Here is a 213,861-nt window from a genome sequence, read left to right as displayed (position 1 = left end):
TGCAATCAGTTTCTCAAGTGAGGTTTCCCATCAGGATCACCTGGGGAATTTTTGAAAATACTCATGCCCACAGCCCAACCCCCACAAATAGAATTTCTGAGGGTGAGGCCGGAGCATGGCTTGGTTTAACTACTCCCCAGGTGATTCTAATGTATAGTCAGGGTGGCAAACTTGCCTGTTAACTAAATGATCTCTATTAATAATACTAACAATCACTTACTGAATGTCTCCTATGGGCCAGGCAATATACTATAGTATTATCTCATTTAAGGGCCACAACTTTTCAAGGAGGAGTTCGTGCCTGAAGTGACAAACAGTAAGTGACAGAGCCAGGGATTTCTAGCCAGTTGTCTATGACTAAGTCCCTTCCACTATAAGCTTGCTACTCCAAGAATGATTTGAGGAGCATCAACACCACCAGAGACCTTGTTAACAACAAATGCCTCATCACTGACCTTGCTAAATCAGAATCTGCATTTGAGTAAGATCTTCAGGTGATTTCTATGTATATTAAAGTTTGAGAAGCTCTGAAATAGGCCACACTGGCTCTCTCCGCCACAATTTCCATTCTGGTGTAAGGTGGATGCAAACAAGTTATATGGATGGACCAAGGGCAACAGCTGATGTCAACTGCTTGTAAGTATCAATAAATAGTTCTTCAAGGCCTGAAAAAGGTAATAAATGTCTAAAAAGGATTATCTCTGGAAATATTTTACTTATGAAATAATGCTGAATAATATTATTCTTGAAATATTTACACAGGTTTTGGTGGGATTGGAGGTGGAAAGGAACATCAGTACCTTAAGGAGTAACTTTTTTCTGAATCAACCAAAATTTCTGACAACCAAAATCATTGTGAACTGAACATATATAATCCTAGCTCAAATAACAGCTAAGTCTTTCGAATTCATTTAAAGATGTATTTATTTACAAGATACAAGTATTTAATATTTAATAGGAATTAAAGTGCTTAATTTTACAGTTTCCAATTCTCTGCCTTTATGACCAAATATACATATGTTACACAATATATACACTATCTGCAAGTATTTTACATTCATATAGCTAGAAGAGAAAAATTACTTTTTGTGTATACTTTCTCACATTTGAGTTAATTCTAAAATTTTGCTAATATACATTTCAAATTGATCAGTCAACAATTCAAAAACCCAGATAACACTTATTCAAGAATATCAGTCAATTGTCACTCATAAAATGAAATGCTAGTTTGGTACAACAAACAAGAACCTCCAAAGTTTTATATACAGACATGATTGCTAATGAAGGGAGACACCCCTCCCCAAGCGATACATTTCAACATCCATATAATGTGTAATATATAATGTAATTCTGTTATCATAATGGTCCCCATAGACTATTATGTCTCTTCCCAAACCCATATATATATATATATATATATATATATATATATATATCACTCTATGTATTTGGTATTTACTTATTCAAATATGCTACAATATTTCTTGATTTAATTTCTCACTAAATCTACCTAATCACACTAATTCAATCTATAATGAATTTTAGGAAGGGGTAAACATCATGTAACTCTCAGTGACCCCCCAATGAGTTAAAAACTATCTTGTAGAAGCCATGTGCTATTTCATCTCAAAAGACAGAAAAGACACTATTTTCTGCCAAATGTTCAGTCCATAAAGTAGAATACAGACCATGATTGACTTTAGAGGGATTTTTTATGTCAGTAAACAGTGCAGAAAATAGTCCAATAGAATTATTTCTTTTTTTTAGGTCTAAAGAAAAAGTAATGACAAGATACTAGTGGTATAATTTAGAGGGCAAGGTGAAAGGCCCAGGTGTAATGGATCCCATCAGTGTGCAATTACATAGATTTACATCTTGTAGTTTATATCCCTCTGCAGTTTAAGTGTTTTTCATTTATCTTAGCATATATTGCTCTGATTTGGAGTCCAAGGGACTCTTTCTGTCCACCTCTCTGTCTGTTCTTGCTTGTTTCAGTTCCTAATCTTATTCCTCTCTACCACATCAGTAAAGAAAGCAAAGTTACCCTTTCATGACAACATGATTACAGGGCATACATAAGAATGAATTATACTAAAAATCCATGTATATAATTTATGTTAAAATATTTAAGTTAAAAAGAATACTTTCTATAAAAATTTCGTTCCTATGGAAAAACAGAATTGGAAATCAACATTGCTTTTACATATATACATGTATGCATAAAGTCAGAGAAAGGGTTTTAAAAGTATATCTAGTGGTCTTTTATATATCATACTCCTATTTTCTAAATCTGGAGACTCTATAGTAGATAGTAATATGAAAATAAAAAGCAATTTGATTTTACTAAAATTGGGTGAGAATGAAAAAGTAACATGATCCACTACAGATGTCCAGTATAGTCCTAAGAATAAGAACAGGTTAGCCACAGATTTTATATTAATATATTCTTGAAGAATACAAAAGTTAAGAATGAAGACATTACGACATTCTTGCCTTTTGAATTAATTTTAGCTTATAAATACCATGTGATTAATCTTAGATCTGCTAACAGGAACATTATGTGATGTAGAAAGATTTAATGTATTTTCTACTGTGCATTATAGCAAGGATACCTGGAAAAGAAAAAGAAAAAAAGACCTTTGTTCCCTAGAAGTTTATTTGCTCCTGTTGGTGTCTTTTCCTCAGGATATATCCAGCTCAGGAAAATCATTATTACATATGCTCAGAATAAGAACTTAAGGCTTTGAGTATAACCAGAAATGAGATCTAAAATTTATAGGGGAATTTAGATCTGTTTCCTGTTTCCACAAAGACAATAAAAAGTGTGGTAATTTAAAAAAACTGTTGTTGTTGTTGTTTTAATTTGGGTAGCTTACCCAGTGAGTATAAGTACACCAAGCTACAACAAACTTCATGGAAAATGAAATGTGTAGTGCAGATGTGCTTTAACTGTTTTAACCACCCATACATACCCTTTGCAAAAAAAAAAAGGCTTTAAAAAACTTTAAAGTAAAATAAAAAGGATTTTGATGGTTACTTGAATCCAAGGAATAATGTTGTCCCTCCTCCACCCCACCCCCCACCACACATACGTTCTTTTCCCTGTACTGAGCAATTTGAATCACAGTATCACTTCTAGGAGTTAATTTTCTATACCCTTGTGGCTAGGAACATTCACATTAAAAGTTCAGTATAAAACCTACCCTGTAGAGTTTTATTGCTTGCATACATGATGGCATTATAGATGCCATTATTACAAAAGTGGCTGGTGGCATTTTTCATTATTGGGTCCCACTTAAAACCTGGAGATAAGTCTGCACTACATTTCATTGGTAGACTTTCAATAAAGCAAAATTTATGTTGAGAAAACTGGAATGTTTTATAAAAAATAGCAGTTTTATCAAAGAAGTATTTTGTTAAGTTTAGAGAAAGGGCACTTTAAAAAAAGATGATTTAGAGAAAATAAAGAATAAGACCAGAATGGAATGTTGGTTTTAATAGTAAAACAACCAATTATTTTTCTAGGTTCAATTTGTCATGACTGCTCAGGTGTCTCAGAAAGCAAAAGACAGATTATTCTTGTAACCAGACAATCACATTTTGAGGTCTTTTGGTTGAGTGTTTTTAAATGGCTAAGAGTATTCCTTTGCCTTTCTCCAAGTAAAAGCATTCATGATTCTTTAATAAGAAACAGGTAAGGCTGCTTCATTGCTTCTCTTTGTGCTTGGCAAAAGAACATGTGGAATGTGAAGATGGTGACTGGACAAGCAGAAATTCTCTTCTAATACTAATATTTCTATTTTTTAAAACAAATTAAAGATAATGTTAAGAGCATGATAATAAATATTCTCTTTACATGAGTATTCTTTAAATAATCTAAATTAAATAACATTTGATATTTATTGAGCCAAAGCTTGAATGTGTTCATGTTACTTCCATTCCAGCAGAACTTATTTGTAGGGAAAGTGTAATCTTCTTGTTGTTCAAAATTGTTTTCAAAAATAATCTGGCTCATAAATCTTCTAATTGGCTTTTACATTTCCATTTTTCTATCCACATTTACAGAAGTCACCTTCTCCTGTTAATCATTCTACATTTTTATTGCTTCTCTTTTCTTGAGATTAAGAAAACCAAAGCATCACCTAGAGCCGTAGTTCAACCTCAATAACCACCCCTGAACACAAACACACACATGGTTGGCAACTAGAAAAGAGAATCAATGTAAAAAATTAAAAATTTGTCCTTAATTTAATAGGGCCTAAGAAGCTACCTTTATCTTTTTTTGGCTCTAAGTATTTGGTTTAATGTTGATGGATCATGGCTGGTGTTCCTTTTACAGACGAAGGCAACCTAATCATGCCCACTATAATTAGTTTATCTGCTCCTTAGGGGTGTGGGGGGAAGAAAAGAGATACTTCAAATATTTCTTAAAAAAAAACAGGGCCTGAATAGATGTGTGGCAATCTCAAATTCTGAGTGAAGCTAATCTACATTTAAGGTGTAATCCTCAAAGGCCGAGGATAGTGGGGCCATTCTTGTCGATTTCTAGCAGACAGATGCATTAAAAAGTGACAATATTTGGAAAATGACAGAGTAAATGAGAAAAACAAAAAAAGAGAGAGATATCTAATTTTGAGGAAAGGATGAACTTAAATAGCCAACTTAATGTGAGATTTTAATCACAATTACAATATAATAAAAAGCAGCCTTTGTGACAAGGAATCACATTTTGTCTATTAAAATTCCCCAGAGGATAAAAGGGAAAAGAATGCTCAAACTGTCGTCAATCATCTTGTACCCCCCAGAAAAACCTGCCATTAAAATATTGCTTTTTTATATTGTATTTTTCCCCACTCTTCTTTAATGAGGTGGTTCAAAGAGTTGAGGATAAACTTTCTTAATTACCTATCCATCCCCCTCAATCATAGGTTATCCCATGTGAATTTTGTTTCATATCTGACAAACGAATAGGCCCACACAGTTATCTTAAGTGTTAATTATATATAGTCCTCATTTAACCACAATTAACAGTCTTATGGGAAAGAAAAACATAACAATAAATGTAGCTTCCATATGTCCCAGTTCTGTGTAAGGTCAGGTATCTTGTACATGCTGATATTAACTGCTGCAACAATTAGAGGATTGTAAAAGGTAAAATAACCTGTATGACTTGACCATCCCAGTGACCAAAATGCACTTATCTCAGAATAATCAAGACTGAAGCATTAATTAAACCCTCATCTTATATTTAAGTAGGTATTATTAGCACCTTCAAAGAGAGGCACTGTTTTAAATAGGCACAGAACAAAGAAAAACAGTACTTTAAAAATACTGTTGGAATTCACTAATATATCCCATGCCACATAAATTACAGCTTTTTATTATAAAAATATCAAGACCCTTAGATGTCAATCAGTTAAACATAAATCACCAAAAACATTTCTTAAGTTTAGAACACTGGTCAATTCCAAGATAAAACATGCTGTGTATTTAAAAAATAAATTAGAGACAAATATGAACCTAAAGTTGAAGAGAAAAGCATGTATAATGTGTGTGTGTGTATATATATATATATATATATATATATATATATATATATATGTATTTAATACTATATATACATAATTGCTATATACTTAAGATATTTTATTCTTAGAAGTATTTCTACAAAAACAAGTATCTTAATAAGTTGAAAGTTTGAATACCAACAATTTGTTCTTTTTCTTTTGTTTTAAAAGAATGTACATCATTTATGCAGCTTGAGCTTTATAAACTAAATTAAATAAGTTAATAGCCTAAACTGTCCCTGTATTTTTTATTTTTAACGTGGATCTATTTTGGCAACATGGAGGTATATCTTTCAAACTGTTATAAATCCTACATGTGTAAGTGAAGACATTAAAGGATTTCTTAAATGAAAGTGGCCTTTTCTAACCTGAAGTGATAGAATTGATACCAGTTTTTTCCAAGACAAAAGTACATATTCAAGGAATAGCTCATTAAAAAATGCTCTATTTTTCACATTATTTCAAACTTTATGGGTAGAATGGCTCTACACATTAATTTCAGTAAGAGTACATAAACATTGGAAAATAGTCCCCCCAAAGATGCATTTATGAGCCTGTATTTTTCAACATAAAGTGCTAAGAGATGAAAAAGGAGAGCTGAGAATGTTTTGATCTGTAAATCTTGAGACCCCCCTCCATACTGCAGTAGGCCCTGGAACTCAGCATTCTGATTTTCTCTTAGGTTCAGGATGATCGTCCAAAGTGGCTGAATGCTTACTAGGGCCATCTGGCGTCTCACCTGTGACAGCTAAAAGGATGATTTTCAGCCACTTCTGTTTCAGTTCTTCACTGTCTGCAGCAAAGCTGTGCACAGACTTGGACTGGGTCAGTTTGAAACTGTGTGGCAGGTCTGCACTCCTCAGCATATCATCCACAATGTAGCCCAGGAGTGGAATAGTGGCCTGGGCTCTGACATCCTAAGAAAAAAGCATGGTACATAAAGAAAAAACATGGTGAGATGTGATCCGGCGCCCACTAAACCCCCTTTCTTACAACCATTCCACAGACTCGCACTGTGAACTCTCCATGGAGAGAGATGGGGATCCAGTGCTTTTAGCACAGTGCTTGTGTATGAGGCCACCCGTAACGTCACCTGAGTGAACTGATGAATGAGTGCTGACACCTAAATCAGCTAGAGTTCATTGACCCCACACCTCTTTCCCTGTGAGGGAGCCCATTCAGTTCTTCATTCAGTGTAAAAGGGAAGAATAGTCATCTTACTGTACAAAACCAGCAAATGTTAATGATGATTTCATTATCAAATGCAGTTCTATTTGTTGTTTCATTCATTCATGCATCAATTTACTTATGGACAGGAAAAGAATGTAGGAAAAACAATGAAACAGAATAAAAAACCAAACAACCCAATCAAAAAATGGGCAGAAGACCTAAACAGACATTTCTTCAAGAAGACATACAGATGGCCAAAAGGCACATGAAAAGATGCTCAACATCGCTAATTATTAAAGAAATGCAAATCAAAAGTACAATGAGGTATCACCTCACACTGGTCAGAATGGCCATCATCAAAAAGTCTACAAATAATAAATGCTGGAAAGAGTATGGAGAAATAGGAACCCACCTACACTGTTGGTAGGAATGTAAATTGGTGCAGCCACTATGGAAAACAGTACGGAGAACAGCTCTAAAAACAGAGCTACCATATGATCCAGCAATCCCACTCCTGGGCATGTATCCAGAGAAAACCACAATTCAAAAAGATACACGCACCTCAATGTTCACTGCAGCACTATTTACAGTAGCCAAGACATGGAAGCAACCTAAATGTCTATCAACAGATGAATGGATAAAGAAGATGTGGTATATATACATACAATTGAATATTACTCAGTCATAAAAAAGAACGAAATAATGCCATTTGCAGCAACATGGATGGACCTAGAGATTATCATACTAAGTGAAGTAAGCCATATAAAGACATATATCATAAAATAAATAAATTTTAAAAAAGACATATATCATACGATATCGCTTATGATATATATGGAATCTAAAAGAAAAAAAAAAAAGACAACAGATGTACTTATTTCCAAAACAGAAAGAGACTCACAGACACAGAAAACAAACTTTGGTTACCGAAGGGGAAAAGGGGGTGGGAGGAGGGATAAATTAGGAGGCTGGGATCAACATATATACACTACTATGTATAAAATAGATAACCAACAAGGATCTGTATAACACAGGGAACTATACTCGATATTATGTAATAACCTATAAGGGAAAAGAATCTAAAAAAGAAATATATATATATATATATCTGAATTGCTGTGCTGTATACCTGAAACTTACCCAATATTGTAAATCAACTATATTTCAATTAAAAATACATACATACACACACACACATATCTCAGCATTTTTAGTCTATTTCTAAAATAAAGTTTTACTAGCACTTAATGTAGATATAGGCTAAAACACAAGAGGTACATGAAAATTTTTATATGTTTCCAGGTGAGTGCACAATTGATTTAAGTGTTGTTGGTTTTTTAAGCACAACACGATCCATAGTGCCTGGTGCATGTCTGCTGTTCCCATATATTTATCTCAGATCCGTTCACATAAGGTCTCAAAAAATTGTTATTGGATAATGTTAATCCAAGGTTGATTTAAATTCACCTTCTCACATTCCTTTCTTTTTCAAGTATCCCTCCTTGCAGGAAAAAAAAAAAGGCTTACTAATATTTCCCATCATTAAAAATGCTCCTTCTTCTTGCCTCTCCCTCTGATTCAACCTCTTCTCCCCGTGCCCTTTCCTAATTCAACTCACATTTTCTCAAACCCACTAAATAGGAATGAGAGAAGGGGGCAAATGATTCACAAGCTGAAGAAATTATTGGCTATAGAAGGAATCAGTCTAAATAAACTTGAATTTTAGTTACTTATTATTTTTCAATTATAATGAAAAATAGTGAAACTGTGTAAATTCTCTTGTTCTATAGAGAAGTAATGGAAGGATTTTAAGTTCAGTGTCTACTGGCCTCCCTCCGTCCCTTCAGAAAGATGAAGTTTAGATACCTGGGGGGCACCATACATGTACAGCACAAGAGGGTCTTGTTTGGGGATCACACACCAAGCTTTCTGCCAAGGTTTTGACTTTTCCATATATTGAAGAAAACTGCACACCACACTGTTTCCAGACACTTCTGCAGATTCGATCTAGAAAATACGATGGAAGGAAACAGTGAGAGAGAGTGAATGAACACAAAATGAACCAGATAGAGAGGTAATTCAACTTAAGGTAACATTCATAAATTACAATGTGTTTATATAAAATGTCTCCTGGGATTGTCTAGAGAAGGTTCATCTGCAATTATTATTTAAACATTCATCTAGATCCATGATGAATTAAGTCAATTTTAACTGTATTACCAGACCTGTAATTTAAATAAAATTAAACATTTATTGACTGCTTACTATGAAGGCACTTTTCTTAGCTCACTACTTATATCATTTAATCCTCACACCAACACCAAAAAGTTATTACTTGCATTATTATGAGGTTTAGAGATGAAATAGCTTTCCTAAGATTTAGGAATTGGTGTGCTCGGATTTGAGTCTGGACCCAGAGTCTGAACTCTTAGCCACAATGCTATACCAACGTCACTATGTAAGAATGCAATAGCAAAAAGGCAAATACTTACCAGCAACCTTTGTTCTATACCTGAGATAATTTTAAAGTTTTTTAAATTGCAATAACTCTTTGTGGAGCCATGTACGGTTTTCTGCTTTGTCTCCAAATACGTAAATCACTGGCTAAAAAGGGAACAAAACCCTTTGACTAAATGATGGTTTCTATTACACATATCATGGAAAGCAACTGGTTTGCATCTATTTTCTATCTCTCAAATCCAGTGTCATCCACTGAACAGTGCTGGTTTGCAAACTGCTTTGCTACCAGTTCGAGATAAGCACAGAAAGCAAGAGTAAGCATTTAGAAACTTTTATAGCAATCTGACTTGTGATGATACCCAAGCACATAATTGTGTATTTTACAAAAATACTGAGCTGTGATGGTTTAGAAAGTAAAACTGGCCCTTCATCACAGATAGTTTAAGAAGCATTGACTGGCAAACAATGGACTGCTAGCCCACCACCTGTTTTTATATGGCCTGTGAGGTAAGCAGAGTTTTTACAGATGACCATTTAAAATCAATCTGATGATCTAGAATACGAAAACTTTGGACTCCAACTAAGTGAAATGTTATCTCCCCTCCCCCAAAGGAATTCCATACTTCTTATTACCATATTACAAAAATTATACTAAATTATTACTTTTAAATTTGTCAATAAAAATTTGAGAAAATTTGTTTTCTCTCTTGTTTTAGAAGTAATATTCTCAGTTTTGCCTTTCAGCTTGCAAAGACTAAAATAGTTTCTCTCTGCCCTTTTACAGAAAAAATTTGTTGATCCTTGGTCTAGAGGACATAACAAACTAGTTGTTATGAGTAAGTTTCAAATATATATGTATGTGTGTGTGCATATGCACACATCCACACTTATCTTCTACTTACAGACTTCACACTATAAATACATTTGATTAAATGTGTTAACCTAAAAAGTAATTGATTAATTTTCCTCTAAGTACAGGTTTTTCTAGAAAACTACCTAGAGATTTTTATTTCATAGATACAGCCTGAAATGCACTTCTTAAAACAAGTTATTTGACTCATTATTCTATGCCAGTCTCATCCATTGCTGCTGTTCAGTCTTTCGAGACTGTGTTTCTGGAAGCTACTGAAGCATGTCTTTCCACCTTCCCTGCCAGAGAAAGTCCACTCTGGTCTGCCATACAAGCAACATCTATATCCTAGAAGAATGCAGAGTTATAGTTTGTGGGCCTGTACTTTAACCTCAAGTGGACCTTGAAGTTTATGATCCTTCTTCAGTTAACAGAAATGACTTTTTGTATGTTTATACAGTGTAGGGTTCAATAAACACTCATTGATTCTTAAATAAATTGTAGAAATTCTTAATAAACCAAGTATGTCTATGATTTTAGATACATAAGAGTTTTTTTTTTGATACATAAGAGTTTTGATCATGAGTTTATTCTTCACATAATTCCAGGCTATCTTGAACTTTCTGTCAAAAAGCCCTTATTATGTAGTTTATTACTTACGTTGTTAATATCTTTGGGTGTAAAACTTATTTCAGATACTAGTCGCATTACAGTTCCTAGGTTTGGGAGGTCTGAATTTATCTAAAACATGAATCAAACTTACTTGTGAGACATTTCAGTAATATTTCAACGTAGTTCTCAGATTACTGTCACGGGCCATTAAATGATTCTTTTAATGCAATAAGTTGGAAGAGTTTTTCAGGTAATAAGACTTTAATCTAAATTTTAATAATATCATACAGTATTTTCAAAGCCAATATGATGAAACTGAGAGAAAAGCTTTCCTCTTAAAAAAAAATATATAGTAGTAAGTTGGGCATTAGAAGAGATGTCAATTAATACTCTAATATTTGACCACAGCTACCTTCACAAAATCAATACACAATCAGCCCTCCATATCTGTGGATGTAGAACCTAAGGATATGGAGAGCTGGCTGTATCACGCCACTGTATATAAGAGACTTGAGCATCCGCGGATTTTGGTATCTGTAGGGGTCCTGGAACCAATCCCCCGCAGATGCCAAGGAAGGACTGGATTTACTCTCAAATGCACATTGGTTAACATAGCACTGTCCCTCATCTTTCTGTACAACTGAGCATGACCGCAAGAGTCAGCAATAGAACAAAAATATAAATCTTGCTCATCATAGTCCAAATTATTAAATACTAAGAGAAATAACAAAATATATTATTTGTATTCTTCAGAGTTAAAAAAATTCTGTTTCTAGTATAAAAATCTGAAAGATATCCAATATTTAATATTTCATACCTCTAAAATTCCTTTTCTTTTCTTTTCTTCACTGTCTGTGAATCCACTTATTATCTGATAACAGTCTTTACAAACTTTGCTCAATTTACCACCATCATACTCAAGTTGAGCTTTATAATCAGAACACTTCCAACAAACCACCTTAAATTAAGAAAAAATAAAGAAGAGTGAATAATCATATTTTAAAAATAACAAGATTTAAGCAATAATCAGTTATAGGTAATAATAAATGAGAAAAAGTTAAATGTAAAGGGCAAATTTTTATCAGACTAACAATATCCCCATGAACATTTGGAGTATTTGTCATGTATTATAATGCTGTTTGTGATGGGCTCTGCTTGCTCATCCTTCTCTTCCTGGCCCTAAAGGTAGGAGCTCTTCAAAGGCTTGGTCCAGACCATTACACTTCATACCTCTGGACGTTTTATATCTTCCCCAAGTGAATTCATGGTCTACCTTGCTCCCAGCCTTCTCCTTATCACACTTCGTCCCTCCCAACCTGTTCCCCTCTCAGAGTACTCTCTATCGCTGGAAATAGCACAGCCTCCTAACCAGTTATGGCAAGTCAGAAACCTAGGAGTCATCCCGATACCTCTCTCTACCTCACCCCATAGATTCACCATGTTATAAAGTCCTGCTGATTTTATCTCCTAGATATTTTTTCAATCTGTCCATTTTTCTACATCTTCCTTGCAATTACCTGAGTCCAAGCTATCAATGTCCTGGTTTGGACCATTATAGCCTCACGACTGGTCCTTGTAGCATTCCTACTGGAGTCCAGGCCACTACTCTAAGATCCCCTCCAAGCTATTTTCCAAATGGCATCAGATGCTTCCTTAAAAATGCTAATCTGATATATTTCTCTTCTATTTAAATTTCTTTAAAGTCTTCCCTTTGCTCTTGGATAAGGAACAAATTCTTAACCATGGCCTATAAAGTCCTGCATGATTTACCTCTCTTACTCTATCTTCAGTGACACTGGCTTCTTACAGCTCCTAGAGTGCTCTGTTCCCTCCCTCTCTCATCTCTGCTTCAGTGAGTTAACTCTTGCTCATCCTTCAGATACTGACTCAAATTTCACTTCCTCAAGGAAGACTCCTCCAACTTCCAGAATACAGCCCATCTCTTATCACTGTGCTATTAAAGTTCCATGTGCTTTTATTTTTTTTTTTAGAAGATGTTGGGGGTAGGAGTTTATTAATTTTTATTTATTTATTTTTGCTGTGTTGGGTCTTCGTTTCTGTGCGAGGGCTTTCTCTAGTTGTGGCAAGCAGGGGCCACTCTTCATCGCGGTGCGTGGGCCTCTCACTATTGCGGCCTCTCTTGTTGCAGAGCACAGGCTCCAGACGCGCAGGCTCAGTAGTTGTGGCTCATGGGCCTAGTTGCTCCGTGGCATGTGGGATCCTCCCAGACCAGGGCTCGAACCCGTGTCCCCCGCATTAGCAGGCAGATTCTCAACCACTGTGCCACCAGGGAAGCCCTCCATGTGCTTTTTGCATGCACTGATCACAATTTGTAATCATATACTTGTGTGATTTTTCGATTAATGTTTGTCACCCTAACTAGGCTGTAAGCTCTATGAGAAACTGTCCTTGTGTATTTTGCTATTTATAGTACCTGTTTAAAAAATAACCTTGCAGTTTAAAAAATTATCTTCTTGGGGACTTCCCTGGTGGTCCAGTGGTTAAGAATCTGCCTTCCAGTGCAGGGGACGTGGGTTCAATCTCTGGTGGGGGAACTACGATCCCACGTGCTGTGGGGTAACTAAGCCTGCGCGCTGCAATTACTGAGCCTGCGCACTCTAGAACCCATGTGCCACAACTAGAGAGCCCGTGCACCACAACTACTGAACCTGCATGCTCTGGAGCCCACATGCCACAACTAGAGAGAAGCCTGCGTCCTGCAATGAAACATCACACATGCCACAACAAGGATCCCGCGTGGTGCAACTAAGACCTGATGCAGCCAAATAAATAAATAAAATTATCTTCTTGCTTCTAGAAGAATATTTTCCCTCATTTATAGTGGACAAACTATATTTAAGAAATTAAATATTAGTAAAACTTTCGGTTTAGATTCACATCATGTAAAATTCATAATAAAAAATTGTTCATTGTTTTCTCATACTTCCAATGAAATTACACTAGGATTTAAAATTAGACATGTCTGTAACTGCAAATTCATATCAACTAATATTTATTTTCAAAGTATGTCACAGTACATTCATATTTTTGTTTGTTTACTGAAAGCAAGTATGTCAATATCTGAAATCATTTCAAGCAAACTCAATGAGAGATTTAAAAAAGTCTTACACTGAGGGGGGAAAAAAAAGATGTTTGCTATCAATTTGATTTTGATTATAAAACTGTCTCACTGAGTCAAAACCTAGGTAAAAAGGAAGAATAAATCTGCAATGTAATTGAGAATAATCTGAATGTACTATCAATAAAAACTGTTGCACAAAAGCATACTAATAATACATTCAGTCATGACACTACAATGCCTACCCTTCTCTATGCTTATGTGTTGCTTTTTAGAAGAAAGTATTAATCTTCAACTTGGTTTACAAGGCCCTCCAAAACCTACTGCTACTTCTCTCCAACTTCAGGTCATGCTTTCTTCCTTCTCACTCTTTCCATATGAAACAATTCAATCCCTGAAAACCTGTCAACTGCCTTAGCTGGCTTGAGTTGCTGAATCTTGTTAGAGATATTTCATTCCATTAAATGGACTAGTGTGTCCTTTTAAATTTATAACCATAAACCTCTAATAGGCATCTTTGTTTCTTTGGTAGGCTCATTTTTTCCTGCCCAGAGACAACTATTACATACTTAGCTCTCTTTCTCAAATCTCCCCCCTCCCTCTTACTTCCCCCTTCACTTTCAGATGATGACTCTTCCTCATACTTCAATGAATATATAGATATTATCAGACCTAAATTCCCTCATTTCCCACCACCAAATCAAAAACACACCCACATTTCCACTCATCTTTCCCTTTATCCTTTCCGTTATAATGGAGGGAAGTTTCCCTCTCCCCATCAAAAGTCTGAACTTCTACTTAAGCTATAGGTTCCATCTCATATTTTCTCAAAGTCATTGACTCCTTTGGTTATTATTTATCTTTCTATTTCTTAGATTGCTCATTATGCTCCAGCTACATGACCTTTTGGCAGTCTCAAGAATAGATCAGGGCTTCCCTGGTGGCACAGTGGTGGAGAATCTGCCTGCCAATGCAGGGGATATGGGTTTGAGCCCTAGTCCCGCAAGATCCCACATGCTGCACAACAACTAAGCCCATGTGCCACAACTACTGAGCCTGTGCTCTAGAGCCCGTGGGCCACAACTACTGAGCCCACGTTCCACAACTACTGAAGCCCGCATGCCTAGAGCCCATGCGCTGCAACAAGAGAAGCCACTGCAGAGAGAAGCCCATGCACCACAACGAAGAGTAGCCCCCACTCACTGCAAATAAATAGAAAGCCTGTGTTCAGCAACAAAGACCCAATGCAGCCAAAAATAAGTAAATAAAGTTATTTTTAAAAATAAAAAAATTGGGCTTCCCAGGTGGCACAGTGGTTGAGAGTCCGCCTGTTGATGCAGGGGACATGGGTTCATGCCCAGGTCCAAGGAAGATCCCATATGCCATGGAGCGGCTGGGCTCATGAGCCATGGCCGCTGAGCCTGCGCATCCAGAGTCTGTGCTCCGCAACGGGAGATGCCACAACAGTGAGAGGCCCGCGTACCGCAAAAAGAAAGGAAGGAAGGCAGGAAGGGAGGGAGGAAGGGAGGGAGGAAGGGAGGGAGGGAGGAAAGGAAAGGAAAGAAAGAAAGGAGAGGAAGGAAGGAAGGAAGGAAGGAAGGGAGGGAGGGAGGGAGGGAGGGAGGGAGGGAGAAAGGAAGGAAGGAAGGAAGGAAGGAAGGAAGGAAGGAAGGAAGGAAGGAAGGAAGGAAGGAAGGAAGAAAGGAAGGAAAAATTTAAAAATTAAAAAGAATAGATGAAGCTCTATCTTACCTCAGGGCTTTTGACATACAACTCTCACTGCCTGAATGCTCTTCCTGCCTTCTTTCTTTTTTGTTTTTTTTTTGCGGTACGCGGGCCTCTCACTGTTGTGGCCCCTCCAGTCGCGGAGCACAGGCTCCGGACGCACAGGCTCAGTGGCCATGGCTCACGGGCCCAGCTGATCCGCGGCATGCAGGATCCTCCCGGACCGGGGCACAAACCCGTGTCCCCTGCATCGGCAGGCAGACTCCCAACCACTGCACCACCAGGGAAGCCCCTGCCTTCTTTCTTATGGTTAGCTCTTTCTCACCTTTTAGGCATCAGCTTAAATATCAAACGCCTCAGATAGGTCTTCATTTTTCTAACTAAAATTGGTTCCAAATCCTCTTCCATTACCGTTATTCCCCATTTTAACTTCTTGATTTCTTATTGCATTTATAGTCATTTGAAATGCTTGTCTGTTAATCTGGTCTGTTTTCTCCATTAGAATGTGAGCTCTGTGAAGCTGGCTACCATTTTGCTTACCAGTTTTTCTCCAGGACACAGCACAGTGCTTTGCATAAAGTTATCACCAACAAAAGTTTATCAACTAAGTGATTTATTGAATGATTTCTTTGTGTTTTTCCAAGTTAATGATTTTACAACACTTATATAGTGACTAACAACCTTAATGACCAAGAAAGCTCACATACATGTCCACATGCTCGACAATGATGCCTTCTCCTCGTCAGGGCATTAAAAGGCTCCTTGCATTTCATACACATTGTAACTTCATTATCTCGGATCCATCTTGGGGCTCTTTTTCCTAGCTCAGCAGTCTAAAAAGGAAAGAGATTCAATTTTAATGGCAAAAACTGTCATTTCCATCCATCCATCCATCCATCCGTTCATTCATTTATTTATTTTAAAAAGAATTTTAACAACATTGCTCATACCATGTTCTGAAACTCAAGATCCAGAAAAAGAGAGAGAAAAAAAAAAGTTCAAAGACATTGAAGCAGCATGAAAAGGCACTCTATTGTATTCATCTAAGAAGAAATGAGATCCTGTCCAAATAGCCAGTTTTGGCAATGCAAAGGGAAAAGACTGGGTAACAAAATAACTAGATAGATCTTCTGCAACTGCAAAGAGAAAAGAACTTAAAGAATTTAATTCAACTTACAGAAACCTCTGAGTGAATGTCATTATCCTTGGCAATTGCATTTCTGAAGGTTTCATGCCTCTGATGGAAAGCATCAATAGTCTCTTGAAGTGCCTAAAATATACATGAAATTCAAAGCAGATATTAAAGTATCACATGCAAATTAATAAAAACACTTTATTAAACAAATATTTAGGATGGAAATCACCTTAAAAATTAAATGACCTTATTCTGATGACTACAATATGTGCATAATACAACAATATGTGCACATCTGGTACACATACAGAGGTTACCACAAAACAAAAATGAAAATAGAAATCAGGTTTACCTTGATCCATTCTTCTTTGTCTTGCTCAGAACTAAAACAAACAACAATGAAAAATTAAAGTGAATAAAGAGAACATTAATGAGTTATACCTGGTGCATACAACTGTATTTATGTTAGTCCAACTTTCTGGAAAATTCAGGGATGTCCAAGGAGTTATAATAAAAATTAAACAGAATCTCTGGCAATTGAACAAATGAATTCATAAACATAGTTTTATACCATCCACTTACTTTGGTACACATAACTTTTTTTTTTTTGGTACACATAACTTTTGATGGAGAGAGTTAAGTTTGGCTTCTATTAGTTTAACCACCATCATCTAGTTGTATATATCAGGTATCTGTAGATCTAGCATTATACTAGATATAGGCCTAGTCTTCCAATTCACCTTTATGAAAACACATGAGGCTTTGAAAGGCTGCTAGTCACAACCCATCTTAGAAAAGATTGCAATTATCCTTGAGACTATAAATTACCTGTGTAAAGCCTTAGGGAGCTATGTAACATTTCCTTTGGTAAACAATTTAATTCTATTTTGCTAGGCTTCAGGCAATACCATACCTAATTCATTATAGATAAAACACAACGAAGATTTAAATGCCTGTAGGAAGGAGGTTTCACAGATTAATGAACCCCAGTATTTAATAATTTTCTGTTGGGAAAAAATTTCCCTTTTAGCAGACTTTGTACTCAGTAAGATCTCCAAACTGAGGGATTGTGAAGAGTGGGCTCTATTTGTTTGCATGTATTTGGTAGGCATGGGCTAAGTCTGAGTCCCCGTCCCAGCCTGAATGTCACATGCCACAGTCCCACAGGTATCACATATGTATAAGTCTGTGATCATACCATCCATGTGACACCATCCATCTTTATCACAAAAACTGAGTATCATGATGTGCCAGGAATACTGCTGGAATCCGTGCATGTCAAATGTAAGATTCTGCTTATATTTCACCTGGGGATCCTGAACCAAGAACCTTGGTGGGGGCAGGGGCTTTAATCTTGCCCCTCAAAAAAGGTTTCTCCCTAATGCTATGCCCCGCCCCCACAAAATCAGCTCTATTGCTCTGGAAGCATAGTTATTTGCTAGCTGCTTTTAGCCTTTTAAATGCAAAGTAACTTGACAAGTCTTTAATGCCTTTTGTTTTACTTTCTCAATCATGGCAGATTTTTAAATTTACTCCTTTGTTTAATTTACTCATCACTATATTTTTATATCCATTTAGCAATAGAAAACCATTGAATAAAAACTACATAAAATAATTTTGTTTCAAAAGTTTATATTCTTTTGAATATGGAAGGGGAGGCAGAGTGTGAGAGGTCAGTCTTCAGGCTGACTTATTTAATAAGAAAAGTAGAACATTTTTTTCTGTGTTGGCTTCAGAAGTGAATTCTCTTTAAATATCACCAAATATATACCCAATTTGGGGTTCCATGTAATCCTTCAGACTTTCTGAGAATTTCAGTGTTTGTCTACATTCTTGAGAGTCATTATAGACCAGAAGATAAGTAATCACACTTCATTCAGATCTTCAATTCATCATATAATCATAAATACAACTAAAGCAATGAGATTAGGGGAATAAGAAATTTAAGGAAAAATGAATGTGTTTTCAGTACTAATTGGAATGTATCCAATAGTGCATATTGGAACTCTACAAAATGATAACTGCCTGTACTTAAGAAAAATTTTCATGAATCAGCCCCATCCTGAAGCAAAAACAGCCCAACCTGCTAATGGAGGGGGGCTGGAGTCCGTCTCAACTCAGGCAACCCAAGAATCCTTGATAATCTCTCTTCTGCTGTTCAGACACATCTCTTGGGTTTGCAGATTTGGAACTATGCTGATATTCAGAGCCAGCAGAACCTTCATTCATCTGTAATGAAGACTTCTATGATGATCAGAACAATTGATGAGTCTTCTCTGTGGCCAGGGCCAATCATTCAGGGAGTCAACCACTGAGTGAGGACTTAGGTCAGGGGCTTCCAAGTACAGTAACATAAATTGTTCTCTTGGGTTTGATGGCTGGGGTCCAAATCCCACCATGATAAAGTAGGAAAACCATAACATCCAAGCCAAGTCCTCCACCATTTGAACTCATGCTTGAAATGCTGCCTCCTAATCCTCAGGGCAGCCTCCTGGCAGCTCCCTAAGTAATACAGCTTCATTATATATTTTCTGTGGGAAATCAAAGAACTGGCTAGGTATTTCTTCAAACTTTCCTAACCTGCCACATGTTCCATATCTATAATCACCAATTCCCTGGCTCCCTGGGTACAGATTCCTATTAAAATAATTTATTCTCTTTTGAAAATGTGAAGTTTAAGCTCGTACATAGTTACTAAACACAAATATCCAGGATGAGTTCACCTAAGCAGCCAGAACCACATGCTATTGGTGCAAAGGAATAGAAAGGAACAGAAGGGCTCTCTGATTCTCCATGGATTCTAGGGTATGAAAACCATCAGAGCTGGGATCAGTAGTTAACCTCTGATCTGTGAACTTTTGGTGGATCTCAATTTTCACCATGCTAGGTTTTTTTTTTTTTTTATAGGATAAATGGATGACAGTTTCCTAAAGCAGATATTTTAAAACCTGACAGCACTCTGTCTTCTAGAGGTTCATGCATGAGGTAGCTGTGATCTACTACAGTGGTTCTCATGTTTTGTTTCGTTTTTTTTCTTTCCAAACAGGGTTATGCTAGGGGGATGGATGCTAGGCCTCCAGCTCTTTCTCTCCCACTCAATAAGCATATAAGAAGAGCCACCCCTTCCAGAAGTCCTGGTCGCTAGAGGCTACTAGAGCCCCAAATGGCCCCCTTCATGTATCCTCAACTGTGGCAGGAGAATCATCTTTTCCAAAATGCCTCCCAAATGATTGATTTCCAAAATCATTCTCTCCATCAAAGTGCCATTAGGTCCTATAAATGCAGAGTCTCTGAAGGACAGATAGTTAAAGCTTCAACATTTATCATGAAATAATAAACATCAATAAACATTTGTGGACCAAAAGGAGGGATGGCGGAAAAAGGTTAGAGAACTTTTTCCTAGAAGACTCAAAACTTTGGCTTGAATGCAACAATTTGGTCACTTTAATTTACTGAATGCTTACTGTCTGAAAAACCACTATCCTAGGCACTACAGAGGAACCAAAAGGGAAGACATAATTCTTGACTTTCAAGAGCTTACCTCTTTACATTTATGTCCAACCAGACATGGAATAGATCCTCAGAATTATTTTGTCCTACGATTTATTCCGATTCTTTTGTAAAGTTGTGAGAGAGGAATGGTTCTCTTACCTGGCTTGCAGTTCCAGTGTTCTCTCTTTCCCAGATACCTGGAAAGTGTGTGGATATTCCTCATTGTGAGTCTCTACAATTTTCATTCCATCAATGCCAACCCTGGTTCGAACTGTGAATTTAGAGCCCACCAAGCTGAATCTTGGCACGCAGTACAGCAACATGTTGTTGAACTGCAAGAAGGCAGAACACATGTCAAAAAAAAGGAAAACGAAGACAGAGGAAAGTGACCAATATTGAAAGTAGCCCTAGACAAAAATTCCAGGGAATACCATACTTTCTATGTGAGAAAAATTACTTAAATACCAGAGAGCTTTTATGCTTGTATCAGAATTGTCATATTTTAAAATTTGTAACATATATTTCCCCTCTGTGTTGGTTCATAAATATTTTATTAATATTTAAGTAAACCAATCATCATTTTGTATTAGTAAGGAAATTAGTTAAGGAAATTAAGCTCAGCAATAATTTATTAAGGACCTCTATATACAAGAAACTGAAGTTCTCAACCATGTAAGTTGAAGACAAAAAAATTTCTAACTGTTATGTCAGGCAACAAGTCTACAACAGCTGTTAGAGGAAAAGATTAATATTTAGCAATTATTTTTACCAATGTGTTTAATGTTGTTTAAAAAAGTGGGCAAATTTTTTGCAGTATGTGGACCTCTCACTGTTGTGCCCTCTCCCGTTGCAGAGCACAGGCTCCGGATGCGCAGGCTCAGCGGCCATGGCTCACAGGCCTAGCCGCTCCGTGGCATGTGGGATCTTCCCAGACCGGGGCACGAACCAATGTCCCCTGCATCGGCAGGCGGACTCTCAATCACTGCACCACCAGGGAAGCCCCTGCCCCACATCTTGCTTAAGAATTCTTCATGTACGAATTAACAGAAAAGTCATTTATTTTAGCAAAAAGTCTTTATTTAAAATGAAGAAACTTATTTTGAAACTGAATCAAATTAGTGCCTCATTTCTAGTCAACCATGAACAGCTCCTGGTCTTCCCTGGTGGTGCAGTGGTTACGCATCCGCCTGCCAATGCAGGGGACACAGGTTCAAGCCCTGGTCCAGGAAGATCCCACATGCCACAGAGCAACTGGGCACGTGCGCCACAACTACTGAGCCTGAGCTCTAGAGCCTCTCTAGTTTAGCCCGCATGGCTAGAGCCCACGCTCGCAACAAGAGAAGCTACCGCAGTGAGAAGCCCGTACACCACAACGAAGAGCAGCCCCTGCTCAACGCAACTAGAGAAAGCCCGTGCGCAGCAACAAAGGTCCAACGCAGCCCAAAATAAATAAATAAAAAATAAATAAATTTATAACAAAACAAAACAATGAACAACTCCTGCTAATCAGTACCAAGCAATGATTTGGGGAAGGCAGTTAATTAACTTTTAAATATGTTAAAACATGCAAAAGGATGAAACTCTAAATATGGGGGTTAATTTGTAGGCAGATTCCTAAAGAAGGTCCATATTTATCTTTCTACTTCATATTTATTGTTTCTAACACTGTTTCTAGGCTTAAATATATTTTTGTAAGACAAAAGCAACTGGGAACTTAAAACACTTATGTAACCTCTCATGTCTCAGGATAATTATCTGTAAAAGTCACAGGTTGTTGAGAGGATTAAATGAGGAATAATGTCCTGTTTTGTCAGGTCCTCTTTTTAGCTCCAACCATGAAAGAAATGTTGATGGATATTTAAAACATTTCAACATGTTTATGTGACAATGTCCACTGTACTCATTCTGAAAGCAAATTTTTTACAGTTTGTTCCTCATACATTATTTTGCAACTTCCTATAACCAACATCATAAATTTCATTTCCACACTGGATAATGTAGAAATAAAAGGGCACTAAATACATTTTTTTTTTTTGCGGTATGCGGGCCTCTCACTGTTGTGGCCTCTCCCATTGCAGAGCACAGGCTCCGGATGCACAGGCTCAGCAGCCATGGCTCACGGGCCTAACCGCTCCGTGGCACGTGGGATCTTCCTGGACCGGGGCACGAACCCACATCCCCTGCATAGGCAGGCGGACTCTCAACCACTGTGCCACCAGGGAAGCCCAATACATTTTTATCATACATATCTGAGCTCCACATTTCACATTTACATTTCTAGAAGGGAACATAATGCTTCATCATTAATTGTCCACTGTATTCTAAGTATGGCAATCACAGCCTCATTGTAGTACACAGAATTTAAAGATCTGAAAATACTCTTAAAGGTTCTCATCATCATCCCAGCTTGATTAAGGCAACAGCTTGCTAACTGTTCATGTTAGTATTTCTTTCTCTCTTCTATAAGGCCTTCTCAGGAGGGGATTTGGCCATGTCTGAATGGTACTGCAGGAGTTGTAAAGCGCCACCAAAATGGACAGGACTAGCCAATAAATACCCTTTTTCTTCTACTTAGAGGTGAAGGTGATAATGCTTACAAAGAAGATGCCATATACGTAAAGGAATTAAGTAGCTAGTCCTGTTCCCTCGGTGAACCTGGCTCCTGTGGCAAAAGCCACCATCACCTTCTCTGGGTTTTGCTGGTGCTAAAAGAGGGAGTTATAACAACTGTAGCACCAAGTAGACTGACTTTCCCTTTTAGTGAAAGAAACTCCTTTTATTCCATGCCCGCTGCTCAGAAGTAGTTATTGACAAAGCAGTCTCTGGCTGGCAAGCTCTAGAAGTGCTAGGCTGTGCCGAAACCTAGAAGAAAGTCTCAACTTTATTAAAAATGTAGGGAGGTTCCTGTTTCTTGATCTCCAGGGTTCCTCGACTAGTTATTTTAAGTCTCTTTAAAATATATTATTTGATTGAAATAATTCAATTTCATGTCTCACAAGTGACAGTTCATTAAAGTTTGTTTTAGAAGGTAAAAATACATTGTTGGAGAAAATTTCCAGTGCCCGGCCTGTATTCAAAGTTTAAATAAGTCAAGAGAAAAAAATATATATAACTGTCAAAAGGTATAAGGAAATAAGGACTAGAACTCCAAAGAGGCAAGAATAAAACCTCCTATCACTCTATGGGATAATTCAGTGATTTTTTTTTTTTAACTTTCAGATGTCAGGTGTGGTTATTTACTTACTCAACAGAGTACCCTACATAACATAAAAAGCATGATGTGGAGGCAAGTAAATATACAAACACATGATGATCATTTGAAAGCTGAAATCAAATTCTAAATATAACTTGGTTTTTCAGATTTACACGTGTAATATCCCCAGAATAGGAAATAGAAAACTATTTTCCTTCTAGAGAGAAAGGAGAAAAAGTAAAAGGTACTTCTGAAGTTTCTACATATAAGAAAAAAAAGATGCTCCATGGGAATAAATGTGTGCTGGGGAGAGGAGAGATTCTGTGACAAGTACAGTACTAGAGGGGAAGGACTGAAGGAATGAACACTACAAGAACTGCTTCTAAGATGGTCTTCAAAAGATGAATAAGGCTTTCCTAAAGTTTCTGCTGTATGACTCCATTCTCCTGGAAGGCAATGACACGATATGTTTGATAGCTTATAATAACTGGAACAAGATGGGTACTTTTCTCTAAGTCACTACTGTTGTATTCCCCCAAGGCTCTTTGCCATCCGTCCTCCAAATAGCTGTTTAATTTGGCTCTGAATTAAGGTATTCAATCCAAAACTATTTCCAGAATAATTCTCAAATGTGAAAATTAAACCAAGGCCATTGGTTAGACACAGAGCTGAAAGTTTAACTACAGAAACTGTGACACTGATGTTGAAGAGGGGAAAGGAAAATTACCTAAGCACCTACAGGTAAAGACAAAGGGAAGACACTGACTCCCAGGCATTTTGCCCAGAACAGTATATTAAGCATGTCTTTTTAATCTGGATTTTTGATGCTTTGACATCTTGGGGCCTTGCTGACATTGGAGGACTGCCCCCTCTCACGACTACTCAATTCTTTGAAGACAGTGAGTGACTCACCTGCAAGCATGACTTCCATATGGAAACCAACAGATCCAGAACTCACACCCCAAGCACCTCCTCTATTGAGCGCTTACACTCCGAACCAGTATTCCCCTTCCGTAAGAACCCTAAGGCTAGGTACCAGTCAACAGTCCCTGTGTGCTAGAGCCTGATGAAATTATTTAAACTAGCAAACTCTAAGCTGGTTTTCTCTGCCTTGCCTATTCCTTCTCGCAGAAACCACAGTACAGGCTCTTGCCCACATTTGCTGCTAGCTTTCTCTGCCTTCTGACCAACTCTGGTGCTTTCTCATGTAGCTCCTTCCATGGTGTGGCATGCCCCCTCCTTTTGGAATCTGCGAGTATAACTATCTTTTCAATGGCAATCATCTCCTGATGTGTTGGCCTCACCATATTTGAATAACAAAACCTACATTTCAAAATAAACAGCCCTCTGGACCCTAACATGACATCACATGTCCCTGATTTACATTTAGGTCTCTGTAAAGCTTCTGAAAGGTGAAGTTCTTCTTTTGAGCTCCAATGAAGATTTTTTTATAGTTAATTTGTAAAATATCTATAAATTTTTAAAGTTATTGAGATATAATTCATATACCCTTTTAAAATGTATAATTCATGGTTTTTATATAGTTGTAAATTGTGCAGCCATCACGACTATCTAATTTTAGAACATTTCCTGACTCTGAATGGAAATCCTGTATCCATTTCCTCCTCCCCACCAGCCCTAGGCTACCACTACTTACTTCTTGCCTCTATGCATTTGCCTATTCTAGACATTTCATATAAATGGAATCATATCACACAGTGTGGTTTTTTGTGAATGGCTTCTTTCACTTTACACAATGTTTTCAAAGTTCATCCACGTAGCATGTATCAGTATTTTATTCCTTTTTACTGCCGTATAATATTCCAGTGCATGGTTATACCACATTTTGTTTATCCATTCATCAATTGATGGACATTTAGTTTGTTTCCACTTTTTGGCTATAATGAATACTTTTGCTATGAACATTCATGTATAAATTTTGTGTGGACATGTTTTCAATTTTCTTGAGTTATACAAACTTGAAGTAGAAACGCTTTCAAGAGAGATACTGAATATCCTTCTGCATGACAATTAGTTCCTGTAAACCTTCCTTTCAAAGGAAGCTGTAACCAGACAACAGAAACCTCTAAGCCCCCAACAACTCATACTAAGGCTAGTGAGATGACTGCCTTGCAGCAGAAAAGTCAGATGTGAATAACATCCTGAGAATGTGTCATGTGCCAGTTACCGGGCAGCCTCTTTACCAATGTGTCTGTTTCTTTGCCTATAATAACAATCATAGTAATAGCTAACATTTACTGAGCTATTACTCAATGTTAGCTCATTGTTAGCTATTATGATTATTATCATATCATTAGATATAGAAAGGAACTGGAATTAACAGAGACTAAAATATAATGGCCTGGATGCCCCAGGGAGAGCTCCTATATTTTCAATAAGTTCTAGACTAACTGTCATTTCCCAGAAGTTAAGGAAGGGATGGAGATTGATTGCAGTGAAAAGGAACTATGTAGCAAACTCACGTACTTTTACATAGATATTTGAGGCACGAGTTTTACAACTTTGTCTATATATTTCTTCAACTAGAAGAATTAAAAATAGTGGTCCCCACATATACACTGATGGCTACTATCATCATGGAAATGTTAAATCATCTTCACTACGAGTTACTGAAGTAAATTATACACGGTAAGTACACAGAAAAATTACAGAAAAATACTTGTCCTTGAAAGAACAAGTTTCAGTTACTAAGGACATTCCCTGATGTGGAATCCTGACAGTACTGACTAAACCAGATATAATTGTTAGATATAATTGTTCTGGTGAGAGCAAGCAAGCATCCTACTTTTCCAAGATGCATATAACAATGTTTATGGGTTATTCTTACGTGACTTGCTCATACTACAAAACTCACTAAGAAAAGGTAGCGTTCTTGTGCCGATGTGTTCCGAGCAGCTAGTTTGAGGATCTGTCCTTCTTTTATTAGTTCATTTGAAGGATTTACAATGTCTTCTTCTTCTCCCAACATTTCATAAATCTCTAAGAGTTTCTTTAGGTTCTCCTAGGAAATTAAAACAAAACACAGCAAGATCATATAAAAGGAGGTTTCACCTTAGTTCCTTTAATCAATGACCTTAGCTAAAATATACATAATTCAGAAGGGATTGGAACTAAGCATAAATTTTGGTATAAAGTATGTCAGTTATGACCAAATTAAAACCTGGGAGAAGAGGGATAACACTAAACATTTTATAAACAATGTTTTTTGTTCACTTGTATCAACTCATTTGGGTCCAAACCTGTAGATAATATCAGACTATATTATTGGCAATTATCTAACTAGAATATTCCCATTTCCTCTGGAAACCACTTACCATTTTTCTTATTGCACTATTAGAATGACTTGCTGCTGTAGATATAATTTCAAGTGATTCTAAATGGAAAAAAAGAAAAGTAAATACATTTTGTCCTTACTATGTTACTAGATAGCTGAATAATATACAGTACAATAAGAAGAAATCTGAGGCCGAAGATACACGATAAAAGCAGGGGGCAATTTGCATTTATAAGCTGGATACTTTCAAAAGTTCATTTGTAAGCAGATTATTTAGAACTTGAAGGGTATCTCCTCATTAAAAGTCATATACAGTGAGTAGGCTCTCAGGTACCTTTAATCGATAAGGGACCTTCAAAATAACAAACACCCTGACACTAGCTTGGTACAAGGAACTTTGTCAGGGGCTTTCATATATATTAGGTCAATTCATTCTTATGCAACCTTGAATGGAAAGTATATTAGCTTCATTTGGCAGATGAAAGAAGTGGAGAGTGATGTGACTTGGCTAAGGTCACAAATTATGATACTGAAGGGCTACATTAGAACCAAAGTCTTCTGACTCAAATTTCTACAACATTTCAGCAGTAGTAAGTATTTCACTAGTTTTATGAGCAAATTAACCACCAAGCACAATCATTTTTCCCTGCGAAAACACACTCACATTTCTAGTCTAGGTGAAAGGGAATTTTCTGATGCCAATGTTGATGGAGGGTTTTGTTGCTAGGGCAGGTGGTAGCGAGAGATGGGAATGGGAACTCTGATATGGGCAAGGTAGGAGCTTCGGGACTACTGGTGAAGAGATGTGGAAGCTAAGGCTTCCTGCTGGATTAACCTGAGGGAATGTTCTCAATCCTACAACACGTCCTGCTCTCTTCCTTTCTTTCCTATCTTATGAATACTGGTTGGGTTAATTCTGTTACCACAACAACCTCATTATTCTGAACCAACTTTTCTGTCTTCTTCGTTCTACTGCTGAACAAAATGCACTTGTGTTGCTTTCCCCTCTACTTTTAGGTCTCTAAAAGTACTTCTGTGATTTCCTTACAATTTTAGTGTAAGTAGTAATGGGAAACCAAAAAGAGTAATAGAATACCCTATTACGTTGCTGACTCTCTGATTTTTGACATAGCTACCTTAGCAGGAGTCAAAGTCTTTTGAGTATAGAAGAAGCAGAATTGTTATTTACATTTTAGAGAACTATCCTGATTTTGACAATTCTTTGCATTCCACATAGGATCCAAGGTAGAGGGAGACAAATTAAGATGGGCTGGGGCCACCACCCAAGAGACTAGTTTGAGTAGTAGCAATGGTGATCCAACCTCCAATCCTACCACTACTAAAACCAAGCACTCAGGCCAGGTGAGTGGAAAGTGGAGATGAAGTGGAAAGTGGAAGAAGACAAGTTAGGATAATTCTGAACTTTAGAGGAAGAAAGGGGAGATGAGAAGTTCCTGTGGTCACCAACTCACTTGGATGGTGGGAGAAACATCACAGATAGCCTATGTTCAGAAAAAGACCCAGTCTCTAAGACCAAACATTGTGTTTTGTGTTCATCTCTCAACAAGGTTCACTTATAACAGCAGACAAAAAATTATTAGAGAAAGTAGCAATGCTTTAAGATTGTACACCAGTATTGTTTGTACATGTTGATTACTAATCTAAGTTAAATCTTCTCTTCACAGTTAACTGATTTTTTTTTAAAGTACACAAGAAAACAAAATTCTTATTGAAACTCTTAAGCCCTAAAAAGTCTTCCATTATGATCTAATGTAGCACAGGAGTAGAGCAGGAATAAAGTTTTCTCAGGGAAGATGTTAACTGACACTAAACAGCACCATTGCCTCTTCTGTCTTAGAGCAGAGAAACGTAGAGAGATATCACTTTGCTTAGGCTATTTTTACATAGTAAATATCATCTTAGTTTTCTTGGTATGTATCAACCTACTTAATTAACCAGCAGCACTAGTAATTCTGAATGGTTGTATTCTTCCTGTGAGAAGGTAATTGTGTATTGCTATTCCAGATGTCTCTAAGACTACAGTTTTATATTTCAGAGTTAATGATTAACGTGAAACCAGCATGAGAAATGTGATTTGCATTGCTCCAAGCCTATGATTTGGGCTCAAAAGTGTTTGCCTAATTGAGGTACTGATGACAATTTCCAGTGAGGTTATTTTCTGGCACCAATATTTTACTAAAGTGGCTATGAGACCTATCTCACTTTGAAATCACAAGCCTACTTGGCCACTAAATTATCCCAAAATGGAAAGCAGGGGTGGGGCCGGGGTGGGGGGAGTATTTACTTTTAGCATCATTCCAGTCCGGAGAACCAGGGGGCAATTTCCTTAGGTAGTCCTTAAGGAGCATCTCATACCGGGGAATCCGCTGAACAGGTTCTAGCATGTGATGCTGCAAAGTCAAGCTCCCACAGATCTTCTGTTTCTGTAATGAGAAAGGTTTTTAAAAAAAGATTTAAAAATTAGGTTAGCCAGTCTAAAAAAGTTCAACGTAACATAGAATTTTCATTAAGGGCAGCATTTCACTACGAAGTGTGGTCTGTGCATCACCTGCATTAGATATACCTGGGATGCTATTAAAAATGGAAATTCTGAACCCCATCGCAATCTATGAAACCACAATTTTGAGGCATATGCATAAAAACGCCTCCAATTCTTCCATTAAAGTTTGAGGACCACCAATCTAATGTTAAGAACAGAAAGAAAAATCAAGCAGAATTTAAGCAAGAAATTTCCAGATTGATGGCATCCACTTCGATTAGTCACTACAAGGGTTTGTCAGGTCACATTATTAAATCATACTCCAGAGATTTTCAAAAGAAGCATCTATTTAATGAGGTTCACTAAGTAACACTGCATTAAATGACTCTGGACTCAGCAGAAACTATTTCATAATAAGGCTACCATAAATGTCATTTCCTTTTAACTTAAAAGACTCCACATGTAGAAAAGTGACAAGATGAGAAAATTTTAATTTTTCATTAGGTCATGACATTCTTTTCCATTAGAAACCAAACTCTAAACAGATCTCCTTTGCTTAGGGCAAAACTGAGTCTATAGAACATGCTTTCAGTAAGCTGTCAACATGGAAGGAGAGAAAAAAAGATTACTTGAAAAATAAGGTGTGTTCCTGTTCATATTAAACAAAGAAGAAACCCTCTTACTATATTTATTGATGACCATGATCAGGGCACTCCAGGGTAAAAAATGTTGTATTAAGACATGATGTTTGCATTCAAAGCAAACAAGAAACTAAAAGCTTCATAGAGAATGGAATATTTACACATAAACTCAGGTGAGGTCAGGCTTTGGGCAGGGAAATGAGGAATACCAGGGGGTAAGTGCAGGAAGAGGGACCTTGGAGAACAGGCCCAAGACAGTGGGGCATGAAGCATGTTTAGTGAAAGGGGGCAGTTGAGTTCTGCTCGGAAATAAGATATTTATAGGGAAATAGGGGATAAGGAAGAAAATGTAATCTGGGGCAATAATGTCAAGCTGGGTTTAGATTTACTTCATCTAATGCAGGTTTTCATGCAGGGGAGTGATATCATTAGATATGACAGCTATTAAGATTAACCTACAGCAATGTGGCTTTAGGCAGATGTCGGGAAACTAGTTTGGAAGTTATTGTAGACCAGGAGAAAAGTAAAAAGAGCCTGAAATTAGCATGGAAGCTGAGGGTTAATGGCTTTCCTTAATAAAGTGTAAGATATTAATATTATAAGTTTAGTTATTGCATTTGATTTTCTCCAGCAAGCCTATGGTATATATACACACACATGCATATATATGTGTGTGTGTGTGTGTATATATATATATATATATATATATATATATATATATATATATATATATATCTCCAGGAAAATATTACTGATCCCCAAATTTTTACATGAAGAAACTGGCTCAGAAAAGTTAGGGGAGTTTTCTAAGGTCAAGTGGCTCTAAGTGGCAGACTAGAATCCTAAACTAGATTAGTTGATTCTCAATCTACCATTCCTTTCACAACTCCATCCTTTCTTCATAACATGGAGAAGACAGACGTTGCTGAGATAGTTTTAAAATTTTATGAAACAACGATAATGACCACCATCGTGTAGTGAGCACTTACTATGCAAAAAGCTCCATGCTAAGTCCCTTGAAAATATTATCTAACAGGCAAATGAACACATACAGAGAATGAGGAAAAGTGACAAATCAAAGATAAAGCCAAGTGGTCAAATTCTGGTGAATAAAAGAATATTGGTGCTATGTGATAAATCCAATCACATAACCACAAGCTACTCTATGCAAGGCACAAAAGGTCAAGTGGAAAAATGATTGTAAGCTAAAGACAGGAATGGAAGATGTTGACTTTGTATTGACAACAAGATGTTCATACAGAATTGTGTAGCCAGCACTCAGCATTTTGTAACTGGAGTTCAGGGGTAGAGGAATACACTAGAAATAATGACCCTATAAGCATCTGTATGACATGATGGTTAAAGGCTTGGGAAACTATGACAATATTGAGAGTGTGGAGAGAAAGAAGACTATGAAGGGCAAAAACCTTGTATTCTGCCCACATTTCAATATTAACAAAAGGGGTTAGTGAAAGAACCAAAGAAGGAGCCAGTGTTCAGAAGGGTAGATGAGTGCTTAATCATGAGTGAAAAGAGACGTTCAGTAAAAGGAGTGAAGGGGAAGAGCAGGACTTTTGGCTATGGCTGAGTGAGGAGACTGGCAAAATCCTCCCTTTAAAAAGCGACTTCATAATGAGAACCTACTATAGCACTGGGAACTGTACTCAATGCTCTTTGGTGACCTAAACGGGAAGGAAATCCAAAACAGAGGGGATATATTTATACCTATAGCTGATTCACTTTGCTGCACAGTAGAAACTAACACAATGGTATAAAGCAACTATATTCCAATAAAAATTAAAAAAAAATAAAAAGCACCTTTAAAGCTGGATAAAATTGATTTTAACAACAACAGCAATCATTTCAGCACTTTGGAAATTGACCAAAGGCACAAAACAATCTGAAAAGTGTTTCTTTTAAAAACTGCTGAACTTTGGGTAAGAACAGCAAGAAGCTGTGGTATTCTGGCCTGGGGCTGCCCCTCTTCCTCTCCCAGCTCAGTCAATGTGAAGATTCTGCAAGGGTGGGGCAGGCTGTGAGGACTGGCAGTTTCTCTGCTGAAGTTGAAGAGGGCTCATCTGATTTACAGCGGTGAACCATATGCCCAGCAACACTGTCAGTGGAAGTGATGGTCTCTGAGGTGGGCAAGTGGGGAAGACCAATGACTTTAATAGCCTGAAGCTGTGTTGTGGTCAGACAATCATTTCCTTGGCTGAGGCTGTGTGAATAACCAGCAGAGACAGAAGAGAGCCCAAGCCAGCAACCTCCTGGCCACTCTGAGGTTGTGGAGATGCAGACAGAAGATACAGATAGGAGATGGGAAAGGGCCACAAGGACTTTGGAAATGGCCCGATCTTTAAATAAGTGCGTGCCCCTCCACACACAATTATAGGGCCATCAGCAGAGGAGAGAAGCTAACTGGATCTAGGTAGTTAAGCACCTGTGTTTAACAACTGTTTGATCTTTAACCTACACAGATAGAGGGGCAACCCCTATAAAGCCAAGATCACATACAAACACAAGAACATTCAACAAAAAACTGAATAGAGACATTAGTGGCTGCATACCAGAGGAGAGATAAAGTTCATAGATTTAGTCTAAGCAAGTTACTAAACAAACAAAAAAAACAAAAGTAACCGCAGCCACTCTCAGTAGGGAAAATACAAATCTAGAGTTCCCACAAAATAGGTTATCTAAAATGTCCAGGGCTTCCCTGGTGGTGCAGTGGTTAAGAATCTGCCTGCCAATGCAGGGGACACGGGTTTGAGCCCCGGTCCGGGAAGATCCCACATGCCGTGGAGCAACTAAGCCCACGTAACACAACTACTGAAGCCCGCGTGCCTAGAACCCGTGCTCTGCAACAAGAGAAGGCAGCACAATGAGAAGCCCACGCACCTCAACGAAGAGTAGCTCCCGCTCGCCACAACTAGAGAAAGCCCATGCGCAGCAGCAGACTCAACGCAGCCAAAAATTAAAAAATAAATAAACAAACAAACAAATAAATAATAATGTCCAACATTCAGCAAAAACAAAAAGAGATATTCAAATAAACAGTGAAGTATTAACCTACACTGAAGAAAAAAGGCAGTCAAATAAAATTGTCTCTGAGTGAACTTAGATATTGGATATAGCAAAGATTTCAACATAGCTATTATATGTATGTTCAAAGAAATAAAGGTAATCATATTTGAAGAACATGAAAAGTATAACAACAATACATGCATACATAGCAATTTTCAAGGAGGAATCAGACAGTATAAAAAAGAACCAAATGAAAATTCTGGAGTTGAAAAGTACAATAACTGAAATGAAAAATTCACCCCAGAGACTCAACAGAAGAAATAAGATGGCAGAAGAATCAATGAACTTGAAGGAATATTAATTGAAATTATACAGTGTAAAGAACAAAGAGAAAAAAGGAAGAAAATTGAACAGGTCTCAGAAACTCGCATAATGGGACTTCCTTGGTGGAGCAGTGGTTAAGAATCCGCCTGCCAATGCAGGGGACACGGGTTCAAGCCCTGGTCCGGGAAGACCCCACATGCCGTGGAGCAACTAAGCCCGTGTGCCACAACTACTGAGCCCACACATTGAAGCCTGCTACTGAAGCCTGCGTGCCTAGAGTCCATGCTCCGCAACAAGAGAAGCCACCACAATGAGAAGCCGGCACATCTCAACAAAGAGTAGCCCCTGCTCGCCACAACTGGAGAAAGCCTGTGCACAGCAACGAAGACCCAGCGCAGCCAAAAATTAATTAATTAATTAATTAATTAAAAAAAGAAACGTGGGTAATGAAAATATGAAATTCAAAGAAACAATGGCTGAAAACTTCTCAGACTGATTTAAAAAAATCTACACAACCAAGAAGCTCAAGCTACTCCAAGCAGAATAAATACAAAAAAGATCCACATCATTTTCAAACTGCTAAAAGCCAAAAACAAAGAGAAAACTTTGAAAGCAGCAAGAGAAAAGTGATTCATTACATATAGGAGACTGTCAATACAATTAAGGGCTAACTTCTCATCTGACACAAGGGAGGACAGAAAACAGTGAAATGACATTCAAATTGTTGAAAGAAAAAAGCTATCAGCCAAGAATTCTGTGTCTAGCAATGCTATCATTCAATAGTGAAGAAAAAAATATTTTCCAAATAAACAAAGCCCAAGAAAATTCATTGCTATTCACTCTGCCTCACAAGAAACACATCATTTTCATGCTGAAAGGAACTTATTCCAGAAATGGTAAATATATGGGTTAAAAACATATTTGTAGGGCTTCCCTGGTGGTGCAGTGGTTGAGAGTCCGCCTGCCGATGCAGGGGACACGGGTTCATGCCCCGGTCTGGGAAGATCCCACATGCTGCGGAGCGGCTGGGCCTGTGAGCCATGGCCGCTGAGCCTGCGTGTCCGGGGGAGGCCACAACAGTGAGAGGCCCGCGCATAGCAAACCCCGCCCCCAAAAAAATATTTGTAGACATTTTTCTTTTTTCAAATTGAAGAATAGTTGATTTACAATGTTGTGTTAGTTTCTGGTGTACAGCAAAGTGATTCAGTTACACATATATATTCTCTGTCCATATTCTTTTCTATTGTGGTTTATCACAGGATATTGAATATATTTCCTGGTGCTATACAGTAGGACCTTGTTGCTTATCTATTTTACATATACTAGTTTGTATCTGCTAATCCCAAACTCCTAATTTATCCCTCCCACACCCCTCTTTCCTCTTTGGTAACCATAAGCTTGTTTTCTATGTCTTTGAGTCTGTTTCTGTTTCATAAATAAGTTCATTTGAGTCATATTTTAGATTCCACATATAAGTGATGTCATATGTATTTGTCTTTCTCTTTCTGACTTACTTCACTTAGTATGATAATCTCTAGGTCCATCCATGTTGCTACAAATGACATTATTTCATTCACTTTTATGGCTGAGTAGTATTCCACTGTGTATATATACTACATCCTCTTTATCCATTCAACTGTCGATGGAGATTTAAGTTGCTTCCGTGTCTTGGCTATTGTAAATAGTGCTGCTATGAACATTGGGGTGCATGTATCTTTTCGAATTAGAGTTTTCTCTGGATATATGTCCAGGAGTGGGATTGCTGGATCATATGGTTACTCTAAGTTTTTAAAGGAACCTCCATACTATTCTCCATAGTGGCTGCACCAATTTACATTCCCACCAACAGTGTTGGAGGGTTCCCTTTTTTCCACATCCTCTCCAGCATTTATTTGTAGACTTTTAAATGATGGCCATTCTGACTGGTGTGAGATGATACCTCACTGTAATTTTGACGTGCATTTCTCTAATAATTAGTGATGTTGATCATCTTTTTATGTGCCTTTTGGCCATCTGTATGTCTTCTTTGGAGAAATGTCTATTTAGGTCATCTGCCCATTTCTTGACTGGGTTGTTTGCTTTTTTGTTATGAGTTGTATGAGCCATTTGTATATTTTGGAAATTAAGCCCTTGTTGGTTGTACCACTTGCAAATATTTTCTCCTAGTCCATAGGCTGTCTCTTCATTTTGCTTACAGTTTCCTTTGCTGTGCAAAAGCTTATAAGTTTGACTAGGTTCCATTTGTTTATTTTTGCTTTTATTTTTATTGCCTCAGGAGACTGACCTAGGAAAACATTGGTACGATTTCTGTCAGACAATGTTTTGCTATATTCTCTTCTAGGAGTTTTATGGTGTCATGTCTTATATTTAAGTCTTTAAGCCATTTTGAATTTATTTTTGTGTATGGTGGGAGGGTATGTTCTAACTTCATTGATTTACATGCAGCTGTTCAGGTTTCCCAACACCAATTGCTGAAGAGACTGTTTTTTCTCCATTGTATATTTTTGTCTCCTTTGTCGAAGATTAACTGACCATAGGTGTGTGGGTTTATTTCTGGGCTCTCTATTCTGTTCCACTGATCCACGTGTCTGTTTTTATACCAATATCACAGTGTTTTGATTATTGTGGCTTTATAGTACTGTCTGAAGTCTTGGAGGGTTATGCCCCCAGCTTTGTTCTTTTTCCTCAGGATTGCTTTGGCAATTCTGGGTCTTTTATGGTTCCATATAAATTTTAGGATTATTTGTGTTAGCTCTGTAAAAAATGTCATGGGTATTTTGATAGGGATTGTATTAAACCTGTAGATTACTTCTGGTAGTATGGCTGTTTTAACAATATTAATTCTTCCAATCCAAGAGCATGGGATAGTTTTCCATTTCTTTGAATCATCTTCAATTTCCTTTATCAATGTTTTATAATTCTCAGAATATAAGTCTTTTACCTCCTTTGTCAGGTTTTATTCCTAAGTATTTTTTTTTTTTGGCTGCAATTTTAAAAGGAATTATTTTTTTACTTTCCCTTCTTGATATTTCATTGTTAGTGTAAAGAAGTGCAACAGATTTATGTATGTTAATCTTGTATCCTGCTATGTTGCTGAATTCATTTATCAGTTTCTAGTAGTTTCTGTGTGGAGTCTTTAAGGGTTTTCTATATACAGCATCATGTCATCTGCATATAATGACAATTGTACCACTTCTCTTCCAATTTGGATACCTTTTATTTCTTTTTTCTTGTCTGATTGCTGTGGCTAGGACTTCCAAATACTATGTTGAATAGAAGTGGTGAGAATGGGCATCATTGTCTTGCTCCAGATTTTAGTGGGAAGGCTTTCAAGCTATTCACCATTGAGTGTTATGCTGGCTGTGGGTATTTCATAAATAGTTTTTATTATGTTGAGATATGTTCCTTCAATACCCATTTTGGTAAGAGTTTTTATCATGAATGGATGTTGCATTTTATCAAATGCTTTTTCTGCATCTATTGAGATGATCATGTGGTTTTTGTCTTTTCTTTTGTTGATGTTGTCAGCATCACATTGATCTGCGTATAGATATTTTTTAATATTCTCTTAACTTCTTTAAAAGACATAAAATTGTACAAAACAGTAATCATATCACTATATTAATGAGTTTAAAAAACATATAAAAATATTTATGTAACACAGGGGCTTCCCTGGTGGCGTAGTGGTTGGGAGTCTGCCTGCTAATGCAGAGGACACTGGTTCGAGCCCTGGTGCAGGAAGATCCCACATGCCACGGAGCAGCTAGGCCCGTGAGCCACAACTACTGAGCCTGCGCATCTGGAGCCTGTGCTCCGCAACAAGAGAGGCCACAATAGTGAGAGGCCCGCGCACCACGATGAAGAGTGGCCCCCGCCTGCCACAACTAGAGAAAGCCCTCGCACAGAAACGAAGACCCAACACAGCAAAAATAAATTAATAAACTCCTACCCCCAACATCTTAAAAAAAAAAAAAAAGAATCCCCACCCAAATAACCTTATGTGATCTAAAGAATTCCTTTTCAATATTTAAACTTCAGCAAAGAAGAAATGATTAAAAGTTTTGACTAGAGAATCAAACAGAAATTACTATGATACTATTAAAATGTATTATCCAGGTTTGATGAAATTTTAAAAGTCAGGACACATATATAAAATGACCAAAAAAACACCCCAAAATGAAATAAAACAGAATACAGTTGATCCTTGAACATGGGTTTGAACTGCACAGGTCAACTTATATGCACATTTTTTTTTTCAGTAAACGCGTACTACAGTACTAATCCATGGTTGGTTGAATCCATGAGGCATAACCACAGATATGGAGGGCTGACAGTAAAGTTATACTGGGATTTTCAAACACACAGGGGATCAGCACCCATAACCCTTACGTTGTTCAAGGATCAACTGTAATTATGTTTCTAAAATGTCAGGGTTTATAGCAATCATTCTTTATATTCATTTATAGTCATTCCAACATCTCAACCTCTGAAAGCAAGCAAGAGAGACACAGAGCTGAATGGGAACTTACTTTGTAAATTAATGTGGACCTTGATAAAGCCAGACTTTCCTTGCCTCAAAAGCAAATGGAGAATTCACTGTTCAGTATATTGCACGTGCTCAATAAATATTTTAACTTTGCAGAGATGATTTCTGCATAATTCAGACCAGAATGGAATTTGGCCAGGTGTCTCAAATCTCTCAATCTAAATTTTAGATCTAGAAGACCTTATGATTTGTACAGAAAAAGTAATTATAGCCTTGAACAAAAGAGTCCTATTACCTGAATTTCTTCAATTATTGATTTGAACTGGGGAATACGCTCTGTCATGTGTTTAACCAATTCCATTGCGTTATCAAATCCCTTCACATATTCTCCATACATCTTAAGGAATGGGGCCAATTTCTGAAGGATGTCACCAATTCTAGGGGTAGTTTCCCTGTATAAAACATAGAAACAAGTTGTTAAGATTTCTTATAGAATGAGTGAATTAACAGGACTCCAAATGAAGTAATCACTTTCTACACGTACCCTGTGCTTTGTCAGATCCACTTTGCTGTGAGATTGAGAGAAAGCGAAAAAGCACCTTTTTACAGGGAGTTTAGGAATAACACAGTAAAGAGAGATGCTTTACTCTTGGAAATCTTGAAGCTCCAGATTACCCTTAATATCTTGTCTCCACTAATCAAACTATAGCTTGGAAAGGAGAGATGAAACCTTTTTCAACTAAAGACAAAAATGTACCACACGGTCTTTCAGTGATCTTTAACATAAAAACTTTGCGTAAATGTTTGTTTACAGCTCTGTGTAGCATTATTATTTCAAGTTAACAGCTGAATAACACAGGTTCTAGTATGACTGCCTTAGATATATTATTTGCTATCTACGCCTCTTACCATTCTTGCATTCTTTTCTCCAGCTCTGGCAATAGGAATTTACTATGGAAGGCATTTATTGATGAAATATTAGAAAAGATTTTATTCACCATCTCTGCTGGAAATGAGCCTCGATTTGCTTCTTCCAGTAGTTTGCAATAAAATACCTGAATAAGAGAATTAATGCAAACATTACTTCAAAGTTATTGGTTAACCATCTAGCACTGTGCTAAGGCACATAGTGGGCTCTTAGTAACTTTTTGTTGAATAAATGGAAAAGTTCGTGATTCAAGAAATCAATCATTTTTGAAATGTAGGAGTGAGTATATGCTTTAAGAAGAACCAGGAATTAGAATTAGGAAGCTTTGACTCTAACCTAGGCTATGCCTCTATCTGTGGGATGTTAATCTTTTCTGTTCCAGAGAATTTCCAGTTGAGGGTAACAGGATTTACCCTTCCTATCCATAGGTAGAGTTAAAAGATGGAAAACTATACAGATGCATAATAACTGTGGTATTTTCCACTCCTCTTTATATTTTGAGTGACTTCTATGGCACATATTACATATTGCCCTTTATTATAATTTGTTGGCATGTATCTCATTTTCCCTATTAAAACTGTACACTCCTTGGGGAGGTAGAACATTGTGACTTACTTCTCACAGTAGAAAAGGTGCTTAAAAAATACGTGGTCAATGCATGAACAAAAGAGTATTTCAGTTCTCACATGTTTTCCTGCTTTAGTAAATAATAATGCATGGTAACTTAAAACTCAGAAATGAGGATCAAAAGATCTTCTCTTGTACATAATAACAGGTATCTTAAAGACAGTAAAAAAAATTTTGCCGTCTTAGCTCTACTCTAGTAGGGCTACTATACCTCTTAATTGCCATTCTGTTAAATGTAGGCAGAAGGAGGTCTGTTCTTTCATAATGTCCAGATGGTTGTTTGTTTTCTAAATTCACCTCCATTGCATTTTCTTGAGAGGCAAAAAGAATACCAAATTATGTCCTTAGAGACTCCAATAGGATATTTTAGTAATTATGATTAAATTCTAGAAGGTCAGCAACAGTAGCTGACAAGATAATATGGATGGAAAAAAAAAGAAAGAAAAAAAAAAGTGCAACTTGGTAAGTGGAAAAAACACATTTCTACTATGGGAATACCTAAAAGTTTCAGGTCTGTAATCACCATGAGGAGAAACATTGTTTCAAAGGCACAAACCAACATGAATTGATTGACTTATGGAGAAATTCTTTGGAAAATGAGTATCTGAGTCACAAACACATTATCTCAGAGAACACAAGTCTTAATCCGGACCCTTAAGGCTCACCCTAACAGGCATGTAGTCTGCTCTAGGAACTGATAAAAAGGTGTGCCCAGGATGGCCTGCTCCCACGAAGTTCCATTTTTCCAACTGCAGTAGCGGGACATCTTCTTGCAACTAATTTACTCAAAGTTGGCAACTTTATCTTTTAATAAGAGGAGTCTGTATCAGCAGACAATCTACCAATTATCTTGATCTTTTATCACTGAAACAGGATTAAGAGGCCATCATGTTTAACAGTTATTCTTAATGATGCATTTTAAAACTTTCTTTGCAAATGTATATTTGAGATGATTCACAAGCATCTATCATGATGAAAGTACAAAATGTTTTTCACGTATTCAACAAATATTTACACCTGGCACTGTTTTGAACGTTTTATGCAAGGCCGAACAAGCGAACTCTCAAAATTCCTTCTGGCCCTATGACTGCAGGAATTCAGATCATTTACAACAGCAAGTGAGACAAGAATCAGTGATGTATTCATGCCAGCATCAGAATCTCCTATTTACTAACACGGCCTTCAGGATCACAGTAAGTGGGCAAGAAACAGAGTAGTGTTTAGGATTGAAAGACACAGATAAATGCATTTTGTGACTCCTACAGAGAGTCCTTCAATCTGTTTTTTATGAATTATGAAAACTTTATACCTAATGAATTCACTGATAGAGCTGAAAATGTTAGAGATCTCCTTGAGGAAGTAGCTTTCACTTGCCAAAAATGGCTAGGTCCTTCTTGCAGTTTCTAAAACACTTAAATTACTAAGTTAAAATGATGTATAATGCCAAAAAATAAAATACTGAAAGGGAAAATATTACCTGATCTAAGAGGTCAAGTCGGCTGACGTAAGCTCTTTCTGTAAGCAAAAGTTCATTGGCTATTTTGTGAAGTTTTTGCTCATTAGTCTCCTGAAAACAGAACAGATATTCACATATCAGGAAATAAAGCTTGTACAGTATTTCTCAAATAATAAATATTATCAAATGGTTTCATCAAGGACTTCCCTGGTGGCGCAGTGGTTAAGAATCCGACTGCCCGTGCAGGGGACATGGGTTCTAGCCCTGGTCCGGGAAGATCCCACATGCCGCAGAGCAACTAAGCCCGTGTGCCACAACTACTGAGCCTGCTCTCTAGAGCCCGCGAGCCACAACTACTGAAGCCCGTGCACCTAGAGCCTGTGCTCTGCAACAAGAGAAGCCACCACAATAAGAAGCCCGGGCACCGCAATGAAGAGTAGCCCTCACTCACAGCAACTAGAGAAAGCCCACTTGTAGCAATGAAGACCCAATGCAGCCAAAATCAAGCAAATAAATAAAACTTTTAAAAAACTGATTAAAAAAAATGGTTTCATCAAAAGTTTTCCTAAGCTTCTCAGGTACCCAATTCCTTTCAGTCATCAAGGAACATCCAACCAGAAATGAACAAAATTAGAAAACAGCTAGATTTAATTTATGATAACGTCTTTGATCTCTGTATCAATTAACACTATCTTCCACCTTTTCTTTGAAACTTCTTTTATCTTTTTTACTTCCCAGACACTATACTTTCCTCATTTTCCCCCTACCTCTCTCAGGCTACTCTTTGGACATGTTTTTATCACTCTCTCAAAGATCTTGTTTAATTATTAGCTCTATGCACAGAACTTTTTACCTTAAAAAAACTTTTTATTATGGAAAATTTCAATTATATATAGAAGTAAAGAAAATAGTAAAACAAACCCCCATGTGTCCATCACCAAGATCCAACATCAACTCATTGTTAATCTTTCACCTATTCTCGCACCCACCTCCCTCTATCTATATCACTTTTAATTAAATCTAGACTTTAATATTTCTTCAGTTTGTATTTACTTAACTCTTAAATATCTTTGTATAACCTTGCTAGTGCCATGAGGACAGGAACATTTTTTCGTTGTTAACTGCTCCATCTCTTGTATCTACTGCAGTGCTTCAATAAAACACTGGCACTCAATAAAATATCACTGAATGAATGAATGAGAAGCAGTCTCACATGACTAACTATTGCTGGACATTTATTACCACTCTGACATGTTGTCAATCTAAGACCAAACTCATCATTTCTGTAAAATCTCCATTCTACCACCACCCTCCAACCTTACCATCCTAGCAATGGTTCCATCCCTTTCCAGTTAGCTGACTTAAATTACTTTAAGCTTAGTTCCCTACCACAAAATCCAGTCAGCCACCAACTCCTATTCATGGCATTTTGTCTTTAGCATCCATCTTTTAAGCTCTCATGACTGCCACCCTGTTTTGCTCATACCTTATCTCAAGCCCAGGCCAATCAATAGTTAGTTGCCCAATTAACTGATTCCATTATTTTTTTTGGCTCTAACCCACCTTGAATACTATCTTATGAGGAATTTTTCTAAAACTCTGCTCTGGGGACTTCCCTGGTGGCACAGCAGTGGTTAAGAATCCACCTGCCAATGCAGGGGACACAGGGTCGATCCATGGTCCAGGAAGATCCCATGTGCTACGGAGCAACTAAGCCTGTGCACCACAACTACTGAGCCTGCGCTCTAGAGCCCCCAAGCCACAACTACTGAAGCAAGCATGCCTAGAGCCTGTGCTCCGTAAGGAAGAGTAGCCCCTGCTCACCACAACTAGAGAAAGCCTGCGCACAGCAACGAAGACCCAACGCAGCCAAAAAATAAATAAACAAATAAAATTTAAAAACAAAACAGAACAAAAACTCTGCTCTGCTCACCTAATGTTAGTTCCCATAGGAAAACCCAAAATTCTTCAATAGAACTCTTCTCACTGACAGGATAAAATCCAGACTCTGCGTACCATCCAGAGTTGTTTCTACCTAGTTACTTTACTGAAATACTTTTCTCATTCTAGGAGACTACGAAATATAATAAGAGTTTAGTAAAAACTTTAGTACCAAAGCAGACCAAAGTGTACTTTAAACCAGTGTCTGATTTGTGTAAATGCTACATTTTAAACTATGTATAAAATGCTATTAAGTTGTATAAATGCTTCATTGTGTTAAACACATATGACATCTATTTTATGCTTTATATGCAATATATGTTCTAACGTGGTAAGTTACCACGTTGCTTCTTACAGAACTGAGGTATTTTTATGTGAAGTCTTTAGGGTAAAGTAATATAATACGTTTAAATAATTTGTGGTCTCAGAAACACTGAAATAAGAACTATGTAGTAATCGGGACTTCCCTGGTGGTCCAGTGGTTAAGACTCCTCGATCTCATTGCAGAGGGCCCAGGTTTGATCCCTGGTTAGGGAACTAGATCCCGCATGCCACAATTAAGAGCCTACATGCTGCAACTAAAAGATCCCGCATGCAGTAACGAAGATCCTGTGTGCCACAACTAAGACCCGGCGCAGCCAAATAAATATTTTAAAAGAAACAACTATGTAGTAGTCAAATTCCATAATTAGTCAAAGTTTTGGTTTAACTTAAACTCAGAGTAAAGTACTAGCATTGTTGCCTGCCTACCTGGCATCCCTTCCCCGCTATCTCTTAATGGTATCCAGATTTGGTTAGTGCGTCTACCTACTATGTAGCCCTTTCTTTGGGGAAACTGACCTTATCCACAGATCAAAAGGGGAGCCCTGAATGGTGTCACACTCAGGAGTATACAGCGATAGGTTCAGGGGCCAATGAGACACAAGGGAATATGCACTGGCAGCTTTGGAAAAGGAGGCTCCCTACTCTTAGGAAGAACCATGAAAAAAGAGATCTCTCTTTGCTGCTCCACGTAAATGAGGGTACATGTAGTCTTGAGTGCTATAAGCAGCCATCCCATAACCACAGAGATGAAGCCAATAAACTTCCTTATTGTTTAAGCCAGGTCGAGTAATATTGGTGTTATTTGTAGCATCCTGATTAATATAAAAAACTTAAATACTAAGAAACATATGTAGTATATTCCATGAAACTGATAAACTTTCAAGAAATTTTTAGACAATCACTATTTATAGAGAAGTAAAATACTTAATGAACTAAAAATGTGAATTTCAAAGATGTAATTAAGTGTAATAAGTAAATACATAAGAATTACATCAACATTTCAGAAAAAGTGATATGCTGTTCTACACACTCACAGGAAATACTGACCTGCACCAACACTACAGCCATTTGTTTTGGTTTTTTAAGCCAGATTTACTGAGATGAAATTTACAATTAGTAAAAGTCACCCTTTTGGTGAATAGTTCTAGGAGTTTTGATGAATGGTTACAATCATGTCACCACCACCACAATCAAGATACAGAACATTTCTATCGAAACTTTTCTTAGGTCTCTGCAGTCAACCCCACTCCTCTTCCACCACCAGCTCCTAGTAATTGTTGATCTGGCTTGTTCCAGAGTGTCATGTAAATGAAATCACACAGCATGTGCCTTTTGAGTCTTGCTTTATCAAAATGCATTTGAGATCGATCCAAGTTGTTATTAGTAGTTCATTCTTTTCAAGCCCTTCATTTTATTCTAATAGTGGAGATATCTTTTTGACCCACTATACTCTTTTGTATATTCTAATTCTAGTTCTAGCTAATATCTTTAAAGAAAACAATCCAGCAGATTTTGTGCCATGATAAAATAATACATCTTTTGTAAGTCAGAGAATTCATTAAACAATAAGTCATAATGTCTATTATTGCTATGCAATGAAGTCACCCCAGAGGTCTTCCATATCCTACGAGATCTTAAATAGGAAGCTTCTAAGAAACAATCTTTTTGCTGACCGCAAATTATACTTTAGCTGAACGTGGCAAATTGTGGGTATCCTGGTCATATTTTGCAAAATCCAAGGGTATGCCAGCAGTTATTAGTAAAAGCTATATTTCTTCCACACAGATGGTCTTCTAACATTAGGTCCCTGACCTTGCCAAAGTCAACACAAAGTAAACTTGCTGACATATGGTTTAATCACTCACATATAAGGTTTGTGAAAAGTTACTAGGGATTTTGTGGTGGAAGTGAGGACATCACAGACTCATGGAGCCTTTCTTTAGGTTAATCACAACAATAATAGCATCACCATAATAAGAACAGCTAACAATTATTCACTCATTGCTTGTTATATGCCAGACTGTTAAAAGTATTTTACACAGATTGATTGGTCCTTACAAGTCTATAAAATGGGTGCCATTATTATTCCTATTTTATAGGTAGTATACACACACAACAAAACAAAATTCCAGAGCTTAAAAAAAGACATCCAAGGCTCAAAGAGGCCAGGAAACTTGCCCAAGTTCACACAGAACCCAAATGAATCAGATTTTATTCACATAAGAGAGTATGTGATTTTTGAGTAACTCTTCAGTAAATAGTTGGCTCTCATTCTAACCCTTCTTTGCAACAAAAACCAAGATTGTATTAAGTGCCTACAAGTGAACAGACTAACAAAATACCAACTATCCACTTAAAAATGGAATGTGCATTTTAATTTATATACTGATTATTTTTCCAACATAAATTTTATTTAAAGCAGACTTTTTAGCATTTAGTAATAATTATCAGGTATAAAAAATTCAGTCATATTTGATGTAACAATATGATGGCTTCCAAATTTTAAAAAATTAGTTTAGTTTCTGAAACTTACCTATAATGTACAGGGTCAACTACTCTATCAGACTTATGCTTAAATAATGCACAAAGTAGTTTTAAAGCTGCTGGTACATTGGGGCTGTAGCCTGATATTTTTTAAAATAGCACTTTACTAAGAAGTCATTTATTTTTGTGATTCTTTGGAAAACAATAATGGTTACACAATACTGATTTGATGAGTAATCCCATTGGATTCTTTTGCAGCTGAATACACAGGCTTGACTTTTCAAAATAATTATAACTATGCTATTTAAAAAGTATCTTACTTTTGATATTCCTCTATAAAATAAAGGGATTGGTTTTCTTTCTTTTTTTACCTGCAAATATATACTCTATTGAAAGCTGATTCTCAGAGTATTGCCTCAAACAAAAATATACTAGAGTATACCTAAACTATCAGAACTGAGAAAGTAAGATACACTCCTCTTACACTAATAGACTATACAATTTATTTTCCCCTGCTCCTCTCTGCTTAATGCATTCCTAGGCTATTACTGTGTACCTTTATACCTCTGAGAATCTTTTCGTAGAGATCTGCTCCATTTTCACTTGGGTTAGGGTCAGCCTAGTTATTAGTCACTGTACCCACTGGCACATGAAGCATTGCAGTGTCAGTTCTGCCTCCTTCCTTGCAGATGTCACCAGCTCCTGCAGGTCCTTTCAGACCTTTTGGCATGACTCTTCCATATGGCGGGAGCCAGGACAAAGAGCAGCTCTCAGAGTTCATTAACTGTATAGGCAGAAAATGCTTGTGTGGAGCCAGCAATTCACTCTTCAGAATCTTAGTGCCATACGCCCTGCACATGTCTCAAAACCCCAAGCAGGGGAGTAGATATTTTGAAAAGAATTTCACAAATGCCAGTGAGTAACTGTTTCCTGAAAGATGCTTTAAGGGCAGAATCTTAAACTGTTTAAAAAGGAATCAGATATTGATACTATGCTTTATAACTCTTCAATACATGTTCTCATGTGATTTCACTTTAAGCAGGAAGTTTTTCCCCTAAAAACACTGAATCAAAACTACTAAAAGTTCTTATAGCCTTTTCCATATGTATATTTATAACATATTCCATGTTATATTTAAAATAATATCTATATAAATTATCATGTTTTATAGGACCAGAATGGATGTTTCTTGCTCGTGCGGAATTTCTATCCAAATATGTCATCAGTTAACTGTATTCTACCATGCAGAAGGAAGATGTGGTTTTGTATAGGTATGTGTCCCTGCATTCCCTAAAGTCCATTCTCTCATAGCAAGATGAGTCAACTTAGGAAATAAACACTTGATTTTGTACCACAATTCATGAGATGCATCAACATTTTGATATGTCATTTTTTAATGTATTTACAGACATCAAAATCTTCAGTGTGGTTCCAGGTGATAATTAAAAATTAGATCACAATGATATTTAAATGTCACATAATTAGTCTATCATCTCAAAACACAACTTAAAATCTTTAATTTTGTGTTAGACACCTTCATTCCAGTATTCTTTCTCAGTATACTGAAGAGCAAGGTAATCAAGGGAAGTTATATCATAAGTGAGTGACAGGGGCAACTCCCACTATTTATTGGCACTATTCTACGTTCTTCACATGAATTATCTAATGTAACCCTCTTAATACTCCTGTGAAGCAGGTAGCGTTATCCCCTCATTTTATAGACGAGGAAGCTGTGTCCTAGTGAGGCTGGGTAACCTGCCCAAAGTCACACAGCTAGTAAGTGACTAAGCTAGGATTCAATGCAGGTCTGTGAAAACAAAGTTCGTACTCTGCTACCACCTTTTAACTAAGAGAACTCCCCCTGGATCTGGGGAACAAGAAAATGAAAAGCTAAGGGAACAAAACACAGATTTTGTGTTCTATTAAGATCATGCAATAATGCCATAAGTAAGGTCACGTGGTCTCAGGGAAGAGTTGTAATCAGGAAGAAATTTATCACCAGGTTCACATTACAAGAAAAAGAGAACGCCCACTATGACATGCAGGCATTATTCCTATCCCTGCTGCATAATATAGTGTCACAAGCATAAACAGTCTGGTACTTTAACATGATCCTTCAGGAAGCTTTGGGAGCAAAATCCAAGCCTAATTGTGACCAGCACCAATATTTTTCAAATCTATGTCCTCTATACTGTTTACCCAATTCGAAAGAGGAGAAGAGGCAAGTGAGAGCTTTTAATCTGAAGGTTTAAATTACATCCTTTTAAGAGAGGGTGGGGAGGAGGGAGAAAGAGCCTGCACTGAGACAGTTTGGTTACTTGCACAAGATCAGACAGGAAGTGACAGCAAAGAGAGAAGAACTTTGCTCTTCTTACACCCAATTTAGTATATATTAGACTAAACTGTCCTTTGGGTTTAGCAGAAATTAAAGATCAGACACCAAGAAAATGTAATATATACTCACAATCAATAACTGAATTAAACTATCCGAAGCCTAGGCAGAATATCAAAGTAATAAGGTCACATAAATATTTCTGGTGATGATTCCCCAGAGTCAAAACTTTGTACACAGTAGTGAGTGCCTCACATGGCATGAGGCATGCAAACTTATCTCTGTGTATCCTGTAAGGGAGCACCTTAGTTTAAAATAGAACTGAGAGAGAGGGGCTGGGATCTTCAGCAGGTAAGCTATGTTGAATTTTGGTCTATTAAGGGACATCTCAGGTCATGAATCTATTCATCTAGATTTACAAATGAGGAAACAGGATTTTTATTTTATGTTTTATTTAACAAACACAGCTCACATTGTTTCAAGGCACTGTTCTATGTACTTTACAACTATTTAATGATCTATGCCTTGTAAAAATGTTATGAGGTAGGTAATATTACCTCCATTTTACAGATGAGGAAACTGAGATACAGAGATGTTTAAGTGACCTGCTCAAGGCCACATAGCTGGTAAGTAGCTGAGCTGGGATTCAAACATAGAGAGTCTGGCTCTTGAGCCTATCTTCCTGACCACCAGGTTATGCTGTATCACTCTGTTTTGTTTTAGTTTTTTTTTTACGCTACATACAACAACCACTGTGTTTTCAAGATCTGACCTTTCCTTTTCTCTCACACCCATACTGAATCTTTGTGTACCCTGTGACCTCCAGGCACCTGACTTTCCAGACTCTGCCTGAGTTCTCCATTTCTGCTAACAACAGGTAATTCATCCTCTCAGCCATGCTCCAAACCTTGGCTTTATCTTTGAGCTCTCCTTTCCCCTTTACCCCATGATATCTTAAGTAATGGTCATTTATTTATCTTAATCCTCCTTCTCGACTGGTAGTTTCCTCTTTGAATTTACTGCAGTGACTTGAACACAGTATATGTGCAATATAGATTCACTGTATTTAATCTGAATACCCAGGTTTACTGAGCTACTTAGCTATAATGTGCCAGTAAAGGCCTAGGTCTCCAGGTTAACTTCTAGTTCCACATTCTAAATGATGACCATCCTCACAAGCTCACCAATACCACCCCCCCACCGTCTCCCACCCTCTCAACCCCAGTGGTTCTCATGACACTGCTCTCTCTTCTTCTTTCCCCTCTCAGACAAATCTCTATGTTCCCCTTTCGATTATGCTTGTGCTCTCTAGGGCTCAGTTCTTGGCCTTCTTCTGGTTCCTACACATTCTATTTCGGCAATATTAATCACATGCTTATGTACATCCTTTTACATTCCTACCCTCTTTCCTGAGCTCCAGATCCATATTTCATCTGCCTAATTATTATCTCCAAATGGATGTCTTGCAGGTACCATAAACTGAGTAGCATAAAAGTAACCTAATCAGCAACTCTACTCCCTCCCCTCATTTCAAACACAATCACTTTCCTTCTTGTCTGTCATCTCAACCAAGGCCTGCAGAGTTATACTAAAGTGCAGTGTCTGAGATCACATAGCTGGGAAGTAATGGGGCTGGGATTGGAACTCATCTCTTAATTCTAAAGCTTTCATCCTTAACCAATAACCCATAATGTCTCCAGAATATTCCATTTTTGTTTTAGGTATCTTTACCTGGACATCCCACAAGTCCTTTAAATTCATTATGTCTAAATCCAATTAATTTTTTTGCCCCCCAAATATGTTGTTCTTTCTATTCTCTTGTAGTTCAGTAAATGGTACACCGTCTGCCTCTTCATCCAAGCTCGGAGTTGAACATGACTCATTCTCTACATCCAGCCACGCAGTTCTCAGCAATCTCTCTCCCTTGCCCTAACCCTCTGCTTCGTCCAGGACCTCTTCCTTTCACACCTGGACTACAACAGTTGCTTACTAACCATGTTCCCTGCTCCATCTGTTTTTCCTTTCATCTGAGTCATTTTTCTAAAACCCACAGATGTATAATCATGTCACTTCCATGCTTTAATTAAATGCCTCTTAGGCCAGATAGTATTAGGCTTATGGAAAGTTTGAAATAACATGGGAAAATACCTATGTTTAATCCTACAAAACAGGATGCAGAATGACCATACATTATGCTACTGACATATATTTTTTTTAAATATCAGCTGAGAAAAACAAGCTGGAATGTTAGATATCAAAGCATTTTTCTCTGGGTGGTAGAACTATGAGTGATTTTGTATTCTCTACTCTTTGCTGCATTTTCTTGATTTTCTATAAGGATTATTAATTTTTATTCAGACTTTAAAAAAATCTTTAAAAAAAAGTCTCCATTGTTTTCAGGGGAAAAAGTACAGCTTAGGCAGACAAACCCATTGCAATTTATCCTTAGCTTACCTTTTCTTTTTAAGCCTATCCTTCTACTCCCACACTCATTTCACTAGCCCTTCTGGCCTCTATTATGAGACCAGAAAACCCCTAAACACGGCAGCTACCCTCTTGTTTCTACTTCTCACACCTGCTCTCAGCCTAGATGCAATCATCTTCCCTACCTCCCTGTTACTGCCTATTCTGGACCACCAGCACCTCCCACTCCTCCTTCAAGCCCAATTCTGCTGCTTCTCAGCAGCCTGCCCCTCACCAGCATTCCTCCAGGCACAGCTTTTTTCTCATCTGTGTTTCCCAAGCCCTTTTTGCAACATATCATGCTGATTTACTTATGTCTTTCTCCCCTCAGCAGACTGAGGCTTTGTGGAAAGGGCTTGCCTTGTTCATTTCTGTTTCCAGCACCAAGGAGAGTGAGCCTGCATACTGAATTTTTAAAGTGAACAATAGGTGGTTTTATTCAGGTGCAGGCTCTCTGAAGCACACTTTTTCTCATTTCTTTCTTATATCTTTCCAAAATACTAAACGGAGTCACCACAACATAAAGAAGTTTCTGGGGCTTCCCTGGTGGCGCAGTGGTTGAGAGTCCGCCTGCCAATGCAGGGGACACGGGTTCGTGCCCCGGTCTGAGAAGATCCCACATGCCGCGGAGCGGCTGGGCCCGTGAGCCATGGCCGCTGAGCCTGCGCGTCTGGAGCCTGTGCTCCGCAACGGGAGAGGCCACAGCAGTGAGAGGCCCGTGTACCGCAAAAAAAAAAAAAAAAAAAAAAAGAAGTTTCTGAGTTCCCCATCAATTCTAACTGAATAATGAAAAGCTACCCTCAAGGCATTTATGAACTATCCACATGGTTAGTGAGGAAACTTTTCCATTATTCTACACATCATTTTAAAATGCCTACGACTTTAGTTGGAGCTGTCATTACAATACTAGCAACAATGAAAGATCGATTAGTAAAGCTGGATAATTTCTTCGCTTGTGTTGCCTTTCACTTTCTTGGAATTAAAGCTGATTTGGCAAAAGAAGAAACAGAGGTGTAATTTAATACTTGCCTTCAAATCTAACAAGACCTCAACAGTTGTCCCCTTATCTTTCAAGAAGTGAACCAAAAGAAATTTAAAGCTTTATGCGGGGGGGGGGGGGTTTATAAATTGGGAGACTGGGATTGACATGTACACACTACTATATATAAAATAGATAACTAATAAGAACCTACCATACAGCACAGGGAACTCTACTCAATATTCTGTAATGACCTATATGGGAACAGAATCTGAAAAAGAGTGGATATATGTATAACTGATTCACTTTGCTGTACAGCAGAAACTAACACAACATTGTAAATCAACTATACTCCAACAAAAATTAATTAAAAAAATAAAAAGTAAAGCTTTATAAAAAAAGGACTTGTAGCCCATCATAAGAAATGGATGAGCAAAGTAAGCATTATGTTTTACCTCTCAGAAAACTTTGATATCTCATATTACACCCTATAAAATTAATCAACAATTTTAAGAAATACAATTAAACTTAGTGAGGAGAAATTGAAGGAAAAAGGAAAAGTGAGTTAACTTGTATTACACCACTGGTTTTCTGTTTGCAATTTACTTCTTTTTTTTTTTTTAAATCAAGCCTCACTTTCTTTCTTTTTTAAAAAATTAATTAATTAATTAATTAATATATTTTTATTTTTGGCTGCGTTGGATCTTCGTTGCTGCGCGTGGGCTTTCTCTAGTTGCGGCGAGTGGGGGCTACTCTTTGTTGCGGTGCGTGGGCTTCTCACTGCGGTGGCTTCTCTTGTGGCAGAGAACAGGCTCTAGGCACACAGGCTTCAGTAGTTGTGGCACGTGGGCTCAGTAGGTGTGGCATGTGGGTTCAGTAGTTGTGGTCCACAGGCTCTAGAGCACAGGCTCAGTAGGTGTGGTGCACAGGCTTAGTTGCTCTGCGGCATGTGGGATGATCCTGGACCAGGGCTCGAACCCATGTCCCTTGCATTGGCAGGCAGATTCTTAATCACTGCACCACCAGGGAAGTCCTGAAACTTACTTCTGAATGTGCTTTTCCGTCATTTTTTTCCCCTAGGAGATAATTATCTTCCTTAACTTTTGAGTATGTTCAAAAGTTATAAACCCTCAAGGCTTATATAAAAACATAATAAGTAAAATAGCAATTAAAAAACCAGAAATAAGCAGGAAATAAACATTTACGTTTTTTAAAAAATATATGTTTCTATAAGTCTCTACATTGTGGACACCACCTTCATCTATCTGCCAACTTCATTACATAATTTCTTTCATTTTTGGTGAAAGGAAAGATTAACTTTTAAAAAATCTGCTTCTTTTACATTCTTGATAAAATTGCTATTATTATAGTTTTAATACATTGCTACTTTGAGCTTATGTTGGCAATAACAGAGATTTGTTATTTATATAAACATTAGTCTTAAAAAGTGCATATCTACACACTGATATTTGGCTTGCTGTATGAAATACAGAGGAAGGAAATACTTTGAATAAATCTCAGAAAAAACTACCAATCAACCCATGGAAATATAACCTGGATATTAAAAGACTCGTGAAAACCGTGAAGAGAAATTTTCATTTCCACGGCACAAATTGATGAGTGCAGCATTCAACACAGTGCATTTCTACTAAAGCTCACCCACTGAAGCCTACAAATCTGAGAAAAAATAACTATTTTTAATGAAATTCATTCTAACCCATTTACCTGAATCTCCTAATATAGTTTAAGCTATTTATGATAACCCAAATTCATCATGACAAACAAGAATTATAATACTGTTTTTATCCCCTGATGCCCTCAAGTACCATCCCTGAGCACGCACATGCATACACACTACGATAGTCGTTGACCCCTACTTTTCCTGTACCTTACGGATTTTAGTATGTTTCCTTATAATATTGTATAGATGTTATGGAAAAAACCTAACAAACTTTTTGGCTCACCCAATGACATCTTCCTTTTAGCAGATTTCAATCTGTAATCTACTGTAATACATGATTAACCTTAATTTAAAGATACCATTAACACATTGTGGCTGAAAACTAAAGGTATCATAAGGTGCTAAAATTTTTCTTTGATTCTGAGATTTTAAAGAATTATCTGATTACTTTGAGGTGTCTGGCTATATTTAGATCACTGGTGTAAAAAGTTTAAACATTGGAAAAGTGTTGCTTTGCTAAAGTATAGTAGAGTCAACAGTTTCAATGAGGTAGGTATTATCTTTTACATGGTAAAAATAACAGTATTCTATATTCACCACTGTAAGTGATTCTTGATCAAAATACATCAGATAATCAGTGAAAGAGTTACACAAGCTGAGACTACTTTCAAGTCTGTACTCAATTATTAATGATGACTGTTCAAGATATATTTTAATATGTATCTACTTTCCTGAACTATCTTTGCAATTCTATTGTACCCCCACTTTCCATCCCCCAATCCCTCATTCTTCCACTCCTGGTGCACAATGTCCGTTAAATTTAATTCTGGTTTAAATGAAAGCCAATAAGACTATTCTGATGTAAACCTCTATATCAAGTTATATAAAGACTGAGGTAACTTTTTTTCAGTTGTCTGCATGAATAAAATACTCCATGAAATCTTAGAAGTTCAACACATTAGATGGTTTAAGAAGCAGCTGACAATCTGGAGGGCTATGCTAACAAAGGAATATACCTACATACAACAGCACAGAATTATTATATTATTATCACTAAGGAGAGACTTAAGATCAGACTCAGTTTATATTCTTCAACTAAAGAATTTTAGAACCCTTTAATTAGAGGATTTAATTGATTTGTTCAAGGTCATAATGTTGGTTAGTGGATGTATAAGAAGTAGCATCAAGATTTCCTGGTTCCAATTGTTTAGTCTACTATATACTACTAACTTAAAATTTTTTTAAGTTTATTTTTAATTGTGGTAAAATACACTTAACATAAAACTTATCACCTTAACACTGCTAACATTTATGTTTGCATTTTGGAACAAGGAAAGGCAATGTAACAAGCACTAATGCTTGCTACTCTAAAGCAGCAAAAGAGAACACATTGTTACCATGAAGAAATTACATTCTAATACTCGTTTTTGGATGGGAGACTCATGTAGTATTTAGATCAACAGCTCTGCAGAGAAAATTTCCTTTTTCTTCCCACATATAGCATGTGCCAACCACTGCTTAAATGCCCATTAGGAGAAAGACCAGATGTACTATTCCATGTCTCACTAATTTAATAGGAAGCCCTATTAAGTCTCTCCCAAACCAAAGAAGACTCATCTATGAAAATGTATACATAATAATATATGACATGGGAAAAAAAGTAGTACCCAGCAACCACAAGCATCATCACCAATTAAAATATTTCTCTTAATAAAAACAGCTCTTACTGTTTTACAAATACTTGCTGGTGGCATCATTCCAAGTGTAAAAGGACAGATGTGAGTCTTGAGTTCCTTGGTTCTAAACTTCTTTTCCATTCACTGTGATTTAAACACAGAGACACTAAAATCTACTACTATATCAAGATGTAAAGAGATTCACTTTGCAAAGTCCTGTTTCTTTAATGTTTCAGATATTGTTACCAAGTATGATTCACTTTCTCCCACTCACTTCCTTATTTAAACTTTCTCTGCTTGAGTCAGCATTTAAAATTAATTCACTAACTGGAAGAAAATAAGCTACTGGCTCTTTGCCTAGTTGTGATTTTTTTCAGGATCACTGTAAATTGAACTATAAGATAGACTTCACTTTAAAGTTCTGAACACATCAGTCAATCATTTTTTACTCTAATATTTTAGTATCAGTCCTTTTGAATTTCTGGCTATGTTAGTGCCACTTAAGATACAGCATCATAAAAAAATTCTAAATAGATTTAGGACTTGGATTTATCCTTTACAAATTTTCCTATAATTGTCCGATTTTCAATTATCAGCTCTCCTACAAAGATTGTTATTTATAATATATAAGAGAGACTAAACAATGGAAACTTTTTTCTTGTCTTCAGAATTATCAACAACTCCCCACTCCAGGGAATGCTATGATAATGCTTATATACCATCTTTGATCCAAGACATTCCAAGTGCTTTGTAAAAGCCATATTTATTGATCTTTCCAAAGCACTATATTGACCTGAATAAAGAATACAAATGCAATCGTCTTGTTACTGAAATTGTATAAAAGTTTCTGCTATAGCCCAGGTAGATTATGAACATATTTCACCAGCAAATCAGCTCTTTGTTAGCTCAGAAATGCTGCTCTGATTAGAAAGGAAATGAACTTCTAGTTTGCCACAGTCTCACTTCTCTCTAGTCTATTCCTCATGGCCGCTGCATTCATTGACATTTCCTGCAATTAGGCAGTTACACTTGTGACTTCTTGCATCAGGACACAATACCGGCCTGAGAGTCAGGACACAAGGAGTCTGGGCTTTTACTGTGAGCCTGGAAAATCACTTAAGCTTCCTGGGACTGTTTTTTCTTCTATAAATGAACTATGAACCAAGATGATCTTCAGCATTATATAATTTCCTGTTACTTAGACCATAAATATTAGGAATGCAGCCTTAACATTTGGGCAACAAAGAACATTTTCTTCCAATGTAAGTAAAAACAGTATGTTTGTGGTTTTCCTATATCAAAGTCTTCACACTGTTCTGAATCTTGAAATCATAATAGAGAGATCAACAGAAATTACATAGAAGAAAAAGTGGAATATCTCCTCAGAGTAGGGAAAACATGCATCATCAGCTAGAGCTTGAAAACTATTCAACCAGTGGTATGGGTGATCTGACTTATTCATCACATAAGTGCTATAAAATAGTTTTCAAACCATAGTGGAATAGTCAGTCAGTGCTTGAGACTTCCCTGGTGGTCCAGTAGGTAAGACTCTGTGCTCCCAGTGCAGGGGGCCTTGGTTCAATCCCTGGTCGGGGAGCTAGATCCCACATGCATGCCGTAACTAAGAGTTCGCATGCCGCAACTAAGTCCGCATGCCGCAACTAAAGATCCCGTATGCCGCAACTAAACATACTGCAACGAAGATCCCGCGTGCCGCAACTAAGACCCGGTACAGCCTAAATTAAAAAAAAAAAAAAAAAAAAAAAAAAAGTCAGTGCTTCTTCCTACTTATGCTTTACCTTCATCTCATGGTGCTGGTCCAGCTGTTCCAGTTCTAGGGGGCTTTCTCCATCTTCCCTCTCTTGTACCTTGGCTTCTGTGTCTGCCCTTCCTTCTTCCAGGGGGAGCCGTGGGCCGACATGTAAAGTCCTGCAGCTACTGTCAGAAGCATTTTCATCACAGTCATTTGTTGTGGGGGATGCAGGGTCTGTGGCTGTTTCCTGTCTTTCTCCATTCACTAAGTTTGTATCGGGCAAGGGCTCAGAAGTTTGAATAGGAGTATCTGGGCTAAGAGTGGCCGCTTTATCCTCCTCACATTCCATCTGGTTTTGTGCTGCTACCATACCGTTAGCCACACAAGTCTGTGCACCCTGAGACTGATCTGTATCATTTCCCTGCTTCTGTGGTGAGTGTTGGGAGAGGAGTTTTTGCTGAGGTGTGGTTGTCAATCCATGCCTTCTCGGGGTTCTAGGAGCATTTAGGTTCACAGCAGAATCTTTTTTCAAATGACTGTAATTTGATAATGAGCTAAAAGATAAAATACAAAGGAAGTATGAAAATGTTGGCATGGACAAGTTCTAGAATAAAAACAAATTTATTCTAGCTGTTTAGGGATATTTAGTGAAGACATTTTTTTTCCCTCTGATGGTTTTAGAAACATAGGTAAGAATATTCCAGAGTAACTCTCGGTCTTTTAGGATGCTAAACATTTAAATAAAGATAAGCCTGAGCTTTACATATAGGGTTGAAAACATTTCCTTGGGCTGTTTATTAATATAGCTAGTTAGTAAAGACTTAGATGTGTGAAATATTTAATAAGGCCATCTTATCCCAAGATTTTTACTTTCTTAACATTTTAAAAACAAGTATAGTTAGCCCTCAATTTATGGACAGGTTAGAAACAAAGGTTATTTTTCTTTGGAAAGCAGAACACATTTCTCAAAAATTTTATTGCACATGTTTCCATAGCCTCCTAACTTGTCTCTCTCTCTGCTTCCACACAGATCCCCTTCAATCTAGTCTTCCCAAGTTGGCCACAAAGATCAAACTCTCAGGGTTTGCCCAAACACTTGAAGGTAAATCTGGCATCTTGATCATGGCCTATAAGACTCTATATACTATAGCCCCCACTAGCCCTGGCCTCATTAAATGCTATTCTCTCCTCACTCACTGTGCTCTTGTCATACTAGTCACCTGCTGTTCCCATCCCCAATAAGCAAATGTGCATATCTAAGGGTATTTGTAGTTGCCATTCTCTCTGTCCAGGGCAATCTTCCCCAAGTCAATGGTGTGGTTTACTCCTTCCCATCATTCAGGTTTCTGCTCAGACGTCACCTCAAAGAGGCTTAATCCTAATAGTATGTTGGAATTTAACTGCCAATATATTACAATGTTCCTATGGAAATATTTATATAGTACTTTAATCTAGGATTCCAGTGAGGACAAACACAAAACTCTGGACTTCAGTCTTGAAGAGATTCTTACGACCTAATGAGGAGAAAAAATTAAACTAATTTTAACTAAATTAAACTAATTAGACTAATGCTCTGTGACAGTACAAAATGTGCTCGTCTTGTTCTCTGCTTTATCCCCACCTCTGAGCACAGCACTTGACATGTGACAGTGCTCAATAAATAGCTGAGGAGCAATGAATAACTCATCGTGATAGTGATCATGACAGTAATTCAATAATAGCAGCTAACATTTATTAACTGCCAGAAACTACATTAAGCCCTTTACATTGATTATCTTGTTTCATACTGATAATAATTCCAAAATAGGGACCCCACAAATAGAGAAATTGAGGCTTAGAAACTTATATAATGGGGCCAATGTAACGTGGCTAACAAATAATAAAGCCCGTGTTCAAACCGTGAAGTCTGACTCTAAATTCTGTAGTCTTAACCCCACATTATAATAATACACTGGAACAGGAAGGATGGAGTGAGAAACAGGTGAGCAGGCCACATACAAAACGTGGGAAGAGGGCTTCCCTGGTGGCGTAGTGGTTGAGAGTCCGCCTGCCGATGCAGGGGACATGGGTTCGTGTCCCGGTCTGGGAAGATCCCACATGCCACGGAGCGGCTAGGCCCCGTGAGCCATGGCCACTGAGCCTGCGCGTCCGGAGCCTGTGCTCCGCAACGGGAGAGGCCACAGCAGTGAGAGGCCCGCGTACCACAAAAAAAAAAAAAAAAAAGTGTGGGAAGAAAGTCCAGGGCTGGCATCTTCGTCAGCACAAGCAGAGGTTATGGGGTGAGGGCTCATGAGGGATGTGGGGAGAGGGCACAGCAGAAAGGTCCATGGACAATGCTGAGATGTGTGTTACTGTCTCCCTTCACTGTACTCCTCCCAGATACTGCTGATCTGGACTGGAGAACGGGAACAGGGAATAACAGTAAGAAAGTAAGTAAGAAAGCAATAAGAGAAGAAAAAAGACACAGTAAAGTTTATCAGCACAGGAAGGAAAGGAAAAATCTGGTACGGGAAAATGTCATATAAAAGTTGGAGGTTGTCAGTATAAGTAAATGTGACACACTCCACCGCTGATATCTGCCTTCTAGGAGCGTATACCTTAGGCCTAATTTCTCCAAAAGTCCTTGAAGATTTGAATCAAACTGCCCTCCTTTTCCTGAACACATCAGTGTCCAGCAACACAGTGGAAAGATCCTTAGCAGATCCTCTGAACCAAACTTTGGACTTACTTAGGATTTTTGGAAAGGACCACTTTGGATGACAAGTAAGAATTTCCTGTAATAAGTGATATCCAGGGGATATGTGTGTGTGTGGAGGGGTATAGGATAAGGTGGGGAGGGAAGGTTTAGTAAAAGCAGTGGTTCAACCAATAAGTAGCAGATTCCTGTAGATGACAAACCATGGGGAGAAACAGTTGGCCTTGCAGTGTCATTGGGAAAAAACAATGTTCAGTTTTGTGAGAAAATGTTATTTACTTCTTCTAAAATCCTAAAGTCTTTCATAGGTCAAAAATCCTAGTTTCTCTTACTCTCAAAAAATGGAAACAAAAACAAAAAATGGAATAATAAACCACAGTAAAAAATAAATAAATAAAGTTCACTTGCTCCAAATACATCCTCCAAATCACTCCTATTAATAAACCAGAGGGCTTCCCTGGTGGCGCAGTGGTTGAGAGTCTGCCTGCCGATGCAGTGGACACGGGTTCATGCCCTGGTCCGGGAAGATCCCACATGCCGCGGAGCAGCTAGGCCCGTGAGCCATGGCCACTGAGCCTGCGTGTCCGGAGCCTGTGCTCTGCAACAGGAGAGGCCACAACAGTGAGAGGCCCGCGTACCACACACACACACACAAAAACGAAAGCAATAAACCAGAGCTACTTAGATTATTGCAAAGAGCAAAACTATGACGCATGGGTAAGGTTTTAATAGTGCCATATGGTCTTACATGACCCCACTGGAACAGACATTGGTTCTTCCTGTCAATTTACTGTGGTAAATCAGAGCCTGCAGAATCTCCCTCTATTCCACCAAGTGCTAGTTTAAGCTGTAATAACTGGGGTAAAATCAGACAGCCACACTGCAGGCACATGGACCTCACTGAACAAGGAATAAAAACTTCCATTCAAGTCCTATAGATCCAATGCAACACTAACCCATACTTTTTAGGGCCTGTTCCTACTGGAAATACCTCATTAAAAACATATAATTATTTTTCGTACTGGCAGTGGACTCTGCCACAGGTAACATCCCTTCAGCAGACTGGCCCAAATGCTCACATTACATCCTATCTGCTCTTAGCCATACATTACATCTCTCCTTAGAGCCAACCTTCAAGTTTTGCATCAAAAGATGACTTTGAATCTGTTAACGCTGGAAGAGTGAAAGAAAACTGATTTGGAAAAATATATTGAAAAAAGTTGATATGGAAAAACTGCATGTTTTGTGTATGGAGAGGAGGAATACAAACAGTGGGTTACCAAAAATAGTGAGGATCAGAGGACTCAGTCTTTGGAATACTGACCCATTCAGGGCTTCCCAAAGCTACCCCCAAATCTGAGGATACAGGCTCTGGCATGCACTATGGATAGGGGTCAGTGCTCCATCCCCTCCTTTTATTATGCAGTCACTGGACATGGCCCTGGGAATCTGCAAACATGCTATTGAATCAACTTGCCATGAGAAACAAAAGAATTTTCAATGGAAATAAATCATTCTAGGAAAGATTACTATAATTTCAGATATAAAAGGTATTAAAAATCCTACTTCTGAGGGGGAGATGTTGAAGTTTAAATATTTATGACTCAAGTTCCCATAATTGATTAAGAACAGAAACTACTTTTCTCTAGAATTTGTTAGTAAATATAGTCTCACAAATGAGGGACACTGCAGTTTTGTACTTGGTCACAATTTCCAGAAGATCTTAAAGTATTTCTAAGCTATGATTCATTACATAAATAATGCACCCTGCAAATAACTATTGAAATCACCTAATGGGAAACCATTCCCAAATATTACACTAGAATGAATGGAAATATTTGGCTTCAAGGATGAAAGTGAAGTTATACATACTGTTTAATTATATACAGACTTTTGGTGATATATAAAAAATCCTTCTGATAAAATTTTTTTTAAATTCTATTTAAGTCAGTGATGGGAATGCTAAGAAAAAAACAATTGAGTGTCATATAAGTAGAAAAGCAACTTATGTGAGCTTTTTTTTATCTTTAAGTGAGAAATATACATTTCGGCTACCTTTGTGAACCGTCAGGACTAAAGAATATAAAATTATAGCTAATAAATACGAATGGAAATTTAGCATGAATTTTGTTATTGCCAGTATCTCTTCACAATCCTAGTACAGTACAGGGGTATGGGGAGAGGGGAAACAGGGATGGAATGGATACAGAAGACCCACATTAAATAAAATGGGTCATAAAGAAGAGATGGGACAGGCCCACAGGAGTTAAATTCAAGCATATGAAGTGAGAAGCAAAGAAACAGAGACAACTTCCTGCGTTTCCAACCCAGATTATCTAGTGACCAATGGAATGACCCCAAGGAGTAACAATACACAGAGTGATATACGCAGATACGCAGGAAATGAGATCTACACAGCACACAATGTGATGAGAAGGCTGGGGCACAGAGCACTGCACACAGGTAATATATAATATAATATAATATAATATGAATGAGAATTCATATTAGGGCAAGATTAGCATTTTAAAAATTCACTCTTTCTAAAGGCCTACCAAACCTAATGGAACAAAATACTCTATTTTTTATTTTAAAATCTGTAACTATCATACTTTTTAAAAAACCAGCTTTCTTCTCCCCCCTGCCTTCTCCCATTGTAAGTTAGCTCTTACCTGCCTCCTTCAAAGCGACTGATGAGATCTGATATCTTACTGGGTTTTTCTTTTGAGACACAAGAAGCAGAGGCAGGTTTAACTTCCTCCATCCTTGGTTTTGCACTAGATAAAGCTTTATGCCTGGGGGTTTGGTGTATATTGGACGAAGGTGAATTCTGCAGGTGTAGTGGCTTTGGAGGCACTGTAGAAAAAGAATTAATAGAATTCAGTATTTCACTGATATTTGTTCCTTAACAAAAGAATTCTGGTGTCCTGAGTGTAAAAATCTTTACCATTATCAACCTTTTGTAAAGGGGTCTGTCAAATTTGTACTGAACCTTAACCAAGAGACCTTTATCTATCTTGGATATTTACTCTGTGTCCTGTAGAAATCCCATCTCCAAGATTCAAGTGGTTCTTTTAATTTTAAGTGACTTTAAATATGGCTTTATTAAACATCTATGGATCTACATATGGCTGTGACATTCCAAACTCTATTAGAGATAACATAGCAGTTATTTATCTACACAGAGAAAGGAAAGCACTAAATTTGAAACTAATTCCTAGACATACATTGCTTGCTATAAAACAGATTTTCTAATAACAGGGTGATAACAGATACACCAGAAACCAGAGCTAGTAGGTTAGACATAAAAGCCAATAAAAAACCCAACGAACAACAGTAATATAATATTGCACTACTTAGAGCATCTTCCCAGTTAAAAGCACCTTATCTCATTTGACCTTAGATGAAATTTTTTCTTTACAGTCCTCTGAGGTAGATCATTATTTGCCTCCTATGTCTATGAAGTCTTAGAGAGCTTAAGTGATTGGCCTGGCGTAACAAGGTTGATCATATTTCATAACTGGTACCCAGATTCTAGCTCCTTCCATTATTAGCACTGCTCCTCATAATACATCTGCAAAAGGTGGTTATAGAAGTTCTGTTACTATTGTCTGCTACATTAATAGTTGCCTAGCATTAATACACCACAAATCATTTGGTTACTAATAAGTCCTCCACTCAATTAATAGAATAGTAACAGATCATTTCCAAAATACTAAAATCTACAGGTTTTCCCTAACAGATGAGAAATTCTGTAGATGAGAAAATATAATATGTCACAAATGTTTAATCAGTACAGGAATTACTTCAATTTTGAAAACCAACACAGTATCATTTTTCTCTTCAATTAACATTCTGGGTAAAAGAATATATAACTATACATGTTTTAACAAATCAACTAGAATCATCTCCTTTTTTCTTTTTTAAACCCTTTTCCTAAATTCTGGAAAAAGGGTGGGGAATCATGTCTTCTTCTAATTACATGCCCCATTTTCCCAGAGCTGTTTACCCTGGTTTTCAGTAATCTCATCTCCTTTATGAACTTAGCTAGCTGACAGCTGCCTGATGCTCACTGGCCCAGATTTCATCATTTCTGTGCCAGTTATCAATTCTTACAGAGAAGGGAGAAAAAAACATATACACACACACATATATACGTGTGTGTGTGTGTGTATATATATATATATATATATATAAACACAATGAGCTACAGGTATAACAATTTACCTCTTTCCCTGTCAACACAAACCAGAAGAAAATTCCAGTGAAAAAATGAAATGCTTCTTTTTATGAAAATGATACTATTTTCCAAGACGTACTTGGGGGTGGGGGTGGGATGGTTAGTATAGTATCCATTGGAAAGGAAGAGGCTTACACAAGTGTGACATTTGTTCATTTTAAGGAAAAAGTTCCTGTGTAGAACAAATATATACCAAATAGTAAACCAGGACAATATTCCACCCCCCCCAATAGTTTTAATATTAGGAATAATTTCAATTTCCTAACTAGAATATTCAAAGAAGTGAATGTGTTCTTTATCATTCTGTGTGTAAAGATTGTTATAAAATAACTCTTCCATCTAGAGTTTACTCAGTGAACATTCCTTCTTTGATACTTGCAAGATGCAAATAAAATGATATGTATCAGCCAGTCAGTTTCTCAGAGATGACTCCACCGACTTTTCCCATCTCAATTATGCCTCTTTTAAACTGCATCATAGCACTGTGTACTTTTTCTCTAAAGTGCTTATAATAAATTATTATATAATTATTAAGTAGTAATAAGCAGCACTAAATAATAGATCAGCAATAAAATATTAAATACATTATAGATATAAAGCTTTCCACAAGTCTGGAGTCCTGTTAGGGTAAGGAATATGTTTGTTTTGATCATAACTATATTCACAGTAACTACCTGCACAGAGCTTGGCAAATTTGTGGACTACATGAAGAAACTAATGTGTCATCAAGGAGCTCATATTCTAATGGGGAGACAGTTTAAAGATGTTGATAAAGCAGAGCACGGGGTACACAGTTAATTTAGAGGCACAGAGGAGGCATCTATTTCAGCAAGAGAGACAATCCAAATGTGTATATTCACTGGTTTATGATACATTTTAAATAAAAGAGCACAAATGCTACATGGTATATGACAAAAATCCCAAGAGGGTCATGAATGGCTAAAGTGTCAGAAACACTGTCTTAGAGGAAAACAATGCATACTCTGATGAAAAGACATAACTGACAAGTGAAAATGATTCTTTTCTCTTACTCTCATCATTTTTGATTTTTCTTTTACACTATGGAGGTCAACATTTCCAAATGCTCTCTGGACATCTCCTAGGTGTCCTATCAGCACCTCTGGTTCATTATGTCTGAAACTCTACTTACTACTTCTTCCCCCTGCAGTCCAAAGGATGTAAACAGAAAAAAGTGTTCAATCTAACCAATAATCAGAGAAATGCAAATTAAATCCACAATACCACTTCAGCCCCATCAGATTAACCAAAATTTCAAAATCTGACAATACCAAATGTCACTGAGGCTGTGAAGAAATGTGAACTAATACATTTTGAGAGGGATTATAAATTAATACAACAGCTAAGATCTCTCCCTCCCTCCCTTCTCTCTCTCTCTCTCCATATATATATATATATATATATACACACACACAAACTTACACGCATATATATATATTTCCAAAATATATATCATAGAGAAATTCTTACATATCTACATAGGGTTTTTAATTTTTTAAAAGTTTTCTTTTGATCCCAACAAATATTTATTGAATACCTATTAAGTTCTGTGCACTTGACCATATCAATGAACAAAGGGAAAGATAAGAAACAAAAAAAATAATAAGTAAACCATGTATCAGAAGGTAGTAAATGCTAAGAGGAAAGGGGAGGGGCTAAAAGAACAACACAGGGGATCTGGCGGGTAGGGAGTGGGGGAAAAGGGCATACTGCAGTATTAAGTAGGGTGTTCAGAGTGGGCCTCTTTGAGAAATTCAGATTTGAACAAAGACTTAAAGAAGTTGAGGGAATTATTTGGGGAAGAGCATTCTACCAGGTGGAGTGAAAGCTAGAGACTAGTGCAGGGCAATGTGACTGGAGCCAAAGGAACAGGCAGAGCAGGTATTGAGGTCAGAGGGAGGGCCTGAGAAGGCAGAACCTGTGGAGTGCTGTAAGGATTTAAATTCCTGTAGAGTTCTGAGCTGAGGGATGATATGACATAGCTTAAATTCCAACAGGACCACACTGGCTGCTAGGTACAGAATGTAGGGAAGTAGGGTAGGATCAGGGTAGGAACAGGGAGAAGGGTTAGTGATGCTGAAAGCTCGGCTTCTGTGCACTGGTGCCGTATTGAATCTCAGAGACAGAGTTTTGGGTGAAGTATAAAAGAATCACTTTATTGCTTTGCTGGGCAAAGGGGGCACAGAGGGCACCTGCCCCAAAAAGCTGTGTCCCAACCTAGGAGGATTTGACGAGGAGTTTTATAGCAATGCGTCAAGGGTGGGATTGCTGATAAGATTAGGGTGTGTGCAGGGCCTGCACTCCTCTAATCTGGTCTCAGGTAATCTTGATGAGTTTCTCTGGTTCCTTTAATGCAGCCTCAGTTGGAATTCTCTGGTATGAAGAAAGCTGACATCTAAAAAAGCTTAAAGACATAGTTCTGTGTATCCCTTGAGGTGGAACCAGGACTTTTCCCCAAGGCTGCACTGTTGTTTCTTGGCTGCCTCTCCCTTGTCTTTGCATCCCTTCCCTTCCCGGATTAGCAAAGGATTAGCAACGGTTGGAATCTGTCCTTTGGAACGCAGAGAAGGTCATGAAGGCTGGAGTCAAGAAACGGGGGACAGAAAGGCTTCAGTGCCCAGGAGCCCCACAGGGTCTTGCTTGGTTTCATTATGAGGTTACTATATAATGGTGTTTAAAATGAGGCAGTGAGAAATAGATTCCAGATATATTTTTAAATTAGTTTTCCTGGGAAAAAAAAAAAAAAAGTAGTTTTCCTGAGAGATTAAACGTGAGGTTTGAGAGAAAGAAAGAAGAATCAAGAATGACTCAGACATTTGGCCTGCCCAACTGGCAGGATGGAACTGTCATCAACTGACACAATAGGTAAAGCAATTTTTGGAGAGATCTGGTAGTCTAGTCAAGGACATGCTAAGTTTGAGATATCTAGATGACTATAAATAAAATGGGCTCTACTATAGCCAATTTTACAGATAGTAAATAAACCAAAAAATTTAATTATTCAGAAATTTCCAAGTATGCAAAATAATTATTGAGAATGAAAAAGAAACTAATTGCCACTGTCTACTGAAAGAAAAATGCATAAGGAAAAGTTATAAATTAAGTTTTATTCAGGGACCTTACTAAGGACTCAAGCCAGGGAGACAGCCTCTCAGCCCTGAAGAACTGCTCCAAAGAGGTAAGGGAAGAACCAAGATATATATGAACTTTTTTTTGCTGGGAAAAACATGTAATCAAGCACAGAATGATTACTGCTCATCACAAAGAATAGACAGACATCTCATGTTAATGATTTTAGTGCTTTTCTATGTAGGGAAGATTCAAGAATCTGGGGTCATTGAAATTTTTCCTTAGATAGGTATCTTAACTTTCTAGGGTATGGTATATCCAAGCAAAGAATGCTTCCTGTTTTTCTCCATCCTAAATTCCCCTCAGGGTGTGCAGTCGGTGGGTTATTAGCTTGATTCCTGTAGAATTGGCATGGCAGTGACACTTTTTTTCTTTACACCAGTTGAAGTTTGGGGACTACCATTTGTAACATATTATACTTTAAGAATGAAACATTACACATAGAATGCTTTACTTTAGAAGCAGATGAAATGAATTACTAAGTTGAGTAAATTGAGTGTATTTACTTAAATTCTTTGAACAATAATGTGGCTTTCAAAGTTGACGAAAATTTTTTAAACATTAAGGCTTAATGATTGAGAAGTGACACTATGTGGACTTTATCAAAATAATTAACTATGGAGAATGTTGTGGATCAAAGCTCCTAAGAGAAAAAGTACAACTATCTTTAATTGCTAAGAAGTTTCAATTATATAATACAGTATTATTGACTATAGCCACTATCTAAATCCTCAGGATTTATTTACTTATTGGTAATTAATAAACACAAAAACATAAACTTGATGTTGTTCCAGACACATTACTACATAATCACCACTAATAAGTCAGTTCTCTCCTTTTAAACATCACCAAAATAAATTGTAACCATGATATTATCAGCACTCCACATGAGAAGCAAACACATAAATAAGATTCAAGTATGAGCCATTTTAGGATCTAGATCAGAGTTTCTCAAACTACTGACATTTCGGGTCAGGTAATTCTTTGTTAGGGCAGAGGAAAAGGCTGGTCTGTGCATTGTAGGATGTTGAGCAGCATCCCTAGCCTCTACCCACCAAATGCCAGTAGCAACTCCCAAATGTTGTCGCAAGCAAAAAAGCCTCCAAGTAATACTCATGGGGTCAAGAGGGGTGCAACAGGCCTGCAAAATTATCTCCAGCTGAGAACCACTGATCTCGAATAACCGTCTTCAACTGAATGAAAATTCCATAATGGACCTTGAAGCCTCAACAGCCTCATCATGCATAACTTATAAGGGAGTTGCAAGGAAGTGGGCAGAAGGGTGTCAGTGTGATAATCCCGAACTCTGAGCAGGAAGTCTCCGCTAGCATCCCCTTCATTTCTCAGCCTCAGTCACCAAAATGGTCCTAAGGATTTGGAGAAATTACAAGTAGCTTCTCTCTACTAGAGGGTGGGAAATACTATCTGTCAGCAATAAGTAGTGCTCAGTCTATTCGGCAGCTGATCTGACAAAACCAAGATGTAGCCTCATTTCAGGACACTGCTCTCTTTATGGCACACAGTCTAAGTTTTAAACAAAGAACAGCCGAAACTAAAAGAGACATGATGATGGAGCAGGATTCATTCAGTAAGTATTACTGAAGGCCTGCTATGCTGTGTGCTAGGCACAGGGGATGTAGTAGTGTAAAAGGCAGATAAAATAACCAACATGGATGAGTTACATATATACTAGACCAATCTGTAATGAATGAGAAAAACCAAAGCAGGGATGATCAAATATGAGATTTAAGGGGTGATGGTGGGGTTAACATTTTAGCTAGGGGGGCCAGGGAAGGGCCAAACAATGAGTGAGAATATTTTGAAAAAGAAGTATAAAGTACTCTATGTAGTTTATTTACTATCTGGAAATACTCTGTCGTTATGTAAAATTATATATATAAACCCATATTCAAGATAGGAAGTAATTATATATATTTAAATAGCAATACATTGACTTCAGTATAACTACAAACAGCAAAAAGCAAGGTCAGTGTTTTCTCCCCTAAAGAATGGGATTATTTGGCACATGGCAGCTCAGAAAGGACACTGCTAGAATTTATCTCAATGAACTAAAAAAACAATGAAGTAATGCAATGCATCTTTCCAAAACAGTCTTTATAAATAATGAAATTCATGCTTTTGATCTGGGCAATTACATAAAATTAAACTGTATTTATTTCTTATATATATTTTTTACCTTATTTGAGGTCAGCTCAGGTCTAATGAGCAATATGGAATTTTGTATTATGCAAATAAAATGGCTTAAATCATGATCAGAAAAATTTCTATTTTCATATTCACAATGTTATAAGGAATATGGCCAAAGATTAAGGTTATAAACTCATGAATGAGCTAGTCATTTGAATCTCTAATTATCTGACCTTGTTTGATAGCCATATCCCATACCACCACCAATAGAGCTAGCAGTGAGAACAAAAAGAAAAATATCCCATAACCTGGAAGACTCCATTTTACCCCCATTAAAGATCTCTTTCAGAAATTCTTAAAACATAAGAACAAGAAAGAGACCAAAGTAAATACAAAATAATCCAAATAAAAATTGATTTTTCCAAAGTATAGTGATTCTGAAAATGTCTAGTATTGTTTCTTGGCTGAATGTTCAGCATTTGATATAAATGAAAATATATTAGAAAGAAACTACACATTAAGCCACAGTGTAGCATAGTTTTGTGTTTGTTACACTTCAAAAGGCCTTGCTCTCAATCATCAGAATTATAATTCTGTGCTTCTTAAAGTTAATGCACAGTTTACTAGAAATTTATTTGTAAAAGAAAGTGGTCACTGAACAAAGCATTCAGAGATTTCCACCATATAATTTTTCCCCTTGTTGGATGCTCAACTCCTGGATAGAGGGACTCTTTTAATTTCTGTGGATGACTTTACTAGGAAGCCTGAAAAGCCCCAGTTCCTTAATATTGCAAAATCACATTCTTGCTAAGTATATTAAAGCACTGTTTTAGAACAATCTGTTTCACAGACCCTCTGACATCTAGCAAGTCATGATGACTTTCCGACACACACGTTAATTTGTTACATATTTATTATGCAAACAGTAAGTTAGGCTCTTGTACTATGTCACGCATAATGCATGAAGAGATCACGTTTCCATTAAGGGGACATGTAAACAATTTATGTAATATGAAAAGAACCATAATAGAGAAATATATAAGATGTTTTAGGAGTAGAAACCCCGCCTGAGTAGGTTCACAGACTGACTTTTCTCCTGAAAAAATAAATGCACCCAGTTCCTCCCATTTAGAGCTTAAAACTCTTTCTTAGTGATCATCATTCTTCTGTGTTGCCTTCATCAATGAAGAAAGCATACAACCTGATCAAAAAAACCCCATCAGCATACCTTGTGGCTTTGGACTTGCAGCTGAGTGTTTTGCTGGAGTTTTCCCATTTATTCCCTGAGCCTCTTCATCATATACATTCTGATCAATCAGTGCGGTTGTGTTGCTTTTCAAGCAAGGTGAAACTATAGTGATCTTTGGACAGGTACTGCTGCCTGGGAGAGTTCAAAAAGAAAGAACAGGTAAATGCAGAGGTGGAACATAACTACATCTCAGGACTTAATTTCTTCTGACTCCATAAAACAAAAACAGTCACAGTTACAAGAGTATGCATTGAAATAATTTTCCCACGTGTGCTGGCCTTGACAAAGAGATTTCCTGAGAAAGCTCTCATTCCACGTGCTTGAGAAACCTTATAATACACGCCGACAGAGACTGCTGACTACTACACACACACACACACACACACACTCTCTCTCTCTCTCTCTCTCTCTCTGCTCTCTCTCTCCCCCCCCCCCACCCCCCGCCCCTTTCCTTGCAGGGCCATGGAAAGGGCAGAATGCAGCTGCTATGATGCAGGTGAAGGAGAGGACCAGAGGGCCCCAGCACTAATCTGTTAAAAGCGTTCCTTTCCAGCATCCAGTCAGTCACCAGTCATTGAGTGGTTCAAAAGAACAAAGCAGGAAAGCATGAACATGACAGCTGACCTAAAGACTCTAGAAGAATTGTTTGATTAAAAATGAAGAAATCACACACACACACACACACACCATGACCCTCTTTCACTAGCTTACTCAGACTCCAAATCAACGTATTATTAATACCCATGTTTTCAAAAAAAAAAAAAAAAAAAAGAATGACAAGAGTATGTAGATAATATTCATATTTAGTTACAACTCAAAAATCTTTGAAACACTGCAGTGCTTTAAAAAACTGAAATACATCATGAAGCACAGATGGAGAACAGATCAATTCTTAGTTCAATTTCTGATACAAGAAGTTAAATACTGAATTCCAGAGACTTTTAAAGAAATCATAGCCAGTGTTTTCTCTTTAAACGCATGCTAAATTTTCCTTTCTTCTAGTTGACATGGTGATATTAACAACAGATTAGACCCTGTTTAGGAGAAAATAAAATTTCTACCAGGAAATTCACTATCGTTAAATAAAAGTATACCATTTAAGAAACTATCATTTGACTAAGAAACAGTTACATTTTTACAGAATCCAAATATTTAAAATGAGAACTATTAGAGATAAAAGGCGTTAATAATTATTCAAAACAAGAAAAGCTAATAAAACCCAATCAACTTTTTGTTGAGTAAAAAAATTCCCTTTTACTTCAATTGATTGGGTAATATTGATTAAAAACTACAATACTGCTTTATTTTCTGTTCTCCCCTTAAAATATATCTAGGTAAAACAAATTTTAGAAGATATTAATAGTTCCAAGTATTGTCTGAGAAGTTATTAGAGACCCAATGCTAAAACACATTAAATGAGTTTCATCAGACACCCTTCTGCTAAAATGGGCTGCCAACTAAATAAAGCATTGTTTAGCCAAATAAAGGCCTTGAATGCAAGATTTAAGGAACATTTGACAGCATATTATAAATTATAAACAGAAGAAATTATAAACAGAAGAAATAAAAGCTCAGTCTTTGAATGTGTGATCCTATCTACCTTCTTAGAAAAACCACATGAAGTAGGCAAAGCATATTCCTAAAATCCACAGTGTACCATCCAACCACTTAGCCTTTTAGGGGCATTAGGATGTTTGTTCCACAATGATCCCAAGAATGGCTTAGTATCTGAAAGGCCACCTGCTGGGGTCTAGTGAAGGATGGCCTTGGGGCAGAAACAGTGAAAAGCCACAGCCCAACTACAAATCAGAGGCAGAAACTGTAACTTGACAGTAAAATGAGACACTGTGAAAGCAAGAATGCAGCTTTAGAGATGATTACAGCAATAAAACTATAAAAGGAGGCAGCTAAGGAGTAAATGAGAAAACAAATTAAACTGAATCTTTAAAAAATAGATCACCACTGTAACATATTAAACGATGAAACTACTTTAATAATTAACCTATTTAGAAACAAAACATGTCTTGAATAAATAATAATTTTTAATTGAAAACTAGGCACTTAATTTCTGGATAGCAAGCTTGCAGGATCTGATGGGTTTACAAGATCATATTTATTAGATAACATCTCAGATGAATGTGATGAAACGCCTGCAGTAGGAGATCAAGTACACATCTATTTTCTTTTGAATCCATTAAAGTCATGATTACATATCTTTTGCCAGTGATAATAAATCCACAGCCAGAAACTTCATTTCAGATCATTATTTAAAACCCATCTCCAAACTTCAGCCATTATCACAAGGTATGAAAATATGGTGAAAGACACAGAAAACACATTCTTAAAAGGTTGTTAAAAAAAAAAAAAGCAAAAACAAATATGCAACAGAGACCATGCAAAGCCCAAAATCTTTACTATTATTTACTAACTGGTCCTTTACAGGAAAAGTTTGCTGACCATGGTCTAGGTCAAACATATAATGGTAAAGGAAGTTTGACTAAAATTAGGCAGCACCATTTCATTAAATCATCTTTTAACATCCTGGATATTAGCAACACAGAGGAATACTTCTTTTTGCTTGTTTATGACTGACTCAGCCTATTCACATTTGGAGACAGTCCTTATTTGGGTACCAGTTGCATAACAGGGACTTGAAACCAAAATTGTAACCAGATGGTCTACCTATTCAAGAAATTTTATATTATAGAGGCTTTCAGATTCCAATTTACCAAGAACCAGTATGAGTGATTAAACACGTATCTCTGGACACAGATACAACCAGTTACATTATGTTAGCACAGGGAGAGGGGTCCTATTTACTGTCTCTTCTTGAGGATTGGTAATCTATTTAGGTACTGGTCTTAACCATTTTGCATTCCTCTGTCTTATGCTTGCTGGGTCATATCTCCTGTAAGAACTGCCTAGACAGATGTAACTGCAGGGTATCCTCAGATATTCTCAGTTAATCCAGCCTCATCTTTGACTGCATAAACCTCCCTGTTCCAACTGGAGAGGTTCCCACTATGGCTTAACTTTCATTTATGTGTCTTTTGCATAGTACTTGTGAGTGGCAGATAATCTCTCTGACTGGTTAGGGTAACTTTGTCTTCTATTTGCAACATTTTGTGTTGGGTTTTGCCAACTTATTCTTGAATGGCTCTTTCACAAATTAAGGTTGGATTTACTCCAAAGCAAAGTCCGTTCACTTCTTGATTCTTCAGGCCTGATCTCTTGTCATGGTATCCATGACCTCAGATCACATCTTTATGACCATGTCTATAGTGCCTCACCCAACCATAATATCTCTCCCAACTGCACCAAGTCTCTAGCCCAGAAGATCTCCATGGACTCCACCCCTCAGGACAAGAGGATCTCTTGATTTAAGAGCACAGAGTAGTTTTCTAAGAGAAACAATCTTCCTAGGTGTATATTGTCCAGAAGAAAAGTGATACTTAAAAAAGAAAAAAAAAAAACTAACAATATTTTGAAATAATCTTAGATTTACAGAAGAGTTGTGCCCAGGCTCTTAGGTTAGCATCTTATGTAACTACAGTATGTTATCAAAACTAAAAATTTAATATTGGTACAATACTAGGCCACAGATTTCATTCAGATTTCACCATTTTTTTCACTAACATTCTTTTTCTGTCACAGGATCCAAACCAAGATATCATGTTGCATTTAGTTCTCCAATCTGTGAGAGTTACTGAGTCTTTGCTCGTCTTTCATGACCCTGGCAGTTTTGAAGAGTACTGGTAAGTATTTTGTAGAATGTCCCTCAAACTGGGTTTCTCTGATGTTTTCTCATGATTAGACTGGGTTTACAGGTTTGGGGGAAGAACATCACAGAGGTGATGTACCCATCTCACTGCATTACATCACTGCATGATACCAACATGATTATCATGTGGTATTAACCTTGGTCACTGAGTAAGGTGATGTCTGACAAGTTTCTACACTGGAAAATATTCTATTTATAAGACATTTTTCAACAGTCTTCTCCTATCATCCCTTCAAAGTTTCCCCACCTGTCCCACAGTTCTGGATATGGGTCATATCTCCCATGTGCTATTCAAAATGCCTGGATTAAGAGATCAATTGCACTTTTAAAAAAGCAATTAAAATTATAAAACTCATGCTTCACAACTCATTTTTCAATGAGGAACAAATCCTGAGCAAGGAAATTTATTTCAGAAAACGACTTCAGTTTCCCAAACTTCAAGACCTCAATAATAAAATCCATACCCACGTCCACTCCACCCTGCCAAATAATAAGCAAACCACAAAGGATCTTAAGAAGAAAATATGATGGACAGTTTAAGAAATTTCCTTGGACCTAGAAAATCTAATTCTAGGAATCTAATCTACAGAAACAATCTTGTGTGTGTAAAAGTATATGCATATGGACAGTCAATGCAACATATGCAGCTGTGAAAAACAGAAAAACAAAAATAAGACTGGGAAGATTTCCAAGATATTATTAAATAAAAGACAAAAAACTAGAAAAATATGTACAATATGATCCCACTTTAAAAAAAGAAATAACATACATACAAACGTGTATAACTGTACTGAAATGAATGTAAGGTAATATGGCAACGGGACAGGGGTAGGGTGAGAGAATGAATGAGAACTTTTATGTTTTGCTGTCTATACAGCAATATCATTTAAATCTTTTATAATGAAAATGTACTTATTAATTATTTATATAAAAAAGAGAAAAATCGGGCTTCCCTGGTGGCGCAGTGGTTGAGAGTCCGCCTGCCGATGCAGGGGACGCGGGCTCGTGCCCCAGTCCGGGAGGATCCCACATACCACGGAGTGGCTGGGCCCGTGAGCCATGGCCGCTGAGCCTGCGCATCCGGAGCCTGTGCTCCGCAATGGGAGAGGCCACAACAGTGAGAGGCCCGTGTACCGCAAAAAAAAAAAAAAAAAAAAAAAAAGTTAAGATGGTAAACTTTATATTATGCATTTTTAACATAAAAATTTTAAGTAAAAAAGCATATCCCTTGCTTAATAAAACAAAAAGAAATACTAATATATTCAATTGCCTACTTAGCATCTCTACTAGTATGTGTAAGAACTAACTCACACCCAAATCTGACACCCTTGTCTCCCAACTCTCACTCAAAATTAACTGCCTTTACCATCCTCTCCATCTCACTTAATGGCAACCTCATCTGTGCTTAGGACAAAAAGCTTGGAAGTGTCCTAAAGTCCTCTCCTTTTCTCTCAGACTCTACAGCCTATCCATCAAGAAATTCTGTTGACTCTACCGTCTACCACTACCACCTGCTCAGCTACTATTCTGGCCTAAATTACCACAATCTTTGACTGGATTACAGCAAGACCTTCCACCTGGTCTCCCTGTGCCTATGCTTGTCCTCTGTATGTGTTTTCAAACAGGCCACAAAGACCCCTTTTAAAACCCAAGTCAGATCATGTCCCTCCTGTGCTTAAAATTCTTCCATGGCTCCACATTTCACTCACAGTTTAACAACTCAACTCTTCACAGTGGCTGACAAGCTCTACATGATCTGACCTTAGTTCCCTTGCCACTGACCTCATTGCCTAGTATTGCCCCCTTGCTCACTCCGTGCTAGTCATACTGGTTCCCTGCTATTCCTCCAACAGGCCAAGCATGCTTTACAGCCTTTGGTCTAGCTGTTTTCTGCTGGAATGCTCTTCCCCCAGATAACTGCTTTCTCCTCACATCTTGGCTCAAATTGCATCTTGTCAACATGGGCTACCCTGACCACTCCATCTAGTATTACTGTTACTCACAGGGTTTCCCGCCCCCCACCCCATAGCCTTTATCACCTTCTAAAAGACTACATTATTTATTTTCTTAATTGTCTGTCTCCCCTGGTTAGAATGTAAGCCCTGGGAACATCTCAGGAATACCACCTGCCACATAAGTAGAGGCTCAGTAAATAACTGTTGAAGAAATGAATTCTAGATACTTCAGGAAAGTTTCTCTTCATTTGCTTACATTCTCATTTTCTATTTCATGAGAGGTGCTTTCTAAATTCCAACAATAAAGGAGACATGTAGCTGTTTGAGAGCTTAATCTATACAAAATTTCAAACATTTCCATTCTTAGGTAAATTTTTAAACATTCTAGGTTATTTATACACAAATTCTAAATATCGTGGGGGAAAAAAAAAACAACAAAAAACTTTACCCAAGTAAACTTCCTCACAACCCAGCAGATTTCTAAACATCTGGAATTGTAGAACTATCCAGATGTTTGTCTTGATAAAAAAAATTAGCAGCCAAAAATCCCAGCAACTGACTGAAATACTTTTATTTATTATAATCTGTAATTTTATTTACATTTATTAGAGTCACTAACTCAAATGCACTATGGCTGCCAATGTTTCAGACTCAGCATCTGATGCTACCTAAAATTATAGTATAGTACAGAGTTATACTGTCAGGAAAAGCAGATTGCTTTAGGTCTTTGAAGTTCAAAAGTAATATGAACTCAAAATAAGCCTTGAAGGTAGGTGACTGTAGATATTCATTATTTTTAAAGGTCCCATTGCTGTATGATAAAATAAAATATGTAAAAAGGCAACTGTTACTATTGTATCTAAGGTATATGCAACAACATATGTAATGAGATAAGATAAATGCAGCCTCTAAAAACACAAAAGTCATTTGTTTTTAAACTAGAAATATTTTATTTTCCTGAAACATGCTCCATAACTTTATTGAAATTTTTGCTACTCAAAAGTAGTGAAAAGGATAGTAAAATTTCTAAAGAATGCTACTGTGACTGAAGAATGCTATTGCGACTGATCCTTTCAAAGGTAAAATCTATTAGATGAACTGAAACACATCTCACTAAGATTGTCAAAATTCCAGTTTTGAGTAGGAGCTCACAGATGAGGCCCACAGCCATAGTACCTGTTATGTATTAATATATGTATGTACAGCAGACTATGTATATCACTACAATTCAACCATGGGTTCTAGGGGTCTGAATCCCTGCTCCCCACTTTCAGAGTGACCATTCATTAGGTGCCATGAGTCCCCGCATAGAAAGTGTTGAAAGTGCACATTCCACGATGCCTTCTGGGTTGGTGTTGGGCCTGGTTGGTCAGTGTGTTTTGCTGTGCCTTGGCATGGTGTTATTTTTAGGTAGAGACCAAACTTCCTCTGCATACCCCTGCACAGGGAAGGGAGCTGGTGGCAGCTCTTCCACCCCCAACCATACACCGATGGAGATTCCCCTTTCGGCTATAGTTAACTAAGAATGTTGGTCAAGATTACAGAAAAGTTCTTGCCATTTAAAGCACAAAATATTACTCTATGCCTGCAGCCATGACCAGAGGGGAAGGTGGGAGTAAAGAGAAACCACAATCAATTACATGCTGCTCCTTCTGCCTGCTTGCAAAGGGCGGTTCTAGTTGACACCATCTGAGTTGGAGAGGTTCATAGCCTGCTGTGCTTTACCCGATAAACTGATGCCAATTTATAATAACACCCATTTCTTGGTTCCTTCTTTTTTATAACCAAGTGGAAGAAACTGGGGCCTAGATTTATCAAAAGAACCTGCATTACTGCTGTACTGACAATGAGAAATATCCCTGAGAAGCTGCCCATCCATGTAATCAAGTAAGTGCTGTTTTGAAGTCATCAAACTTTTTGCCAGAGCCTAAGGTTCGTAACAGTTTTAAGTTTTGAAATCTATGAACATACATACTATAAAAGATCTCTAAGTATATTAATGTGCATATGGGCCTGCTAACTGGTGTTAGATTTCCCCAATATGATCATCTGTATCAAAAAGTCAGCTCAGGGACTTCCCTGGTGGTGCAGTGGTTAAGAATCCACCTGCCAATGCAGGGGACACAGGTTCAATCCCTGGTCCAGGAGGATCCCACATGCCATGGAGCAACTAAGCCCACGTGCCACAACTACTGAACCTGCACTCTAGAGCCCGTGAGCCACAACTACTGAAAGCCTCAGTGCCTAGAGCCTGTGCTCTGCAACAAGAGGAGCCACTGCAGTGAGAAGCCCATGCACCGTGATGAAGAGTAGCCCCCGTTCGCCACAACTAGAGAAAGCCCACACACAACAACGAAGACCCAACACAGCTAAATAAATAAATAAATACATAAATAAATGTCGGGGGGAGGGGAGTCAGTTCAGATGCTGCACATATGCACACCCAGGCAGCTTTCCTTGATCCCCAGAAGCACAACACTTGGCTGTTTCCAGGTCAGTTGTACTAGTAATTATATACACTAAATATATCCTTAGGGCAATATAAACATTCTTCAGGGCATGTCAGTCATATAACTCTAATTTGCCTAAATTCAAATCCTGGCTTCACCGTTTAATAGCTGATTGACTTACTTCAATTTCCTGATCTGTAAATGAGAATTCATAGGATTCATAACAGTATCCCTCTCATAAGGCTGTTGTGAGGATTATGATTTAATTAATTCTAGTGAAAGTACTAGAGCAGTAGCTGGCACACGGTAATTGCTATATAACTACTTGCTATTACTGTTACAACTTGTATAATATGCAATGCTGTATAATGCCCAATGCTGTATAATGCCAGGGTAGTGGATCAGGGGACCAGATCTTTACTCTCTCCTCCCTCCAGCCTCTTAAGAACCCTACCTTTTGCCTCCTTCTATGCCCGCCCTATCTGCTTATATTTGCCCTTACCATTGCCTAAATTATGATTTACTACCACCCAGCACTTGCTCACGCTGGTTTACTGTCTTAGCAGCTGCCATTTGCTTCAGTGCCTCTGCTACGTTCAGGGATTCCCAATAGGTCATTTTGGATAAATTCCGGCCAATTAATGACTCTTTTGCAAGTTAATACAATAATGAATTATTTACAAATATGTGGCCTGGTGCATTAAACATGGTAACAGTATTAGTAATGACAATGTGATGGCTGACTTTTTTTTTTTGGCCGCACTGCGCGGCTTGTGGGATCTTAGTTTCCTGACCAGGGACTGAACCCGAGTCCTCAGCAGTGAAAGCGCAGGGTCCTAACCACTGGACCGCCAGGGAATTCCCTAATGCCTGACATTTGACGTGGAGTAGAATTTACTACAGACCATTTTAATCCCAAACAATTTAATAATTATTCTTCACCCTTTACCATGATTGTAAATATGTGTCCTGGATTCCATAACTTTTTTCATTTTTCCTCTATTTGACATTTCTTCATTTAATATGAGGCACAATTGCTGGTTTTTAAACAATTAATCATTTTCTGAAAAGCACATTTAAGTGCTTATGACCACTTAAACTCAGTATTTAATAGCTCTCATCTTTATGCTTCCAAAGTACAAACTGTTTTTGTAAGCTCTGAGAATATCCAATGATCAACTGCAAAATGAGTAAGAAAACTTATCAAGCTTCTACTTTATTCTATTCTTTCTTTTTTTCTTTTTGTTCCTCCTTACATGTACTGAGTGATAACTCCCTAATTAAAAGTGCCAGGTACTCTGCTAATTACTGGGGACAGGAGGACAAATAAAACATAATCCTTACTCTCAGGTAATTCCTAGAGATATGCACAATTCCATAGGTGTCAGTCCCCCTGCCCCCAACCCCTTGCTAACTGCAACTAGGAAGCAACTGCACTATTCACCCTATCAGCAATGGCAGAGGGTGAAGAGGAGAGGAATGGATCTGAGGCTTACTGAGGAAAGAATCAGTAAGGGACTGGCTTAAGAAGGAAGGGACAAAGAGGAGGAAAGGATAACACTTACTTAAGCTTCTGACTAACATGACAGGGAAACAGTGCCTTTCACTTTAAGAATGCAAGAAGATGGGGCTTCCCTGATGGCACAGTGGTTAAGAATCCACCTGCCAATGCAGGAGACACGGGTTCAAGCCCTGGTCTGGGAAGATCCCACATGCCGCGGAGCAACTAAGCCCATGCGCCACAACTACTGAGCCTGCACTCTAGAACCCACGTGCCACAACTACTGAAGCCCAGGAGCTTAGAGCCCATGCTCTGCAACAAGAGAAGCCCGTGCACCGCAACGGAGTGGCCCCTGCTCACCACAAGTAGAGAAAGCCCACGCACAGCAACGAAAACCCAACGCAGCCAAAAAAAAAAGAATGCAAGAAGAATAGAGTTTTGAGTTTTGTGTGAGATATTTTAGGAGCCTGTGAGACTGTTCAGGATGAACAGTCTGCCCTGATGTTCATTAGGTTTGGCCAATCTTAACGCTCCACTTGCCTCATTTTCCCATCTCCTTGTTAAAGTTTTCGGACATATTCCCTTTGATATTTTCTTTAAAATATCATTTTATTGACTATTAAGGGAGGGGGGAAAGCCTATTTGCCCCATGCAGGGCCAGCTATAAGAGACTCTGACCCATTATGTTGTTGTTTTTGGTCTCAGTAATTATGGGTTAAATCACCTGTCTTTCCTTCTATAAGAAGAACTGATTTCCTTAATTTTATTAATAACAGTAACAAATATCAGTTTCCCTGGAGGGAAGGAAAAGGCACTTATTGAGAGAACGGACAGGTTTCTGGGTGTTTGTGGGTTCCTTCAGGACTCCATAGGGCTCAGCAGTCCATTAAAGAGCCCAGGTGAAAACGTAAAATAGATAGCTAGTGGGAAGCAGCTGCATAGCACAGGGAGATCAGCTCGGTGCTTGGTGACCACCTAGAGGGGTGAGAGGGAGGGTGGGAGACGCAAGAGGGAAGAGATATGGGAACATATGTATATGTATAACTGATTCACTTTGTTATAAAGCATAAACTAACACACCATTGTAAAGCAATTATACTCCAATAAAGATGTAAAAAAAAAAAAGAGCCCAGGTGAAAAGTCACAGGAGTCTTCACAGCAGGTGTCACATGTGCTAGGACAACTTTCCCCAAAGTGTGTTCTGTGAACAGGATTTCTCAATGCCCCCCTCCACCACCCCACCACAACCAACCAACCAACCATGATTCTATATGAAGTATTTGTGACCTGCCAAATTTGACAGTTTTATCTTGCAGACTCATGATGCCAGTGGGCATATTAGAGGCCAATGCAGAGCACTACAGTAAAAAACAAAAACAAAAACCTATTTAACTTTGAACCCAGTATACATCCATGAAAGCTTTCCATCATTTATTACAAATTAACATCCCATGGAGCATGGAACACATTTTGGGACAAGTTGCCCCAGGGACTCCTCCCATTCTAACAAGTTGCTTGGGCTACTTCCCATACTTTCCCATCTCTACTGCTCCTGACTTCCCCATAATCATCTTGGCTGCCCTCATGACTGTGACTCTCAAATTATGAATTGAAACTCCAACCCGGCCTTGGCTTTTTAGACATGACCCTGCTGTCCCCAGCTTCAATGCTGCCCAATCCCATAATGTGCTGACCACAAAAGCAGCATTAGGGGCAGACCCAGGATGCTTGAGTCCTGCACGTGGAGTCTAAAACTGGAGCAGCGCTCAGCTTAAAAAATCAGATGAAATTACATTCTGTAATCCTGCCAGTCTATACTTCCTCTCCATTCTCTCCACCTCCCTCTTCCTCTCACATGCATAATCCCACAGCCTAGCAGACAAACGCATGTAATTTAGTAAACACAAAAAAATCTCCAAAGGGACTTTTTCTTTTCTTAAAGTGGTTATAAAACAGGATGTAAAATATTATAATAATTAACAATGCAGAGAACAGTAATATGTAGAATAATGCAGGCAGTTTCATTTCATTGAGACAAGTATCATAAGACCTCTGAATATAAAATTACATCACTGGGGCTTCCCTGGTGGCTCAGGGGTTGGGAGTCCGCCTACCAGTGCAGGGGACACGGGTTCAAGCCCTGGTCCAGGAGGATCACACATGCTGCGGAGCAGCTAGGCCTGTGTGCCACAACTACTGAGCCTACGCTCTGGAGCCCGCGCTCCACAACTACTGAGCCCGCATACTGCAATACTGAAGCCTGCGTGCCTAGAGCCTGTGCTCCGCAACAGGAGAGGCCACCGCAATGAAAGGTCCGTGCACTGCAACAAAGAGTAGCCCCCACTCGCCGCAACTAGAGAAAGCCCACGGGCAGCAACAAAGACCCAACTCAGTAAAAAATAAATAAATAAATTTAAAAAAAAACCAAAAGGACATCACTGGCCTTTAATTTGGAGAGTGGCAAGCAGATACAGCTGTTCCTTTGTTCTGTGACTTCCCTGTGTGTTTAAACCCCAAGATCAGGCAAAACATTTTATAAGAAGCTTGACTTTTTCCTAAAGACTTATAACCCACATACAACAGGGTATTAGGACAGACTGTGCTCCCTGAAAAAAACAATTTTTCAAAATAGGCTTTTCTTAACTGATTTGTTTTCTAGACATCAAGAGGAGTTTGTATAAATGCAGTGCAATGCATAGCTTCAGACAGGGATGCACTGATGCTAAGATGTCCTTCAGTAACACACACACACAAATATCTATCCTGAATGTCACAAAAAAATTAACCATCATAACTTGGGATTTCATAGTGCTTTAAAACATACACAATATACAACCAGTATGCTTGCAAATGCTAGTACTGTTCTTACTACTAGTAGTAATAATGGTAGTAATAAAATCGAACAATATTGTTTATTCTGAGCCAAGTATGAGGTATGTGAAGTACTTTATATGCATTATTTCATTTGTTCCTTTTAAGAATCCTATGATAGGATAAAGTAAGGTAGGCATTTTAATGTCCATTATAAAGATGAGTCAACTGAGGTGGTGTTAAGTGACTAGGCTGGTGTTAGATGTCATATCTACATATAGTTTGTAAGTACCTTCGGGGCTGGGACCCTAGCTCATAATCCTTTGGCTTTCACTCAGCGGGTAACAAAGTGATTACATCTGTTATAGTATAGCTATCTGCCATGACTCTGTGCCTCTATTTCAGCAAACACTATGCAGCCAGGAGCTTCCAAATATCCAAGACATTAAAAAAAATATCATACGAGATTAAAAAAGAAGTATGAGATAAGAATGGGAATCTTATCTGGAGTCACTAAACAGCGTCCCAGACTTCCTTGCCTCCTCCCAGCTTTGAACCTCCTCCTCACTTGCTCTTCAGTTCTTCCAATTTCTGATCTCTTTGCTCTAGGATGAGTCTCTCCATTACAGACTCTTAGACATTCCCTCTGGAAACCAAGGGGCATAGTCCCTTAGGTTCACTCCATGCTAGTCTAGTCCTACTTAGCTCTTGGCTACACGGCTGTCGCTTCTGCTAGACCTGACCCGGACCTCTTCAAGGAGAGGTCAGAAAGACCCCATGAGGCACTTTCACATGTCATACCATATTTCACCTTCAGCATCCATAAAAGGTATGTAGGACAGATATCTGCATATTATAGTTGAAGAAAGTAAGGTTGGTAAATAGTGGTAAATCTAAGAGTCACACCAGGTTTTTGATTCCAAGGTCAGTGCTCTTTCCACTACAACTGATGGCCCTGTTGTCAGGCTTGTTTGTATTTTGCACTGGAAATGAGCTCATGATCTGGGGCTGTATTTCCAGTATTTCTGGGACTGTGAGGGCTCATCAGTATTTGCTCTGCTTGGCCAAAGACTCCACTCACCAGATACACTATAGTGATCTTAAATCCAAATGAATTGAATTGTTTTGAGAAACTAAACATACTCTTTAAATTGTTAATGACCCGCTAGTTGTCACAAAACCAAGTTTAAGAAATATTTTGAGTTTTTAAATAAAGTCTTAGAATCTACTCTAAGAAATTAAGATAATAATAAATGTCCTCAGGGAATCAGGTCTCTATTCCTTTCAAAAATTCTACTAAACCCAGCAATTACAACCTGCCACAGACCTCAAAGAACTAAAGTGCGTTTCTTCTTCATAGCCGGAATATGTGCCAACTTTTCTCCTACCCGAAGACTGGTTATAAGAGTAGGCTGGAGATAAAAGTAATAAAAGTTAAGAATTGCATGTATTCAGTAAGCATTTACTTACTAATGCTTAATAAATGCTTAATTCAGTAAGCATTTATTTAGCACCTTGCTAAACTGTGCAATATGGGGAATATAGCCAATATCTTATAACTATAAATGGAGTATAATCTTTAAAAACTGCAAGTCATTATATTGTACACCTATAACTTATATAATATTGTACTTCAACTATACTTCAATTAAAATGAAGGAAATGAAGAAAAATATTTAGCACCTTGCAAGAATCAGTTAACAGAATCAGTGCCAGGCACTGTATAGGATCAGTAAGATCTTCAAACTGCTTTCAAGTAGGAAGATTAGAATGCCCTTCAATCAGGGAACTGCAAACTACAGCCTGTGAGTCCCTCAGAGATCTACAATCCACAGTTCACAGGCCAAATCTGGTCCACCACTTATTTTTGTTAATGAAGTTTTATTGGAATACAGCCACATTCGTTCTCGTACATACTGCATATGATGTTTTTCGCTAGGTTGGCAGTTAAGTAGTTACAACAGAAATCATATGGCCCACAAAGCCTAAAATATTTATCATCTGGCCCTTTACAGAAAAGGTTTGCAGACCCTGACCTAAATAATCAAGGCAACAAACCATGGATTAGTACTATAAATGATACAATGTTATCTCACTATTATTATAGCACTATGTTATAATACATTTGTACTTTAATTTTCCAGAATCAATCTTGGTTCTGTCCCCAGCTAGCAATGTGACCTTGGGCAAGGAAAACCCTCTAGGTTTCAGGGAACTCACTGGCAGCATCATAGCACAATTGATCTAGCACAGCTGGGGTTACAGATGACTCTGGGATGTATTTGGTAAATTAACAATGTTATAGGGTATAACCTTTAGTTTGTTATTGGTCTAAATCCCACATGCCTAGCATGCTAGTGATTCTTTTGTCTTCCAAATATTTTTCACAAGAACTATCTTCCCCAGCTACCTATTGCGTGTGAACAAATAAGCCAACAGGTCATACTTCTTGGTCAGTGCTGCTCAACCATGAATCACCTGTGGAGCTTTAAAAAAGAAAACTATAAATACCTGGGCTGAAACCCAAGCCAATGAAATCACTATCTCTAGGGAGTGGGACCCAGGTATCAGTGTGTTTTAAAGCTTCCCAGGGGATTCCAATGTGCAGTTGAGATTGAGAACTACCATTCCTGGTATCCTGGTAACAGGCTTGGATCAAATTAGTATTTTCAGTAGAAGCCATATAAAATAGATTTCATAATTTTAAGCTGTTAAACTAAAGTTCCACCGAATTTATATCATAAAATGGGGATTCCATGAAGACTCTGAAATTTTAATAGAAATGATTTAGGGTTGCAGCATCAACTGACTCCTGTTTAAGTCACAGCTAATAATTATATGCTGAGCGTGAGGCTCTCTTCAACATCTGGTTGATAAAGTTATCTGATTTTAGAATCTACTACTGAAAAAAAAATAGACATCCCCTGGTTCATATGAAAAGCTACTAATTAGGAACCTTGAGAATTCAAAAGAGAGATTATTTCTGGCCGATGGAGAGTATGGCAAGCTTTGCTTTGAAAGAAGAGACTTCTGAAAACAATAAAATAAAAAATTTTATTGCCTTTATAAACTCTGAAAGAAATAAAAACAGATGTAAGAAATGAACTTGAAGGGCAAAAGTTAGTTTTTCTCCTAACAGCTACAGCCAACTCATTTATTCAAGATGTCTGGTTTATAAATTAACCAGAATCTTGGCTTTTGCTCTTCCTTTTACCCACTGCCAAACTATTTTCCATTTATTCACAGTAAATTTATCTGCAGGTCCAGAGAGAAGAAGAAAATCAAACTGGTCAAAATGTTTCATAAGGTTTGACAAGGATGTTGTTAAAACCACATAGAATTGTTTTTCATAATGTCAATCACAGCAACCAAGAATGGACTACTATTTCTCTTCACAAAGGGAAAAATACACCCTTTTCATAAGCAAATCCTTCCTGACCTAGCTCGATTTTCATTAATTTTGTATCTGCTTTTCTGGTTTATTTTTCTGAACTTGATTTCTCTAAACCTGGTTCCCAATGGCCAAAACATTCTAGCTTAACGCTCTCTATAAACTTAAGTTCTATGAGCTTCTGCCTACTTCACGTTGCCTGTTTAAAATTACTGGCTGAGTTCTGCTTCTCAGCCCACTTTGTTTTGCAATTATTGACACAGTTCATTCATTTTTCAAACCTAATTTGGCTTCATGGTAGTAATGGATAAAATGAACTCTACCGAGTAGGAAAATCTCTTTAGGGCCAGCCAGTCCTTCAACCTGAACTGCTATTTCAAATGCACCAATCCTATCACTGTAGTCCAAGGCCCAGATCAGCCAGGCCTGGGAAGGAAGGCTATGTTTATCTGGGAAGTGCATGCCCCCCCTCCCCACCCCCACCAGGAGGAAACAGGGTGGATTAGGAAAACTAGAGGTTGAAAGGTCAAAATTTTGACATGATTATTTATTTACTTTGTGACCATGAGAAAGTTACTTAAGTTCCTCATAAATTAGAGAAATTTTTACTGCTCTAGTATCATTGCTTAGGCACAGTTCACAGGTAGATGCAGACCTTGATTATTGGTAGTTTTAAAAAAATCTGACAAGTTAGGTGGTTTTAGAAAAAGGGCTTGGTGACAATCTCTAATCTATCCCAACTCTCCTTTTTATTTTGATATTCTTTTAAGACAAACATTAATATAAATCTCATTTTACTAAAATTTAATATTTAACAGCTTACATGGATATTTGCTTTCCTTACTCGTTGCTGTGTAATCAGACCAGCAGGCCTCATATTTTTCCCCTGGCTACATTTCTAGACCAGGAGCACAATAGCATTTGTGTTTAGCTTCTAACAGTGTAGGGGATTGTTTCAAGTCATGCAAAACTTAAAAAGCAAATACTGATCTAGCTTATCGTTTATTTCCTATATATATTTTTTGGCTGACAGAGGAAGGAAATTAGGAAGAAAAATAATCCAATTTATCAAATATAACCATTTTTCTAATTCTGAGTTTTAAAACTGCATTACATAACTCATGTTTAGTTATGTCTAACATGACTGATCCTACAAAGAAAAAGTTTGTTTTATTCACTGAATGATGAAACAAATCTTATTACTCCCTTGCTTAAAATCCTTTAATGGGACTGCAAGATCCATAGGAAAAACTCTACCATACCCTTTACCATCAGACATAAGCCTGTAAATGCTTCGTATCCATCTTCTCACAGCCATGCACCCCTAACGCTCTAGCCACATTCTGACCTTTGCGGTTCCTGTAACACATTATACTCTTTTCATGCCTGTATGGTTTTGCATATGTTGGTTCCCTTAGCTCAGTAAGGTATCTTTAAACACATTAACCTAGTTCCAATGTCACCTTTTTGAGGAAGTTTCCTTGAGTCAAATAAACAGTCAGTTGCTCCTCTTTTTCTGTTCTCCAAACACGCATTTTGTACCTATACTATGACATTTGTCATGCAGTCACTGCTTTTACTGGTTTCCTACCCTTTCAAATCAAGTTTTACAAGAACTGTTAAAGAGGAAACATTTCTAGATTGTTACATTTTATTCTGTTTCCTTTCTTTTCCTATCATCCTCATAACAGGAGAGTTTCAAAGAATTAAATGTCTTAAACACAGGAGGGGAAAAAAAAGAAAAACAAAAAAGGGAGGGAGTATACCCTTAGACCAGAACAAAATATCTTAAATATTTTCTCTTCATCTTGCCACAATTTTCTCCATGCAAACTATTCCCCAAATTTCTTGGTCTCCCACTCAGAAACGTCTCCCATCTACTTCCTCTCTCAACACAACCCCGTAATACAAAACCAATTATGGAGCCCTCCACAGGCTCTTCATTACCCATGCCCAGCCCACCCCCAAAACTTTGTCTCAGTTCTTTATAATTGGGATCAACTTGGCCTCTCAGACTTCATGGACAGATCAGAATGAGCAGGGAACACATTGAGGTCAGAGAATTAACAGGGTAGAGGCTGGCATCAGGACAGGCAGGGCCTTGCAAGTCACTGAGAGGACACAGGCTTTTCCTCTGAGAGAGATGGGAATCCACTGAAAGGTTCCGAACAGAGGAGAGACAATTTCTGTTTTCCTTTTTTTTTTGCGGTACACGGGCCTCCCACCGTTGCGGCCTCTCCCGCCGTGGAGCACAGGCTCCAGACGCGCAGGCTCAGCGGCCACGGCTCATGGGCCCAGCCGCTCCGCGGCACATGGGATCCTCCCGGACCGGGACACAAACCCGCATCCCCCGCATCAGCAGGTGGACTCCCAACCACTGCGCCACCAGGGAAGCCCTCTGTTTTCCATTTTTAAAGGAGCACTCAGGCTGCTGGGTGGAGAACAGACTTCAAGAGGCCAAAGGTGGATAGGAAGGTACTGGAATAATCCAAGGAAAAGTTGAGTGTGAACTGAACCAGGGTAGTAGCAATGGAGGCATTAAGACATGCTTAGTTTGATATCTTTCAAAGCAGGACTGATTGACAGATTGGATTGGCAGACTGGTAAGAGAAAAAAGATTCAGGAAAACTAAGGTTTTTGGTCGGAGCATAAGAAATAACTGTTGCTATATTATGACATGGAGACGACCAGGCTACAATGGCTTAGTGGTTCTTTTAAGAGGAGAAAGAGACGTTTTCTCCAGGCCAAGTTTTAATATAACCATCATGTAGAATGACCAGCTTCCATGACTAACATTATTTTTCTTCTCAGAGGCGCTTTCCTTTGGTCTGCTTCAATATATGACCGACCAACTACAGACCCTGGGTCAATTAGCAGAGGAAAAACCCTTAGAAGGATCTGATCTAAACAAGGCTTAACAGGGATTGTGGGAGGAAATAAGTTTGAGAACATATTTAAATGAGAGTGAAGACCTTACAAATATATTTCAGACCAATAAAAATTAGCTTCCTATTTTATATATAAGAAATAGCACAGAGAGTAAAGATGACTACCAGAGGGTAGATCAGAAAGGTGGTAGCGATGGATAAGCCTATAACCACCTAGGAAAAGGCCTTTTTATTTTTTGAATGAATGGTATATTCCAGTGTCTAAGGAAAACTGTTCAAGTTTAAATCTTAATCTTGAATTAAAATTTAATTTACCTATACTTTGGATGAATATCAAATGAAGACCATGTTATCATCCCTGCAAAGACTTAAGAATACTTCCCACTGAGTCATTCCTCACATTCCATTTTTCTCTTCAATTTTTATGTGAGTTTGTCTACAAGCATAAGTTTTAAAAAGGAAAGTTTCTTCAAGTCATAAAAAAAGATAAAATGTTTACAAATAACATGTACACTAAATGCACATATTTACAAATTTTCTTGGACAACTTAATAGCAATCAAATAACCCAGTAGTGTGTGCAGGAAGTGCTACATTATTGTCTTTTCAGTTTAAAAACCGTAAAAGGAACTTCTAAAGCCTACATTATTGTAGTGGCCACTCACTGTAGGGAGTTGTCCATTAGAGCAGAAAATTCGAGTAGCACTTCTCTCTCCAATTGAGGCTGCCTTTCAGGAAGGAATACTACTTCTCTCCAATCATCCCTAACTATTTAAAGGTGGAATGAGAAGGGACAGAATTGTTCTAGGGAAAGAGAGAACTCACTAAAGGAGAGTGAATTCATCCCTTTTGCAGCTTTTTAAAAAAGTTTCATATTTAGGGGCTTCCCTGGTGGCGCGGTGGTTGGGGGTCCGCCTGCCGATGCAGGGGACACGGGTTCGTGCCCCGGTCCGGGAGGATCCCGCGTGCCGCAGGGCAGCTGGGCCCGTGGGCCATGGCTGCTGGGCCTGCGCACCCGGAGCCTGTGCTCCGCAACCGGAGAGGCCACAGCAGTGAGAGGCCCACGTATCGGGAAAAAAAAAAAAGTTTCATATTTGGAGTGTGATGGTAAACCATACAACACACAAACCTTGGGGAGATCACACAAACCTTGAACTTAGAATCCCTGCGAAGGAACTGAGGCTTCTTCCTGGATAATGGAGGGAGTCAAGGCAGATATGGGCTGGGCTACTCAATCTCTAGCAACTACTGGAACCTGGGAACAGAGCCAGTCAAGGCCTTCTAGCTGGGGGAGGGAGCCTCATCTTCCCAGCTGCAGTACTGTGACTGGCCCCACCCCTGGACTTCCAAGCTCAGTGCAACTGCCGTCCCTCCCCCCCCCCCACCATCCGCTGCCCCCCAGGCAAAAAGAAGGAAACAGTGACACCACAAGGAAGAGAATCTTGGTAACTATGAAGACTTGCCTGTTCTAAGTTTCAGTTCATTTTATTTAATTAACAGTGTAGACAGCAGGGTAGACATTCCTCAAGAAGGTTAATATCCATACACAAACAATGGGAAAATAGCATCACAAAATGAACCCATTTCAGTTTTAAAAAATATTTTTAGCAGAAATTTCCTGTCACATGATTACATTTCTACCACACAGTATTTCATTCCTCTTTGAAAGAATCAACTTCTCATTAATATACTCTCTAGAATATTGTAGGAAAAAAACGGTGTCTTAATACCACTAACAACAACAACAAAAAATCCATGCCTGTCTCTACGGTGTTATTTTATATTGAAAAATAAGTAATATTCACTGTTCTGAACTTTGCTGAAACGAGAAGACTGGGATGGTGGGGATGTGTGTGTGTGTTTGCTTGAACAGAACAGTATTCCATGCAGTAGTACTAGAAAAGGATTAGTGGTAAACATTTCTTAGCTTTGTTCACACCAGAAATGGAAGAAAAAACTTTTGCTTTCTTTGTCTGTATTCTCCCGTCAGTGACTAACTTTTCAAACTTCTAATGTTAGTAAGAATGAGTCAGAGAAACAGAACTATTAAATTTGTATTTCGCTAAACCCAGAAACAGCCTCCTGGAAGAAGCAGAAACTATGAATACAGTACATATTTTAACATTAAAGTTGAAAAATAATGTGAACCTTATTCTTAACTTAAAACCAAACTCTGCAACTTTCATGTCCCTCAGCATGCTGTTATAAATTGACCCACAGGAACCGGGTGAAAAAAACAAAACAAAAACGAGAAAGATACACCAGAAAATGAAACTACTTACCTTGATCAGTGGACATGATTTCACACATACTGATAATTAGTTTACTTTGGTTTGATAAGAAAATATTTGGCTTTACTCTTTAGTTCATGTGATAAAATCTCACTCCTTGCTCTAAAGCCTCTCACAGCTTGCAGACCCACAGGTTAGCCAGGAGCTCTGATGGTGCACTGCTTACTTCAGGACCTTCTTAGACCTTCACTGCTCAAAGACAACCTCATGCATAATATGCCACACCTCCCCAGAGGAGGGCTGCTGCAGTGCTTTTCATGAGACCAACTTTATGAGGATGGAGAGAAAATAAACAACAACGGAGGCCCATGGAAGCAACAAATGCACTAGAAATACATTTGGGAATAGGACAGTTTATAAACTGAATAATTCCTTAACGATTAGTAATGCTCTAAAAAAGCCAACATGAAAACAGTTTGTTTCCACTTGAACTGGGTCCATGCTCTAGACCAAAGAGGTTACAGATTCAGGATTCACAGGCTTAAGATGTTAAAACGTCACTTTAAATTATTTCAAATGCTTTTTGTGCCACTTAATACTTTCCATTTTACCATAGTTCATTGATCTTAGTGCAGAGTGAATAACTACTACTCATAAATGTCCTAAGGAAGTCAAATCTTATGTTATTTCAGAGCATTGTTTACAATCACAATGAAGTAATGGGCTATAGACATCACGCTCACAGTTGAAAGTAGCCTCTCCAAACCCCTCTTAGTGTGTCCAGATGCAGTGGTTCTCACATACCAGATCATCAGGATGGCATTTTAAAACACACACTGCCTGGTCCCATCCCAGGAGTTGAATTCAACCAATCTGTGGTACAACCCCAGAATCTGCACTTCTAACAAGCTCCCAGGTGACGCTGACACTGCTGGTCTGGGACTGCACTTCAGGGACCAGACAAGGAGAACCACTGGGGCAGAGACTTCACACTCACTGGTGGCCTAAAGCTCTGGCTCAATTGCACCTGCTTAGGAACTGCTTAATGTCAGGGCAGGGGGGCAACACTCAAGATACAGTATTGGGGACTATGTATTATATATTCAGATAAGACACAGTAACATCCAACTGCATATCAGGAAATGGACTTATCAACTTAATTATTAATAAAATAAATGTGCATACTAGGCATGAATAGGTTTTAATCTAAAAAGTATAGACAATTAGAAAATGTAGAAAAGGAGTCAAAGAAAGAGAAGAAAACTGAATTGTCCTTTATGTCTGTCAGGAACTCCACCAGTGTTTAAAATTCACTGTGACAGGAAAACTATTAAAATTTGATTCCAAAGACCACTTAGCCTGGGCAAGTTTCAGTACCATAAAAAGTAGAATGTTTCCCTGTCATAAAAACGCACCAATTCTCTGCTTCCTGAATTTTGATAGCAATGTTTAAATTATAATCTCAGGTTAGGTTTCCAAAGAAATACCTTTTCTTTTTTTTTTTTAACATCTTTATTAGAGTATAATTGCTTAATATTGTTGTCTTAGTTGCTGCTGTATAACAAAGTGAATCAGCTATACGAAACCATATATCCCCATATCCCCCCTCTCTGGCATCTCCCTCCCACCCTCCCTATCCCACCCCTCTAGGTGGTCACAAAGAACTCAGCTGATCTCCCTGTGCTATATGGCTGCTTCCCACTAGCTACCTATTTTACATTTGGTAGTGTATATATGTCCATGCCACTCTCTCACTTCATCCCAGCTTACCCTTCCCCCTCCCCGTGTCCTCAAGTCCATTCCCTACATCTGCGTCTTTATTCCTGTCCTGCCCCTAGGTTTTTCAGAACCATTTTTTTTTTTAAGATTCCACATATATGGATTAGCATACAGTATTTGTTTCTCTCTTTCTGACTTACTTCACTCTGTATGACAGACTCTAGGTCCATCCACCTCAATACAAATAACTCAATTTCGTTTCTTTTTATGGCTGAGTAATATTCCATTGTATATACGTGCCACATCTTCTTTATCCATTCATCTGTCAATGGATACTTAGGTGGCTTCCATGTCCTGGCTATTGTAAATAGTGCTGCAATAAACACTGTGGTACATGTCTCTTTTTGAATGATGCTTTTCTCAGGGTATATGCCCAGTAGTGGGATTACTGTGTCATATGGTAGTTCTATTTTTAGTATTTTAAGGAACCTTCATACTGTTCTCCATAGTGACTGTATCAATTTACATTCCCACCAACAGTCCAAGAGGGTTCCCTTTTCTCCACACCCTCTCCAGCATTTATTGTTTGTAGATTTTTTGATGACAGCCATTCTGACCGGTGTGATATCATACCTCACTGTAGTTTTGATTTGCATTTCTCTAACGATTAGTGATGTTGAACATCCTTTCATGTGTTTGTTGGCAATCTTCTTTGGTCTTCTTTGGAGAAATGTCTATTTAGGTCTTCTGCCCATTTTTGGATTGGGTTTTTCATTCTTTTGATATTGAGCTGCATGAGCTGCTTATATATTTTGGAGATTAATCCTTTGTCAGTTGCTTCGTTTGCAAATATTTTCAGCCATTCTGAGGGTTGTCTTTTCACCTTGTTTATGGTTGCCTTTGCTGTGCAAAAGCTTTGAAGTTTCATTAGGAGCCGTTTATTTTTATTTCCATTTCTCTAGGAGGTGGGTCAAAAAGGATCCTGCTGTGATTCATGTCATAGAGTGTTTTGCCTATGTTTTCCTCTCAGAGTTTTATAGTGTCTGGCCTTACATTTAGGTCTTTAATCCATTTTGAGTTTACTTTTGTATACAGTGTTAGGGAGTGTTCTAATTTCATGCTTTTACATGTAGCTGTCCAGTCTTCCCAGCACCACTTACTGAAGAGGCTGTGTCTTCTCCACTGTATATTCTTGCCTTCTTTATCAAAGATAAGGTGACCATATGAGTGTGGGTTTATCTCTCGGGTTTCTACCCTGTTCCACTGATCCATATTTCTGTTTTGATGCCAGTACCAAACTGTCTTGACTACTGTAGCTTTGTAGTATAGTCTGAAGTCAGGGAGCCTGATTCCTCCAGCTCTGTTTTTCTTTCTCAAGTTTGCTTTGGCTATTTGGGGTCTTTTATGTTTCCATACAAATTGTGAAATTTTTTGTTCTGGTTCTGTGAAAAATGACATTGGCAGTTTGACAGGGATTGCATTGAATCTGTAGATTGCTTTGGGTATTATAGTCATTTTCACAATGTTTATTATTCCAATCGAAGATCATGGTATATCTCTCCATCTGTTTGTATCATCTTTAATTTCTTTCATCAATGTCTTATAGTTTTCTGCATACAGGTCTTTTGGCTCCTTAGGTAGATTTATTCCTAGGCATTTTATTCTTTTTGTTGCACTGGTAAATGGGAGTGTTTCCTTAATTTCTCTTTCAGATTTTCATCATTAGTGTATAGGAATGCAAGAGATTTCTGGGCATTAATTTTGTATCCTGCTACTTTACCAAATTCATTAATTCCAGTAGTTTTCTGGTAGCATCTTTAGGATTCTCTCTCTATATAGTGTATCACGTCATCTGCAAACAGTGACAGTTTTTCTTCTTTTCCGATTTGGATTCCTTTTATTTCTTTTTCTTCTCTGACTGCTGTGGCTAAAACTTCCAAAACTATGTCACATAACAATGGTGACAGTGGGCAACTTTGTCTTGTTCCTGATCTTAGTGGAAATGGTTTCATTTTTTCACCATTGAGAATGATGTTGGCTGTGGGTTTGTCATACATGGCCTTTATTATGTTGAGGTAAGTTCCCACTATGCCTACTTTCTAGAGGGTTTTTATCATAAATGAGTGTAAAAAGCTTTTTCTGCATCTATGAGATTATATGATTTTGATCCTTCAATTTGTTAATGTAGTGTATCACATCAATTGGTCTGTGTATATTGAAGAATCCTTGCATTCCTGGGATAAACCCCACATGATCCTTTTAATGTGCTGTTGGATTCTGTTTGCTAGTATTTTGTTGAGGATTTTTGCATCTATGTTCATCAGTGATATGGGCCTGTAGTTTTCTTTTTTTGTAACATCTTTGTCTGATTTTGATATCAGGGTGATGGTGGCCTCGTAGAATGAGTTTGGGAGTGTTCCTCCCTCTGGTATATTTTGGAAGAGTTTGAGAAGGCTACGTGTTAGCTCTTCTCTAAAAGTTTGATAGAATTAGCCTGTGAAGCCATCTGGTCCTGGGCTTTTGTTTGTTGGAAGATTTTTAATCACAGTTTCAATTTCAGTGCTTGTGATTGGTCTGTTTATATTTTCTATTTCTTCCTGGTTCAGTCTTGGAAGGTTGTGCTTTTCTAAGAATTTGTCCATTTCTTCCAGGTTGTCCATTTTATTGTCACATAGTTGCTTTTAGTAATCTCTCATGATCCTTTGTATTTCTGCAGTGTCAGTTGTTACTTCTTTTTCATTTCTAATTCTGTTGATTTGAGTCTTCTCCCTTTTTTTTTTTGATGAGTCTGGCTAATGTTTTATCATTTTTGTTTATCTTCTCAAAGAACCAGCTTTTAGTTTTATTGATCTTTGCTATCATTTCCTTCATTTATTTCTGATCTGATCTTTATGATTTCATTCCTTCTGCTAACTTTGGGAGTTTTTCATTCTTCTTTCTGTAATTGCTTTAGGTGTGAACTTAGATAACGTTATCTGAGATTCTTCTTGTTTCTTGAGGTAGACTTGTATTGCTATAAACTTCCGTCTTAGAACTGCTTTTGCTGCATTCCATAGGTTTATGGCCATCGTGTTTTCATTGTTATTTGTTTCCAGGTTTTTTTTTTTTTTTTTTTTACAGTATGCAGGCCTCTCACTGTTGTGGCCTCTCCCGTTGCGGAGCACAGGCTCCGGACGCACAAGCTCAGCGGCCACGGCTCATGGGCTCAGCCGCTCTGTGGCATGTGGGATCTTCCCGGACCAGGGCACGAACCCGTGTCCCCTACATCGGCAGGCGGACTCTCAACCACAGCACCACCAGGGAAGCCCTCTAGGTATTTTTTGATTTCCTCTTTTATTTCTTCAGTGATCTCTTGGTTACTCAGTAGCATAGTATTTAGCCACCATGTGTTTGAATTTTTTACAGTTTTCTTCCTGTAATTGATATCTAGTCTCATAGCACTGTGGTCGGAAAAGATACTTGATACGATTTTCAATTTTCTTAACTTTACCAAGGCTTCATTTATGACCCAAGATATGATCTATCCTGGAGAATGTTTCATGAGCATTTGAGAGGAAAGTGTATTTTGTTGCTTTTGGATGGAATGTCCTATAAACATCAATTAAGTTCATCTTGTTTAATGTATCATTTAAAGCTTGTGTTTCCTTAATTATTTTCATTTTGGATGATCTGTGCATTGGTGAAATTGGGGTGTTAAATCCCCTACTATTATTGTGTTACTGTCGATTTCCTCTTTTATGGCTATTAGCCTTTTGCCTTATGTACTGAGGTGCTCCCATGTTGGATGCATAAATATTTACAATTGTCATATCTTCTTCTTGGATTGATCCCTTGATCATTATGTAGTGTCCTTCTTTGGCTCTTGTAATAGTCTTTATTTTAAAGTCTATTTTGTCTGATATGAGAAGTGCTACTCCAGCTTTCTTTTGATTTCTATTTGCATGGAATATGTTTTTCCATCCCCTCACTTTCAGTCTATACGTATCCCTAGGTCTGAAGTGGGTCTCTAGTAGAAAGCATATATATAGGTCTTGTTTTCGTATCCATTTAGCCAGTCTATGTCTTTCAGTTGGAGCATTTAATCCATTTACATTTAAAGTAATTATCGATATGTATGTTCCTATTACCATTTTCTTAATTGTTTTGGGTTTGTGATTGTAGGTCTTTTCCTTCTCTTGTGTTTCCTGCCTAGAGAAGTTCCTTTAGCATTTGTTGTAAAGCTGGTTTGGTGGTGCTGAATTCTCTTAGCTTTTGCTTGTCTGTAAACGTTTTAATTTCTCCATGGAATCTGAATGAGATCCCTGCTGGGTAGAGTAATCTTGGTTGTAGGTTTTTCCCTTTCATTACTTTAAATATGTCCTGCCACTCCCATGTGGCTTGCAGAGTTTCTGCTGAAAGATCAGCTGTTAACCTTATGGGGATTCCCTTGTATGTTATTTGTTGCTTTTCCCTTCCTGCTTTTAATATGTTTTGTTTTTAATTTTTGATAGTTTGATTAATATGTGTCTTTGCGTGTTTCTCCTTGGATTTATCCTGTATGGGACTCTCTGTGCTTACTGCACTTGACTATTTCCTTTCCCGAAGTTTTCAACTATAATGTCTTCAAATATTTTCTCAGTCCCTTTCTTTTTCTCTTCTTCTTCTAGGACCCCTATAATTCGAACGTTGGTGCATTTAATGTTGTCCCAGAGGTCTCTGAGACTGTCCTCAATTCTTTTTTCTTTATTCTGCTCTGCAGTAGTTATTTGCACTACTTTATCTTCCAGGTCACTTATCTGTTCTTCTGCCTCAGTTATTCTGCTATTGATTCTTTCTAGAGAGTTTTTAATTTCATTTGTTGTGTTATTCATCATTGTTTGTTTGCTCTTTAGTTCTCCTAGGTCCTTGTTAAACGTTTCTTGTATTTCCTCCATTCTATTTCCAAGATTTTGGATCATCTTTACTGTCATTATTCTGAATTCTTTTTCAGGCAGACTGTTTCCTCTTCATTTGTTTGGTCTGGTGAGTTTTTACCTTGTTCATCTGCTGCGTATTTCTCTGTCTTCTCATTTTGCTTAACTTACTGTGTTTGGGGTCTTCTTTTCACAGGCTGCAGGTTCGTATTTCCCGTTGCTTTTGGTGTCTGCCCCCAGTGGATAAGGTTGGTTCACTGGGTTGTGTAGGCTTCCTGGGGAAGGCGACTGGTACCTGTGTTCTGGTGGATAAGGCTGGATTTTGTCTTTCTGGTGGGCAGGATCGCGTCCTGTGGTGTGTTTTGGGGTACCTGGAACTTAGTATGATTTTAGGCAGCCTCTCTCCTAATGGGTGGGGCTGTGTTCCTGTCTTGCTAGTTGTTTGGCATGGGGTGTCCAGCACTGGAGCTTGCTGGTCATTGAGTGGCGCTGGGTCTTAGCGTTGAGATGGAGATCTCTGGGAGAGCTCTCACCAATTGATATTACGTGGGACCAGGAGGTCTCTGGTGGTCCAGTGTCCTGAACTTGGCTCTCCCACCTGAGCTTCAGGCCTGACACTCAGCTGGAGCACCAAGACCCTGTCAGCCACATGGCATCTTGACCCCTAAGAAAGCTGCTCACTGGACATACCACCCCAGTGGGGATCTGAGGGGCTTGCTGGGAACAGGAAATGACGCCACTGCTCAGCCTCAGGCACCTGAGGGATGACCTGGATGCCCCAGGGGCACCATCTAGGGCAGGGCAAGAAGAGCTCCCACACCAAGGGACGCCCCCCCACCCTCTTTTTTTTTATATCTAACATTTACTTTGTGCCAGGTGCTCTGGTAAGCACTTTCCATGCAGCATTTCTTTAAATCCTCACTGTGAGGTAATAATTTATCACTATATTACATAAGAGAACACTTTCCTAGAAAAGGAATAAATAATACAGGTAAGATAAGGAATAATAATTACCATTTTGTACAAGAGAAAACTAGGTTTAAGATGTTAAAAATCTTGGCCAGTAACACAAGTAAAATGATAACCTTTAAGAAATTCAATTCTCTTTTGCACAATATATTAAGATATAATGGAATCCACATTTGAATCTATATAGTGAAAACCAAAATATGATTTGCAGCTAGGAAGTGATAAGTAAAGTGAGAAATAAAGTATCATTGACTCTCATTGTTCACTGTGGATAATCTGAAATTATATTTGGAATCTACCACAAACTTGTGACTAAATTTAAGCTACCCAATAGGAGCCACGGCACTTTCTTATAAAGTTAAACAAGCATTTCCATATGACCCAGCAATGACACTCCTAAGTACTTACCCAAATGAAGTGAATACTTACATTCACACAAAAAGCTGTACATGCATGTTTACAGAGGCTTTATTCATAGTTATCAAAAGCTAGAAAATACCCAAATGACTTTCAATCAGTGAATGGATGAGCAAACTGTGGTAACTCCATACAATGGCATAACACTCAAGAAATGAACTAAGGACACTTGCATGGGCATTAGAAGGAAGCCAATGTAAAAGGCTACATATATAAGATTCCATATGACATTCTAGAGAAGGCAAGCACACCGGGACAGAAAATAGATCCCAGGTTGCAGGGGGCTGGAAGAACTGACTGATTACAAAAGGGTATGACAGAATTTTCAAAGGTAATGGGACTGTTTCTTATCTGCATTGTTGTGGTGGTTATATAATTGTAGGCATTGTCAAAACTCAGAATTGTACCCTAAAGAGGGTGAATTTTACTGTATCCCTTAATTTAAAAAAAATAATGATTTTTGGTACAACTATTGCCTTTCTTGTAATCAAAAGTAGAGATAATCACTGGTTCATTGTATCTGTTTCCTGTGATTTTTAAAAAATATTGAAAAATTGAAAAGTGACTTAATTAGCTCCCCACACAAAGTCCATTTGTGAACAATGAAGTTTATGATAGTGTATTTAAAAGCATCTTTCAAATTAATGTTTAGATAATTTAGTTAATTAGATCATTTGTCATAGACATCAGTCCTGAAAAATACCTGAAATCCATGCTAACCAACTCAGTTATTCACAAAATTCCCTGTGCACTGAAGACTTAATGGGCTCTTTCCCTGCTGTTAGGCTTCTCCTCCTTGGAGAGAGATTATTTCTTTACAAATTGTGTTGAGTGAGTAAGGAACATAGAAAGTTCTGCCAAACATTCACACGGTATTTCATAACCACCTGCTTTTTCATTATATTAAACTTAGTTTACTTTTTATTAAAGGCTACCTGTATTATTTTCAATAGCTTACCATTTCTAATGGAAATTATCTAAAACAAAAATTTCACCATGTAACCTGTGCTTCCTGAATTAAAATTTATTAATTTGTAATGCTAAGGGGTGGGGGAGAGACTGAGTTGGTCTGCTCCAGCTTTTTTTTTTTTTTGGCCAAGCCACGTGGCATGTGGGATCTTAGTTCCCTGACCAGGGGTCAAACCCATGCCCCCTGCAGTGGAAGTATGGAGTCTTAACCACTGGACCACCAGGGAAGTCCCTGCCCCAGCATTTTTTTTTTTTTTTTTGCGGTACGCGGGCCTCTCACTGTTGTGGCTTCTCCCATTGAAGAGCCCAGGCTCCGGACGCGCAGGCTCAGCGGCCATGGCTCACGGGCCCAGCCGTTCCGCGGCATGTGGGATCTTCCCGGACCGGGGCACAAACCCGTGTCCCCTGCATAGGCAGGTGGACTCTCAACCACTATGCCACCAGGGAAGCCCCCCAGCATTTTTATTTAAAGGTACCTAGCACATCATCTATCATATAATTGAAAACTTCCATGTATCCATACTAACGGCAAAGTTGGCTTAAGTAATTATTTACTAATAAATATATTTTGGCAGTATAATAACAGGACAATTATACCAAGTGAATATTCAAACAGAACGAGGAGTAGGAAAAAATAATTGAAGTACTTCTGACTTTCAGTTATCACACCTAAGGAGTAAAATCCTCAGACTGATTCTCCAATGATATTTAACTGGGGGGCAATCTCCATTTTCATAGAATGAAATCTGAATCTTAACCCATTTTGCACACTTTAGTATTCTAATAAAATCAAACAATTTGGTATTAAACTGATTTCCTCAGTGGCTTTAAAAAGCCACATTTTAATTTAAAAATCCAATCAAATGATGTTTAATTTCCATTTTGTATGTCTGTGAGTCTTAATGAAGTAAGGCCTGTAAGTTCTTGAATACATGCCAGGTAAGTCTTGTTTCTTTTTTTTTTTTAATTTTTGGCCACACCATGCAGCATGTGGGATCTTATTTCCCCAACCAGGAATCGAACCTGTGCCCCCTGCATTGGAAGCACGGAATCTTAACCACTGGACCAGCAGGGAAGTCACTAAATCCTGTTTCTTGAATACTTCGTTCCAAACTAGTTTTATACAGATCTTCAAAGCAAGCTTATTATCCCTGAATCTCTATTCTTTCAAAAAAATTTTTTTTAATTTAACATATGTTAAAGTTTAACATATGTTAAACTTTATATTAATTTTATATTAATTCTTTGGTTAAATGTTTAGTTAAAGTCCCAACCACACAGTACCGTTAAAGCAGACAGTGACCCCAAACCAGGGTTTCTGGATGGATGACAACACAATCCTAGATTAAACTGTTGCCCATTCTGGGTTTTAACTCAATTCTATTACTCTTCTACTTTGGAAGCCCATGATGAGAAGCTATACATGTTTTTAATGACATGTGGATCGGGATAGTTTGTATATTTTAGGTATGCAGTTTAGGAGAAGAAACCTTGTATCTGACGTGTCATCTCACCTTAATAATTCTCTTCTAGTTAAAAATATTTAATCCTAGAGAATAAAACCACTCCTTCTTAACCTAAATTATGGAATTGATCCTCACCCCAACTTATAGTTTGTCTGACCTTATCTGTACGGATTTCCTGCATCAAACCACTCATTTCATCTGTTTACATAAATAGCTTAGCAGTAAACATACTTTTAGGTTGGTGATATTTCAGCATTTCCCCCCATTGTGGTCCACTCTTTAAAATAAAGGCATACTTTTTATCTAATTTTGCTTTTGTACTAATCCTAGGTCATTGATATTACCTAAATTCAAAGCAGGAACAAAGTTAATTGATAAATACGGTGTTTCTTCTTTAATTATGACCTTTTTTTTTTTTTTGCAGTACGCGGGCCTCTCACTGTTGTGGCCTCTCCCGTTGCGGAGCACAGGCTCCAGACACGCAGGCTCAGTGGCCATGGCTCACAGGCTTAGCCGCTCCGCGGCATGTGGGATCTTCCCGGACCAGGGCACGAACCATGTCCCCTGCATTGGCAGGCGTACTCTCAACCACTGCGCCACCAGGAAAGCCCCTCTCCAAACTTTTTGATGGCACATCCTCTCAGTATGGAATCTGGGCACTGCACTCCCAAATATGTATGTATGCATACACACACGCGTGAATGTATATACGTTAAATACAAGTATGACGGCACTAAAATGCATACTGTAAAACACAAAAATAGAAACTAAAATAGGATGTGGTAAAGATAATATACTGTTTTTGAGAAAACAGTATGATTCAATCTGCTTTGCTTTTTAAAAATGTCTTGGTTAAATATTTCATGATACAGACATTTGAAAGAGTGGATCTAAGTCAATTTACTTCCATACATCGTTTTAATGATTGCCCCAACTGAGAAAGATTCACTGTTCTAAAGGGAAGAAGTACATCATCAACTGCACTTACTAAATCATGTTATACATTTTTCAATCCTATCTACCAATTATGCAAAGGTTTTCCTTGAAATTCTTCTAGTAAACTTCCACCTTCCCAGATGTCTTGAAAGGTGTTACATTTCTTAATTTTGAAAATATGGTCTAAAGTCTACTAAAACTATTTCCAAAATTTTTAAACAAGGTATAAAAGATCTATATTTAATATATACTACTATATATAAAATAAATAACTAGTAAGAACCTGCTGAATAGCACAGGGAACTCTACTCAATACTCTGTAATGGCCTATATTGGAAAAGAATCTTTAAAAAAAAAAAAGAGTGGATATATGTATATGTATAACTGATTCACTTTGCTGTACACCTGAAACTAACACAACATTGTAAATCAAATATACGCCAATAAAAATTAAAACAAAAAAATCTGTATTTAAGTTTTTATGTGTGCACAGAAATGAGTTTGTTTTTTTGTTCCTGTTTTTTCAACTTTAAAAAGGAAAAGATACACATATCAATTTTGGTGGTAAAATGACACAGTAATGGAAACGTTTCCAAACAATCATTTAAAAAATGCTCTGTCCATAGAGCACTTTCCCTCTGCTGAATGCAGTTACTTTCTCACTGATTCAAATGTCACCTTTACCTGAAAAAGATAGGTTGTGTTTATTTTTGTCAAATATATCTGTTGGTTAAGAACCTGCTAATTATGTACTGTGCCTACTTCTCTTCACATGAAAGGCTAGTAAATGGGGATCATTTGTGGTTTTTGTTAAAAGAAAAAGATACAATATCTGACAACTCATTTAAGTACTATGTCATCTATAACTCGCAAATCTCTAGGTGGTACAAAAGATGTTTATGGTCACTTATTACTAAGTATTGCCAGAATTCCACCATCTAAGATAATGTAATCTCAGTCTATTTAACCAGCAATGCCTAAAATGTCACCGGCAGAAAGGAGACAGATGAACCTGTCACTGCTCACCCCTCAGTTTTCCCTCAGAATTCCTCACTTGTACCTGAAACACTAGGTGTATTTGACACATGGACTGAATGAAAGTGCAAGAGTAAGTCTATATATATTTGGAATGTTAAAGTGTTTTTTTTAAACTCCTTAGGCAAAATGTTCTAAGTTCCAGGATCTGCTTCCCACACTGCAATGGTTAATTTTTTTGTACCATGGGGGCACATAACCCTTTATAGACAATTGCTCTGGAGAAGGAAACTTCTGGAAGACAAGTAATATTTATATTCCTAGGTAGTTTTTCACAGGATCTTTCATCTAATAACCCTTCAATCTTCAGGTTATTCCTGAAATTAAGATAAGTCATAACATTGACATAAGTGTACTGTACCAATGTTAAAATTATGACTTTAGAAAGTAGGCAGCACAAACAGTAAATGCATTACAGTAAATTTAAAAGTAAATACATGAAAGTAATTTGAAAAAAATCTCCAGAACAATTTTAAGTTGAATTCTTCCAAAATTTTAATCATATTCTCTAGATCAGTCTAGGTAATATGAAGACTACCTAACCCTATGGTTTGATTCTAAGGATATTATGATAATGAAAATTCCATGATTATATTTTCATCTAAAAGTAACTGTGAATAATATTGGTAAAGAAATATTTCAAAAAGAATGTCATCACCATAATAAAAAGAAAAAAATTCAAATAGGGCTTTCCTGGTAGCGCAGTGGTTGGGAGTCCGCCTGCCGGTGCAGGGGACACGGGTTCGTGCCCCGGTCTGGGAGGACACCGCGTGCCGCGGAGCTGCTGGGCCCGTGAGCCGTGGCCGCTGGGCCTGCGCGTCCGGAGCCTATGCTCTGCGGCGGGAGGGGCCGCGGCAGTGAGAGGCCCGCGTGCCGCAAAAAAAAAAAAAAAAAAAATTCAAATAATACAATTTTTTAGCCCTGGATTAGAATAAATGCAATTGAATTATAAGATCCAATCCTAAAGAAACCGTCATCTCAAGCACACCCAGTGGCAGGTAAAATGAAATAGCCATTAAGGAGGCAAAATAGTAATGCATATCAAATGCTAGAAAACTGCACATCACCTAGCTCTGCCACTTTGGGCAAGCTATCCTAAACAATGTATACACATAAAGATGAATGCATATGCTTTGCGATAACCTAGAGAGGTGGGATAGGGAGGGTGGGAGGGAGGCTCAAGAGGAAGGGGATATGGGGGTATATGTATGCATATGGCTGATTCACTTTGTTGTACAACAGAACCTAACACAGTACTGTGAAGCAATTATACTCCAATAAAGACTATTTAAAAAAATAAGAAACAAACTATATATATAAAAAGAAAAAGATGAATGTATAACACCATTTAGAAAAGGAGAAAATTAGAAGCAATCTAATAGTTTAATAAATTAACGTTATAACTTTAGTCCTTCCCCCAAGACAAGGTCAGTTCAAAGTAGAAAGAGGCCACACAATATTTGCTTATTTGCTAATCTGAATGAGTTAATAAAGAAGCTTTACTATGCACTTAAGCATTTTTTGGGGTACTCACTAAAAACATACTAGACCTGAAATTATGGTAATTTCCAGGCCTACTACAGTATTATGTAGTAATATTCCCAATATTGTGTCATAGATACGTATTCATTAGATAAATTACCATCTCAAACCAAAGTGCTAAGTTTCCCATTCTTTTCTTCATTTAAATAATGAATTAAAGTTTTGGTATGCCCAAAACAGTCTGTTAGAAAAGAATTTTTACTCTTATCATTTATATATAAATTATTTAATACCTACCCTGGAGTTTGAAATGAGAGATTTTATTCTATTAATATAAACTTTATTATATTTTAAATGTAAGAGTTCATGTTAAAAGATCACTTTATAATTTACACATTTCGCAGTTTATGGTATGCATCAAAGTAAGCAAGCATTCATGTTTAGAACAGATAACCTTTGTCAGTTTCACCATAATCACTATTAACCAGGATGGTGTCTAAAAGATCTTGCAAATGAAGTGCAAATAGAAAATGCTAACTATATTAAACCCCAGCTGTAGATAGGGAAATTAGTTCCACACCCTATAACTTTTCAAAGGGCTTTTTTTCCTGATTACCATTGTTATTTTTCTTCTGGTTTCTGAGAAGAGTTTAGGTTTTGATTTTGACACTTTTAATTATTACATCATATACTAATTTGGGATTAACAGCACATTATTTATTAAAATCAAGTTGCTGGTTGTAGACACATTTCTTGCCTCAACATTCACACTGCTTTAGTAGTTTATTACTGAAATATACATAACTAATTTCCTGCTTGAATATATTTTAGAAATTTTGCATAAACATTGGTTTTTCAAAGTTACACTGTGAACTCAGAAGAATCCTGTGTTAATTTTGGCTTTCACTTCACAGCATGTGTTTAACCACCTGTTGATAGGCAAAAATTAATTTTAAATGGTAGAAAGTGCTAGAATTTGATGTATGATACACGAAGAAAAATTAGGAGCCATTTTAAAACATCTGATTATTTTCCTTTTGCTGTCATAGTTCCCTTTTTTAAAAGATGGAAACATACATTTTATCATACTAAGAATTTGTGGCATGTTTTTAAAATTGTAAAAAATATAAAGTTCACCCATAGATTTAAATCAGCTAGACATGTAATGAAGATATCTAATATAGTTCCTGAATCAAAAATAGGATTCAAGCCTGCTTCCCCCGTGGCTAACGATGTAACATCTAGGCAGCTATCCAAGTTGGACACTTCAGAGCTGTCCCTGACACTTCGCACTCCTTCATCCCATCCACACATCCAGTTAATCACCAAGTCCTAACAATTCTACTCCTATATACTTTTCAGTTCCTTATCTCTTCTACATCTTTGTGCCACTGTCTTAATTCAAGAAGCTCATCATCTATTTAGCATCTATTGCAGATGTATTTATTATTGCAGATTGTATTTGCTTTATCAATGTCTTTGCTTTGGTAATCAAAAAATAAAATAAAATAAAATAAAATCTCACACACAAAAAAAAAAGAAGCTCATCATCTCTCTCCTGGACCATCTGTTGCCTGTCAAAATGCCACAGCTCCTGCACCTTGCTACACTAGCCCTTCCTCTATAGTGCTATTAAGGTCATTTTTCCAAGATGTATAAAGGACCTCCTGCTTGCCTGTTTAAAAATCCTGAAGAGCTTTCTCCACTGCCAACAGGATAAAGTCCCACCAAGACATGGTTTACACTAACACAATCTAATGCCATTTATCTTACAAATCCTAACCACTCGACTCCTGTACCCAATCCCAATTCCCAATACTCTAGTTACATCAACTTTCTTGTATTCCAAATGTGTATTGTTCTTTTGGTGGGTTGTTTTTTTTTTTAAAACAGTTGTTAAAGTCGTCGTTGTTCCCTTGATAGGAAATGCCCTTCCTTCTCCACCTGGCAAATCCCGCCCTTCACCCTTAAGATGCAGCACAGAGCTGGCTCCAGAGTGACATCTTTCAGATTCTCTGGCCTGGGCATGAGTCCCTCCTCTCTGTGAAATCACAGCACTTTGCACACACCTTTGTATATAGTCTTAGGACCTTGCATTATACTTAGTTACTCAAGTGAGGTTACTGAGAGCAAGACCATTGCTAGACACAAAGAAAAACACTTAAATGTTTATGAAATGAATGCCTGGGAAGCCTGGACCAGGAGATAAACCTATCTAACTTTATCAGAAGGAGATTCCATTTGATCTGTTCTCCACTAGAAATTTTATGCAAATATCATGCCCTTCCCCCTTTCTGCCAGTGTTCACAAACAATAGAATAACTTTTGTGAAAATGTATTATACCTATGGGCAATCAAAAGGGATAGTTCTGGATGGCTGAAAAAATGCAGGAAAAGTAGGGAGCCATTGCATATACTTCAAATCATCCTCCTTTACTCTGTCCTCTTGTCATTTCCACCTGGTCAAAATAACTCAATTTTTACTGATGTTAAAATGTATATGCTCCCTGGGAGGCAAAGAGCTCAGTCTTTCACAAAGTCAAACTACTGAATTAGCTAGTGGCTGTTTTACATGATACAGAACTGGTTCTTCTGAAAGAAGAAACAACTATTCTGGTAATTTTCTGTGACAAGAAAGCAGTAACAAACTCTAATACGGAATGGGAGTGCTAATGTGAAAAGAGGAGTCCCAAATATTGTAGCACCAATAGATACCTGAAGGTTGAAGCTAAGTGAGTTTAAACATAAATATGCCACTCCTTGAGCCCTCAACGTGGCCATGACCTTGAGTTTAGGATGTACTCATCAGTATTAGTCTAGAAGCTGTCAATCATCACAGAAGAGACTTAATGTATACAATGATCAGAAAGCAGAAAAATAAATCAAGGAAGAGCTATATTATTGATCATTTTACAGCAATAATTTTATGTCTATTCCAATTTTTTAGAGAGGGAAAATCAGCTTTACAGAAAATGCTAAACTAAGTTTCAACCCTGAGATCAACTTACTCTTTAAGGAGCTATGCCTTTTTGTAATAAACAGAAAGAATATACCTTTAGTATTACTTTACTTTGGCAAAAAGATGACGACAACAACAACACATACACACACACCTCAGTAAAATTAAAAGTCTGACTCCTGTGCAGTTCTTTGTAATTTCAAAGACTTTTAATGTCTGAGAGTTAAACGAGCAGGTTCAATTTATGGAATAGCTGTTAATGTATTACTGCCATAATTTAACATAACCACCAAAAGATAAAAATCATGGCGGCTAATCCTAAAGTTTCTTTTCTAGAATGCAGTTAGGCCCACAAACAAGCAGACTGGCTTGACTTTGCTCTCTTTTTCTAAAGTGTAAGTTTTATACCACTTCACTCACTAGAGGATGAACAAGGAAAATGTTCTCCCATTTGTCAAGTCAGCTTGGGTACTCTCCCTTATCCATAAATGGCCAGTGGAATCGTAATTCTGTCTTAGTGTCAATCACTGTAGACCTTAAAAGAACTTCCATCACATAATCCAATCCCTGCATATCACCTTTTTCAAGATGTGAGTGAAATTCATTTCCTCCTGCTTAATCCCACAGACTCTGGCATCTCCTATGAGAATTTCATATCTCTTTCACAAAAGCTACTTGCTTTGTATACCTTCCCCTAACATCTAATTGAATTTTTTAAAACAAGCACTCCAAAGTAAATCTGTTTTCCTAACAGAACATGGGGGTTGAAAAGGACTTTAGAAGTCATCTAATTCTTCATACCTGATAGATGAAGCTTTTCTACAGTACCTCTTATAAATGCTTGTCTAATTTCTATTTGAACAACACCAGTGATAGGAAAATAGCTCTTGAATAGACCATTCTACTTTTAAAAAGTCTATTAGGAAATCCATCCTTAACTTTTTATTACACGATCTATAACACTAATACATACTAGTTATTGGTTACTATTGGTTACTATTGGTATTGGTTACTATTACTATTACTTTACCTAGAACAAGTTTATCCTTCCTACCAAATTGTAATTTGCTTTTTTGAGTATTTTTTATAAGTATAAAATTACTATATGGGCTTCCCTGGTGGCACAGTGGTTAAGAATCCACCTGCCAATGCAGGGGACACGGGTTCGAGCCCTGGTCCGGGAAGATCCCACATGCCGCGGAGCAACTAAGTCCATGCACCACAACTACCGAGCCTGCGCTCTAGAGCCCACGAACCACAACTACTGAGCCTGCGCTCTAGAGCCCGCAAGCCACAAGTACTGAAGCCAGCACGCCTAGAGCCCGTGCCCCACAACAAGAGAAGCCACTGCAATGAGAAGCCCACACACCACAATGAAGAGTAGCCCCCGCTCTCTGCAACTAGAGAAAGCGCACGTACAGCAACTAAGACCCAACGCAGCCAAAAATAAATATATAAATTTTGATAAATAAGTAAATAAATAAAATTACTACGTGGCTTTTGTTAATCATTTAAAATCTATAGAAAAATTATAAAGACAAAAAAAGTGATTCTAAAATCTAGTAATAATGTTTGATGTAATTACCTCTAGTATTTTTCTATGTATTATATAAAATGTAACCTAGTACAGCATACATACAACATGTATATACATTTACATTTCATTGTAAGCATCTTCCTATATATTTTGAGAACATGTTTTTAATATTTGCATAATTTACAATCTCATGAACAGATCATAATTCATTTAGCCATTTTCCTGTTGTTGAACATGTCAGTGTTTTCCCATTTCTTCCCATTCCCACTGGAGCACCTGATGTGATGTGATAAATCATTCACTAGATTACTTAATAACTTACTACTGGTAGATTTCTAAAACTGGAACTGTGAGATCAAAGGACATAAACATCTTTAGCTCTACTGACACATGGAGTAAGTGTGTTCTTCTATTTCCTTGTTTTAATTATTCCCCTTTCAAAGAGTTCCTGTTTCACAGGACATTCTGAGTAGGTAGTTAAGTCAAGTGACCTTGTGTTCCATGGTCACATCTGATGGGACCAAGAGTAAGTGCTGACCAAAGCTTAGCCCATCAGAGTCTAGCTCCAAGGAATCAGTAATTGGAACTTCTGTTTCTGCTAGGCACTGGTACTAAGAACTGGTATAACTGAGATTTGTGGTAGCCATGTTTTTTTTGCCATCCACACAGAGATGCAGAAGGGGCCGGTCTGAAGGACATGGAGTTGTAACTGTCCTGGTTCCAGGCTCCTGTGAGGCCTGGATGAACTTACTGTCCCTTGGCTCCTAGAGACACTTTTTTTATTGTTTCTATATATCCCCCTTTTCTCTTGAATTATAGTGGGATTCTTTTATTCCTTGCAACAAAATGTTCTCTAATTCAAATAATACATATTACTACATTGTTTCCCAAAAAGTTATATCAATTTACACTGTCATCTGAAGTTACATTGTTATCTGACGTATATAAGGGCGCCAATCCAAAATATAACCATTCAGGAAATTTTTCCCAATGTAATAAAAGAATATTTTATATATTTCTTTAACTGCCAGTTATATAAAACTTTTTTCTCATTTATTAGGCATTTGTGTTTCTTCCTTTTTGAAATATTTGTTCATGTTCCTGGACAACTACTAACTACCTAAAGGCTTCTTAAAGACAGTAGATATTAATTCTCTTCCTTCATCTCTTTGGAATCTTGTTTCTATACAACTCTGCTACTATGATGTTTAAGTTTCTTATATTTTTTTGACTAGGTTAATGCAATGGCTTTCTAATTGAAACTGAGCTTTTAAGAATATGAGATTGAAGCAGAATAGATCAGGGTTTTAATCATTTAATTACTAGTGAACTTGAAAATAGTATGTATCTAATAGCAAGTTTTATTTGTTCAATGAGGATAAATTCCAATTATCTCAAATGCTTGTTAAAGATTAAATGAGATGATAAATGTACTTTGCATTGTCTGACATACAGAAAACACTGAAAGTCGGTATCGCAATTACAGCAGTTGTGTTATAAGTGTATTTAAACTGGCTCGAATTGAACTACATATGCTTTGCAAATATAAAACAGCTGCACAAGAGAGCGCACAAACACAGTTGCAATAGTTTAAGTCGTTCAGGCAACAGTGTTCATGTGCTCTGTTGTAGGAGTGAGACCCAGAGATCATGAACTTGCTGCTCCCTCATACTGCATACAGCATGACCCCGAAATACGAAAGAAATTATTTCGTCTGGTGCCAAAGCAAAGAAGCAGCAATCTATTCCAATCCTGAAAAAAACACACATACTGGATTGGTCTTAACGAGAGAGCTGATCTCCAAAGCTATGCCTTCCTAAGGGAATTCTCAAGGACTTTTTGAACTCTATACAAGTTTTACTTAATGTGCTGACTTTAGAATCTAAATATAAGAATAAGATATGACTTAATTATATTGTGGTGGTAATGATAGAAGAAGAAAAATTCTGCCCTGCTATGGATGAAGATGAAGAGGAGAAAAAGAACAACTCAGGCTGCCTTGGGTGTTGTTCTCTCCAACGTTTCCATCATTTTAACTGCCAGTTATCTTTTTAGATGACAAAACTGAAGATCTATTCCTTGAATGTTTAAAACTATTCAAAGGTTCCTCATTCTTTATAGTAAAAATTTCTATGCAAACCAAGGTCTCCATTCTCAAATCCTGCCCTACCTTAGCTCAAATTCTACTCAGCTACCAGCAGTTCCCAGGCCCATCATGCCTCCTTGCTTTTGCTGCCTCAGACTATAATTCCCAGCCCACTTCATCTGTTGTCAATCACCTGTTCCTGTCTCCTACACCCCTCCACTGTGTCACCAATCATACTGAATGCAACTGAATGGTTAACAGATTGTTAGTCAAGCACCATGTGAGTACAGACCATTCTAATCATGTTCTTTATCCAGAACCTAGCAAAGGCAGATGGACATGCAAAAAGTCTTCTTTTGGAGGTGATGAATATGTTTATGGCATAGATTAGGGTGATGGTTTTACAAGTGTCTACTTATCTCCAAAGCTCGTCAAGTTATATACATTAAATATGTTCAGCCTTTTGTATGTCAATCATCCCTCAATAAAGTGTTGTTTTCTTTTAATCACTTGTTGAATAAATGAATGTGAGGAGTGAGAGGGTGAATGGAAGAGATCAAAGAAAAATTTATCCTATAGAGAGAAGGCAAGTAGTACTCCCAGGTTTTCACTGCCAACCGTAGAAATTACACTGTTCATTTATTTGTTTAATTGTGTATTATCTGTCTCCCCCTCTGTTATGTAAGTTCACTAAAGACCCTGCACCCATTGTGTTCCATGCCCTGTCCTCCACACCTGCAACACTGCCCAGCATAGAGTACAGGTTCAATAAATATTTGATAAGTGAATGCAAGGTTAACACTGATAATAGTAACACAGCCGATGAAGCAATGTCTCAACAGGCAGTAGGGTGGTCCTGAGCAAGGTGAAGCAGATGGGTGGGGTGAGCAGAGCAGAGGGAAGGGAGGCTGGATAAGCAAACACAAGTTGTATGTCTCCAGCAATGTCCACAGAAGAAAGTGCATTAACTCACAACAGAAATATACTAACCAGGTGACAAGTGTGCCCTAGAATGGAACTGTATTTGTCCTTCAGGCTGTCCTTCCTCAGTGCTCCACCGCTACCTGCTCTGGGCGCCATAATCACCAAGCAACGTCCTGACCATGATTTTACTTCTATAGATACAGATACAAGGGCGAGACCCTGCAAACTAAAAAACACAAACATCTAGTTGGCTTGGCAGTTACAGTTTAGGCAGTTATGAAAAATATGTTTCTTATGGCCTTGGTTACTGAGGGAATCATCTTTCAAAGCTGCCCTCCCCCTGGGCACATTGAAAATTGCATTTGTGAGGCTTTACGGTGATACCCCCAATGTTCTGTGCCTCATCAAGGTAACAATGTAGGAAGTCAGTTGGCTTTACCCATATCTTTGTATTCCTCATGCAATACTGAACATTAGCTGTTTCTGCAACTCAAGTTCTGTGACCCTGGACAAGCTGCTTAATCTTTATGGACCTCAGATTCTTCTCTGACAGATCCTCCCAATCTCTAAATTACGTGAAAATAAACATCTAGCGATGTATAATAGGGATCTAAAAAATCTCTAATAGATTCCATCTGTTTGCCTTATGGAAATACATCTTTATGGAAATAAATCTGGGTTCAGGATCAGGAAACTGGCAAAAATTTTAAAAGAGCACAGGGTTTAAGCAGACAGGGAGGAAGGAAACAACTGCTTACAGGGGAAGTCAGTAACTCAACACCTTTATTACAATAGAACAATTACAGCCCCCACAGAGTAGGGGTTATTTATAAAAATATGGAATTTTTCTAAGGATAAGGTATTGCTAGATACCCTCATACAACTCTATCAAGCCATCACTGGGCTTAAAGTGGCGACAACTGAATGAGAAAGGTATGAGTGTGTTACACAGAACTGTTCCAAGGATCTGCTGCTGCCTACATAGACCCATTGCCAATTTATAGAAAGTTTGCCTTTTTATTTTACAGAAGCATAGGAGCAGGTATAAAAACAGAAGAAGAAATATCTCAGAAGAAACTGATGATAATCAAATATATGGCACACTCACAGAAAGAAAAATCCTGCCAAATGCAACCACCTTTGAGCCATAGCTTTTGGGTGAGTTTACAACATTCATGTGCACATTGTATATAGGTGTCACACCCTGTAGCTCTACAACTAACACAGCAATGCAAAATTTTTACTGATGCACAAAATTAACTCATTCTAAGCATTTCTTGAAACCATGGCAATATGGAACTGTAGGAGAGGGCAAAAGAAGGCAATTTTTACTACATCTATTTTAAAAAGTCACATTTTTATGCAAACAGCTTCAATACCAGGGACATGTGAACAAAGCAGCATCAGCAATGACAGCATCAACAGGCACTCCTTTCCTTCAAATCCCTAGTGTTCCATCGTCTCAGCGCAAGGGCCAAATGGACCACCATGGCCAAAAATAATGAACGGCAAAAATGGATTATAAATCTGTATCCCAAAAGCAAAAAAGACTCAATTTAGAAGTTAGACAGAATGTGGCAATAACAGGAAGAAAAATGTAATAATTTAACTGCTGTTTATGAGCTCTTTGGTCTACTTATTCAAATAGTTAAGTCAGGCAGCATTCCAGCATAATGTGTCAAAGAAGCAGAAAGACTTGACTGTTTGTCCCGAACTAGTGGTGGGTTGACATGCTGTCTACTCAGACTGTTATGGATTTGAATCATTCCAGGCACTTTATTCAGAGTTTCCAATTTGTCATCTATATAATACTTTTATAAGAAATAACTCTAAATAAGGGTTGCTTTACATATTTACAAACATAAAGCTAAACTTGCCATTTAGTAAAATCTTAAGTTGTACTGAAGGACTGAAAAGTGTCATGCCATCGAAGAGTTTGAAGAGTTGGAAGAAGGGTCACAAAGCACTGAAATCTAGCACCTCCCTCCACCCTCAGAGACAAGGACAGTGGGAACCAGGAAGCAGTGCTTCACAGCTGACCTGACATTCTCAACTTGTTACCACAAGACTGTGGACATGGTGGTGGGTCTGACCACTGACAATGTTTGTAAATGGAAGTGAACACATCACCATGAGCAATAAGAGATACCAGGTCCAAAACCCACACCCCCTCGAGGAAACTAACGTCATGGGACTCACTAGTAGGGATCACAGGTGCTTCAGGGACTGTCCCACTGCCCATTCCTCTTCACCAATTTCAGAAAGTGTAACCCTAAGCTTCTTGTCTTGTCAGTGGCTGACGGAACAAAGTTTTTCAACACATTTTGAACACCCCTGTGGCTTTATTCTTTATTACTCAGAAAAATCAGGCAAGAAACATATTAATAGGAGACTGCTGAGCCCCATCCGTCCTTCGTCACCCACTCAGGACACAGAACATCCAGTCATGGATAAAAATGAGCCGGCGTAGAAGGCCAAACTGGCCGAGGAGGCTGAGCGATATGACGACATGGCAGCCTGCATGAAGTCTGTAACTGAGCAAGGAGCTGAATTATCCAATGAGGAGAGGAATCTTCTCTCAGTTGCTTATAAAAATGTTGTAGGAGCCCATAGGTCATCTTGGAGGGTCGTCTCAAGTATTGAGCAAAAGACAGAAGGTGCTGAGAAAAAACAGCAGATGGCTCGAGAATACAGAGAGGAAATTGAGACTGAGCTAAGAGATATCTGCAATGATGTGCTGTCTCTTTTGGAAAAGTTCTTGATCCCCGATGCTTCCCAAGCAGAGAGCAAAGTCTTCTATTTGAAAACGAAAGGAGACTACTACCGCTATTTGGCTGAGGTTGCTGCTGATGACAAGAATGGGATTGTGGATCAATCACGGCAAGCATACCAAGAAGCTTTTGAAATCAGCAAAAAGGAAATGCAGCCAACACATCCTATCAGATTGGGTCTGGCCCTTAACTTCTCTGTGTTCTATTATGAGATTCTGAACTCCCCTGAGAAAGCCTGCTCTCTTGCACAAGCAGCATTTGATGAAGCCATTGCTGAACTTGATACATTAAGCGAAGAGTCATACAAAGACAGCACACTAATAATAATGCAGTTACCGAGACACAACTTGACATTGTGGACATCGGATACCCAAGGAGACGAAGCTGAAGAAGGAGAAGGAGGGGAAAATTAAAAGGCCTTCCAACTTTTGTCTGCCTCATTCTAAAATTTACACAGTAGACCATTTGTCACCCATGCTGTCCCACAAATAGTTTTTTGTTTATGATTTATGACAGGTTTATGTTACTTCTATTTGAATTTCTCTATTTCCCATGTGGTTTTTATGTTTAATATTAGGGGAGTAGAGCCAGTTAACATTTAGGGAGTTATCTGTTTTCATCTTGAGGTGGCCAATATGGGGATGTGGAATTTTTATACAAGTTATAAATGTTTGGCATAGTACTTTTGGTACATTGTGGCTTCACAAGGGCCAGTGTTAAAACTGCTTCCATGTCTAAGCAAAGAAAACTACCTCGTATTGCTTTGTCCTGGTGGGGAATAAAAGGGATAATTGGTTCCAGTCACAGGTGTAGCTGTGGGTACTTTTAGGTTTGGAGCACTTACAAGGCTATAGTAGAAATAGATATCCCATGGATATTACATGTTAAACCATGTGTTATCTGTGGAATACTCAGTCTCAATGTGCACACCATTGACTACAGCTACAGAAGTGCTCCTTTAGTTGTGACCCAATTTACTCTGGATAAGGGCAGAAACAGTTCACATTCCATTATTTGTAAAGTTACCTGCTGTTTGCTTTCATTATTTTTGCTACACTCATTTTATTTGTATTTAAATGTTTTAGGCAACCTAAGAACAAATGTACAAGTAAAGATGCAGTAAAAATGAATTGCGTGATATTCATTACTTCACGTATATCAAGCGCAGCAGTAAAACAAAAAACCCATGTATTTAACATTTTTTAGGGTTTTTTTTGCTTTTGTGGGGTTTTTTTGTTTTGTTTTTGTTTTGTGTTTTTGTGTGTGTGTGTGTGTGTTTTGATACTTGCCTAACATGCATGTGCTGTAAAAATAGTTAACAGGGAAATAACTTGAGATGATGGCTAGCTTTGTTTAATGTCTTATGAGATTTTCATGAACAATCCAAGCATAATTGTTAAGAACATGTGTATTAAGTTCATGTAAGTGGAATAAAAGTTTTATGAATGGACTTTTCAAAAAAAAAGAAACATATTAATAAACATATTTATAAGTGAAAACAAATGATTAAATGCCTGCCAATACCTATAAAATACTGGGATACATTCTGACATAAATACCCACTTAAAAAAAACACAATCTTATAACTTTAACTTAGTAACAATCAAAATAGTAAAGAAATTCACAAACACTTAGAGAACTTTAGAAGTGTACTGATTTGCCCAGTTCACCTTAACTGCTTGAGTAACCACATCCCAGGCACACAGATGCTCACACACTTCATACCCATTCACTCATAGGCTTTTCAGGTTTCTAAGACACAAGGTAATTAAGGCAACATAAACAGCCTAATGTTCTTAAATTATCTCATTTCCTCCCCAAACTTATATTGCTTATGAACAATTGTTTTATGGGTGAAAATTTCATCTAAATAATACAATATTCACTTAAAATTTTTTACAGATGCTGCCAAGGAAATTTTCAGGCAGATACATATCTATTATTACTGAAAAAGATGCTTTTTTAGAGCCAGTATGCACCTAATCTAATTTTGCATATTAAAAAACTTTAGAATAATAAGAATAATATAATGTATTAATTAGACCAGTAAGCACAAAAGAAAGTAAGAATTTTAGCTACAATAAGTCAACTACAATAAATACCAAGAACCCACAATTAGCAGTCAGGCCTGAAAACCTGTTCTTGAAGTAAGAACATGAGTCCTTGACCAATTCAAGGTTATCTAATTTTATATTATAATAAAAAAAAAATCAAACAAGTAGGGCCTGTTGGCAATGACCCTTTCTAGCTCTCTGGGCAGCCACTGACCCACTGGCATGAATGTCCAAAACGACAGCAGAACAGCAGAATTAGAGGAACTAAAGCTGCATTAGCAAATCCTCTCCTTGCAACCCCTTCCTATATCAAATAAAAATGGCAGACCCAGCTAGACTCACAGATCCCTGGCGCTACGGTTTAAATGATAGGAAAACTTACACAAAAGAAGTATCCAGAGTACAGACAGCACTCTTTTTGTTTTTCACTTTCATGTTTTAGGGCTCAGTTTTGGGGAAGGGGATACAATGCTGCTTTACAAAGGACATAGAAGTCCCTTGTTTGAGCTACCAACCTCTTAGCCACACAGAAAAATGTCAGTCATCCATTTGTTAGCACCAAAATCTCCTTCTACTGCTTACAATATGCACCACACATTTTAAGGGGCTGTTCAAACAGAAAAACAAAGGCAGCCCTTGAAATAGAAGCAGATCTTCCTAGCTTTGCCCCTTCCTTTATCACTTATGCCTACATGCCTGCCGTTAAAGCACTGTCACATTGTTTCCACATGCTCAGGCCCTTGAAACTTGTGCAAAAGCATTGCAAAATAAAACTGCATAAACATCACATTACAAAACATGAGCTAGTAATAAATAGTAGGTCAGTCATGTGGGCCAGAATAATGATTAATAAAATCATAACTTACAAATGTCCCTGACCTGAGACTTTTTTTTTACTTGAAGAAGACATTGAACACGTTGTGGTCATGGGTGTATTTCAAAAAGCATATTGGTACAATTCACTCTGAGAAACCATTTAAAATGATTGTCTTTTTGCTAATTTCAGTGGTCATAATACAATTTCACAGGCATGAAAAAATTTTAAAGATTAGAGAATAATTCTTTCATTTTTCCAACATCAACTTGTAATTGTATAGGTATAACTGAGCTGCTTAAAATCAATCAACAGAAGTGTGTAATGCTGGAGGCTCCTTCCAGAAAAGCTTATAGCTCCCTTTCCTTGAACCACATAGAGATAATGCCCCACACCAAATGTAGTACAAACTGGATACACAGTACTAGGATTACTTACCTTATAAAAGCTGAATTTATTCCTCTTGGTTAGAAGTCACAAATGGTTAAGAAGTAAAACTCCCTTCATTTGTTCTTCTAGTGAGCCAAATCTAGCCTCCCATTAACCCAGTCCATTGCAGATAATTTCACACAGCACACGCTCCCGGTTTCCAGCCCAGCAAGGATAATCACATTCCGGCGGGGAGTGAACAGATGGTGGATTCCATGGTAACCAGCCCTCCTAAGGCGATTGGTAGAAGTGTGTGACTACTGCTTATTGGGTAACAATCGCTGTCTTTGTGCTCCAGCCTTGCAAATCCTAAAGGAAAGAACGAACATATAGCCACTCACATGCGCAGGGGCTTGCCTAGCAGGTGTTTGGCTATTTAAACAAGGCAATACAGGCCAATTAAAAGCTGTCCTGTAAATCTACCCTTGAAGGTACAAAGTCCTAACATGTCAGATAGCGTCCACTGCTCATTCAGGGAGAAAGGTCACATGAGGCTTAACTTGACAAACAGAAAATAAAACTTGAAAGTTAACTTGAAAATTCAAGATAACGCATTCCAGAAATCTAAGCTGCATCAGTAAGTTCTTTTCCGATTTACAATCCACATCAGAAGTGAAACTGGTTTTACATTTAGATCTTCTTAAATAAAATTTTGAAATTTGCAAAACTTAGTTTGAAAATAAAAGTTTTCCAAATCAATTATAAATGTACACGTAATAATTTTTTTAAACTTACATAAATTCATTTTTACTGTTTTTGTTGATGTGGAAGGAGAGGGAGAGGCTACTAAACTTCAAATTTTCATAAGGGGCTTATGCAATTATAGGATTGAAATCTCTTGGTTACGTACTCTCTACTGGGTTTAATTTGTTTCTGCATCCATGAAAGTCAATTCAGCAGGAAAAGAGCTTTCCCCCAATCCGTGGTGATCAAGGAATCAGAGAATACGTCCTTGGAAGAGCAAAATGGCTGAAAACCAAATATATACCACACCTAAACCAACTACTGGAAATAATGCATAAATCTAAAACAGATAAACTCTAAGCACTCAAAATAAATCCATCAGAAATAAATTTTTTAAAGGCAAGGAAAAGAAATAATTAGGATATAAGCTTAAAGCAAAAACTAAATAAAACAAAAATTGTGAGCTGTGACTAGACCTTTACGTCTTAATTACCTCATTACTCTATGGTTACCCACTATCCTAAATTTAGGACTTCTTTTCTTGGCATGAACAGAAATGAGGCACAAATGTTGAAAGGAAAAAGACAAAATTATTATTTGCAAATGATACAATTCTACTGTAGAAAAATAAATTCAAAGAAATCAAGGATATTATTTATAATACCCGAAATTTAGTGATGTGGCCAAACATATCAATATAATTCCTTTATAAGGCAAAAACTATCAGAATACTGGTGAAATTTACTAACAAGGGCACACAACACTTGGGGATAATATCAAGAACTGTGTATGAACTATTTGGGGAACAAAGAAATGAACTCTTATCAGAAGAAATAAAACTAAATGGAGAGAAATAATGCACTGCTAGATACAAAGATCCATTTTAAAGATGCCAATTCTTCTCAAATTACCAGATAGTCTTCTAGTAAATTTATATATATATAACATATATATATGTATATATGTGTGTGTGTATATATATATATATATAGTTTTCCAGTAAAATTTCCAACATACTTTAGGAAATAAATTAAACAAAGTGACTCTAAAGTTTATGTGGATTAAAAAAATGAAAATACCAATGAAAATTCTATGAGAGGAGTAATAATGGGTAAAATAACTGTACCAAGTTTTTTAAACATGTTAAAAATACTATAAACATACAGCTATCTCCCAAATTTATAACTCCAGGACAAATCTCTTTCCCCGTGAATTGCAGATTCCTACATCTAACTACTTACTGAACATCTCTGCCTGATTAATGTTTAATAAATATCTCCAACATAACATCCCAAAACTCAACTCCCAATTTCTCACCCAAACCTGCTCCTCCTGAATCCCTCCTTGTTTTTGGAAACAGCAACTCCAACATTCCAATCACTCGAGCTGAAAGCCTGAGAGCCCATCTTTGACTTCTCTCTTTCACTGACATCTTCACATACAACCTGACAGCTCATGACATGGGCTATTTCTTCCAATACGGCCACTTCTAATATGACCCCTCCACCACTTCCACCTGGTCTAGGCCATACCACCTCTCACCTGGATTCCTTAATAATTTCCTAATTAAACTCTCTGCTTCCACTTTGCCCTGTACAGGCTATAAAACCTAAGCAGATAATGAGAATTCTCTTCTCAAAACTGACTTTCCCCTTGCACTGAGGATGAAAGTTCCATTCTGTATGAGGGCTTAAAAAGCCCTTAATAGGGCTTCCCTGGTGGCACAGTGGTTGAGAGTCCGCCTGCCGATGCAGGGGACACGGGTTCTTGCCCCAGTCCAGGAAGATCCCACATGCTGCGGAGCGGCTGGGCCCGTGAGCCATGGCCACTAAGCCTGCGCGTCCGGAGCCTGTGCTCCGCAACGGGAGAGGCCACAGCAGTGAGAGGCCCGCGTACCGCAAAAAAAAAAAAAAAAAGCCCTTAATAACCTGCACCTCACCCCCATTAACTCACTTGATTCGTCTCCCACAACCCTCTCCTCCCTTCTGTGAGCTCTCCAGGCAGAGTCTGACATTGTCTCTTCTCAGCACCTTTTCAGTAACTTGGACAGTGACAGTGTTTACTACAGGCCAGAGCTCTCTGCACACATCTCCATTTACAAACCGATAGCCCCTCAAAGCCAGGGACTGTGCCAATCTGATCTTTGTGCTCCTGGTGTCAAGCAAAGGTCCTTATACACAGTGAGTACTTACTGAATCTGCTGAATGAATAACAGCTTGCTGAAGAATTTTTTTATTCTAGGGAAAATTTAGAGGCAACTTAAGAATCTAATAATAGATGAATGGTTATGCAAATAAGAATGTATTCAACTTGATAGAATATCATGCAGTTATTAAAAATACGGTCATGGACTTCCCTGGTGGTCCAGTGGTTAAGACTCCGCCTTCCAGTGCAGGGGGAGTGGGTTTGATCCCTGGTTGAGGAATTAAGGTCCTACCTGCTGCAGGGTGCAGCCAAAAATTTTTTTTAATAAAATTAAAATATGGTCACAAAGACTATATGGCATAAGGGAAATGTGAATGGTATAATATTAACAATGGGGACTTCCCTGGTGGTGCAGTGGTTAAGAATCCACCTGCCAGTGCAGGGGACATGGGTTCGAGCCCTGGTCGGGGAAGATCCCACATGCCGCGGAGCAACTAAGCCCGTGCGCCACAACTACTAAGCCTGTGCTCTAGAGCCCACGAGCCACAACTACTGAAGCCTGCGCGCCTAGAGCCCGTGCTCCGCAACAAGAGAAGCCACCCCAATGAAAAGTCTGCACACTGCAATGAAGAGTAGCCCCTGCTCACCGCAACTAGAGAAAGCCTGCACGCAGCCAACGAAGACCCAACGCAGCCAAAAATAAATAAATTTATAAAAAAAATAATAAATGTTCTATTTACTGAGTCCCTAGTATGTGCTAGGAACTATAATAAGCACTTTACAAATATTTTATTTAAACCTCACAGAGATTATGAAGTAGGTATTACTATCCTCATTTTTCAGTTATGGAAACAGACTCAGAAACTAAGTTCTTTGCCCTACATCTCACTGCTGAGACTAGAACCTCATGTAAGACCAAAGCTTGGGTCTGATCATTAAGCCACACTACCTCCTGGAAGTGTAGGGGAAAAAAATACATAACTGAGTACTAACTATGAACAACTACATAAAAAAGAAAAGATTCTTAGGAAGAAAAGTATAAGCCTCTGTATCTCAAAATTATAAGAGCAGCTGTGAGGAAGAAATATTGGTGATGTTTTCCTTTTTCTGTTTTCCAAAATTTTTAATGTCATAAATGATAATTTTCTAAAAATAATATTTATTCTTCCTACACATATTTTTCAATGTTCACCCCACTATGTTCTTGGGTGGATCTACTAACTATCAAGACAATAAAAAAAAAACTAAAAAGGGGCTTCCCTCGTGGCGCAGTGGTTGAGAGTCTGCCTGCCGATGCAGGGGATACAGGTTCGTGCCCCGGTCCGGGAAGATCCCACATGCCGCGGAGCGGCTAGGCCCGTGAGCCATGGCCGCTGAGCCTGCGCGTCCGGAGCCTGTGCTCCGCAACGGGGAGGCCACAACAGTGAGAGGCCCGCATACCGCGAAAAAATTAAAAAAAAACTAAAAAGAATCTGGCTTATAGTTTCTAGGAAATTGATTCTGTCAGAATTACTCAGAAAGAAAAAAAAGGCAGATCTAAGAAAGGCAAATTAGTAGTGTCCTCTTTAGCTCCAGGTTCACCTCTGGCTGTTCTAACATTGTCTCCACAACAGCATCTCAAGCCACTCTGCTCAGAATCTAATAATAGGGTCCCCAAACTTAAGCTGTAGGACACGTGTCAAATAGTCAATAATCCCCATAAAGGTTCTTGAGATAAAAAGGTGTTGGAAGCAGAGACGCCTGATAATTTATCTTCTTCAAATACTGGGCAGTCTGCAGTGTTGCCTAGAACTTGTTATAAGTAGCCACTGTGCCAGCTGAGCAGTGATCAAATAACCTTGGGAGTATTGTTCTATCTCCCTTCACTATTGAATCTATACCTAGGCACATATTTTTGGAATGTTTTTAAAGCCCTTAGCTTTTACAAAGCTCAATAATAGAAAGACTCCCTAATTAGAAATTCAGAAACCTGGACTCTAGTCCCGGGCTTAACCGCTGGTATGATATGGCAAGCCATTGCCCTCTCTGGTCCTGTGCACTGCAGTCACAGAATGAGAGCACTAGGTTAGATCATCTTCAAAGATCTCTTCTATTCTAAACTAATGAGAATGAATGTTGGAGGAAGGAGGATCCCTCCTCATTCTTACTGGTTTCAGCAGAAAAGGAGAAAGGGGCTAGAGCAACAAGGACAAGAATAAATATTTATTTGTTTTCCAAAATGAAATGGCATACTAAAAATTTCTGGGTACAACCCTTAGGTGTAGTATGACTGAAAGGTCTGAGCAGGAGGTATTACTGAAGTACCAGGTGAGATGGCAATTGTACCCACAACAAAGATGCCCTGTGCAGGTGCACTTCGAGTAACATTACCACCAGCTCAGTTCTCACCACATTCTCTTTTTCTTGCTGAAACTCCTTCTTGACAAATAGTTCATATTATGAAGTGACTGGATATTGTTAGGGTTTTGTCTGTGAATATGAAACAGACTCAAGTTACCTATCCTAATTGGAGATAAATTTATCATGTAAGCCTAAGAAGCACCAGGTTAAACAACAGAGTTAACCAGTCACAGACACTGAAACACAAAATGCAACGTCTGAAAAAGGTGACATTTTCTTAGATATTTTCAGTGTGTACCAAGAATTTTGTATTTTTGCTTAACATTCTATGTAAGAGTTTTTTTATTTGACTGTTTTGCATCTTCTATGAAGATGATTTAGAGCAAAAATATATTTGCAAGGTACGAAGTACCTGACAAGCAAAAGAAAACATTGAAATAAATGGAACTTCTCTGCCCAGTTTGCAAAGTGTTAACAACGATGCAGTAACAAATTCCCTGGCGGTCCAGTGGTTAGGACTTGGCTCTTTCACTGCTGTGGCCTGGATTCAATCCCAGGTGGGGAACTAATATCCCTCAAGCCACATGGTGCGGCCAAAAACAAAAAACAAAACAAAACAAAAACAAAAAACAATGATGGAGTAAAAAGTCTACCCTGATTTGGTGGAAGCATTTTTTTTTAAAGGAAACAATGTAAATATTTTAATAAAAACAATCCCACAGCATTTATTGTCATCTGGTAACAACACAAAGGTGAGCAAAACAATATGAATAAATGCTTCAGAACTACACTTCTAACAAAGTACACCTAAAAAAACTGTATTGCCTTCTCAACAATTTCTCACTTCATTGATCATTTCTAGTTGGAGACACTCGAGCAGAGTAATGTAATCTCCTTTTAGCATGATCCGACCCAGTTGTTTTCCTGACTTTGTTTTAGAATGAATCTCTTCTGCATCATCTAATACGAGGTTCATATACTCATCAAAACCAATGATACAGCCCTCTATCCGCATATTCACTTGCTCATAAAGCCACACCTGAATCCGAGATTTTGCAAGAATCTGAAGATGAGATTGACTGGCTGCACCATCACCTTCTGCACCTTCTGGCCCTGGCCCCAGTATGCCATGGTGGAAGCTCACAAAGACCACACTATCCCGCACACTACCTCAAAAAGCAACTTCCGGAGTCAGAAGCATTTCTTTTTAATTGCCCATCATTCCTCTGATATGGTTAGCATATGAGAGAAGTACTTTCCTTTCCCAGCTACCACACTGCAAAGAAAACAAGTGTTGAAGATAAGTCTATGTCAGAGGGTCTCCAGCCCTTTTTCGTCAAAGTCCAACCATTGGGACTTGAACCAATGCCCCAGGGATATTTTTTTATTAAAATCAGAAGGATAATATATCTTAGTCAAATGAGAATAATGGGATCCAATTCTTCACATCATGAGATCATTGCTATCTTCATTAGGGTAATATTCCCTCTCTTTCCATATATTTAACGTTGACTCTAGAACAGAGGCTGGAGGAAAGTATACAAATATCTGGGTCCTAGTCTGTTGCCTTCCCCATTCTTCATTCTTAATCCACATTCTTTTAAGAAGTGATGCATCTAAATCGGAATCTAGATGTTTTAATTCTTTTTTCTTTGTCTAAGAAACTTTCTGAAATATATGAAAGTGAAGACTCTCTTTGGGGAGTACATATATATAACATAATAAATATTTATGTTAATACATTAATTATATTAGTAACTATATTTTTACAAATATTTGTGACAAGTGGAAAAAGGATTAAGAACAAAGAATGTTCTATAAACAAGACTTATTGGGGATCTACAATTTGCAAAGTTCCAACCTAAACTTTACAGACAAAAAAAGGAGACACTGGTTCCTTTCTCTTGATGAGTTTTTAATATGTTCACACAACAAAGACTTTCACCTCTTTGAGAGGTGAGGGGTGGAAACGTGTTAACAACTGTTATAGATGTCTAGCACTAGGTAAGTGAAAAAGATATACCACACAAACATCACTCTGTAAAAATTATCAAAATATCAACATTATGAACCTTCTTTTTTATACTTTAGGTGCTGAGATCACGCCACAATGAAAATTATGTCAATCCCAGTTTTGTGCTCATAAAATCCAACGCTGAACAGTTAATCCCCACAACTCAAAAATTATCCTGAAGGACCAAAGCATACAAACATCTATTGCTCTAGATCAAAGCTATGCAAAAACTGTTTAGCATAAGTTCTACAGGGTCCCCTTTGGGAACGAAAGCAAATTCAGCAAAAACTGAATGATTCAGCAAAAACTGAACTCTTACTGTTGAAACCTAAGGATTTATAGGCATGCCTCTGAGATAGTGCAGGTTTGGCTCCAGACCACCATAATAAAGCAAATATTGCAATAAAGCAAGTCACATGAATTTTTTGGTTTCCCAATGTATATAAAAGTTATGGTTACACTATAGTGTAGTCTGTTAAGTGTGCAATAGCATTATGTCTTAAAGAAACAATGTACATACCTTAATTAAGAAATACTTTATTGCTAAAAACTGTTAACCATCATCTGGCAACGCAGGGCTGCCACAAACGTTCAGTTTGTAAAAAATGCAATATCTGCAAAACTCAATAAAGTGAAGCACAAGGAAATAAGGTATGCCTATATTTATGGTCTCTCATCTGAGCTCATAAAATCAATTCTTTCTAACCTAACTTTACCTTTTTATCCCAAATCCAACCCCAGAAAGAGGAAAGTAGTCTAGTTTTGTGGGCAAGGGTCCTTTGAGACTAGGACTAAGGTGTATCCAACTGTGAACATTTGAGGCTGTGTGTGTGGTAGAGATATGTATGCAGGATGAGTGGTGTGTGTGTATATATGAGGGTGCACAGGTGGGTGAGAAGGGTGTGTGTGCAGGGGGATTTGGGAAAGCTTCTTAGTTTGCCTTATGAATTATATCTAAACACCCTGGATTTACTTTTGGGGTAACCAGAGGATAACCACTTGAATACGGGGCAAATCATGGTCAGTTAATGCTGCAAATACAGATTCCCAAACTCTGGGCAAGATAGGGTATACTTAAAAATTTCTTGCCCCACAACTTATCAGTGGGGAATGACTTCTCAGCTACAACTTCTGAGCTTTGAGGCTTTCATCTAAGAAACAGGTAGATTAATATTTGGTACCTCCCTCTCAAGAAGATCAGTTAGACCACATAGGTGAACCCCCTATGAATACCTAGAAACCTACATAGTTGTAAGAAGTTTTAAGGGGCAGGGGGGAAGGGAGACACAACTGTCTACTCTGAGACAAGAAGAGCAAAGGATGACTTCCTGTTACAGGAAAAAAAAAACCTTAAGTCTCTTTCAAACCCCCCCTTCCCCCAAAACCCAAAATATCAATAAAACAAAAAAGTCCTTTCTTGGCTCCATTTACATTCTTGTCAAGCTATCTAATCGCATCGCTTTTCTTGTTGACAGTTCTCAAAAAGTGGGAACTCCAAGGTCACTGCCTCCACTTTCTCACCAGTTAGTTGCTCCTTAGCCTACCAGTCTAACATGCACCTGATCCTACTCCCACCAAGGCCAGTGGGACATTGCAATCAGCAAACCCACAGGTCACCATTCAGGTTTTCGTTTTTGTTTTTTTTTTTAATTTATGTATTTATTTTTGGCTGCGTTGGGTCTTTGTTGCTGCGCGTGGGCTTTCTCTAGTTGTGGCGAGCGGGGACTACTCTTCGTTGCGGTGCGCGGGCTTCTCTAGTTGTGGCGAGCGGGGACTACTCTTCGTTGAGGTGTGTGGGCTTCTCACTGTGGTGGCTTCTTTTGTTGCAGAGCACGGGCTCTAGGCGCATGGGCTTCAGTAGTTGTGGCACGTGGACTCTAGACCACAGGCTCAGTAGTTGTGCCGCACAGGCTTAGTTGCTTCGTGGCATGTGGGATCTTCCCGGACCAGGGCTTGAACCCGTGTACCCTGCATTGGCAGGCGGATTCTTAACCACTGTGCCACCAGGGAAGTCCCACCATTCAGTTCTTGAACCCCTACACTTCTCTGGGAGCACCTGACAGTGCTGACCTCGTTCTCCTTCTTGACATTCTTTCCTCCTGGGCCGCCTCACAACCAACTCTCCTGGTTCCCTAGGACTCTCTCCAGTAACTCCTTTCTTCTTTGCTTTAATCAGCAACTCTTTCTCCACCTTCTCCCTCCTCCATACATCCAATCAATCACGTCTGTCCAATAAATGTTCACTGAATAAACATTCATAAAACATCACCAGTAAATGTGTTTCGATATTATACAGCAATTAGTTGGCCAAATATGAAGTTATTAGTTCAAACATGGAACCCCACTGACGGAATAAAAGCCTTTGATCTTTATAAACAAGAAAAAAAGCCAAATAATATCTTACTGAGTGTATGGTTGGAGGTGGGTAAAAGTAAAGACCTTCCCTTCCCTCATAAATTGAACAGTTGTGTAGGAATTTAAATACTTACTTCCCTGCCAAGTTCTTACTGCCAAACCTCATTCCTGCCTCAAGTCCCTTGCACTTGCAGTTCCCTCTGCCTAGAACGTTTCATCTAGATTTTCCTCTTGCTTCTGTAACACAATTCATGCAAATCTGCACTTCGATGCCACTTTCTCAGGTAGGTCTTTCCTTCCTCACAACCCCATCTGTCCGTTTCTATCGATCCTACTACCTTGTTCTTTGTTATTTAATAGCACTTATCACTGCCCAACTTTATATTAAATGTTTCTTTTTCACTCTTTTTACTTTCGGCTCCCACCCTATTTTTTAATGGACAAAAGCTTTGATTGGGAACCTCACAAAAGGTCTCCAATAAGCATATAAAAATCATTAATCAGAGATGTGCAAATTAAAATCACAAAATGATACCACTAGATACCTGCCACATGGCTAAAATTTTTTTAGACAAGCAAAGTATTGGCTAGGAAGGGGAACTAGAATATTCACACCTTAAAACCACTATGGAAAACCTTTAGGCAACGTCTCCTAAAGCTGAACATACGCATAACACAATAATTCCACTAAAAGATGTAATGTTCATAGAACCTTTCATTACATAATAATTGATGGTCATCAACAGCAAAATGGAAATAAAATACTATTCATACACACAAAAAATGGCTGTACAGTGTGTAATGGATAGGTTACAATCTTTGGGAACAGATGATCTTGGACTTGAATTCCAGTTCTGCTATTTACCATGTAATACTGAATATGTAGATATGGGTATATAACCTCATTGAGTCTGCTTTCTCCACCTGAAAAATATGGTCATATCAGCTATCTTACAAGATTATTCTAAGGATTCGAAATAATGTGCATATAACACCAAGCACTGTGTCTAATAGGTACTCAGTAAACAATAAGACTAGGATTTAGGAGATATAACTTATATCACTCAGTATCAATTACCAATACTTTTTATACATAAACTTTCTTCCTGTAAAATAAAGATGATGTTTCACCTGACCTGCCAAACATATCTGCAGCATTTCTGAGTTACCAACACAGTCATCATTGAAACTATAGAAGAACCAGGTCATAGCATTTTATTATTCAGCTACTTTACGGACCCCATGTGCAACTGCAGCTGTTGGTCCTAATGCCAGAGGAGCAAATGAGTTGGAAAGATGAAAACAAATGTGCAGGAGAAATGCCAAGAAGTGTGTAAACGGTGGACAGGAGTCCAATTGGTTCAGTGACAAAGCTGATCCTGAGAACACTGTGTGCACCGTATGCACGCTCTGAAGAAGCATACACAGGTTGGCATGCCTAAAAAACAATGGGGGCCAAAAAACCCCCCTTGAACTACTGTGGTTTTCAGCCTAATTCTGAGTCCCCTTTTGTCTTATAAATAACTCTATTTATACTTGTTATTAGAGAATAAAACCTACAGGTCCTATAATAAATCCTACTTTGACTTTTTTTTAAATATAAAATATATATGTATACATATAATCTGGTGTTTAATAGCAACCAGATCCTAAATTTTAAAGTCACAATAAAAATTAGGAGAAATGACTATTTCTAAGTATAATACATGTTCAATAAAATTTTACTCATCATAATAAAGAAAAGTCGGATAGTAACTTATATTACCATCTAAACTAGTGAGGAGGACGCAGAGCAGGGCAAAGAAAAAATAAATCCCCTAAAATCCTGAAATCAAATTTTCCAATCCAAAATAATTACTTGAAGAATAAGCCTCCAAACTTCCATATTTTGATTGTATATTCACATTACTCTAGCTATTTGTATTCTATTAAAATTTATCATCATGCCTATAAAGTTTTAAATGCAAGACACATTTAAGAATTTATAAGTAACTCAAAGTACTCTACACTCAGTTCCATTCATTCCACAAGGTAGGTCAGTACTCCACGTTGGTGCAAGTCTGTGACATAGGGGCCTCTATACAATGGGAACGAAGAACAACAAGCTTTTTCTTTCTTTTGTGGCTGAATTATTGGGAGAATCTCAGGCCATTTCTAACCTAGTGAAACAAAGAAAAACTAAAGGCTTTGGCTAAAGTCTTGTGAATCTGTGTTTTTCCCAGCACCAGTATTTTCATAGCCCATGCTTTTATGCATAGATCTAGTTTTCCATTCACATGAGGCTTGTGGCATAGAAGAACCTGCCTTAGTTAGGGAAGCTCTCTTTCAATGTTCTTCAGTGATCACCTATCTGCAAATATTCTATAGAAACCACTCCAGTTTTTCTCTATAAAGAAAGCAATGTCATCTACATTTGAAAAATAGCTAGCACATAGGCTCCCTGCCACACAGAAGTAAAAGTTTTTAAAATGTGTGATTCGTAAGTTTAAACCAACATGGAACCTAACACGTTCGTTTAAAATCCTAATTCAATGTCCTTAAAATTCTAAGGTATAGATATTATTAATATCTTAAATCAAGAATACAAACACAATGGGATTTTTCCTCCCCAAGGCACCTTGCAAAGACAGTCTTCAAAAAATGGTGGTGTTCTCTCAGTTATTTATAATCCAAAAACTTGAAAGATGTTAAATATCTAACAATGGAGGATATATTAACTAAATTAAAGTACTACTTTTTAACAGAATATCATACAGCTATTGAATTTTTACTAAGAAGTTTTGTAATGTGAAACATCTAATGTTATGTGGGAAGGGGAAAGCATGATTTTAAAAATCCATGTAAATTACGACCTCAGCTTTGCCAAACAACAGATACAAAGAGGAAAAACACATCAAAATGTTATCAGTAGTTACACCTAAATGTTTATTTTCTTTCTCCTTACTACAAATCAAAAATCTGTTTAAAACTGTTTTTCTGAACAAAACATTCATCTAACGTTGTTTTTCAGTTAAATAGAAAAAGACCATGAGAACATTAAAGCTACAACGCTAGGAGGATCTAGGCAAGTCAACTGACTTCAGAGTCCAATAAATCATATGTAATTTCAAGAAATCCTTAACCTTGTGCGTTACCAATGTACCTTGCTGATGTTTTAGAAGTAGAGGGAATCTTTCCCCAAATAACTGATGAATGAGAGAATATTAAGTGCACAAATAAGTTCTAAGAAACTTGAAGTGTAGCTTTTACATATTAGAAACAGAAGGAAGGAGGAGAAATAGAAACAGAAGGAATGAGGTTATAATAAAAAGGCTCAGCTAAGAAAAGTCAACAGCGATTGCACTTAAAGCACAGTTCACTTTCACTGCTCTCAGGGAACACTGCTATGCTATGAATCCTCAGGAAGAAATGCCATTATCTCAAGTAATCGTACTTGGGCCATGAAAACAAGAAAAAGTGTACCTTTGTGCTAAAATCACAGTATGAAACCATTCTAGACAAGAGCCAGGATAATTTTTCAATAATGATACAAATTACTTACAATTTAGTAGTAAACAAAGAGACAAATACCAGTTACTTCATCTACTCATATACTTTGCATACTCAAAAATTTCAAATGTTTTTAACCTAAGATATTTCAAAAATGGAAACTGCAATAACAATACTCACAGCCCCCCATAAAGGATTCCTTTCAAACAACATCCAGCAGTGCCTTTTATTCTTCTGATTAATCATACTTATTTCCTGCTTGTGGAGGAATTCGTCGGATATACAACTTGTAGGTACAATCTATAGGCATTCTGTATTTAGACACCAAACACGCACACATCTTCTGTTCAACATGGTGAAGAACTAACTAAGGGGAAGTGCACAGCTATGTTTCATAACTCCTCTTCTAGCACTGATGCAGCCTCAAAAAACTACGCAAGTAACGAATTTCAAAATTCCACGAAGGTATTTCAAAATGTGGTGAGAGAACTCTAGAATACTGTGGTAAAATGGGAAGGATGGGGCCAACTACCTGTGATTTTATTGTAGTTAGAGTCTTTAAATTTATAACAAACTATCCTTTAAAACTAGGTCATAAAGAATCTTAGCATATTTTTTCATGGTCATAAGAAAGTCATAAGAAATGCTGAATAGCAAAACCAAGGTCCCCCCAAGCAAAGGGACTTTGTTTCCTTCCCAGGTTACTAGCAATTCCAAATGACTTCTTCATTTAAAAAAAAAAAAAAAAATCAGGATTTTAAAGGAGAGGCACCAATGAGCAAACTTTCCATCCCTGCCATGCTTGTAAGAGAAAATTACTAATTAAAGTCAATGTTTTAGATAATGTATCACATAACACAGACGTCTCAAAACATCTAAGGTTTATCACCACATGGATTTAACATTTACATAATAACCCAAATTCTAATTTCCCTTTCATGTGATATTTAGATGGTGTAGTCAGAATCAAACTATAATATCTAGACTCAGTACAACTTTGCAACAGCACTTCTTCAAATTATTCTGTTTCTGAAAGAATAACAAACTGAAAATAGTGTATTACCTTAAAGTACTTGAGGAAATTTTGACAGGTAGAATAAAATAAACATTAATGTAGCTTATGAACCAAGAAGTGGAAACATGGAGAAAACTACTTGGAGAAACACATGCTAAAATCACAAAGCCTTAGAAATTTAGAAATCCTCCCTTTGTATGGATAAGAAAACTGAGGCCAGGAGTGTTAAGGTAGGATAGATACGGACATACTGATATTAGAGAGACAAGATATATACATTTCAGATATTCTGATACATTTTTTTCGTTTCAATTTCCATAGCATTATATTTCTAAATTAGCTCTTTCTTAAACGTGCTGTCATCCAGTATAACTTTCACAGGGTGGTGGTCTTGAGAGCTACTAACTGGCCTGTAACAATCACTTACTATCAATGAATATTGTTATTATAAGCTTTGAAAGCTTATCTCTATGAAATGAAAGGCATAGTAATGAGACATGGCATGTTCATACAGTGTGAGGTATCCAACCGAGGGCTAATGCTTTCCAAACTTCACCAACCCAAGCCAGCATCCCTACCCAGATCAGCTGAGGGCTGAGAGTGTCCTCTGCAGAGTCAGGGTAGGTTTTGCACAGGAAGTGTTGGTGTATGTGCTCAGGCATGAGTGATGAAGTCAAATGAGGACGTCAGCATTTTTGGTTCCTTCTCTTTAGTTTAGAGGAATACAGCAGGAAACTTCAAACTGACCACATGCCAGTGAACGACTGGCTGAAACTGGAACTGTTCTGCTCTGCTACAGTGTACCAGGGCTGGAAGGATCCAAATAAGTATGTTGGCTCTGGTTCTTGACCTCTTTTTCAATGGTTTAGCAGTTTAGCAGGCAAAGAAAAAGAAAATTCATATGGAACGTTTTCTGATAATTTGACATTGTACATTGTAGATTTTTAATATATCTTTATAATTAAGTAAACCCTTTCTTTTTTTTCTTTTTTTTTTTTTTGTGGTACGCGGGCCTCTCCCTGTTGTGACCTCTCCCGTTGCAGAGCGCAGGCTCAGCGGCCGTGGCTCATGGGCCCAGCCGCTCTCTGCGGCATGTGGGATCTTCCCAGACCGGGGCACGAACCCCTGTCGCCTGCAACAGCAGGAGGACTCTCAACCACCGCGCCACCAGGGAAGCCCCTAAGTAAACCCTTTCACTGTTCATTCAGATATTATGTGAATATAGCTGTAGAAACATGTTACAGGTATTGCACTGAAATAAAATTTCATAAATGTGTGCTTTTATTTGTCTTAGTTTTCTGCTTATACTTTGGTCTGCTAGATTTTACAAAAACAGATTTATCCCTCTTGGCTTTAAATCAAATGATTTTGATCAATTTAGCCACACATTAAGAACAGCTTTAGGAACCACAATATCAACCAATTTGCTATAAAGCCAAAATTAGTACTCCCCCAAGAAAACCATTATGTGGCTAAAAATAAATCTTCATAAAAGAGCAAACAAAGCTATTTGTTTGCTCCTAACACCACCGTCATTCCATTCCATGTCTTGATAAAATTAATATTATGATCAGTAATTACAGCTCTGTATTATTATATACCCTTCTCATAACAACCCTAACAAAAAGGCATTAATTAGCCCCATTGTATAGATGGTAAAACTGAGAACTAAAGTTAAATAACTTAGACAGTAACTGGCAGAGCTGCAATTCAAACCCTGGACTTTTTAACTTCAAAACCTGATATCTAAAATGCAAACTGCCTGCCATTCTCCCAAAGTTTTCCCAAAATTACTAACCTGTGAAAGGATAAGAAAAACTTTTACCCTATGTCTGAGTTTTCTTGACTTTAACCCCCAAACTCAAATACTAAAACTGTTCATGCCTGCTAAAACAAACTTCCTCTTTCTACTTCATGTGACTCTTGCCATGAGTAAGTTCCTCAAAACTTTGTATTTAATCTACTTGTAAGTGAAGAGTTTTATACATAGCCTAAAACATTAGAATAATTTTAGAATAACATCCTATAGTCCACCAGAGCAATAGTCAGTTTTATCTTAATTTGCTTATTAGTTATAAGAATGAGAAGAGTCACTTCCCTCAAGGTCACTTTGAACCAGAAATAGAATTCTGGTTTAAGGTCTGGTCGCTAAACCATGCTTCCTCTGCAATAGTAAGCTACCATTGGTAAACTGGTCACTAAGAAACAGAAAATAACAAAAAATATGGGATGTTTAAAGTATTTTTCCTGCTGATACCTCTTTCCCCTACCTGTCCACCCCTTCTATTTTGCCCATTGCCTATATATTCTATATTGTGATTATGGAAAGAAAGTGCAACTGCCTTGGCAGATAAGGAAAAAAACCTATTCCTATTTCAAACATGAAGCAAATGTTTCATTCCCTTTTCTTATTAAAATATGGGGTATAGCCTCAAAAATCATGGTAGCTTTTAAAAGCATCACATTAAATCCATTTTTTTTCTATTTAAATTTTGCTGGTACATACTAATGTCTTTTGATTTATAATTTTAAGACAGTTCACTAAGAAATGTGTAGGTGCCCACACGTATGGCAAATGGCATTATTGATTTGTCTAAAGCAGTTGTGCCAGTTGAACTTTCTGTGTTGATGGAAATGTTCTATATTTGTGCTATAGTATAAGGTAGCCACATGAGCATTTGAAACATGACTTGTGTGATCAAGGAACTAAAATTTTATTTTAGTTAATTTTAATTTTAAAAGCAACTTGGGGCTAGTGGACCACACATGGCTAAGTCTGGGTATACGTATATATATTTTGAATAAAATATATAAAGTACATAAGTGTATTCTGAAATAATTATTGACTCATAGGAAGTTGCAAAAATACTACAGAGAGGCCCAGTTTCCCCTAATCATTATGTCATATTATATAACCACAAATACAATACCAAAACCAAGAAACTGACATTTGTACAATGTGTATGTTTAGTTCTATGCCATTTTATCACTTGAATAGACTTGTGTAACCTCCGCCACAATCAAGATACTGAACAATTCCATCATCATGAAGAGCTCCCTCATGCCACCCCTTTCTAGTCATACCCAACACCCTTCTCCTCACCATCCCTAATCCCTGGCAGCCACTAATCTGTTCTCCATATCATGCTGTCATTTACAGAATGCTTTGTAAGTGGAATCATACAGTATGTGACTTTTTGAGATTGGCTTTTTTCACTCAACCTAATGCCCTTGAGATCCATTCAAGTTCTTGTATGCATCAATAGTGTGTTCCTTTTTATTGGTGTGTTGAATTCCATAATGTGGATGTTCCACAGTTTAGCCATTCATGTTAATGAACATGAGTTTGTTCACAACTTCGGGCTATTACAAATAAAACTGCCATGAACATTTTGCACAGGTTTTAGTGTGGATCTAAGTTTTCATTTCCCTGGGATAAATGCTCCAAAGTGCAAATGCTAGATTATATGATGAGTGTCCACATGTGCTTATTTTCATTTGTCATCTGTGTATCTTTTCTTGGTGAAATGTGTCTTCATGTTGTTTGCCCATTTTCTAATTAGACTGTTTGAGTTGTTTCTGTCGAGTTTTTTTTGTTTGTTTGTTTTGTTTTGTTTTTGCGGTATGCGGGCCTCTCACTGTTGTGGCCTCTCCCGTTGCGGAGCACAGGCTCCGGATGCACAGGCTCAGTGGCCATGGCTCACGGGCCCAGCCACTTCGCAGCATGTGGGACCTTCCCGGACCGGGGCACGAACCCGTGTCCCCTGCATCGGCAGGCGGACTCTCAACCACTGCGCCACCAGGGAAGCCCTCTGTTGAGTTTTGACAGTTCTTTATATATTTTAGATAGGAGTCCTTTGTCAAATATAGGGTTTCCAAATATTTTTCTAGTCTATAGCTTTTCTTTTCACCCTTTTAACAGGCAAAAGTTTTAAATTTTGATGAATTTTTTCTTTGGCTGCATTGGGTCTTCGTTGCTGCGCGCAGGCTTTCTCTAGTTGTGGCAAGCGGGGACTACATTTCGTTGCAGCACACCGACTTCTCACTGTGGTGGCTTCTTCTCTTGTTGTGGAGTGCAGGCTTCAGTAGTCGTGGCATGCAGGCCCTAGAGCGCACGGGCTTCAGTAGTTGAGGCGCGCAAGCTCTAGGGCACGTGGGCTTCAGTATTTGCACTGCATGGGCTCAGTAGCTGTGGCGCGTGGGCTAAGCAGTTGTGGCTCGAGGGCTCTAGAGTGCAGGCTCACTAGTTGTGACACATGGGCTCAGCTGCTCCGCAGCATGTGCAATCTTCCCAGACCAGGGTTTGAACCCGAGTCCCCTGTGTTGGCAGGCAGATTCTTAACCACTGTGCCACCAGAGAAGTCCCTTGATGAAATTTTATTTATCAGTCTTTTCTTTTATATTCATGCTTTTGGTCACATGGCTAATAACTTTTTTTAAAATTTTTTACTGGAGTATAGTTGATTTACAATGTTGTTAGTTTCAGGTGTACAGCAAAGTGAATCAGTTATACATGTACATATATCCACTCTTTTTAAATTTTTTTTAATTTTTATTTTTTGCGGTACGCGGGACTCTCATGGTTGTGGCCTCTCCCTTTGCGGGGCACAGGCTCCGGACACGCAGGCTCAGAGGCCATGGCTCACGGGCCCAGCCGCTCTGCGGCATGTGGGATCCTCCTGGGCCGGGGCACGAACCCGTGTCCCCTGCATCAGCAGGCGGACTCTCAACCACTGCACCACCAGGGAAGCCCTCTGCTCTTTTTTTAGATTCTTTTCCCATATAGGCCATTACTGAGTATTGAGTAGAGTTCCCTGTGCTATACAGTAGGTTCTTATTAGTTATCTATTTTATATGTAATAGTGTGTATACGTCAATCCCAATCTTCCAGTTTATCCCTCCCGCCTTATTCCCCAGTAACCATGTTTGTTTTCTACATCTGTGACTCTACTTCTGTTTTTATTTTAACTTTTTATTTTATATTGGAGTATAGTTGATTAAAAATGTTGTGATAGTTTGAGGTGTACAGCAAAGTGATTCGGTTATACATATACATGTATCCTTTTTCAAATTCTTTTCCCATTTAGGTTGTTCATAGTTCCTGTACTATACAGTAGGTCCTTGTTCGTTATCCATTTTTATTTTCTTTTAATTTTATTTAATTTTGGTCATGCCACACGGCATGTGGTATCTTAGTTCCCTGACCAGGTATCGAACCTATGCCCCCTGCTATGGAAGCGTGGAGTCTTAACCACTGGACCGCCAGGGAAGTCCCGGTTATCCATTTTAAATATAGCAGTGTGTACATGTCAGTCCCAAACTCCCTATCAATCCCTTCCCCCTCTGGTAACCATAAGTTCATTCATGAGTCTGTTTCTGTTTTGTAAATAAGTTCATTTGTACCCTTTTTTAAAATTCCACATATAAGTGAGATCATATGATATTTGTCTTTCTGTGTCTGACTTACTTCACTCAGTATGACAATCTCTAGGTCCATCCATGTTGCTGCAAACGGCATTATTTTGTTCTTTTTTATGGCTGAGTAATATTCCATTGTATATATGTACCATACTTTCTTTATCCATTCCTCTGTTGATGGACATTTAGGTGGCTTCCATGTCCTGGCTATTGTAAATAGTGCTGCAATGAACACTGGGGTGCACGTATCTTTTCAAATTATGTTTTTTTCTGGGTATATATGGCTAATAACTTTTTGCCAAGCCCTAAAGATTTTCTCCTATGCTGTCTTTTAAAAGTTTTACAGTTTTATGTTTTACTTTTTTAAGATTTAACTTTTTTTTTCTTTTTTTTTGCGGTACGCGGGTCTCTCACTGTTGTGGCCTCTCCCGTTGCGGAGCACAGGCTCCGGACGCGCAGGCTCAGCAGCCACGGCTCACAGGCCCGGCCGCTCCACGGCATGTGGGATCTTCCCAGATCGGGGCATGAACCTGTGTCCCCAGCATCGGCAGGCGGATTCTCAACCACTGCGCCACCAGGGAAGCCCTATGTTTTACATTTAAATTGATAACCTATTTTGAGTTAATTTATGGATATATTCTAAGGTTTAGGGTTTGGGGGTTTTCTTTTTTTTTTTTTTGGTCTATAGATATCCAATTGCTCTAGCACCATTTGTTGAAGAGACAAACTGTATTACTCTTGCAGCTTTGTCAAAAATCAGCTGGCTCTACCTGTGTGAGGCTACTTCTAATTTCTCTATTCTGTTGCATTTATCTATTCGTCTATCCCTCTGGCAATACCATAGTCTTGATTGCTGTAGCCACATGTCTTAAAACTGGATAGAGTGATTCTCCCAACATTGTTCTTCTTTCTCAAAACACTTTTAGCTATTCTAGTTACTCTGTCTTTCTATGTAAATTTTAGAATAATCTTATCCACACCTATAAAAATTTTCCTAGAATTTTGATAAGAATTGTGTTAAACCTTTATATTAATTGGGGAGATCATCTTTATTATATTGAGAGTTTTCCAATCCAGGAACACAGTATGTCTCTCCATTTATTTAGATCTTTGATTTCATTCATCAGCACTTTATAGATTTCATGGGTATATTTTTTAAAAGCAACCCAAATGAAGAACTAGAAATAGCTTGTAAATGCTACCAAAATAAAAAGTGGTAGTTCAAACAAGTTCTGGGAGTCAAAATGATCTTGGTTAACTAGAGTTAAAAATCAAGAATACCACAAGCACAACAAATATACCCATTGGGGCAAATAAGCAGATTTTGTTGAAAGACTGGCTTTATATAATTTACAAAGAAATGAAAGGGCACCATAGGGCGTTTTGCAATTAAAACAATAAACAAGGCAGATTAAAGGTATAAAACAGATAAAGTATCCTCCAATTACATGCAGCACTGTCTTCCTCCCTTTTTTGATTATATTAATTCTATGTATCAAACCTGTGCATTACTTATGCAACAACAGAAGAGAAGGGCTCTAAATCACATAATTTCAAAGGTCCCTTCCAAGTCCTACATTAAATTATTTTACGAATTATATTTTTAAAGAGTTCATGGTTAAAAAGGTTTTATGAATTTTGCTGCTTAGGTATCTACGGAGGGCAGGTCAAGTGGAAAAATAATTCTGTTGAATGTAAATATATGTAACTATTTGGACAATTTACTAAAGCTATGGGGAAAAGCAGGATATGAGAAAATCTGAAGGGGATTAAAATTAGTTAGTCCAGAAATGAGTATTCTATGAAAATACCTGGAAGGTAATCAGGAACTACCCAAGGGAAATAAAGGACAATTTTTAAATACATACAAAAATACATTCTTAACAACTGGAGTTCAAAATAGTGAGGCTACAGTAGGCTGTATAAACCCTGAAATAAGTAAGATCCTATTTAATGACTAGTGAAGTACAGTTGTGAAGACAGGAGAGTACCAAAATAACTCAGCAACCTCACCCCCACCCCCCACCAACATTCTACAGGTGTCTAATCCAAGCCTTCAGAAAACCATGCCAAGCTTTCAAATCTGACTGGGAAGGAAGAATTTGAAGACTGGAGAGTAAGAAGCAAATAACAGTGACCATTTCCTATTCACCTAAGTGTCCCCAGAATGCTTTACTAGTTCTCACACTCACACTAATTGCTTGATGGATTGATGAGTACCTAAGACACCCCAAAACAAGTGGAACTTTAATTTGTAAAGAAACAGAAGATGATATTTTCTGACAACGAAGAGCATAGGCATCATTTTCCAAACTGTTGGTAATGATATCATGCCAGGGAAGTTTGACGCTGAAGAGTATCAAGAAGAAGCTAGGGGCTTCCCTGATGGCCCAGTGGTTAAGAATCCACCTGCCAATGCAGGGGACACGGGTTCGAGCCCTGGTCTGGGAAGATCCCACGTGCCGCAGAGCAACTGAGCCCGTGTGCCACAACTACTGAGCCTGCACACTAGAGCCCGCGAGCCACAACTACTAAGCCCACGTGCTGCAACTACTGAAGCCCGCGCACCTAGAGCCCATGCTCCACAAGAGAAGCCACAGCAATAAGAAGGCTGTGCACCGCAATGAAGAGTAGCGCCCGCTTGCCACAACTAGAGAAAACCTGCACGCAGCAAAGAAGACCCAATGCAGCCAAAAATAAATAAATTAAAATAAATAAATTTTAAAAAGAAAAAATGAATGGTGGACCTTCTGGGCTGGAAAAAAAATTTAAAAAAAGAAGAAGAAGCTAGAAGGATCCCTCATACAGAATCATAAATACATGTATAATAATCATCTCATCCACACCACCCATTATCTCATTCCTGAATATATCATTGCACCAGACTTCATAGGGTAGTAGGAGAATAAAGAAGAAAAACATAAAAAGAAGAACGAAGGAGAGACAGAAAGAGGAAGCAAATTATTAGTCACACTTGACAACTACTGTGGAAGAGTAAAACTAAAAGCAAGTGAGGGAAACCAATGTTGCCCCAAACATTTTTATAAACAATCAAATTAAAGAAAACATGCTCAAATTATTTCAATATTTAACAACTTATCAGTGCTATCAAGATAACGTATAACGAAACCCCAAAGCATGAAATCAAAGCTAAAAAAGGAACTAAAGTTAAAGGTCAAAGATTTAATACCAGCCAGATTACATGAATTTTAAAGCTACAAGATGTATTTAAACTCTTTTGAATCACTATTGTAATAGAGCATTAATTTGATTTTAAGAGCTTCAAATTGGATAGCGAAAAATTTACTAATGTAAGTGCTTAACAAATTCAGGAAGTCATTTACTAGCCTGTATGACCTTACCTAATAGATGATTTGGGTGAATAAGCAAAAGCTTGGGCAACCATCGTCTGTTTTGTCCTCTCTTGCCAATCTGGAAAGAGCTGCACACAAAAGTTCCAAATGATAGAAAACCTTGGGATCCTTTCATCCCATTATTCACCCTCTGCTTTACCACAATCACTTCAACAAAGCATCCAGAGTCCCCCTTTCATTGCACACAACTCTTAAACAGCATTTTGTCCCTATTTCAAGAAGGGGAATCTTTGGAAGGGGACTATTTCTCTACATGTGGTGACACAGAAGGCAACCTTTACTAAAAATAAACAGGTCAGTGTTAAGACCAAATAAGATACATAAGTGCATTCAGACATCCCTGTCGCATACAAATCTTGATACCAGAGGTGCTTAAGAGTAAATAAATAAATAAATATTGGCTACCCAATGCTTAGTGCAGTGCCTGGCACAGAGTTCATAATTAATAAACATTTGTTAAATGAAAAAAAAAAGTATTATTCTGATGAGAAGGAATTTTTTTTTAAACATCATTATTGGAGCATAATTGCTTTACAATGGTGTGTTAGTTTCTGCTGTATAACAAAGTGAATAAGCTATATGTATACATATATCCCCATATCCCCTCCCTCTTGCATCTCCCTCCCACCCTCCCTATCTAACCCCTCTAGGTGATCACAAAGCACCAAGCTGATCTCCCTGTGGATGAGAAGGAATTTAAAAATTAATTCTACCCCCCAAAAATGACTTTTGTCCACCAGTAAAATATACCATTTAAACTTTTCACAGATATTGAAATGCTCTTTATATACAAAAGTTTTCTTTTAACCTTCCAGAGCTCACGACTTTACTTCAAATAATAAACAATTATTTTTCACCATCTCGTAACTTGAGCCAAGAGTGCCTTTTCAATACTGTCAAAAAAAAAAAAACCCCTAACAGAGTAGAGTGGACTCATGACAGCCACATACTCTCTGTCACTACTCCCACCAAGAGGTGGGGTCTATTTTGCCACCTCCTTGATTCTGGATTGGGCCTATGACTGTCCAAAGGAAAAAGGGCAGAAATGACATTGTGCCAATCCTGGGCTAAATCTTTAAGAGGCCTGGCAACTTCTGCCTCCTTCTTTTTGGAGTCCAACTGCCATGCTGTGAGCAGGTCCAAACAGCCACATGAAATGAGAAAAGCCCACATGGAAAAGAAGAAATACCCAGCTGACAGCACCTACTTGCCAGGCATGAAAATGAGCTAGCTTGAAAATAAATCCTACAGCCCTAATCAAGTTGTCTCAGCTGACAGCACACAGACTGTGAGATACGGTGAGCTGTCCTTATCAAACCCTACCAAATCCCAAAATCGTGAGCAAAAACACCATTGTTGTTTTAAGCCACTAAATTTGGAGGTGATTTGTTATGCAGCAATAGATAACTGAAACAAAATTTGGTACCAAAAGTGGGGTTCTGCTGCAACAAAAACCTAAAATATGTACTGGCTTTGGATCCACGTGGTGGGTGGAAGCTGGAAGAGTTTTGAGGAGATTGCTAATAAAGATTTGAAAAAGGTGAAGAAGTGTATCAGTGCCTGAAGAAAAGGGACTCAAGTTATGTACTATGAGAACAATTAGCAAAACATTGCATGCAGTGATGTGGAAGGTGGAAATGGTACCTAATGAACTCAATGATCTGACTAAGGAAAATTCAAGGAAGAAAGTTGAAAGTATCAACTGATTCATTTTAACTGCCTATATAGTGAGATGAACTAAAAAAGGCACTGTTTGGTTCCTTTTCAAACAGAATTTAGAGGAAATATAAAGGGGTCAGATTTGACCGGTTCAAAAATAAAACCATTGCTCATTTCAGCATCTTAGCAAAAAATAAGCTCAAAGTAAGAAATGGCTCCAGGTAGCTCTTTCCCTGCTGTGGCAGAGTCCCGCGGAGGTGGAGGCTCAGGTGCATTCAAGATTCAGCTCCACCCGTAAGCCACTGCCATAGCCACCACCATAGCCGAAAAAAGCACTGCTGCCAGAGGTATAATGGATGTTAATACTGCTCTGCAAGAGGTGCTTAAGACCGCCCTCATCCACGATGGCCTAGCATGTGGAATTCGTGAAGCTGCCAAAGCCTTAGACAAGCTCCAAGCCCATCTTTGTGCGTTTGAATCCAACTGTGATGAGCCTATGTAAGTCAAGTTGGTGGAGGCCCTTTGCGCTGAGCACCAAATCAACCTGATTAAGGTTGATGACAACAAGAAACTAGGGGAATGAGTAGGTCTCTGTAAAATTGACAGGGAAAACCCTGTAAAGTGGTTGGTTGTGTGGTGGTTAGGGACTATGGCAAACAATCTCAGGCCAAGGATGTCATCGAGGATGTCATCGAGGAGTACTTCATATGCAAGAAATGATCAAATAAAAAAAGCGGGCTCTTGGGACTTTCCTGGTGGTCCAGTGGTAAAGGATCTGCCTTACAATGCAGGGCACATGGGTTCGATCCCTGGTCACGGAACTAAGATCCCACATCCCGCGGGGCAACTGAGCCAGCGCACCACAACTACTGAGCTCGCAAGGCTCAACTATAGAACCCGTGTACCGCAACAAAAGATCCCGTATGCCTCAACGAAGATCCCGTGTTCCACAACACCAATGCAGCCAAAAAGACCCGATTCAGCCAAAAATATAAAAATAAAATAAATAAATAATCTTAAAAAAAACACAACTGGGGTCTTGTGGAAGGGAGGGAGGGAGGGAGGGAGGAATGGCTCAGGGCAAAGATCAAATCCTGCATTGCCAGTAAAATGTGGCCTTGAGGATGTGGCTGTACAACCCTTTGTTGACCCCTCATAAAGATTTTAGGTTCCTCATAGACTTTTTCCTTTAGACCAGTGGTTCTAAAATTTTGTGTACACACTTCTAGGTACTCATGTCCTTGTAGAGTCCCTTCCCACATTGACTCTGGGCTGAGCCTATTACTGCTTAGACGATTAGAATAGGACAGAAATGATGCAGTACCAATTCTGGGCCCAGACCTTATTTGGTTGGGCAGCATCTATTTTTTCCATTTTGGAACCCAGACACCTCAGGTGACCTAAGCAGCCACTGGGTCCTAGCTGAGCTCCTATCCAAACCTCAGAGGATCACAGCCTTTCTAGCAACCAGCTGACAGGACATGAAAACAGAACTGCCTGGTCAACCCACTGAACCACAAAATAACAAACTGCTGCTTTAAGCTACCAACAAGCTTTGGAGTGGTTTATTGCACTACAATAAATAACCGAAACACAGGTCCCTTTTAGTGGTATTTTAAACTTCACTTCTCTCTAGTCATGATAGACTAGATAATTATGAAGAAATGTAATGGAAACTTTTTGTTCTAAAAATTTAATGTCCAGCATGGATAGATCTAGAGATTATCATACTAAGTGAAATAAGCCAGACAAAGACAAATATCATATGGTATCATTTATATGAAGAATTTAAAAAGAAAAAAAAAGAAAAAGATACAAGTGAACTTATATACAAAACAGAAATAGACCCACAGACATAGAAAACAAACTTATGGTTACCAAAGGAGAAAGGGGGGAGATGATAAATTAGGAGTTTGGGATTAACATATGCACACTACTATATATAAAATAGATAACCAACAAGGACTTACTATATGGCACAGGGAACTATACTCAATATTTTGTAATAACCTATAAGGGAAATGAATCTGAAAAAGAACATATATATATATATGTGTGTGTATATATATATATGTATAACTGAATCACTTCGCTGTACACCTTAAAATAACACATTGTAAATCAACTATATTTCAATTTAAAAAATATATATATTATACCTAAGATCAATTTAACCATCATTTAAGCAAATGAAACATACCTTCTAAGTCTCAGGAAACTTTTTTTAGAGGCTATCTTACAGACAGATCTTAGAGTCTAAGCCACTAATAATAACAAAAACTTAACAGCTTCCATTTTCAGTAGAAAACAATAAGCACCTACACAGGCCATCAGGGAGGACTGACCAGGGAAGGAGATCTTAGCAAGGCATACCAGGGGTACAGACAAAACTGAGGAAGGCCCTGTGTATCAGATAAATTCACAATAGGAATTTGGAAGTCAGCAGGGGATACACAGACACCAAACAATCTGTGGTAACAGCCAGGGAATCCTCAAGGCACAGTCACAAGAGTGAAGATGGCAGGTCTTCCAAAGCCTGTTGTTATGGCAACCAGCAAAGATTTTTAACATCTGAAACTCCAATAAGAATTTGTAAGCTCTGCTTCCTCTTGTGTTGATGCAGTTGCTACCCATCTGCTTAGCTCCTTTGGATTTAAAGAGCCCTAAATGTCTGAGCCATCACCCCTCTTTCAGTCCATCCTATGGATGACCATGATGGCATATAGGGAGCCTGGAGGCTTTCTGCATCTTGAGAATAGGGACAATAATAGTAAATCCCTCATAAGATGGTAGCATTATTCTTCTAATTTTCACAGAACAGTGCTTAGAAGAGTTCTAGGCACATAGTAAACTCTCAATATGTTACACTATCAACAAATTACATTTGGTAAATTTGTTCAATTACAAGTGCATCTGCCCTAAAAACAATAACTTTCAAAGAAAAAAATTAAAAGAATATCAACTCATAAGCCTATTAATAGGGAACTGGTTTAAACAAATTGTAGTACAGCTATAAAGTGAAACACTATGCTGCCTTAAAAGAGATAATAAATAAAATAAAGGAAGAGGATTTTAAAAGATTCGATGTGGGAAATTTCTAATATAAGTGAAAAACCAAGTTGAAAAAAACATATAATTCCACTTTTAAAGTAAGTATATACTGTTGTATATGCATAGAAAAGAATCTGTTAGAAGCCACCAGGCTAAACAGACACCACAATCTGGGTGGGAATTCCACTTTCTACATAATATACCACTATAACATTTGTTGCTGTTGCTGTCTTTTAACAGTAAGAACAAATGACTCTTATAATCAGAAAAACATTAATGTGAAGGCACACAGATCCTTCTTAAAACAAAGCATGCTTTTACCTGAGTTTGTTCACAAGTTTTCAGTGCTCATTCTTATTCAGCACACAAGCAGCTCAGGTCTGTTTTTAGAACAGTGTCAGAAGCTGCTATATGAGCTGTTTCCTGTACTGGGCAGCTATTTTTAATTAATGAACATTTTGTTGTTAAGAGTTCACTGGAAAAATAGAAACACCACCATTGCTGCAAGTTAAACTAAAGAAAGGCTTATTCTCTAAAATAAAATGAAAAGTTTAAGTTATAAAAAAAGTATTCCACTTTAAAAAGTATTAAGGTATATAGTATTTAGTATTAAATATTTCCACTATGATATTGAGATAAATTAGTTTCATTTAAAAATTCCTGAAGGAGATCTAATTCTATTTACTTAGCTTCTCCTAAAAAATAATACAGCATTCTTTATATAGTGGAGACTCAAAGGTGAGCTGTGGAAAAATCAGAGGTAAGAGAAAAGAGGATGAATACAGAAATAGAATAAGATTTCTTTCAAACAAAATATTTATTAAGCAACAATGTGCAAAATGCTGCCCTATACTGACTAGAGAAAGTAAAATTGTGGTTACTCTGTCGGTATGAACAGCAACAAAATCACCCTGTCCATTTTATTATTTTCTCCCAAGGTTTATATGAGATAATATGGCTCAAAAGATAGCTGCTATGTAAACAAATAATATTTTTCATCTATTCAGTTGTTCAACCCATGGGTCACATAGCACCACAAGGAGTCCTCTGGAGAACCAGCAGCAGTGAGAGTTGGTGAGAATTCAATAGCTGGGTAGCAGAACAAGAATTCCCAGGTCCCACCCAAGCCATCCTCCCATAGAATGAAGATGGGATTTTCCTGTAAACCTAAGAGAAGGTTCTAAGAAGGCCTCACTGCACTGGGTATGATTATGTGCAGTCCAGTCACAAAAAGAAAGGTTTATTGTTCTCTTGCCAACCTATAATCCTCACGACAGGTGGCAATCCACCCAATTATGCTAAACTCTACCCACACCCTCTTCACTCACCACATCCCTAAATTCCGTGCATTTGTAAACTGCTTCACAATTTTTTTAAGTGCTTTCTTATCCATTAATTTGATTCAGAAAGGTTATAAGATTTCTTCCTAGTGTGTTTAATTAAAATTGTTTGCGTTTGAGAGAAGTTTTGAGAATGGGATAGGATGAACATCTGGCTCCCAAGGGGTGGTGAGGGCTCCCAATATCCTCTAAGGAGGCCTTGCTTTAGCATGTCCCATGGCGGGGTGTGAGGGGGAGGTATTAACACTATGCATCAACTTGGAGGGTGTTCTGGACAACATAAACATTTAAACCAGTGAACTGTGAGTAAGCAGACTGACTTCCATAATGTGGGTGGGCCTCATCCAATCAGCTGACAGCCCAAATAGAACAAAAAGACTGGCCTCCCTGAGCAAAAGAGAATTCTTCAGCAGACTGCCTATGGACTCCATCTGCACCACTGGCTCTCCTCGGTCTCTGCCTGTTGGCCTTTGGACTGGAGCTGCACCACCAGCTCTTCTGGGTCTGAAGACTGCCAACCGACACCCCAGATTTGGACTTGGCAGCCTCCATAAACACATGAGCCAATTCCTTATAATATATATATGTATACACACAACCTATTAGTCCTGTCTTTCTAAAGACTCCTGACTAATACAGAGGGTCCTGCAGTTTAATAACTACACAGGAAGAGTCACTAAATGAGGGACAAGTGGCTTCTCCTGACTAGGGGATGCCTGACCTTTCTCCCTACCATGGTGCTCTCCAGAAAACCATACTGTTTAGAGATGCATGAATATGCCTGGAATGGATACACACATTATTATTCCTTACTTACTAGATTCCTGAGAAATGAGTCCTGAAAGCAGTTCACACTCTGCTCAAAGCTTAAAAACACAAATATAATATAAAAATCACATAATTAGGGCTTCCCTGGTGGCACAGTGGTTGAGAGTCCGCCTGCCGATGCATGGAACACGGGTTCATGCCCCAGTCCGGGAAGATCCCACATGCCACGGGATCCATGAGCCATGATCTCATGAGCCATGGCCACTAAGCCTGCGCATCCGGAGCCTGTGCTCCGCAATGGGAGAGGCCACAACAGTGAGAGGCCCGCGTACCGCAAAAAAAAAAAGAAACTTGGGGCAGAAAGGAAAATCACAACTTAAAAAACATTCCTATCTGTTATTGGCTATGTGAAATAGCTGGTAAGTGCAGAACTTTAACCTTTCCCTCATGGGATTACTTTATTGAACACTGACAAAACAGTCTTGACACGGCTTCATTCTAAACCCAAGTAACAAATGCAATGTGAGGTCCTCTTCCTCTGTCGTTTTTAACCTTGGGTCTTTACCCAAAACACTCAATTACTCTGCCCACATGGATTAATGCCTCTGCAAAGAAGTGCGCAGGCCGTCAGAAGACCAGAGTTCTTATTTAAATTCCCACACAATCTTTTCAGATCTTAGTGTTGCCAACAATATCATCACCACATGTCCCCTTACCTCACAGGCTTTTCAGAACAAAAACGGGAAATACGACAAACCATAAAACATGGGCATTTACCACAGCTTTCCAGGTTTGCTGCACAGAGGAAAAAAACTGTATTTATGGGGATAGTATCAACGTTCCTCCAAATGGAAGGCAACTTGAATATCTGAAGTACAAAGTTGAGAAGAATGGTTATTTACCTTTAAACAACGATAGTTAAATAATTCTTTCTTGTGCTATACTCTTTTAACTAATTTGTCTCCCAAAGAGTTAGTATTTTAATTAGTACTTAATACACAACAAAGGTACTCCTGACATTAACATTTTTAATTATGAAGGGTTTTGGTATCAAGGTTTTTAGTAATAAGGCAGACCTGGTTGAAGCTTTACTCTCCCCTATAGCTATGTGACTTTGAACAAGCTAGCTAACCTCTTGAATCCTTGGATTTTATTTGCTTGTTTGTTTTTCAGTGGTGATGGTGGTTTTGAATAAAGAAGGCGATTTCATCTCTTCTCTCACAGGGCTAGGGGGAGCAAATGAGATCACACACCCCAGGGTATGAACAAGAAGGCACCAGTCAACACTGCTGCCCTAGTCCATCAGCAGCTGAGGCAGCAATCTGTTTTATTCAACAGTTTATACTGTTTATACAGGGAACTATATTCAATATCCTAGGATAAACCATAATAGAAAAGAATATAAAAAACAATGTATATATGTGTATAACTGAGTCATTCTGCAGCAGAAATTAACACAACATTGTAAATCAACTACACTTCAATTAAAAAATTTAAAAAAAAACGAACAATTCACACCTGAATTTCCTAAGCTGTCTCAAGTGGGTTTGATAGGTGATATGAGTTAACACAAGCCCATTGATCCAAAAACTGAAAGAAATAAGGTTAAAATCGACCCATGAAAGAAAAACAGGGTGAGTAAAAGTTTTAGCAGAAATGTTGGCTGTGATTCACAGTACCTACGTTGCATTTTCTTTCTGTTCTCACTGCCTTTAATTATGGCTATGGCACAACTAAGTGTGAGGTGAGCTAATGGAAATGTCAATACCCCTCAAGTACTACTGGAAGCACCAAGGTCTAGGATCCAAACTTACACGTTCTAAGAGGTATAACCTTCTCATTTTGAACTTGACCCTGGATTTGCCAACCTGAAAGGTCTTTAGTTAAGATAGAAAAACAAGCCCAAAACGAATGTTTTCTTATCTTTCTTTAAGGCAGAAGATTTTTTAAACTGTGGTCACATCTCCTTAGTGGATCTGATAGAAAATAGCAGGGTATATAAACACACAGAAAGGATTAAGTTTTATTTCAGACACAAATACACATGTATATGGACACACAGAGTTTTGTACTGGGTTGTGGTTAAAATGTTTGAAAGCAACTATTAAGAAGCATAGTTATGGACTGTTCCCCTTCTGAAAACAAGTAGGAAAGCATTATGTATTCAGTTTCCACAGAAACACTACTTTTTTCAAAGTCCATTGCTGTGACAAAGAAAAGGAAGACAATTTAAAAGCCTGGACTCTTGAAAAGAAAGTTTTTCCCCTGACTTCAGCATGTGGGTTCCAACTAATCATTAATATGCCCAGATAACTAATATATTTTCAAAACAAGAGACAAACATGGGGGGGAGAGGCAACTACAGAGGGAAAAACATTTTATTAAATTCAGGTATTATGCTAGGTTATATGCCAGGCACACGTATAGGCTTCCTCCCTCAATCTTCACAATTCTGTAAGCATCACAATGTGGTAGCTGCTATGACTTCATAGGTTTGCATTTTAAGTGACAATCTAATGAAGGTTGTAGTCACAGGACTGGCAACTTTGGTCATTACTACCTGCCAGGTTTGGGTTGCATCAGGGCGTACATTCAGAACTATGGAAAAGCAGAAGGTAGAATCCAGAACGTCTTCTAGTCTCTACTTTTTCCCATAAATAGACTGCACTTAAAAGAATAGCTTAACTGGCACAGAACTGTAATTCAAAGAACAAGACCAGCCAGTGACTTACTGTGAGATCTTGTAAAAACCAACTTCTATGGACATCTATTTGTGCATCTATAAAATAGGGATAACACACGCACTTAAACTTCGGTTGGTGTATGTCGAAGAAACGTGACTACGACCTGAGGAGACCAGTGAAGAGGGACCACTGAGCCTCGCGAAAGGTCCACTGAGTGGGCTCCCATCCAGAGCTACTCCAGGCTGCCGTGCACCCAGTGGAGCCCACGCCTGGCACAGGTGTGGGACCCCAACCTTACTGTCTTCGCAGAGGAGTCCTCACGTAAAACAAAATTTCTGCAAAGAAGATACACAGATTGCCAACAAACACATGAAAGGATGCTCAACATCACTAATTAGAGAAATGCAAATCAAAACTACAATGAGGTATCACCTCACACCAGTTAAAATGGCCATCATCGGGCTTCCCTGGTGGCGCAGTGGTTGAGAGTTCGCCTGCCGATGCAGGCGACGCGGGTTCGTGCCCCGGTCCGGGAGGATCCCACATGCTGCGGAGAGGCTGGGCCCGTAAGCCATGGCCACTGAGCCTGCGCATTCAGAGCCTGTGCTCCGCAATGGGAAAGGCCACAAGAGTGAGAGGCCCGCGTACCACCAAAAAAAAAAAAAAAAAAAAAAAGGCCATCATCAAAAAATCTACAAACAATAAATGCTGTAGAGGGTGTGGAGAAAAGGGAACCCTCTTGTACTGTTGGTGGGAAAGTAAATTGATACAGTCACTACGGAGAACAGCATGGAGGCTCTTAAAACCCTAAAAAAAGAAAAAAACCTAAAACTACAACTACCATACAACCCAACAATCCCACTACTGAGAAAACCGTAATTCAAAGAGTCATGTACCACAATGTTCACTGCAGCTCTACAGAATATGGAAGCAACCTAAGTGTCCATTGACAGATGAATGGATAAAGATGTGGCACATATATACAATGGAATATTACTCAGCCATAAAAAGAAACGAAATTGAGTTATTTGTAGTGAGGTAGATGGACCTAGAGTCTGTCATACAGAGTGAGGTAAGTCAGAAAAAGAAAAACAAATATTGTATGCTAACACATACATAAGAAACCTTAAAAAAAAAAAGGTTCTGAAGAACATAGGGGACTTGAGGACACAAGGAAGGGGAAGGGGAAGCTGGGACAAAGTGAGAGAGTGGCATGGACATATATACACTACCAAATGTAAAATAGCTAGTGGGAAGCAGCGCATAGCACAGGGAGATCAGCTCAGTGCTTTGTGACCACCTAGCGGTGTGGGATAGGGAGGATGGGAGGGAGATGCAAGAGGGAGGAGATATGGGGATATATGTATACGTATAGCTGATTCACTTCGTTATAAAGCAGAAACTAACACACCACTGTAAAGCAATTATACTCCAATAAAGATGTTAAAAATAAATTAATTAAATTTAAAAAATAGGGATAACAGTGCCTTACCAACCTGATGGTAGAGCCTTTTTTTTTTTTTTTTGCGGTACACGGGCCTCTCACTGTTGTGGCGTCTCCCGTTGCAGAGCACAGGCTCCAGACGTGCAGACTCAGCGGCCATGGCTCACGGGCCTAGTCGCTCCGCGGCATCTGATATCTTCCCAGACCAGGGCACGAACCCGTTTTCCTTGTATCGGCAGGCGGACTCTCAACCACTGCGCCACCAGGGAAGCCCTGATGGTAGAGCTTTGCAAAGTTTCTAAAAACTAAGATTTTATGATTTATGCTTTTTAAAAAATTAATTAACTAATTTATTATTTGTCTGCGTTGGGTCTTAGCTGCGGCAAGTGGGATCTTCGTTGTGGCACACGGGCTCAGTAGCTGTGGTGCGCAGGCTTAGTTTCCCCACAGCACGTGGGATCTTAGTTGCCCAACTAGGAATCGAACCCACGTCCCTCACACTGGAAGGGGGATTCTTAACCACTGGATTACCAGGGAAGTCCTGTGATTCATGCTTTTAAGATGACACATTCTATACTCTAAACTCCATCACCAGAAACTTCATTACCAGGGGTAGAATTAAAATTAGTAGTAGAGAAATAAACTCTAGGGCACAAGTTCTTTCCCTGTGGCACCCTGATTGGCCACACCCTACCTCCAAAGCCTGAAGTATGGCTAACCAGGCTTCCTAATCTTATAAATCTGCCTGGAATTTTTGCCTCTATCTTGCCACCTAGTGGCAGCAGGATTCACACCACTATAACCAAATGTTGATTCCTGGTGAAGGAGGGTTTGGGCCAAGAAATTGGTTCTGAGCCAAGAAATTCTTCCCTCAGTCACCAGGCAGGAGCCACAAGCCTGGAAGCCCTGCTCTCCCGGCTGGAGTCTAGCCTTCAGATGCCTCCACCTTCCAAAGCTTGTCTTCATTAACAGAAACTTCATTGTTAGATAGCCTCATCCACCAGAGGGCAGAGAGCAGAAGCAAGAAGAACTACAATCCAGCAGTCTGTGGAACAAAAACCACATGCAAAGAAAGATAGACAAAATGAAATGGCATTTCATTCATAGAGCTAATCAATGAATCTGATAAAGTTGCAGGATACAAAATTAATGCACAGAAATCTCTTGCATTCCTATACACTAATGATGAAGGAACAACATAAAACCCCAGAAGAACAACTAAGTGAAGTGGACATAGGCAACCTTCCAGAAAAAGAATTCAGAATAACGATAGTGAAGATGCTACAGGACCTCGGAAAAAGAATGGAGGCCAAGATCAAGAAGATGCAAGAAATGTTTAACAAAGACTTAGAAGAATTAAAGAACAAATAAATAGAGATGAACAATACAATAACTGAAATGAAAACTACACTAGAAGGAATCAATAGCAGTATAACTGAGGCAGAAGAACGGATAAGTGACCTGGAAGACAGAATGGTGGAATTCACTGCTGTGGAACAGAACAAAGAAAAAAGAATGAAAAGAAATGAAGACAGCCTAAGAGACCTCTGGGACAACAATAAAAGCAACAACATTTGCATTATAGGGGTCCCAGAAGGAGAAGAGAGAAAGGACCAGAGAAAATATTTGAAGAGATTATAATTGAAAACTTCCCTAACATGGGAATGGAAATAGCCACCCAAGCCCAGGAATCACAGCAACTCCCATACAGGATAAACCCAAGGAGAAACATGCCGAGACACATAGTAATCAAACTGGCAAAAATTAAAGACAAAGAAAAATTATTGAAAGCAGCAAGGGAAAAATGACAAATAACATATCAGGGAACTCCCATAAGGTTAACAGCTGATTTCTCAGTAGAAACTCACAAGCCAGAAGGGAGTGGCATGATATAATTAAAGTGATGAAAGGGAAGAACCTACAGCCAAGATTACTCTACCCAGCAAGGATCTCATTCAGATTCAATGGAGAAATCAAAAGCTTTACAGACAAGCAAAAGCTAAGAGAATCCAGCACCACAAAACCAGCTCTACAACAAATGCTAAAGGAACTTCTCTAAGTGCGAAACACAAGAGAAGAAAAGGGTCTACAAAAACAAACGCGAAACAATTAAGAAAATGGTCATAGGAACATACATATTGATAATTACCTTAAACGTGAATGGATTAAATGCTCCAACCAAAAGATACAGGCTTGCTGAATGGATACAAAAACAAGATCCATATATATGCTGTCTACAAGAGACCCACTTCAGACCTAGGCACACATACAGACTGAAAGTGAGGGGATGGAAAAAGATATTCCATGCAAATGGAAATCAAAAGAAAGTTGGAGTAGCAATACTCATATCAGATAAAATAGACTTTAAAATAAAGAATGTTATAAGAGACAAGGAAGGACACTACATAATGATCAAGGGATCAATCCAAGAAGAAGACATAACAATTATAAATATATATGCACCCAATATAGGAGCACTTCAATACATAAGGCAACTGCTAACAGCTATAAAACTGGAAATCGACAGTAACACAATAATAGTGGGGGACTTTAACACCTCACACCAATGGACAGATCATCCAAAATGAAAGTAAATAAGGAAACAGAAGCTTTAAATGACACAATAGACCAGATAGATTTAATCGATATTTATAGGACATTCCATCCAAAAACAGCAGATTACACATTCTTCTCAAGTGCACATGGAACGTTCTCCAGGTTAGTTCACATCTTGGGTCACAAATCAAGCCTCAGTAAATTTAAGAAAATTGGAACCATATCAAGCATTTTTTCTGACCACAACGCTATGAGATTAGAAATGAATTACAGGGAAAAAAAACGTAAAAAACACAAAAACATGGAGGCTTAACAACACATTGCTAAATAACCAAGAGATCACTGAAAAAATCAAAGAAGAAATCAAAAAATACCTAGAGACAAATGACAATGAAAACACAACGATCCAAAACCTATGGGATGCAACAAAAGCAGTTCTAAGAGGGAAGTTTATAGCTATACAAGCCTATGTCAAGAAACAAGAAAAATCTCAAATAAACAATCTAACCTTACACCTAAAGGAACTAGAGGAAGAAGAACAAACAAAACCCAAAGTTAGCAGAAGGAAAGAAATCATAAAGATCAGAGCAGAGATAAATGAAATAGAAACAAAGAAAACAATAGCAAAGATCAATAAAACTAAATGTTGGTTCTTTGAGAAGATAAAATTGATAAACCATTAGCCAGAATCAACAAGAAAAAGAGGGAGAGGACTCAAATCAATAAAATTAGAAATGAAAAAGGAGAAGTTACAACAGACAACACAGAAATACAAAGCATCAGACTACTACAAGAAACTCTATGCCAATAAAATGGACAACCGGGAAGAAGTGGACAAATTCTTAGAAAGGTATAACCTTCCAAGACTGAACCAGGAAGATATAGAAAATGTGAACAGACCAATCACATGTAATGAAATTGAAACTGTGATGAAAAATCTTCCAACAAACAAAAGTCCACGACCAGATGGCTTCACAGGTGAATTCTATCAAACATTTAGCGAAGCACTAACACCCAGTCTTCTCAAACTCTTCCAAAAAATTGCAGAGGAAGGAACACTCCCAAACTCATTCTATGAGGCCACCAACCCCTGATACTAAAACCAGACAAGGATACTACAAAAACAGAAAATTACAGACCAATATCACTGATGAATATAGATGCAAAAATCCTCAACAAAAGACTAGCACACAGAATCCAACAACACATTAAAAGGATCATACACCACGATCAAGTGGGATTTATCGAAGGGATGCAAGGATTCTTCAATATACGCAAATCAATCAATGTGATACACCATATTAACAAATTGGAGAGGAAAAACCATATGATCATCTCAATAGATGCAGAGAAAGCTTTTGACAAAATTCAACACCCATGTATGATAAAATCTCTCCAGCAAGTGGGCATAGAGGGAACCTACCTCAACAAAATAAAGGCCATATATGACAAACCCACAGCAAACATCAATCTCAATGGTGAAAAACTGAAAGCATTTCCTCTAAGATCAAGAACAAGACAAGGATGTCCACTATCACCGCTATTATTCAACATAGTTTTGGAAGTCCTAGCCATGGCAATCAGAGAAGAAAAAGAAATATATGGAATACAAATTGGAAAAGAAGAAGTAAAGCTGTCACTGTTTGCCGATGACATGAAACTATACATAGAGAGGCCTAAAAATGCCACCAGAAAACTACTAGAGCTAATCAATGAATCTGATAAAGTTGCAGGATACAAAATTAATGCACAGAAATCTCTTGCATTCCTATACACTAATGATGAAAAATCTGAAAGTGAAATTAAGGAAATACTCCCATTTACCACTGCAACAAGAAGAATAAAATACCTAGGAATAAACCTACCTAGAGAGACAAAAGACCTGTATGCAGAAAACTATAAGACACTGATGAAAGAAATTAAATATGAAACCAACAGATGGAGAGATATACCATGTTCTTGGATTGGAAGAATCAATATTGTGGAAATGACTATACTACCCAAAGCAATCTACAGATTCAATGCAATCCTATCAAATTAACAATGGCATTTTTTCCAGAACTAGAACAAAAAATCTTAAAATTTGTATGGAGACACAAAAGACCCCGAATAGCCAAAGCAGTCTTTTGGGAAAAAAACAGAGCTGGAGGAATCAGACTCCCTGACTTCAGACTATACTACAAAGTTACAGTAATCAAGACAATATGGTACTGGCACAAAAACAGAAACATAGATCAATGGAACAAGATAGAAAGCCCAGAGATAAACCCATGCACCTATGGTCAACTAATCTATGACAAAGGAGGCAAGGATATACAATGGAGAAAAGACAGTCTCTTCAGTAAGTGGTGCTGGGAAAACTGGACAGCTACATGTAAAAGAATGAAATTAGAACACTCCCTAACACCATACACAAAAATAAACTCAAAACGGAATAAAGACCTAAATGTAAGACCGGACACTATAAAACTCTTAGAGGAAAACATAGGAAGAACACTCTTTGACATAAATCACAGCGAGATCTTTTTTGATCCACCTCCTAGAGCAATGGAAATAAAAACAAAAATAAACAAATGGGACCTAATGAAACTAAAAAGCTTTTGCACAGCAAAGGAAACCATAAACAAGACGAAAAGACAACCCTCAGAATGGGAGAAAATATTTGCAAACGAATCAATGGATAAAGGATTAATCTCCAAAATATATAAATAGCTCATGCAGCTCAATATTAAAAAAAAAGAAACCCAATCCAAAAATGGGCAGAAGACCTAAACAGACATTTATCCAAAGAAGACATAAAGATGGTCAAGAAGCACATGAAAAGCTGCTCAACATCACTTATTATTAGAGAAATGCAAATCAAAACTACAATGAGGTATCACCTCACACCAGTTAGAATGGGCATCATCAGAAAATCTACAAACAACAAATGCTGGAGAGGGTGTGGAGAAAAGGGAACCCTCTTGCACTGTTGGTGGGAATGTAAATTGATATAACCACTATAGAGAACAGTATGGAGGTTCCTTAGAAAACTAAAAATAGAATTACCATATGATCCAGCAATCCCACTACTGGGCATATACCCAGAGAAAACCATAATTCAAAAAGACACATGCGGGCTCCCCTGGTGGCGCAGTGGTTGAGAGTCCGCCTGCCGATGCAGGGGACACGGGTTTGTGCCCCGGTCTGGGAGGATCCCACATGCCGCGGAGCAGCTGGGCCCATGGGCCATGGCCACTGAGCCTGCGCATCCGGAGCCTGTGCTCCGCAACGGGCGGGGCCACAGCAGTGAGAGGCCCGCGTACCTCAAAAAAAAAAAAGACACATGCACCCCAATGTTCATTGCAGCACTGTTTACAATAGCCAGTTCATGGAAGCAACCTAAATGCCCATAGACAGATGAATGGATAAAGAAGATGTGGCACATATATACAATGGAATATTACTCAGCCATGAAAAGGAACGAAATTCGGTCATTTGTTGAGATGTGGATGGATCTACAGACTGTCATACAGGGTGAAGTAAGTCAGAAAGAGAAAAACAAATATCGTATATTAACGCATATATGTGGAACCTAGAAAAATGGTACACATGAACCAGTTTGCAGGGCAGAAACTGAGACACAGATGTAGAGAACAAACGTATGGACACCAAGGGGTCAAAGCAGCGGCAGTGGGGGTGGTGGTGGTGTGATGAATTGGGCGATCGGGGTTAACATGTATACATTGATGTGTATAAAATTGATGAATAAAAAAATAAAATAAAATTTAAAAATTAAAAAAATAAATGTATAAGACACAGTTACAAGAGCTTACAGTTCCTTGATAAAATATATGTATATATGCATATATACACATATGTATATACATACATATAAAAGAAAAAAGGAGAAACTTCATTATCTAAGAAGCCATCAATTTGCAAACATTTTTTTAATGTTAAAATATAACATATAGAGGGGGTCTTAAAGAGACTTAAAGACCCATACAACTAGAAAGTGAACTCTTCTTAGAATTTATCCATCTATTAGACTCAAGGCCACTGTGCTACACAACTCTGGGGGACATGATGGGGCATTCATACTTAGTTTATGTGAATGGCACCCCACCCTGATAAGACTCGCTACTACTCAATACATCTCTGCATTTACTAAGCAAAACCTGTCAGGGCTCCCCCTTAACTGCTTTCTTTGTATTAGGAGCCTCCTTGCCTTAAAAGCTAATATCTAGAAATGCTTGATTAAAAAAAAAAATTCTTCTAACAAACTTCTAACAGAACCCTTGTTACTAAAGTGTCAAATTGGCTCTAGCTTTCTACAGCTCTCAGTTGGCTCCCACTTAACACTCAAAATAGAAAAGCTCTCTGTGAGCGGTCCCCCCATGGTTAGCCAAAAACGGATAAAGCAGCATAGGGTTATGTAGGACATTTCACCTCCTCAAGTTGCCCCTTCTCCCAAAGGAGGAAAGGAAACACAGCAGCTATCCCCTTTGCATCTTTTTAAATTAACTGCTTCACTGAGAGGCAGAAAAGTTCAGAAAAAGAGAAAGAGAGGAAAAGGGAATCTACTATTATTAAGAATCTATATCAACTATATTTCAATTTAAAAAGCCAACTACATTAAAAAAAAAAAAAGAATCTAATATGTGACAGACACCAAGCTAAGGCTTTTTTATATTGTATATAGGTTACCTTTTTCAAGAAAAAGTACAGCAATGGTACCAGAGTCAAGAGATCAATCCCCTCTTTGTCAGTAACTAGGGGTACAACCTTGAAAAGCCTGTTATTTATATTCTCTGAAGCCTAGCTTTCGCCAGTGTAAAATGGGGATTAATACATTCTATTTTTACTAAACAGCAAAGCACTGTGCCAGGGAAGTGTTGACTGCGTTCTCTCCCTTACTACCGCCCTGCTTCTACTTAAAACAATGGGGAAGGGGTGGGGGTTGGAGAGTCCCAAGCACTTTTGCACTGATAAACTGCCTCCAGCCTTTTGTCTATTTTTAGAAATATTTGGAATTAAGTTTCATTTAAAATAAAAGTACATAGTAGCTTCCTCAAAGATCAAAAAGAAGGCAAATGTTAGTGCACGGTAGGAGTTCAATGGCATTGATTTAAAAGGTAAGCAAACCCTGGAGAGAAAGTATAAGCAAATAGTGAAAATTAATGGCCTTCAACCAGAAAAGGGAGAGAGTCAAATACAGGAGAAAACAATGTAATAATAGCAATTAATTACTGAGCACTTAAAAGTTTTGCATGCACACTGCATTTGATACTCACCAGAAAAGGCCAACCATGGAACAAGCTGTGAAAGCTTTTAAAGCTGCCACACTGGAAATGGAAAAGCAACTTATCTACCAATTTTCCTATGACAAATATGTAGTGTTTACTTGTTATTAACCACCTGATATAATGCAGAAACCAAACCAAATCCATAACTAAAAAAGTCACAGTGAAAACCTTTAAAAAGCCCAAAAGGAAGGATAACAGTCACAGGGCAAAGGGCAAAAACTGGAAACAAGAAAAGCAGATACTTCCATTTTAAATGCACAACATTCTTGAAATTGCCCCAGGAAGGTGTCTGTTTCCCTTATAGCATCTCTCACTGCTCTGTGCAAATATGTGGATTCAAATTCCACTCTGCTAGTTGTATAAATTTACAGCAGATAAATAAACTACCTGGCAAAAAGACATCAGAAGAATCAGAGAAACAGATGAATAAATCGAATTATTACTATTAAACTCAACAGGTAAAAGCCTCTTATGCATTGTGGCATTTTTCTGCATCTTGTTAGCTTCTAAGACTGAAGAAAGAAAATCTTTTGAAAGTTTTTGTTACAAGCCTGGAGATATATGAATCATAAGTGGGCATGAAAATCTTTACCTGAAAGGGCAAAAAAAAAAAAAAATCAGTAAATTTGTATTAATATAAGTTTTAATTGCTTGAATAGTTATAGTTTTTCCCACATGATCCTGATTCAAAATATGATAATTTACCAAGAGTAAAATATTTTTTCCTAACTGAATATTTTATTATCAAACACAAACTTAGAAGAATCAGTATTAACTTTGAACATGATGAATAAGTTATGGACCCTCAGACACAGAAACAACACACATCCTGTATGGATTAGATGTCTCATCTAATAGGTAGAGTAATATGATAGGTAGGGTTACTATACATATAACTTCATTAAAAATTCACTAGTAATCTACTGGAGAAAATGAGTTATTTATATTCTTTATTCAGCTAATAGCACTTTCAAATGCCCAGTTATTCAATAGAAACAATATGTAGAAAGAGTGTGGGGATTTTTTTAGTTATTTTTTTATTCAAGTATAGTTGACTTACAATATTACATTAGTTTCAGGTGTACAACGTAGTAATTTGATATTTTTATAGATTATATTCTGATAGAATAATTTTTCACACATTGAGGTTAGAGAAGTCATTCTGACTTATACATGATTTAACTTAAACTTTATGCTAATTGGTACAGCCTGTTTTGGAGCATGGGTTGTTTTTGTTTTTTGTTTTTTTTTTCGGTACGCGGGCCTCTCCCTGTTGTGGCCTCTCCCTGTTGTGGCCTATCCCGTTGCAGAGCACAGGCTCTGGACGCGCAGGCCCAGCACCCATGGCTCACAGGCCCAGCTGCTCCGCGGCATATGGGATCCCCCCGGACCGGGGCACGAACATGTGTCCCCTGCATCAGCAGGCGGACTCTCAACCACTGCGCCACCAGGGAAGCCCGGAGCATGGGTTTTAAAGTAAGAGACCTAGGCTGAAATACTGAATCTGAAACACAAGTAATTGTGATCTTCGGCAAGGTATCGAACTTCTCTGAGCCTCAGTTTTGCCATCTATAAAATGGCAATATCTACTTCACAGGAAAACCGTTATCATTATATCACATGATATATGCGAAAAAAACTACATAGTCTGTTAATACCTAGTGGAATCTAAATAGATACTTACATGACCTCTTTGCCTTAGTTTTTCAGCATCTTTCTCTAAGCCACTCATCTCAAATTTTTTTCATCATACAACCCATTAAAACTTTTGGCTCTGCACCCCAGGAATGTACATTTATAAATTCTGTACTATGTACTATTGTGCTATTACAAAATACACAAAAATAGAACTTTTAACAAGATGATACAGAGACAACATGAAAAGCAGTTTTAAATATTGGCCTCATAGTATTACTTAATACTATCTCAAGGCATGATAAAACTTAAGCCAAAATTTATACTTAACAAAAGCAGATGTAAATTTAGACTTCAAAGAATCTTCATGGTAATTCTGATTTTTTGTTTTTTTGGGGGTCACATTCTTGTCCTATTTGGTTAGACAGTCTGATTGTTTTTACATCATAATATGACTCAGAGTTACCAGAAGTATAAACTGTACTGTTTACTTACTGTTCATGTGTCTTGTATTCTTAGGCTTATCTTCAAACTGTGGTTTCTTTAAGAGAGGCTTTGAATTTGATATCATGTATCATTTTATGAGAGTTTAGTTAAAGCTAAACAATATATCCTGTAATCCTGTAAGTCCACTAAACCAAGCACATATAAACTACAATGTTTAGCAAAATGCTAAAAAGAAAGGGCAAAAAAGGCCTGCCATCCCTCTGAGTCATGCAATTGCCATTCTCCTTTCAGGAAGCCTTCCCTACCATATGGGATGTGACATGTGGCACTGTGACATTCAGACTAGGAAGTCACCATCAACATATAAAATTATGATTTTTCAACATGTATAACAGCTGTTAGTAAGGCTTATTTTTTAAACAATAAACAGAAGTTCTAATATTTTCTCCTAACACCTGGATTGTCTAACATACATTGTGTATATACATCCTACACCCCACTTGGCCTTCAAATCTTAAAACAGCCTCCTGACCAATGTCAGCCTCTCCCCTCTTCCAGTCTATCTTCTACACTGCTTACAACTGTTCCTTTCTAAATTATAAATCTGATCATTACCCGCTCCCTCTCAGAAATCCCCAATGGCACTACTCTTTAGCATGGCATAAAACGTCTAGCTCCTAACTCATGTACATACAGCTTCATCTCTTATCATCTCTTCGTCTTACAGCTCACACTATGCCTTATTCTGGAGCCCCACCAAAAGGTTAGATGTTTTCCCCAAGCATGGTCTCACACAGCTTCCTTCATTCAGCAAGCATTTATTGGCTACCTACTATACACCAAGCACTGGGGAAGATAAGACTACTCGTTGCCCTTGAAGGCACCAGTCTCCCAACACAACAATCAAGTAAATAAAATTGCAGCATAATGCAAAAAGTACTCTGATGGAGATTTATACCAAGTACGTACTTTGGAAGTCTGGGGTCAGGAACGCTTCTTGGTGTTGCCAGAGCTGTGCCAGGTCTTTGCTCAAAACCTGCCAACACCCACCTTTAGCAGGAGTTAACACAAATCTTTAAGTCAAAGGATCCAGAGATTCAAAAAAAAGGAAGCTACAAACAAAAAAACAGACAGAGCCATCTGGAACCAAGAACGTGAGGAACCTGACGTGCAACAGACCCCAAGTCTCCTTATATGCTGATTTTACTACCGGCAGCCATGACAGGCCATTAAGGACCAATAAATGGTAAAAAGGGGGTGGCACCCTACTCCCTCAAAAAGTCCTGCCCCTTCCCCTGGTAGACTAAAGCATAATGTCTCCCCATCATTAGCCTCACTCCACTTCCCTTTGTCTTTACTCTTTACAATTAAATCCCTCTCGCCTAGAAGGTTGATCTGTGAACAGTTCCCGCTTCTCTGTTCTTTGGTCACTGAACAAAGCTTGTGCTGCATCAATCTCAGCTTCAGTTTTGTTAATTCGGCTGCTCGAACCCAATCCAAAAAAGAACCATCCCCTGCCGCCTCAGCTGCGGAGACATTTGCTCCTTGTTTCATGTAGGTGCTATTCCTTCACCCAGAGTATACTTACCTACCTTATTCCTTGTATGATAACCTCTTACTAATCCTTCAAAAATGTAAATTTTTACTTCATAAACTGCCCTGGAAAGATGTGGTCTCTTCTTCCCAGAAGCTCCTGTATCACTCCGTCATGCTGTTATAACACCTACTGCTATTTCATAATGACATCTTCAAAACAAGTTTTGTACAAAGGAAATCTTCAAATGTTAGTTAGGGGAAACCTGCAAAATAATAACTCCACTTAATGACAATTATCAAATTTTTAAAGATAAGATTAACCATTCAAGAAATATACTTGCTCCTCAGGGGTTTTACGTTTCCAACCTTCAATGAAAGTATAATATACATAGAGAAAAGTGCTCATATAATGCTCAATGGATTTTCACACACTGAACACACTCCACCAGCCTTACACCCATCCTTAGGTCTTTATGAGTCCCAGCAACTATCTGACTATCCATTTTTAGACACTATGAAACCGATAATCTAGTTTTTAACCATTGGAGCTTCTTTAAAATAAGAACTCTTTTCGGCCTTAGCGCCATCTTCGGAGAAACCTCCGCGCCATGAGAGCGAAGTGGAGGAAGAAGTGAATGCACAGGCTGAAGCGCAAAAGAAGAAAGATGAGGCAGAGGTCCAAGTAAACTTGTACACCCATGGAAGCCACAGGAGCAGAAACAAGGGAAGCCAGAGGCCAGGGACGCTGGTACAAATTGTTGGACTGCTTGCCTACTGTCTAGAACTTGTCTCAGTGGATCTGGAACATCGATGGCCATTTTGATTGCCTCGACCACCTTTGAGAGACTCACCTTGCTCGTATCAAAACGGGCCCTTTTGGTCCTTTGCCCTAGACCTTTGATATACTGGACTAGTTCTATTTTCAGTTGTGGCTGAATGTAACATGTAACAATAACTTATCTCTTTTGCTGTCTTAGCTGAAGAAGAAAAAAAAAAAAAACTCTTTCTTTTAAATATTAAATTGAGAATTCAAAGAACAGAAAAATTATAGCAGGAAAATATTTTGTGAATAAATATGACACTTTAAGTAAGCTGCATAATCAATGTTTTCATTTCTCATATTCGTCTAAGATAGTGTAATTTATTTCAAAACAAATATCTTTTTTCTCAAAAATACTTTGATTTTTAAATGCATATGCTTCCTTTTTCAAATTTTTACTTTTGTTGAAGGAGATAAATCTAAATGTAGAAGTGTCTTTAAGTGCCTTAAAAATATTTTTTATGATCCTTATAATAGCAATAGTCAAACATTCTCAAATAACCAACCAAACTGATAACCTCTTTCAAATAACCATCTGCTGGCCCAGCTCTTCCTGCCATCTAAATCCTTGAAAATTTTTAATTTTAGTAAGTCGGTGACTCAAGAGATTTCTGAAAGTATCATCACTCCTGTTGATAATTTCTAGCCAATTATATGAAGAAAGGAACAGCAATTTCAGTACAAGACCTGACTTCTTTAACTAGCAGAGAAACTTTAGCAAACTTAAGCAAATCCCTTAAACTCTATGAGCCTGTTTCATTGTAAAAATGAAAATTACATTAGTGAAGAATAAGTAAATGCTTCTCAAACAAAAATGCTCCCTCCAAATTCAGTTATACTGTCTGTGAAGTATTGCTGTTAAATCTAGAACAATGAATATAAAGTTAGAAGCGGTATGATAGCACCATTGATTTTTTGGGTGACCTTAAATCGAGTCATTAAATCTCTCTGGGCCTCATTGCTAAGTAAGAACACTGGACCAGATCACCAGTTGTAGTTAACTATTGGGTGATGGAGACTTGAAATTCATGATGCTCTTTGCAGAACATGTTCTTGTAAAGTATTGATTTACCAGCTAAGTTCAGTTTTATCACACACAAGGGACTTATTAGCAGAAAATATAATTATACTTATTAGAAATTTAAAAAATTACAGCCACAGTAAACAAGGTCACAAAAAATAAACTGTTTGAATACAAATTAATTTTCCCATTAATTTGTATTCATTTGTACAAGTACAAATTTCACGTTGAATTCAGTTAGTGCTCCCAAGCAGACTGATAAAAACGGCAGGAAATGATTAAAAAAAAAAAAAATTGAGTGAAAAAAATGTAAATGAAGAAATTTTATTAATTATCTAATTAACAGAAAGGAAAGCAATCCTGTCATTATTTAATTATTAAACATTTAGTTATTTAATTTCAATAGCAGAACTCCTGACTCCAGCTCCTGGGAACAGAGCTAGAGGAAGGAAGCACCAGAGGCTCTCCAAGGTCCCTTTCAGCCCTAGGACTCTGGTTTCCACTGAAATTTGCATTCTATTTGTATATGCTACATGCTGTTCTGGGTGCAAATAACGATATAATACTTTTTTTTTTTTTTTTTTTTTTTTGCGGTACGCGGGTCTCTCACTGTTGTGGCCTCTCCCGTTGCGGAGCACAGGCTCCGGACGTGGAGGCTCAGCGGCCATGGCTCACGGGCCCAGCCGCTCCGCGGCATGTGGGATCTTCCTGGACCGGGGCGCGAACCGGTGTCCCCTGCATCGGCAGGCGGACTCTCAACCACTGCACCACTAGGGAAGCCCCGATATAATACTTTTAATAGTGCCTAATAAGCTGATTATTTTTAAGGAAATAGCCCAGCACACTCATACATAAACACCCACAAAACTCAACCCTTGAGTACTGGGTCCACTGAAGACATCTTGAAGCTCAGTGAATACTGTACCAGTGCATATTATTCCATATTAATCTGACAGACCAAGTAAGACTGTCTTTTCTTGCAAAAGACCCTAGCGATTAGATGTTAGAAATTTCCCTCCACAATCTATACACACTATGGCGTATTTGTGATGTATGCTTGTGGCACTGGATAGTTCCAAAATGAGGACAGTTTTTTGTAAGGGGGGGCGCTGTGAAGCAAGTAGAATCTTAGTTCCCTGACCAAGTATCGAATCTGTGCCCCCTGTGTTGGAAGCATGGAGTCCTAACCACTGGACTACCAGGGAATTCCCAAGGGCTACCGGAAGTTGATTTTTTTTTTTTTTTTTGGCTGCGTCACATGGCATTCGGGATCTAGTTCCCTGACCAGGGACCAAGGATCGAACCTGTGCCCCCTGCAATGGAAGTGCAGAGTCTTAACAACTGGACTACCAGGGACGTCGCGAGGACAGCTTTAAGTGGTAAGAAAAGTAATCTAGTTACTGCAGTTCCCCATCTTAAGATGATCGTGACACCTTTAGGCATTATTATTTCAGTGGTAGTGGTCCTGAATTAAGTTAATGGACAAAAATAACCCTAGACACACTTTGGCTAAAATATAAAATATTTCACAATAATTCTCCTTCACGTAACTCTGATTTCTAGTTAAAAACAGAAAACTTATGGTTATCCAAGGGAGAGGGAGAGTGGGAGGGACAAATTAAGAGGACGGTATTGACAGATACAAACTACTATACATAAAATATATAAGCAACAAAGATTTACTGTATAGTACAGGGAATTATATTCACTGTCTTGTAATAACCTATAATGGAATATAATCTGAAAAAAAATAACTGAATCACTATACTGTATACTTGAAACTAACACAATATTGTAAATCAACTACACTTCAATTTAAAAAATCTAAAAACAAACCAAAAAAATTATAAACAATATTGGAATAGAATACTTCTTTAAATTACAGTTTTTCTTGTTAGAAATTACATGTTTACCTAAAAGTAACCTTTTAATGACATAATGTAGAATACATGGAAAGTAGAGAATAGAAACCCTGTTTTGCTTTTTAAAATCCAAAGGTTTCCAAATAATTTAATTCCTTCATCAAGTACATGCCTACTCATTACAGAATTCAGAACAGGTTATACCAGTTCATGTTCTCCATTTCCATTTTGTCCCAAATATCACCCAGTCAATATAGAAACAATGAGCATTTATTTATTTATTTATTTTAAAGCAAAAGCAGCCCAGCTCATTAGCTGACTGAAGACCTTTGTGTCTCAAATTCTAAAGGGGAGGCGGAAGTCTCAGACCATTCAAACAAGAAAATGTCAGATTATTTGTTCACAGAGACTTCCATTTTACAGCACCCCATCCTTTTTTGGAAACAGAAGTAGTGAACTTCTTTAGAATATATGGCACTCTAATTTTTCTTAACATTTATCACTTCTTTCAGTATAACTTTTTATTACTTTGGTTAATTCTTTCTGCATTAAGCATATTCAAAGGTAAAAGAGCACGCTGAACTTTATGAGGTTTTGGTTGAAAAAAGATCTAAAATTAAATTAATGATAAAAACAATATCAATCTCATAAATAAGGTTATAAATAAATCCTCCCACCAGTGCCTTTGCCTTCTGAATACCTTTGAATTTTGAGCAGAACAAATTCTTCTAAAAGTGGTAATTCCAGGAGAACCAAGGGGCATTATCCTTTTACTACAATACTCTCAGCCAAGTCACTAAATAGCCATTATTCAGGTGTTGTGAAAACAGGAAAAGGAAGGAAAATAGACTAAAGGACTACTGCTCTCACATTGTCCTCATACAACACATTCACAATCCCTGTTCTCCTGAAGCCAGCAAGTCACATGTCACAGTATATTTCGATCACATGCAAAAGTATCTAATTACAATGAAGAAATTGGCATAATGTATCTCCTGAATTTCAACCAATATTAGATAGCTTTTAATAATAGCTGTAGAACTACACTTGCTAATGTAGGAGAGCTATAACATTTGCTAATTTAAATATGATTATCTAAATTTTATACAGGGGACTGCCCTGGTGGCTCAGTGGTTAGACACCACGCTCCCAATGCAGGGGGCCCGGGTTTGATCCCTGGTCGGGCAACTAGATCCCACAGACATGCTGCAACTGAGAGTTCGCATGTCGTAACTAAGGAGCCCACAAGCTGCAACTAAGGAGCCCGCCTGCCACAACTAAGGAGTCCGCTGCAACTAAGCAGCCCGCCTGCCCCAACTAAGACCTGACGCAACTGAATAAATATTTTAAAAAAATAAAACAAATTATATTCAAATCAACACTTAACATAGTACTTTAGCAAAAACACCAGCTAGAAATGAGAGCCCTGAACTGTTAATGACAGTAATGCTCATAGAGCATTTACACAAGAGAACTGTGGTCTGCAAATGGAAAAGTACCTATCCATTAAAATTATTAATTCCTTTACTTTCTCAATCATTAGGCTACTGCTATGGCAGTCACAGTAATTCCTTTTCAAGTAATCACAAAGTGAATGACATACTCACCAAATCTCCTTCTCTAGGACTCTATCAGCTGTAATTTTATTCATTCCCAGTGTAACGGTATGATTCAGAGGGCAAATAATTTCACACAGGAAAATTCTTCAAATGACAAAAGACCAAGTTTCCTTATTCAGGATCCAGAAGTTTTACACTGGATCATGCTGCCTCCTAGAGGCCAAGGTACATAAAAACACCTCTACATTCATCATATTGTCTTAACAAACATCACATATCTTTGAAATCAAATCTTGATGATGACCAAAGGGAACATGCCCCACTTATTTTATTATTTTAAGTGACTCTTTTTCTAATTTCTATATCTACTTGCATTTAAAACCTTGAAACGATTAGGAAAAAAGTCTACTGCAAATGACCCAACCCTAAAGAAAGCATATGACATAGATATTCTGTCAATCAAAACATCAAATATTAATAAGTACAAACATTTAAAAATGTATACAGTATACATTTTTAAACGTATATTGTAAGTTAAATACAATCATCTTGATAGTTTATCTTTAAATATCTAAAAGGACTAACTGCTATATTCTTTAAAATGGCAATTTTAGGCACAGAGCCATATGCCTAAAAAAGATCTAAGTACAAAGTAAAATTTTCTCTATATGCATAATGTCCTATTAAACAAAATGCATAAAGATGTTTCTCAAAACAGCAATCATATTGAGATGGAACACATGTAAGCAACTGCTGCTGTGAAATCCTCGTTCAAAATATTATTGTTAGAATCTGTAGAACTGAGATGAATAAAACTTCTTAATTTAAGGAAGTCAAGTACAATGCAATCTTCCTCACTTCTTTTTGGCTGCATGAAGCTTCATTGTGTTTGTGTAATAAAAAGACTTTGCAAAGTGGGAAGTTTCAATGCATTCACACGGGGCAATTCTGTAGCAGTTACCCTGGGGATAAACATGCTCTCCAACACAAAGAACCATTCTAAGTAGGTCAAAGCACCCCCAAAGAGTATTGAGATCACCAGGACCTTCATAAAAGACTTTAATACTCTGTTACTTCACCCAGAAAGGAAGAAAATTACAAAGAATCACAAAATACATTGTTAGAAATAAGAACATTGAGGAATTTTTAAAAAAAGGCACCTATTAAAAGAATTTTCTGAGATTCTAAATTGGAGTCTAGTGAATTTAAGATATTAACCAGCAAAATATTTGGTCAAAAGCATGCTTATGATCTTATCGAATTAAATAAAAGGCTTGTTTTTTTCTTAACTATTAGGTTAAAGATACAGACAAACAGCAATCAAAACTTGTTTAAGGGCTTCCCTGCTGGCACAGTGGTTAAGAATCTGCCTGCCAATGCAGGAGACACGGGTTCGAGCCCTGGTCCAGGAAGATCCCACATGCCGTGGAGCAACTAAGCCTATGTGCCACAACTACTGTGCCTGTACTCCAGAGCCCGCGAGCCACAACTACTGAGCCCACATGCCACAACTACTGAAGCCCACGTGCCTAGAACCTGTGCTCCGCAACAAGAGAAGCCACCGCAATGAGAAGCCCATGCACCACAACAAAGAGTAACCCCCGCTCGCCGCAACTAGAGAAAGCCTGCGTGCAGCAATGAAGACTCAACGCAGCCAAAAATAAATAAATAAATTTAAAAAAAAAAAAAAAAAACTTGTTTAAAACAGGGACTTCGCTGGTGGTCCTGTGGGTAAGGCTCCACGCTCCCAATGCAGGGAGTCCAGGTTCGACCCCTGGTGGGGGAACTAGCTCCCACATGCCGCAACTAAACAAGATCCTGCACGGGGCAATGAAGATCCCGCAAGCCGCAACTAAGACCCGGCGCAGCCAAATAAATAAATATTAAAAAAACAAAAAACAAACCACGAGTGATTTTAAAAGGATTAAAAAGGCTTATAAAAGACTAGTGATTAATGAAAAGGCAAAATCAAAGATGCTATCTAATAACAATCAAAACATAGGGCATTTTGTAGAGAATGCTAGAAAAGCAAATAGTGCATATACAAAACCCTAATTTTTCTGGTACACTCACACCAACGTTGACATTGAGGCACTTGCCACTGTTTTCCTCATTTCTTCAACAATTTCTGGCTGCCTGGGCACTCTAGATAGTGAGAAAAGGAACTAACTTTAAAAGCTATAGCATCTTTTTCCTCTATGACTTAACAGAAACCCAAGGCCTTAAAGTTCCCTAAGAAAACGTGTTGAGTATCCCAAAGATGATGGGCCTAGAACGGCTAAATACTCACAATTGACTATTATTTCTGTTCTTATGTCTAGATTTGACAACCTCATCATTTATATTTACCCTAAAATAAACAAGAAAGAAAATTTGGAACTTTTTTTTTTTTGGTGACAAGTTCCAAGAACATGTAGAACTAGCTTAAAAACAGCTAAGTCTACTCTAAAGATGAAATGGTTTTCTCACAGAAACCAAATGTAGGGCTGCAACTCAGTCTCAGGAAAGACTGTAACAGGAAATTGGAAGACCTCCAGAAACCAAGGGAGGTTTTCTGGCGTCACCTTTGTATCTCATTTCACGGACTAGTCTTCCTCTGCTCACAACCAACCTTCTGTCGTTCAGTCCCCTTGGCTTAAATGTAGGCCCCAATTTCATACAGTAATATGCTTTTCTCAGTCCAAGTTCCTCATTCCTAGAAACACATTCTGAATGACCAAGCTAAGGTCTGCCTGTTTATGATCAAATCATCTCTGCCCAATCAAACAGGGAACCTGAAAGCCCATCCATTTGGTGATGAATTCTTTAGGCTTTTGTATGTCTGAAAATGTCTAAAATATGTCCTTATTTCACCTTTATTTTTGAAAAATATTTTCAATGGGTATAGAATTATGAGTTAATAGTTTTTTTCTTTGAGTACTTCAAAGATGTTGCTCCTTTGTTTTCTTGCTTTCGTTGTTTCAGAGGAGAAATCTGCTGCCAAAGATCCTTATCTCTATTACTGTATATGTAATACATCTTTTTTTCTCTGGCTGCTTACTTCTACTTATGATAAAAACTCTCAACAAACTGGGCATAGAGGGAATATACCTCAACATAATAAAGGCCATATAACAAGCACACAGCTAACATCATACTCAACCATGAAAAGCTGAAAGCATTTCCTCTAAGATCAGGAAGGAACAAGACAAGGATGCCCACTCTCACCACTTTTATTCAACATAGTATTCGAAGTCCTAGCCATGGCAACCAGACGAGAAAAAGCAATAAAAGGAATCCAAATTGGAAAGGAAAAAGTAAAACTGTCACTGCTTGTTGATATGATGCTATACACAGAAAATCCTACAGACACCACCAAAAAAATACTAGGTAGGACTCATCGATAAAATCGGTTAAGTTACAGGACACAAAATTAATATACAGAAATCTGTCGAATTTCTATACACTAACAACAAACCATGAGAAAGAGAAATTAAGAAAACAATCCCACTTACAATCACATGGAAAAGAATAAAATACCTAGGAATGAATCTAACTAAGGAGGTAAAAGACCCATACCTGGAAAACTATAATACACTAATGAAAGAAAATGAAGACAACACAAAGAGATGGAAAGACAGTGTTCTTAGATTAGAAGAATTATCATTGAAATGACCATACTCCCCAAGGCAATCTACAGATTTGATGCAATCCCTATGAAAACACCAATGGCATTTTTCACAGAACTAGAAAAAATACTTCTAAAATTTGTATGGAACCACAAAAGACATCAAATAGCCAAGACAATCTTAAGAAAGAGGAACAAAACTAGAGGTATTATGCTCCCTGATTTCACACTATATTACAAAGCTACAGTCATCAAAACAGTATGGTGGTGGCACAAGAACAGACACATAGACCAAAGGAACAGAATAGAGAGCCCAGAAATGAATCTACAGTTATATGGTCAATTAATCTATGACAAAGGAGGCAAGAATATACAGTGGGGAAAACTTCGTCACTTCAGTAAATGGTGTTCAAACTGGACAGCTACATGCAAAAGAATCAAACTGGACTACTTTCTCACACCATGCACAAAAATAAATTCAAAATGAATTAAAGACTTAAATATAAGACGTGAAACCATAAAACTTCTAGAAGAAAACAGAGGCAGTATGCTCTTTAGCATCAGTCTTAGCAGTATTTTTTGGATATGTCTCCTCAGCCAGGGGAAGCAAAAGCAAAAGCAAAACAAGTGGGACTATATCAAACTAAAAAACTTTTGAAAGCTTTCAACAAAACAAAAAGGCCGCTTACTGAATGGTAAAAGATATTTGTAAACGATATACCCAACAATAGTATTATGAAGACTAAATTACATAAAAATATAATAGTGTACTTTTGGGGAGAAATATAACAAAATATATTAATTTATAATCCTACTTTAGAAATATTCTGTGTCAGGAGACGTCTTATGGTTTCAGGTTTTCCCCAGTTTTTCTTCATATCCTTCTTGCACATCCTCTCCTATAATTCAGCCTACAGGAGGTGATCAGTCTGCTCCTATGTCCCCCATGATCTGCCATTCTCTTCCTTTCAACTTCCTTCCCTTCCCCTTGCTGAATACACATTAATATTTCAAGACCAAGCTCAAGACACTCATTTTTCTATGAGCCCATCCGACTCTGCTCCATCTGCTCAGACAGAAATGAGGTCTCTCTTATTTGTATTCCTACTATACCTTCTACATACATTCATCACAATACTTCTAACACCACATAGCGCTGTGATCTGCTTCTATTCACTGTTCTACTACGATGATGGCATGGGCCCAAATTCATCATGCTTAAACCAGGGCTTGGCACCTATAGGTGCTCAATAAGTGAATTCTGACTGAATGAATCAACCAAAGTGAATGAGCAAGTGAGGGCAAAACGAAAGGCGCCAAGGTTACAATTTGAGGAACCTGAAGATCTGAGGACAGATCAGGCAGGCATTCACTTCTCATTTTTGCCAAACAGTTTTTTGTCTTATACCTGTGTTATCTCCCTCTTAATGAGTGGTTTGGGGGGGAGGGGTTGTTTGGTTTTGTTTTTGTTTTTTCCCTCTCCTAACACCACAGGGGGGAAAAAACGATTTCTCTTCTACATTGATTTTAACCAATAAATATCTGAGTGCCTGTTATGTGTGAAGATTCCACAGTGAACATATCAGACAGTGTCCTGGGGGAAGGGACAGCATTTTTGTTTGTGTATTCCAAACCTTGCCTTATTAAGTATTTAGCCAGGTTACATTCTATTTAACAGGTGAAAAACAAAGCAAGTCATTCAAATGATATGCCCTGTCACTGGGCAAGTTAATGGATAACCCAGGACTAGAATGTTAAGCCTTTCACTGTAGATTTAATTAGTTGTGTCAGATATCTCTCATATTTCAAATGGACAGTCTCATTTAATACAGCACAACTGTGTACATATAATAGTGTCACCTTAAATCAAAAATCTAATGCTTAAAGGACAATAAACTTTAACTCTGGGAAGGTGAAAGAATAACTTTAATAGCCTTTATTTGAGTCATTCCAACCATACCCCAGAGACTACTCCTTGAGAAACATAAAGGTAATTCTAAATCATGAAAATATAGTGAAGGAAAACAAATTTTAAGAGAACAAAGACTTAAATTCTTCTAGTCCTGAGCCAATATCTTCTTTACTTAAGATGTGTGAAGGTTTTATTTTCAGTCCAGTGACTCCTCAGATGAAAACTGGGTGACCACTTATAGAACAGTAGACCAAATAGCAGTTCCCCGATAGAAAAGTGCATGATTCATCTGGGGAGGTTTGGGGGGTTTTTTTGCTTTTGTTTTTGCTTTTGGTGGGAGAGGCGGCTTATGCAGATTATGGGAAGGGCTTTGCTTTATCCTTTACTTGGAATATCTCTATAGCCCAGGGCTGGTGGCTAACTAAACTAACTGCACTCACCATAACCAGCCTGTGCTTTCCCACTCTAGGCAGGGCAAACTTCCCCCACTGATCCAAGGCTAAATCTCACCTTCAGGGGTGGAACTGGTGCCACCTCCTCCTCTGTGGACTGTTCCTTGTGGCCCCTGCTGCAGATTTTTGGCACCTCTACGCATTCTAAGTTGATCACTTTCTAGTTTGTGTAACAGGTATTGATGTTCTCTCCATTGAGGGCAGAATCATGCCCCACACTGCCTAGGCTAGGGAGTGCACATGAGCAAGACAAAACAACATTTTAAAATTAATTGCGGGCTTCCCTGGTGGCGCAGTGGTTGAGAGTCCGCCTGCCAATGCAGGGGACACGGGTTCGTGCCCCAGTCCAGTAAGATCCCACATGCCGCGGAGCGGCTGGGCCCGTGAGCCATGGCCGCTGAGCCTGCGCGTCCAGAGCCTGTGCTCCGCAACGGGAGAGGCCACAGCAGTGAGAGGCCCACGTACCGCAAAAAAAACAAAAAACAAACAAACAAAAATTAGTTGCAACCACTAAAAAAATTTTACATAGCCTTTAGGCTTCCCTAGAAAAATTGTAAGTTCTACAAGCAGGAAGTCCTTACAGAAGCTGTTTGAAACTCTGTTTAACAGATAAATTTTAGACTCTTGGAAATAATATGTATCTTATTCACAACTCAAATTATGCCTCATTCTCCAAATAATTGTTTGCATGAAATGTGTAAGTTCATTTCCAAAATAACCAATGCATAAAGACCTATTGATGGAATGCAATAAATATGTTTTCCGACTGCCATTTTCAGCACTCACAGAAACAACAGTTTTTATTCAGTATCCTAGCATGGGATGTTTCCTTCAGTTCTTACCCATATAAAAAGCCATTGTACTATAGGCACCCCCCAATCTGCAATCTAATCATTCCTAAGCAATGGTTAAAGGGTAAGAATTATGTAAGACAAAGTCAGATTTCCTAAATACCTATTTTATACCACAGAAATAGCAAAATAAAAAGAAAAGAACTTCAACATGGGCTTTTACAAATATTAAGCATGTAGAAACTTATGTTTATCGAGCCATATTATAAATATTGTATATTTTTAAAGGATTTTTTTCTTGTAACAACTAGACAAGACTGAGTTTTACTAAAAACTTCACTGAGGACCAACTTCTTTTTCTAACAGATCTTATTATAGCAACTGCAGGCTTTCTTATCTCTTAAAGGACGTCTGAATCATCTTTCCACTTCATTCACCTCACATTCTTTCATGGCCAACTATGAACACACCCAAAAGTCTTCAACTGGTAAATGTTAGAGGAAGGTACATATTTCCATAGGTGCTTACTCATCAGTGACCCTTGCTCTTCTATCCCACTTTGCTAAGCTTCTGTGCAAGATACCACAGTAAGTCAACGTATCTATTTACATTAACAATCACCTCAACGTATCTATTTCCATTATCAATCACCATTTCAGTGTTACACAATTTGGTAGAAAGCATTAAATGGTTACAAATTTGAGACAGTGTCTTCTTAAAGGTTGCCAAACCTTTCTGAATTCTGAAGAAATGCCCCCCATCCTTTGTTTGATCTTTACCTCAGTTCTTACCTTGCCAGGATTAAGCACCTTTGAAGAGAAGAAATTCCTGTCAAAAATCATCGCCTAATTCAGAGTTCTATGGGACACTTTGAAACAATTCAAAGTTTTTCCATCTCAGAAGTCAGCCTGTCTACTTTATTTTTTATTTATTTATTATTATTTTTTTTTGGCTGTGTTGGGTCTTTTTTTTTTTTTTTTTGCGGTACGCGGGCCTCTCACTGCTGTGGCCTCTCCTGTTGCGGAGCACAGGCTCTGGACGCGCAGGCTCAGCGGCCATGGCTCACGGGCCCAGCCACTCTGCGGCATGTGGGATCTTCCCGGACTGGGACACGAACCCGTGTCCCCTGCATCGGCAGGCGGACTCTCAACAACTGCGCCACCAGGGAAGCCCTGCGTTGGGTCTTTGTTGCTGTGCACAGGCTTTCTCTAGTTGCTGCGAGAGGGGTCTACTCTTCATTGCGGTGCACGGGCTTCTCATTGCGATAGCTTCTTTTGTTGCCCAGCACGGGCTCTAGGTACGCGGTGCCTCGTAAGCTCTAGAGCGCAGCCTCAGTATTTGTGGCACAGGGGCTTAGTTGCTCTGCAACATGTGGGATCTTCCTGGACCAGGGCTCGAACCCACATCCCCTGAATTGGCAGGGAGATTCTTAACCACTGCGCCACCAGGGAAGACCCAGCTTATCTACTTTATTTATTTATTATTTTTTTGGTATATCTCTGTTGGCTTTTTTTTTTTTTGATTGATTGATTGATTGGCTGTGTTGGGTCTTCGTTGATGTGCACAGGCTTTCTCTAGTTGCCGCGAGCGGGGGCTACTCTTTATTGCGGTGCGCGGGCTTCTCACTGCGGTGGCTTCTCTTGTTGTGGAGCACGGGTTCTAGGCGCACGGGCTTCAGTAGTTGTGCAGCCTGTCTACTTTAAATGGCTAAACTGTACAGTATCTGAACTCTACCTCAAAAAACCTTTTTTTTTTTTAAAGTCAGCCTGTCAACTTATTTTTTTGATCACAATGTATTACTTTAATTTTTTTAGGTCCTTTTTAAATACTGTTCCTTCTTCAAAACTGTCATCACAGTCAAATGCAAAAAAACTGATCTTGAAAGCTGTATCATTCATTTTCACCTGGTCTTTTGATCACTATCAGTACTATGCTCTCCTAGGATAAAAGATTTTCTTGACTTGACATTCTGTTTCTCACAAACTCTTTTCTTAGTCATAAAGAAAAGGGAAAACTTTTGAGGAATGTGACAATTTACAAACAAGAGCTTTAAAGATAAAACTTTTTTATTAGGAATAGTCGGGGACAGGAATGAGCTTAGCCACTGTGACCAGATCCCAGGGCTGATGGCTCAGTGAACTTTGCTTAACTAGAGGGACAGAGGAATTTATTTATCATAAAACATACCATAAAACCAGAGGGCTACTAGCCTATTGTTCATAAATTGGGATCACCTGAAGTAATTCTCTAAGAATGATGCAGAGATTTTATTTAAGCAGATGACAGTGGGCAGGAACAATGGTCTGAGATATATCTAGATGATTTATACATTTATCTTATCATAAATCAACAGTTAACAGTGCATGTAATCTCCTTTCTAGCCTTAAAAATATCTAACCAAAAATATTTTTAAATCTACCTAAATATCCACCTAAATTAACAAGCTACCAACCCAAACCAGGAAGCCACGTACACACACACAAGGAGGAAAGGAGTAAGAGTGGTATTCTGCTAGAAGACATGGGCTCTCACAAGGCCAGGGAGCACTCTATTTCTCTTCTCAGTGGTCTGATAAATGGAATATTGCCTGCCGTATCAGTAAACAAAGGATGTCACAGTCATCAGTGACTGCAACCATTGCCATAGGTGAGCTGCCATAGGTGAGCCCTGAGGGAACTCAGGAAGGAAAAGAACACTTACCATCTAGCAGTCATCAGACTGCAGCCACTCCCCACAGTGAGCCCTGAGGAAACTCAGGATATGAAAATACAGGATACAGGCCCTAGATAGCTGAGACGCATATCAAAGGAATGATTTCAGTGAGCCCAGACTCTTGCATGAACCATACATAGAAAAGTGCTAAGCTTGAGACTTCTAGTTTTCTTTAACTAACAGTAATCTTTTGTTCCTACTACCTGCACTTTGTTGTAAAACTCCTATATATCCTAGCTCCCCCCTTGGCCTGTTTGGAGCAGTTCTCTCAGGGTTACTTGAGATGCTGCCTCCCGTAAAAATTCCCACTGAATAAAACATAACTCTTGGGGCTTCCCTGGTGGTGCAGTGGTTAAGAATCCTCCTGCCAATGCAGGGGACACAGGTTCGAGCCCTGGTCCAGGAAGACCCCACATGCAACAAAAGAGCAGCCCCCGCTCGCCACAACTAAAGAAAGCCTGCGTGCAGCAACGAAGACCTAACGTAGCCAAAAATAAAAATTAATTAATTAAAAAAAAAACACCGTAACTCTCAACTTCTAGGGTGCACATATTTTTTAAGTTGACAGGTCCAAAGTATTTTAGTTTCTTTTTATTTAATTAGAATAAAAGATAAGTTTCCACTATTTGTGTCTCTAAATCTCACAAACTAGAAATGTAGTATCTAGCAGCGTATTAACTGAATCTGTGGTTACGACTGCAGGCTTCATACCTGGACCAGCCTGGATGTGTCCTGGTTCTACCACTTAGTAGCTGTGAGCCTTTGGGCCAGTCAATCACCCTTCTGAGGCCTTGGCCTCCTCATCTGTTAAATAAATATAACAGTACATGCCTCAGAAAATTGGTGGGAGGACTAAATGAAGCTGTGTATATAAAGCTCTTTGCTTAGCACCTGGCATGTAGAAGGCCTTCAAATATGAATATGAATAAAATGTCCACTCTATAGCAACATCTCAAATCCCCTCTGATCGCCCGTGCACTTCTCACATTCTGCCATTATTTCTGGGCCTATTTAAAACTCCCTCAAAGCATTCCCATAGCTCTAGCCTCCTCTGGTGCTTTTGTGCATCCCTTTATCTGGTTCATGCTACTGCAAAACCAATATGGAAATGATAAAACTCTTGATGGAATGAGAAAGAGGAGAAAATGAGATAGCAAGGCCAGCAGCACCCTCTCTGGCCAGGGCAACAAAGGCTGGCAACATTCATCTCTCTCATAGATTCTCTGGTGCTCTCTCCTGCTGCGTTCAGCATATCCAGAGACTGAATTCAAGAGCACTAGCTATTTTAGGGCACCAGGTAAAATTAGGCAAGTTGCAAGTGCTCTCCCCTTCAACCAGCACTTGGCACTCTACCAGGAATTATATGGCCCACCAAAAAGTCTAGAAGCTCCTATAATGTGAAGTTAAAACAATGATGTACACTTCCCTGTGAGTCATAGAAATCTTTTTCAGTACTTTCACATTACAATATGGAAAATGTAAGAAACACAGGCAGTTCTCTCCTCCATTCAACAACAAAAAAAGTGAGACCAGAAGGTACCCAAAATGACCAACCAGAAATGATGGTAACTGGATATTCTGCATAGCTAAAATGATTAATGATGCATTTGGTTCATACCTAATTTATTTTTTTTAATACTTACTCATTTTTATTTATTTATTTTGGCAGCGCCGGGTCTTAGTTGCAGCACACGGGATCTTCATTGCAGCATGGGGGCTTCTTAGTTGCGGCATGCATGCAGGATCTAGTTCCCTGAAGGGATCAAACCCGGGCCCCCTGCATTGGGAGCACAGAGTCTTACCCACTGGACCATCAGGGAAGTCCCTGGTTCGTACCTAATTTAAATTTAATTTAAATTTAAGTTCACACCCAACTTAAACGCATTTACACTAAACCAATAGTTCTCAACCTGGGGCAATTTAGGCTCTCTAGGTATATTTGGCAATGCCTAGAGCTACTGGTATCTAGTGAATTGAGGCCAGGGATGCTGCTAAACATCCCTCAATGCACAGAAGAGCCCCTCACAACAAAGAATTATGAGCCCAAAACGTTAACAGTGCTGACTTGAGAAATCCTGCACTAACCAAATACCTTATTGATAGTCATCTGAAACATCATAATCAGTATCAAAAAAGAAAATTCTTTGTTAACCAACCACATTCATTTGTAGAGAATTTTAAGACCCTTTAATTAAACACTCTTTTGATCTCACAAAGACTTAAGAGGTGGGGCCAATGGAAACCAAAGAAGAAAAAAGATGCCTGGTTGTGACATAATGGTCAGAATGCTATTTCTAATTATGTTACACTCTATGTGTAGTCTGCTATATGAAGGTAAAATTGAAAATATTTCAGTTGAAATTTCTAGGAAATTATATACTATCTTGCTTTCTACAATGCTGAATATTCTTTAACATTTTTTTGATGACAAGGATATAATTATGACTGTCCATTACTGAAATGTTGGGTGGTATTTTGAGTTTTTTCTACTCTTGATATCAGATTGTCAGACAATTTCCACTGTCATGTCTAAAAGCATACTCCTGTAGCCACTTCCCATCAGATCAACTCTCATCCCTTTCCTCATTTGTGGCATTTTATTTGCCATGCATGAGCAGTGAAAAATTAAAACCAAGCTTATTAAAGAATTTGCTGAGTGAAGGCTAACATGAATAAAGTACAGAGCTTTCAACATTATTTTAAGAGCAGATACTTTTTCCTTTTTCAAGTTGGGCTGATGTTCTAGGGGTTAATACTGTTATGCCAAGAATGACCTATGGAAGTGCAGTGTTATTAGATACTATAATTTCCAAACCATTTCTATAACAAGTGAGATATTAATGTTTTCTAAGATGTGAAGAAATGGTTCAAGGACACATTCCTACCTGCCACAATAGAGAACAATAACATTGTGAAAAGTAATTTTTACAGTGACAAAGGGTACATATGTGGTATACAGAATGTATATGTGGTAGGGTGAAATAATGTGCAATAGTAGGGTTGTGTGTCTAGAAAAGATATTTCACTTTTATCAAAAATAAAAAGACTCTGGTCAAATGGGAAATATCCAAAAGGGTAAAGGGGAATTCATACGACATGTAAATGTAACTTCACTTTGTAAGATTTTAGGAGCAAATAAAGACATCTGCTAATGTGAAATCAGCTGATTGTACTTACTTAAATAACATGGGTATCTGCCTAGAAGTTTTGCTACATTAGTTTTATGAGACATCTTCAAAAGAGCCTGGCCCAATTCCAGTATACATACCACACATACACAAAATATATATATAATTTATAGTTAGCATTTATTGCATACTGATTATGGAAATGTATCAAGCTTTACATGCATTACTTCATTTAATCCTTCACAACCTTATGAAATAAATACTTTCATTATCCCAGTTTTATAAAGGAATGGCCTTAGGGAGGTTATGCAGCCCTCCCAAAGCTGTAAAGTGGCAGAGGCAGGCTTTAAGCTAAGGCCAGCCTGATTACTGAGCCAGATCTCTCAACCACTTTTACCCCAGTTTCAAGAAACGAAGTTACTCCTCTCAGAACAGAAATTTCTATCATTCACCATTATATTTGATTTTTTTTATCTTGTGCATATTCCATGACTTACATACAGTGCATGAAATTCAGTCAAACACTATATTGTACCTCATCATACTGTGCAGATTTTTGCATTAGAATAAAGTTGAACCTTGTTCACAAGTTTAATCATTTTAAATGTCAATACCTACAAAAGTTTAAAATAGTTCCCATTTTCCTATCATAAAGCACTGAGAAGGCAATTAAGTTAATTATACCCATAAAGAAACCACAGAGTGGACCCAGATGCAAAAATATCCTAATTTACATGAAGGAAGTGACCTTTTGTAAGGAAGACAGTATGATTAAAGCTTTCTTTTTTGAAAAGGCCAGACTATTTCAAAGGAGCTAAGAAATGAATTTAACCTACAAATTTAAAATTATTTTCATGTGCATGAAGTTTACCCATGGAGGGAGGGAACAAAACTATTTTAAATATTCCAGCTGTAAAAAGTTATTTGTATTTAAACTATTACTGCTCACCTGAGCCTCATATTTTAGTTACAGGATAACCAACTTTTCTGTGGCTAAGGAATATCTAATGCAAGCTAATAACACAGAACATATTACTGTGGTTTAAGGTTCTCCTCCATCTTGTAAGTGTAGACATAAAGTCTGAGAATATAGCATTAATTAAAAGAGCTGAAAAGGAACAGAGTGTGTGAAGAACCTTAGAAAACCAAGGGAAAAGGCTCAGCTTGTTATGCAGTTCAGGTTAAATTTACAATGAGAGAGCCAGTCCCTTTGCTTTGCCAAAGAATTTTTTTTAGTTGCACCCCACCCCCAACCCATGAGAGAGATCCTCACAGATGTAACTTTGTCTCAAAGAAACAATTAACAGTAATGTTAACTCCAACAGCTATAATTAGAGAATACTTTGTTACATAAAACATATAGTTTTGAAAGTTATATAGTTAATGCACTTTTAAATTGAATCATCTCTCAAATATACCAAGGAAACTTATTTAAAGGAATGCTATGTTGGAAAAATAAAGAAACTGAGTAAAGAAAAAATTGAGATAAGATGGTGATAAAGCTTGCATATTAACGAGATTTTTATATATCGGGCATAAAATATGCACTTTGAATTTTCTTTTTAATTGAAGTATAGTTCATTTACAATGTTTGTGTTAGTTTCTGGAGTACAGCAAAGTGATTCAGATATATATACATATATTTTTTTCATATCCTTTTTCATTATAGGTTATTACAAGATACTGAATATAGGGCTTCCCTGGTGGTGCAGTGGTTGAGAGTCCGCCTGCCGATGCAGGGGACGCGGTTTCATGCCCCAGTCTGGGAAGATCCCATATGCCGCGGAGCGGCTAGGCCCGTGAGCCATGGCCGCTGAGCCTGCGCGTCCAGAGCCTGTGCTCCGCAACGGGAGAGGCCACAACAGTGAGCGGCCCACGTACCGCAACAACAAAAAAAGATACTGAATATAGTTCCCTGTGCTATACAGTAAGACTTTGTTGTTTATCTATCTGATTTTTTTTTATTGGAGTACAACTGCTTTACAATATTGTGTTAGTTTATACTGTACAGCAAAGTGAATCAGCTATACGTATACATATATCCCCTCTTTTTTGGATTTCCTTCTCATTTAGGTCACCACAGGGCACTGAGTAGAGTTCCCTATGCTATACAATAGGTTTCCATTAGTTATCTATTTTATAAATAGTATCAATAGTGTACATATGTCAATCCCAATCTCCCAATTCATCCCACCTCCCTCTATTTTATATATAATAGTTTGTATCTGCTAATCCCAAACTCCTAATTTACCCCTCCCAGCCCTTTTCCCCTTTGATAACCATAAGTTTTCTATGGCTGTGAGTCTGTTTCTGTTTTGTAAATGAGCTCATCTGTACCATATTTTATATTCCACAAATAAGTGATATCATATGATATTTGTCTTTGACTTACTTCACTTAGTATGATAATCTCTAGGTCCATCCATGTTGCTGCAAATGGCATTATTCCATTCTTTTTTATGGTTCAGTAATATTCCATTGTATACATATACCACATCTTCTTTATCCATTCATCTGTCAATAGACATTTAGCTACTTCCATGTCTTGGCTATTATAAATAGTGCTGCTACGAACATTGGGGTGTGTGTATCTTTTTGAATTAGAGTCTTTGTCTTTTCTGGATATATGCCCAGGAGTGTTGGATCATATGGTAACTCTGCTTTTAGAGAAACCTCCATATTCTTCTCCATAGTGGCTGCACCAATTTATATTCCCACCAACAATGTAGGAGGGTTCCTTCTCTCTACCCCCTTTCCCGCATAAAATATGCACTTTGAAATGTTGCACTCAACGTGGGATTTCATTCACTCACTCACTCAATTAGAATTTCACAAACACCTAACATGTACCAGAATTCTGCTAAGTGCTGGACAAACATCAGGGAACAAGAAAAGTATGGCTACTGCTCTCATGATGCTAATGGAAAGTTTCATCTTCATGTTAAAATTATTCAACAAATTACTAAAAGAGGTGATGAAAAAAGCTCCTCTGTATACACAGCTCAACTTGATGAACTGAAGGCCTCCTATGTCTACCTTATTCTCAGCTTGGTTTGATCCCACACTGACTTCACCTATTCCCGTTAAAACACCAGCCCATGGTGTCTCTGTTGCTGTGACTGCTGGTGCTTTGGTGCAAAGGGCCCAGACCTGGCACTTTACCTCTAAGATGTGTCAAATGCTCACCTTCACGCCAAACACAAACACCTGCCACCTCCTTCCCTGTCTCACAGACCAGCCGCTGAGAACAAGTCCTTAGGCCCAAGCTCGGCAGCATCCATATTGAGCTTCCTGACTGTACCCTGCCTTTGGAAAAGAGAATGCAACAGACAAAAACCCCTGCTCTCACGGGATTTAGTGTATATTGGGGTGGAGATGGAGGGACAGAAAATAAGATTTAAAAAAATTAAGAGTTAGTGGTAAGTGTTGTAGAGAAAAATAAAACAAGTAAAGGAGTACAGGAGCGGGGCTTCCAATTTTAAATAAGATGGCCAAGGAAAGGCTTCAGTGAAGTGTACTTAAGTAAAGATGTGAAGCAGATGAACTCAATACTTTTTAAACATTGCAAGTAAGGTTTCAATTGACTGAAATTTTGTATTAGTCAAGCCTTTCAGGTCTACAATAAAAAGTTGTGTCATTTAACACATGAGCAAAAGGAAAATATTAAAAGAAAAAATGTAATAAAGAGAAATTATTCTCTTTTAATCTATTCTGAGGGGGGCAGTTTCTGGATAAAGGAAAATAAGCAGACACAAACTATTCAACTTTTCCAAATGTCCATAACAAAGCCTATTTTCTCAATGAGCCAATATAGCATCTGCAGGAACTAATGGTAAGGAGCTAACTTTGAGACCCAAAATAAGGAGATTAAAAATCCCTTTTCTAGATGCAAAAGTATAAACTGTAGTGACCCAGGAATCTATGCCAGAAATGAACAATTAACAAAAGATATGCAGGAATGACTATTCTGAAATAAGTACATTTACTGCAGCAGTGATAGATGGAATTGGCAGTACAATTTTTTTAAGTTTACAGAAATGAGCCACCATCAAGACCATGAGGGAAAGAAGCACCTCCACCATCCCTGCCAGCTGCTTCATCAGAGGCCTCCAGACATTGTATGATGACAGCTGCCCACTGAAGGTGGGGATTATGTGAATATCTTTCAATTTTCTATTTCTTTTTTCTACCTCCCCAATGCCCACAATGTGGTTAAGCAAATCTCCCAGGTTAACAAAAACATACAAGTTGGTCATTCAGTTCCAAAACTCAGAAACGGGCATTAGTTCTCAATGAGAATGAGCTTATACTGGGCACCACACCGACTTCAGAACGGTGACTGCCATCATTGGCAGTTTCCTCCCTGCTTCCTCCTGAATCCTTCTCTTCCCTTCTTTTCACTGTTTTCATAACCAGTGGCATGAGTTTACCGCTTTCTGTAAAAGGACTATAAAGGGTTCTAATTAGCACCCTAGTCAGTTCCCTAGTTCTTCCATGGGGGACAGCCCGTCTGAGTGTAACTACTCACATCCAAGTTTTTATTACACTAAGATGTTAAAAGAGTGAAAAAAGCTATGCATAATTCTCTTAATTAGAAAAATTAAAGTCGTTTGCCAACATATACCAATAGGATCATGGTATTGATATATTAATACTATATATACATATGTACCTGTATATATAATAGTATTAATATATATTATGTTAATATATACATTCTATATTATTCTATGCACTGTTATATAGCTATTCATTTTCGTTTTTTTAATGGAATAAAAGAGGAGAAAGGCAGTTTTGCCTGTTTTTTCAGAACATCTCAAATTTAACAGGATTCTTGAAAATTAATACTATTTACATAATTTCAAAGTTTAGTAAATAACCATCACCCTGCTAATGAGATACGACAATAAAGCAGTAGAAGCCTGAATTAGGTATTCCCAAGAGGTCTGGTTGCACAGCAAAGGCCAAAAAGCTACTTTTTTTTCCATCTTCAGAATCTTTTTTAAGAATATTGGGCTTCCCTGGTGGCACAGTGGTTGAGAGTCCGCCTGCCGATGCAGAGGACACGGGTTCGTGCCCTGGTCCGGGAAGATCCCACATACCGCGAAGCGGCTGGGCCCGTGGGCCATGGCCTCTGAGCCTGCGCGTCCGGAGCCTGTGCTCCGCAACAAGAGAGGCCACAACAGTGAGAGGCCCGTGTACCGCAAAAAAAAAAGAAAAAGAAAAAAGAATATGTTTCTCCTTTTCCTTGAAATGTCTCTTTTTCCTCTTCCTCACTAGCTGCAGTTGACCAGAGTTACTCTTTTTAATACTCTGGATAAACTAGACAAAAATATCAGAGACAGTATCTTCCCCGTTACTAAAGATCAATAATTACTATCCTTATATTCAGAGATGTTAAAAAAACTGGCAATAAGGGACTTCCCTGGTAGCGCAGTGGTTAAGAATCCACCTGCCAATGCAGGGAACACGAGTTCGAACCCTGGTCCAGGAAGATCCCACGTGCCGTGGAGCAACTAAGCCTGTGTGCCACAACTACTGAGCCTGCGCCCTAGAGCCCACGAGCCACAACTACTGAAGCCCGCTGCCTAGCTCTGCAATGAGAGAAGCCACCGCAATGAGAAGTCAGCACACCACAACAAAGAGAAGCCAGCGCACCGCAACAAAGAGTAACACATGCTTGCGGCAACTGGAGAAAGCCTGTGTGCAGAACAAAGACCCAATGCAGCCAAAAAAAAAAAAAAAAAAAAAAAACTGGCAATAAGAAATTTATGGGAGGTAGGAAAGTACATGGGTTAAGACCCTGAGTTTAAAATCCTGGCTCCCCAGCCAGGTAAACTTGGACAAATTATTTAATCTGTCTGGACTTCTGGTTCCTCTTCTGTAAAATGTGGATCACAGATCTTACTAGTGATGATTGAGTTTATGCATGTAAAGCACTTAGGACGTCTGACCAAAAAAGTAATTGCTCAATAAATGATAGCTATTATTATTTTGACTCTTATGATTGTTAATTATAATTAAGAGGCTGAAGGAGTAGTCACAGATATAGAAGATATAATCACACATAGTATGTTTGGGTTTAGAGAAGGGGGGTGGGGATGTTAGTCAATGTTTTCAGTTATATATTCCACAAATTCATAATCTTTGCTACTATTCAGAGGCAGTAAATATTTTACAGTTATGTTTTAAAATTTAGGCCAGTCTATATTTCAATGTCTCACAATTTTTTAACCAGCACCAACTGAAAAAAGCATCCCAATCTCAGGGATGTTAAAATGTTAAAAAGACTTGATAAAATATTTTAGATTTTATGAAATACATTAAGAGACAGAAAACAATACAGTGATGCTTCAGGTCTCAGATGTTCTACAATCTCATCTTTTTGTATGAGAGCTGGAAATTAAAATCTTGCTTCTGATCATGCCTAGTTTCTACATGTCAGATTGCTTTTTAAAGTATGCCCTTTAGAGATGGGCAGAAGAAAGGAGCACTATTAGAAGTTTTGACCTTAAAAGCCAAGTCCTAATACTGAGAAATAACAGGCAAAGAAAAAAAAAGACTGTTCAAGGAGAGGACACCTGGAATGGTAAGTGATAGGTATAAGATAATGAAACTCCTGACAACATGACGAAGCATTCTGAGGCCTTTCAGTGGAGGAGCAACCCAGGGCCTACAAACTCCAGTATACTCTCGAATCAAGACATATAACAGCATCAGAAAGGATGCCAGGAATAATAAGAACTGTTACACTAAAAGGGATATCTAGTCCATGAAATCTCAAGGAGAACAAAGTATACTATTCCCACGCCTTTCCTCATAATACACCCCTGCGCAAAACTAGCACATATTGCTGATAGGAGAACATGAATGGTGCAGACACAGGACAGCTGAGACCACTGACAGAATAATTTAGTGTGCAGGCTGGGATTACTGGTCAGAAAAGGTTACATCTGACATTCTGTCTCCTCTATAGCCACGAAGGTATCTTGCCTCTCCTTGAATATCCTCATTAATAAGGAACTCACAACCACCAAAGGAAACCAATTCCATATTCTTTCAGCATTGTCAGAAAATTCTTATGTTGAAGCAAGATATGCCAAGCTAGTTTGGGGTTCTTCTGTTGACAATATTTACTGAGCCCTTGAGTGGACTCTGAGGGGCCCTTGAGGAGCAATGGCAATGGATGACTCAAGTTAGGGACTGGTGGGACAGGCACAGGAAAAACAAGGAGAAATTTAGTGAAGAAGTTGAGGTGGCTGGCAAGAGTGAATGCAGGAGGATTTTTTTCCAGGAGGGTAGAAGACAAATGTCAGGAAAAGCTAAGAGAGAGCTGACCACAGGTCCTGACCAGCAGCTATGTGGACTGTGGAAGATCAACTGCCACTTGAGTCACCAGGGAACCAGCATTAAAGGTGAGAGCCAGGCTTCAGTCAGGAAAGAGAGGCAGGGTGTGGTTCTGTGATGCAATTAAGGCTCTAAGGAAGTCTGACATAAAAGTGGGGCTCAAGACAGCAGAGGAGGAAATACTGAGGAGAGAGGCCAGCAGTAAAAGGCAGTTCTGGCAGGAACTAAGGGGAGGAAAAGACTAGGCAGGAAGTGGATAAAAGGGGGTGGGAAAGTATGTGCCTAAAAGAGCTTGTACCTTGGGCAGTAACTTGTATTCAGTAGGTACAAGTGTAAACAACCAATCACAATCCAGAGAGACAGCGCTAGATCAGAGATACACATAAGATGCAAAAGGAAACCGGAACTGTGAGAGTAGTATTTGTGTTAATCCTAACAAAAACACCGAAAGTTATTATTTGAACATTTCCCAAGCACTGTTCTAAGCCCTTTAAAAAGAATAATATTTTTATTCTTCCGACAACTCCACAATGTAGGTAATATATCATGTTATCATTTTATAGATGAGGAAACTGAGTCAAAGAGTTCCAAGTCACCCAGTTAATTACTAGAGAAGAATTCAAACCCAGCCAGTCCAACTCCAGAGCCCACACTCTAAACCACTAGTGTGTATTCTTCTCACCTTGATTTCTAGGCCCCAACACAGCTGCCTGGTCCATAGTAAACACTGAAACACTTGTTGAAGGATTGAAAGATCCAGCTTTAGTGGGGTCTTAGAAAGGAAAATTTATAATGAAGGATATAAGGGTCTGAAAAGAGAACACAGAGATACTGATGGAATTAATTGGCTAATGGCTCTGAATGGAACCTGTGGGTAGATTTGTTTTTCCAGCCTGCCATGGATTTTCAGCTTGTGTCAGCAGGAAGGTGCTCCAATCAGATGCATGAACCAGCACACGGGCTCATGGGTAACTCCAAAGGCACGAGTCAGATGCGCAGTCCTCCTCAAAGTGAAGACGCAGCACAGTTAAAAACGTGCCTTCCGGGCTTCCCTGGTGGCACAGTGGTTGAGAGTCCACCCGCCGATGCAGGGGACACGGGTTCGTGCCCCAGTCCGGGAAGATCCCACATGTCGCGGAGCAGCTGGGCCCGTGAGCCATGGCCGCTGAGCCTGCGCGTCTGGAGCCTGTGCTCCGCAACGGGAGAGGCCACAACAGTGAGAGGCCCGCGTACCGCAAAAAAAAAAAAAAGTGCCTTCCTCTGAAATATGATCACTCTGATCACTGTTCTTACACCCAATGTGACCTTATACCCTGGTGTTTATTATACATCATATCCCCCTTCTAGGATGGAAATTTGTTCCATTCATCTTTGGATTCCCAACATCACTTATCAATATTGGTTCATCATCAATATGACACCATTAAGGTAAGGTAGCATGTTTTAGGAAAAGAAATGTTACATGTTAGTCAATTTTCTGCAGAGGAAATAAAGATGACTTTGTTTAAAAGTTGTATTTTTCTACAAGTGGTGTTTAGTAATTAATTTTAACTGAATTCGTCTATAATTTGATAACTTCCCATACATTATACTACACTGCACTTGAAACTATAAGCGTATTCTTCAGCTGGGGTATCTTATAATTTATTTGGCTCTACATACTGACTTTTCACCTCCTAAACATACTCACTAGCATATATTTTAAAAATACAAATAACATATGGTAAAGTCATGGCACTTTTAAAGGCTACTTATTAACATGTGTCCTAACACAAAATTCTGCCAGAGGCCCCAGTGAACAACCCAGCCTTGCAGAGCAGACTAGATACCTGTCTGCAGCAAGGCTTCACTGCAGCTCAGTGCAGTCCCCAGAACGGAAGCAGCTCCCTGGTTTCTGCAGATGCAGCAGTTGGTGAAGTTGACAGTTTAATTCCAGTGAGTGGGTATGTGTATGAGAGGGGCACAGAGGTTGGGTTTGTATTCACTCTGTTCCTGCATAAGTGAGGCAATAATACAAAACAGATTATGGGCTCTAAGAGTACTTACTGGTGCTAATGTCCACCCACTATTAACTGCATTCCAAGGACAGATGACTAATTCTGGACAATGCTCTACAAACAATGCCAAATTTATTCCTGAAAACACACACACACACACACACACACACACCTAAAGCATGACTAATGCATGATTATTCTAGGTTTAATATTGAATAGTTCAAATAAGATTAAATGTTTGTATGAATTTTGAAAGGTCCATTTCTATACTGAAGGGTTACTGGTAAAGGTTTAACCAAAGTCACTAAAGTGGATATAGAGTACTCCATTATAAACATCAATAACAGGCAGTTAGGAGCCATAGAAAGCTTTGACCATGGGAAGGAGATGAACAATACCCAGATTTAAGAAAATTAATTGGGGGAGGGGGGCGATGTAACGTGGATAGCTGGTGGGAGAAGTGCCCTGAAATAAGACAAAGGCCACCATCATGAAATGAAGAAGAATCAATAACTGGGTGGCTAACTCGGTAGCAAGTAGATAAGAGGGAAGAGCAGATTTAAAATAAACTTTGAAGTCTAACAAAAGCAAGGTTAATAATTCCTCCAAGAAAGTCAGGAGGATGGGCTAGATTGCAGCAGAAAAAGGAGCTGCAATTTGGTACCCTTAGGACATTTACATTTATTCAGCAGTAAAGAGAAAGAGAAAGAAGCCCAGAGGGTGGATGACACCACCAAGTAAGAGGTGGCAGGAAATAATGGGAATGCCGGAGGAGAGAAAGGAGAAAAATGACCTAGTCAAAGGAATAAACTTGGAGATCCAGTTGAAGTATGAAAATCAGGACCAAGAAAAGAGCTTTAAAAAGAAGCAAATAGTTTAAAAAAAAAAAAAAAGAAGCAAATACCGGGAATTCCCTGGCGGTCCAGTAGTTAGGACTCTGCCCTTTCACTGCCAACATCGCGGGTTCGACCCCTGGTTGGGGAACTAAGATCCCACAAGTCACGTGGCATGGCCAAAAAAAGAAAAAAGAAGGAAATACCACCCAGAAATTATGAATAAGGACCGCAGAATTCCCTGGCGGTCCAGTGGTTAGGACTCGGCGCTTTCACTGGTCAGGGAAGCCTCGCCGCACGGCCAAAAACAAAAAAAACAATAAGGACTACAAACAGGCTACTGGATGATACGTAGGAATTCACTGCTGACTTAGAACACTGATCAAGTTTAGAACAGAAGCCAGCCTAGACCAAGAAAAGGAAGTAGGGAGAAGGATGGGATGAGGGGATGAAGAAGCGGAGGCAGCAATGGAAGTATATGTAGCAGTTTAAGGAAGAAAGCTCCAGAGAATATCAAAGTTTAAAGTCTTGCAAGACCTCCTTTGGAGAGAAGTGGAGGTGTAGGACAAGGAGCCTGTGAAATGAGGAGTGGATTCATCCTCCAGATTCGGAAAGAAAGAGAGGGCAGCAATAAAGGACACTAAGAAACCAAGACTGAAATGAAAGGTCACTTGTGTTCACGTCAGATACTCCAGTCGTATATAAATTGTCTATCAGCATAAATTAAAGTCTACTTCAACTTAACGGGTTAAGTCGAGAAAAAAGAACCAAGCAAAATAGTATACCAAATGTAAAAAATACAATTAGAAACCAACCGGAAATGGGCAAAAAGTTTGCCAAAAATACAGAGGGCCAATATGATGTGTTAGTTGAGGGACAATCTATATCATTCTTTGCCTTGCACCTAAAAAATATTGGTTGTCTGGGCTCAGGACCAAAGGTGGGGTTTACCCTAGCTTGGAAATGCACAGTAGTTGATGAAGTTGGTTGCACATCAGAATCATCTGGGGCTCTTGTCAAAAATACAGCTAACCCTACCCCCTGGAGATTCTGACTCATTCTATCTAAGGTACTGCTGGTTTTTAATTAGCACTCCAAGTAATTTTGATGCAGTTGGTAGGATGGCATTTGGAAACCAAGCTGATTATCAGAATTATCTGATATACTTTTAAAAAATACAGATTCATGAGCTTGTGTCTAAACCTACTGAATCTCACACACAATACTCACATCCATAAAATTAAATGCATTATGTTTAAATCCTTTTTCAATCAACTTTCCAGCAAATGCATGTAGAAAAGAATTTTCAGGCAAACCTTGGAGATATTGCGGTTCAGTTCCAGGTCACTGCACTAAAGTGAATATTGTAATAAAGCAAGTCACAATTTTTTGGTTTTCCAGTACATAAAAACTATGCCTACAGTACACTACAGTCTATTAAGTGTGCAACAGTATTACATTTCCAAACACTGTACATACCTTACTTTAAAAATACGTTATTGGACTTCCCTGGTGGTGCAGTGGTTAAGAATCCGCCTGCCAATGCAGGGGACACCGGTTCGAGCCCTGGTCCGGGAAGATCCCACATGCTGCGGAGCAACTAAGCCCATGCGCCACAACTACTGAGACTGCACTCTAGAGCTCGTGAGCCACAACTGCTGAAGCCCCCTCGCCCGAGCCCACGTGCCCCAACTATTGAGCCCACGCACCACAACTACTGAAGTCCGTGTGCTCTAGGGCTCACGTGATGCAACTACTGACCCGCATGCTGCAACTACTGAAGCCCATGCACCTAGAGCCTGCGCTCCACAAGGAGAAGCCACCACAATGAGAAGCCTGCGCACCGCGGCAAAGAGCAGCCCCCGCTCACTGCAACTAGAGAAAGCCAACAAGGAGCAACAAAGACCCAACGCAGCCAAAAAATAAATAAAAAATTTAAAAATACTTTATTTCTAAAAAATGCTAACCATCATCTGAGCCTTCAGCAAGTCGTAATCATTTTGCAAGGTGGAGGGTCTTGCCTCGATGCTGATGGCTTCTGACTAATCAGGGTGAGGCTGGAGTGCCTGTGACAATTTCTTAAAGATAAGACAATGAAGTTTGCTGACTTCAATTGACTCTTCCTTTCATAAACGATTTCTCCGTAGCATGCAATGCTGTTTGATAGCATTTTACCCACAGTGGAACTTCTTTCAAAATTGGAGTCAATCTCAAACCCTACCACTGCTTTATCAACTCAGTCTATGTATTGATCATATTCTAACTCTTTGTTGTCATTTCAACAACCTTCACAGCATCTTCACTGGGAGTAGAGTCCATCTCAAGAAACCAGTTTCTTTAGTCATCCATAAGAAGTGATTCTTCATCCATTCAAGTTTTACTATGAGACTGCAGCAACTCAGTCACATCTCCAGGCTCAATTTCCACTCTAATTCTCTTGTTACTTCCACTGAAGACTTGAACCCCTCAAAGTCATCCATGAGCGCTGGAATCAAGTTCTCCCAAATTGCTGTGAATGTTGGTATTCTGACCTCTTCTCATGAATCACAAATGTTCTTAATGGCATCTAAAATGGTGAATCCTTTTCAGAAGATTTTCAATTGACTTTACCCAGATCCATCAGAGGAATCACTATCTATGATAGCCTTATAAAATGCATTTCTTAAATAATAAGACTTGAAAGTTGACATGACTCCTTGGGGAATTCCCTGGTGGTCCAGTGGTTAGGACTCTGCACTTTCACTGATGAGGGTGCAGGTTCAATCCCTGGTCGGAGAACTAAGGTCCCACAAGCCACACTGCACAGCCAATTAATTAAATTAAATTAATTAATTTAAAAAGAAGAAGAAATGACTCCTTGATCCATGGGCTGCAGAATGGATGTTGTGGCAGCAGGCATGAAAACATGAATCTGGTTGTACATCTCCATCAGAGCTCTTGCGTGACCAGGTGCATTGTCAATGAGCAGTGATATTTTGAAAGGAATATTTTTTTTGGAGCAGTAGGGCTTAAAATATTCAGTAAACCATGTTGTAAACAAACGTACTGTCACCAGGCTCTGTTGTTCCATTTATAGAGCACAGACAGAGTAGATTTAGCATAATTCTAAAGGGCCTTAGGATTTACAGAATGGTAAATGAGCACTGGCTTCAACTTCAAATCACCAGCTGAATTAATCCCTAACAAGAGGGTTACCCTGACTACACCAAGATTGAATCCACGTGCCCTTTAAGTACAGAGCTAATGGCCTTGAGCCAACCCCTAATTCCTACCCCAATAAGTCCAGGTCCTCTTCTCTGTCACCAGTTAGATCCATGACCCTGAGTTTTTCTCAGTAGAGGAAAGGAATGCAAGCAAATAGGTGATTGTGGATTAAAAGTCCCTCAATGTTCCTAGGTTCACAAGTTTACATGGCTATTCATTGAAAGACGACTGACTACTCTTTAAACTGCTCTTGGCCTTCCAAGAAATAAGAAAACTTCCTGGTTCCTGATTCTCTGAAGGACTTTCCTATTTCAAAGTCCATCTTAAGCAGCTTCTAAGAATCACTGATGAAATTAACATCACCATTTTATTATAAATCTTTAGATAAATTGTGTTTAGATCACTGTTTCAAATATAATATGCATTCATTAATGTTACAAACAATATTAGCCCTAACGTATATGAAACACATATATGTTATATGGAGGCTTTGCCTCCAAAGCCCTGGGAAACCTTAAGAACTAGTATTATAAGCATGTGAGTACTGAAGCCAGAGAGACCTGGTTCAAATCCTATCTCCGAAGCTTAGGCTGGTTGTAGAGCACTGCAACTTGGTTTTTCTTTTTCTCTAAAATGATAATACCATCTATCTTGCAGCGTTGTCATAAGAATAAGTAATATACATATAGTCCTGGTTCAGAATCAGCATTCAATAAACAGTAATTACTCTTATTGGTATAACCCAAATCTTCATCCCTCCTCCTCCAACAAAGGTAAAATTAGTTCCCAAAAAGTGCTCAGGGGGCTTCCCTGGTGGCGCAGTGGTTGGGGGTCCGCCTGCCGATGCAGGGGACACAGGTTCGTGCCCCGAACCAGGAAGATCCCACATGCCACGGAGTGGCTGGGCCCGTGAGCCATGGCCGTTGGGCCTGCGTGTCCAGAGCCTGTGCTGGGGGGAGGCCACAACAGTGAGAGGCCTGCGTACCACAAAAAAAAAAAAAAAAAGTGCTCAGGATATTGGAGTATGTGTTGAAAATCGAGTATTCTAACCATGGTGAGAATTGGAAAAAGGAATTCTACTTATAGATAGTCTGCACAAATAGTGTAAAAAGTCCTTCACCACGAAGCACCCAGATGCTGAATAAATTACAACAGATATACTTTTAAATGTACTACTGAAATCATAAGAAAATAAAGGAGATTCCCAAGGACAAGAGAAAAAAAGAAAAAGAACAATAAACCTAAACTCTAGTGGGGGAACCTAGAGCCCAGGAACTGCAGCTCTTGCAGTGGAAGGGGAGACATGGGCCTTGAGCTTGTGAAATGGGAAAGGACTGAACCTGGGACCCATACTGAAGAGGCTACACCTTGGATAAAAGGATGGTGTAGGAAAAATCTGCCTTCCATCCAAGCCAACTGATAAGAAAGTCTGCAGACCTACACTAATCCAAAGTGGAAAAATTAATGACAACAATGCTGATCTCCCCTTAGCAAACCTGAACTAAATTTACACCTTCTTCAAGTCAAAGAAATGCTTGGCTAATCAAAGTGGTCATGGGTTGGAAGTAGAAACAAACATATTTTATAAAGAAAGGCATCTTCAATAAAGATCCTTCAGGATTCCCATAAAACGAAGGAATAACTGAGGAAATAAGATATCTTCAGTGATATTCAATAGACAAACTCTCCCCCAGCCAAGGGTTTCAGATATTCAGACTACAGAAAAGAAAAAAGGGAAAGGCACAGAAAAAAGCTGGACCCCCCCCCAAAAAAAAAAAAACACACACACATACACAAAGTAACAAAATTTTCATCCTGTGTGTGTATAAAATATCCCTTTAAATGTATGTTCTTACCATAAAGGAATTATATGCTTTATGTGATGTGTGGTAAGAGCACTGCCTTTAATGCCAGGCACACTTGAATTTGAATCTAGCTAAACAAGTACCAGTTTACGATTCCAAGCAAGTTAGTAAAACTTTCTGTGCCTCAACTTTTTTATCTGGAAAATGGGCATAATACTACCTACCTATTAAAATTGCTGTGAAATAAATTCATACACAAACATATTCAGGTGTGTATGTATCACAAAGCACAGTTCTTAGATACAGAAAATGCACTCAATAAACAGTAGCTATTATGAACACCATAGGGGAAGGATTTTCATTCATCCAACAAGTATTTACAGTGTCTCTTATGTGCCAGTCCTAGTGCCAGACATTTTGGGAAACAGAAACGGATAATGACTCCTTGTTATGATTCTAACCTGCATACTTGTTTTGTGCCAGCCATTTATCTATATAATCTTACTTTATTCTCCCCACAATCTTATAAAGTACTGTTATCTCCATTGTCCAGATGAAGAAATTGAGAAATTAAGAGACTTGATTCAATTCATAAAAATGGTAGTATAAGGACTTGAACTTGGGCACTATATGACCCCAAAGCCTATGTCTTAATTTAATTACCTCACCTAGACAAGGACATTGCCATTCAGATATATATGGAGGATGTGGCTGGTAGACTTTTTTCTTTGTCTTTCCCTTTCTTTTCTTTTTTTTTTTCTTTTTTTTTTTTTTTTTGAGAAAAAGCAAAGAACTCTAAAAATAATGGATTTCACAGTCATGGAATATAACACAACACCACTAAACTGAATTCTTAGTTTTTGTTCCTTCTTCAAGAGGGAAGGTAACACTTCGATTATGAGTAACATCCACTATACATGTAATGGGTCTAAATGTTGTAGTTTCCATATATAAATACTTTTCTAGGTACTACAGAGTAAATTGGCACTTCTTGGGAATTTAAACCTGGTTTACTTTTTGATGAGGGGAGGATCCTACTTATATAATGATAAACAGTTGGATGAAACTTAATTGGCAGGCAGATTAGATTCAAAGAAGGAAGCAATTTCTAAAATGTTTTTACCTCACCAAATTGAATGGGGTGTGGTCACTCAATAGTGTCAGACTATTTTTCAAAACATTAGGTCACTCTCCAACAGATACTATAGATTACATCATGGTAAAGAGGAATAATCATACCTAGGAAGATTGAGTAATTAATTTTCAACCCTGAAAATAATGGCAACAAGAACTTTGAGTTCTTTTAAACAATACTGAGACACCCTAACAGATTAGAAAAGTAATTGCTAGGTCCTTCATCTTGTCAAAAAAAAAAAAAAGAAAGTGTTCTGGATTTTCTCTGTAGAAAAAAGAGAATAGAAAAGAAAAAAGGACTCTTCCATAAGCACAGCTGCCTTGTAGAAATGATTTATACTGCTCGCTCCTACTTCTAGGAGGCAATTCATCTTTTGCTCACCTACTCAAAGAGTTTGAAACTAAGCACGAGATTTTCAGTAAAATAATGACGTAAAGAAATTGGATCCCTTTACCCTCCAACTGAAAACTGCTGATGATTAAGAAATCGAGTAGGGCTTCCCTGGTGGCGCAGTGGTTGAGAGTCCGCCTGCCGATGCAGGGGACATTGGTTCGTGCCCCGGTCCGGGAAGGTCCCACATGCCGCGGAGCGGCTGGGCCCGTGGGCCATGGCCGCTGAGCCTGCGCATCCGGAGCCTGTGCTCCGCAACGGGAGAGGCCACAACAGTGAGAGGACCGCGTACCACAAAAAAATAAATAAGAAAGAAATCGAGTAGCTCAAACAATCAAAAAATTCATAAATAAGTAACTTCAAAACAAAGTAACGAATTTTCACTTAAAAGGAAGAAAACACCCCTCTACTCATTTTAGAGTGAATCTGGGAAGAGATTTTAGAGATTATTTCACCAGAGTCTTCATTTCGAAGATGAGGAAATTGAGACCTAAAGCATTGTGATTCGATTACTTGTTTATATATTTTCTCACATCACTATTTCTGCCCTTACCTAATGTGGCTATAAATTTGTAATTCATCACCCACCATGCTTTTCTGTCCTATGAGTAAATACTACAGCTTCAGGACGGAACAGAAAAAATTTTAAAGCTCCAAGACTTCACAGTTAAACCATCATAACAGCTTTGCTTAATAAGAATAAAATGAGTGTAAGTGAATAAAAGCATTTGTATTTCTGCTACTCAAATAAGGTTTCTACCTCATAACTGGTCTATACACAAGCCACCTCTGCTTATGGCACAATAGGAGCTCAAAAGCCGTGGGTGGGGGTTAAAGAAAAGTTTTGCAATTCAAGAAAAAAAATCCCTAATGTGTTCTACGTAGCTTCAAGCCCGCCTAGGGAGAACAGAATGCCTTTAAAGAGCGAAGAAGTTGTGGGCTGCAACAGATCATTTTGAGGATTTCTTCCAAGACTAAGAGTCGATGGAGAATTCAGAATTCAAAATACCGCATTACTGATATCTTAATTTATCAATACAAAACCACAATAAAAACTGAATTTCTTGAGAGTAGGAACACGTTTCCTTCTGAGAGACCTACAGCTTTTCATACTCAAGCGTCTTTTTCAAAAGGAAAAACCGGAGCACTCAGGATTACTGGTCCGAGGTCACTCAACAGGTAGGCGGCCGGACCAGGACGAACATCGGCCTCCCGCATTTATTGTACTAGTCCTTCACAAGGTCTGCCGAAAGCAACTTAGCGAAAAACCTTAAACTTCAGTATCTAGAAAACAGGCTATTAATTCCTAATCAAACTTAAAAAAAAGAGTTATCCTTTACTTCCGGAATTCCCTGGTAAGTGACCTCCAGGACTGATAGTTCAGCCTCAGGCGCGCTCCCGCCAAGGACCTTTGGGGGAAGGGACAAAATAGGTAAAGTGGGTGGGCGGCCCGGCGCAGCCCTCTTGGGAAGGTTTCCGAACTGGTTCACACCGCTGCGGTGGACGGGGCGCACCTGCAGGGCGCTCGGCTGTCCATCAACTGCGACAACACCCCCGCCCACCCCTTACCTCCCGAGGCGCTTACCTGGGGCGTCTGCGGGGGCCTGGCCCCTGAACGTGGCCGTCTCGGCCCATTCCAGGTGCGACGAGGGCCGACTCCACGGCCGGGGGGTCCCAGGAGGCAGGTAGGAGGGGTTGGACTTCCGCCGGATCGCCACCCGTCTGAAGTTGTAGTCGCCCTCGCCGCTCATTTTGCTGCGTTCGCTCGCGGCTCGGCACCCTCGCCCGCCCTCGTCCGGCCGCAAGCGCGCGCTCGGCGGGTTCCTGAGGGGCGACCGGACCCCCGGGGGCGTCGTTTGCATGCCCAGGCTCGGCGCGACTCGACAGAGACAACTTCGGGGCTGCTCAGCGCCGGCGCCCTTCTGCTCCGGCGTCTCCTCTGCAAGTGCTTCCTCGTCCCTTCCTCCCGGGACTCCCAGGGCCGCGCCGTGAGTTTGGCTCCGACTCCCTGTGCGGCAGCCGCCACGCCCGGTCTCTGCGGCTTGCGCTCTCACCTGACGCCGCCACTGCAGCGGCTGACTTGGGCTGCCACCACCCCCTCCTCTCTGGACCAATCGCCAGCCAGCGCCCGAGAGCGCCGAGAGTTCGGCCTGTGGTCGCCGCTGCCGCTACAGCAGCCGCCGCCTCCTGGTCCCGCCGGGGCAGCAGCCTAGCACGCTCGCGCGGTGCCGCCGGGAGCGTGCGCGCGGGGCCGCCGGGAGCGTTCCGGGCAGCTCCTCCCTCCCCTCTCCCCTCCCCCTCTCCTCTCCTGCTGCTTCTCTCTCTCCTCCCCCGCCTCTTCCCTCTCTCCTCCTCCATCCCCAGCGAGCCCCGGCTCGCCCTCGGGTCTCGACCGGAGCCACGAGGGCGAGGGCGCTCACCTGCGGACGCATACCTGGGGTGCTCCGAAGGTCAGCCGCGCTCACCTGTGGGCCACGCCCTGGACTCGGGGAGAAAGAAGAGATTATTACAGCTACTCCGGACTCTGTACAGGGCCTGCCATTCTTCGCAGAGCCACACGGCAAGGGTCACACGTATGTCTCAAGCTGCTTCTGAGCCCTTGATAATGATCTTACCAGTGAAGTATTTCAGATAAAGAAACCGCGGTGCGGAACCTACACAGAGTCACACAGTACTGCAGAGCTAGAATGCTTACCCGAGACTCTGCCCCAAAGTCTGTCCTTATCTCACTGAACTAAAAAATCTTGTCAGGAGCTTCGAGCCAGAGAAAGATGAAGAGTTGCGTGGAAGTAAAAGAGAAGGTGGAGCTGACCGTCCACAGGTTTCCTGAAGAGCATCACCACTAACAGTTTAGGGACTTCATTAGTAATGCACTTTAGAGTCCTTTAATTTGTCAAGTCATTTTTTTTTAACTTGAGCTAAATACTAAGTTGAAAAAATTTTAAACTGGTTTGCCCACCTGCTTTTTAAAACTCATTACTCTAATAAGAGGCTGTGTTCCAAAACCACAGAGGTAGGAGGGGAAAGAGCAGCGTTCCGAGTATACCAGCTGAAGCAGAAAGAATTCCCCAGCCATCGCTCCCACCTTAGAAGCCACCCCACATTTTTTCAGATGGACTTTCATCCAGGTAACTTCTTATCCAGCTCCCTGAAGTGTATCCCATAACCCAGTCCTCAAGAAACCTTTCAGAAGGCAGTTCAACTGTCTCAATCTCCTTGGCTGTTACTCCAATAAATGTACGCCTTAGGAGAAGGAACTACCCCCATAATTTCTAATGCATCCATTCAGACCTTGTTAAAAGGAGCTTTTGCTCCCTTTGAATTTCTTATCCCTGTATCACTATATTGTACCTAATTATTGTTTCTCTGTAATTGTGGTGTTATCTACTATGCTATATAGTATCAGAAATAATTTAAACAAGTGGTTTCAAATATAAATTAATAATGAAAGGGGTTTTACCTCCATATGCTAAGATAACTATAATTTAAGTGCAGGTTTTTGACGTAATTTATTTGGTTCAATAAAAAGGTGGTGTTGCAATCAAAAACACCATACTAGCAACCTAGCTCAGACCTATCTATTTTTTAATTAATTAATTAATTTTTTACATCTTTATTGGAGTAGAATTGCTTTACAATGGTGTGTGTGTTTCTGCTTTATAACAAAGTGAATCAGTTATACATATACATATGTTCCCATATCTCTTCCCGTTGCGTCTCCCTCCCTCCCACCCTCCCTATCCCACCCCTCCAGGTGGTCACAAAGCAACGAGCTGATCTCCCCGTGCTATGCGGCTATCTATTTTACGTTTGGTAGTGTATATATGCCCATGCCACTCTCTCTCTTTATCACAACTTACCCTTCCCCCTCCCCATATCCTCAAGTCCGTTCTCTAGTAGGTCTGTGTCTTTATTCCTGTTTCACCCCTAGGTTCTTCATGACATTTTGGTTTTTTTCTTAAATTCCATATATATGTATTAGCATACGGTATTTGTCTTTCTCTTTCTGACTTACTTCACTCTGTATGACAGACTCTAGGTCCATCCATTTCATTACAAATAGCTCAATTTCATTACTTTTTATGGCTGAGTAATATTCCATTTGTATATATGTGCCACATCTTCTTTATTCATTCATCCGATTATGGAAACTTAGGTTGTTTCCATCTCCTGGCTATTGTAAATAGAGCTGCAATGAACATTTTGGTACATGATTCTTTTTGAATTATGGTTTTCTCAGGGTATATGCCCAGTAGTGAGATTGCTGGGTCATATGGTAGTTCTATTTGTAGTTTTTAAGGAACCTCCATACTGTTCTCCATAGTGGCTGTACCAATTCACATTCCCACCAGCAGTGCAAGAGTGTTCCCTTTTCTCCACATCCTCTCCAGCATTTATTGTTTGTAGATTTTTTGATGATGGCCTTTCTGACTGGTGTGAGATGATATCTCATTGTAGTTTGATTTGCATTTCTCTAATAATTAATGATGTTGAGCATTCTTTCATGTGTTTGTTGGCAGTCTGTATATCTTCTTTGGAGAAATGTCTATTTAGGTCTTCTACCCATTTTTGGATTGGGTTGTTTGTTTTTTTGTTATTGAGCTGCATGAGCTGCTTGTAAATTTTGAAGATTAATCCTTTGTCAGTTGCTTCATTTGCAAATATTTTCTCCCATTCTGAGGGTTGTCTTTTGGTCTTCCTTATGGTTTCCTTTGCTGTGCAAAAGCTTTGCAGTTTCATTAGGTCCCATTTGTTTATTTTTGTTTTTATTTCCATTTCTCTAGGAGGTGGGTCAAAAAGGCTCTTGCTGTGATTTATGTCATAGAGTGTTCTCCCTATGTGTTCCTCTAAGAGTTTGATAGTTTCTGGCCTTACATTTAGGTCTTTAATCCATTTTGATCTTCTTTTTGTGTATAGTGTTAGGGAGTGACCTAATCTCATACTTTTACATGTACCTGTCCAGTTTTCCCAGCACCACTTTTTTTTCTTTTTTTTTTTTTGGCGGTACACAGACCTCTCACTGTTGTGGCCTTTCCCGTTGCAGAGCACAGGCTCCGGACACGCAGGCTCAGTGGCCATGGCTCACAGCCCCAGCCGCTCCGCAGCATGTGGGATCTTCTCGGACCAGGGCACGAACCCGTGTCCCCTGCATCGGCAGGCGGACTCTCAACCGCTGCGCCACCAGGGAAGCCCCCCAGCACCACTTATTGAAGAGGCTGTCCTTTCTCCACTGTACATTTTTGCCTCCTTTATCAAAGATAAGGTGACCATATGTGTGTGGGTTTATCTCTGGGCTTTCTATCCTGTTCCATTAATCTATATTTCTGTTTTTGTGCCAGTACCATACTGTCTTCATTACTGTAGCTTTGTAGTATAGTCAGAAGTCAGGGAGCCTGATTCCTCCAGCTCCGTTTTTCGTTCTCAAGATTGCTTTGGCTATTCGGGGTCTTTTGTGTTTCCATACAAATTGTGAAATTTTTTGTTCTAGTTCTGTGAAAAATGCCAGTGGTAGTTTGTTAGGGATTGCATTCAATCTGTAGATTGCTGTGGGTAGTAGAGTCATTTTCACAATGTTGATTCTTCCAATACAAAAACATGGTATATCTCTCCATCTATTTGTATCATCTTTAATTTCTTTCATCAGTGTCTTATAATTTTCTGCATACAGGTCTTTTGTCTCCTTAAGTAGGTTTATTCCTAGATATTTTGTTGTTTTTGTTGCAGTGGTTAATGGGAGTGTTTTCTTGATTTCATTTTCAGATTTTTCATCATTAGTATATAGGAATGCCAGAGATTTCTGTGCATTAATTTTGTATCCTGCTACTTTACCGAATTCATTGATTAGCTCTAGTAGTTTTCTGGTAGCATCTTTAGGATTCTCTATATATAGTATCATGTCATCTGCAAACAGTGACAGCTTTACTTCTTCTTTTCCGATATGGATTCCTTTTATTTCTTTTTCTTCTCTGATTGCTGTGGCTAAAACTTCCAAAACTCTGTTGAATAGGAGTGGTGAGAGTGGGCACCCTTGTCTTGTTCCTGATCTTAGTGGAAATGCTTTCAGTTTTTCACCATTGAGGACAATGTTGGCTGTGGGTCTGTCATATATGGCCTTTATTCTGTTGAGGAAATTTCCCTGTATGCCTACTTTCTGGAGGTTTTTTATCATAAATGGTGTTGAATTTTGTCAAAAGCTTTCTCTGCATCTATTGAGATGACCATATGGTTTTTCTCCTTCAATTTGTTAATATGGTGTATCACATTGATTTATTTGCGTATATTGAAGAATCCTTTCATTCCTGGAATAAACCCCACTTGATCATGGTGTATGATCCTCTTAATGTGCTGTTGGATTCTGTTTGCTAGTATTTTGTTGAGGATTTTTGCATCTACGTTCATCAGTGATATTGGCCTGTAGTTTTCTCTCTTTGTGACATCTTTGTCTGGTTTTGGTATCAGGGAGATGGTGGCCTCGTAGAATGAGTTTGGGAGTGTTCCTCCCTCTGCTATATTTTGGAAGAGTTTAAGAAGGATAGGTGTTAGCTCTTCTCTAAATATTTGATAGAATTCGCCTCTAAAGCCATCTGGTCCTGGGGTTTTGTTTGTTGGAAGATTTTTAATCACAGTTTCAACTTCAGTGCTTGTGATTGGTCTGTTCATATTTTCTGTTTCTTCCTGATTCAGGCTTGGCAGGTTGTGCATTTCTAAGAATTTGTCCATTTCTTCCAGGTTGTCCATTTTATTGGCATAGAGTTGCTTGTAGTAATCTATCATGATCTTTTGTATTTCTGCAGTGTCAGTTGTTACTTCTCCTTTTTCATTTCTAATTCTATTGATTTGAGTCTTCTCCCTTTTTTTCTTGATGAGTCTGGCTAATGGTTTATCAATTTTGTTTATCTTCTCAAAGAACCAGCTTTTAGTTTTGTTGATCTTTGCTATCGTTTCCTTCATTTCTTTTTCATTTATTTCTGATCTGATCTTTATGATTTCTTTCCTTCTGCTAACTTTGGGGTTTTTTTGTTCTTCTTTCTCTAATTGCTTTAGGTGCAAGCTTAGGTTATTTATTCGAGATGTTTCCTGTTTCTTAAGATAGGATTGTATTGCTATAAACTTACCTCTTAGAACTGCTTTTGCTGCATCCCATAGGTTTTGCGTCCTTGTGTCTCCATTGTCATTTGTTTCTAGGTATTTTTTGATTTCCTCTTTGATTTCTTCAATGATCACTTCATTATTAAGTAATGTATTGTTTAGCCTCCATGTGTTTGTATTTTTTACAGATCTTTCTCTGTAATTGATATCTAGTCTCATAGTGTTGTGGTCCAAAAAGATACTTGGTACAATTTCAATTTTCTTAAATTTACCAAGGCTTGATTTGTGACCCAAGATATGATCTATCCTGGAGAATGTTCCATGAGCACTTGAGAAAAATGTGTATTCTGTTGTTTTTGGATGGAATGTCCTATAAATATCAATTAAGTCCATCTTGTTTAATGTATCATTTAAAGCTTGTGTTTCCTTATTTATTTTCATATTGGATGATCTGTCCATGGGTGAAAGTGGGGTGTTAAAGTCCCCTGCTATGAATGTGTTACTGTCGATTTCCCCTGTTAGTATTTGCCTTATGTATTGAGGTGCTCCTATGTTGGGTGCATGAATATTTACAATTGTTATATCTTCTTCTTGGGTCAATCCCTTGACCATTATGTAGTGTCCTTCTTTGTCTCTTCTAATAGTCTTTATTTTAAAGTCTACTTTGTCTGATATGAGAATTACTACTCCAGGTTTCTTTTGATTTCCATTTGCATGAAATATCTTTTTCCATCCCCCCACTTTCAGTCTGTATGTGTCTCTAGGTCTGAAGTGGGTCTCTTGTAGACAGCATATATATGGTTCTTGTTCTTGTATCCATTCAGCCAGTCTGTGTCTTTTGGTGGGAGCATTTAATCCATTTACATTTAAGGTAATTATCGATATGTATGTTCCTATTCCCATTTTCTTAATTGTGTTTTGGGTTTGTTATTGTAGGTCTTTTCCTTCTCTTGTGTTTCTTGCCTAGAGAAGGTCCTTTAGCATTTGTTGTAAAGCTGGTTTGGTGGTGCTGAACTCTCTCAGCTTTTGCTTGTCTGTAAAGGTTTTAATTTCTCCATGAAATGTGAATGAGATCCTTGCTGGGTTGAGTAATCTTGGTTGTAGGTTTTTCTCCTTCATAACTTTAAATATGTCCTGCCAGTCCCTTCTGGCTTGCAGAGTTTGTGCTGAAAGATCAGCTGTTAACCTTATGGGGATTCCCTTGTGTGTTATTTGTTGTTTTTCCCTTGCTGCCTTTAATTTGTTTTCTTTGTATTTAATTTTTGACAGTTTGATTAATATGTGTCTTGGTGTGTTTTTCCTTGGATTTATCCTGTATGGGACTCTCTGTGCTTCCTGGACTTGATTAACTATTTCCTTTCCCATATTAGGGAAGTTTTCAACTATAATCTCTCTTTTTTCTTTTTTTTTTTTTTTTTTTTTGCGGTACACGGGCCTCTCACTGCTGTGGCCTCTCCCGTTGCAGAGCACAGGCTCCAGACGCACAGGCTCAGCGGCCATGGCTCATGGGCCCAGCTGCTCTGCAGCATGTGGTGTCTTCCCGGACCAGGGCATGAACCCGTGTCCCCTACATCAGCAGGCAGAAACTATAATCTCTTCAGATATTTTCTCAGTCCCTTTCTTTTTCTCTTCTTCTTCTGGAACCCCTATAATTCGAATGTTTTTAATGTTGTGTGTTTAATGGTGTGTTTTAATGTTGTGTGTTTTTAATGGTGTGTTTAATGTTGTCCCAGAGGTCTCTGAGACTGTCCTCAGTTCTTTTCATTCTTTCTTCTTAATTCTGCTCTGCAGTAGTTATTTCCACTATTTTACCTTCCAGGTCACTTATCCGTTCTTCTGTTTCAGTTATTCCACTATTGATCCCATCTAGAGTATTTTTAATTTCATTTATTGTGTTGTTCATCATTGCTTGTTTCATCTTTAGTTCTTCTAGTTTCTTGTTAAATGTTTCTTGCATTTTCTCTATTCTATTTCCAAGATTTTAGATCATCTTTACTATCATTATTCTGAATTCTTTTTCAGGTAGACTGCCTATTTCCTCTTCATTTGTTAGGTCTGGTGGGTTTTTATCTTGCTCCTTCATCTGCTGTGTGTTTTTCTGTCTTCTCATTTTGGTTATCTTACTGTGTTTGGGGTCTCCTTTTTGCAGGCTGCAGGTTCGTAGTTCCCATTGTTTTTGGTGTCTTTCGCCAGTGGCTATGTTTGGTTCAGTGGGTTGTGTAGGCTTCCTGGTGGAGGGGACTAGTGCCTGTGTTCTGGTGGATGAGGCTGGATCTTGTCTTTCTGGTGGGCAGGTCCACATCTGGTGGTGTGTTTTGGAGTGTCTGTGGACTTATTATGATTTTAGGCAGCCTCTCTGCTAATGGGTGGGGTTGTGTTCCTGCCTTGCTAGTTGTTTGGCATAGGGTGTCCAGCACTGTAGCTTGCTGGTCATTGAGTGAAGCTGGCTGTTGGTGTTGTGATGGAGATCTCTGAGAGATTTTCGCCCTTTGATTTTACACGGAGCTGGGAGGTCTCTTGTAGACCAGTGTCCTGAAGTTGGCTCTCCCACCTCAGAGGCACAGCACTGACTCCTGGCTGCAGCACCAAGAGCCTTTCATCCACATGGCTCAGAATAAAAGGGAGGAAAAGTAGAAAGAAAGAAAGAAAGAGGATAAAAGAAAATAAAGTAAGGTAAAAAAAATAAATTTATTAAAGTAAAATAATAATTATTAAGAAAAAAAATTTTTTTAAACTAAAACAAACAAACAAAAAATGGACGGATAGAACCCTAGGACAAATGGTGAAAGCAAAGCTATACAGACAAAATCTCACACAGATGCATACATATACACACTCACAAAAAGAGGAAAAGGGGAAAAAATAATCTTGCTCTCAAAGTCCACCTCCTCAATTTGGGATGATTCGTTGTCTCTTCAGGTATTCCACAGATGCAGGGTACATCAAGTTGATTGTGGAGATTTAATCCGCTGCTCCTGAGGCTGCTGGGAGAGATTTCCCTTTCTCTTCTTTGCTCGCACAGCTCCCGGGGTTCAGCTTTGGATTTGGCCCCGCCTCTGCATGTAGGTCGCCGGAGGGCGTCTGTTCGTCACTCAGACAGGACGGGGTTAAAGGAGCTGCTGATTCGGGGGCTCTGGCGCACTCAGGCCGGCGGGGAGGGAGGGGTACAGAGTGCGGGGCGAGCCTGCAGAGGCAGAGTCCAGCATCACGTTGCACCAGCCTGAGGCACACCGTGCGTTCTCCTGGGGAAGTTGTCCCTGGATCCCAGGACTCTGGCAGTGGCGGGCTGCACAGGCTCCCCGGAAAGGAGGTGTGGAGAGTGCCCTGTGCTCGCACACAGGCTTCTTGGTGGTGGCAGCAGCAGCCTTAGCATCTCATGCCTGTCTCTGGGGTCCGCGCTGTTAGCTGCGGCTCATGCCCGTCTCTGGAGCTCCTTTAAGCAGCGCTCTTAATACCCTCTCCTTGCGCACCAGGAAACAAAGAGGGAAGAAAAAGTCTCGTGCCTCTTCAGCAGCTCCAGACTTTTCTCCGGACTCCCTCCCAGCTAGCCGTGGCGCACTAACCCCTTCAGGCTGTGTTCACGCCACCAACCCCAGTCCTCTCCCTGCGCTCTGACCGAAGCCCGAGCCTCAGCTCGCAGCCCCGCCCGCCCCGGTGGGTGAGCAGACAAGCCTCTCGGACTGGTGAGTGCCGGTTGGCCCTGACACCCTGTGCGGGAATCTCTCCGCTTTGCCCTCTGCACCCCTGTTGCTGTGCTCTCCTCTGCGGCTTCGAAGCTCCCCCCCTCTGCCACCCGCAGTCTCCGCCAGCAAAGGGGCTTCCTAGTGTGTGGAAACCTTTCCTCCTTCACAGCTCCCTCCCACTGGTGCAGGTCCAGTCCCTATTCTTTTGTCTCTGTTTATTCTTTTTTCTTTTGCCCTACCCAGGTACGTGGGGTGTTTCTTGCCTTTTGGGAGGTCTGAGGTCTTCCGCCAGCGTTCAGTAGGTGTTCTGTAGGAGTTGTTCCACGTGTAGATGTATTTTTGATGTATCTGTGGGGAGGAAGGTGATCTCCGCGTCTTACTCTTCTGCCATCTTCCCCCTCTCCCCTGAGAGCTATCTATTTTTAAGTAAGAAGATGATGGCAATCTTCTCTTTTAGAGAACTGGTTACTCAATGAATCTTAAAGGTACTCCCCTACTGCCCCCTCTCCCACTACCTCAGTAGATACTTAATCTTTCTGTAGAGAACTGCAGTAAACATACTTGTATGGGGCAAAAAGGTATCTTACCCCAAGTATTTGCAGCAGCAGTTTAATGCTTCCTCATTTGGATATTTTGACTTGTTTACAGTATATGTATTTCTATTTCTTTCATGGCTCAAGTTGTTCACATTACCTAATATAATGTTAGTTCACATCAGTGGATGTCTGTATTTTCAGACATCATCTGACATTTCCTCTCTCAATGTTATGATGCTTAATATTTTCTGATAGAAACCATTTCTCAGGGACTTTGCATTTGATGACTATGTTTTTGCAACACTAAATGAATGGATCAACAGAACTTTATTTGATCTCAATTTACCATAGGTTAGAGCAGAACAAGTTTTTTGTGTATCATCTTATACATATAGTCCTTATATAATATTTTATTTGCTTATATAGCTAATAGAAAGTTTGGTAGTAACTCACTTAACACATATTGAATGAGAACTGTGCTGGGTCCTGAAATACAGAGATGCATGCAATACACAGGTGCTTATACTCCATGTCTCTGTGACTGAAACAATGCTGAATGCTGACTAAATCAGGTATCATTTTCCTTGGGCACACAAGGAGACATTTAAACCTTCCGTTGCAGTTAGGTGAAGCCATGTAACTGGATTCTTCAAAATTTTGTGGGCAGAAGTAATAATGTGTCACCTCCAGGCCTGGCCATAAAACTCTGCTCCTCTTCTCCAACTACCAGTTAGAATGCAGAGGGGCCAGTGGAAGGACCTGAGCCCTAGACCATGTGGAGCCACTGTATGGAGAGGAGCTGACAGTCCAGAATCACCCCTTTCCTATGAATTAACATACAAGATCAGACTAGCAAAATGCATAGCAAGGCTATGAACTAATTCATATTCCTTAAATTTTGTTTTTATATTTTCCAGTGTAGAAAAAATTATATACATTGATATGTCTTTTTATTCTAATTAAAATGTTTTAAACAAACATTCAATTTAATTTTAACAACATAACCAGTCTCAGATTGATCTAGTCCCTAATAAATAAGATAAAACCAAAAAAGAACACTCAGGTGAAAAATTATGAATCAATAAACTGCTTCAACTGCTGACAGAACATCACTTCCAAAACTAGAGTTTAAGAGAAATCAAGGGGCTTCCCTGGTGGTGCAGTGGTTAAGAATCCGCCTGCCAGTGCAGGGGACACGGGTTCAAACCCTGGTCCGGGAAGATCCCACATGCTGTGGAGCAACTAAGCCCATGCGCCACAACTACTGAGCCTGCGCGCTAGAGCCTGCGAGCCACAACTACTGAGCCCGCATGCCACAACTACTGAAGCCCGAGTGCCTAGAGCTCGTGCACCACAACAAGAGAAACCACTGCATTGAGAAGCCCATGCACCGCAATGAACAGTAGCCCTCACTCACCACAACTAGAGAAAGCCCGCGCGCAACATCACAGACCCAATGCGGCCAAAAATAAATAAATAAATTGTATATATATATAAAAGAGAAATCAACACTTTGCAGCAGATTCACTCATTTTAATCTCACTAGAGAAAGAAAAAAATTCTCATGCTTTAAAATAGTGTTATTTCCTCAGTAAATGAATTATAAATTTATTAATTATTTTGATGCTGTCACTGGGTAGGAATTTATATATCATTAAAGTAGTAAAGGCCACTAAAAGGCATGAATTACACTGACTTTATGTAGTAGTATTAGGGGCTGACAAACTTTTGACTTAAAGTAGAACACACAACATGAGTGTTAAGAGTTTTAAGTTTTATTCAGGGTCTTGCTGAGGACTATAGCCAGGAGCAGCCTCTCAGCAGCGCTGAAGAAACTGGTCTGAAGAGGTAGAGAGGAGTCAGCCAGAATTTTTTGCATAGGAAATACGTGTAGTCATGCATACATCCTGGCAAAAGATTACTACTACAGTAGTTACAGTGAACAGATATATTTTTTTTTTATGTATAGCTGATTCACTCAATTATACAGCAGAAACCAACACAACAATGTAAAGCAATTATACTCCAATAAAGATGTTTTTTAAAAAAAAGCAAAAAAAGAAAGAAAGAAACTCCCTGAGATTGGGAACCAGCAAACAGCAGACATAATTTCAGGAGAAGCAGTTTGGTCACAAGATAACTTTTCCCCGTGAGCCTTTTATTCCCTCTGAAATCGTCTGGTCACAGGAGAGAGGGTGTCTGGAGAGCTCCGCTCTCGGACTCACCACCACGGGTCTGGCTGGGCCAATGGAGCCTTCCTGCAGGACTGGACCCAGGCTGCAGACAGTGTCCCAGAGCAGTGCCCCGGACAGCCCAGTGCTGATGCCCGTGCTCCGTCCCTGGGCACCGACCGGAGTGAGCGTGCCAACCGGGGTGGAGGGAGGGGCCGTAAGTGTCTATACAACTGAGACAGTCCTGACCCCCCAGGGGTGCTGTGAGCCGCACCTTAATCTGGTCAATGTTGTCACCAGATAACTCTTGAATATGCTTGAGACTGTGTGTCACGCCAGAGGGTCTGAAAAACGTGATGCTGGCTGGAATGCCCTGCTGGGAATAGTAGCTGTTGATGTTCCCCTGGATTCCTGGGTGTGGGATCATCTGGTAGACGGTTAAGCTCTCCCCGGGAATCCCTTTGTCCTTGAGCATTTTCGGCAGGATTTCTCTTTTGAGGGTTCCACAGAGAAACAGAAGAGGCAGTGCTGACGACTCCCTAGAACAAATGCACTCTGCAAGCTTTTCTGCATTTCCACAGTTTTCTCCTTCTGTATGCAGGCCAATTTTATTCACTAGAGAAGCAGTAGCATTTCCCACCACATACACTGACTTAGCATTCCATTTTTCTTTCAGAGACTTTCTCCAGACTTCGGTTTTATTGTCTTTCTCCAAACACAGTTACACTGCTTCCACTGCTCTGGGGCTGGTAAAAATGAGGCCCCCGTAACCTTCAGGGTGAGACAGCTTCTCCGAAAAACCGGGAAGAGACAAAAACTCAAATGATAAAACAGGGATCAAAGTGGCTTCAAGTCCATATAATCCTAATTCCCTGATGTAGGGATCCTGGCCACAGTCGTCCTCCTTAGGGTCTTCCAGTAAAAGAACCTTCATTATTGCCTGGCAGTCTTTACAGGGTGCTTGTCTGGCTGGTGAGGCACTCAGCAGGCACCCAGTCGGGGGCGAAATCTCAAGGTTCCTACCAGCAGGCAGCGAGGCTGCGGGAGCAACCAGCAGGGAGGGCGGCCCCCTCACCGCGTGGCCGGCGCTGCCATGGCGACGGCCCTCCCTGGGCCCCAAGCACCAGCACTTGCGCCGGGGGTCGCAGAGCCCCAGCCACACTCAGCTGGAGCTCACGCATGCACACCAACACCCCGAACAGATAAGGTTACTACTACAGTAGTCACAGTAAACAGATATCTTAAGTTAATGATTTTAGGGCTTTTCTATGTATGGGAAGACGCAAGAATCTGGGGTAATTTAAATTCTTCCTGAGATATACATCTAACTATCTAAGGGCCTGTTTAGCCAAAGAACAGAGTGCCTTATCCTGTTTCTTCATCCTGAATACATCTCAAGGTGTACTGTCAGTGGGCAACTGCAGTGGGTTGTGACTTAACCCTTGTATAACTGGTTGGTGAATGATGCTTTTTGTATTTTGTTTTTGTTGTTCACAATACAGAAGATAACCTCCCAAAGACCTAATTGAAGAAGATGATACATTTATTTTAACAGAAACTTAGTAAATAGTATGATATTTTGAGTTGGTACAAGTTGAGATTCCAATTGTTTTATGTATATATAAAATGCATAATTTATAACATGTTAATTTAATTTCTATGTCTATATTTTGACCAGGTATTGCATATATTAATGACCTTTGTAAGGAAGTATATATACACACCTCTTAGAAGATTTGCATAAATTTGAGGTGTCACCTGAAAGTGTCATGGTACAAGTTTGGCCTTGTACTTAAATTGACAACTATTGCTTCTTAAAGGGAAGTGATTAGTCAATATCTTTTTTTAATCATTTGGAAACTGGAAAGAAAGCAGTTACTTTCTAAAAAACACAGTACGTGACATAATGGAGCCTGGAGTTTCATGAGATTAGGAGAGAGGCACCCAACTTGAACCTGGCCTACCAGGAGAAGTTTCCTAAAGGACTTGAAATTAAAAGAGACCTGAAAGTGAGGAGTTGGCCTGGTGGAGGAGATAAATAGTTACCCTAGTGTAAGAAGCAGGACACACAAGGAAGAAAGGCAGAAGGGGCAGGGTTCAGGGGAGAGAGAGAGAGAGAAAGTTGCACTTATAGGGCATGGGAAATGAGAAATGAAGCTGGAGAAAAAGTGGGGTCAGATCATAAGAACCATGTATGTCATGGTAAAGAGTTAGGACTTTAAACGAAATAATACCATTTGCAGCAACATGGATGCAATGAGAGATTATCATACTAAGTGAAGTAAGTCAGAAGGAGAAAGACAAATACCATATGATATCACTTATGTGTGGAATCTAAAATATGACACAAGTGAACCTATTGATAAAGCATAAACAGTCTCACAGACATAGAGAACAGACTTGTGATTGCCAAGGAGCAGGAGGAG

The 213,861-nt window shown here is 38.6% G+C and overlaps 1 protein-coding gene and 4 pseudogenes across 6 annotated transcripts; 2 read left to right on the top strand and 3 right to left on the bottom strand.

Annotated features, from left to right (window-relative positions):
- Window positions 1-516: 516 nt before the first annotated feature.
- FGD4 (FYVE, RhoGEF and PH domain containing 4) lies at window positions 517-199,989 on the bottom strand. Of its 6 annotated transcripts, XM_067696111.1 has the most exons (19): window positions 131,347-131,513; window positions 118,149-118,448; window positions 69,653-69,805; window positions 61,562-61,745; window positions 56,241-56,748; window positions 40,583-40,672; window positions 38,460-38,605; window positions 37,846-38,002; window positions 28,884-29,022; window positions 26,619-26,677; window positions 26,159-26,305; window positions 20,250-20,422; window positions 16,951-16,981; window positions 16,641-16,733; window positions 16,171-16,296; window positions 11,477-11,617; window positions 8,604-8,744; window positions 6,307-6,484; window positions 907-3,796 (listed from the first exon to the last, which is right to left on the bottom strand). In XM_067696111.1, exons 4-19 carry the CDS (start codon window positions 61,651-61,653, stop codon window positions 3,681-3,683), a joined length of 2,337 nt encoding a protein of 778 aa, XP_067552212.1. In that variant the 5' UTR covers window positions 61,654-61,745; window positions 69,653-69,805; window positions 118,149-118,448; window positions 131,347-131,513; the 3' UTR covers window positions 907-3,680. The 6 variants fall into 6 exon arrangements, with proteins under 6 accessions (XP_067552210.1, XP_067552212.1, XP_067552209.1 ...); XM_067696109.1 differs by lacking the exons at window positions 907-3,796; window positions 118,149-118,448; window positions 131,347-131,513 and adding exons at window positions 517-665; window positions 199,542-199,989; XM_067696108.1 differs by lacking the exons at window positions 118,149-118,448; window positions 131,347-131,513 and adding an exon at window positions 199,542-199,989.
- Window positions 114,466-116,292, top strand: LOC137201771 (14-3-3 protein zeta/delta pseudogene; annotated as a pseudogene).
- On the bottom strand, window positions 123,980-124,501 carry LOC137202801 (small nuclear ribonucleoprotein E-like; annotated as a pseudogene).
- LOC137202800 (small ribosomal subunit protein eS12-like) lies at window positions 142,958-143,352 on the top strand (annotated as a pseudogene).
- Window positions 199,990-211,445: 11,456 nt separating the features above from the next.
- Window positions 211,446-212,460, bottom strand: LOC137202733 (uroporphyrinogen-III synthase pseudogene; annotated as a pseudogene).
- Window positions 212,461-213,861: the final 1,401 nt, after the last annotated feature.

This window comes from Pseudorca crassidens, chromosome 11, assembly GCF_039906515.1.
Source record: "Pseudorca crassidens isolate mPseCra1 chromosome 11, mPseCra1.hap1, whole genome shotgun sequence".
NCBI classification, from domain to species: Eukaryota; Metazoa; Chordata; class Mammalia; order Artiodactyla; family Delphinidae; genus Pseudorca; species Pseudorca crassidens.
Note: the sequence above shows the minus strand (reverse complement) of the source record. Positions and strands in the feature narration are given on the sequence as shown.

Coding starts and splice junctions, on each gene's coding strand:
- FGD4 (XM_067696108.1), bottom strand. CDS start 199,818: ATGCAAACGACGCCCCCGGGGGTCCGGTCGCCCCTCAGGAACCCGCCG. Junction 69,806..199,541: donor GGCCCCCGCAGACGCCCCAG/GTAAGCGCCTCG, acceptor GAACTCTCCCAG/GCAGCAGTACCTGTCCAAAG. Junction 3,797..6,306: donor CATCCTTTTAGCTGTCACAG/GTGAGACGCCAG, acceptor TTTAAAAAATAG/AAATATTAGTATTAGAAGAG.